The 233704-nt window shown below is 43.7% G+C and overlaps 2 protein-coding genes across 2 annotated transcripts; one reads left to right on the forward strand and one right to left on the reverse strand.

Moving 5' to 3' along the window:
• Positions 1-8749: 8749 nt before the first annotated feature.
• Positions 8750-156141, reverse strand: LOC309553532 (aldo-keto reductase family 1 member C1-like). The gene is made up of 9 exons (XM_082254779.1): positions 156000-156141; positions 112771-112938; positions 69393-69509; positions 67864-67944; positions 64459-64581; positions 54656-54765; positions 38362-38527; positions 36156-36238; positions 8750-8948 (listed from the first exon to the last, which is right to left on the reverse strand). Exons 1-9 carry the CDS (start codon positions 156084-156086, stop codon positions 8906-8908), a joined length of 978 nt encoding a protein of 325 aa, XP_082110905.1. The 5' UTR covers positions 156087-156141; the 3' UTR covers positions 8750-8905.
• Positions 156142-202986: 46845 nt separating this feature from the next.
• Positions 202987-216316, forward strand: LOC309553530 (rho crystallin). Its single transcript, XM_082254777.1, has 9 exons — positions 202987-203265; positions 204727-204894; positions 206839-206955; positions 210220-210297; positions 210618-210740; positions 212455-212564; positions 213644-213809; positions 214529-214611; positions 216066-216316. Exons 1-9 carry the CDS (start codon positions 203110-203112, stop codon positions 216106-216108), a joined length of 1044 nt encoding a protein of 347 aa, XP_082110903.1. The 5' UTR covers positions 202987-203109; the 3' UTR covers positions 216109-216316.
• The last annotated feature ends 17388 nt before the right edge of the window (positions 216317-233704 follow it).

A 233704-nucleotide genomic window follows, 5' to 3' on the forward strand; every position in this document is an offset into this window, starting at 1 on the left:
CTCTCTGGGGACTCTTACTCCTCATTGACTGAGGCTCAATCACAGCCAGTGAGCCAATGAGGAGAGAGGGGGCAGGGCTGAGCTCTGGCTCTGTGTGTAAATGGACACAGAGCAAGAGCGAGCCTGCTTGGGTGCCCCCATAGCAAGCTGCTTGCTTTGAGGGCACTTGGCAGGAGAGAGGGGCTAGAAATTGATGCAGGTAACCCAGGAAGAGGAGGATCCAGGCTGCTCTGTCCAGTAGCTAAGTACGTAAGGTAAGTATGACAGTTTTTTTTTCTAAACAAGCCTATACCTTTAAGGCTAGGTTCGCAATTCTACAATTTTGATCTGACTTTTAGTGCGATTATGTAATGCTTCTTGGATGCAACTTTGATAAGGTTTGTATATTCTAAAATCGCACTGGAATCACACCCAAGCAGTGCAGGAATCTTTTCCAAAATCACTCCTTTTATGTGTATGGACACCATTGAAAGCAATGTAACTTCCCTTGTCATGCAATTTTGACATCTGAAATCGCACAAGTGTGAACCAGGCCTTAGACTGTGTTTTTTGTTACCATCTCAGCCTGATTTTGTATAGTTCTGGTTTGCATTCCAGTGGGTGGTAGGAGTTAAATAGCAGATACTGGTCTGCATGAGTAGGTTTCCTGTAGAACTCAAAGTCCAAGTCGTGTCCCCCCGATATACATAGTTACATAGTAGGTGAGGTTGAATAAAGACAATAGTCCATCCAGTTCAACCTGTGTAGGTGTGTGTGGCTGTAATCATCTCACATAGCCCTGAATGTTCTGATCCTTGAGATGTACGTCTAAGAGTCTTTTGAAAGCCACCATACTTCCCGCAGAAACCACCTCTTGTGGTAGAGAATTCCACAATCTTGTAGCCCTAACAGTAAAGAACCCCCCACGTTGCCTGAGGTTAAAACGCTTCTCCTCCAATTGCATTGTATGCCCTCTAGTCCTCATGCAATCCCTTCGACTGAACAGCTTTTTTTTTATGCTGAGATCCCCATTGAGATATTTATAAATTGCTATCATGCCCCCCCCTCAGGCGTCTCTTCTCCAGGGAGAATAAATCAAGCGATTGCAGCCGCTCTTCATAATTAAGGTCCTCCAATCCCCTAATCTGTTTAGTTGCCCTTCTCTGGACTCTCTCCAGCTCCAGCACATCCCTCCTGAGGACTGGCGACCAGAACTGGACAGAATACTCCAGATGCGGTCGGACCAGAGTTTTATAAAGTGGAAGGATTATGGTCTTATCTCTGGAATACATCCCTTTCTTTATGCATGCTAATATTCTGCTGGCTTTGGCAGCTGCCGCTTGACATTGCATGCTGTTGCCTAATCTATCATCAACCAAGACTCCCAGATCCTTCTCCATTTTTGATTCCCCCAAGGGTTTCCCTCCTAATGTGTATTGTGCTTTTAAGTTTTTAGTCCCCAAGTGCAAAACCTTACACTTCTCCACGTTAAACCTCATTTGCCATGTCGTTGCCCACTCCGTTATTTTGTCCAGGTCATTCTGTAGGATATCTGCTTCATGCTGTGCAGTTATTGCCCTGGCCAATTTTGTGTCATCTGCAAAAACTGATAACGAACTACTGATCCCGACTTCAATGCTGTTTATGAATAAATTGAACAAGGTCGGTCCCAGGACTGGGCCCTTGGGGACCCCGCTTACTACCTCAGACCAGTCTGAGTATGCGCTGTTTATTACCAACCTTTTGACACGCCCTTTTAGCCTGTTCCGTATCCAAGAGCAAACCCTGCTGTCGATATCTGCAGACCTTATTTTATAAATTAAGCGCTTGTGGGGAACTGTATCAAACGCCTTAGCGAAATCCAAGTACACCACATCTACTGGTCTGCCCCTATCTAGCTCACAGCTCACCTCCTCATAGAATGTTAAGAGATTGGTTTGACAAGAATGCCCACTTGTAAACCTGTGCTGATTACTGCTGATGATGCTGTTGTCTTTAGCAAACTCTACGATATAGTCCCTTATCATCCCCTCCAGAAGTTTACATACTACTGATGTCAAACTGACAGGCCTATAATTTCCCGGGATATGCCTCTGTCCCTTTTTGAATACCGGAATCACGTTAGCTTTCTTCCAATCCCCTGGTACATCTCCTGTCCTAATACTGTCAGCAAAGATCAGGAACAGTGGTCTAGATATAACCTTACTGAGTTCTTTGAGTACTCTCGGATGTACGCCATCCGGGCCTGGTGATTTGTTTGTGTTAAGTTTATCCAGCCTTTCCCTGATTTCACCCTCTGTTAGCCATATTGGCAAGTCCTGTGTATTACTACTAACCATACAGTCATGGTCATTGTACCCCTCCGTTTCCTGTGTAAAGACTGACGAGAAAAAAGCATTCAGCACAGTTGCATTTTCAGTGTCCTCTGTATCCATCCTCCCATCATCGTTAATTATGTGTGCAATATGCTCTGCCCTAGTTTTTTTGCTGTTGATATATTTAAAGAATTTCTTTTGGGTTTTTTTACTATCCTCCGCTATTTGTCTCTCAAAATTGATTTTAGCCATCTTGATTTCGTGTTTACTTTTCTTATTTGCCTCCTTGTATTGCTCGAAAGCCGATACTGTGCCCTCTGATTTATATTTCTTGAAGGCCAATTTTTTTCCCCTAATACGTTTTTTAACGCTACGGTTTAGCCAGCCAGGTTTGGCTTTGTCTCTTCTAAATTTATTTCCCATAGGAATGCACTGCAAGATGCATTTGCTTAATATGTTCCTAAAGCATTCCCATTTTTCCTCTGTGGTCAGTGATCCCAGGGCTTGGTCCCAGTTTACCCTTTCCATCAATGAGTACATTTTTGGAAAGTTTGCCCTTCTGAAGTTTAGGGTTCTTATGTTCCCCACTTGCCTTGTTATATTGTTATTTACACTAAATGTGATCATCCTGTGATCGCTAGAGCCCAGATAGTCCTGGACTCCTACCTCCGAGATTAGGTCTGGGTCATTAGTGATCAATAGATCCAGGACTGCATTTTCTCTAGTCGGAGAATCCACCAACTGTGAAATGTAATTATCCTGTAAGGTTTCTGTGAATAGACGGGCCTTCTGTGAGTGTGTAGTCCCCTCTTCCCAGTCAATGTTGGGATAATTGAAGTCCCCCAATATGATGACTGATCCCAGTTTTGCCACTTTACCCAATAGTGCTAAAAATTCCAGCTCTACCTCCTCCCCTTGTTTAGGTGGTCTATAGCAAACCCCCACAATTACTTTTCCCTTTTCTCCTTCCCTATGGAGTTCTACCCACACAGATTCTAAATCCATGCTCATCCCTTCCGTAATGTCACTCCTCTCAATCACCTTTACATTGTTCTTGACATAGAGACATACCCCTCCCCCTCTTTTTCCTACCCTGTCCTTCCGGTACACCGAATACCCTTGGATATTGGCCAGCCAGTCATGTGAGGGCTCGAACCAAGTCTCCGTTATTTCCACAAGGTCTATGTCATCCTCATGTACTAACATTTCCAACTCATCCATTTTATTAGCTAGGCTCCTGGCATTAGCATATACCCCTCTTAGTTTTACGGAAGTTAAACGTGATTGGTGGTTATGTTTATTCCTGTTTGGTCTGAGGTTTTCCCGCACAGACCTGCCAATTGCCGTTATGGACCTACTGTCGCTGCTGACCCTGCCACTGCCTTCAGTCCTTTGCTCCCTCCTGACTGACTCTACTTCTGAGCCCCCCCCCCCGTCTTCTAGTTTAAAAGCTCCTCCAACTTGGTGGCCATCTTTCTCCCCAAAAGAGCTGTACCGTCCCCATTAAGGTCATATAACTATATAACATGTAGTCCAAAAGTGTAACCTGGTATTCTTTGCCTCTTCACCTGTGTTGTCCAATGAGTTTATGTACCCATTAAAAGCTTGTATTTCCAATGTTTTAATTGTGACCCACATATCATCCACAGACCTGAACCAATGAATTGTTATTATTCGCCTGAAGGAGTTCAAGACTTTCTATTCCACCTCCTCCATGTACAGGTTAGCTACAGTAAGAGATATAGGTGATCCCATAGCACAGCCATATTTCTGCCTGTAGAGGTCAGGTTATCCTTGTGCTCAAAATAGACGGTGTTGTGACAATGATCCAGCAAGGAACATACTTGCTCATCCATACTTACCATGTTCTGTTCTGTTCGATTGGTAAAAGTCTTTCAAATGTTTCCTTACAGTCTCAACAGTCTTTGCTTGTGGTACAAAAGTGATATCACATCATAGGACACCATTGCCTCTTTTGGCTCTAACTTTAATCCACGAAACTTTGACAAATTTTTTAAAGTTCTGAAGATGGTGCACCATGTTGTAAGGGTACCTGATTTTTTTAAATGAAAATCAGGAACACCTTGCTGACCAAAAAAAATCACTCCCTCATTTGTAGCCAAACCTAAAAATTCACGCCCCAATTTTTTACTTTAGAGATACACTTTAAATGAATCCCACCAAAACACCCAGGAGTGTGGTCAATAACGTGTGTATCAAGTCATGATTTATGGCTAGTATGCTGGGAGAAAAATAAGCCCCAGTACTCCAAATCCCTGTATCCCCTTACCCAGCACTCCTGTATCCAGGGATGCCATTAGAAATCATCACATGTATATTCTCTACTTTGCTTTTTTATCACTTGATCTATGTTCTTTCAGACTTTTTTTGGCTTCCTTCTCTGCCTTTCTAATCCAAGTACAGCTTGTCCCATTCCTTCTGCACTGGATGCTACAGCTGCTGGTGCACTTCATTCTGATGAAAGTTCTGGAATTTCCTGGGCTTGTGCTCATGCTTGTTGTCCCTGGTGCCCCTGCCTCCTCCATTCTGAAACAGCAATGACCTCTGTTGATTGTCTACTTTCCCTGGTTTTCACAGCTCTCCTCAGTGAGGCTGCCCATGACTATGTTCAGAGAGATTGCTGCTACAAACCAAAACCAGCAAAATAACTGATGTCCCAATCTGATGCAAATCTCCATGTTGCATAGGCTAAGGTGACCAGATTTTAAAAATGAAATCCGGGGACATATTTTTTTTTTTATTGGCAAATGGCACAGGACTGCATAATACACAGAGCTCTGGGTTCAGGACTGCATAATACACAGAGCTCGGGGTTCAGGGCCGCATAATACACAGACCGCGGGGTACAGGACTGTATAATACACAGACCGCTTGGTACAGGACTGCATTATACACAGAGCGCTGGGCTCAGGACTGCAAAATACACAGAGCGCTGGGTTCAGGACTGCATAATGCACAGAGTGCTGGGCACAGGACTGCATAATTCATAGACTGCGGGGTACAGGACTGTATAATACACAGAGTGCTGGGTACAGGACTGCATTATACACAGAGCGCTGGGCTCAGGACTGCAAAATACACAGAGCGCTAGGTTCAGGACTGCATAATACACAGAGCGTTGGGCACAGGACTGCATAATACATAGACTGCAGGGTACAGGACTGTATATACACGGAGCGCTGGGTACAGGACTACATAATACACAGATCGTTGGGCTCAGGACTACATAATACACAGAGCGCTGGGCACAGGACTACATAATACACAGAGCGCTGGGCACAGGACTACATAATACAGAGACTGCTGGGTATAGGACTACAGAATACACAGAGTGCTGGGCACCGGAATGCATAATACACAGAGCCCTGGGCACAGGACTACATAATACACAGAGCGCTGGGCACAGAACTGCATAATACACAGAGTGCTGGGTACAGGACTGCACAATACACAGAACGCTGTGCACAGGACTACATAATACACAGGAGAGTGTTAGGCATAGAGTGCAGGGTTCACGGGTTTGCTAAGCACAGGGGACACTTCTGCCCCCACATCCATAGCTCACCTCTGCACCATTCTCTCACAGATTACATCTGCAGCCACCTTTTAGCCCTTCCCCCACAACAGCTAAACTCTCCATCTATCCATGCAGCTGCATCAGCTCCAACCCCTGCTCCCCTACTGCCATGTGACCCCCTGCGCCCCCACTGCCCTGTGACCCCTGCTCCCCACTGCCCTCACCTGTGGTACAAACAGACCCCCCCCCCCCCATCTGCTTGCCTCCTGGTTTCCACACAGTCAATTTTTGGCCCTGCCTCTCCTCTACTGAACAGCATCAGGAGCGGCTTTGAGATCATCCAGCAGGGGGCATCAGCATTCAGCCAGCCAGCATGGGATGCCCTGTCTACGTTAATCCGGCCCTGAATCCGGTGACAAAACCATGGACAGACTTGGTCCGGGGACAGTGTCCTCAGTCCAGGGATGGTCCCCGGGAACGTCTGGCCACCGTACTGTTAACCACTACTATTTTGTTCACCCCCTGTGTTGTGTATTATTAACTTTGCTGGAAAAATGTTATTAAAAACTAAGTGAAAGAAACATAATTTTGCCATGCTGATGTTATTGATCAGTAAAGGCATGTGATTACCATATCAATAATGTATAATGCCTTTGTTGATAATACTAATGCTAAGACTGACTGACTTTAACCCTAAAGCCAATCCTAACACTAAACCCCCAACATTAACACTTATTCTGATTACTAATGCTTGGTACACATGATGGGATTAAGGACGAATGATCGTCGGTTTTTTTTTTTCTTGCATGCTAGTCTCATATCGAAAATTAAGAGTTTACTAAATTTACGAAAATACTCAGATGACAGAATAAAAATTTGGAAGGGATGTAATGTGTTGTAGTGTATTTGGATTGTATTTTCGAACGACAACTGTACTGATTGAACGAAAATCGCACAATCTGGTTTAGTAAGAGAAAATTTTGTCTCATCGGATAATTTTGTATGAACTGTCATGATTGGCTCTCGAAAGCTGTGTACTAGCGATCAGATTAATGTATGATCGCTTTGAATGCGGTATTTTTAATACTATTTTCTAATCATGTGTATGGGCCATACCCCTATTTGAAAACCTAACATTAAAGTGGTTGTAAACGTTAATGCATTTTCTGCATTAAGGTAAAAAACCCTTTAACCGCTTCACGACCGCCCGCCGCAGTTATACTGCGGCAGGCAGCCGCTCCTGGGCAAACCGACGTAGCTATACGTCAGTCGCGCGCAGGAGGTTAGGGGGCAAGCGCGTGCCACCAGCGGCGCGCTCCTGCCCCCGCTCATCAGCGGGGAAGCCGATGCAGCGGGCAGGCGGCGACTCTGATTGCCGCTTGACACCCGCGATCGATCCTCGCTGAGAGAGAAGGACGGTTAGCTGTTGTAACACAGCTAACCATTCTTCTCCCTGGAATGATCATAGAGCCCCTGTGATCCTTCTTTATAGGAACACAGGTCTCTATGGTCATTTCACAAGCCACGACATCCCACAGTTAGAATCACTCCCCTAGGCTCACATTTAACCCCTTGATCACCCACACTGTTAACCCCTTCCCTGCCAGTGTCATTATTACAGTAACAGTGCATATTTTTAGCACTGATTACTGTAGTAATATCACTGGTCCCCCCAAAAGTGTCCAATGTCAGTCAGGGGTCCGATCTGTCCGCCACAATGTCAAAGTCCCGCAGAAAATCGCAGATCGCCGCCATTACTAGTAAAAAAAACAATAAAAATGACATCAATCTATCCCGTAGTTAGTAGACGCGATAACTTTTGCACAAACCAATCAAAATACGCTTATTGCAATTTTTTTTACCAAAAATATGTAGCAGAAAACAAATTGGCCTAAAATGTTAAAACATTTTGATTTTACTTTTTTTTTTTTTTTTTTTGGGAATGTTATTTAGCAAAATGTGAAAAATATTTTTTTTCAGAATTGTTTCTCTTTTTTTGTTTATAGCGCAAAAAATTTAAATTGCACAGGTGATCAAATACCACCAAAAAAAAAAGCTCTATTTGTGGGAAAAAAACAAAATAACGCAGTGCCGATTCGCAAAATATAGCCTGGTCAGGAAGGGGGCAAATCCTTCCGGTCCAGAAGTGGTTAATATCAGCTCCCCCAGCCCTCCCTCACATATTTACCTGAGCCTGATCTCAATCTATTGCTCTGCCTGTCTGCAGCAGTGCTGCTCTTCTCTCCCTTCATCTCACAGGCAGGAGACTTGACAGCAGCTGGAGTAATAGGCTCGGGCTGCTGTCAATCAAATTCTGTGAGCAGATTGTGGGAGACAGGGCAGAGCAGCACTGTGTGTGTCAATAGACACACACAATGCGGCTTTAGATCAAGCCTGTGCGAGTGCCCCCATAGTAAGCGGCTTGCCATGGGGCCACTTACAAGACAGGAGGAGCCAGCAGCACCGGCGGGGGACCCAGGAACAGGAGGATCAGAGCTGCTCTGTGCAAAACCATTGTACAGAACCGGTAAGTATTACATATTTGTTATTTTAGAGAAAAAAACCCTTTAAAATGACTTTAAAGTGTATTTAAATGTAAAAAATAAACTTTTTTTTTTACAGTTTTTTTGACATATAAATCCAAGAATGTAAGCCTCAGAGATGTCTGTATTTGGCAAAAAGTATAGCAGGACCTGTACTAACCAAATAGCCTGAAAGCAGGGTTTTTCTCAACTTTGTGGGTTGAAGAGTTTTTATAACAGCAATGATGATGTAAAGGGTACAGACACTAGAAATCTTTGAAATAGACTGTGCCCAGAGCCGGGCTTTAGCTGTGACTGTAGCTGTCTATCGTGACATGAATTTAAATACAAGAAAGTTTCTATTCATATTTTTTTATTACAGCATGAACATTAGTACAAAAAACATGCATACAGTGTATCCATACTTGCTTTATAGACAAGCAATCACATTGGGCATGGCAGTATTTCCTATGATACTTTTTTTTTTTTTTACAATTGTTCTGTTACAGATCTTGCCCAGAGCTGTAGAGATTGGTTGTCAAAATTTCCCTTTAATACTCATCATGCAGGGGGTACTCGGGATGGTCAGAAAATCTGTAAAGAAAGATAGAAGAACTGTGAGCAAGTCATGTAACTATTAATAAAATACAATCACATCATGTCAGGCTTGACGTTGAGATTAGGGCTCTTGTTCTTCTTTACGCTGAAAGATGGTTCTTAATGACCTTGGTTGTATTTTTAGGGTTGTTGTCCTGCTGCAGAATACATTTGGGGCCAATCACACACCTTCCTGATGGTATGGCCTGTATTTCTCAGCATTGAGGATACCATTGATCCTGGCCAAATTCCTAACTCCAACTGCAGAAATACAGCCCTAAACTTGGAAGGACCCTCCACAATGCTTCACTGTTGCCTGCAGATACTCATTACTGTACCGCTCTCCAGCCCTTCAGCAAACAAACTGCCTCCTGCTACAGCCAAATGTTTCAAATTTTGACTCATCAGTACAGAACCACTGCTGCCATTTTACTGCACCTCTATTCCTATGTTTTCATGTATAGTTGAGTCACTTAGCCCTGTTTCCATGTCAGAGGTATTGCTTTTTTTCTGCAATTCTTCAACGAAGACCACTTCTGGCCACACTTTTCTGAACAGTATATGGATGTACCTGAGACCCACTGGTTTCCACCAGTTCTGTGCTGATGGCACTGCTGGTCATTTTCTGACGTCGAAGGGAAGTAAGTGTCTTTCATCAGCTGCATAAGGTTCACTTGGCCGACCGCTAAATCTACGGTCCTCAACGTTGCCTGTTTCTTTGTGCTCGTTTAAAAGAACTTCAACAGCACATCTTGAAGCCCCAATATGCTTTGACATCTTTGCATGGGAGAGACCTTGCTGATGCAGTATAACCACCTTATGTCTTGTTGCTGTTCCTAATCTTGCCATGGCGTATGACCTGTGACAGGAAACAGTCTTTCCCCAACCCCACCTTAGTAGTAGAGTTTGGCTATTCCTCACCCAATTTTAAGGCTCCACAACAGCTGTTTCTGTTTTAGTTATTGACTGTTTCATCTTACATACGAAATTGATGACCATTAGAACCTTCTTAGAATAATTGATTAATCATGCACCTGACTCTAATCCTACAAAATCCCTGACTTAGTGCAAATGTACAAAGTTTGCAAGTGTAAGAATTGATGCTGGAGTGAAGCCAAATGGTAGTCACACCAAATATTGATGTGACTTAGGTTTTTCTTCTGTTCGCTCACTTTGCATTTTGTATATCAATAAAATTAAACAAATAAAATTTATATATATTTTAAAATATTCGTAATTTACTGCATTTCTTCACACCTGCCTAAAATGTTTGCACAGTACTGTATATATATATATATATATATATATATATATATATATATATATATCATACACAAACACACATGAACAAAATACTAATAGAAGAAAACCACTGCCTGAATAAGGCTAGATAATAAAAAAGGGAAGCAAATATGAAAATTGCTACTAACAAGTGAAGGCACCAAGAAAGCAGATGATCCAAAGCAGGGCCTGCCACTAGGGGGAGGCTGCATAGAATAATAAACCTCAACAATAATGTTAGGGAAAACCAAACAACCACCAAAAAAAAAAAAAAAAAAAACACACCCTCACACAGGTGGGCAAAATAGCAAAAGTGGTCAACAAAACAAGAACATTTGAAAGGTAAAGGCTGAAGCCTAGGATACCTAACCCTTGACCTTATGAATAGGAATGTTGGACAAACAAAGTATGTCCAAACCAAAGACCAACCACTGAACAACTGGAGGTTAAAGTAGAATACCCATAACCGTTGATTTCTGGGAAAGGGAGATATATAACAGCCCTCTCAAAATTAATCTAAAGATAGAGAGGGAAGAAAACCTTTGATGTGAAACAAGAAGGTTAGAGTAAAGTAACTTTTGAATACAAGTTAAAATGCACATTTTAGGCCTGAAGATTAGTTAAAACACCCAAATATTATATGATATCTGAAGGCAGAGACCCTGGAGAATACATTGGTGGTAGTTGCAATTATTTTTTATGTCACACAATAAATATCACTATTTTTAATAAAATGTATAAGAATGAGATTGGGTCAAGTAAATACTGTAGATACCAAACATGTCAAGCCTTAAAGTGATTGTAAAAGGATCATCTTGTAAAACAACCCATTCAGTTTGAAATCGAAAATGAAAGGAAAACAGTTGTGTATAGATATATAAAAATAATATATATAAATACCTTTTTATTCCTTGTTATTCCTCTGCTCTCAGCTGCATAAGAGCTGAAGGGAGGAGAAGCAGCAGTATACTAAGCTTCCCAGTTAATAGCTGTGCAGGGGAGGGCATGACAGGACAAGTCTGATCATTGGAGGCGAGCACCCTGAGTTCCCAGCATAGCTAGAGAACTGACCACGCTGTGCTCTCCTGCTTAGCGTGGTCAGTTTTTAATCAGAAAGCAGAGGGACTGGCAGGAACACCAGGGATTTCACACAAAGAAAGCAATACAAAGAGAACAGGATACTTTTTCATAAAAGGACATGGTACAGCAGACACATATTAGGAATATGAAATGTTGGTGTAACAAACGCTTTAAATTAAATGCCCATGAAACAGCAACAACATACAGTACTCAAAACCGTCCATAAACTACTGGTAAAAGTGGGGGTATATTTCTTAACAAAAGTTTTTGGCTGCAAGATTTGTCATACAATTGGAAGACAAATGTTGAGTGTCTACTACATGATATTACAGCTGTAATAGCGAAGACTGGGGTCCTTCTGACTAATCCACACATCTCCTGCAATAAAGTGGACACCAAGAGCAAGAATCAGGAGGTTTGGGCATGCCACTGTTAACTGTTAAGTGTATGACCAAAGAGATACTTTCCCTTTATTGGCAACAATGGAAGTAAATAAGATGTTTAATAAATGTATAGCATTGGTAAAGGCAGCCTCTAATACTCACATCCACACATTCAATGTGGATGGGAGAATCCTCCTCCATTGTGTTCTGATGGCAGGGGCCTTTCCTGCTACCAGAATACAATGATCAGTGCACTGATCCATCAGGAAAAAACCAGCCGGTTGTACAGAAGTCCATCTGGATCGCCTTTTGTACAACCAGGGTGCCCATACATGGATCAAAATTAAGTCAGTTTCTGCTAAACTGGACATATTTCAATCCATGTATAGCCACCTTAAGTCTCAGGCATGTAGCCAAAGTGCCCTTTGCATATGGACAGACATTACTGCCATGTTAGACACCAACTTAGATGCCTCTAACTCTAAGAGCCCATCATAACTGAAGCGGAGGGCTTCAGACAGTTGCTCAACAAGTTGAAAAACTTGAAGGTCCTGCTCTATGTTAGAGTCGTACATCTCAAAGGATCTGGTTTTACAAATTAAAGTCACCATCAGCAGAGGATGGAGAGTCGTTGCAGTTTTCTTCAAACTGAGATTTAAATAGGGAGTCCAACTTGAGGACAATGAAATCTCTAAAGATAAAGGTATATTCACCCAAAGTGATGAGCTACCCATAAGGTGAAGAGTTGGATAGGTCACAATGGGGACCATTTGTCAAGAAATACCCTATCAAAGGGAAAATACTTCTTCACATCATCAGTAAGCCATGATTGCGATGCAAGTTACCAGTTCTCAAAGAGGAACTGTTCTAAAACAGTAGATACAGGGAGGGCCTTCATGTTAGCACAACCTGGTACAGCAGTTTGATTCTCTCAATGCATTGTAGAGCATGCTGAACCAAAAAGATTGGAATCGACAGCTTACTTTTTCAAATAGCATCTAGTCAAATACAAACTCTGCAGAAAAAGCTTCTGCAGAACCTGAATCAGAGATAATTATAGGGCCTTCTAAATCTGTTAGAGATAGGAACCCAACAGGGTCAGAACTAGGTTCTGTACGAATGGGATCAGAGTCAGTTTGAAATGTCTGCAAACTGATTGTTCCATTAATTGGACACAGACTGAAACGTAGTCAGAAATGCATATAGGAGGCCTGCTAGACACGGAAAAGGTTGCAGGCTCTGAGTTATAGAAGCTGCTGATGAAGACCATCTAAAAAACTACTGGGACTACTGGAAAAAAGTCTGCGGCTAACTGACACAGCACACAAGGTTCTGGAATGCACCACAATATAGAGTTTACTCCAAAGGCAGATATTCAGAGAATAGTCTCACTACTCTGTAATCTGCAGTAAACTAACTTTGTGTAAAAAAGCAGTAATATGCACAACGCAGTGTTCAAAAGACATACTGGGAAGTGCTACAATGCAAGCTCCCAGTACCCAAAGGTTACATTCCACTTTATCTACACCTTGTCCATGGGCCTAGTAAAAATCACAGAATGAAACAGTGAAAAACAGAGGCTGTGCCACAGCTCTGGACCTGGTGAGGACCCTGTGTCTAACAAAGTACACGAAAAAGCACCACAATCAGCACCACAGTGCCTGAAGGTCACATTCTAGGCAGGTCCCACAATCTTCAGTCAAGCAGAGTCTAGGAACGGCCTGAAAAGTTATTGCTTTCCACTAGTAGGAATAGCTGCTGTGTAGAGACATGCTCAAATATCATAATACATGTTTTGATTAACCACTTGAGCTCCGAAAGATTTTACCCTCTTTGTGGCCAGGCCATTTTTTGCTATTTAGCACTGCACTATTTTAACTGGTAATTGCACAGTCATGCAACGCTGTACCCAAACTAAAGTTATATAATTTTTTCCACACAAACACTGATTTATTTTAGTGGTATTTGATCAACAATGGAATTTTTTTTATACAACTAATGGCGGTGATCAGTGACTTATAATGGAACTACAATAGCGTGGCGGCCACTCTGACACTAACTGATGCTGGTACTGACAAACTGCCATTAACATCACCAGTGACACTAATACAGTAATCAGTGCTAATAATATACACTGTCACTGTACTGATGACACTGGCTGGGGATGGGGTTCACACCTAGTGCGATATGTACCTAACAATGTGTAAGGTGTGCTGATTTTTACTAAAGATCTCTTTGCTTCCTATCCCTGTTTGCAGGGGGGGGGCATGCCCTAAACTCGGAAGCAGGCAGTAACGTACGGGTACTTTGCTGCGCCTGCACAGGCCGCCATCCGTAGTACAGTGTGAGCAGGCAGTCCGCATGTGGTTAAAGTGAAAAAAAATCCATGCCACAAAAAGGACTACAAAATAAAAATCCAGATAGTATAGATGAAGTGTAGAACCACCTAAGGACGCTAACAATAACCTGCATGATGGTTGAAAAAAAAAAAGCATGATGGTTAGAAGAAGTATTACAGTATATGGATGCTGTGTTATTTTTATTTTTTTTTTTTCTTGAAATTGTCAGTACAACTCATATGTCCAAGAATTACTACATTCCTGTGTCCCTCCATGATTGATAAAGAAACACAGTATATTTGTGTTCCAGTGACAAGTGCTCCCCCATTTCTTGTTCTGGTGGAACAGAAAGTTAGGGATAATATCCTGCACTAGGGTCACAGACAGAGATAAAGATCTGACAGAGCATCATCCCTACTCTATCCAAATGTAAATAATTTGGGTTGCAGGTAGGCTTTAATTAACAAGGGAAGAACAAATGTAGTGGTATTAGGCATTAGGTGTGAAACTGTACCTCTGTGCAGGAACTTCTTCTAATAAAGACTGGTAACTGCTGCTCTCTCTCTACTTGTGCAGAGGGACTGGTCTCATGGGCGTCCGCATGGGGGGGCAAGGGGGACAAGCGCCCCCCCCCCCCGGAATCTCAACTTCCCCTTTACATTGGTTGTTAAGCCACTTTATACTACCCTGTCTGGTATGTTTAGTAATCCTGTGTGCTTGTGCCCATGCCCCTGTGTCTGTGTATGTGTTTTAAAAAAAAAAAAGCTGTTCTTTATCAGCTTTCAGATTTCCGATCGCCGTTCACGTGACCCGCCAGCTCTCTCCTCTCCCTGTCTGATAGCTGACTGACGTCAGTCGGGAGGGGGAGAGGAGAGGCCGAGAGAAGGAGAGAGGCGGCCGGTCACGTGAGCGGCGATCAGCGCTCTGAAAACTGGTAAAGAGCGGCTTTTTACCCTTTAAAAATAAATATTCGCAAGTCGTGGCTTGCGCGGTGACTGACATCAGCAGCCGTGTGGACCACTGTCCTCAGCCCCAGGCCCGGGTGCTATAATTCCAGGAGAGGGGGAGCACGGGGCAAGGAAATTGAGGAGATTTGTGGCCCCGTACACAGAGGCACGGCACGTGATGTCACAGCACGTACTGACCTCACGTGCATGCATGCGCATTTAAAACAGAGAGGGTCAGCTTTTCTTTTGCATCAGGTTTCTCAAACCTTTGAATTCCTGCACTTTATGTAATAATGATTAAGCCCCTCCCCTTCATGACATTGTTGAAAAGGGGCGGAGAATGGCTGACCTTAGAATGATGCCCCCCCTGGAAAAAGTTCTGCAGACGCCCATGACTGGTCTTGTCTTCTCCCACTCCTGTAACTCAATGCATTGGGTTATGTATTCTTTACTTGTTATTTTGCCCAATTTTATGGTAACTGACATTTTGTACATTGTTATTTTTGAGTTGGCCTAAAAATAGCTTTGAGATGGTGCCTATAGGAAGTCAGAGGTTAATAATTATGCTGCTTGTTTTTCCCTGTCTTTTCTTGGTGCGGCCCTCAACTGGTTGCAAATAGATCAAAGGCAGGAGCAGCCTCTAGCTTGTGTTGCTCCGTGTTTGGCAATGGGGAAAGATATTGCTCGAAGATGTAATCCAGAAGCTTGGTTTGTGTGCAAAACCCTTGGTGATAGGGAATATGAGCTTATTGGCTTTTTATGTGCTGCTATGGACTTTCAGAAAAGAAGTCCTTGACTCTTGTTTTTAAAATCAGCAGAAATGCACTGCATTTGCGAATGCGTGGGGATACTACTAAGAATTAATGGCACCCCTGCACATCTGCTACAGAGCAGTGTGCTTTTCTTCTTGTTGGGAACACATGCGATTTTGCGTGCGTTCTCACATGCAGTAATGTGTACCCGGCCTTAGACTGAGGTGCTTTGAGATTGAAAATACTTTTCAAGTGCACCTTGACTGGAAAAAGGTTGAGAAACACTAGTCTAGTGCATATAGTAGTCAACCAGCCAGGAAGCTGGGGTGACTAGGCATAGATGGTAGTGGAGTACCTTGTGTTCCTTCCCTAGCGATTGGTATCCCTAACTTGGGTCTGAATTGTGGTAGTGGAGGAGCTTGTAATCCCAGGTAGGGGAGGAGCTTGTGTTCCTTCCCTAGCGATTGGTATCCCTAACTTGGGTCTGAATTGTGGCATAGGGAGTCCTAGGGGACTCAGCTTGTTGAAACAGAACATGGAGAGAGGCCTTGGAGATTATATGTACTGATAACGAACAGTGTGCAACTTCCTGGGATACAAGTCTAAAATATTGCTAAGAGTGTGGAATAGCAGTACAAGCACATACATGGAAAAAAAGGGTTAAACATGTGTCACTGGGAATAGGAGACAGGCTGCTGGGCAGGTGGATCAAAAAGAAAAAAAAAAAAAGATTTCCAGTCTGCTGGGCAGGTGGAGCCCGTTGCATGCCATGTGGCACCGGCTCAGGAATACTGCATAGAGAGGAAAGTGTATTAACAAGCTGTTATTAACCTGTTCGGTGCAAGACTGGAAGAGCTGAGCTACGGAATGAAAGAGTTAACACTGTCTGTTATGGAGAAGTGTCCCTCATCACAGAGACTGCCGCTTTAACACCATACCCCATGCTTAGGCATATACCTCTGGCAGCCCTTAGGGGCATGAGAGTACACTCATCCCTATCCCTACCTGAACCCTGCTTGCAAACCTATAGTGGTTGGAGCCTTCTGCTGTTTCCCACCACTCTGCACAGGCTATGTACAGCACAGTTGTGATGTCACTGCTACACACAGTACAAACTGAATTTGTAAATACATTTAGTGCACACAAAATGGATTTATATCCCTAGTGTCTATTGCGAGTGTATTTAAATAAAAGTTTATATGCCCAGAGTTTAGCTTTAAGTAAGCCCACGTGTCGCTTAATAATTTCTCCTTAACTTTTGAAACCATACAAAAAGCTCTTTGTTCCTTGTTTGCATTATCAGATATAATTCATTGTTTGCAGGATCCAGACTCGTACATCTCCTGCCAAAATTGGCCCTGGAGGCCATTTCTGCATTGTACTTCTCTATATACATCATCATTAATGGATGCTGCACTTAGTATGTTTACAGTTAATGGTCATGTGGAGTAAGTTTAATGGTTATGTGGTTGTACTTGGGCAATACTCATTGTGGACTTGGTGTACCTCAAATCCCAGTCACATATTGTATCTTTTACTAATTGTGGCCAACGGGAAATGAATGTTTTAAATTAGGTCTATTTATTTCAACATTCAGACCTGTGAGTGTTTTGGGTATTTGGAAATCCAACAATTTGAGCCATGGGGAAAAGTACGGCTTTAACAGCCATTTAACTCATGCATAGTCCAAAACTACAGCCTCAATCTCTACAACACATGGGCAATTTTTGGCCATGTGTGTAGCACATCTTATAGTAGAATTCCAGTTTGGATTTGTTTCCATATTTTACCCCCATAGTACAGAAAGGAGAAAAAAAGTGACTAGAGCAGGCACAAGACTGCTACTTTATACTGCTAATAAAACAGGTGTTTAGTTTTAAATTTAAGATAAAGGGTGTATATTGTACAGGGGTAGTAGAAGGGACTGGGGAAAATTAATATTTTGATGCCTCGAGTTCTGCTTTAAATCTCCTTTACTTTCTCTAGGGAATACACCTGCAGAGTATGTTCGAATCTAAAGCTAGCAACACTTTTTGAGAGCAGGTCTGTGGCAGCATCTGGAAGTCTTCTCTGTGACAGATATCAGACAACTTAATCTGTTCGTTTTCTTCATTTAAAGTGATCTGGACACAATAAAACTCATATAAACTTTATCATGGTAATGGAATTCCAAAATTTTCAGACTTTTTGAATTTGCAGCTTTTGTTAAAATAATACCTGGTGATGCTGCCATGAAGAGCATTGTTCAGGCACTTCCTATTATAGGGTGATAACTCTCTCCCAGTCGCTCTCCTGTGATGTCACCCTGTCACATGCACCCCCAATGCAGACTATAACCAACTGAGCTCATATACATTGCAAACTTTGTCTCATTATTAAGAAACTAGTCCACATCAATGCTGTGCAATTTAAGCTGTAAAAAGTGTTTATGATTCACGGTACTTAAAGCAGTAGTAAACTCCCCCCCCCCCAAGAGAAAAAAAATAAAAATCTTCCTGCAAGGTAATGTTGTATTGTGCTGGTATGCATTGCACACTAGCACATTATCAGAGGCCTGAGGAAGGAGCGCATGCTCCATAAACGCGTCGCCTACGTCATCACGCTACACGTCATCACGCTATCACATCACGACCAGGAAGTGCTGCCGGATGCTACCCCCGCGTCCCAGTCACCAGGAAGTACCGATATCCATCGGCTGCAGTGGAGTACTAGAGACTGCCGGAGACATCATGACGAACTCTTCTTACGGACGGACATGATTACATACAATATGTTGCCCTCCATACTTGCCCTATTGTGAGTATATTGGTGTATATTGACATGCTTCATTAAACCTTCCTACTGCACTTAGAGTGGCGCCTGTCTTTTCTCTATAGCACATTATGAGAGACTAACCCTTAAATGAAGCCCTCTAGCAATCCCTGACAAGGCTTCCATGTGAACTCAGTCTTCAGTCTTCATTCTGGGTCCATGGGCCAATTGAATGGTTGATCTGGCATGAAGAGTATGTGGTCTCTTCAGAGCGCATGCGCTGGTGACGTCACGGCTGCTTCTTACTGGAATATCTCCTAAACTGTGCAAGTTTTAGGAGATATTCATTTTATCCACAGTTAAGCTTTATTATAAGCCTACCTATTGGTAAAATTAGCAGAAAAGAGTTAACTACTGATTTAAGGAGTTAGGGTTTAGATCATGTGTGACCATTTGTTTTTAGATGCTGCAAGATTAGGGCATCCTGTGTGATAATCATTTGAGTGTAGTGAATAAGAACTAAGAATCTCAAACTGCTCAAATAAATAGGCTATCCATTACAAAAATCCTGCCAAAAAACGTCTACTGTTCAAGTGAAAAAATTGATTAAATTATTTGAGAGTAAAGAGAATCAGTACTAAGGGCCTCAAACTACTAAAATCAATGATCCTGTTCTAAACCCACTACTGAACAAATACTATATAAATTTGTTCTAAAAACCATCACCAGAAAATATGGCAAGCTAAATAAATTCTTTTTTGCAGAAGCTGCACTATGTCTTCTAATGGAAAAAAAAAAACAAAACAGGAACAGTGTAATGTTCCGGTACCTTTGGTACCCTAAATTACACTTTCCACAAGTGTATGCGCCCCACCATTTACTTTTGGAAAGGTGCGCATACACCTTTAAGACTGGAGCTGTCATCACCCAGCGCCGGACTAGATGGCTATTTAAATCACCGGTTCTCACTAGGGTTGAGCGGACACCTAGATGTCCGTGTTCGACGGGTTCGGCCGAACTTTAAAAAAAAGTCCGGGTCCGTGTCCCGGACTTTTACCGAACTTTTCCCGGACACCGAACCCCATTGAAGTCAATGGGGACCCGAACTTTAAGGCACTAAAATGGCTCTAAAACACCAAAGGAAAGGGCTAGAGTGCTGCAAATGGCAGCAAAACGTAATTAAGAGCATGGCAAGTGCTCTGCAAACAAATGTGGATAGGGAAATAACTTAAAACAACAAAAAAAAACAGAAAAATAAAACAATGTTCTTCTTCATCTCTGAAGGACGAGGCCCATATGGAGTAGGAGGGAGGTTGAGGTGGTGGTGGATGTGGCGGTGACATAGGCGTGCGCACAGGGTGTGCTGGGTGTGCCTGGGCACACCCTAATCACCTAGGGCACATAGCATTGCCAGTGAGGAGATGGGAAAGATCTCCCTGGGACCTGCTCTGCTCTATTTCTCCTTGCCTACAGGTACATGGCCCCGATACATTACTCTCCCTGCTGGCAAACACATGCATGTGTATTTCAACTTTGGGGTGCACACCTTAATGCAATAGGCTGCGCACACCTATGGGCGGTGTAGGTGGAAGCGGCGGTGGAGGAGGACCAGGGCCGGATTAACAGCATCATGGGCTTGGTGCTGAGGATTTTGAAGGGCCTTAGGGCCGTGCCTTGCCATGCACCCAGAGGAGGAAGGGTGCAGCCATGCATGCCTAATTCAACATGGGATGCTGTCTCTGAAGCCCATAAACACATCCATGCATCGCCAACTGTCCCTCCTTGTCCGGCCTTCACGCTGTGTGGGGAGGTTCTGAGGGTGCTGCCTGGGGAAGCGAGCATAGAAGCCAGACTTCTGTGTTTACAAGTGACAGAAGAGCGGTAACAGTGAATATGGCCAACCCGGGGCCTATATAAAAGGTAGGGGCCTGGAGCTGCAGCTCCAATAGCCCCTACATTAATCTGGCCCTGAGGAGGAGGACGAGGTAGCCAACACTGCTTCTTTTCACAAATTTTAAATGAGGGTACACCCCAAAAGAGTGAGAAAGAGCAAAAATGGAACAATGGGTGGGTAAGGTCGGTATCCATTGCTATTCTGCATAAGGTACGGAAAAGTCCCGTGGGATCCATGCCTGGTTCATTTTAATGAACGTGAGCTTGTCCACATTGTCTCTGGACAGGCGGCTGCGCTTGTCTGTTATAACGCCCCCAGCCGTGCTAAATACCCGTTCAGATAATACACTGGCTGCAGGGCACGCCAGCACCTCCAAGGCGTAAAGGGCAAGCTCAGGCCATGTGCCCAATTTGGAGACCCAGAAGTTGAAGGGGGCAGACCCGTCATTCACTACATGTAGGCGTGTGCACACATACTGCTCCACCATGTTGGTAAAATGCTGCCTCCTGCTAAGACGTTCCATCTGAGCTGCTGGTGCTGCTGTTTGTTGTGGCGTGCTGACAAAGCTTTTCCACATTTCGGCCATGCTAACCCTGCCTTCTGAGGTGCTGGCGGTGCCCTGGTTGCGTTGGCGACCTCCTCCTCCTCCTCCTCTGCCTTGTGCTTCCACTGTGGCCCCGCTGTCAGATGGGAATGCCAGCAGCATGGCGTCTACCAGCGTGCGCTTGTACTCGCGCATCTTGCGATCGCGCTCCAGTGAGTGAATTAAGGACGGTACGTTGTCCTTGTAACGGGGATCCAGCAGCGTGGCCACCCAGTAATCAGCACAAGTTAGAATGTGGGCAACTCGGCGGTCGTTGTGGAGACACTGCAGCATGTAATCGCTCATGTGTGCCAGGCTGCCCAGAGGCAACGAAAGGCTGTCCTCTGTGGGAGGTGTATCGTCCGTGTCCTCTGTATCCCCCCAGCCACGCACCAGTGATGGCCATGAGCTGGCCTGGGTGCCACCCTGCTGTGAACATGGTTCCATCTCCTCCTCCAGCTCCTCCTCCTCCTCATCCTCCTCATCCTCCAGAACTGTGCCCCTGCTGGACAATTGCGTCCCTGGCGTTTGCGTGTGCAGGAACCCACCCTCGGAGCCCCTTGCGAATGACTGCCCTGAAAGCCTTGGAAATGTTACCTCTTCATCCTCCTCCTCCTCCTCATCCTGTGCCACATCCTCTTCCATCATCGCCCGAATTGTTTTTTCAAGGAGGCATAGAAGTGGGATAGTTAAGCTGAGAACGGCGTCATTGCCACTGGCCATGTTGGTGGAGTACTCAAAACAGCGCAACAAGGCACACAGGTCTCGCATGGAGGCCCAGTTAAATTAAATAGCGGAATAGAAAATATGATCCAAAAAAAGTGTATGTATATCACACGTACACAACCACACTGGGCCCCAATTACTATTGTTTGTACCCCTAAAAGGCTAGATGAGGAGTAGGGGGAGTATGGAACAGGCAGCACCCTCAAACCTTCAGAAGTATGAGATGAACCCCAACAACTTGGAAAGGTGGATCTCTCTCACACGTACCAACACAGACTATCCCCCAATTTAACTGATCCCCAAAGGTTTTTGATTAAATAGCGGAATAGAAAATATGATCCAAAAAAAGTGTATGTATATCACACGTACACAACCACACTAGGCCCCAATTACTATTGTTTGTACCCCTAAAAGGCTAGATGAGGAGTAGGGGGGGTATGGAACAGGCAGCACCCTCAAACCTTCAGAAGTATGAGATGAACCCCAACAACTTGGAAAGGTGGATCTCTCTCACACGTACCAACACAGACTATCCCCCAATTTAACTGATCCCCAAAGGTTTTTGATTAAATAGCGGAATAGAAAATATGATCCAAAAAAAGTGTATGTATATCACACGTACACAACCACACTAGGCCCCAATTACTATTGTTTGTACCCCTAAAAGGCTAGATGAGGAGTAGGGGGAGTATGGAACAGGCAGCACCCTCAAACCTTCAGAAGTATGAGATGAACCCCAACAACTTGGAAAGGTGGATCTCTCTCACACGTACCAACACAGACTATCCCCCAATTTAACTGATCCCCAAAGGTTTTTGATTAAATAGCGGAATAGAAAATATGATCCAAAAAAAGTGTATGTATATCACACGTACACAACCACACTGGGCCCCAATTACTATTGTTTGTACCCCTAAAAGGCTAGATGAGGAGTAGGGGGAGTATGGAACAGGCAGCACCCTCAAACCTTCAGAAGTATGAGATGAACCCCAACAACTTGGAAAGGTGGATCTCTCTCACACGTACCAACACAGACTATCCCCCAATTTAACTGATCCCCAAAGGTTTTTGATTAAATAGCGGAATAGAAAATATGATCCAAAAAAAGTGTATGTATATCACACGTACACAACCACACTAGGCCCCAATTACTATTGTTTGTACCCCTAAAAGGCTAGATGAGGAGTAGGGGGGGTATGGAACAGGCAGCACCCTCAAACCTTCAGAAGTATGAGATGAACCCCAACAACTTGGAAAGGTGGATCTCTCTCACACGTACCAACACAGACTATCCCCCAATTTAACTGATCCCCAAAGGTTTTTGATTAAATAGCGGAATAGAAAATATGATCCAAAAAAAGTGTATGTATATCACACGTACACAACCACACTAGGCCCCAATTACTATTGTTTGTACCCCTAAAAGGCTAGATGAGGAGTAGGGGGAGTATGGAACAGGCAGCACCCTCAAACCTTCAGAAGTATGAGATGAACCCCAACAACTTGGAAAGGTGGATCTCTCTCACACGTACCAACACAGACTATCCCCCAATTTAACTGATCCCCAAAGGTTTTTGATTAAATAGCGGAATAGAAAATATGATCCAAAAAAAGTGTATGTATATCACACGTACACAACCACACTGGGCCCCAATTACTATTGTTTGTACCCCTAAAAGGCTAGATGAGGAGTAGGGGGAGTATGGAACAGGCAGCACCCTCAAACCTTCAGAAGTATGAGATGAACCCCAACAACTTGGAAAGGTGGATCTCTCTCACACGTACCAACACAGACTATCCCCCAATTTAACTGATCCCCAAAGGTTTTTGATTAAATAGCGGAATAGAAAATATGATCCAAAAAAAGTGTATGTATATCACACGTACACAACCACACTAGGCCCCAATTACTATTGTTTGTACCCCTAAAAGGCTAGATGAGGAGTAGGGGGGGTATGGAACAGGCAGCACCCTCAAACCTTCAGAAGTATGAGATGAACCCCAACAACTTGGAAAGGTGGATCTCTCTCACACGTACCAACACAGACTATCCCCCAATTTAACTGATCCCCAAAGGTTTTTGATTAAATAGCGGAATAGAAAATATGATCCAAAAAAAGTGTATGTATATCACACGTACACAACCACACTAGGCCCCAATTACTATTGTTTGTACCCCTAAAAGGCTAGATGAGGAGTAGGGGGAGTATGGAACAGGCAGCACCCTCAAACCTTCAGAAGTATGAGATGAACCCCAACAACTTGGAAAGGTGGATCTCTCTCACACGTACCAACACAGACTATCCCCCAATTTAACTGATCCCCAAAGGTTTTTGATTAAATAGCGGAATAGAAAATATGATCCAAAAAAAGTGTATGTATATCACACGTACACAACCACACTGGGCCCCAATTACTATTGTTTGTACCCCTAAAAGGCTAGATGAGGAGTAGGGGGAGTATGGAACAGGCAGCACCCTCAAACCTTCAGAAGTATGAGATGAACCCCAACAACTTGGAAAGGTGGATCTCTCTCACACGTACCAACACAGACTATCCCCCAATTTAACTGATCCCCAAAGGTTTTTGATTAAATAGCGGAATAGAAAATATGATCCAAAAAAAGTGTATGTATATCACACGTACACAACCACACTAGGCCCCAATTACTATTGTTTGTACCCCTAAAAGGCTAGATGAGGAGTAGGGGGGGTATGGAACAGGCAGCACCCTCAAACCTTCAGAAGTATGAGATGAACCCCAACAACTTGGAAAGGTGGATCTCTCTCACACGTACCAACACAGACTATCCCCCAATTTAACTGATCCCCAAAGGTTTTTGATTAAATAGCGGAATAGAAAATATGATCCAAAAAAAGTGTATGTATATCACACGTACACAACCACACTAGGCCCCAATTACTATTGTTTGTACCCCTAAAAGGCTAGATGAGGAGTAGGGGGGGTATGGAACAGGCAGCACCCTCAAACCTTCAGAAGTATGAGATGAACCCCAACAACTTGGAAAGGTGGATCTCTCTCACACGTACCAACACAGACTATCCCCCAATTTAACTGATCCCCAAAGGTTTTTGATTAAATAGCGGAATAGAAAATATGATCCAAAAAAAGTGTATGTATATCACACGTACACAACCACACTAGGCCCCAATTACTATTGTTTGTACCCCTAAAAGGCTAGATGAGGAGTAGGGGGAGTATGGAACAGGCAGCACCCTCAAACCTTCAGAAGTATGAGATGAACCCCAACAACTTGGAAAGGTGGATCTCTCTCACACGTACCAACACAGACTATCCCCCAATTTAACTGATCCCCAAAGGTTTTTGATTAAATAGCGGAATAGAAAATATGATCCAAAAAAAGTGTATGTATATCACACGTACACAACCACACTAGGCCCCAATTACTATTGTTTGTACCCCTAAAAGGCTAGATGAGGAGTAGGGGGGGTATGGAACAGGCAGCACCCTCAAACCTTCAGAAGTATGAGATGAACCCCAACAACTTGGAAAGGTGGATCTCTCTCACACGTACCAACACAGACTATCCCCCAATTTAACTGATCCCCAAAGGTTTTTGATTAAATAGCGGAATAGAAAATATGATCCAAAAAAAGTGTATGTATATCACACGTACACAACCACACTAGGCCCCAATTACTATTGTTTGTACCCCTAAAAGGCTAGGAGTAGGGGGAGTATGGAACAGGCAGCACCCTCAAACCTTCAGAAGTATGAGATGAACCCCAACAACTTGGAAAGGTGGATCTCTCTCACACGTACCAACACAGACTATCCCCCAATTTAACTGATCCCCAAAGGTTTTTGATTAAATAGCGGAATAGAAAATATGATCCAAAAAAAGTGTATGTATATCACACGTACACAACCACACTAGGCCCCAATTACTATTGTTTGTACCCCTAAAAGGCTAGATGAGGAGTAGGGGGGGTATGGAACAGGCAGCACCCTCAAACCTTCAGAAGTATGAGATGAACCCCAACAACTTGGAAAGGTGGATCTCTCTCACACGTACCAACACAGACTATCCCCCAATTTAACTGATCCCCAAAGGTTTTTGATTAAATAGCGGAATAGAAAATATGATCCAAAAAAAGTGTATGTATATCACACGTACACAACCACACTAGGCCCCAATTACTATTGTTTGTACCCCTAAAAGGCTAGGAGTAGGGGGAGTATGGAACAGGCAGCACCCTCAAACCTTCAGAAGTATGAGATGAACCTCAACAACTTGGAAAGGTGGATCTCTCTCACACGTACCAACACAGACTATCCCCCAATTTAACTGATCCCCAAAGGTTTTTGATTAAATAGCGGAATAGAAAATATGATCCCAAAAAAGTGTATGTATATCACACGTACACAACCACACTAGGCCCCAATTACTATTGTTTGTACCCCTAAAAGGCTAGGAGTAGGGGGAGTATGGAACAGGCAGCACCCTCAAACCTTCAGAAGTATGAGATGAACCCCAACAACTTGGAAAGGTGGATCTCTCTCACACGTACCAACACAGACTATCCCCCAATTTAACTGATCCCCAAAGGTTTTTGATTAAATAGCGGAATAGAAAATATGATCCCAAAAAAGTGTATGTATATCACACGTACACAACCACACTAGGCCCCAATTACTATTGTTTGTACCCCTAAAAGGCTAGGAGTAGGGGGAGTATGGAACAGGCAGCACCCTCAAACCTTCAGAAGTATGAGATGAACCCCAACAACTTGGAAAGGTGGATCTCTCTCACACGTACCAACACAGACTATCCCCCAATTTAACTGATCCCCAAAGGTTTTTGATTAAATAGCGGAATAGAAAATATGATCCCAAAAAAGTGTATGTATATCACACGTACACAACCACACTAGGCCCCAATTACTATTGTTTGTACCCCTAAAAGGCTAGATGAGGAGTAGGGGGAGTATGGAACAGGCAGCACCCTCAAACCTTCAGTATGAGATTGTGTTCACTGTACCCCACAAAGATTGAGTTCACTGCACCCCACAATGATTGTGTTCACTGCACCCCACAAAGATTGTGTTCACTGCACCTCACAAAGATTGTGTTCACTGTACCCCCCAAAGATTGTGTTCACTGCACCCCACAAAGATTCTGTTCACTGTACCCCACAAAGATTGTGTTCACTGCACCCCAAAAAGATTGTGTTCACTGCACCCCAAAAAGGATGTTGTTCACTGCACCCCAAAAAGGATGTTGTTCACTCCACCCCAAAAAGATTGTGTTCACTGCACCCCACAAAGATTGTGTTCACTGCACCCCAAAAAGATTGTGTTCACTGCACCCCAAAAATGATTTTGTTCACTGCACCCCAAAAAGGATTTTGTTCACTGCACCCCAAAAAGGATGTTGTTCACTCCACCCCAAAAAGATTGTGTTCACTGCACCCCAAAAAGATTGTGTTCACTGCACCCCACAAAGGATTTTGTTCACTGCACCCCAAAAAGATTGTGTTCACTGCACCCCAAAAAGGATGTTGTTCACTGCACCCCAAAAAGGATTTTGTTCACTGCACCCCAAAAAGATTGTGTTCACTGCACCCCACAAAGGATTTTGTTCACTGCACCCCACAAAGATTGTGTTCACTGCACACCAAAAAGGATTGTGTTCACTGCACCCCAAAAAGATTTTGTTCACTGCACCCCAAAAAGATTGTGTTCACTGCAGCCCAAAAAGATTGTGTTCACTGCAGCCCAAAAAGATTGTGTTCACTGCAGCCCAAAAAGATTGTGTTCACTGCAGCCCAAAAAGATTGTGTTCACTGCAGCCCAAAAAGATTGTGTTCACTGCAGCTCACACACAGAAAAATGGATGTGGATCACTGACACCTGCCTATCTCCAATCCCACACCACACAGCAATATCGATTGTAGTTTGTAGAACACAGTTTCCCTAAAATTCAGCAGACTCTGTCCCTAACAGGATTGAGAAGAGATCGTAGATCAGGATTGAGTGCAGACCCCACCCCCCACACAGCAATATCGATTGTAGTTTGTAGAAGACACTGACCCTATATAATTCAGCAGACTCTATCCCTAAAATGCCTACAACTCGCCCTGCCTAAACACTCCGACCTGTCCCTCAATTCTATCCGGACACAAATGGTTTTTTCCTGCCTATCTTTCCCTAATCAGCAGCCAGCACGTTGATGTGTGCTCTGTCCCTGAATCTAAGCAGCATAATGACGCCGCTGCGGCTGCCTCGAACTTATAAAGACTTGGTCACATGCTTCAGACGGCCAATCACAGCTACTGAGACATTTGCAGGCATGGCTGGGATGGCTTAAGGCACACCAGTTAAACGATTGTTGATTGGCTGTTGAAAGCCCGCCATGAAAAGAGCGCCAAAGCATGCAAAACCCGGAAATAAAACGACCGAACACGGATTTTTACCCGAACATACAGTAAAGTGTCCGTGTCCGTGTTCGGGTACAAAAAATCCAATTATTCGGTACGAACACGAATAATACAGTCCGTGTTCGCTCAACACTAGTTCTCACTCACATGTGTTCGTTCAAACACCCTTACCTGGATGCTAACCTTGCTTGAAGCTTCCATGCTTGCAAGCTTACCTCGCTGACGGAACCTCGCTGCGCTGATCCCTGTATCCCGCTACTAAACTTATACTAAGCTTACACTATCTAGCTCTGCATAGTAAAGACTGTTTATCACATCTGCATAACTAGATTGCTAGCTCTTGAGACTACTGCTACTTTTCTGCACTGGGTTGATCTCTTTTGTATGTCCACCTGCTATTCTGTCATCTGCTACCATACAACATTGCTAAACCTTCCTGCATCCATCTGCTACTGTCTCACCTTCAAGTGTCTATCACCTACCACCTCCACTCAACCTATCCCTCAACCTTCATCATTGTGTTACCACATACATAAAGTCACTCTAGGAACCAGCTTGCTAATTGTGTGTATTTACTGGCTGAAATAAGACCTTCCACACATGATGAGTCATTGAGGTTGGGAATGGTATCTCAGCATATCTCTTACATGACTACTGACGTGGAACTATTTCTGCAGCTGAAAATCCACACCATATAAGAAACGCAGGAGCGTTACAGATTGAACGAACCCAAAAATGGATTCAGCAGAAATAACCACTCAGGTGACACAATTAAAACAGCAAGTATCTGCGTTAATACACGCACTTGCTGAATTAAAAGAAGACAATCAGGCTCTGTCGCAGCAGGTAATTAGACTGACACAACTTACCTCTGCTCAGTCCCCTGAACCCAAGATAAATCCCCCTTTGGTATTTACAGGCGATCGCAAAAAATTTCGCGAATTTAAAAACGCATGTGAGTTACTTTTTTTGCTAAAACCTCGTACCTACCTTACTGATCACATTAAGGTTTGTACTATTATTTCTTACCTATCAAACGATCCTCGAGCCTGGGCAGATTCTCTTTTTGAGAAAAACGACCAGCTTCTCAACTCCTATGCCTTGTTCCTGGCAGAGCTCACTAGCCTATATGATGACCCCAATAGGCAGAGTACTGCTGATCTTCAGTTAAGATCCTTGAAACAAGGAAGGAGGCCTGTAGAAGACTTTGTCGCAGAGTTCAAGAGATGGACCCTTGATTCAGAATGGAATGATGCATCTCTGAAAACCCAATTTAGGCTTGGCCTATCAGAAGCCGTTAAGGACGAGCTCGCCCGAGCGGATCTGCCAAAAACCCTGGATGCATTAATACAACTCAGTATTACCATAGATAGAAGACTACGAGAAAGAAAGGCTGAAAAGATGGGAATACCATTATCCGTTTCCTCTCGGAGTCTGGCCGTTCCTATGGAGGTAGGAACCATACGCCCACCGCTATCAACTATGGAAAAAGCCAAAAGACGAAATGAAAATCTCTGCTTGTACTGTGCATCCCCGGATCACAAGATAAACGTCTGTCCCCTAGTCAACAAAAAGAAGGGTGAGTGTTCACATGTCTCTCTAGGAGGATTGACAACTTCATTCACTAACCCCTACATTTCTGTTTTTTTGACATTTCAGTGGGACCAGAACAGGATTACTACTAAGGCCATGATTGACACAGGATCTTGTGGAAATTATATGGATATATGTTTTGCTGCTTTAAATAAAATTCCTATTATTTCTAAACTCAAACCTGTCTCAGTAAGTCTTATTACCGGTGTTCCGTTATCCTCTGGTCCGATCACCGATCAGACACAAGCACTTCTAGTCACTATTAACGAGTCTCATAGGGAGACTTCTACCTTCGATTTAATACCTTCACCCCACTTTCCCATTGTGTTGGGACTTCCCTGGTTACACACACACCAACCAACCATAGATTGGAAGAAACGGTCCTTGACCTTCCCTTCTTGTTATTGCGAGGAAACGTGTAACCTCCCGTTTTCCGGGAAGATTCTGTCTGTGGTGACAGATGAGATTGCACCACTATGTTATCAGGATCTTTCTGAGGTTTTTCTTGAGAAAAATGCTCAAGCATTACCTCCTCATCGAGACTATGATTGTAGCATTGATCTACTCCCAAATAGCAAATTGCCGTTCGGTCATGTTTATCCTCTTTCACAGGATGAACTTGCCCATCTCAAAACCTATTTGGATGAGAACTTGGAAAAAGGTTTTATTAGACCTTCCACTTCTTCCACAGCAGCAGGACTCTTTTTTGTTCGCAATAAAGATTCAAGTCTCAGACCTATCATCGACTACAGGAAATTGAATGCTATCACAATAAAAGATCGCTATCCTCTACCGCTTATCCCTGAGCTCATTGAGCAGGTGCGTGGAGCTACCTATTTTTCAAAATTAGACCTGAAAGGAGCATACAATCTCATTCGAATCCGTGATGGACACGAGTGGAAGACTGCATTCAGAACTAGATACGGATTGTTCGAATATCTTGTGATGCCATTCGGCCTATGCAATGCCCCTGCAGTTTTCCAACGATTTATAAACAATATTTTTAAAGACTTACTAGATGTCTGTGTTGTGGTATATCTGGACGATATACTTATATATTCACGGACCCTGTCTGAACACATAAGACATGTAAGACTTGTATTATCGAGATTGCTTGCACATAATCTTTATGTGAAGCTGAAGAAATGCTTGTTCCATAAAGATGAGGTACTCTTTCTAGGCTACATCATATCCAAAACAGGAATCGAGATGGACATGAGTAAAATATCCTGCATTCAGGATTGGCCTACACCAACTACACGCAAGGCGCTACAGCGATTCCTGGGATTTTCAAATTTCTACAGGAAGTTCATAAAAAACTTTTCTGCTATTGTGAGACCCCTCACACAGCTCACTAGCATAAAAATACCATTTAAATGGTCAGAAGAAGCAAATAAGGCTTTCCACTTGTTAAAGACAAGGTTTACTTCCGCTCCCATATTATGCCATCCAGACCCATCCCTCCAATACATTCTGGAGGTAGATGCGTCAAACATGGCAGTAGGAGCAATACTCTCCCAATGACCTACCCACACTTCACCACTTCATCCAGTCGCTTTTTTTTCTAAATCCCTGAGCAGTCCCGAGATAAATTACCCCGTGGGTGAAAAGGAACTGCTTGCTATAAAATTGGCTCTGGAGAATTGGCGACATTTACTCGAAGGCACCCAATTACCAATAATTATATACACGGACCATAAAAACCTCCAATATCTTCAGACTAGCAAAACTCTCTCGCATCGACAGGTACGATGGTCACTATTCTTTCTAAGGTTTAACTTCCTAGTGACCTACACACCTGCAGATAAGAACAAAAAGGCGGATGCGCTATCACGACTAACTGAAGAAAACTACTTTGAAATTCCTTCCGTTCCTATAATACCTCACAATACGCATTATTGGAGTTGTCCGTTCCTTGAAGGAAGAGGTTCTGCATGGTATAAGTTTGGATTCACCCCCACCACAACTAAATACTGATGCAGAAGGCTTCCTCTACTACAACGACAAACTTTACATACCACCTACCCTACGCACCAAGATCTTGGAATTATCGCATGATGTGCCTATGGCAGGACATATGGGTATGACAAAGACTTTCAATTTGATTTCTCGGCAATTCTGGTGGCCTGACATGAAAACATCTATACAAAAATTCGTCTCTTCATGCAATGTCTGTGCCAGGTCCAAAATTGACACTACGAGACCATCCGGTCTACTATGCAGTCTACCAATACCCCAAACTCCATGGGAGGTTTTGTCATTGGACTTCATCGTAGAATTGCCTCCTTCCAAAGGATTTAATACCATCTTGGTGTCAGTGGACCATCTGACAAAGATGGCACATTTCATTGCTATTCGCAGACTACCTTCGTCCAAACAAACGGCAGAACTCCTGATGAAACATGTCTTCAGATTACATAGTATCCCAAAAACTCTTCTGTCTGACCGTGGATCCCAATTTATTTCTAAATTCTGGCAAGAACTATGTCACATACTACGGATTGAGCGGAAGCTCACTTCTCCTTACCATCCGCAGACCAACGGACAGACTGAAAGAGTCAACCAATGCATCGAGCAGTATTTACGTTGTTACACTTCTTACCAACAGGATGATTGGTTGGATCTTGTCCCCCTGGCAGAATTTGCCTACAACAACGCAACCCACAGTACGACCAAGCAGAGTCCGTTCTACTTGAACTATGGGTTCCATCCCTCTATTCTCCCTCCACGCATCCTTCCTTCAAATAACCCAGTAGCCTCAGACTATCTTACCCAAATAAAGGATTCTCTGGGTTTACTAAATATTACCATTGCACACGCTCACAGTCAACAAAAGAAGTACTATGATCTTCGTAGAAGACCTTCTCCACAGTATACTATCGGGGACCTCGTTTGGCTCTCAACAAAAAACTTGAGACTGAAGATCCCTAGCAAAAAGCTTGGACCTCTGTTCTTGGGACCTTTCCCAATCAAGAAACTTATTGGAAAAGCTGCAGTGCAGCTTACATTGCCAATGGACCTAAAAATCCATCCCATTTTCCATGTGTCGCTACTGAAACCCCATGTTCCGGACCAAGGAATAAGGCCTAATATTCCACCTCCCCCTCCTGTACAAGTTGAAGGTGGAGAAGAATACGAGATAAAAGAGATTCTGGATTCTCGTATCTACAGAAGAAGACTTCAGTACTTGGTTAGATGGAAGAACTATGGGCCCCAAGACGACACCTGGCTAAACACCTCTGACATACATGCCCCTAGATTAATCCGCAATTTTCATGCGAGATACCCAGACAAACCAGCTCCAGAGGCCTTCAGGAGCAGGCCTTAAGGGGGGGGTATTGTAATGTTCCGGTACCTTTGGTACCCTAAATTACACTTTCCACAAGTGTATGCGCCCCACCATTTACTTTTGGAAAGGTGCGCATACACCTTTAAGACTGGAGCTGTCATCACCCAGCGCCGGACTAGATGGCTATTTAAATGCCGGTTCTCACTCACATGTGTTCGTTCAAACACCCTTACCTGGATGCTAACCTTGCTTGAAGCTTCCATGCTTGCAAGCTTACCTTGCTGACGGAACCTCGCTGCGCTGATCCCTGTATCCCGCTACTGGATCATCCGCCTCTCCTGAACCACCCTTCGGCTGTATCGCTAATAGTGCTAATTCCACCGCAGGGGAATTCTCTATAAACTTATACTAAGCTTACACTATCTAGCTCTGCATAGTAAAGACTGTTTATCACATCTGCATAACTAGATTGCTAGCTCTTGAGACTACTGCTACTTTTCTGCACTAGGTTGATCTCTTTTGTATGTCCACCTGCTATTCTGTCATCTGCTACCATACAACATTGCTAAACCTTCCTGCATCCATCTGCTACTGTCTCACCTTCAAGTGTCTATCACCTACCACCTCCACTCAACCTATCCCTCAACCTTCATCATTGTGTTACCACATACATAAAGTCACTCTAGGAACCAGCTGGCTAATTGTGTGTATTTACTGGCTGAAATAAGACCTTCCACACATGATGAGTCATTGAGGTTGGGAATGGTATCTCAGCATATCTCTTACATGACTACTGACGTGGAACTATTTCTGCAGCTGAAAATCCACACCATATAAGAAACGCAGGAGCGTTACAAACAGAAGTTTTGTTGGCCATAGTGCTCAACCCATTGACTGCTCTTACAGGGCACTTTTCCTTTTTCCAGCTGAATGACCTTGGGCAAAACCCACAATGTAAAAGGGGGTGAGCTCCAAAAAGAATTTATGTGTCAGTCAAGTGCAAGCTTGGTAGCCAAAACATAAGATCTACAAAATCCCATTATTTTAGGGGAAGTGGCACTCCACTTCCTTCCACACATTGGAAGTTCCCCTTTTACCCCTATACAGGGCTTGCCCTACCATGGGTCCTGCTGGGTCCACTGGAAGTGCAAATTTACTCTCAAGATTATTTTCCCAGCAGTTTTGTGTGTCATCAGTTTGCAGTGCGTTACGGGTGGCATTTCCCCATCTTATACTGCCGCCCGTAGTGCAAAATGAGGAGTATGAGGCGGCGTGTCTCCTCCGTGGAATGTCCCTCACTTGATCGTTGAGTGTGCAATGACGTCAGACATCAGTGCACTCTATCTCACACAGGGCAGGCTGGCTCCTCTAGGGGGCGGTGGGCGCGGCAGACACAGGAGTGACAGGAATACAGAGGACAGACAGTGGGTATTTGGTGGACCAGTCCGGTGGTGAGTTATAGAAGATGATAACTGTATATATATATATATATATATATATATATATATATATATATATATATATATATTTTTTTTTTTTTTTCAAGATTTTATATTTATATAAAATAATGTATGTGGGGGCCTTTTGTTGGGCGTGATTTTCTTTCTTTGGGGGGGGGGGGGGGGGGTTTGCATCATTTAATTCTTGGACCCAGGCAGCACAATGTCTTGGGCCAGCCCCGCCACTATATCATTACTCTCCTCCATTGGGTTCTAAAAATTAACTGTTAGAATTTTTATCAGTACATTGTAAAACTATATGGCAAAAAGCATGTGGACACCCTTCCAAGCTTTTGAGTTCATATGTTTTCATTAAAAAGGTACTGTTAATGCTACAGCATAATTTTGATAATTGTACACTTCCAACAATCTGGCAACAGTTAGAGGCAGTCCCTTTTCTGTTTGAGCATGACTGTACCCCTATGCACAAAGTCAGCTCTATAAAGACATGGTTTGATGAGTTTGGTGTTGAGAAACTCAAGTAGTCTGCACAGAGCCCTGACCCCATCCCTCTTTGAGATGAATTGGAATGCTGATTGTGAGCCGTATCTTCTCATCCAAAATCAGTACCTGACCTCACAAATGGACCGAAATTCCCACAGACACTGAAATCTTGCAGGAAACCTTCCCAGAAGACTGTAGCCACAACATGATTTTATAGGTATGATTGGCAGATGTCCACAAACTTTGCCATATTGGGGCCTATTTATGAATATTTTCACCCAAGATTCGCACATTGTTCCAATTTATTCTTGTGGGAAACAATGTGCGAACCTTGGCTAAAATTAGGTAATAACATCTGCATGGGACTCTTACAATATCAGATCTAACCAATAAATTACATTTGATTAAAAAAGTTACTACATAGTAGGGATCGACCGATATCGGTTTTTCGTTGCCGATACTGATATTTTGGCCATTGCATATCAGTATCGGCCGATATGGGGCGATATTTTGTACATTTAAAGTTTTAAAAAATAAAGACAATTTTTGACACAAATCTGGTACTGAACATGTGGGGTAGGTCTTTTAGCTGTAATGTGCAATCTTCCCTTCCCTCCCTGCCTGCCAGGAATCCCATGTGAACCTAGTTTAGCGTCATTAAAATCCTAGAATAAAATGAGTGTTTTATATAAAGTCCAGTGTGTGTTTTTGTAATAGAATAGTGGGAAATACCTTCATTACATCGCTGCTCTGGGCTCAACTAATTTCCCGTTCTGCTGTTTTCTCCTCTCATAGCTGTCAGAGGATGATCTCAGTCCCTCCCCTCTGCAGTGTACACAGAAGCGCTGGGTATTAGATTAGAATAGTGTGAAATACCTTTGTTACATCTTCCCTCCTGCTCTGCTGTCCTTCTCTCCTCCCCCACTGACAGCTGGGGGTCACGGAAGGGCCAAGCGGCGATGTAATGAAGGTATTTAGATTATTAGATTACAAAAACACACACTGGACATTATATAAAAACACTAATAAAGTGGATGCTAGGATTTTACATACACTAATATTACATACAGTAATATCGGCAACCTCCGGGGGTCAATACCGATATATCGGGGAAAGTGCATATCGGCCCTTGATATATCGGCCTTGCGGATAATCGGTCGATCCCTACTACATGGTGGACAAGCTCTTAAAAAAATTGTAAACATTCCATATTAAAACATACAGAGGGATATCCACATAACGAAGGTTTCTGTTCATCCCATCAAGAGTTTTCATGTCTTCAGGAGTCAACTCAAAGTCAAAGACCTGCAAATAGTTAAAAGATCCTTCTTAAATACTTCTTCATAGTTCACCTGAAATTGAATACATATGAGTTTGTGCAATGAAGACAAATCATTAGATCTAATCAGGCAAAGAGGAAGGAGGTGAAGGTAGGAACTGCCTGAATATGGTTCATTCTAACATTTCCCTTACTGACCAGAGCCCTGTGGAATACCCAGTACTTTTCGGTATCCTTTATTTCACAATTTTTGGGATATCAAATGAGCTGGTTGTTTTTAGGGCTAGTTCACACCACAAAAACATCATCCAGATTCCTTCCGGATGCGTTTTTGCATGCGCATTTTTGATGCCTTTCAGATGCTTTTTTCTTCCTCTTTTTTTCCCACTGTACTGGGGTCCGTTGCGTTTTTGATGCATGTAGGTGCATTCTGTGCGTTTCGGATGTGCTTTACTGCATTCAAGTACAGTTCTGTGCAGGAAAAATGCAACATGTTCAACTTTTTTTCTGGAATCAGAACGCACTGGAACTGAAAGTACTGGTGTGAACTATGACATTAGAAACCATGTAACCTACTTTCTATGCAGTTTGGATGCAGGAAAAAAGCACTGGAATGCATGTGGTGTGAGCTAGCCTTATTGAACTTACTGAAACTTACTCAAAGGGTAAATTACAGACAGATTCACTTGATAACATTTACAAAAAAATGTAAGCTAAAGTGATTGTAAAGTCTTGTTTTTTTTTTTTTTTTTTTTTAAATGTTATACCTACCTCCTCTGTGCAGTTGGTTTGGCACAGAGTGGGCCAGATCCTCCTCTTCTCGGGTCCCTCTTCTGTGCTCCTGGCCCCTCCTTCCTGTTGAGTGCCCCCACAGCAAGCTGCTTGCTGTGGGGGCACTCAAGCGGAGTCACAACTCCCTGTGTCCATTCAAACTAACTGACTGATTTTGATTGACACTAGCGGGAGCCAATTGCACCACCCTGCTGTCTCAGCCAAAGAGGAGGAAGAGTCCCGGACAGCTGAGACACTCCAGCAACATTGCTGGATAGAGATGGGCTTAGGTAAGTATTAGGGGGGCTGCTGCACACAGAAGGATTTTTATCTTAATGCATAAAATGCATTAAGGTAATAAAAACTTTCTACCTTTACAGTCCCTTTTAAATTTATCACAAGCTTGGGCAATTTAAACTTAGCAATCACTAGACACATCAACAGAGGTTTATGAAAACTGCATGTCAGAATATAACAGTTCTACTTTCTGAGACTCCCTATTGTGAGCCTATCCATCACATTAGGGGACCAACCGAAAAGTGTGAAAGGTGAGTGGAAAAAAGCTTATAAAAAACAAACAAAAAAAAAAACTAATACTCCATGCACATTTTAACCTAAAAAATTTTCTGCCAGCAAATGGCCTCCAAAAATGCAAAAAGAAAAAACGTTTTTTTTCTCTGCTCCTAAAAGCCGAAGCTTCAAAAACATTTCTAGACTGCAATAGTGTGCATGGACACATAGGATAACGCTGTGTGCTTCTAGAGGTGAAAAAAAAAGCTCCTTGCCTCTCAGGGGATCAGGAAGGATTTTTTTTCCCCTGCTGTAGTAAATTGGATCATGCTTTACTGGGGGTTTTTTTCCGCCTTCCTCTGGATCAACTCCAGGTATAGAATTCTGTATATGGGATTGCATGGTTGGGTTTTTATTCCTGTTTTTTTTTTATTGGTTGAGCCAGATGGACTTGTGTCTTTTTTTACCTGACTAACTTTGCAACTATGTAAAAAGCTAGGAGCATTTTATTTTAACCTAGTGTGCATGGAGTCTAAAAATGCAGTGCCTGCCAGTGCAATTACTCACTTGTCCCACCAATCTGCGCAGTATTGAAGAGATGCCTGGAGGATTTTCTGCATCTGGCACTTCCAGGAGTGTCGGAGGCCTGGTCCTAGTGAGGGCTGGCAGAAAGTAACACAGTGCTCAGCAAGGGACCAAGCACAAACATTGAAGTGTCAGAAGCAGAAGATTCTTTGGCAGCTGTAGAATGTGTTACTTTTTTTGGAAGAGGCAGAGTAAATTTCACAATGCTGTAATAATAAAGCAAACTGTGAAAATGTGATTGTTTCCATATAATGCTGGAGGCACAGAGGAGTGCAGCATTCACCTTAAAGTTTTCCTTAATCCTTTCTGGGTTATAACTCTTGGTGATGGCCACCACTCCACGCTGAATCTGGTAGCGAATAGCGATGTTTGCCGGTGTCTTATTGTACTTCTTGCCAATTTCGGCCAAGACTGGATCTTCCAGTAGAACTGGAGAGTTCTGATCCACCCTAAATGGAGAAAAAAAAAAGAGAAGAGAAAAATGACCTCAAGGAGACTTTCATTAAAAATGTAACTCCAGCCAAATCTCTTTTTATTTTGGATAAAGTCTATAAAGGTTAGAACCTCTGTCTGGTTTTATATTGCTGCCTGAATCCCATAGGGGTAACCGTGTTTCACTAAAATGGGAGGCTAGAGTAAAGCCTCGAATGGGACTTAAACAGCGTTAAAATATGACCAGCATGGCTGTAGTGGTATACAGGTGTTTTTCTCTGGTTTGAAACGTTCCCTTAGTTCACCCTGCTGCACATCCATTGAGGCACATACACTGGTCTTATTGCTCTCCATTCACAAAATGCACAGGTTCAGCAGAAGCGGTCATGGAGAAAAAAAAAAAATGTAGACGTTTTTGGGGCTGATTTGCTAAAAGAGTGCAGGGTCTGGTGCAGCTGTGAATGGTAGCCAATCAGCTTCTAACTTCAGCTTGTTCAATTGGGCTTTGACCATAAAGGCCCGTACACACGTACCGATCGTCGGCATACAAACGTCGGTGGACGAAGGATCTGCCGATTGTACGCGTGTTAGTATGGTGCCTCCGACAGATGTCTGCGCACAATCCGCGGACAAAAGTCTTTCTTGCAAACATGAAAATTTTTGTATGCCGACACCAGAACGGACGATTGTTCGCCTGTCAGTACACAATTCGGCCGACAGACCGCAGATTTGCAAGACTGGGCATGCTCAGAAAATAGAAAACACAGGGAAAGTTAACCATTACATGACATCACTTCTGCAATCGGCGGACAAAATTCTTGTGCTGTCCTTGTGCTGTCTTTGCACTTTTCAGCAGACACCGACATCCCGGGGAGAAAAGAGGAACATTTGTATGCCGACCATCGGTACGTGTGTACGGGGCTTTAGACCTGGAATCTGATTGGCTGCCATGCACAGCTGCACCAGAGTTTGCACACTGGGAGACCTACTAAAACCGAAGTGAAAAATTTGGTGCAGTTGTGCATGGTAGCCAATCAGCTTTCATTCACACTGCACGTGGCTTTAAAATCTTGTATCTAAACTCGCACAATTTCCCACATTTCAGTCTGACTTTGGGGGGCAAGAGACATCTGTACGGGTTCATGCCCAGATGTCTATTGAAATCGTCACCAAAGTAGGGCAGGAATTACTTTTGGAAATCTGTGCAGTGCTGCAAAGTAGGCATTGCTCAGGTTACCAGCAATAAGCTGCGTTTTGACCTGTCAAATTGCACCAATGTGAATGGGGGCTTTTTGTCAAAGCTTAATTGAAGAAAGTGATTGGCTACAATGCACACAGCTGCACCCTCCAGTTTTAGTAAACCTTCCCCATCTGTAGTAAAATCTCATGCAGAGATCATTGCTATTAGGATAACCGTGCCGATATATCTGGATTTAGTACTACCTGATACTTATCAGGATTTAAGAAAATTTGCATTTCGTAAAACTTGGTTTATGACTAGGGTTGAGCGAACACCTAGATGTCCGTGTTCGACGGGTTCGGCCGAACTTTAAAAAAAAGTCCGGGTCCGTGTCCCGGACTTTTACCGAACTTTTCCCGGACACCGAACCCCATTGAAGTCAATGGGGACCCGAACTTTAAGGCACTAAAATGGCTCTAAAACACCAAAGGAAAGGGCTAGAGTGCTGCAAATGGCAGCAAAACGTAATTAAGAGCATGGCAAGTGCTCTGCAAACAAATGTGGATAGGGAAATAACTTAAAACAACAAAAAAAAACAGAAAAATAAAACAATGTTCTTCTTCATCTCTGAAGGACGAGGCCCATATGGAGTAGGAGGGAGGTTGAGGTGGTGGTGGATGTGGCGGTGACTAGACATATGCCGGTTTTCGGTAATTCGATATATCGCGGTATTGCATAGCCACGGTATTGTTATTGTGGCATTTTTAAAATACCGAGTTTCTCTGTCAAGTCTGCCTGACTTGTGAATTGATACATTTCAGTGAGCTGGATGACTCATTCACTCACTCAGCTAACACCTTTCAGCATTAAGTCTCCTAACTATAAACAAAAATGATTACATTTGTATCTTTTCCTTCCCTCTGCCAGGGAGAAAGGAAGTTTAACCTCTTAAAGACTGGATCTTTTTCTGACACTTGCTGTTTGCAAGTTAAAATCAGTTTTTTTTTTGCTAGAAAAGTACTTAGAACCCCCAAACATTTTATATATTTTTTTAGCAGAGACCCTACAGAATAAAATGGCGATTGTTGTAATATTTTATGTCACACTGTATTTGCGCAGCAGTCTTTCAAACGCAATGATTAGACTTTAATGAATAAAAAAAAAAAAAAAAACGTAACAGTAAAGTTATCCCAATTTTTTTTTTTTTTGTTACACAGAGAATCGTGAGAGAATCGTGATCTTTATTCCAAGCTAAAAAATCGTGATTCTCATTTTGGCCAGAATCGTGCAGCTCTAATAAATATATATATACACACACACACGCCTAGCAGCCCACATTACATTATTATATAGCCATCAAGCAGTGTCTGGCCTACCTGGTGATGACTGGTCCTGGCGCTCTGATCCGATGGCCTGGTCTTTAAAGGGGCAAATCCTTGCGATCCAGAAGTGGTTAAACCTGCAGGAGGACCGGTGTTTTTATCTATTAATGACTTTACTATTGCTTTAGGCCTGGTTCACATGTATGCGGGTTGGTGGTTCACATGTATGCGGGTTGGCGGTTCACATGTATGCGGGTTGGCGGCCCACATTTGCACAGGCATAGCAGCCCATTGATTTGAACGGGCTGCTATGCCCTCATTTTCCGCAGAAAAAAGGTGCATGCAGCATTTTTTTTAAATTCAGTGGCCTTGAAATCCATCCTGCTTTTGCACCATGCGACTAACCTGCAGTTCCTGCTCTGGCAAGCTTTCTGCATTTTTTGTATACGTGGGCACGGCATTTAAAAATAAACAGTTTGCGTGTGCAGCAACGGCAGGTAAGTCGCATGGTGCAAAAGAAGGATGGATTTCATGGCCACTGCATTTTTTTAAATTCTGCATGCACCTTTTTTCAGCTGAAAACGCAGGCATAGCAGCTCAAGCCCATTCACATCAATGGGCTGCTATGCCTGTGCAAATGTGGGCCCCCAACCCGCATACATGTGAACCAGGCCTAAAGCAATAGTAAAGTCATTAATAGATAAAAACACCGGTCCTCCTGCAGGTTTAACCAATTAATGACTTTACTATTGCTTTAGGCCTGGTTCACATGTATGCGGGTTGGGGGCCCACATTTGCACAGGCATAGCAGCCCATTGATGTGAATGGGCTTGAGCTGCTATGCCTGCGTTTTCAGCTGAAAAAAGGTGCATGCAGAATTTAAAAAAATGCAGTGGCCATGAAATCCATCCTTCTTTTGCACCATGCGACTTACCTGCCGTTGCTGCACACGCAAACTGTTTATTTTTAAATGCCGTGCCCACGTATACAAAAAATGCAGAAAGCTTGCCAGAGCAGGAACTGCAGGTTAGTCGCATGGTGCAAAAGCAGGATGGATTTCAAGGCCACTGAATTTTAAAAAAATGCTGCATGCACCTTTTTTCTGCGGAAAATGAGGGCATAGCAGCCCATTCAAATCAATGGGCTGCTATGCCTGTGCAAATGTGAACCACCAACCCGCATACATGTGAACCAGGCCTAAAGCAATAGTAAAGTAATTTATAAACAACACCTCCTTCAGGTTTAACCACTTCTTGACCACAAGGATTTGCCCTCTTAATGACCAGGCCATCGGATCGGAGCCGAGCGCCAGAACCAGTTATCACCAGTTAGGCCAGACACTGCTTGATGACCTATTTTAGGCCTGGTTCACAGAGTCTGTACTGACTGACTATATAATAATGTGCATAAGTGAACCAAAGCCCCTAAATTCAGCAATGAAATTGAAGTGAGGTGGAAATTTAATAATTTAAATTTAATAATAGAATACCGTGATAATACCGTATACCGTGGCAAAACCTTAATCAATTAATCGCAGCATGAAAATCTGATACCGTCACAAGCCTAGCGGTGACATAGGCGTGCGCACAGGGTGTGCTGGGTGTGCCTGGGCACACCCTAATCACCTAGGGCACATAGCATTGCCAGTGAGGAGATGGGAAAGATCTCCCTGGGACCTGCTCTGCTCTATTTCTCCTTGCCTACAGGTACATGGCCCCGATACATTACTCTCCCTGCTGGCAAACACATGCATGTGTATTTCAACTTTGGGGTGCACACCTTAATGCAATAGGCTGCGCACACCTATGGGCGGTGTAGGTGGAAGCGGCGGTGGAGGAGGACCAGGGCCGGATTAACAGCATCATGGGCTTGGTGCTGAGGATTTTGAAGGGCCTTAAGGGCCGTGCCTTGCCATGCACCCAGAGGAGGAAGGGTGCAGCCATGCATGCCTAATTCAACATGGGATGCTGTCTCTGAAGCCCATAAACACATCCATGCATCGCCAACTGTCCCTCCTTGTCCGGCCTTCACGCTGTGTGGGGAGGTTCTGAGGGTGCTGCCTGGGGAAGCGAGCATAGAAGCCAGACTTCTGTGTTTACAAGTGACAGAAGAGCGGTAACAGTGAATATGGCCAACCCGGGGCCTATATAAAAGGTAGGGGCCTGGAGCTGCAGCTCCAATAGCCCCTACATTAATCTGGCCCTGAGGAGGAGGACGAGGTAGCCAACACTGCTTCTTTTCAAAAATTTTAAATGAGGGTACACCCCAAAAGAGTGAGAAAGAGCAAAAATGGAACAATGGGTGGGTAAGGTCGGTATCCATTGCTATTCTGCATAAGGTACGGAAAAGTCCCGTGGGATCCATGCCTGGTTCATTTTAATGAACGTGAGCTTGTCCACATTGTCTCTGGACAGGCGGCTGCGCTTGTCTGTTATAACGCCCCCAGCCGTGCTAAATACCCGTTCAGATAATACACTGGCTGCAGGGCACGCCAGCACCTCCAAGGCGTAAAGGGCAAGCTCAAGCCATGTGCCCAATTTGGAGACCCAGAAGTTGAAGGGGGCAGACCCGTCATTCACTACATGTAGGCGTGTGCACACATACTGCTCCACCATGTTGGTAAAATGCTGCCTCCTGCTAAGACGTTCCATCTGAGCTGCTGGTGCTGCTGTTTGTTGTGGCGTGCTGACAAAGCTTTTCCACATTTCGGCCATGCTAACCCTGCCTTCTGAGGTGCTGGCGGTGCCCTGGTTGCGTTGGCGACCTCCTCCTCCTCCTCCTCTGCCTTGTGCTTCCACTGTGGCCCCGCTGTCAGATGGGAATGCCAGCAGCATGGCGTCTACCAGCGTGCGCTTGTACTCGCGCATCTTGCGATCGCGCTCCAGTGAGTGAATTAAGGACGGTACGTTGTCCTTGTAACGGGGATCCAGCAGCGTGGCCACCCAGTAATCAGCACAAGTTAGAATGTGGGCAACTCGGCGGTCGTTGTGGAGACACTGCAGCATGTAATCGCTCATGTGTGCCAGGCTGCCCAGAGGCAACGAAAGGCTGTCCTCTGTGGGAGGTGTATCGTCCGTGTCCTCTGTATCCCCCCAGCCACGCACCAGTGATGGCCATGAGCTGGCCTGGGTGCCACCCTGCTGTGAACATGGTTCCATCTCCTCCTCCAGCTCCTCCTCCTCCTCATCCTCCTCATCCTCCAGAACTGTGCCCCTGCTGGACAATTGCGTCCCTGGCGTTTGCGTGTGCAGGAACCCACCCTCGGAGCCCCTTGCGAATGACTGCCCTGAAAGCCTTGGAAATGTTACCTCTTCATCCTCCTCCTCCTCCTCATCCTGTGCCACATCCTCTTCCATCATCGCCCGAATTGTTTTTTCAAGGAGGCATGGAAGTGGGATAGTTAAGCTGAGAACGGCGTCATTGCCACTGGCCATGTTGGTGGAGTACTCAAAACAGCGCAACAAGGCACACAGGTCTCGCATGGAGGCCCAGTTAAATTAAATAGCGGAATAGAAAATATGATCCAAAAAAAGTGTATGTATATCACACGTACACAACCACACTGGGCCCCAATTACTATTGTTTGTACCCCTAAAAGGCTAGGAGTAGGGGGAGTATGGAACAGGCAGCACCCTCAAACCTTCAGAAGTATGAGATGAACCCCAACAACTTGGAAAGGTGGATCTCTCTCACACGTACCAACACAGACTATCCCCCAATTTAACTGATCCCCAAAGGTTTTTGATTAAATAGCGGAATAGAAAATATGATCCAAAAAAAGTGTATGTATATCACACGTACACAACCACACTAGGCCCCAATTACTATTGTTTGTACCCCTAAAAGGCTAGGAGTAGGGGGAGTATGGAACAGGCAGCACCCTCAAACCTTCAGAAGTATGAGATGAACCCCAACAACTTGGAAAGGTGGATCTCTCTCACACGTACCAACACAGACTATCCCCCAATTTAACTGATCCCCAAAGGTTTTTGATTAAATAGCGGAATAGAAAATATGATCCCAAAAAAGTGTATGTATATCACACGTACACAACCACACTAGGCCCCAATTACTATTGTTTGTACCCCTAAAAGGCTAGGAGTAGGGGGAGTATGGAACAGGCAGCACCCTCAAACCTTCAGAAGTATGAGATGAACCCCAACAACTTGGAAAGGTGGATCTCTCTCACACGTACCAACACAGACTATCCCCCAATTTAACTGATCCCCAAAGGTTTTTGATTAAATAGCGGAATAGAAAATATGATCCCAAAAAAGTGTATGTATATCACACGTACACAACCACACTGGGCCCCAATTACTATTGTTTGTACCCCTAAAAGGCTAGGAGTAGGGGGAGTATGGAACAGGCAGCACCCTCAAACCTTCAGAAGTATGAGATGAACCCCAACAACTTGGAAAGGTGGATCTCTCTCACACGTACCAACACAGACTATCCCCCAATTTAACTGATCCCCAAAGGTTTTTGATTAAATAGCGGAATAGAAAATATGATCCAAAAAAAGTGTATGTATATCACACGTACACAACCACACTAGGCCCCAATTACTATTGTTTGTACCCCTAAAAGGCTAGGAGTAGGGGGAGTATGGAACAGGCAGCACCCTCAAACCTTCAGAAGTATGAGATGAACCCCAACAACTTGGAAAGGTGGATCTCTCTCACACGTACCAACACAGACTATCCCCCAATTTAACTGATCCCCAAAGGTTTTTGATTAAATAGCGGAATAGAAAATATGATCCCAAAAAAGTGTATGTATATCACACGTACACAACCACACTAGGCCCCAATTACTATTGTTTGTACCCCTAAAAGGCTAGGAGTAGGGGGAGTATGGAACAGGCAGCACCCTCAAACCTTCAGAAGTATGAGATGAACCCCAACAACTTGGAAAGGTGGATCTCTCTCACACGTACCAACACAGACTATCCCCCAATTTAACTGATCCCCAAAGGTTTTTGATTAAATAGCGGAATAGAAAATATGATCCCAAAAAAGTGTATGTATATCACACGTACACAACCACACTAGGCCCCAATTACTATTGTTTGTACCCCTAAAAGGCTAGGAGTAGGGGGAGTATGGAACAGGCAGCACCCTCAAACCTTCAGAAGTATGAGATGAACCTCAACAACTTGGAAAGGTGGATCTCTCTCACACGTACCAACACAGACTATCCCCCAATTTAACTGATCCCCAAAGGTTTTTGATTAAATAGCGGAATAGAAAATATGATCCCAAAAAAGTGTATGTATATCACACGTACACAACCACACTAGGCCCCAATTACTATTGTTTGTACCCCTAAAAGGCTAGGAGTAGGGGGAGTATGGAACAGGCAGCACCCTCAAACCTTCAGAAGTATGAGATGAACCCCAACAACTTGGAAAGGTGGATCTCTCTCACACGTACCAACACAGACTATCCCCCAATTTAACTGATCCCCAGAGGTTTTTGATTAAATAGCGGAATAGAAAATATGATCCCAAAAAAGTGTATGTATATATCACACGTACACAACCACACTAGGCCCCAATTACTATTGTTTGTACCCCTAAAAGGCTAGGAGTAGGGGGAGTATGGAACAGGCAGCACCCTCAAACCTTCAGAAGTATGAGATGAACCTCAACAACTTGGAAAGGTGGATCTCTCTCACACGTACCAACACAGACTATCCCCCAATTTAACTGATCCCCAAAGGTTTTTGATTAAATAGCGGAATAGAAAATATGATCCCAAAAAAGTGTATGTATATCACACGTACACAACCACACTAGGCCCCAATTACTATTGTTTGTACCCCTAAAAGGCTAGGAGTAGGGGGAGTATGGAACAGGCAGCACCCTCAAACCTTCAGAAGTATGAGATGAACCCCAACAACTTGGAAAGGTGGATCTCTCTCACACGTACCAACACAGACTATCCCCCAATTTAACTGATCCCCAGAGGTTTTTGATTAAATAGCGGAATAGAAAATATGATCCCAAAAAAGTGTATGTATATCACACGTACACAACCACACTAGGCCCCAATTACTATTGTTTGTACCCCTAAAAGGCTAGGAGTAGGGGGAGTATGGAACAGGCAGCACCCTCAAACCTTCAGAAGTATGAGATGAACCCCAACAACTTGGAAAGGTGGATCTCTCTCACACGTACCAACACAGACTATCCCCCAATTTAACTGATCCCCAAAGGTTTTTGATTAAATAGCGGAATAGAAAATATGATCCCAAAAAAGTGTATGTATATCACACGTACACAACCACACTAGGCCCCAATTACTATTGTTTGTACCCCTAAAAGGCTAGGAGTAGGGGGAGTATGGAACAGGCAGCACCCTCAAACCTTCAGAAGTATGAGATGAACCCCAACAACTTGGAAAGGTGGATCTCTCTCACACGTACCAACACAGACTATCCCCCAATTTAACTGATCCCCAGAGGTTTTTGATTAAATAGCGGAATAGAAAATATGATCCCAAAAAAGTGTATGTATATATCACACGTACACAACCACACTAGGCCCCAATTACTATTGTTTGTACCCCTAAAAGGCTAGGAGTAGGGGGAGTATGGAACAGGCAGCACCCTCAAACCTTCAGAAGTATGAGATGAACCTCAACAACTTGGAAAGGTGGATCTCTCTCACACGTACCAACACAGACTATCCCCCAATTTAACTGATCCCCAAAGGTTTTTGATTAAATAGCGGAATAGAAAATATGATCCCAAAAAAGTGTATGTATATCACACGTACACAACCACACTAGGCCCCAATTACTATTGTTTGTACCCCTAAAAGGCTAGGAGTAGGGGGAGTATGGAACAGGCAGCACCCTCAAACCTTCAGAAGTATGAGATGAACCCCAACAACTTGGAAAGGTGGATCTCTCTCACACGTACCAACACAGACTATCCCCCAATTTAACTGATCCCCAGAGGTTTTTGATTAAATAGCGGAATAGAAAATATGATCCCAAAAAAGTGTATGTATATCACACGTACACAACCACACTAGGCCCCAATTACTATTGTTTGTACCCCTAAAAGGCTAGGAGTAGGGGGAGTATGGAACAGGCAGCACCCTCAAACCTTCAGAAGTATGAGATGAACCCCAACAACTTGGAAAGGTGGATCTCTCTCACACGTACCAACACAGACTATCCCCCAATTTAACTGATCCCCAAAGGTTTTTGATTAAATAGCGGAATAGAAAATATGATCCCAAAAAAGTGTATGTATATCACACGTACACAACCACACTAGGCCCCAATTACTATTGTTTGTACCCCTAAAAGGCTAGGAGTAGGGGGAGTATGGAACAGGCAGCACCCTCAAACCTTCAGAAGTATGAGATGAACCCCAACAACTTGGAAAGGTGGATCTCTCTCACACGTACCAACACAGACTATCCCCCAATTTAACTGATCCCCAGAGGTTTTTGATTAAATAGCGGAATAGAAAATATGATCCCAAAAAAGTGTATGTATATCACACGTACACAACCACACTAGGCCCCAATTACTATTGTTTGTACCCCTAAAAGGCTAGGAGTAGGGGGAGTATGGAACAGGCAGCACCCTCAAACCTTCAGAAGTATGAGATGAACCTCAACAACTTGGAAAGGTGGATCTCTCTCACACGTACCAACACAGACTATCCCCCAATTTAACTGATCCCCAAAGGTTTTTGATTAAATAGCGGAATAGAAAATATGATCCCAAAAAAGTGTATGTATATCACACGTACACAACCACACTAGGCCCCAATTACTATTGTTTGTACCCCTAAAAGGCTAGGATTAGGGGGAGTATGGAACAGGCAGCACCCTCAAACCTTCAGAAGTATGAGATGAACCCCAACAACTTGGAAAGGTGGATCTCTCTCACACGTACCAACACAGACTATCCCCCAATTTAACTGATCCCCAGAGGTTTTTGATTAAATAGCGGAATAGAAAATATGATCCCAAAAAAGTGTATGTATATCACACGTACACAACCACACTAGGCCCCAATTACTATTGTTTGTACCCCTAAAAGGCTAGGAGTAGGGGGAGTATGGAACAGGCAGCACCCTCAAACCTTCAGAAGTATGAGATGAACCCCAACAACTTGGAAAGGTGGATCTCTCTCACACGTACCAACACAGACTATCCCCCAATTTAACTGATCCCCAGAGGTTTTTGATTAAATAGCGGAATAGAAAATATGATCCCAAAAAAGTGTATGTATATCACACGTACACAACCACACTAGGCCCCAATTACTATTGTTTGTACCCCTAAAAGGCTAGGAGTAGGGGGAGTATGGAACAGGCAGCACCCTCAAACCTTCAGAAGTATGAGATGAACCCCAACAACTTGGAAAGGTGGATCTCTCTCACACGTACCAACACAGACTATCCCCCAATTTAACTGATCCCCAAAGGTTTTTGATTAAATAGCGGAATAGAAAATATGATCCCAAAAAAGTGTATGTATATCACACGTACACAACCACACTAGGCCCCAATTACTATTGTTTGTACCCCTAAAAGGCTAGGAGTAGGGGGAGTATGGAACAGGCAGCACCCTCAAACCTTCAGAAGTATGAGATGAACCCCAACAACTTGGAAAGGTGGATCTCTCTCACACGTACCAACACAGACTATCCCCCAATTTAACTGATCCCCAGAGGTTTTTGATTAAATAGCGGAATAGAAAATATGATCCCAAAAAAGTGTATGTATATCACACGTACACAACCACACTAGGCCCCAATTACTATTGTTTGTACCCCTAAAAGGCTAGGAGTAGGGGGAGTATGGAACAGGCAGCACCCTCAAACCTTCAGAAGTATGAGATGAACCTCAACAACTTGGAAAGGTGGATCTCTCTCACACGTACCAACACAGACTATCCCCCAATTTAACTGATCCCCAAAGGTTTTTGATTAAATAGCGGAATAGAAAATATGATCCCAAAAAAGTGTATGTATATCACACGTACACAACCACACTAGGCCCCAATTACTATTGTTTGTACCCCTAAAAGGCTAGGAGTAGGGGGAGTATGGAACAGGCAGCACCCTCAAACCTTCAGAAGTATGAGATGAACCCCAACAACTTGGAAAGGTGGATCTCTCTCACACGTACCAACACAGACTATCCCCCAATTTAACTGATCCCCAGAGGTTTTTGATTAAATAGCGGAATAGAAAATATGATCCCAAAAAAGTGTATGTATATCACACGTACACAACCACACTAGGCCCCAATTACTATTGTTTGTACCCCTAAAAGGCTAGGAGTAGGGGGAGTATGGAACAGGCAGCACCCTCAAACCTTCAGAAGTATGAGATGAACCCCAACAACTTGGAAAGGTGGATCTCTCTCACACGTACCAACACAGACTATCCCCCAATTTAACTGATCCCCAGAGGTTTTTGATTAAATAGCGGAATAGAAAATATGATCCCAAAAAAGTGTATGTATATCACACGTACACAACCACACTAGGCCCCAATTACTATTGTTTGTACCCCTAAAAGGCTAGGAGTAGGGGGAGTATGGAACAGGCAGCACCCTCAAACCTTCAGAAGTATGAGATGAACCTCAACAACTTGGAAAGGTGGATCTCTCTCACACGTACCAACACAGACTATCCCCCAATTTAACTGATCCCCAAAGGTTTTTGATTAAATAGCGGAATAGAAAATATGATCCCAAAAAAGTGTATGTATATCACACGTACACAACCACACTAGGCCCCAATTACTATTGTTTGTACCCCTAAAAGGCTAGGAGTAGGGGGAGTATGGAACAGGCAGCACCCTCAAACCTTCAGAAGTATGAGATGAACCCCAACAACTTGGAAAGGTGGATCTCTCTCACACGTACCAACACAGACTATCCCCCAATTTAACTGATCCCCAGAGGTTTTTGATTAAATAGCGGAATAGAAAATATGATCCCAAAAAAGTGTATGTATATCACACGTACACAACCACACTAGGCCCCAATTACTATTGTTTGTACCCCTAAAAGGCTAGGAGTAGGGGGAGTATGGAACAGGCAGCACCCTCAAACCTTCAGAAGTATGAGATGAACCCCAACAACTTGGAAAGGTGGATCTCTCTCACACGTACCAACACAGACTATCCCCCAATTTAACTGATCCCCAGAGGTTTTTGATTAAATAGCGGAATAGAAAATATGATCCCAAAAAAGTGTATGTATATCACACGTACACAACCACACTAGGCCCCAATTACTATTGTTTGTACCCCTAAAAGGCTAGGAGTAGGGGGAGTATGGAACAGGCAGCACCCTCAAACCTTCAGAAGTATGAGATGAACCCCAACAACTTGGAAAGGTGGATCTCTCTCACACGTACCAACACAGACTATCCCCCAATTTAACTGATCCCCAAAGGTTTTTGATTAAATAGCGGAATAGAAAATATGATCCCAAAAAAGTGTATGTATATCACACGTACACAACCACACTAGGCCCCAATTACTATTGTTTGTACCCCTAAAAGGCTAGATGAGGAGTAGGGGGAGTATGGAACAGGCAGCACCCTCAAACCTTCAGTATGAGATTGTGTTCACTGTACCCCACAAAGATTGAGTTCACTGCACCCCACAATGATTGTGTTCACTGCACCCCACAAAGATTGTGTTCACTGCACCTCACAAAGATTGTGTTCACTGTACCCCCCAAAGATTGTGTTCACTGCACCCCACAAAGATTCTGTTCACTGTACCCCACAAAGATTGTGTTCACTGCACCCCAAAAAGATTGTGTTCACTGCACCCCAAAAAGGATGTTGTTCACTGCACCCCAAAAAGGATGTTGTTCACTCCACCCCAAAAAGATTGTGTTCACTGCACCCCACAAAGATTGTGTTCACTGCACCCCAAAAAGATTGTGTTCACTGCACCCCAAAAATGATTTTGTTCACTGCACCCCAAAAAGGATTTTGTTCACTGCACCCCAAAAAGGATGTTGTTCACTCCACCCCAAAAAGATTGTGTTCACTGCACCCCAAAAAGATTGTGTTCACTGCACCCCACAAAGGATTTTGTTCACTGCACCCCAAAAAGATTGTGTTCACTGCACCCCAAAAAGGATGTTGTTCACTGCACCCCAAAAAGGATTTTGTTCACTGCACCCCAAAAAGATTGTGTTCACTGCACCCCACAAAGGATTTTGTTCACTGCACCCCACAAAGATTGTGTTCACTGCACACCAAAAAGGATTGTGTTCACTGCACCCCAAAAAGATTTTGTTCACTGCACCCCAAAAAGATTGTGTTCACTGCAGCCCAAAAAGATTGTGTTCACTGCAGCCCAAAAAGATTGTGTTCACTGCAGCCCAAAAAGATTGTGTTCACTGCAGCCCAAAAAGATTGTGTTCACTGCAGCCCAAAAAGATTGTGTTCACTGCAGCTCACACACAGAAAAATGGATGTGGATCACTGACACCTGCCTATCTCCAATCCCACACCACACAGCAATATCGATTGTAGTTTGTAGAACACAGTTTCCCTAAAATTCAGCAGACTCTGTCCCTAACAGGATTGAGAAGAGATCGTAGATCAGGATTGAGTGCAGACCCCACCCCCCACACAGCAATATCGATTGTAGTTTGTAGAAGACACTGACCCTATATAATTCAGCAGACTCTATCCCTAAAATGCCTACAACTCGCCCTGCCTAAACACTCCGACCTGTCCCTCAATTCTATCCGGACACAAATGTTTTTTTCCTGCCTATCTTTCCCTAATCAGCAGCCAGCACGTTGATGTGTGCTCTGTCCCTGAATCTAAGCAGCATAATGACGCCGCTGCGGCTGCCTCGAACTTATAAAGACTTGGTCACATGCTTCAGACGGCCAATCACAGCTACTGAGACATTTGCAGGCATGGCTGGGATGGCTTAAGGCACACCAGTTAAACGATTGTTGATTGGCTGTTGAAAGCCCGCCATGAAAAGAGCGCCAAAGCATGCAAAACCCGGAAATAAAACGACCGAACACGGATTTTTACCCGAACATACAGTAAAGTGTCCGTGTCCGTGTTCGGGTACAAAAAATCCAATTATTCGGTACGAACACGAATAATACAGTCCGTGTTCGCTCAACACTATTTATGACTGACATTTTAAATGCCACAAATAAAGCTGTTTTCACTTTAAAAAAAAAAAAAAACAAAAAAAAAAAAAAACAGAAAAAAAAAAAAAAAAACGGCGTTAAAAAGCTTATGGAGGTCGTAGCCTTTCCCTACTTTAATCTATTTCTACTTTTTTGCTGTCTGTGTGCCTCGGGAAGTGTCCTCACACTTTATGTCCTGGCTGCACATTGTCATTGAGACAGGAATTGAAGAGAAATCCCCCCAACCACAGAGTTACAGAGAGCAGTTAAAACATGTCAAAGCAGGTTAAAAGTTCTAACTAGAAAAAAATAGTTTATAGCTGCAGATACGCTTTAAAGGAGTACTCTGATCTAATAGAAAAGCAGATTTCTGTTTTCTGACCTCACTAAAAAAAAAAAAAAAAAATGAACAGTTTTACCCACTAGCGCAGCTAGTAGTATGTTGTGTTTGTGCCCCTCCTGTCTTAATGACTGATGAGATAGCTTACACAGAGCAGAATAGGAGGTATTTTAGTGTATCAAAGGGGCATCAATGTTTGGTTTAGAACCCCTCAGCTAAGACATGCAGTGCAGCAGAAGAATGTCCACATTTTTTTCTTACACATGTATCTCCTGTTTCGATCCACTGCTCTGATCCCCACTTGCAGTTCTTGCAAAGAGCCCCTCTATGTTTTCCCCCACTGCACCTCCTGTGTTCCCATATCTGACACCCCAGCACTGCTCCCCCCTCTTCTTTCTGCACCTCCTGCACACCACCAGGAACCCATCATTCCTAATCCTCTGTTCCAGTGTTGTGAACACCCCTAGAATCTCAGGGGACACTCATTTTCACACTCATTTCCTGTTGCTTTAATCAAAGCTCCTACAGTCCCAAAAGCTGTCCTGGAGATTTAGAAGCAAAGCCTAGCTAATGTGGAGGCTAGAGGCTTCCACCTTGGGCACTATGGTTGGTTTGCATAATTGGATCAGGAACTTCTTGTGCTCTTGCATTGACCCTTGCTTGGGAGTTTGTGGAAGATAAATTACCAGGCTGTCAAAATGACAGCCCAGCCCTGCTAATTACATGAGATGGCTCTACAGATGCTATCATTAAAAATCCTCTCTCATTGTGACAACAACCCATCCTGTATCAGGACCATTGACTGCAGCCCCCCGATACACACAGTGTAGCAGGACAGCTTTCAAAGTGTGTATTTGCAATAAGATCCTCCCCTTTAATAAATTATCCAAACCCACTTTTTGCTGCAGTGCACTCCACACAACCTTGTCACCCAACAACATTTTTCCCCTGGCTGACAACTCTGCGTATTTGTGTATGGCCAGCTGCGGTAGGAAGGATAAGTTCTTTTGGGGGACATGAGATGAGGTGATCAGTGCTTTCTGTAGAGTGCAGCAGAAGAGAGTCAGTGCTTTCTAAAAGAGTAAAATACGTAATAAAACAAGGTAACATGAACAGCTGAAGCAGCCCCAAACCCAGATCGTACCAGTCCTTGTGTCTGTGAGAGCCCAGGACACTGTACGCAGTCAGCAGGATGTCCTTTGTTTTGCAGAACTCTAGCAGTTTGCTTTGATTCAGATATGGGTGGCATTCAACCTGCAAAACATGGAGAGTCATTGGCAATGCTTTAAGTCAAACTATACTTTCACTTTTAAGAGGTGTTTCCATTGAAATCTCCTAATATGGATTTTGCTGGATGAAAGAGTAAGAAATGTGACAGATTGGTGGAAATTGAAGCTCAGAGGCCAACATCTGACCACTGAAATCCTTCAGAGAAATGCCAGTAGGTGGTATAAACTGGAGCAATGGATTTGGAAGTTCACTAAAAATGTTGCACTAAGCAGGGCCGCTGATAGGGGGGGACCACCAGCCCTCTTGTAGGGGACCCGAGCACACAGGGGGGCCCACACAGAAGAGAGGGGGGATTAGTGATGGACAACAAATACAGAAATCTTCCTCCAGCACCTGTCCCTCTCCCTGCTATCAGCTTTTATCTGTTTATAAAGAGACAGTTGTCCCTCACTAATCCCCCTCCCTTGTGTGGGCCCCCCCTCCCAGCACTTTTCTCTGCTCAGGAATTTATTTGTAAATTGGAGCAGAGATTATTCGGGTTCAGTGTTTTATCCTGGGAATTGCCAACATCCCTCTGGAATATGTAGAAAGAAAATTCCCCTAGGGGTGGGATTTTTAAGGCAAAAACCAGGACTTGAGTATGTTTAGTAAAGAATTTATTAGACAATGGTGTTACAAAATGTATGCAAAAAACATATTAAAGACAAAAAACAAAAACCACATGTAGGTTATAAAAACATGGCCATAAATACGTCTCTGATGTGAAGGCTGTCTGAGATGTCTGGATGGGACCAGACGCGTTTCGGTCGATTTGCCTTTTTTAATAGTCCAACAAGAGGAACCAGATCTCAGACTGGAAATGTAAAGAGCATCAATCAACACTTAAAGCTGACATTTGTATGGATAGTCGTATAAAAAAATAAAAGTTTACAATGTATATATTACATAGTATTTGTTTTGCCAAAGAGTATACAAGTCATGTCAATAAAGTGTTAATATGAATACATACCAGATGGAGGAGTTCTCTGTGAGATGGAAGGAAAAAGACCATGTGGGAAGTTAAAATCTCATCGGGTGCATAAACCCGCGTTGCCAAGAAGCCGCTAAATGATGTATATTAAGTTGTAGTTCTCTGTGTTTACAGACCACAAACTATATGCTAAGATAATGCGTTACTAAGTTTGGAAGGGAACCCCCAAGGCGTTGTACATAGGTTGTGGGGAACAAGGTAAGAGGGTGAAATCCACATTTAGTGGCGGCTATGCTCCTCCAATCATAGTTCCCACAAGGATCCCAGAGGGTAGGTCCGCATTAGAGGGCATCTATAGGGAAGAGAAGTGGGAAAGAAACAGAATGGGTAAGGTCAAAGATTGCTAGGGAACATTATGGTAGGTAAATGAGTGGGTAATGATGAAGTATATTACCGTATATGTTTGTGAAGTTGTACTCGTCTTGACTAGGCCACTGTAGGATATATTGTACTGGGCTTCTCCAGTACTTAGTCCAATATTGGACGCGTGGTCTACAGGGTAACAAATTGATTAGGTGTATTAAATATATAAAGGCTAATGAACAGCCTAAAGGAGGCGGACTGGGAGCACCGTTCCCGAGGGTGTCTAGACTGTCACCCGTAAAGAAGATTCGTACCAAGAGAGAAAAACACTTGGATAGCCATGCAAGAAAAATAGCCCAGATACAAGTAGTAAGAATATGGATCAAAAGTATAAGACACCATAGGGAGAATCCTAAAGTCAGATCATGCAGGTGTCGGAGTATGTAGCTCTGAATCACAAGAGGAGAGTGCTTCGTAGAAATTATAGAGAAAAAGAGTTGCATCAAATATCGGAGTAGGAGAAGGAAAACTTACCTCAGTACCCCAGAGTCAATGAGTAATGGCGGCGCGCTCTATGTGGAGAGCGCCCGCCATTAAATACGCCCACGCCTGCGCAGTGACCCGAGTTGTGGGCCCCGCCCGCAGGGCATGTCCGGACCAATAGGGATTCCCCGTGTCTGGAGCGCACAGGCGCCGCCCATGTTAGACGTTGGCCGCGGCGTGCGTTCCGGGCACGCCAGCGCGCAATATCCGGTCCTGTGGATCCGTCCAATGACGGTATCCTGGAGTCCGTGCAGGGGCGGAAACCGCCCCCTTTGTGCACTGGGGGGAAAAAAGAAGAATGAAGGAACAATGTTGTGGCCAAAATAGCTCTCAAGAGAGGCATTAACATATATACCGGCAAATCAAACACTATGCTAACAATGTTAACACACCATTTCAGCACATATATATCATGCAGTACATACGTATCCAATTTATTGACTTTAGGCATTGATACCTTACAATCCGGTCTTTCAAACATTGTACGAAAAGGTAAAACACTAGCATACAGGCTTTCATCATCCGCACTATCCATACCATTTATTTGTATACATACTGGACAAGGCTGCATTTATCACTTACAATTACGAACCTGATATTCTGTCAGAGACTTCTTACCTTTATTGAGTGTGGGCATGACATTCTCCACTACCTCCCTTGAGGAAAATTCCTTCAAATTTAGACCCTCTTCGAATCAAACTATAAATATCATGTTTAGAGGTACAGGCTTTGACAACCTTTTACTCTCCTACAGAGAGCATGGCAAAAAAGAGGCTCAAGACACTAAAACAGAGTCCCTAGTCTTTGAACTCAAAAAAGCTGTCGAAAAGAAAACCAACCTATATCTCCATATAGATAACTTTGAAACTTACAATAAGGAAAACCTGAACCCTCTTGGGTTGAGGATCCAAATCTTCCCCACTATTGAAGATCTCGATGAGGTCTTCAAATCAAAGTGGGAGGCAAATTTACAACTATGCTCTAAAAACATGATGTGTCTTTTAATCGAAGAATACCATAAACGAATTAAGGATTTGGATCATGTTATTGAAAAGTTATATGAACAACTCGAGCAACATTTAGATACTCCTAAATTTCAAAGCCTAGAAAATAACATTAAACATCAACTTGATAAAAATATCAAGCTCAACATAAGTAAGAAGGAACAAAAGTTATGTAGGGACCGCATAGCCTTTCGCGACAAAAAAGCCTACAAATGGAACCAGCGCCAGATACAGTACCGTCCAAAAAGACGCGATTTAACTAGAGCTGATTCCAACCTAGGATCTAATTCCTCTATTAATTCATCACTATCGTCCTCATCACAACAAACTTACAATAGAGGCAAACAGACTAAAACTAAACGATCCTTTTCTCAAGAGGAAAATGTCAATGCTAGCAAACGCCCCCCAACACCCTCAGGGTCCTCGTCTCTGTTAAATCCATCATTGGATACACGACGAACAATGAATACCAATTTCCCAGTTAAGAACACACTAGAGACAAAACATATGGTTATCTGACACCACTCACGCTATGGCAGTGGAAAATACACCAAATGAAGACCCCTCATGAAACGCAATCACCCCCACAAATAATCAACACACACCTTCGAGTGTAAGCAGTGACATAATTAATCTTTCAGACTAAACACTCTCAACAGCTCAAATATCCTTGCTACAGAAAGGTCTGACTTTCTGTCCCATTACAGATATGGACACATTTGAATTTAAAAAGGATCTAAATCTATTTGCTCGCAAAATCCTCCTACAATGCCAACACGCACAAAAATATAATCCCAAATTGCTACAACCGAAATCCAAGAAATTAGAAGCCGCAGCTCTGGACACCCTAATTTCCTTATTGGAAGAACTGGACGGTCTAGATCTGATCGACAGAATAGATCTAGATTCACTATTAGGCGAACACTCCCAACAAAATCCCTCTACTCGTTTCCAAAAAAAGTCAGACAAATTTCCGGCACTAAACACCAATACTAATTTGGCAGCATTTGTCATGCTGGTATCGAATGAAATTGAAAAAATCAAACTATCCTCACAGATTAAGTCCTCCAATCTTAGCCAGGAAGAAGGAAAGGCCTTGGCCACACTCACTGAACAACTACAACTGACGATCAAGCCCTCCGATAAGGGGGGCAACATCGTCATTATGCATAACCAACAATATGCCAATATGTGCTGGAAAATTCTCAACAACGCGAACTGGTACCAAAACATTTCTAGGACCACCATTGATAAATACTTTACAGAATTCTACACCATTGTGGACGGAGGTTTCCTCACAGGGTGTATTGACAAAACTACCTGGGACTACCTCCGCATCAAATTTCCAAAAATCCCCACCTTTTACAGTCTGCCCAAAGTTCACAAAAATAAAGATGACCCCCCAGGGCGACCTATTGTCTCGGGGAGAGGCAGCATATCAGAGAACCTAAGTCGATACGTAGATAGCAAACTACATCCCTTTGTGCAAACACTTCCTTCTTTTGTAAAGGACACAATACATTTATTACAACTCTTAGAGGGCATGTCGATCCCTTCTGATGCCCTGCTGCTATAGATGTGGAAGCTTTATATAGCTCCATCCCCCACCAGCAGGGCATCAGAACAGTGGCACATGTCCTCACACAATCAAACTTGGATCCCTCGTCCACACAAGAATTTATCCTACAATCTCTCGAGTACATTCTCACCCGAAATGTATTCGCTTTTGATGGTTCCCATTTCCTCCAGGTACAGGGCGTTGCGATGGGGACATGTTGTGCCCTATCGTATGCCAATCTGTACCTGGGGGAATGGGAACGTTGTTTCCTCTCCGAGGAATCCCATTCTAAATACACCCAGCACATACTGGCATGGCATAGATACATCGGCGATGTTCTTATTATTTGGACCGGAACTAGTGACCTTCTCCTGGAATGTGTACAATGTATGAATGTTAACCATTTCAATCTAACATTTACATTGAACTATGATGCAAGTTATATCGATTTCCTTCATATAACTATCAATAAAAATCGACAAGGACAAATCTCCACAACCTTGTTCAGAAAGCCCACAGCGGCAAACACGGTATTATTTGCCACCAGCACACATCCAGCCAACTTAGTGAGGTCTATCCCTTATGGACAGTATTTGCGCCTACGCCGAAATTGCTCTGACGAATCCACCTTCAAACTTGAAGCGGACAAACTCAGAGCGAGGTTAACAACTAGAGGCTATTCACAATCTTGCCTCAAAAAAGCATACTGCAGGGCAAAATCACAACAGAGACAGGATCTAATTTTTAAAAAAACACCAAGCTCTATACACAACACAAATCAGACCCAACACCAAGCAAGGATTATTACAAAATACACGAGACAACATGACCGGATATATAATATCCTAGGCAAATATTGGCATCTACTAACATGTGACCCTAATTTGAACCCCTTTGTCACAGAGAAACCTGCGATAATATATCGCAAAGCTAGATCACTGAAAGACAAACTGGTAAATAGCGAATACACAGGGGAATTCCATCAGGATCCCTGTAAACGGTTGGGAACGTTCAGATGTGGAGGCTGCAATGTCTGCCAGTTTATCTGCACAAATCCCAACATACTCCTACCTAATGGACTACCCTACAAACCATTACATTTTTCTAACTGTCAAACAACAGGAGTGGTCTATCTCCTCCTCTGCTGCTGTGGGTGCTTTTACGTCGGAAAGACAAAAAACGAATTCCATAAGCGAGCTCAAAGACATATTTCCTGTATGCGCCAGCGAAACCCTGATCTCGCTCTTGGGAGACATGTCCTAAGTACACATAAGGGTATCTTTTCTCGTTTATTATTCTGGATCGTGTGCACCCCAGCAGCAGAGGGGGAGATTGGGATAAAACCCTCCTACAGAAAGAATCCCGATGGATCCACAATCTCAGAGCCACCATCCCCCCAGGATTAAATGAAAACATAAGTTTCAAGCCCTTCCTCGAGGGCTTTTCCTCTGGGAGCTGGGAACCATAAAGAACTTATATCTATCGCCATAGGATTTCATTGTCTATCTTATTAGGGTCAATTTGGAAGCACAGGCCCCGTTGAGAACCTAAATATCTGGCAGTATACTATAGAAGATTAGGTAGTCCATTTCACGGACACATATTTGTGCATCATGGATTAATATCCATGATGTATAACCTATATATATTAAGAAATGTAATAGATATGATCTCTGTAATCTTTACAATACGCATACTATAACATCTATGCCCACTCACACCGCGCCTAAATTACCCACCTCTAGTATATGGCCTAAGTATGCTCCCAATAAATACCCCTATCAATCCTATGCACCCATATTAGGATCCAATATGGATGTTAAGAGATGGGTCATTAGACATCCACTATTCATCATATTCTAAAAAATTCTGGTAACATACGTATGTACTGCATGATATATATGTGCTGAAATGGTGTGTTAACATTGTTAGCATAGTGTTTGATTTGCCGGTATATATGTTAATGCCTCTCTTGAGAGCTATTTTTTGGCGACAACATTGTTCCTTCATTCTTCTTTTTTCCCCCCAGCGCACAAAGGGGGCGGTTTCCGCCCCTGCACGGACTCCAGGATACCGTCATTGGACGGATCCACAGGACCGGATATTGCGCGCTGGCGTGCCAGGAACGCACGCCGCGGCCAACGTCTAACGTAGGCGGCGCCTGTGCGCTCCAGAAACGGGGGATCCCTATTGGTCCGGACATGCCCTGCGGGCGGGGCCCACAGCTCGGGTCACTGCGCAGGCGTGGGCGTATTTAATGGCGGACGCTCTCCACAGAGAGCGCGCCGCCATTACTCATTGACTCTGGGGTACTGAGGTAAGTTTTCCTTCTCCTACTCCGATATTTGATGCAACTCTTTTTCTCTATAATTTCTACGAAGCACTCTCCTCTTGTGATTCAGAGCTACATACTCCGACACCTGCATGATCTGACTTTAGGATTCTCCCTATGGTGTCTTATACTTTTGATCCGTATTCTTACTACTTGTATCTGGGCTATTTTTCTTGCATGGCTATCCAAGTGTTTTTCTCTCTTGGTACGAATCTTCTTTACGGGTGACAGTCTAGACTTGCACACCCTCGGGAACGGTGCTCCCAGTCCGCCTCCGTTAGGCTGTTCATTAGCCTTTATATATTTAATACACCTAATCAATTTGTTACCCTGTAGACCACGTGTCCAATATTGGACTAAGTACTGGAGAAGCCCAGTACAATATATCCTACAGTGACCTAGTTAAGACGAGTACAACTTCACAAACATATACGGTAATATACTTCATCATTACCCACTCATTTACCTACCATAATGTTCCCTAGCAATCTTTGACCTTACCCATTCTGTTTCTTTCCCACTTCTCTTCCCTATAGACGCCCTCTAATGCGGACCTACCCTCTGGGATCCTTGTGGGAACTATGATTGGAGGAGCATAGCCGCCACTAAATGCGGATTTCACCCTCTTACCTTGTTTCCCACAACCTATGTACAACGCCTTGGGGGTTCCCTTCCAAACTTAGAAACGCATTATCTTAGCATATAGTTTGTGGTCTGTAAACACAGAGAACTACAACTTAATATACATCATTTAGCGGCTTCTTGGCAACGCGGGTTTATGCACCCGAAGAGATTTTAAACTTCCCACATGGTCTTTTTCCTTCCATCTCACAGAGAACTCCTCCATCTGGTATTCATATTAACACTTTATTGACATGACTTGTATACTCTTTGGCAAAACAAATACTATGTAATATATACATTGTAAACTTTTATTTAGCTTTAAGTGTTGATTGATGCTCTTTACATTTCCAGTCTGAGATCTGGTTACTCTTGTTGGACTATTGAAAAAGGCAAATCGACCGAAACGCGTCTGGTCCCATCCAGACATCTCCTCAGACAGCCTTAACATCAGAGACGTATTTATGACCATGTTTTTATAACCTACATGTGGTTTTTGTTTTTTGTCTTTAATATATGTTTTTTGCATACATTTTGTAACACCATTGTCTAATAAATTCTTTACTAAACATACTCAAGTCCTGGTTTTTGCCTTAAAAATCCCACCCATAGGGGAATTTTCTTTCTACTTATTTGTAAATTGTAACTTTGTTTCTCTCTCTGTGTCTCTCTGATCACTGAGCTCCAACTGCCCAGCCTGTATATTTTTCTCATCTCATCTTCTTTTTTATTTACCATAGTTTTTTTTAGATTTAGCAGGAATTATGCGAGTTATGTTATATTTGTGTCTGCTAATAGTGATTTTGTTGTCATTTTAGCTAAATATATCTTAAATATTTTATTGGGGGGGGCCCTGCGATTTCTAACAGCAGCCCTGGCACTAAGGCTTGAATTGGGTGCTACAACATAGTGAGAGATCCTGAAGCAAGAACATGTCTAATGGCCAATACACTAGCCTTTCTCAACCTTATCAACAAAGAGGAACCCTTGAAATATATTTTCGGTCTTGGGGAACTTCTGCAAAAAATTTAAAATCTACAACTCATGACACATTAGTGTGACAGTCAGTTGGAAGAATGCTCCTTACTTTTGGAAAGACTTACCTCCTTACAGATAGCTAAAAGTCAGTGGGAACTTATCTGAGAGGCAAAAATTGCCCATTGCTCAAGGAACCCCTAGCAACCTCTGGAGGAACCTTAGGGTTCCACGGAACCCTGGTTGAGAAACCCTGCAATATACTGTCATTTTTGTAGTGCAGAGTTGAAAACTTGAACAAAGACCCCCAATTGGTTGCAATGGGTACCAACATTTTTTCTTGTTGACTTGCTTTTCACACATACTTCCTAAAATGTTATAGTGTGTATGTATAGGTAGTATATGTACTGCATCAATACAGTATATATATATATATATATATCTATATAAATCTCAAAACAAATTAAAGGAACACTTTAAAAACACAGCACAGCAAAACACAGCAGATCTTAACTTGGAAAATATCATGCTGGATATCTATACTGATATGGACTGAGAAATATGTTAGGAACGAAAGGATGCCACATAATTTGATGGAAATGAAAGTTATCAACCTACAGAAGGCTGAATTCAAAGACACCCTGAAAATCAAAGTTCAAAACATGATACAGCAGGCTAGTCGATTTTGCTGAAATTTCATTGCAGCAACTCAAAATGGTACTCAGTCGTTTTTATGACCCCCGCATGCTCGTATGCATGCCTGACAATGTCGGGGCATGCTCCTAATGAGAAGACCAATGGTGTCCTGGGGTATTTACTCCCAGATCTGAGCAGACTAAGGTGCAACCTGGCAGCGTTGAATGGACTGAAACATAATCTCTCAGAGGTGTTCTATTGGATTTAGGCCAGGCAAACATGGGGGCCGTGCTATGGTATCAATTCCTTCATCCTCCATCCTCCAGGAACTGACTGCATACTCTCACCACATGAGGCCAGGTTTTGTTGGGCACCAAGAGGAACCCAGGACCCACTGCAAAAGCATAGGGTCTGACAATGGGTTCAAGGATTTCATCCTGATACCTAATGGCAGTCAAGGTGCCATTGTCTAGTCTGTAGAGGTCTGTGTGTCCCTCCATGGATATGCCTCCCCAAACCATCACCGACCCACAACCAAAACAAAATGCTGAATGATGTTACAGGCAGCATAATGTTCTCTACCGCTTATCCAGACCATTTCATGTCTGTCACATGTGCTCAGGGAGAACCGCTCTCATCTGTGAAAAGCACAGGGCACCAGTGGCAGACCTGCCAAATACACATTACGACATTTATTAATGTAATTGTTAATTACCTGGTTGCACACAGGCTTATACTTCAGTCCAGGCTTGTTGAGAATCTTCTCTATCTGCCGACGGTTAAAGTTGGAGAATCCAATAGATTTCACCAGCCCAGCATCCTTACATCTTTCAATGGCCTGTGAGTGGCAGAAGCATACTGTTGAAAAATGAACTATGGAATGTCCATATTTAGCCTTTGCTATAAAGCTGCAATGTTGCAGTCTGATCACTGGAGGAGAAGAGACAGAAGAAACTCTTCCTCCTGCCTGCAACAGACTGATGACATCATCTCAACCTAGGCAAATTTACTAGATTGGAACTTAAAGCGACATTAAACCCCAAAACAAACATTTAAATAGTTACCAGCTTACCAATCTTTAAAGTGGTTCTAAAGCCTGAAGGTTTATATTACTTTAATGCATTCTCTGCATTAAGGTAAAAAACCTTCATGATGCAGCTACCCCCAGCCCCCCTAAATACTTACCTGATCTTGATCCAGCGATGTGCACAAGAGCCAAGGCTCCCTCGGCTCTCTCTCTCTCTCTCCTGATTGGCTCAGACACAGCAGTGGGAGCCAGTAAGGACGGAGCTGATAAGTGGTCTATGTGTCTAGCAGAGTAAGGACGCACAAGTGCAAGGGGGAGGAGCCAAGAGCACGAGCAGGGGACCAGAGAAGAGGAGGATCGAGACTGCTTTGTGCAAAACTATTGCACAGAGCAGGTAAGTATGACATGCTTGTTATTTAAAAAAAAAATACCTTTTAGAATCATTTAGAAGGTGGCTGCATTACTTTTTTAATTATGGCAGTTTTTCCCTTGATTTTCACCTGGTAATCTGGTTAGTAACACACTTCTTCCCTGAGTGTGGCTATACTCTGGATGGAGGAGCAATGGACAACCAATTGGGCAGCAGTAACGTCAGTCTGGGGTGAGGGTTGTATCAAATGCACAATGGACTCACAAATTAAAACCGCACTCCAGCAAACACTTTTTAGGCAGTTACGGCAACAGTTTTTTTCCTTTTTAGGATAAAGGTTTTACATAAATCAATTAAAGCTAACCATTGCAAACACCCCTTTCAGTGTTACATGGTTTGTCTCACCCCCCTAAGTGCCACTTTATCTGGACAGCTTGGTCTGTTAAATGAAGTTCACCAGGTGAAAATAAAAGGAAAAAAAAAAAAAAACGAATCTAGCCTCCACATCAAATATTTGGTAAGCTGCAATACAATACATTTTTGGGAAGTTTAATACAACTTTAAGGATGTCATTTTAATTGAAAACCGTGAAACTATTTCAGAAAACGTGGTTCTTGTATGTTGTGAATGTATTCATTCTGACATGTAAATGTGCTGAAAAGGTCCACATTACGCAGCAGAGACCTGTTGTAATAAGGTAGAAGTCCAGGTAAATATATTAAAACAACTTTAAGCCCCCGACACCAATAAAAATAAGACAGAGGTTATTACCCCTCATACTCTCGCTCAAAAAAAGTTTTGGCTTGACAAGTTTTTGTTTTCAGTTTTTTGGTGTAGCCAATAAATAGAAAGTCAGTCCTTCAATCAGAGAGGTTGCTCTGTAAGCAATTGGATGGGAAGGAGGTAATTTAGTGGCCCAACAGGAGTTAAATAAAAAAAAAATCAGCATAAGCAAAAATAGTATCAAGATCAGGCAAGAAGAAGAGCAGTGGAGGGGAGGCAGCCTGGGAAAGTCTACAGCAAGCGGTAGCTGGATGGGGCTTAACGTTGTACCAAGTGGTAGCCGGACTTATGGTAGGTACACATGATCAGTTTACTTTCGTTCAACCCAGCAGGCTGAACAAAGAAAAAAAATTGAGGGGCTCAAGTTTGCTGTACTAGCTATCTGATATTAGTACAGCGATTTACCCCCTGTTCTGACAGGGGGATGGTTCCCCCCCTCCGCCAGCCCTCACAGCCATTAGCTGAGAGTGGTGATCAGATGCCGATCTGCAGATATTTTTCTGGCATGCCTCATCAACAGAAGCCTGACGTTTGGCCGGCTTCTGTCGGACAGGTTGTCGTACACACAGAATAGGGATAAATACACAGAAAGCAGGGGTGCACTGCATTAAGACAGCCCCATGTGAAAGGGGCCCGAAGATTTCCTCATTTATCTGTTTGGCTTAATTTGAGGTTTAAAAGAGATGTATGAGGGTTCTTTTTTTTAATCATACCTACCTAGGTGAATGCAGCATTGATCCAATGCTGTGTCTGTCCCCCCCCCCCCCCCCCCCCGCGCATCTAACACTGAGAACCGAGCGATGAAACATTGCAAAATGCTTTGTTCTCACAGCTCCCTGAGCAAAAAACTACTGTCAGCAGATCTCTGCTCTGCTCCCGCCCCGTGCTCACTGGAGTGCTGGAATGTGGAGGGGGTGGGAGCGGCCAGGTTGCTGGGAGGCTGAGCCAGGTGCTGGTCTAGGCGTGTGTGCAGATCCCAACTCCATTGTCGCGATCTTGCCCAAGCCTAACCAGCTCTGTGACATCAGCTGACAGCAGGATTCAGCCCGCTGTCTGCTGAAAACAGATCACAGGAGTGCAGAACAAACTGCACTCCTGTGGTAGACAGGAGAAGTACAACCAAAAAGGGCAGGAGCGGTGGAAGTGCCCGACTCGCTGAGAGGCTGAGCCAGATGCCGGCTCAGGCATGTGGGCAGATCCCGACTCCACTGTCGCAATCCTACAAAAGTCTGGACCGACTCCGTGACATCAGCCAACAGCAGCCTTCAGCCTGCTGTCTGCTGAAAACGGGTCAAAGGAAAACAGAACGAACTGCGCTCCTGTGATAGACAGGAAAAGTACAGCCAAACGGGGCAGGAGTGGTGGAAGAGGCCGGCTCGCTGAGAGGCTGAGCCAAGTGTCGGTCCAGGCATGTGGGCGGATCCTGACTCCACTGTCGCAATCCTACCCAAGTCTTCATGACTTCAGCAAACAGCGGGCTTCAGACCACTGTTTTGCCGAAAAAGGGGTAACAGGAGTGCAGAACAAACTGCACTTCTGTGATACACAGGAGAAGTACAGCCAAACGGGGAGGGAGCTAGAGGAGTGGCCAGCTCGCTGAGAGGCTGAGCCAGGTGCTAGTCCAGGCATGTGGGTGGATCTCGACTCCATTGTCGCAGTCTTGCCTGAGCCTGGACCAGCTCTGTGACTTTAGCCTGCTGTCTGCTGAAAACAGGTCACAGGAGTGCAGAACAAATTGCACTCCTGTGATCAACAGGAGAAGTACAGCCATACGAGCTTTGGCTGTACTTCTCCTTTAATATAATACACAGATATACAGTACATACTTTAGCCTGTTTGTAAAACTAAAAACAGCATTTTATTTTGAACACATTCAATCTGCCATTATCTGATACCAATTACCACTGCTCTAGCTGAGCCAATCAAATGCCTTCTCTCACCTCCCATATAGCACACAGGTCTGTTGTGGTATCGAGTTGAGGTTTTCCATTTTCATCCACGGGGATCAGATCACCTCCGGGCTAAAGAACGAGAACAGATTGTCAAATCTTGCACATTTCCAAGACACCGTCAGCGAGTGTCAGCTATTGGACCACAACCCCAACCTTTGCTCCAAATGGCAAGTTCTCAGAAAGTCCACCGAGCCAAAGGGCTTATTTCTATTTAACATCAGGAACTGTCCCTCAGCTGCCAATACTATGAAAAGTTTGTGAAGAGCGTAAAAGATGCTAAAAAGAACTATTGAACAAAACACGTTTTTTTGTGAAGAGTATTGAAATCACTGAACCCTATACTAAGTCTATGAAGACTATTACCTATTGTAATGTTGTGATGACAAAACAGTTTAAATGGAACAAACATCTATATACATTTTGTTTAAAATGCAGAATGCCAAGTATTGCGCAAGTGTAACACCTCCAGGTATTTATTACCTCTCACAGGGAATACAGTATACCCCTGACAATGCCTTCATTTGCTTTTCTCTCCAGGACGACAGTGCCAAATTTATTCAGGCGTCATCCAGGGTCACCATCTACTTCCTGGATTAAATGCCAGCTCAGAGATGTCACAATCATGTAAATCCTGGTGCTCACAAATGTCTGACACAGATCAGCCCTTGCTGCAGCCCCTCACCTTGTGACTTACAATGTTGCAATCTGATCACTGGGTGGAAGACAGAGGAAATATTTGACGCGCTGGTGATTGGTGCTGGCTGCTTGGGTACCATGGCATCAAACAGAGGCGAGGGGGAAAAGGGTAAGTAAATATTGCTAACACAGAGGGGAGTGGCTTGGGAGGAGGCAAAGCTTTAGCCTTTCTGACACACATAGAACTGGGCGGCTCCCTGGTGTGCGCTTATCTTTATTCATTCTCAAAACTAATAACCGGCCAATATGGGTCCTTGGGAAGTCAAAACCGGGTGAGGCTGGATTTTGATGAAGATTTGAGCTGCTGTCTCAAGTTTATTAGTTCCTATTTCGAACACACTGATATATTTATTACAGATATATTTTTAACACATTGCAAATGAGTTTAGATATAAACAAGAAATAATAAATGGATTCCGTTCTCCCAGAGTGACTCAACCCGTATACTTCTCTACAAATTTCTATCTCAAGGAAGTGTTGGGGAACAAGTATAAAATATGGGAAAATGTTTTATTTGGGGCTTTAAGGAACAGAAATGTAATTTTTTTTTTGTCCGTTAACACATTGTTGCGATTTTTAATTTAGAAGTACCTGACCCACCCTGCTCTAATCTTGGGGGATATATTAAAAATATGGAAATCACAGTCTGCTTGAGACAACTGAACCAGCTGGGATGAGTAGGATGACCAACATTTACGTGCAAGGTATAATGATAACAGTTGCCACAGTAAAGCAGGGCCTGATCCAAACACAACTAGAACCATAGACATAAAACAACGGCATGTAAGTGGTTATAAGCTAAATGCAGATACTTACAGTACCTTAAGTGAAAATGGCCAGTGGATGAGGAAGAGGTCCATATAATCCAGTTGGAGAGTCTCCAGGGATTGCCTCACATTAGGTTCTACCAGCTCTGGTAAATGAAGTGTCGACCACAACTGAAAAATGCAAGCAGAGTTTAAATTCTATTCACACTGTGCACCAAATTTTAAACAGGTTTAAGATAAAACTAACAAGATTGAAATAATAAACTCAATAAAAATAAAATAAAACCTGTTTTGCAATATTCACCTAAAATCCAGAGCTGTCCCTCACAGTTATTCTGCTGCTGGTTGTTCTCAGTCTGATGGCCAGCAATATTCACCTTCTTTGCTTCCTCTCAGCCCAGGCTGTCATGGACCTGCACCCAGTCTGACTGGACAGGGAAAGGAGAAGCAGCACAGTGATGAGTTCATCTCTCTCTCACTCTGTTCTCCTCTATCAGCACGATGTTCTTGTCAACAGATGAACGGACTCCTTGCGCTGCTTCTTCCTCTTCGTCCTGCTGTAGAGTGGATATAAAAAGTCTACACACCCCTGCTTTTTACATCACAGAGACCTGACATTTTAACAGGAGTGTGTAGACTTTTTATATCCACTGCACATGGACTGCAAGAGGCTGATACTAGATCAAATTCAGCTACTAACACTGCTTGCATTTAAAAGCTTTTAAGCAGTTGCAAACCGCACACATATGAATATGAACAAAGTTTACAGTGTGTACTTGTTTCGATTCAGAGCACTAAGTGTCATTTCATGTGATATCAGAAGGAGGCAGTGCCACCTAGTGATGTAACCGGTGGCCCAGCCGCTTGCCTATAAATAAATATTTTATTTCTGTTCTTCGGGTGTGGCGAGCGTCGTGATTGACGAGTTACATCGAGGGACACTATTTTTTTTATTTTTGAATAAAGGACTTGTCAAAAATGGTCTTTTGTGTTTTTTTGTACACTTTTTGGTGAATGGGTAGGGGTACGATGTACCCCTACCCATTCACATGGGGGGGGGCAGAATCTGGGGGCCCCCTTGTTAAAGGGGGCTTCCAGATTCCGATAAGCCCCCACCCACAGACCTCCACAACCACAGCCCAGGGTTGTCGGGAAGAGTCCCTTGTCCCCATCAACATGGGGACAAGGTGCTTTGGGGGGCACCCCTAAAGCACCCTCCCCATTTTGAGGGCAAGCTGCCTGGTATGGTTCAGGAGGGGGGGCGCTCGCCCCCCCTTATCCTGGCCCCAGGCTGCATGCTCGGATAAGGGTCTGGTATGGATTTTGGGGTGGACCCCACGCCGTTTTTTATTTTTTTTTATTTTGGCGAGGAGTTCCCCTTAAAATCTGTACCAGACCTGAAGGGCCTGGTATGGATTTTGGGGGGGACCCCACTCAATTTTTTTTTTTTATATTTTGTCATAGGGTTTCCCTTAACCTTCCTAACGGTATTCCCGAGCGTGACTCGGGGTTAGATTTTAGAGCCAAAAGCGGTAACCCCGAGCCACACTCGGGGTACCGCTAGGAAGATCACTGGATCCTGGTAGAGGTTTTACTTACCTTTTCTCCGGGATCCAGCGAAGTATGCGGGCAGTATGCGGCGGCGGAGCTTCCTCCCGATCGTCTGTGAGCCCGGCTTCCGTCTCCTGCGACGTAACGTCCGCAGGGGGGTGGAACCGGCGGCAAATTCAAAATGTATAACACACAAACACACTGATACACTGTAATCCTATTGGATTACATTCCCTAAATAAAATAAATTGACCTTTGATTGCTCCCCAGTGCTTTCTCTATTGCACTTCCTGCATTATTCCTATACACTGTATCTGGACATTGCAGAGTGACCATGGCCTCAAACAAGCGCGCCGCAACATCAAAAGCGGTATATGACCTGCTGGGCGAGAGTGACAGCGATCCTGAATTGCATGCAGAGTGGAGTGACAGCGATTCATGGGGAAGCTCGTCATCCGACGCTGAAAGTGAGTTCAGTGATGATGCTGTGACTGTGCCGAGCGATGTGCGTACTTGGTGCGTGATCGACTGCGGTACGGAGCACGTAGCGCCCCCAAGGTTCCCATTTACCGGAGCGCCTGGTATCAAAGTCGATGTTGAGGAGGATGACCCCTTGGCGTATCTGCAACTTTTTTTGACCGATGAGGTTATCGAAAAAATTGTTGTGGAGACCAATTGGTACCAGGAGCAACAAGCCGCAGCACATCAGCGGGTTTCAAGGAGCAGGATGTGGGAACCCGTGACCAGTGCAGATATCTGGAAATTCCTGGGCCTAATTATTCTGCAGGGAGTGGTGGGGAAACCCCTGCAGAAGTGGTATTGGACCACAAACAAATTATTGGCCACTCCTTTTTTTTGCACCGTTATGTCGGAGTACTAATTTTCCCTTATTATGAGGTATTTGCACTTTACCAATAATGACGATTTTGATAAGACTTCTCATCCGGTTCCGAAGCTCAAAAAGATCTGGGACATTTACCAATTAAATTTGAAAAATTTCCAGGAGTCCTATGTCCCAGAAAGAGACATTTGCATAGACGAAAGTCTAATGGCATATAAAGGGAGACTTAGCTTGATACAATATATTGCGTCCAAGCGAGCACGCTTTGGAATAAAATCATTTATGCTGTGTGAATCCAGCTCTGGATATATTTGGAACTCGGTCCTATACACCGTGAGAGGAACCAAGTTCAACCAAAGGTTCAGCAGCTATGGGATGGCAACTGCTTCTGTTCTGACGCTGATTGAGCCTCTGCTGGATCAGGGGTACTGTGTCACCACAGACAATTTTTATATGTCCCCAGAACTGTTTGAGTTCCTCCTACAACATAAGACAGATGCGTATGGGACCGTCAGAGCAAACCGGCGTGACATGCCCCCCAGCTTTGCCAACAAAAAGCTGAAGCCCGGAGAATTAGTTGCCTGGCAGAAAGGAAAAATGTTGGCACTTAGATGGCATGACAAAAAAGATGTCTGCCTGATGAGTACCATCCATAACACCACTACTGTCATGGTACATACAAAAGGGGGAAAAGATGTTCTGAAACCGCAACTGGTCCTGGATTATAACAACACCATGGGAGGTGTGGACAGAGCTGACCAGGCCATGACTTTCTATCCGGCAATGCGGAAACAGCAGAAAAAATATTATAAGAAAATATTCAGGCACCTCCTGGAGCAGTGTTTGTGGAACTAATTCATTCTCCTAAAAAAGAAAAGTGACAGGCCTGTGATCCAATGCGGACTTTGTGTGGAAAATTGTTGAGCTCATATTTCTCAGGCACCAGACACCAACAGTAAGTCGATCCGGACGCCGTGCTGCTGGTGTTGTGAACCCTGAACGACTGACCGGTCCATTTTATGGACCACATTCCGCCGACGGAGAAGAAGACTGCACCCACAAGGATGTGTGTGGTTTGCTGTTCCAAGCACGACGACACCGGACGGAAAATCAGAAAGGAAACGCGGTACTACTGTCCAGACTGTGATGTTGGACTTTGCGCTGTACAGTACCCTGTTTCAAAATTTTCCACACCCGGGACGTTTATTGAAGCAGTATGACGAGTAATATTGCATCCTTTTTAAGAAGAAAAAAAATATATTGCATCCTTGTTTGACAAAAAAAAATTTCAGTGTTTTTGATTACATGATTTACTATAATTTATTGAATAAAAAGTGTTATTTTTTGGAAAAAAAAAGTGTTATTATTATATTATTATTTTAAAGTTATTTATTATATTATAATTTAGGATTTTGTGTTTCAAACTTTATCATACTCGGGATGTTATAAAGAAGAACACACGGTAAAAAGAAATCATATATAAATAGTTGGTTTGGGCTGCTCATTCTCAAGAATTACAAGCAAAATAATGGTACCGCTTTCAGCACCTAAAATCCGAAAGAATCATACCGCCAGGGAGGTTAAATACAGGGCACTTTCACCCCTTCCTGCTTAGACCAATTTTCAATGCTCATTGGCATCAATGGGAAATATTGGTCAGCTTGATATGGCACTGCTCCCTGTCTTTAACATTAGCATCCATGGGAAATATTGGACAGCTTGACATGGCGCTGCTCCCTGTGTTTAACATTGGCATCTATGGGAAATCTTGGTCAGCTTGGCATGGCACTGCTCATGAACTATAAGTGACAGGGACACAAAACTTGGGGAGCACCGAGAGGGGACCCAGGACTACAACATATCCATACATTATAAAAGTGGGGTATAACCTGAACACTACACTGACTGCACTAAATTAACTCCACTCACTGTCCACTAACTACCTGTCTAATCTCTATTATAACACACTATACAGAGCTGCTGTGGAATCAGCAGCCTTATATAGTGTGGGGCATTGACTTAGCCCCAGAGCCATGATTGGCTAAAGGCACCATGCCTTTGGCCAACCATGGCTCTGACAGAACATTGTGCTGTGATTGGCCAAAGCATACAGGTCAGGTGCATGCTTTGGCAAATCATCAGTAATTTATTCACTGCACCAGCGCAGTGCATTATGAGGCGCTCATCGGCGGGCAAACTTCCCGCCGAGCACCCCATTTTTTCATATGTTCGGCGAACACACGAACAGCTGATGAACATCAAGCCCATCCCTACTTCTGAAATACATCCACCTTTACCTGCAGCTGGAACCTGTTTATTCTCTATATGTATCTGTGCTTTTTGGTATGTGTCTGCTGAAATACATCCACCTTTAACTGCAACTGGAACCTGTTTACTCTATGTATTTGTGCTTTTTGGTATGTGGCCTTTTCCATCTGTTGTCCTGTGTGCATTACCATAATGTTTATCTTACCATGTTTTATGTGATGACATTATCTTTATAGCCTTTCTTGCTAGTCTGACTTTAGAAGTGAAAGGTCCACTCTGATTGTTATAGAATCCTTATATCCACTCATGATTAATTAACAAATTTCCACCCCCACTCTTATACCAGTATAAATTTAGTGCACCCTTAACTGCTTGCCGACCGCCGCAAGTAGATTTACTGCGGCGGTCAGCCCCTGCCAGGCAGAGTGACGTTAATTAACGTCACTAGCCTGGGAGGGTCTGGGGAGCGAGCGCGCGCCCGCGGAGGCACGCTCCCGCTCCCGTGCGGTCACGCACCCCCCCGCGCGTGTGACCAGCGGACCCGATGTCCGCCGGCCACTCGGCGATCGTCGGGGGAAGAGGGAGAATGTCAGGCAGCTTGTGTAAACAAGCTGCCTGTCATTCTCATCGCTGTAAAGACACTGATTACTCGGATCTAGTATGTAGATCCGTTGATCAGTGTCCTTACAGCTAGAGCCACAGCCAATCACAGTAAGAATCACGCCCCTAGGGACACACACAGCCCCTCCCTCCCAAATAAAGTTAACCCCTTCACTGCCAGTGTATTTTTACAGTAACAGTGCATATGTATAGCACTGATTACTGTAGAAATGTCACTGGTAACCCCAAAAGTGTCAAAATTGTCAGTCAAGGGTCCGATCTGTCCGCCGCAATGTCGCAGTACCGCAAAAAAAAAATCGCAGATCGCCGCCATTACGCGTTAAAAAAAAAAAACAACAAAAATGACAAAAATCTTTCCCTTTGTTAGTAAACGCGATAACTTTTGCGCAAACCAATCAAAATACGCTTTTTGCGATTTTTTTTACCAAACATAGGTAGGATAAAACAAATTGGCCAAAAATGTTAAAAAATTTTGATTTTTACTTTTTTTTTTTGGGGAATTTCATATAAAAAAATGTGAAAAATATTGCTATTTTTGCAAAATTGTCGCTCTTTTTTTGTTTATAGCGCGTGATCAAAAAATCGCACAGGTGATCAAATACCACCAAAAGAAAGCTCTGTTTGTGGGAAAAAAAGGACGTCAAATTCGTTTAGGTACAGCGTCGCACGACCGCGCAATTGTCCGTTAAAGTCACGCAGTGCCGAATCGCAAAATACCCCCTGGTCTTTTAGCAGGAAAATCCTCCGGGGCTTAAGTGGTTAAGGGGTCAGAACGTTCCTGGGGGAGCATGTTGCAGGGCATCTTTCCTTAAGGCTTTTTTCTCTAAGTGATTCTTTCTACAAGTGATATGTACTTCAAGCTCTGCCTCATCTGAACATCTATTCTCTGCCCCTCCACAGGGTATGTGTCTGCTGAAAAACATCCACCTTTAACTGCAACTGGAACCTGTTTACACTATGTATCTGTATTTTTTGGTATGTGGCCTTTTCCATCTGTTGCCTTGTGTGCATTGCCATGATGTTTATATTGTTTCAGAGTATCTTACCATGTTTTATGTGATGACCTTATCTTCATAGCCTTTCTTGCTAGTCTGACTTTAGAAGTGAAAGGTCCACTCTGATTATTAGGCATCCTTATATCCACTCATGATTAATTAACAAATTTCCACCCCCACTCTTATACCAGTATAAATTTAGTGCACCCTTAAGGGGTCAGTACGTTGCTGGGGGAGCATGTTGCAGGGCATCTTTCCTTAAGGCTTATTTCTCTAAGTGATATGCTCTTCAAGCCCTGCACTTCAGCTAATGCACGAAGCGAGCATACACTGCAAACTACACCAAAAAGGACCAAACAGGCTTTTTCCCACTCTGTAACATGCACGTTCTACCACTCCTGCTTACAATGTTTTACTCTTCTCAAACTCACGTACCTTCCCCCATCTTCTCCACCCCACAGCTTATATATATCACCCTGCCTTTTGTCCTCTCCCTTTTACTGCTCCTACCATCTCTTGGTAATTTTACATCCATATACTGAGAAAACCTCCAGGACTCTGGGGCATGCTCCTTCATATAAATCACACTCCCACATTATCTTCCTCACCCTCCTGCTTCTCCTTACCTCTGGTCACATATTCCCAAACCCTGGGCCTCCATTTGACTTTTTCCCATGCTCCCACCACCTACATCCTCTGGAAGCAGCCGCAACCCACAGAACCTAGTCTCCATTGCTCTTCTTCCCAATACCAGCCTCCCCTTCTCCTGTGACCTCTGGAACTCCCACTCTGTCTGTACCAAATCACCTCCCTCCACGACCTCTTTATCACAAATTCCTTTAACCTACTCGCCCATACCGAAACCTGGCTTCATGATTCCAATACTACTTCTCTTGCTTCCCTCTTCAATGGTTGTCTTCTCTGGACTCTCTCCCCCAGACCAAGTGGATGAACGGGAGGTGGAGTGGGAATCCTTCTAGCCCCATGCAGCACCTATCAAGTACTTCACTCACCTCCTCCTCTGACATTCTTCTCTTTTGAGGCACATTGTATTTGTCTATTTTCTCCTGTTTCTCTAAGAATTGCTGTCATCTACCGGTACCCTGGACTGGCATCAACCTTCCTTGATCACTTCTCTGCCTGGCTACCCTACTTTCTCTCTTCTGAAATCCCCACAATCATTTTCGGTGACTTTAACATACCTGTTAATGCTAATGCTACTATTGCTTCTAAACTTCTCAGTCTTACCTCATTTCTTGACCTGAAGCAATGGATACAGGCTCCTACACACTCCAATGGCAATACCCTTGACCTTGTCTTCTATCTATGCACTCCATGCAACCTCTCCAACAATCCTGTCCCACTCTCTGATCACCACCTTATTAGTTTCGCCCTCTCCCTGTCTTCCACCTCCTCTCCCTCCAACCCATAGAAGCATTCACCACCTCAACCCTTCTCTTCTCTACTCTGGTACTGACCATTTATGTGACAAACTCTCACCCCTTTCATGCCCAAGCCTATATTCCATCCATAACAGCTCACTGTCATCCTCCCTAGACAAGCTCGCTCCCCTCACTACACACAGAATTGGCCCCGACTACAACCCTGGTAAACATATGACATCAGAAGCCTCAGAAGACGTAGCCGCACTCTTGAGTGCCTGTGGCATAAGACTAAGTCCCCGAAAGACTTCAACCAATATAAATCTGCCCTCCTTAAATACTAATCCTGCCTCTTCACTGCCAAAGAAAACCTATTTTATCACGCTCATTCACACATTCTTATCTAGTCCTCGTTAACTCTTCTCTACGTTTAATTCTCTACTCTGTCCTCCGCAGTTTACACCCTCTAACTCACTCACTGCCCAGGAGATCGCCAATCACTTCAAAAATAAGATTGATACAATTCTAATGTGCAGAAACCTCCCCCTTTAACACGCCATGTCGACAGGTACAATCATTACTTCCCTCGTTCAACCCTGCTAGTATTAACAAGGTTGCTGGACTTTTTTCTAACACCCATCTAACCACCTGCCCCCTGTATCCTGCTCCCTCGCAAATGCTACACTCACCCTCTGACTCTATTCTATGATTAAGGTGGTCTGAAGCAAAAACTGAAAATTCTAGAATTTATTTTAAGACAGCTTTTACATTTTTAATACATATATATAATAATATTTGTTGCTTCTTCTAGTGGACATTTATGATTTTTTAGGTAGGTGCAGGTACTCTTATGGCCTGTAGGTGGCACTGTGCCATTGTTACAGGAGAAGAGGAGTCTATAAAGGGAAGTTTGCCTCTAGGGCAGCCTTTTTCACTCAGTGTGCCCAGGCACTCTAGGGTGCCTTGAGGCTTCTTCAGGGTTGCCTTGGCAAAATGCCTAAAAATGAATCAAAAAACTGTATACAAGCCCGCAGGTGGATGAAGCCTGCCTTTTAGTTTCACAAACCACAGGTTTTCATTGTGCACCATTACGACTTTCCAGACACTGGCATCTTAACAACCAATTATGTCATCCGTTGATAATAAGGATGTCTGTTGCCTCCACAGCATCTTTGTTTGACCCACCTCTGCCTCTCTCCTTCAGCACTTGGATCATATTAGCTGACTGATGGAGAGAAATTGAGGGAGAAGAGAAACATTGGAATACTAATCAGTACCAGTGTGCAAAAGTGTATTTTCTTTGGAAGAAAACATCACCTCTAACATTGGGTGTACTACATGTGTGGATGTTGATGCATTATGTAAAACTATTAGAATAGTTTTTTACATTTTATAATGGGGTGCCTCAAGACTCTCCATAATTTTAAAGGGTGTCTTGAGATTGTCTATATTTTTAAAAGGTGTCTCGACTGAAGAAAAGTTAGAGAAATACTGCCCTAAGGCTCTGTTTACACCTGATCATGGGTGGAACTGCCACCATTCTGCCCGCAATTTAAAATCGCTGCAAAACGCAAGATGCATTTGTGACGCTTATACTTTTTAATGACACCACAATCGTGCCACGATTTTGCAGTGAATGTCGCATGGTAAATTGCGCTGCAATCACAACGCAAGATGCATGTCGTTCAAAAAGGAACATGAGCTACTTGTGGGCGACAGTGTCACGTTTTGCGATTTGCCCTGATTGCAGCTCAATTTATTGCATGACAGTCACACCCAAATCGCGGGGACATACTAAAACATTTAATGTGAAAATGGCTTAATGTAGCTTAATGTGTAATACAGTGCCTAAACCATAACCAATTGCCCTGAAACTTTGCACAGACTAAGTTTTTAACTGTTCTAATATATCCTAGAAGTTTCATGTAGTTTGGTCTTCCAGGAGGCAAACTGGGGACATTAAGCTTGTTTTTTGGGGAGCTTAATGTGGCTTAACGTACAAAAAAGAGCTTAGATGTTAACCAATTTCCCCCAAACTTCACACAATAGAAGACTCTATTTGTGCTAAGATAGTCTGAAAATTTTAGCTCATTTGGTAAATCAAACCAAAAGTTATTCACATTAAGCTATTTTTGTACAATACTAAAACGTTTAATGTCCTTAGCTTAATGTGAAAAGAGCTTAATGTACCAAAATCTGCCTTAACCTCAACCAATTGTCCTGAAACTTTGCACAGCCCAAGTTCTGCAATTCCCAAAGCTATCCTGGAGGTTTCATCGATTTTGGTCTCCCACGTGGAAAACTGGGGACATTAAGCTCTTTTTTTGGGGAGCTTAATGTGGCTTAACGTACAAAAAAGAGCTTAGATGTGAACCAATTTCCCCCAAACTTGGCACAAAAGAAGAGCCTATCAATTCCAACATATTCTGAAAATTTCAGATCATTTGGTAAATCACACCAAAAGTTATTCACATTAAGCTCTTTTTGTACAATACTAAAACGTTTAATGTCCTTAGCTTAATGTGAAAAGAGCTTAATGTACCAAAATGTGCCTAAACCTCAACCAATTGTCTTGAAACTTTTCACAGCCCAAGTTCTGCACTTCCCAAAGCTATCCTGGAGGTTTCATCGATTTTGGTCTCCCACGTGGAAAACTGGGGACATTAAGCTCTTTTTTTGGGGAGCTTAATGTGGCTTAACGTACAAAAAAGAGCTTAGATGTGAACCAATTTCTCCCAAACTTAGCACAATGGAAGAGTTTATCAATTCCAACATATTGTGAAAATTTCAGATCATTTGGTAAATCACACCAAAAGTTATTCACATTAAGCTGTTTTTAGCAATCATAAAAACACGTGGCTTAATGTGAAAAGAGCTTAACGTACCAAAATGTGCCTAAACCTCAACCAATTGTCTTGAAACTTTGCACAGCCCAAGTTTTGCACTTCCCTAAGATATCCTGGAGGTTTCATCGATTTTGGTCTCCCACGTGGAAAACTGGGGACATTAAGCTCTTTTTTTGGGGCGTTTAATGTGGCTTAACGTACAAAAAAGAGCCTATATGTAAACCAATTTCCCTCAAACTTGGCACAATAGAAGAGTCTGTCTATTCCAACATATTCTGAAAATTTCAGATCATTTGGTAAATCACACCAAAAGTTAATCACATTAAGCTCTTTTTAGCAATCATAAAAACGCATAGCTTAATGTGAAAAGAGCTTAACGTACCAAAATGTGCCTAAACCTCAACCAATTGTCTTGAAACTTTGCACAGCCCAAGTTCTGCACTTCCCTCAGCTATCCTGGAGGTTTCATCGATTTTGGTCTCCCACGTGGAAAACTGGGGACATTAAGCTCTTTTTTGGGGCGTTTAATGTGGCTTAACGTACAAAAAAGAGCCTATATGTGAACCAATTTCCCTCAAACTTGGCACAATAGAAGAGTCTATCTATTCCAACATATTCTGAAAATTTCAGATCATTTGGTAAATCACACCAAAAGTTATTCACATTAAGCTCTTTTTAGCAATCATAAAAACGCATAGCTTAATGTGAAAAGAGCTTAACGTACCAAAATGTGCCTAAACCTCAACCAATTGTCTTGAAACTTTGCACAGCCCAAGTTCTGCACTTCCCTCAGCTATCCTGGAGGTTTCATCGATTTTGGTCTCCCACGTGGAAAACTGGGGACATTAAGCTCTTTTTTTGGGGCGCTTAATGTGGCTTAACGTACAAAAAAGAGCCTAGATGTGAACCAATTTCCCCCAAACTTGGCACAATAGAAGAGTCTATCAATTCCAACATATTCTGAAAATTTCAGATCATTTGGTAAATCACATCAAAAGTTATTCACATTAAGCTCTTTTTAGCAATCATAAAAACGCATAGCTTAATGTGAAAAGAGCTTAACGTACCAAAATGTGCCTAAACCTCAACCAATTGTCTTGAAACTTTGCACAGTCCAAGTTCTGCACTTCCCAAAGCTATCCTGGAGTTTTCATTGATTTTGGTCTCCCACACGGAAAACTGGGGACATTAAGCTCTTTTTTTGGGGCGCTTAATGTGGCTTAACGTACAAAAAAGAGCCTATATGTGAACCAATTTCCCTCAAACTTGGCACAATAGAAGAGTCTATCTATTCCAACATATTCTGAAAATTTCAGATCATTTGGTAAATCACACCAAAAGTTAATCACATTAAGCTCTTTTTAGCAATCATAAAAACGCATAGCTTAATGTGAAAAGAGCTTAACGTACCAAAATGTGCCTAAACCTCAACCAATTGTCTTGAAACTTTGCACAGCCCAAGTTCTGCACTTCCCTCAGCTATCCTGGAGGTTTCATCGATTTTGGTCTCCCACGTGGAAAACTGGGGACATTAAGCTCTTTTTTTGGGGAGCTTAATGTGGCTTAACGTACAAAAAAGAGCCTATATGTGAACCAATTTCAACCCAAACTTGGCACAATAGAAGAGTCTGTCTATTCCAACATATTCTGAAAATTTTAGCTCATTTGGTAAATCACACCAAAAGTTATTCACATTAAGCTCTTTTTAGCAATCATAAAAACGCATAGCTTAATGTGAAAAGAGCTTAACGTACCAAAATGTGCCTAAACCTCAACCAATTGTCTTGAAACTTTGCACAGCCCAAGTTCTGCACTTCCCAAAGCTATCCTGGAGGTTTCATCGATTTTGGTCTCCCACACGGAAAACTGGGGACATTAAGCTCTTTTTTTGGGGCGCTTAATGTGGCTTAACGTACAAAAAAGAGCCTATATGTGAACCAATTTCAACCCAAACTTGGCACAATAGAAGAGTCTGTCTATTCCAACATATTCTGAAAATTTTAGCTCATTTGGTAAATCACACCAAAAGTTATTCACATTAAGCTCTTTTTGTACAATACTAAAACGTTTAATGTCCTTAGCTTAATGTAAAAAGAGCTTAACGTACCAAAATGTGCCTAAACCTCAACCAATTGTCTTGAAACTTTGCACAGCCCAAGTTCTGCACTTCCCTCAGCTATCCTGGAGGTTTCATCGATTTTGGTCTCCCACGTGGAAAACTGGGGACATTAAGCTCTTTTTTTGGGGCGCTTAATGTGGCTTAACGTACAAAAAAGAGCCTAGATGTGAACCAATTTCCCCCAAACTTGGCACAATAGAAGAGTCTATCAATTCCAACATATTCTGAAAATTTCAGATCATTTGGTAAATCACATCAAAAGTTATTCACATTAAGCTCTTTTTAGCAATCATAAAAACGCATAGCTTAATGTGAAAAGAGCTTAACGTACCAAAATGTGCCTAAACCTCAACCAATTGTCTTGAAACTTTGCACAGTCCAAGTTCTGCACTTCCCAAAGCTATCCTGGAGTTTTCATTGATTTTGGTCTCCCACACGGAAAACTGGGGACATTAAGCTCTTTTTTTGGGGCGCTTAATGTGGCTTAACGTACAAAAAAGAGCCTATATGTGAACCAATTTCCCTCAAACTTGGCACAATAGAAGAGTCTATCTATTCCAACATATTCTGAAAATTTCAGATCATTTGGTAAATCACACCAAAAGTTATTCACATTAAGCTCTTTTTAGCAATCATAAAAACGCATAGCTTAATGTGAAAAGAGCTTAACGTACCAAAATGTGCCTAAACCTCAACCAATTGTCTTGAAACTTTGCACAGCCCAAGTTCTGCACTTCCCTCAGCTATCCTGGAGGTTTCATTGATTTTGGTCTCCCACACGGAAAACTGGGGACATTAAGCTCTTTTTTTGGGGCGCTTAATGTGGCTTAACGTACAAAAAAGAGCCTATATGTGAACCAATTTCCCTCAAACTTGGCACAATAGAAGAGTCTGTCTATTCCAACATATTCTGAAAATTTCAGATCATTTGGTAAAGCACACCAAAAGTTATTCACATTAAGCTCTTTTTAGCAATCATAAAAACGCATAGCTTAATGTGAAAAGAACTTAACGTACCAAAATGTGCCTAAACCTCAACTAATTGTCTTGAAACTTTGCACAGTCCAAGTTCTGCACTTCCCAAAGCTATCCTGGAGGTTTCATCGATTTTGGTCTCCCACACGGAAAACTGGGGACATTAAGCTCTTTTTTTGGGGCGCTTAATGTGGCTTAACGTACAAAAAAGAGCCTATATGTGAACCAATTTCAACCCAAACTTGGCACAATAGAAGAGTCTGTCTATTCCAACATATTCTGAAAATTTTAGCTCATTTGGTAAATCACACCAAAAGTTATTCACATTAAGCTCTTTTTGTACAATACTAAAACGTTTAATGTCCTTAGCTTAATGTAAAAAGAGCTTAACGTACCAAAATGTGCCTAAACCTCAACCAATTGTCTTGAAACTTTGCACAGCCCAAGTTCTGCACTTCCCTCAGCTATCCTGGAGGTTTCATCGATTTTGGTCTCCCACGTGGAAAACTGGGGACATTAAGCTCTTTTTTTGGGGCGTTTAATGTGGCTTAACGTACAAAAAAGAGCCTATATGTGAACCAATTTGCCTCAAACTTGGCACAATAGAAGAGTCTATCTATTCCAACATATTCTGAAAATTTCAGATCATTTGGTAAATCACACCAAAAGTTATTCACATTAAGCTCTTTTTAGCAATCATAAAAACGCATAGCTTAATGTGAAAAGAGCTTAACGTACCAAAATGTGCCTAAACCTCAACCAATTGTCTTGAAACTTTGCACAGCCCAAGTTCTGCACTTCCCTCAGCTATCCTGGAGGTTTCATCGATTTTGGTCTCCCACGTGGAAAACTGGGGACATTAAGCTCTTTTTTTGGGGCGCTTAATGTGGCTTAACGTACAAAAAAGAGCCTAGATGTGAACCAATTTCCCCCAAACTTGGCACAATAGAAGAGTCTATCAATTCCAACATATTCTGAAAATTTCAGATCATTTGGTAAATCACATCAAAAGTTATTCACATTAAGCTCTTTTTAGCAATCATAAAAACGCATAGCTTAATGTGAAAAGAGCTTAACGTACCAAAATGTGCCTAAACCTCAACCAATTGTCTTGAAACTTTGCACAGTCCAAGTTCTGCACTTCCCAAAGCTATCCTGGAGTTTTCATTGATTTTGGTCTCCCACACGGAAAACTGGGGACATTAAGCTCTTTTTTTGGGGCGCTTAATGTGGCTTAACGTACAAAAAAGAGCCTATATGTGAACCAATTTCCCCCAAACTTGACACAATAGAAGAGTCTATCTATTCCAACATATTCTGAAAATTTTAGCTCATTTGGTAAATCACACCAAAAGTTATTCACATTAAGCTCTTTTTGTACAATACTAAAACGTTTAATGTCCTTAGCTTAATGTAAAAAGAGCTTAACGTACCAAAATGTGCCTAAACCTCAACCAATTGTCTTGAAACTTTGCACAGCCCAAGTTCTGCACTTCCCTCAGCTATCCTGGAGGTTTCATCGATTTTGGTCTCCCACGTGGAAAACTGGGGACATTAAGCTCTTTTTTTGGGGCGTTTAATGTGGCTTAACGTACAAAAAAGAGCTTATATGTGAACCAATTTCCCTCAATCTTGGCACAATAGAAGAGTCTATCAATTCCAACATATTCTGAAAATTTCAGATCATTTGGTAAATCACATCAAAAGTTATTCACATTAAGCTCTTTTTAGCAATCATAAAAACGCATAGCTTAATGTGAAAAGAGCTTAACGTACCAAAATGTGCCTAAACCTCAACCAATTGTCTTGAAACTTTGCACAGTCCAAGTTCTGCACTTCCCAAAGCTATCCTGGAGTTTTCATTGATTTTGGTCTCCCACACGGAAAACTGGGGACATTAAGCTCTTTTTTTGGGGCGCTTAATGTGGCTTAACGTACAAAAAAGAGCCTATATGTGAACCAATTTCCCTCAAACTTGGCACAATAGAAGAGTCTGTCTATTCCAACATATTCTGAAAATTTCAGATCATTTGGTAAAGCACACCAAAAGTTATTCACATTAAGCTCTTTTTAGCAATCATAAAAACGCATAGCTTAATGTGAAAAGAACTTAACGTACCAAAATGTGCCTAAACCTCAACTAATTGTCTTGAAACTTTGCACAGTCCAAGTTCTGCACTTCCCAAAGCTATCCTGGAGGTTTCATCGATTTTGGTCTCCCACACGGAAAACTGGGGACATTAAGCTCTTTTTTTGGGGCGCTTAATGTGGCTTAACGTACAAAAAAGAGCCTATATGTGAACCAATTTCAACCCAAACTTGGCACAATAGAAGAGTCTGTCTATTCCAACATATTCTGAAAATTTTAGCTCATTTGGTAAATCACACCAAAAGTTATTCACATTAAGCTCTTTTTGTACAATACTAAAACGTTTAATGTCCTTAGCTTAATGTAAAAAGAGCTTAACGTACCAAAATGTGCCTAAACCTCAACCAATTGTCTTGAAACTTTGCACAGCCCAAGTTCTGCACTTCCCTCAGCTATCCTGGAGGTTTCATCGATTTTGGTCTCCCACGTGGAAAACTGGGGACATTAAGCTCTTTTTTTGGGGCGTTTAATGTGGCTTAACGTACAAAAAAGAGCCTATATGTGAACCAATTTGCCTCAAACTTGGCACAATAGAAGAGTCTATCTATTCCAACATATTCTGAAAATTTCAGATCATTTGGTAAATCACACCAAAAGTTATTCACATTAAGCTCTTTTTAGCAATCATAAAAACGCATAGCTTAATGTGAAAAGAGCTTAACGTACCAAAATGTGCCTAAACCTCAACCAATTGTCTTGAAACTTTGCACAGCCCAAGTTCTGCACTTCCCTCAGCTATCCTGGAGGTTTCATCGATTTTGGTCTCCCACGTGGAAAACTGGGGACATTAAGCTCTTTTTTTTGGGGCGCTTAATGTGGCTTAACGTACAAAAAAGAGCCTAGATGTGAACCAATTTCCCCCAAACTTGGCACAATAGAAGAGTCTATCAATTCCAACATATTCTGAAAATTTCAGATCATTTGGTAAATCACATCAAAAGTTATTCACATTAAGCTCTTTTTAGCAATCATAAAAACGCATAGCTTAATGTGAAAAGAGCTTAACGTACCAAAATGTGCCTAAACCTCAACCAATTGTCTTGAAACTTTGCACAGTCCAAGTTCTGCACTTCCCAAAGCTATCCTGAAGTTTTCATTGATTTTGGTCTCCCACACGGAAAACTGGGGACATTAAGCTCTTTTTTTGGGGCGCTTAATGTGGCTTAACGTACAAAAAAGAGCCTATATGTGAACCAATTTCCCCCAAACTTGACACAATAGAAGAGTCTATCTATTCCAACATATTCTGAAAATTTTAGCTCATTTGGTAAATCACACCAAAAGTTATTCACATTAAGCTCTTTTTGTACAATACTAAAACGTTTAATGTCCTTAGCTTAATGTAAAAAGAGCTTAACGTACCAAAATGTGCCTAAACCTCAACCAATTGTCTTGAAACTTTGCACAGCCCAAGTTCTGCACTTCCCTCAGCTATCCTGGAGGTTTCATCGATTTTGGTCTCCCACGTGGAAAACTGGGGACATTAAGCTCTTTTTTTGGGGCGTTTAATGTGGCTTAACGTACAAAAAAGAGCTTATATGTGAACCAATTTCCCTCAATCTTGGCACAATAGAAGAGTCTATCAATTCCAACATATTCTGAAAATTTCAGATCATTTGGTAAATCACATCAAAAGTTATTCACATTAAGCTCTTTTTAGCAATCATAAAAACGCATAGCTTAATGTGAAAAGAGCTTAACGTACCAAAATGTGCCTAAACCTCAACCAATTGTCTTGAAACTTTGCACAGTCCAAGTTCTGCACTTCCCAAAGCTATCCTGGAGTTTTCATTGATTTTGGTCTCCCACACGGAAAACTGGGGACATTAAGCTCTTTTTTTGGGGCGCTTAATGTGGCTTAACGTACAAAAAAGAGCCTATATGTGAACCAATTTCCCTCAAACTTGGCACAATAGAAGAGTCTGTCTATTCCAACATATTCTGAAAATTTCAGATCATTTGGTAAAGCACACCAAAAGTTATTCACATTAAGCTCTTTTTAGCAATCATAAAAACGCATAGCTTAATGTGAAAAGAACTTAACGTACCAAAATGTGCCTAAACCTCAACTAATTGTCTTGAAACTTTGCACAGTCCAAGTTCTGCACTTCCCAAAGCTATCCTGGAGGTTTCATCGATTTTGGTCTCCCACACGGAAAACTGGGGACATTAAGCTCTTTTTTTGGGGCGCTTAATGTGGCTTAACGTACAAAAAAGAGCCTATATGTGAACCAATTTCAACCCAAACTTGGCACAATAGAAGAGTCTGTCTATTCCAACATATTCTGAAAATTTTAGCTCATTTGGTAAATCACACCAAAAGTTATTCACATTAAGCTCTTTTTGTACAATACTAAAACGTTTAATGTCCTTAGCTTAATGTAAAAAGAGCTTAACGTACCAAAATGTGCCTAAACCTCAACCAATTGTCTTGAAACTTTGCACAGCCCAAGTTCTGCACTTCCCTCAGCTATCCTGGAGGTTTCATCGATTTTGGTCTCCCACGTGGAAAACTGGGGACATTAAGCTCTTTTTTTGGGGCGTTTAATGTGGCTTAACGTACAAAAAAGAGCCTATATGTGAACCAATTTGCCTCAAACTTGGCACAATAGAAGAGTCTATCTATTCCAACATATTCTGAAAATTTCAGATCATTTGGTAAATCACACCAAAAGTTATTCACATTAAGCTCTTTTTAGCAATCATAAAAACGCATAGCTTAATGTGAAAAGAGCTTAACGTACCAAAATGTGCCTAAACCTCAACCAATTGTCTTGAAACTTTGCACAGCCCAAGTTCTGCACTTCCCTCAGCTATCCTGGAGGTTTCATCGATTTTGGTCTCCCACGTGGAAAACTGGGGACATTAAGCTCTTTTTTTGGGGCGCTTAATGTGGCTTAACGTACAAAAAAGAGCCTAGATGTGAACCAATTTCCCCCAAACTTGGCACAATAGAAGAGTCTATCAATTCCAACATATTCTGAAAATTTCAGATCATTTGGTAAATCACATCAAAAGTTATTCACATTAAGCTCTTTTTAGCAATCATAAAAACGCATAGCTTAATGTGAAAAGAGCTTAACGTACCAAAATGTGCCTAAACCTCAACCAATTGTCTTGAAACTTTGCACAGTCCAAGTTCTGCACTTCCCAAAGCTATCCTGGAGTTTTCATTGATTTTGGTCTCCCACACGGAAAACTGGGGACATTAAGCTCTTTTTTTGGGGCGCTTAATGTGGCTTAACGTACAAAAAAGAGCCTATATGTGAACCAATTTCCCCCAAACTTGACACAATAGAAGAGTCTATCTATTCCAACATATTCTGAAAATTTTAGCTCATTTGGTAAATCACACCAAAAGTTATTCACATTAAGCTCTTTTTGTACAATACTAAAACGTTTAATGTCCTTAGCTTAATGTAAAAAGAGCTTAACGTACCAAAATGTGCCTAAACCTCAACCAATTGTCTTGAAACTTTGCACAGCCCAAGTTCTGCACTTCCCTCAGCTATCCTGGAGGTTTCATCGATTTTGGTCTCCCACGTGGAAAACTGGGGACATTAAGCTCTTTTTTTGGGGCGTTTAATGTGGCTTAACGTACAAAAAAGAGCTTATATGTGAACCAATTTCCCTCAATCTTGGCACAATAGAAGAGTCTATCTATTCCAACATATTCTGAAAATTTCAGATCATTTGGTAAATCACACCAAAAGTTATTCACATTAAGCTCTTTTTAGCAATCATAAAAACGTATAGCTTAATGTGAAAAGAGCTTAACGTACCAAAATGTGCCTAAACCTAAACCAATTGTCTTGAAACTTTGCACAGCCCAAGTTCTGCACTTCCCTAAGATATCCTGGAGGTTTCATCGATTTTGTTCTCCCACGTGGAAAACTGGGGACATTAAGCTCTTTTTTTGGGGCGTTTAATGTGGCTTAATGTACAAAAAAGAGCCTATATGTGAACCAATTTCCCTCAAACTTGGCACAATAGAAGAGTCTATCTATTCCAACATATTCTGAAAATTTCAGATCATTTGGTAAATCACACCAAAAGTTATTCACATTAAGCTCTTTTTAGCAATCATAAAAACGCATAGCTTAATGTGAAAAGAGCTTAACGTACCAAAATGTGCCTAAACCTCAGCCAATTGTCTTGAAACTTTGCACAGTCTAAGTTCTACATTTCCCAAAGCTATCCTGGAGGTTTCATCGATTTTGGTCTCCCACACGGAAAACTGGGGACATTAAACTCTTTTTTTGGGGAGCTTAATGTGGCTTAACGTACAAAAAAGAGCTTAGATGTGAACCAATTTCCCCCAAACTTGGTACAATAAGTAATAAGGCCACAGTAAGCTTCACAAAAAGCAAGCTAAATGCAGTGGTGGCTGGTGAAGTTTTAAGATGGGGGGGTGCAAGACCCCGCCCTTCTATTTTGACCCCTCCCATTTATAAGAAGCCCCACCCCTTATAGACTCCACCCATTTTGTCCCCTATATTTTGCTTGCGTGAACAAATTCTCCCAATATATCACATATTAAGGGGTCTCTCAGTACTAGTATATCCCATAATAGGGAGCAGGGGCCCTATTATGGGATATACTGTGAGAGACACCCTATTATGGGATACACTTACTGAGAGTGGCACAAACCCCACAGTACAGACCCCCTAGCACAAACCCCACAGTACAGACCCCCTAGCACAAACCCCACAGTACAGGCCCCCTAGCACTAATCCCACAGTACAGGCACCCTTTCAATGTAGTGACCAGCGTACAGGCCCACTTTCAATGCAGTGACCAGCATACATGCCCCATTCAATGTAGTGACCAGCGTACATGTCCCCTTTCAATGTAGTGACCAGCATACATGCCCCTTTCATCCATCCATCCAGCAATGGCATGGCATGGATGGCAGGCAATGGATGGCAATGGCATGGATGGCAGACAATGGATGGCAATGGCATGGATGGCAGGCAATGGATGGCAATGGCATGGATGGCATTCAATGGATGGCAATGGCATGGCATGGATGGCAGGCAATGGATGGCAATGGCATGGCATGGATGGCAGGCAATGGATGGCAATGGCATGGCATGGATGGCAGGCAATGGATGGCAATGGCATGGATGGCAGGCAATGGATGGCAATGGCATGGATGGCAGGCAATGGATGGCAATGGCATGGCATGGCATGGATGGCAGGCAATGGCAAGGCATGCATTTTTTTTGTGGAGTGGACAGAGGCCTGAGGAGGAGGAGGACTGAGGACTTACCGGGCTGCTGCTGCACAGGGCTGGACTCGTCTCTCTCTTCTGACCCGAGGCCTGGATCCGAATGCGGTCTGCCGTCTGTCCACGAAGAAGGCCCGCCGCCGCCCGACCCGACTCCTGGTCTCCGTCTCCTCCTGGTCCTGGACTGGTCCTCCTGGTCAAGCGGCGACTCGGCGTCGGCGAGAGCTCTGAGCGGACGGGAGTCTTCTATCTTCTCTCAGCCGCGGGAAGGAATGGAACCCGGAAGGCAGAAGCGGTGATCGTGACGCGTGGGGCGGTGCACCGCCCCATGCGTCACGTGACCAGATGATGTCCTTCTGTGATTGGTCCAGGCTGGAGTCTGGACCAATCACAGCCAGGTGGGGGTGGCCAAGCGCTCTTTTCTGCACCCAGGTTACGCCCCCAGAAGGCAGCCAATCGGCGCCTCTTCTGGGTCATAAAGCCCACCCCCCCTTTAGCCACCACATAAGCCGGTCAGACCGGCGAACTGATTTTTTTTCCTAACTTTATTGTTTTTTTGTCCTTTTTTTTTTCTTTTTTTTTTAGGGGGGGGCGGCGCCCTGGCGCCCCCTATGCACGGGCCGCCACTGGCTAAATGTAAGCTCTTTTTACATTAAGCTGTTGACATTAAATGTTTTAGGAATGTAAAAGGAAGCTTAATGTGAATAACTTTTGGTGTGATTAACCAAATGATCTGAAATTTTCAGAATATGTTGGAATCGATAGACTCTTCTATAGTGCCAAGTTTGGGGGAAATTGGTTCACATCTAAGCTCTTTTTTGTACGTTAAGCCACATTAAGCTCCCAAAAAAAAGAGCTTAATGTCCCCAGTTTTCCGTGTGGGAGACCAAAATCGATGAAACCTCCAGGATAGCTTTGGGAAGCATAGGACTTGGGCTGTGCAAAGTTTCAAGACAATTGGTTGAGGTTTAGGCACATTTTGGTACGTTAAGCTCTTTTCACATTAAGCCATGCGTTTTTATGATTGCTAAAAAGAGCTTAATGTGAATAACTTTTGGTGTGATTTACCAAATGATCTGAAATTTTCAGAATATGTTGGAATAGACAGACTCTTCTATTGTGCCAAGTTTGAGGGAAATTGGTACACATCTAGGCTCTTTTTTGTACGTTAAGCCACATTAAGCGCCCCAAAAAAAGAGCTTAATGTCCCCAGTTTTCCACATGGGAGACCAAAATCGATGAAACCTCCAGGATAGCTTTGGGAAGTGCAGAACTTGGGCTGTGCAAAGTTTCAAGACAATTGGTTGAGGTTTAGGCACATTTTGGTACATTAAGCTCTTTTCACATTAAGCCAATGCGTTTTTATGATTGCAAAATAAAGCTTAATGTTAATAACTTTTGGTGTGATTTACCAAATGATCTGAAATTTTCAGAATATGTTGGAATTGATAGACTCTTCTATTGTGCCAAGTTTGGGGGAAATTGGTTCACATCTAAGCTCTTTTTTGTACATTAAGCCACATTAAGCTCCCCAAAAAAAGAACTTAATGTCCCCAGTTTTCCGTGTGGGAGACCAAAATTGATGAAACCTCCAGGATAGCTTAGGGAAGTGCAAAATTTGGGCTGTGCAAAGTTTCAAGACAATTGGTTGAGGTTTAGGCACATTTTGGTACGTTAAGCTCTTTTCACATTAAGCCACGTGTTTTTATGATTGCTAAAAACAGCTTAATGTGAATAACTTTTGGTGTGATTTACCAAATGATCTGAAATTTTCAGAATATGTTGGAATTGATAAACTCTTCTATTGTGCCAAGTTTGGGGGAAATTGGTTCACATCTAAGCTCTTTTTTGCACGTTAAGCCACATTAAGCTCCCCAAAAAAAGAGCTTAATGTCCCCAGTTTTCCGTGTGGGAGACCAAAATTGATGAAACCTCCAGGATAGCTTATGGAAGTAAAGAACTTGGGCTGTGCAAAGTTTCAAGACAATTGGTTGAGGTTTAGGCACATTTTGGTACGTTAAGCTCTTTTCACATTAAGCCACGTGTTTTTATGATTGCTAAAAACAGCTTAATGTGAATAACTTTTGGTGTGATTTACCAAATGATCTGAAATTTTCAGAATATGTTGGAATTGATAAACTCTTCTATTGTGCCAAGTTTGGGGGAAATTGGTTCACATCTAAGCTCTTTTTTGCACGTTAAGCCACATTAAGCTCTCCAAAAAAAGAGCTTAATGTCCCCAGTTTTCCGTGTGGGAGACCAAAATTGATGAAACCTCCAGGATAGCTTATGGAAGTAAAGAACTTGGGCTGTGCAAAGTTTCAAGACAATTGGTTGAGGTTTAGGCACATTTTGGTACATTAAGCTCTTTTCACATTAAGCCAATGCGTTTTTATGATTGCAAAATAAAGCTTAATGTTAATAACTTTTGGTGTGATTTACCAAATGATCTGAAATTTTCAGAATATGTTGGAATTGATAGGCTCTTCTATTGTGCCAAGTTTGGGGGAAATTGGTTCACATCTAAGCTCTTTTTTGTACATTAAGCCACATTAAGCTCCCCAAAAAAAGAACTTAATGTCCCCAGTTTTCCGTGTGGGAGACCAAAATTGATGAAACCTCCAGGATAGCTTAGGGAAGTGCAAAATTTGGGCTGTGCAAAGTTTCAAGACAATTGGTTGAGGTTTAGGCACATTTTGGTACGTTAAGCTCTTTTCACATTAAGCCACGTGTTTTTATGATTGCTAAAAACAGCTTAATGTGAATAACTTTTGGTGTGATTTACCAAATGATCTGAAATTTTCAGAATATGTTGGAATTGATAAACTCTTCTATTGTGCCAAGTTTGGGGGAAATTGGTTCACATCTAAGCTCTTTTTTGTACGTTAAGCCACATTAAGCTCGCAAAAAAAAGAGCTTAATGTCCCCAGTTTTCCGTGTGGGAGACCAAAATCGATGAAACCTCCAGGATAGCTTTGGGAAGCATAGGACTTGGGCTGTGCAAAGTTTCAAGACAATTGGTTGAGGTTTAGGCACATTTTGGTACATTAAGCTCTTTTCACATTAAGCCAATGCGTTTTTATGATTGCAAAATAAAGCTTAATGTTAATAACTTTTGGTGTGATTTACCAAATGATCTGAAATTTTCAGAATATGTTGGAATTGATAGGCTCTTCTATTGTGCCAAGTTTGGGGGAAATTGGTTCACATCTAAGCTCTTTTTTGTACATTAAGCCACATTAAGCTCCCCAAAAAAAGAACTTAATGTCCCCAGTTTTCCGTGTGGGAGACCAAAATTGATGAAACCTCCAGGATAGCTTAGGGAAGTGCAAAATTTGGGCTGTGCAAAGTTTCAAGACAATTGGTTGAGGTTTAGGCACATTTTGGTACGTTAAGCTCTTTTCACATTAAGCCACGTGTTTTTATGATTGCTAAAAACAGCTTAATGTGAATAACTTTTGGTGTGATTTACCAAATGATCTGAAATTTTCAGAATATGTTGGAATTGATAAACTCTTCTATTGTGCCAAGTTTGGGGGAAATTGGTTCACATCTAAGCTCTTTTTTGTACGTTAAGCCACATTAAGCTCCCAAAAAAAAGAGCTTAATGTCCCCAGTTTTCCGTGTGGGAGACCAAAATCGATGAAACCTCCAGGATAGCTTTGGGAAGCATAGGACTTGGGCTGTGCAAAGTTTCAAGACAATTGGTTGAGGTTTAGGCACATTTTGGTACGTTAAGCTCTTTTCACATTAAGCCATGCGTTTTTATGATTGCTAAAAAGAGCTTAATGTGAATAACTTTTGGTGTGATTTACCAAATGATCTGAAATTTTCAGAATATGTTGGAATAGACAGACTCTTCTATTGTGCCAAGTTTGAGGGAAATTGGTACACATCTAGGCTCTTTTTTGTACGTTAAGCCACATTAAGCGCCCCAAAAAAAGAGCTTAATGTCCCCAGTTTTCCACATGGGAGACCAAAATCAATGAAACCTCCAGGATAGCTTTGGGAAGTGCAGAACCTGGGCTGTGCAAAGTTTCAAGACAATTGGTTGAGGTTTAGGCACATTTTGGTACGTTAAGCTCTTTTCACATTAAGCCACGTGTTTTTATGATTGCTAAAAACAGCTTAATGTGAATAACTTTTGGTGTGATTTACCAAATGATCTGAAATTTTCGAAATATGTTGGAATTGATAAACTCTTCTATTGTGCCAAGTTTGGGGGAAATTGGTTCACATCTAAGCTTTTTTTTGTACGTTAAGCCACATTAAGCTCCCCAAAAAAAGAGCTTAATGTCCCCAGTTTTCCGTGTGGGAGACCAAAATCGATGAAACCTCCAGGATAACTTTGGGAAGTGCAGAACTTGGGCTGTGCAAAGTTTCAAGACAATTGGTTGAGGTTTAGGCACATTTTGGTACATTAAGCTCTTTTCACATTAAGCTAAGGACATTAAATGTTTTAGTATTGTACAAAAAGAGCTTAATGTGAATAACTTTTGGTGTGATTTACCAAATGATCTGAAATTTTCAGAATATGTTGGAATAGATAGACTCTTCTATTGTGCCAAGTTTGGGGGAAATGGGTTCACATCTAAGCTCTTTTTTGTACGTTAAGCCACATTAAGCTCCCCAAAAAAAGAGCTTAATGTCCCCAGTTTTCCGTGTGGGAGACCAAAATTGATGAAACCTCCAGGATAGCTTATGGAAGTAAAGAACTTGGGCTGTGCAAAGTTTCAAGACAATTGGTTGAGGTTTAGGCACATTTTGGTACGTTAAGCTCTTTTCACATTAAGCCACGTGTTTTTATGATTGCTAAAAACAGCTTAATGTGAATAACTTTTGGTGTGATTTACCAAATGATCTGAAATTTTCAGAATATGTTGGAATTGATAAACTCTTCTATTGTGCCAAGTTTGGGGGAAATTGGTTCACATCTAAGCTCTTTTTTGCACGTTAAGCCACATTAAGCTCCCCAAAAAAAGAGCTTAATGTCCCCAGTTTTCCGTGTGGGAGACCAAAATCGATGAAACCTCCAGGATAGCTTATGGAAGTAAAGAACTTGGGCTGTGCAAAGTTTCAAGACAATTGGTTGAGGTTTAGGCACATTTTGGTACGTTAAGCTCTTTTCACATTAAGCCACGTGTTTTTATGATTGCTAAAAACAGCTTAATGTGAATAACTTTTGGTGTGATTTACCAAATGATCTGAAATTTTCGAAATATGTTGGAATTGATAAACTCTTCTATTGTGCCAAGTTTGGGGGAAATTGGTTCACATCTAAGCTTTTTTTTGTACGTTAAGCCACATTAAGCTCCCCAAAAAAAGAGCTTAATGTCCCCAGTTTTCCGTGTGGGAGACCAAAATCGATGAAACCTCCAGAATAACTTTGGGAAGTGCAGAACTTGGGCTGTGCAAAGTTTCAAGACAATTGGTTGAGGTTTAGGCACATTTTGGTACATTAAGCTCTTTTCACATTAAGCTAAGGACATTAAATGTTTTAGTATTGTACAAAAAGAGCTTAATGTGAATAACTTTTGGTGTGATTTACCAAATGATCTGAAATTTTCAGAATATGTTGGAATGGATAGACTCTTCTATTGTGCCAAGTTTGGGGGAAATTGGTTCACATCTAAGCTCTTTTTTGTACGTTAAGCCACATTAAGCTCCCCAAAAAAAAGAGCTTAATGTCCCCAGTTTTCCGTGTGGGAGACCAAAATCGATGAAACCTCCAGGATAGCTTTGGGAAGTGTAGAACGTGGGCTGTGCAAAGTTTCAGGACAATTGGTTGAGGTTAAGGCACATTTTGGTACATTAAGCTCTTTTTATATTAAGCCGTGGACATTAAACGTTTTAGTATTGTAAAAAAATAGCTTAATGTGAATAACTTTTGGTGTGATTTACCAAATGAGCTAAAAATTTCAGACTATCTTAGCATCAATAGAGTCTTCTATTGTGTGAAGTTTGGGGGAAATTGGTTAACATCTAAGCTTTTTTTTGTACGTTAAGCCACATTAAGCTCCCCAAAAAACAAGCTTAATGTCCCTTGTTTGCCTCCTGGAAGACCAAACTACATGAAACTTCTAGGGTATATTAGGAAAGTTAAAAACTTAGTCTGTGCAAAGTTTCAGGGCAATTGATTATGGTTTAGGCACTTTATTACACATTAAGCTACATTAAGCCATTTTCACATTAAATGTTTTAGTATGTCCCCAAATCGCGGCGCCCTAGGGGTGCCAATAAGAAGTAATGGCATCGCAAATGCGTCCCACGTTTTACAGCAATTTGAAACTGAGGGCAAAATCACGGCGATTCTGTCTGCTTTCAGGTGTGAACGGAGCCTTAGAGACGCTAGTGGCCCTCTTTGGTAATATAGGCATCTGGTTTGATGCTGAATTCTCATGAGAATTGAGCTGGCCATCTTAATAAGGGAACCTTTAAATAGGGGATTCCACGTCATTGGGGCACACTTCAAGTGAGTGGTAGGTTAGGGAGAGGAATCTACAGGACATGGTTTTGCAGAATCTTCTGACATCTTTTCAATGGCAAGTACAGTGTGAATTGACCTGTTCCACCACCCCTCCAGCAGAAGCTGTCCTCTGGTAACATCTCTCTCAAACCTAACACAGTGGCTGTGACAAACTGTATGGTCTTGTGAAGTGTATGTTCTTCTACTCCATTTTCCAGTATAGCCCTAGAAAACTTGGGGTGCTGCTCCACAAAAGCATCCTTCAACTCTAGTGACTCCTACTTAAGGGTGCAGGTAGCTAAGGAGCCCGTCTATCAGCTTTGTGGCATATACTGGAAAAGGAGATGATTAAGCCCTATGGGCGGGGTAAAATGCATGAGGGGGGCGTGACCTGGGTGGAGTCAGGCTGAAACCATCTTGTTGATTCACCTTCGTGCCAGGTTGGTATGTGACACGGTTTCACCTTTTCCAGTATACTCTATTGCCAACCATGCCTTTAAAATTTCCAATTAATAAGAACTGTTGTGTGCCCGGCCTACAAATTCAGCAATTATGGTGCAAGATCGAAGGGTGGCATGTTAAACCTCAGCCTCTTCAGGATGATAGTGTGCTCTGACAGCTTATTTTCTCTCTATAAGCAATGCTAATTCAATTATTTCAAACAGATATCTTTCCAATGGATAAGAGAATTTGTATTGTTTAGAAGATCTGCCAGACATTAGGATCCCTCATTACTTCTCCTAAGCTCACCTCCTGGATTTCCCCAGAGCACCTCCCATCCATTGGAACTCCATTATAATAAGGAACCAATGGTCCGATCCAATATGGGGTACAACATCCCAATTATAGAACCCATTACCAAAACAAAGGACAAAGTATTAGCGTACCCAACTCAGTCTAAATGTAAACATTAATTTACTTTTAATAACATTACAATTGGTTAAAAAATACATAGAAAAACATATTTCTCACAGTAATAATTACCATATTGCTTCTCTGTTTAACCACTTAACAACCGCCCGCCGCAGGTTTTACTGCGGCAGGTCGGCTCTGTCCCGCGAAACGACGAAACTGTATGGCACTTCACGGGACTGCTAGCGGGAGGCCGGCACGCACCCATTCGCCACAGGGGAAGACGTTTAGCGGGTCTGCTGGGCACCCGCAGTCGCTCCCTGTGGCGGCAGACCGCTGTTCTGTCAGTTATGAACACAGGGACATGGTGTTCCTCTTATTTATGAACACAGGTCTCTGTGTTCATGAAGAAAGCCCAACCCCCCCCCCACACACACACAGTTGGAAAGCACCCCCTAGGGACACATTTAACCATTTGATTGCCCCTGGTGTAAATCCCCTTCCCTGCCAGTGTCAATAATACAGTAACCGTGCATATTTTTAGCACTGATTACTGTAGTAATGTCACTGGTCCACCCAAAAGTGTCAAAAACGTCAGTTAGAGGTCCGTTCTGTCCGCCGCAATGTCGCATTCCTGCTAAAAAATCGGTGATCGCTGCCATTACTTGTAAAAAATAAATAAATAAATAAATAAAAATTACATAAATCTTTCCCCTAGTTTGTAGACGCGATAACTTTTGCGCAAACCAATAAATATACACTTATTGGAATTTTGTTACCAAAAATATGTGGCAAAATACAAATTGGCCTAAAATTATGAAAAAAAAATAGATTTTTTTTTATTTCTTTTATTGGGAATGTTATATAGCAGAAAGTAAAAAATATTGTTTTTTTTTTTTTCCCAGAATTGTCGCTTTTTTTTTGTTTAGAACGCAAAAAATAATAAATCGCACAGGTGATCAAATACCACCAAAAGAAAGCTCTATTTTATTTGGGTACAGCGTAGCAAGACCGCACAATTGTCAGTTAAAGTAACGCGGTGCCGTATCGCAAAAAATGGCCTGGTCATTAAGGTGGTAAAACTTTCCAGTCCAGAAGTGGTTAAAACATCCCCAGCCTGTGCCTATCTCTATTAAAATTTCTGTATGTTTTATGTACAGCATATAATAACCCCATACACTCCAATATCACTTATTGATTTTTATAGTAGTACTATACTGTACAGGAGATTAGGCAAAAGGATGCTGAATTGACTCTGAATGCATTTTCCAAAACTAAATCCTCGGGAACTCCCTACACCAATGTCTCCAGCTGTCGCCTACCCCGTCTACCCTTAGGTGATCCCTGAAAACTCATCTCATGAAAGCCTACCTTGCCCCCACCTAACAAGAGAGGTTATAATTCTGGAATAGGTCATCTTCCTGCAGATATTACTTTTTGTACCACTCGCTCCTCCCTTTTAGATTGTAAGCTCTCATGAGCAGGACAATTCTAATCCTCTTGTTTTGAATTGTATTGTAACTGTACTGTCTCCCTTTATTTTGCAAAGCAGTGTGCAAACTGTTGGTGCTATATAAATCCTGTTGAATAATAATGTCACTGCTAAACATTTGCCGAGTAGCCAGAAAATGTTACTGGTGAATATTTGCAAATGTATGGTGGATCTGGGCCAATCCAGGAAGTAGAACTCCTCCAGGTTTAGCCCAATAGGCCTCTGTCCCAGTATGGCCTTGAAGCCGCCGACACCTCTGGAGAGACCCAAGTTGGACCAGACTCTCCTGTCTCGGTCCAGATATCTAACCAAGTAATAATACATTGGCTTTAGATGTACTCTGTTATTAGAAACAGTAAAATCTGAATTTTTAAATTTCCCCTCGAGGAATAAACCACTTAATCCAACCACATGTGTTTGTCAATTTGAATCCAAAAAACATCTTGACAGCTAGAGTTCGCCAGTAAAGGAGGGGCCACCTTATTCATCACCTCAGGGAGGTTGGAAGGGGAAATTAAGTAATGTTAGCAAAGGTTATAGAACATCCCCATAAAACTGGGCTAAAGGGTAAAACTGGGCTAAAAGGTAGTATTGCTTCTACCATTTTTCCTTGTTCAAACTTTTGTATCAAATATAGAACATGCCATCTCGTACAAAGTTGTACACATGAAAAATACAAAATAGTATCCGTGCAGGAAGAGTAAGGTTTGAGCTATACAGTTTGCAATATGGATTATTTAAGTTTAGACTTAAAGAAAACTTTAGACAACTAACTCATTATGTGACAAATTACATTGATCCTATCCAAATAATATTAAAAAACTTCAGTCTCTCAAAATATTCTTAAACAAATATGAGTCATTTCAATTCAGGAACATTGTGCTCCAACCAACCTGTGCACCTCAAACACGAAACAGGCTCATCATCTTAACTCTTTCAAATCCCCTGGAGTGGTCGCCGCTCCTTTCTCCTGGAATTTGGCACACTCTCTCTCTTATGCTCACAATCCACAAATGGACCACATGTAACAAAAAGGCAGATACATAGTGCTTTCCTGTTTACCACTTTATTAAAAGCCCCCACTAAAATCCACTTACAAAAGGGAAACGTACAAACCACTTGTATAAATCATATCCGCTGGTTTACCACTCCAAACATCAGCGGCGGGGGCAGCGTGACATCACAGGCTCCTCCCTCCTAGACGTCCTCTCATTGGGCTTACTCAGTAGGTAGAGGAGCCACTCTGCCGAGCCCCTATATAGATTCTAAAGATGCTTCTATGGCAACCACATAAATAATGCCGTGGCCACCGGAAGTCTATGTGTTCTCTCGCCCACTACCTCTAGACCACGGAAGCTACCAATATCCATACATGTTCCCTAGGAACATAATGTTTTGGTATACATAACATCGCTGGTAGTTACAATCATGATGTCATTTGTAGTTTGCAATATGGACCTACATACAGTATGAACCTCTTAGAGGGGGATAAGCACATAAAGAGGTTGTAAACCTCAAAAAAAAAAAAAAAAAATTAAAAAATAAAAAGCTGAAAGACAAAAAGACATAATGAGCTAATATGCATTGCATACCAGCTCAATATGAAATACTTACCTTAAAACGAAGCCCCCACAGCGGCGCCCGCTCACCGCTGACACAGCCAACATGTTCACCCGTCTTCCTTCCAGAATTGGCCAGAGCCGTGACTGATGTCACTCCTGTGCATGCGCAAGGAGCCGCCATTCACGGGCACAGGGCTCTAAAGGAATGGCATGGGCGGCCTTTCCTTCAGAGCGCATGCACCAGTGATGTCAGAGGCTGCATGTAAAGTAAATATCTCCTAAATGCTGCATGTTTAGGAGATATTTACAGTACCTATAGGTAAGCCTATGATAAGGCTTACCTATAGGTACAAGTTACAGAGAAAGCTTTACTTCCTCTTTAAAGGTTCATATAGATTTGGTGGACGATGACATCAGACATTTTTTAAGGACAGTGGAGTAGAGTTGAGCGGACACCTGGATGTTCGTGTTCGGCGGGTTCGGCCGAACTTTAAAAAAAAGTCCGGGTCCGTGTCCCGGACTTTTGCCGAACTTTTCCCGGACACCGAACCCCATTGAAGTCAATGGGGACCCGAACTTTCAGGCACAAAAATGGCTCTAAAACACCAATGGAAAGGTCTAGAGTGCTGCAAATGGCAGCAAAACTTAGTTAAGAGCATGGCAAGTGCTCTGCAAACAAATGTGGATAGGGAAATAACTTAAAACAACAAAAAAAAAAAAACAGAAAAATAAAGCAATGTTCTTCATCTCTGAAGGACGAGGCCCATATGGAGTAGGAGGGAGGTTGAGGTGGTGGTGGATGTGGCGGTGTCATAGGCGTGCGCACAGGGTGTGCCGGATGTGCCTGGGCACACCCTAATCACCTAGGGCACATAGCATTATCGCTCTGTTTGCCAGTGAGGAGATGGGAAAGATCTCCCTCGGACCTGCTCTGCTCTATTTCACTTTGCCAGCAGGGAGAGTAATGTATCGGGGCCATGTACATGTAGGCAAACACATGCATGTGTATTTAAACTTTGGGGTGCACACCCTAATGCAATAGGCTGCGCACACCTATGGACGGTGTATGTGAAAGCGGCGGTGGAGGAGGACCAGGGCCGGATTAAGAGCATCATGGGCTTGGTGCTGAGGATTTTGAAGGGCCTTAAGGGCCGTGCCTTGGCATGCACCCAGAGGAGGAAGGGTGCAGCCATGCATGCCTAATTCCACATGGGATGCTGTCTCTGAAGCCCATAAACACATCCATGCATCGGCAACTGTCCCTCCTTGTCCGGCCTTCGTGCTGTGTGGGGAGGTTCTGAGGGAGCTGCCTGGGGAAGCGAGCATAGAAGCCAGACTTCTGTGTTTACAAGTGACAGAAGAGCGGTAACAGTGAATATGGCCAACCTGGGGCCTATATAAAAGGTAGGGGCCTGGAGCTGCAGCTCCAATAGCCCCTACGTTAATCTGGCCCTGAGGAGGACGAGGTAGCCAACACTGCTTCTTTTCACAAATTTTAAATGAGGGTACACCCCAAAAGAGTGAGAAAGAGCAAAAATGGAACAATGGCTGGGTAAGGTCGGTATCCATCGCTATTCTGCACAAGGTACGGAAAAGTCCCGTGGGATCCATGCCTGGTTCATTTTAATGAACGTGAGCTTGTCCACATTGTCTCTGGACAGGCGGCTGCGCTTGTCTGTGATAACGCCCCCAGCCATGCTAAATACCCGTTCAGATAATACACTGGCTGCAGGGCACGCCAGCACCTCCAAGGCGTAAAGGGCAAGCTCAGGCCATGTGCCCAACTTAGAGACCCAGAAGTTGAAGGGGGCAGACCCCTCATTCAGTACGTCTAAGCGTGTGCACACATACTGCTCCACCATGTTGGTGAAATGCTGCCTCCTGCTAAGACGTTCCATATGAGCTGCTGGTGCTGCTGTTTGTTGTGGCGTGCTGACAAAGCTTTTCCACATTTCAGCCATGCTAACCCTGCCTTCTGAGGTGCTGGCGGTGCCCTGGTTGCGTTGGCGACCTCTTCCTCCTCCTCCTCCTCCTCCTCTGCCTTGTGCTTCCACTGTGGCCCCGCTGTCAGGTGGGAATGCCAGCAGCATGGCGTCTACCAGCGTGCGCTTGTACTCGCGCATCTTGCGATCGCGCTCCAGTCAGTGAATTAAGGACGGTACGTTGTCCTTGTAACGGGAATCCAGCAGCGTGGCCACCCAGTAATCAGCACAAGTTAGAATGTGGGCAACTCGGCGGTCGTTGTGGAGACACTGCAGCATGTAATCGCTCATGTGTGCCAGGCTGCCCAGAGGCGACGAAAGGCTGTCCTCTGTGGGAGGTGTATTGTCCGTGTCCTCTGTATCCCCCCAGCCACGCACCAGTGATGGCCATGAGCTGGCCTGGGTGGCACCCTTCTGTGAACATGCTTCCATCTCCTCCTCCAGCTCCTCCTCCTCATCCTCCAGAACTGTGCCCCTGCTGGACAATTGTGTCCCTGGCGTTTGTGTGTGCAGGAACCCACCCTCGGAGCCCCTTGCGAATGACTGCCCTGAAAGCCTTGGAAATGTTACCTCTTCATCCTCCTCCTCCTCCTCCTCATCCTGTGCCACATCCTCTTCCATCATCGCCCGAATTGTTTTTTCAAGGAGGCATAGAAGTGGGATAGTTAAGCTGAGAACGGCATCATCGGCACTGGCCATGTTGGTGGAGTACTCAAAACAGCGCAACAAGGCACACAGGTCTCGCATGGAGGCCCAGTTATTGGTGGTGAAGTGGTGCTGTTCCGCAGAGCGACTCACGCGTGCGTGCTGCAGCTGAAACTCCACTATGGCCTGCTGCTGCTCGCACAGTCTTTGCAGCATGTGCAAGGTGGAGTTCCACCTTGTGGGCACGTCACATATGAGGCGGTGAGCGGGAAGGCCAAAGTTACGCTGCAGCGCTGACAGGCGAGCAGCAGCAGGGTGAGAACGCCGAAAGTGCGCACAGACGGCCCGCACTTTCTGCAGCAGCTCTGACATATCGGGGTAGTTTTTAAGGAACCTCTGCACCACCAAATTCAGCACATGCGCCAGGCAAGGGATGTGTGTAAAACCGGCTAGGCCCAGAGCTGCTAAGAGATTTCGCCCGTTATCGCACACCACCAGGCTGGGCTTGAGGCTCGCTGGCAGCAACCACTCATTTGTCTGCTGTTCCATGCTCCTCCACAACTCCTGCGTGGTGTGTGGTTTGTCCCCCAAACAGACAAGTTTTAAAACTGCCTGCTGTCGTTTACCCCTGGCCGTGCTGAAGTTGGTGGTGAAGGTGTTACGCTGTCCGGATGAGGAGGCGGTAGAGGATGAGAAAGCGGAGTAGGAGGAGTTAGGAACAGGAGGCAAACTGAAGCGCCCTGCAATCCTAGGTGGTGGAAGGACATGCGCCAAATTGCTATCCGCCTCAGGCCCATCCGCCACTGCATTTACCCAGTGTGCCGTTAGGGAGATATAACGCCCCTGACCGTGCTTACTGGTCCACGTATCGGTAGTTAGGTGGACCTTGCCAGAGATGGCGTTGCGCAGTGCACACCTGATTTTTTCCCCCACTTGGTTGTGCAGGGAAGGGATTGCTTGCCTGGAAAAGTAGTGGCGGCTGGGCACGACGTACTGTGGGACAGCCACCGACATAAGGTTTTTAAAACTGTGCGTCTCCACCAGACGGAATGACAGCATTTCAAAGGCCAATAATTTTGAAATGCTGGCATTCAGGGCCAGGGATCGCGGGTGGGTAGGGGGGGTACTTCCTCTTCCTCTCAAGTGTTTGGGAGATGGAAAGCTGAACGCTTCCACGGGACATTGTGGAGATGGTTGGTGACCCAGGTGGTGGTGTTGCTGACAGATCCTCTGTTTGCGGGGTGGCAGGTGCCGGTATCACTACAGATGTGGCTGGAGCGGCGGAGACTGCAGCAGAAGAGGAAGCAGGATGAGCCAGAGACGTTTCTTGGTTTTGAAGGTGTCTACTCCACTGCAGCTCGTGCTTTGCACTTAGATGCCTGATCATGCAGGTTGTGCTCAGGTTGAGAAGGTTTATGCCTCGCTTCAGGCTCTGATTGCACAGGGTGCAAACCACTCGTGTCCTGTCATCAGCACATTTTCTAAAGAACTTCCACGCTAGAGAACTCCTTTGAGCTGACTTTGGTGCGCTCGTTCCCTTGCTGTGTTGCAGTGTTAATTTCGTCGACTAAAACCGACTAAAACGTTTTCGTCGACTAACACAATTCAGATGACTAAAATACGACTAAAACTAAAATGGCATTTTAGTCTTAAGACTAAAATACGACTAAAACTAAAATGGCATTTTTGTCAAAAGACTATAACTAAAACTAAATCGAAATTTGCTGCCAAAAATTAACACTGGTGCATGCTCAAAGCATAAATAATAACATATTCGATTTTTCACTCCAGGACCAGCAGTAGTATATAATGAGTTTGGAAATTGTAGAGAAATGCTTAAATAATGCATTACAAATTACAATTGAACTACACCCATTTGATTATAGATGACTAAAATGAGTTTTAGTCGACTAAAATGTAGGGCGTTTTAGTCGACTAAAATATACTGTAGTTTTAGACGACTAAATACGACTAAAACTAAAACACTTGCAGAAGACTAAAATAGGACTAAAACTAAAATGCCATTTTAGTCCTAAGACTAAGACTAAAACTAAATGGAAATTTGCTGCCAAAATTAACACTGCTGTGTTGGGCAGTAGCAGGCGTAGTGTCTAGGGCACGGGCGCTCCGCTTCTGCACCCTGCTCCCTCTTCTGCTGTGCTCGTGGCTCTGTGCGACCACCGCCTCTTCCTCCAAACTACTCAGGTCACCTGCATGACGTTCATTCCATGTGGGGTCGAGGACCTCATCATCCTCCACATCATCTTCCACCCAGTCTTCACCCCTGCCCTCCTTGTCGGTCTCCACAATGCTGAACGCCTCAGCAGTTGGCACCTGCGTTTCGTCATCATCGGAGACATGCTGCGATGGTCCTTGCATGTACTCATCTTGAGAAATAAGTGGTTGGGCATCGCTGCACTCAATCTCTTCCACTTCTGGGGCAGGGCTAGGTGGATGGCCCTGGGAAACCCTGCTGACAGAGTCCTCAAAAAGAACAAGAGACTGCTGTATGGCTTGGGGCTCAGACTGCTTGCCTGATTTGCAAGGGAATGAGGTGAAAGACGGTTGGACATCGGCTGCAGGTGCCAACTCTGACCTTTCTGCAGTAGACTGGGTGGGAGACAATGTGAAGGAACTGGAGGCACTGTCAGCAGCAAACCAATCTACTATCGCCTCTCTGTGTTCTGGCCTCATCACTTCTAGAGGCGTATGATGCCCTACCAAATACTGATGCAGGTTCTGTCGCCTACTAACACTTGAGGAAGGTGTTTCACTTGTGCGTGTAGCTGGCACAGATCGACCACGTCCTCTCCTTGCAACAGGAGCTCTACCAGCAGCACCACGACCCAGGCCACGGCCCCTATTTGACGGTCTCCTCATATTTCTGTAATTTATGATCTTGCCCTAGAAAGGTGTTTATTGAATAGCGGAACAAAACAACAACAGTATCGCACGGGTGTATCTGACAGTCAAATATGCAAACTATGCCGCAATTTAATGTTTTTTACCCCAAAAGGGTGTATATTGAATAGCGGAATAGGAAAAAGGATAAAAAAACGGTGTATCTCACACGTACAAACACAGACTAGGCCCCGATTAAAATTTTTTGTACCCTAAAGGGAGGATGAGGAAGAGGAGTAGGAGGAGTTGGGAACAGGAGGCAAACTGAAGCGCCCTGCAATCCTTGGCGGTGGAAGGAGATGCGCCAAACAAATTTAAAAGGTGTATCTCACACGTACCGATACAGACTATGCCGTAATTTAATTTTCTTACACTCCAAAAGGGTGTATATTGAATAGCGGAATAGGAAAAATGTTATAATACGGTGTATCTCACACGTACAAACACAGACTAGGCCCCGATTACAATTTTTTGGTACCCTAAAGGCAGGATGAGGAAGAGGAGTAGGAGGAGTTGGGAACAGGAGGCAAACTGAAGCGCCCTGCAATCCTCAGCGGTAGAAGGAGATGCGCCAAACAAATTTAAAAAGGTGTATCTCACATGTACCGATACAGACTATCCCCCGATTTATTTTTTACACTCAAACAGGGTGTATATTGAATAGCGGAATAGGACAAATTTTACAAAACGGTGTATCTCACACGTACAAACACAATCTAGGCCCCGATTACAATTTTTTGTACTCTAAAGGCAGGATGAGGAGTAGGAGGAGTTAGGAACAGGCAGGAGGCAGACTGAAGCACCCTCAAATCCTCGGCAGTATGAGATGCGCCCCAAAAATTGGAAAGGTGTATCTCACACGTACCGACACAGACTATCCCGCAATTTAATTGTTTATACCCAAAGGTTTTGATTAAATAGCGGAATAGAAAATATGATCAAAAAAAGTGTATGTATCTCACACGTACAGAAGCACACTAGGCCCCAATTACTATTGTTTGTACCCCTAAAGGCAGGATGAGGAGAAGGAGGAGTTTGGAACAGGCAGCACCCTCAAATCTTCAGAAGTATGAGATGAACCCCAAAAACTTGGAAAGGTGGATCTCACACGTACCAACACAAACTATCCCGCAATTTAATTGATCCCCAAAGGTTTTTATTGAATAGCGGAATAGGAAATATGATCAAAAAAAGTGTATGTATCTCACACGTACAGAAGCACACTAGGCCCCAATTACTATTGTTTGTACCCCTAAAAGGCTGGATGAGGAGTAGGAGGAGTATGGAACAGGCAGCACCCTCAAATCTACAGAAGTATGAGATGAACCCCAAAAACTTGGAAAGGTGGATCTCACACGTACCAACACAAACTATCCCGCAATTTAATTGATCCCCAAAGGTTTTTATTGAATAGCGGAAAAGGAAATATGATCAAAAAAATTGTAAGTATCTCACACGTACAAAACCACACTAGGCCCCAATTACTATTGTTTGTACCCCTAAAAGGCTGAATGAGGAGTAGGAGGAGTATGGAACAGGCAGCACCCTCAAATCTTCAGAAGTATGAGATGAACCCCAAAAACCCCAAATATCATTCAGCTCTGCTGCAGGCCACAATTTAATTTTTTTTAACCCAAGGCTGTATATTGAATAGTGGAATAGAAAAAAAGTGTATGATTTCTGAAACCACTCAATATTAGCACATGTGAACTGAACACAGCAGTGTATGATCAGTCACTCAGCACAGCACAGCTGAAGGAAAAATGCTGCACACAGTGCCTGATAGAAAAATACTTTTCTCCCTCCTCCTCAGTGGGCAAAAAAGATTGTGTTCACTGCACCCCAAAAAGATTGTGTTCACTGCACCCCAAAAAGATTGCGTTCACTGCACCCCAAAAAGATTGTGTTCACTGTACCCCAAAAAGATTGTGTTCACTGCACCCCAAAAAGATTGTGTTCACTGCAGCCCACACACAGCAAAATGGATGTGAACCACTGACACCCGCCTATCTCCTATCCCACACCACACAGCAATATCGATTGTAGTTTGTAGAACACACTGTCTGACCCTAAAAATCAGCAGACTCTGTCCCTAAAAGGATTGATAAGATCGTAGATCGGGTGACTGCAAACCCCCCCCCCACACAGCAATATCGATTGTAGTTTGTAGAACGCACTGTCTGACCCTAAAAATCAGCAGACTCTGTCCCTAAAAGTATTGATAAGATCATAGATCGGTCACTGCAAACCCCACCCCACACAGCAATATTGATTGTTGTTTGTAGAACACACTGACCCTAAAAATCAGCAGACTCTCTCCCTAAAATGCCTACAACTCGCCCTGCCTAACACACTCCGACCTGTCCCTCAATTCTATCCGGACACAAATGTTTTTTTTTTCCTGTCTGTCCCTAATCAGCAGCCAGCACCCCAAAAAGATTGTGTTCACTGTACCCCAAAAAGATTGTGTTCACTGCACCCCAAAAAGATTGTGTTTACTGCAGCCCAAAAAGATTGTGTTCACTGCAGCCCAAAAAGATTGTGTTCACTGCACCCCAAAAAGATTGTGTTTACTGCAGCCCAAAAAGATTGTGTTCACTGCAGCCCACACACAGCAAAATGGATGTGGACCACTGACACCTGCCTATCTCCTATCCCACACCACACAGCAATATCGATTGTAGTTTGTAGAACACACTGACCCTAAAAATCAGCAGACTCTCTCCCTAAAAGGATTGATAAGATCGTAGATCGGTCACTGCAAACCCCACCCCACACAGCAATATCGATTGTAGTTTGTAGAACACACTGACCCTAAAAATCAGCAGACTCTGTCCCTAAAAGGATTGCTAAGATCGTAGATCGGTCACTGCAAACCCCTCCCCACACAGCAATATCGATTGTAGTTTGTAGAACACACTGACCCTAAAAATCAGCAGACTCTGTCCCTAAAAGGATTGCTAAGATCGTAGATCGGTCACTACAAACCCCACCCCACACAGCAATATCGATTGTAGTTTGTAGAACACACTGACCCTAAAAATCAGCAGACTCTCTCCCTAAAATGCCTACAACTCGCCCTGCCTAACACACTCCGACCTGTCCCTCAATTCTATCCGGACACAAATGTTTTTTTTTTCCTGTCTGTCCCTAATCAGCAGCCAGCACGTTGATGTGTGCTCTCTCCCTGAACTAAACAGCAGAATGACGCCACAGCGGCGCTGCCTCGAACTTATAAAGACTTGGTCACATGCTTCAGACGGCCAATCACAGCTACTGATACATTTGTAGGCATGGCTGGGATGGCTTAGGCACACCAGTTAAACGCTTGTTGATTGGCTGTTGAAAGCCCGCCATGAAAAGCGCGCCAAAGCATGCAAAACCCGGAAATAAACGACCGAACACGGATTTTTACCCGAATATACAGTAAAGTTTTCGGGTCCGTGTTCGGGTAACAAAAATCCAATTATTCGGTACGAACACGAATAATACAGTCCGTGTTCGCTCAACCCTACAGTGGAGATGAAAGAAGATAAAGAACTGACTCTTGTTTGGTCTGCCTCAGCTATAGTTTGGGGAGTAGTAGGGAGCCAAACAATGTTGGGAAAGTAAGCAGCAAATGTCTGGGAATTAAAGAGAAGGAAGAAAAAGAGGGGGAAAGGGAAGGGTGTGGTTCCAGGGACTACGCTGGCGATGGACCTGAGGGTGCAGACCGGTGAAAAGGTTGTATGGATTGTAAGTGGATTAGGGCTGCAGAAGAAAGGTGTCAAAATTAGGGATGATCGAACAAATCGGGTCGACCATCGGTTCGACCCGAACATTGGCTGTTCGAGGTTCGGCTGAATTTAGAACTTTTTGCTGAAAAAGTTCGGAATTCGGCAACCAGAACCGACCAAAATGCAATGGGTCAGGAAGTGGACTTTAAAAGCCCGTGATTGGACCAGAACCATTAGTAAAAGCCAATTGAGGGGGCAGGAGAATGCTAGGAATGTGATTGGAGTGACTAGGGGGTCCACAGGCCAATCATTAGTGAATACGCCCCCCAGTATATAAGATAGCCCCGGCAAATTCCTAGCATTGTAATACAGGGACATGGAAGAGAGTGGAAGCAGTTCTGTTAATTTTGCTTCAAAAGTGTCATTTAGCATTTATTAGTGTGAATATAAAAATGGGGATATTGCTGCGCTAAAATGTAAAGATAAAAACATACATGAATAAAAAGTCAACAGACCAAATGAAAGCAGCCAGCACCTGATCTAGAATCAGAAATACCAGATCTAAATAGCAATATAGAATGGGATTGGTGCAGCGCTAACACAATTGAATCCACAGTCCATACAAATGTTCAAATGGATCAAATACAAAAGTGCAGTAAACAAAAGTTCATCAGAGAGTGCTCCAATAAAGAAGGGAAACTGTCCACCACTTCAAACTTGGAAAAAGCCCCGAGTGCAGGAACCGCCACCAAGATAATAAATGGCCTCTTACCAAATTGCAATGACCCCCATTACAAGGATCAAAGACAGCCTGTGTGATCAAATCAGTGCCCAGATCGACATGTATCGATTCCCAGTGTTCCCTCAGCAGCTCCGACCGGAACAAGTGAACATAAGGAAAAGAGGGACAACTCCAATAGTGAAGTACGTTCACAGGTTTATTCAGTAAAAGCAGAGTGGCAACTCACGTTTGCATGAAGAAATCACAGCATGTCTCGGAGCTATACTCTCAGAACCTTTGTTTCCAACCAATAAAATGGCCGCCGTGTCTCCTTGCTGGCCTCAGCACGACGAACCGCAGGCTCCTCCTCCGACCGGTTTCATCAACACGTGACTTTCATCCGGTCGGAGCTGCTGAGGGAACACTGGGAATCGATACATGTCGATCTGGGCACTGATTTGATCACACAGGCTGTCTTTGATCCTTGTAATGGGGGTCATTGCAATTTGGTAAGAGGCCATTTATTATCTTGGTGGCGGTTCCTGCACTCGGGGCTTTTTCCAAGTTTGAAGTGGTGGACAGTTTCCCTTCTTTATTGGAGCACTCTCTGATGAACTTTTGTTTACTGCACTTTTGTATTTGATCCATTTGAACATTTGTATGGACTGTGGATTCAATTGTGTTAGCGCTGCACCAATCCCATTTATTAGTGTGAGGAAAGGGATATCTATTGTAGTTAGAGTGCTCTTTTTTACTTTAGTTAGATGCAAAAAATTAGTTTCTGTAGGGAAAGTGTTAAGTGCCAGGGTGACCGTAATGTAGTGTAGGGTGAACTGACTGACTGCTATGGCAGGGTGACCAAACCCTTCCATATCAGGGTGACCGCTATAGAGAAAAGATAGTTTCTCTTATGTCACATTCAGAGCACGGATATGGCTTCTCGCCGGTCAGCTTGCTTTTTGGCTGCAGGCGTTTATAGGGATTTTTTGAGGACATGTTTGAAGTCAGGCATGACATCTGAACATGTGTATAGGGGGTATATATACACACCCATGTATGTATATATACACCTGCACATATATAGGTGTGAAAGGAGCAGAACACTATACTTGCGCTAATTAAATAATTAACACCAATATGGCTCTGCTCCTATAACACCTATATATGTGTAAGTGTAAAATACATATAAGTGTGTGTGTACATATATACCCCTATACAGAAGTTCAGATGTTTTGCCTGCCTCCAAAGAACCCAAAAAAACGCCAGCGCCAAAAAAAAACGCCCAGGTGTGTTTTTGCAGCTGGCGTTTTTTGGGGTCTTTGGAGGCAGGCAAAACATCTGAACTTCTGTATAGGGGTATATATACACACACACTTATATGTATTTTACACTTACACATATATAGGTGTGATAGGAGCAGAGCCATATTGGTGTTAATTATTTCATTAGCGCAAGTATAGTGTTCTGCTACTTTCACACCTATATATGTGTACCCCTATACCCCTATACAGAAGTTCAGATGTCATGCCTGCCTCGAAAGAACCCAAAAAAAACCCTGCAATAACACACCTGGGTGTTTTTTTTTTGGAGGCAGGTAAAACACCTGTGTAGGGGTAAATATACACACATACTCCCCAGGCTGTGTCCCTGTCCTACCTTTTTCATTCATTGGATTTCAGCTTTTTCAGTAATGGAGGCTCAGCATCACATTTGGGCATTACTCCTCCCAAGAGCCAGACCACTGATTGCATCGGGACTGAGGGCTCCTGAGAGGAGTAGTAGTGAGGCAGGGTGCTGTGATAATTTAAGCAAGCTATGTACAGCGCCCTGCCAGCCTCTCCCACCAGCCATGATCTGTCTGCACTGCATAGAGAAGGGCAGAGTCCCAATGATTATGTCACTTGATCTAAAATAAGGTATGCCATGAAAATGGAAATTGAATTTGAGTGTTAATAGTGGGGGAAAGAAAGAACAGGGAAGGCAAAACTTAAGAAGAATATTCAGCTTTAAAGAGAAAACACTAGAAACATAGTAAGAACATATGTAAAAACGGTATGTACCAGCCATTGGACCCAGGAGCCTGGTGTAGCCCTCTAAGCCTCAGAAGTATGTCCTCACCTTTCCAGTGTAGAAGAGATCTTCTCTTTTTACAGTACCATCTGCAATCTTCTTCTGGATGGCCCGACCCACTTCTTTTTCATTCTGATACAGGTACGCTCCATCAATGTGGCGGAAGCCAACCTCGATGGCAACTTCAGTGGCCTGTTCACTGAGGGAGACCGGGATCTAGAGCACAAGCAGCCATATGTAAAGTGCTATCACTACAAGTTAATTAGCATAAAATACATTTACTATATTTCCATTCATGGATAAATACAATTTGTAAGGCCCCTTTCACACCTGTCCACTCCGTCGGCGGACTCAGCGGGGATCGATCCGCCGATCCCTGCTGAACAAGTGGATGACAGGTCTGTCTCCGCTCTGTGTGCAGAGACAGAGCTGTCAGATCCCCGCTGCCCTCTATGGGGGAATCGGATGAGAACAGACCGCCTGTCCATTTTCATCCAAACCGATCCGCTGGATGGATGGAAAATATGTTTTGACGGACAGGATCAGATCGGATGGCAGCGGACATGCCTCCACTGACATCCATTGCCCCATAGAGATGCATGGGGCATCCATTCAGATCTGCCTGAAAAACTGACAGGCGGATCTGAACAGTCCGCATGTGTGAAAGGGGCCTAAGATTTTAGCCTAAAATGATAGCCAATTAAAAGGCTGCATAACAGTCTTATATATGTGTGAAATATTCCACCATTTCCCATTGGCCTTTCTGTTGTCTCTGTTGAACTACAAGTGCCAGAGTTTCCTTTTAATATCTTTCCTGTGTACGTCCTTACAAGCCCCCTTGCCACACTGATTGACATTACTCATTTTCTGCATGTATCTGTCAAAATTACACAATTCACATTTTTTTTATCATATCATAATTTTATCATGATTTTTAGTTAAATAAAGCCAACTATCTAAAATTCAGTCTGATTATACGCTCTCTATAGAAACCTCATCTCACCACACACAAGCTTTGGTTTCAGTTGACCCAAAAAAAACTGGTTGTGGCAAAACAAAATCTATCATGGGTGAATAGATGGCATTTTTCTCACCCTTCACTTACAAGTCATTTACATTGAGTGCCGGTTCACACTGATGCGGCTGCGGCGATCGTATGTAATGTCGGAGCGCACTTCTCCTTCATTACATGCGATCGGCTGTGCGGTGCGAGTTTAGCCATACACTTTGTATGGCTAAATTCGCACCGCACCCGCAGCAAAGACGCACAGGACCCTTTTTTGCAGCCGCACCAGGATCGGATCGCACAGCGGTTCACACTTGTGCGATCCGATCCTGTGCGAACTGCAAGATCGCACTGCGATATGCGATCAAACTGGGGGTGTCGTTAAGATTACATTGACACCCCCAGCGTATCGCATATGGCAGTGTGAACTGCCAGGGGTGCGTTTGCGATGCGGGAACAGGCTGCAAATTCGCAGCCTTCCCGCATCGCATAAGTGTGAACCGGGGCTTAAGGCTGCCAAAAAACGCCATAGATCTACCCCTTACAACTGATTTCTTTCCACCACAACTATTTGACTTAACCAGGCCATTTTTTGTCTCGCTAAACCAAAGTTCAATTGGATCATTCTGTTGAATTGGACATTGACTTTTTAACCCCTTGGAGCCTAAGCCCATTTCTGACATATGTTGCTTACAAGTTAAAATCAGTATTTTTTGCTAGAAAATTACTTAGAACCTCCAAACACACACATATATATATATATATATATATATATATATATATATATATATATATATATATATACAGGGAGTGCAGAATTATTAGGCAAATTAGTATTTTTGAGGATAAATTTTATTATTGAACAACAACCATGTTCTCAATGAACCCAAAAAACTCATTAATATCAAAGCTGACTATTTTTGGAAGTAGTTTTTAGTTTGTTTTTAGTTTTAGCTATTTTAGGGGGATATCTGTGTGTGCAGGTGACTATTACTGTGCATAATTATTAGGCAACTTAACAAAAATCAATTATACAGTATACCCATTTCAATTATTTATTTTTACCAGTGAAACCAATATAACATCTCAACATTCACAAATATACATTTCTGACATTCAAAAACAAAACAAAAACAAATCAGTGACCAATATAGCCACCTTTCTTTGCAAGGACACTCAAAAGCCTGCCATCCATGGATTCTGTCAGTGTTTTGATCTGTTCACCATCAACAATGCGTGCAGCAGCAACCACAGCCTCCCAGACACTGTTCAGAGAGGTGTACTGTTTTCCCTCCTTGTAAATCTCACATTTGATGATGGACCACAGGTTCTCAATGGGGTTCAGATCAGGTGAACAAGGAGGCCATGTCATTAGCTTTTCTTCTTTTATACCCTTTCTTGCCAGCCACGCTGTGGAGTACTTGGACGCGTGTGATGGAGCATTGTCCTGCATGAAAATCATGTTTTTCTTGAAGGATGCAGACTTCTTCCTGTACCACTGCTTGAAGAAGGTGTCTTCCAGAAACTGGCAGTAGGACTGGGAGTTGAGCTTGACTCCATCCTCAACCCGAAAAGGCCCCACAAGCTCATCTTTGATGATACCAGCCCAAACCAGTACTCCACCTCCAACTTGCTGGCGTCTGAGTCGGACTGGAGCTCTCTGCCCTTTACCAATCCAGCCACGGGCCCATCCATCTGGCCCATCAAGACTCACTCTCATTTCATCAGTCCATAAAACCTTTGAAAAATCAGTCTTGAGATATTTCTTGGCCCAGTCTTGACGTTTCAGCTTGTGTGTCTTGTTCAGTGGTGGTCGTCTTTCAGCCTTTCTTACCTTGGCCATGTCTCTGAGTATTGCACACCTTGTGCTTTTGGGCACTCCAGTGATGTTGCAGCTCTGAAATATGGCCAAACTGGTGGCAAGTGGCATCTTGGCAGCTGCACGCTTGACTTTTCTCAGTTCATGGGCTGTTATTTTGCGCCTTGGTTTTTCCACACGCTTCTTGCGACCCTGTTGACTATTTTGAATGAAATGCTTGATTGTTCGATGATCACGCTTCAGAAGCTTTGCAATTTTAAGAGTGCTGCATCCCTCTGCAAGATATCTCACTATTTTTGACTTTTCTGAGCCTGTCAAGTCCTTCTTTTGACCCATTTTGCTCAAGGAAAGGAAGTTGCCTAATAATTATGCACACCTGATATAGGGTGTTGATGTCATTAGACCACACCCCTTCTCATTACAGAGATGCACATCACCTAATATGCTTAATTGGTAGTAGGCTTTCGAGCCTATACAGCTTGGAGTAAGATAACATGCATAAAGAGGATGATGTGGTCAAAATACTAATTTGCCTAATAATTCTGCACTCCCTGTATATATATATATATATATATATATATATATATATATATATATATATATATATATATATTGTGGAGAGACCCTAGAGAATAAACTGGCAACCGTTGCAATATTTTATGTCACGCAGTATTCGCACAGCGGTGTTTCATATACAATTTTTTAGGAAGAAATACATGTTCTTGAATAAAAAAAAAAAAAAAAAACAGTAAAGTTAGCCCAATTTTTTTGTATAATGTGAAAGATGATGTTACGCCGAGTAAATAGATACCTAAAATGTCATGCTTTAAAATTGCACACACTTGTGGAATTGCAAAAAGCTGCGGTACCTACAAATCTCCATAGGCAATGCTTTAAAAAAATTGAACGGTTACCAGTTTAGAGTTACTGAGGAAGTCTTGTGCTAGAATTATTGCACTCACTCTAATGATTGCGGCGATACCTCGTATGTGTTGTTTAAACAATGTTTACATACTTGCATATGCATTCGCTTCTGCATGCGAGCATGGAGGGACGGGGAGCTTTAAATCTTTTTTTTAATAAATTTTTTTTTTACAATGTCCATTTAAAAAAAAAAAAATTGAACATTTTTTTTTGCTGTCACAAGGAATGTTAGCATACCTTGTGACAGTAATAGGCAGTGACAGGTACTCTTTATGGAGTGATCTGGGGTCTAAAATACCCCAGATTCCTCCTATGCACTTATAAGCATTCAAAAGGCCAAGTTTGGCTGTTTTGAATGCTGTCTTTTTTTAAATGTGACCCGAGCATGCCGGGGAAGGCTGCGGGGAGGGGGGGGGGGGGGTGTTCCTCCTGCTCCTTGTAATGACAACCGAGTAGCTTCTCAGCCGTATTGTCATTACAAGAAAGCCAATCGTCAGCTCTAAACATCAGTACTGGGGTGATGCCTCTAGCTGTGCAGGTATCACTCCGGTACAACCCCCTGAATCCGAGGCCACATATTTGCTTTCCGTCAACGTGAAGGGGTTAATGTTATCGCACTGTGTATGGCCACCAAACTTAAACTTGGCTTACCTATACAAGCCATTCAATTTGTATCTAATATACTATATATTTGTAGGTATAGTAGATCGAACAGAGATTGTACAATCAGATTGTGTAACACATAAACACATATAGTCATCTTTAAGACTTAGAGCGGCTGCGGAGCTCCACCGAAAAGAGGAAGTTCTGCTTTAAGGCCTCCTCCCATGTTCCTGTTTGTGAAATGGAGCTTTTGGGGAGGGGACTTGATTTTGACAGGTACCCACTCCCACTTTCGCTCCGACTGCCTAGGCGATTGGAAGCGGAATTTTTCCTTCGCCTCTTCCCTCCCAAAGTCTTCTGGAACACAAGACAGGTCCCAGAAGACTGCGGCACTATTCACAGCCTGCAGCTCTGCTCGTGCATGCGCAGCGGGCACCCAGCTGTGAAGCCACAAGCAGTCACAGCTGGGTGCCCATAGTAAAGATCCCGGCGCTGGTGAGAGAGGAAACAGGGAGAATGGTGGTGGGGGGGGGGGGGGGCACATCATTGGAACATGGGACAGGAGAGTGTGTGTATATTACAGACCAGCAGCTACAGTTTTTTAAGCTGCTGACTTTTAACCACTTGCCGACCACCCTACGCAGTTTTACTGCGGCTCGGCTGCGCATAGCCACATAGATCTCTGTGATTATGTTTGCGCGCGCCGCTGGAACCGCGCTCCCGCTGTGATTAGACACAGTGGGAGCTAGACCACGGAAGGATTGGGCGCGATCGCCGCCGGCTCCCTGCGATCTTCGGGGAAACTGACAGTAGAGCCGCCTGCCTATGTAAACAAAGCAGGCGGCTCTTCTGTCAGACAGGCACAATGAGATTGTGTGTCTCAGCTAAGCTGAAACACCGATCTCTGTGTGCCTGTCACAGAGCCCTCCCCCCTCCACAGTTAGCAAGCACAATTAGGCTTACACTTAAACCCTTGATCACCCCCAGTATTAACCCCTTCCCTGCCAGTGTCATTTATACAGTAACAGTGCATATTATTTAGCGCTGATTACTATAATAATGTCGCTGGTCCCCAAAAAGTATAATTTAGTGTCAGATATGTCTGCCGCAATGTCGCAGTCCTGCCAAAAATCGCTGATTGCCATCATTACTAAAAAAACAAACAAAAAAAGAATAAAATAAAAAAGTCCAAAAATCTAAACGCTATAACTTTTGCGCAAACCAATTAAAATATGCTTTTTGGGATTTTTTTTTTATTAAAACATGTACCAGAATACAAATTGGCCTAAACTGATAAAAAAAATAGATTTTTTTAATTTTTATATTGAGAATGTTTTAAAGCAGAAAGTAAAAATATATATTTTTTTTTTTTTTTTTCAAAATTGTCGCTCTTTTTTTGTTTATAGCGCAAAATCTAAAAACCGCACAGGTGATCAAACCACCAAAAGAAAGCTATTTGTGGGAAAAAAAGGACATCAAATGTATTTGGGTACAGCGTCGCACGGCCGCGCAATTGTTAAAGTAAGGCAGTGCCGAATCGTAAAAAATGGCCTGGTCATTAAGGGGGTAAAACCTTCCAGAGCTGATATTGTTAATTTTCACTTAAGAGACTGGAGCTATTCTTTACGGTTGGTAGCAAATACTTCATTATTTGTATACATTTGCACAAAATCTTTTAAATAAGGTTGCGTCCTTAACACTGATTTAAAGAGAATTCCGGGCTTTTCAAAAAAAGTGAGCTTACCTTTTACTTTCTGTATTTTGTAGTCTAATTAAAATCTATGTGAGAAGGAGGAATTTATGCAGAGCAAGGGGAAGGGGAGTGTCTATCTTCTCACTTATTGAGCTTTGTGTGTAATCTGAGATCCGGACAATGAGATCCTGATATTGAGGGTTCTTTAACAGCTTGTTGACCAGCCACCGTAGTTTTACGGTGGCAGGTCGGCTCTGTCCCGCGAAACTACGTACCTGTACGTCGCTTTGCGGGACCACTAGCGGGGGCGCGTGCGCACCCATTCGCCACAGGGAAAGCTGATCAGCAGGTCCAGCGGCCCTGATTGCAAACACGGCAGACCGCTACTCTGTCAGTTATGAACACAGGGATCCCGTGTTCCTCTTATTTAGGAACACAGGTCTCTATGTTCATGCAGCAAGCCCATCCCCCACAGTTATAAAACAGCCCCTAGGGACACATTTAACCCTTTGATTGTCCCTGGTGTTAACCCCTTCCCTGCCAGTGTCATTAATACAGTAACAGTGCATAGTTTTAGCATTGATTACTGTAGTAACGTCACTGGTCCCCCCCAAAAGTGTCAAAATGTCAGTTAGATTTGTCCGCCGCAATGTCACAGTCCCGCTAAAAATCGCTGATCGCCGCCATTACAAGTAAAATAAATAAATAAATAAAAATGACTTAAATCTTTCCCATAGTTTGTAGATGCATTAACTTTTGAGCAAACCAATCAATATACACTTATTGCGATTTTTTTTTTTTTTTACTGAAAATATGTAGCAGAATATAAATTGGCCTAAAATTATGAAAAAAAATTGATTTTTAATTGTTTTTTTTATTAGGAATGTTATATAGCAGAAAGTAAAAAAAAAAATATATATATATATATATATATATATATATATATATATATTTCAGAATTGTCACTCTTTTTTTGTTTATAGCGCAAAAAAAAAAAAAAAAAAAAAAAGCTCTATTTGTGGGAAAAAAGGACATCAATTGTATATAGGTACAGCATCGCATGACTGTGCAATTGTCATTTAAAGTAATGCAGTGCCGTATCGCAAAAAAATGGTCTGTTCATTAATGGGGTAAATCCTTCCGGTCCAAAAGTGGTTAAAGTACAGGCGTTTCACAGCAAAACAGTATATACCAGGCTGAAAAAAATCCTTTATTTCTTTTATGATCAGTAAAACCAACCAAACAAAAATATATTGTTTTTATAAACATATAAAAAACTATAATAAACCAAAAATAGCAAATGCTGTTGGGGTACATCAGCTGAGGGGATTTTAGATTATTGTTTGCAGATCTCTACCAAAACATTAAGAATGGGTTTTGAGAGCTATTGTGAAATTTTTTTTGTCCTAATAAAGATTATCGTTTAATAAGCTTGAAGGTGAGGAAGAATTTACAGTACATCCTGATAGAATAGCTAGTCCCAACTAAAGAGACTTTATCACCATCTTGTGGCAAATCTAGATTAATACAGCCATGCAAACAAATGGCAAAGGCTTTTAGACATGGTGAAATAAACATTTTATTCAGAAGCAGGGCCGGTGCTAGACTATTCTGCACCCTAGGCAAGACAAGCTACCTGCGCCCCCCATAAGTAAATAAAAAGAACTTCAAAATGTCCCTATTTTCCTATATTCCCAGCACACTCAATGCATTCTCCATATTCCCCCCTATACTTGCATCACTCATAGTGTCAGGGAGGGGGGGGGAGCAGTGTGTCTGGGTGGAGGGGGAGAACAGTGTGTCGGAGAGGGGGAGCAGTGTGTCAGGGAGGGGGGGAGATCAGTGTGTCAGGGTGGGGGGGAGAAGCAGTGTGTCAGGGAGGGGGGAGAGCAGTGTGTCAGGTGGGGGGGGGGTAGCAGTGTTTCAGGTGGGGGGCAGTGTGTCAGGTGAGGAGGGGTAGCAGTGTTTCAGGTGAGGGGGTAGCAGTGTTTCAGGTGGGGGGGACAGTATGTCAGGTGAGGGGGGTAGCAGGTTGTCAGATGAGGGGGTAGCAGTGTTTCAGGTGGTGGGACAGTGTCAGGTGAGGGGGGGTAGCAGGGTGTCAGGTGAGAAAGGTAGCAGTGTTTCAGGTAAGTGTGTCAGGTGAGGGGGGGTAGCAGGGTGTCAGGTGAGGGGGACAGTGAGTAAGGTGAGGGGGTAGCAGGGTGTCAGGTGGGGGAACAGTGTGTGAGGTGAGGGGGATAGCAGGGTGTCAGGTGAGGGTGATAGCAGGGTGTCGTGTCAGGTGGGGGGAACAGTGTGTGAGGTAAGGGGGGGTAGCAGGGTGTCAGGTGGGGGGGGACAGTGAGTCAGGTGAGTGGGGTAGCAGGGTGTCAGGTGGGGGGGGGGGGCAGTGAGTCAGGTGAGGGTGGTAGCAGGGTGTCAGGTGGGGGAACAATGTTTCAGGTGAGGGGGGGTAGCAGGGTGTCAGGTGAGGGGGGTAGAGCAGGGTGTCAGGTGGGGGGACAGTGAGTAAGGTGAGGGGGGTAGCAGGGTGTCAGGTGGGGGAACAGTGTGTGAGGTGAGGGGGGTAGCAGGGTGTCAGGTGGGGGGAACAGTGTGTGAGGTGAGGGGGTAGCAGGGTGTCAGGTGGGGGGGCAGTGAGTCAGGTGAGGGGGGTAGCAGGGTGTCAGGTGGGGGGGAACAGTGTGTGAGGTGAGGGGGGTAGCAGGGTGTCAGGTGGGGGGAACAGTGTGTGAGGTGAGGGGGGTAGCAGGGTGTCAGGTGGGGGGAACAGTGTGTGAGGTGAGGGGGGTAGTAGGGTGTCAGGTGGGGGGGCAGTGAGTCAGGTGAGGGGGGGAGGAGGGTGTTAGGTGGGGGAACAGTGTGTGAGGTGAGGGGGGTAGCAGGGTGTCAGGTGAGGGTGATAGCAGGGTGTCAGGTGGGGGGGGCAGTGAGTCAGGTGAGGGGGGTAGCAGGGTGTCAGGTGGGGGAACAGTGTGTGAGGTGAGGGGGGTAGTAGGGTGTCAGGTTAGGGGGGACAGTGAGTCAGGTGGGGGGGGGGGTAGCAGGGTGTCAGGTGGGGGGGGCAGTGAGTCAGGTGAGGGTGGTAGCAGGGTGTCAGGTGGGGGGAACAGTGTGTGAGGTGAGGGGGGTAGCAGGGTGTCAGGTGGGGGGGCAGTGAGTCAGGTGAGGGGGGTAGCAGGGTGTCAGGTGGCAGGTGGGGTTAGCAGTGTGTCAGGTGGGGGAACAGTGTATCAGGTGAGGGGGGTAGCAGTGTTTCAGGCTAGGGGGGTAGCAGGGTGTCAGGCTAGGGGGGTAGCAGGGTGTCAGGTGGGGGGGACAGTGAGTCAGGTGAGGGGGTAGCAGGGTGTCAGGTGGGGGGCAGTGAGTCAGGTGAGGGGGGTAGCAGGGTGTCAGGTGGGGGGGCAGTGAGTCAGGTGAGTGGGGTAGCAGGGTGTCAGGTGGGGGGGGACAGTGAGTCAGGTGAGGGTGGTAGCAGGGTGTCAGGTGGGGGAACAGTGTGTCAGGTGAGGGGGGTAGCAGGGTGTCAGATGGGGGGGGGCAGTGAGTCAGGTGAGTGGGGTAGCAGGGTGTCAGGTGGGGGGGGCAGTGAGTCAGGTGAGTGGGGTAGCAGGGTGTCAGGTGGGGGGGCAGTGAGTCAGGTGAGGGTGGTAGCAGGATGTCAGGTGGGGGAACAATGTTTCAGGTGAGGGGGGGTAGCAGGGTGTCAGGTGAGGGGGGTAGCAGGGTGTCAGGTGGGGGGACAGTGAGTAAGGTGAGGGGGGTAGCAGGGTGTCAGGTGGGGGGAACAGTGTGTGAGGTGAGGGGGTAGCAGGGTGTCAGGTGGGGGAACAGTGTGTGAGGTGAGGGGGGTAGCAGGGTGTCAGGTGGGGGGGGCAGTGAGTAAGGTGAGGGAGGTAGCAGGGTGTCAGGTGGGGGGGGCAGTGAGTCAGGTGAGGGTGGTAGCAGGGTGTCAGGTGGGGGGGACAGTGTGTGAGGTGAGGGGGGGTAGCAGGGTGTCAGGTGGGGGGGACAGTGAGTCAGGTGAGGGTGGTAGCAGGGTGTCAGGTAGGGGGGTACAGTGAATCAGGTGAGGGGGGGTAGCAGGGTGTCAGGTGGGGGGGGTAGTGGGGTGTCAGGTGAGGGGGGGGTAGTAGGGTGTCAGGTAACATATTAGGCACAGCAGCAGCACACACAGGTCTCCATGCACTTACCTTACCCCCCCCCCCCAGCAGCCACAGCACCACCTCCTCACGGCTCAGCCTCCTGTTCTCTGGTCTCGGGGGGTAGCCAGATCTCGCCGCCAGCACTTCCCACCCTGCTGCCTACTGCTCCATGATGTGAGGAAACCTGGAAGTAGCGGTGGGCGGAGCTGCACATCACAGAGAGATGAGCAGAGGAGAGAGAGAGTGAGAGAGGAGGGAAGCACTGGGGGGCCAGCATCCGTGCAGCGTGGCGCGAGGGTGCCAGCATCCGTGGTGGGGGGGAGAACAGCACCCATGACTGCACCCCTAGGAAGCAGTGCGCCCTAGGCGGTCGCCTAGCTCGCCTAGCGGGAGCGCCGGCCCTGTTCAGAAGTGAAAAAGTTTAGAAAATGCAACACAATTTGTTAAAATTCTTGCAATGTGCATAGTACACCCATTGGTGGGTTCTTTTTTTCTCAACAATAATGAAGTTACACTTAAGGCTTTGGGGTAAGGCCCCTTTCACACTTGCTGCTCCATCGGTGGACTCAGTTTTTCTCAGCGGGAGATCGATCCGCCGATTCCCCATTGAGCAGGCGGATGGCAGCTCTGTCTCTGCGCTGTGTACGGAGACAGAGCTGTCAGGTCCCTGCTGTCCTCTATGGGGGAATCGGATGAGAACGGACCGCCTGTCCATTCTCATCCGATCCAATCCAATCCGATCCACCAGACAGATGGAAAATAGGGTTTCCATCCATCCAGATTTGACGGACAGGATCGGATGTCAGTGGACATGTCTCCGCCGACATCTGATGCCCCATAGAGATGCATGGGGCATCCGTTCAGATCCGCCTAAAAAACTGACAGGCGGATCTGAACGGACCACGTGTGTGAAAGGGGCCTTAGGCTGAATTGACACTCTTCCATGTGCATGCAACACATTAGGTAATACACATTTGTAGCTGTGGATGGGCCCATTGGGTTTCTTTTAGTTTTTCTTACTAAACTGCAGCATATAGATGTGAAGCAGCATCTAAGGATATCTACTCAACATGCATTTTTTTCAGCAAAAAGTATGTTTTGTTGAAATCAAAAACAAATGTGAATTGATTAAAATTTAAAGATTAAAGCTGAACTCCTGAAAAGAAAAGAAAACTAACTTTACATGAAAGTTTCTATAGAGAAAATACAGTATTAATATAATATACCCTATAATAACTTAAAATACATAAACTATAGACATCAGGTTCACAATACAGTTTCTCTCTTATAAGCTCATCATCCTTTAGTGCCGGTTCACATTTGTGCGATCACAGAGATCGCTTGTAATTTGGAGTGCACTGCTCCTAAAATTACATGTGATCTCTGTGCAGTGCAAATTCAGCCATACAGTTTGTATGGCTGAATTTGCACCGCAATCGCACTGAAACACGAACAGGACCCTTTTTTGGTCCGCAGCAGAATCGGATCGCATGGTGGTTCACACTAGTGCGATCCGATTCTGTGCGAACTTTCAGATCGCACTGCGATATGCGATCTGACCTGGGGGTGTCATTAACTTTTAATTGACACCCCCAGCGTATCGCATATGGCAGTGTGAACTGCCAGGGGTGCGGATGCAATTCGGGAACAAGCTGTATATTCGCAGCATTCCCGCATCGCAAAAATGTGAACCGGCACTTAGCTGTCAGTATGTAAAAAGAAATTGGTTTAACCTACATACAGTATCTCACATGTGTGAGTACGCCCCTTACATGTTTGTAAATATTTTATTATATCTTTTCATGTGACAACACTGAAGAAATGTGAAAAGACCGTTACAATGTAACTACAATGTAAAGTAGTGAGTGTACAGCTTGTATAACAGTGCAAATTTGCTGTCCCCTCAAAATAACTCAACACACAGCCATTAATGTCTAAACTGCTGGCAACAAAAGTGAGTACACCCCCTAAGAGAAAATTTCCAAATTGGGCACAATTAGCCATTTTCCCTCCCCGGTGTCATGTGACTCATTAGTGTTACAAGGTCTCAGGTGTGAATGGGTAGCAGGTGTGTTAAATTTGGTGTTATCGCTCTCACTCTCATACTGGTCACTGGAAGTCCAACATGGCACCTCATGGCAAAGAACTCTCTGATGATCTGAAGAAAAGAATTGCTGCTCTACATAAAGATTGCCTAGACTATAATGCCTCGTTTCCACTGAGTGGTACGGTACGGTTCGGAATGGTACACATTGCGTTTCCACTGCCAATAGTACCCTTTCATGATAGGCGTGGTGTAGCAGGAAAGCTGTGATAGACGATTCTCTGTCAACCAATCAAAGTTATGCAGAGTGAAGCTCCACCCTGTTGGTACGGTACTAATGTGCTTGATACCCCAACGAAAGGGTACCAAAAAAGTGGTACGGTACGGTTCGGAATTAGGGTACCATTCATAATGGAAACGGCATAAATAGCGTACCGTACCGAACCGAACCGTACCAGAAAGCTCAGTGGAAACGGGGCATAAGAAGATTGCCAAGACCCTGAAACTGAGCTGCAGCACGGTGGCCAAGACCATACAGCGGTTTAACAGGACAGGTTCCACTCAGAACAGGCCTCGCCATGGTCAACCAAGTAGGTTGAGTGCACATGCTCAGTGTCATATCCAGAGGTTATCTTTGGGAAAAAGATGTATGAGTGCTGTCAGCATTGCTGCAGAGGTTGAAGGGGGGTTCAGCCTGTCAGTGCTCAGACCATACACCGTACACTGCATCAAATTGGTCTGCATGGCTGTCATCTCAGAAGGAAGTCTCTTCTAAGGATGATGCACAAGAAAGCCTGCAGACAGTTTGCTGAAGACAAGCAGACTAAGCACATGGATTACTGGAACCATGTCCTGTGGTCTGATGAGACCAAGATAAACTTATATGTTTCAGATGGTGTCAAGGGTGTGTGGTGGCAACCAGGTGAGGAGTACAAAGACAATTGTGTCTTGCCTACAGTCAAGCATGGTTGTTCTGTTCTCTCTACACGTTTGCCCCAGGCGTGTGCAGCTCAACATACAGCTAAACCTTTAATCCTGCAATAACCAGTCCTTTTGTAACTTAAGGCTTTATTCCAGAGATAGAATAGTGGTCACATGAACAGGTTACAAGTCAGAATGGATATGCGAGTAGGATTGTGAATATGAGGTGAAACTGTAAATAAACATATAAAGGCATATAATCAGTATACAAACATAAACAGTATATGCATTGAGTATACTGGAAGTGACTGGTTATTGCAGGATTAAAGGTTTAGCTGTATATAACCAACAGTTCATAGGCATACCAGCGATGCTTCAAAGGGGGGTTCAGGAATCTTCCCACAGCAACCTCAGATGCTGTCTGCTCCTTCCTGAGGTAAATCTTAAAATGGAGATTCTCTCAGAGAGGGGTGGAACTAATATCCAGCAATAGAGTACTGGAAGTACCATAAAGTGCTGTATAACAGTCTATGTCACAGTGGCATCTTGTGGACAATATTGGCATTGCAAGTTCCAATAGCATTAATTATTTCCTTATGCTGGAGGCATGACACTCCCCGCCTGGTATCATCAGATACCACTATTTATTCCTCAGATGATAACAGCAAGATCGGTTCAGAAACTGGTTTGAGGAACAACTTGGTCTCCTTGATTCTCTGGATCTTGACTTCCACTTTACATGGGAGTGATGATGTGATGCAATCAAAACAGCAATGTGGTGGTGACCAGGAACTATTAGAGGGTTTCTCTCTTCTAACTCTAGGTTGGCTTGCCTTAGACGACCACCTACCTTAAGTAGTCCATTTTGATCAAGGAATGGGTCAAGTTTTCTCAGGGCACTGTCTCTAGGGATAGGTTTCCCGTTCAAGATACAGTCAATCTCCTTAGCATAGGCTTCATGCTGTACAGTGCGGATGATAAGATCCTGAGACTGCTGTAGCTCTAATACTGAACTGATCCTTTGGCAATGGTGTTATCCCTTGCGGTCACAGCTGTTTGAGTCGCCTTTAAAGGAGCGAGCTATATGGATAAGACAAGAAATAGCTCAAACAAGTGTCTTCCATTTTGAGAATCTGGTAAATCTGTCAGATTTAAGCTAGCAGTCTGAAGTTGTAGTATGAAATGTTGAGATCTCAGGACGGATGTCAGTATCTGAGTCTGGATCTATTAGTTCAATAGTGTCACTTTTAGGAAAAGTCTGTTCTGCATCGTACAAGAATGCAGGTCCGGTAAACCATGTTGTGTCTTTCAGGTTACATGCAGCAACAGCTCTTGTAGCATGGTCTGCAGGGTTGTAGTCAGTAGGTACATAGTGCCATTGTGTTGGACTGGTGGATCAACTAATTCTCAACACTCTGTTGTTGACATAAACATAAAAACGTCTGGTTTCATTGTAGATGTAGCCTAGAACTACCTTGTTGTCTGTGTAGAGCTGAACATCTTTAAGGTCAATGTCCATCTCTGAGGTTATTAGCTCTGCTAGTTCAACAGCTAATACTGCAGCACAAAGTTCTAACCTAGGTATAGTGTGCTCGGGGTGTGGAGCAAGCTTTGCTTTGCCCATGATGAATCCTATGTGACATCGTGCTGTAGTGTCAACAGTCCTTAAGTAGGCCACAGCAGCTATTGCCTTGACAGAAGCCTCACAGAATATGCAAAGGTTTTGACTCTGTATCTTTGTAGAAGGTACAGGAGCATATGGGTGTGAAACATGGAGATCAGATAAGACTGATAGAGAGTCCCTCCACTCTACCCAAGAGTTCCTCTTATCAAGGGGTAGTGGGGCATCCCAATCAAATGTTTCACGAATTGCCTTGAATTGTAACAGGTGCCGCAAATCCTAATGAATCGTACAGGCTATTGATTGTAGACAAGACACCTCTGCGAGTGAAAGGTCTTTCTTATCCATTTACTTGGAAGGTAAAGGAATCGGATTTCAAGTCCCAAAGTAGACCTAGACTGCGTAGTACAGGTAAAGAGTCTGTACCCAGATCTAAGTCCTTTAGATCGCTGGAATGGTCTTCAGCGGGGAAAGCTTCCATTACCTCTTTGCTGTTAGAAGCAATCTTGTGAAGCCTGAGATTGGAACAAGCGAGCATTTCCTGTGTTCTTTTAAGAAGAAAGATTGCAGACTCACTGGAAGGTAAGGATTTTAAACAGTCATCCACATAAAAGTCTTTCTCTACGAATTGTCTTGCATCTGAGCCAAACTCAAGTTCACCTTCTTGGGCGGAATGTCTGAGTCCGTAGATAGCGACTGCAGGTGAAGGGCTATTGCCAAAGATGTGTACCCTCATGCGATACTCTGAGATATCTTTTGAAGGATCATTGTCTTGGAACCAAAGGAACCTTAGGAAGTTCCTGTCTTCCTCTCTGACCAAGAAACAATGGAACATCTGCTGGATGTCAGCTATGAAGGCAATAGAATCTTTGCGGAAGCGTAAGAGCACTCCCAGGAGTTTGTTGTTAAGGTCTGGGCCTGTCAAGAGGACATTGTTTAAGGAGATACCCTTGTATTTGGCACTAGAGTCAGACACTACTCTAATTAGACCTGGCTTTTTAGGATGGTACACTCCGAATATAGGGAGATACCAACACTCTTCAGAGTCTTTAGGGGTGGGAGCCACCTCGGCATGACCGTTCTCAAAGATCTTCCCCATGAAAGAAAAGAAATGTTCCCTCATCTCTGGCTTTCTTTGTAAATTACGTCTAAGGGAAGCAAAACGTTGTAAAGCTTGTTCTTTGTTATTGGGTAAGCGTTGTCTCTGTGGTCTGAAGGGAAGAGGTGCAACCCAGCTGTTTGTGCTGTCTTTGACTAGACCCTGCTCCATTATTTCTAAGAAGAGTTTTTCTTCGATAGACATTGCCACACGATTGTCATCTTTAGTTCTCTGAAAGACTGTGCACCCTAAATGGTCTTGGTCACTGTCACAGGCAAAGTTGTCACTAGTGGGGCTTGTGAAAGGACAAGATGAGTGGGTGGCATAGGCTGATTCCTTAACAAGGAAATGGTTGTGGCATGGCTGGAAAAGAGAGGGACGCCCATTCTCTAGGGTATTTTTGAGCATGCTGCTAACGGAGTTAGGTTTGTGCACGCTTCCTAGACAGCCATCTCCTATGATGACCCATCCGAGGTCTAACTTCTGAGCATAAGGAGCGTTATTGGCACCATTAATCTGAGCTCTTGATTTGTGGGCTTGTAAGATATCTCTCCCAAGGAGTAGGATAATCTGAGCCTGAGGATCAAGTTCTGGTATCAGATGTGCTATGCGTTTCAAGTGTGGGTGATGAGCAGCTACATCTGGTGTAGGAATTTCAGATCTGTGATCAGGGATCTGATTGCATTCGATAAGAGTTGGCAAAGACAAGCGAGATCGCCCATCGATGGACTCGATTTGGTAGCCGGATGCTCTCCTACCAGCCGTCTCCACTATTTCTGCACAAGTTTTCAAGGAGTAGGGAATGCTGGGGCCTTTAATGCCGAACATGTTAAAGAAAGTTGAGCTGGCTAATGACTTGTTACTTTGGTCATCCAGGATTACATAAAGCTTACTAGCTTTTAGGGTTGAGGGAACACGGACTGTATTATTCGTGTTCGTACCGAATAATTGGATTTTTGTTACCCGAACACGGACCCGAAAACTTTACTGTATGTTCGGGTAAAAATCCGTGTTCGGTCGTTTTATTTCCGGGTTTTGCATGCATTGGCGCGCTTTTCATAGCGGGCTTTCAACAGCCAATCAACAAGCGTTTAACTGGTGTGCCTTAAGCCATCCCAGCCATGCCTACAAATGTATTAGTAGCTGTGATTGGCCATCTGAAGCATGTGACCAAGTCTTTATAAGTCCGAGGCAGCGCCGCTGCGTCATTCTGCTGTGTTAGTTCAGGGACAGAGCACACATCATACGTGCTGGCTGCTGATTAGGGAAAGACAGGAAGAAAAAAACATTTGTGTCTGGATAGAATTGAGGGACAAATCGGAGTGTGTTAGGCAGGGCGAGTTGTAGGCATTTTAGGGCGAGGCTGCTGATTTTTAGGGTCAGTTTTCTACAATCGATTTTGCTGTGTGGGAGGGGTTTTCAGTGACCGATCTATGATCGTATCAATCCTTTTAGGGAGAGGCTGCTGCTGATTTTTAGGGTCAGTTTTCTACAATCGATTTTGCTGTGTGGGAGGGGTTTTCAGTGACCGATCTACGATCTTATCAATCCATTTAGGGAGAGGCTGGAGATAGGCAGGTGTCAGTGGTCCACATCGATTTTGCTGTGTGTGGGGTGCAGTGAACACAATTTTTTTTGCCCACTGAGGAGGAGGGAGAAAAGTATTTTTCTATCAGTCAATGTGTGTAGCATTTTTCCTTCAGCTGTGCTGTGCTGACTGATCATACACTGCTGTGTTCAGTGTTCAGTTCACATGTGCTGCTATTATTGAGTGGTTTCAAAAATCATACACTTTTTTCTATTCCACTATTCAATATACAGCCTTGGGTTAAAAAAAAAAAAAATTGTGGCCTGCAGCAGAGCTGAAATATTTGGGGTTTTTGGGGTTCATCTCATACTTCTGAAGATTTGAGGGTGCTGCCTGTTACAAACTCCTCCTACTCCTCATCCAGCCTTTTAGGGTTTCAAACAATAGTAATTGGGGCCTAGTGTGGTTTTGTACGTGTGAGATACATACACTTTTTTTGATCATATTTTCTATTCCGCTATTCAATAAAACCTTTGGGGAACAGTTAAATTGCGGTATAGTCTGTGATGGTACGTGTGAGATCCACCTTTCCAAGTTTTTGGGGTTCATCTCATACTTCTGAAGATTTGAGGGTGCTGCCTGTTACAAACTCCTCCTACTCCTCATCCAGCATTTTAGGGGTACAAACAATAGTAATTGGGGCCTAGTGTGGTTTTGTACGTGTGAGATACATACACTTTTTCTGATCATATTTTCGATTCCGCTATTCAATAAAAACCTTTGGGGAACAGTTAAATTGCGGTATAGTCTGTGTTGGTACGTGTGAGATCCACCTTTCCAAGTTTTTGGGGTTCATCTCATACTTCTGAAGATTTGAGGGTGCTGCCTGTTACAAACTCCTCCTACTCCTCATCCAGCCTTTTAGGGGTACAAACAATAGTAATTGGGGCCTAGTGTGGTTTTGTACGTGTGAGATACATACACTTTTTTTGATCATATTTTCTATTCCGCTATTCAATAAAAACCTTTGGGGAACAGTTAAACTGCGGTATAGTCTGTGTTGGTACGTGTGAGATCCACCTTTCCAAGTTTTTGGGGTTCATCTCATACTTCTGAAGATTTGAGGGTGCTGCCTGTTCCAAACTCCTCCTACTCCTCATCCAGCCTTTTAGGGGTACAAACAATAGTAATTGGGGCCTAGTGTGGTTTTGTACGTGTGAGATACATACACTTTTTTTGATCATATTTTCTATTCCGCTATTCAATAAAAACCTTTGGGGAACAGTTAAATTGCGGTATAGTCTGTGTTGGTACGTGTGAGATCCACCTTTCCAAGTTTTTGGGGTTCATCTCATACTTCTGAAGATTTGAGGGTGCTGCCTGTTCCAAACTCCTCCTACTCCTCATCCAGCCTTTTAGGGGTACAAACAATAGTAATTGGGGCCTAGTGTGGTTCTGTACGTGTGAGATACATACGCTTTTTTTGATCATATTTTCTATTCCGCTATTTAATCAAAACCTTTGGGTATAAACAATTAAATTGCGGGATAGTCTGTGTCGGTACGTGTGAGATACACCTTTCCAATTTTTGGGGCGCATCTCATACTGCCGAGGATTTGAGGGTGCTTCAGTCTGCCTCCTGCCTGTTCCGAACTCCTCCTACTCCTCATCCTGCCTTTAGGGTACAAAAAATTGTAATCAGGGCCTAGATTGTGTTTGTACGTGTGAGATACACCGTTTTGTAAAATTTGTCCTATTCCGCTATTCAATATACACCCTGTTTGAGTGTAAAAAATTAAATTGCGGGGATAGTCTGTATCGCTACATGTGAGATACACCTTTCCAATTTTTGGGGCGCATCTCATACTGCCGAGGATTTGAGGGTGCTTCAGTCTGCCTCCTGCCTGTTCCGAACTCCTCCTACTCCTCATCCTGCCTTTAGGGTACAAAAAATTGTAATCGGGGCCTAGATTGTGTTTGTACGTGTGAGATACACCGTTTTGTAAAATTTGTCCTATTCCACTATTCAATATACACCCTGTTTGAGTGTAAAAAATTAAATTGCGGGTGTCAGGAAAGGAATTGCCATTCAGCAACAATAGAACGCTGGAGGCAGATCAGGTGTGTCACCACGCCCATCTCCCCAGCCCTGGCCCTATATAAAGCACTCTCTGGCTGTGCTTCAGTGCTGGTTTATCATCAGCTCTAGTACCTGTGTCCTGTTTGTTTATCTGCGTTCCTGCTTTTGACCCGGCTTGCTCCTTGACCCATCTGCACTTCTCCTTGTTTGACCTCGGCTTGCCTGACGACTCTTTGCCTGAACCATACCTCTGCTGGATATTCTGTGTACCTACATCGGCCTGGATTCCACGGATTCTCTCCTTGTCTTACCCCTCTGTACCTCCATTTCCTCGGACTGATTCACTGTGTATGACCCTCGGCCTGGCATTAACCTTGTCTCTTTTCTCTGAGCATCTATAGATCTCCTGGAAGCGGTCCTAATCACCATCCATCCATCCATCCATCCGGGATCCATCCGCATCCAGTGCTCCTTGGGACGTGTCATCTCCTGTTTCACCACCAGGGGTGATCCGCACCGAGCTGCAAGGGAAGCCCTCTCAGCACTTCGGCCTCCACCAAGGTAACTGACAGCATAAACCAGCCATGTCAGAGGCCGACAGAGGTGCTTCCCAGCTCGAGGCCCTATGCCAGCAGGTTTCAGCCCTGACCCAAGCTGTGCAAAGGCTACAAGATGGGTACTTCCAGCTAGAGGGTCGAGTACTCAACATGGCCGGCCCTTCTCCTCCACCTGATCCGAATCAGCCATCCGCTAGCTCGCTGCCGGCTCCGGCCCAACCGGACCAAGCTAGCTCCGGCCATTCGGCTTCAGCTCCGCCCCCGGAACCACGGGTGCCCACGCCGGAACGCTTCCGTGGGGAGCGTAGGAAATTCAGGGCCTTCAAGAATGCTTGTTTATTATACCTAGCCCTTCAACCTAGGACCTTTTCCTCTGAGTCCGTCAAGGTGGGATTCATAATTTCTCTACTGGCCGAAGAACCTCAGACTTGGGCACACAATCTCTTGGAACAGAAGAGTCCAATCCTGAATTCCACAAACTCTTTCTTTGAGGCTATGGCCCAATTATACGAGGATCCCCAGCGTACAGTCACAGCAGAATCGGCCCTGCATGCCCTCCAGCAAAACAAACGCCCGGCCGAGGACTATACGGTAGACTTCCGTAGATGGGCAGCCGACACGGACTGGAACGAGGCAGCATTAAAATACCAGTACCGTCATGGCCTCTCGGAAGCTTTAAAAGATGAGCTGGCTCGGGTAGAAACACCTGCATCCTTAGAGGATCTAATCGCTCTTGCCATCCAAATGGATAGGCGTCTGAGGGAGCGACGCTCAGAACGCCTTCAAGGGTCTCGAGCCACGTGGGTCATGCCAAAGGTCCCATTTATGGCCTCTCCTCTACCAGGACCAGCTGTCAATGCCCCGGCAGACGGGGAACCTATGCAAATTGGGCTCATTCGTTCCTCCTTGACCCCCGAAGAGAGACAACGCCGTCGCCAGGCGAACCTCTGTCTATACTGCGGAGCTTCCGGCCACTTCCTCCGCAATTGCCCTGTGAGGCCTAGTAAGTGCTGTTCACGGTCTGTCCCGAACTGTCAGGTCTCTGAGCCATCCCCTGCTCACCTTATCCTTCCTGTCTCCCTACAGGTAGCAGAAGAGAGGATCCAGCTCACGGCAATTATTGATTCCGGAGCTTGCAGTTGCTTCCTGGATTGTACACTAGCTGCGAAGCTAGGGGTACCCCTGCAAGCCAAGGAGCAACAGCTTCAAGTTTTCCTGGCCGACGGATCCCTGCCTAGTTCCGGACCCGTGACCAGGGAGACCTACCCGGTCCTTACTACCACGGACTCGGGTCATCAAGAGCTCCTCCGCTTCGATGTCCTGTCCTCTCCCTTATTCCCGGTCATCCTAGGCCTACCATGGCTCCAAGCCCACAATCCACAGATCGATTGGATTAAGAAGAGGATTTCCTTCTCATCCAAATACTGCCTGGATCATTGCTTCCCTTCTGAATCCCAAGCTCCTGCCACTTGCCTAGCCGTCCAGCCGGCCTCAGATTCCTCCGAAGACATTCCTGCAGCTTACCGGGACTTTAAGGATGTTTTCGACAAAAAGAAAGCTGATGTTCTACCCCCTCACAGGCCCTACGACTGCCCCATTGAGCTTCTCCCAGGGGCTGAGATCCCTTTTGGAAGGATCTTCCCCCTATCTGAAAAGGAATTAGAAACTCTCCGGTCCTATGTCGATGAGAATCTGAAAAAGGGGTTCATCAGGCCCTCATCCTCCCCAGCTGGCGCTGGAATATTTTTTGTGGAGAAGAAGGACGGTACGTTAAGACCTTGTGTTGATTACCGGGAACTCAACAAAGTTACCATTAAAAACCGCTACCCTCTCCCGCTAATTCCAGAATTGTTCCAGCGCTTCCGGAATGCTCGAGTCTTTACTAAACTAGACCTCCGAGGGGCATACAATCTTATCCGCATCCGAGAGGGGGATGAGTGGAAAACTGCATTTAGAACCCGTTTTGGCCACTATGAATATTTGGTCATGCCATTCGGGCTGTGCAATGCCCCGGCCACTTTCCAACATCTGGTAAATGACATTTTCCGTGAATTTCTGGATAACTTCTTAATTGTTTACCTAGATGACATCCTGATCTTCTCCCCCTCTCTAGAACTTCATCGGATTCATGTTAAAAAAGTTCTAACCACCCTGAGGAAACATGGGCTCTACGTGAAACTGGAGAAGTGTGAATTTGAGAGAGGATCTATTCAGTTTCTGGGGCTTATCATTTCAACAGAGGGCGTCTCGATGGATCCTCAGAAGGTGAAGGCAATTTTGGAGTGGCCAGCCCCCACGGATAAGAAAGGAGTTCAGCGATTTGTGGGCTTCGCTAACTTCTACAGAAGATTCGTAAAAGGCTTCTCAACAATTGTCACACCCATCACCCAGCTAACACGTCAGCAGATCCGTTTCCACTGGTCGCCAGAGGCCCAGTTAGCCTTTGATAAATTAAAGAGCCTGTTCGTGACCGCTCCGATTCTTCAACATCCAGATCCAGCTTTACCCTACATTCTCGAGGTAGATGCCTCAGAAGTAGCCACGGGGGCTATTCTGTCCCAGCGACAAGGCACAAAGGCCTTACTACACCCAGTAGCATTTTTCTCTCGGAAGATGTCACCTCCTGAGAGGAATTATGATGTGGGGGATCGAGAACTTCTAGCCATTAAATCTGCCCTGGAGGAATGGAGGTACCTGTTGGAAGGGGCAGTGCACCCTATTATGATATTCACGGACCACAAGAATCTCGAATATCTGAGGGCCGCCAAACGGTTGAGACCTCGGCAAGCCAGGTGGGCCTTATTTTTCTCCCGCTTCAATTTCCACATTACCTACAGGCCAGGGTCTAAGAATGGAAAAGCGGATGCCCTGTCCCGGATGTTTCCAGACACTCCCGATACAACAGAGCCCAATACCATCCTGTCGGCTCAAAACTTTTTTCTGATCCATACGGACTTACGGTCCTCAATTCAGCAAGCCTCTACCCATTATACAGGACAAGAAGCCGAATCTCTACATAAGCGGGAAGGGTTCCTCTGGTTTCAGGAGAAAATTTTTGTTCCCACACAAGTGAGATTGATGGTCCTCAAGACCTTGCATGACCACAAACTTGCAGGGCATTTTGGGGTAAGGAAGACCTTCGAACTCATTCAACGCCACTTTTGGTGGCCTAAATTACACCAGGACTGCAAAACATATGTAGATTCCTGCATCACCTGTCAACGCAACAAGGGGGCAAAAGTAAAGTCATGGGGACTGTTAAGACCATTGCCAATTCCGGAACTACCCTGGAAGGGTCTATCTATGGACTTTATAGTCGAGCTTCCACCCTCAGAAGGGTTTACTACCATCTTAGTGGTCGTAGACCGACTCACCAAAATGGCTCACTTCCTACCAATGATGGGTACCCCTTCTGCCTTGGAGACAGCCAATACATTTATAAAAGAGGTGGTCAGGCTTCATGGACTTCCGAACAATATAGTCTCGGATCGAGGCGTTCAATTTACCTCTAGGTTCTGGAAGGAGCTCTGTAAATCTTTGGCGGTTGAAGTGTCCCTGTCATCTGCTTATCATCCACAAAGCAACGGGCAAACTGAAAGAACAAATCAAACCCTGGAACAGTACCTCCGATGCTTCTGCACCAGTGCTCAGGACAACTGGACCTCCCTGCTTCCATGCGCGGAGTTCGCCTATAATAATTCTGTGCACTCCGCTACCAACCAAACCCCATTTTGGGCTAATTATGGCTTCCATCCTTCCTTTTTGCCCAATCTGGATCAGGAAATTTCGGTTCCCGCAGTCCATGATCGGCTAGCAGCCATTGCAGCTAATCTCCAGTTGTTACGGGACAATATTCTGAAGGCACAACAGGCCTATAAAAAGTTCTGTGATCTCAAACGGAAGGAGAACCCAGCATACAAGGTGGGAGACAAGGTTTGGCTTTCGTCAGTTAATCTAAGATTGTCTTGCCCATCCAAGAAGTTGGGGCCCCGATTCATCGGTCCTTTTGAGGTCAAAAGAATAGTGAATCCTGTAGCCTTTGAGTTAATCCTGCCTGGCTCTCTTAAGATCCATCCGGTGTTTCATGCTTCGCTGCTTAAACCGGCGATACCAAGCCCCTACCCTGGAAGAGAAGAGTTACCACCTCCTCCAGTTTCGGTAGAAGGGGAGACTGAATTCGAGGTTGAGACCATCCTAGATTGTCGACAGAAAGGCAATCGCACTCAATATCTAATCAAATGGAAAGGATACCCGCCGGAAGACAATTCTTGGGAACCATTAGGCAACATACATGCTCCTAAACTCCTGAGAGAGTTTCACAACAAGTTTCCGGGAAAGTGTGGTCGTAGGGCATCCAGAGGCTGCCCCTCGGGGGGGGGCACTGTCAGGAAAGGAATTGCCATTCAGCAACAATAGAACGCTGGAGGCAGATCAGGTGTGTCACCACGCCCATCTCCCCAGCCCTGGCCCTATATAAAGCACTCTCTGGCTGTGCTTCAGTGCTGGTTTATCATCAGCTCTAGTACCTGTGTCCTGTTTGTTTATCTGCGTTCCTGCTTTTGACCCGGCTTGCTCCTTGACCCATCTGCACTTCTCCTTGTTTGACCTCGGCTTGCCTGACGACTCTTTGCCTGAACCATACCTCTGCTGGATATTCTGTGTACCTACATCGGCCTGGATTCCACGGATTCTCTCCTTGTCTTACCCCTCTGTACCTCCATTTCCTCGGACTGATTCACTGTGTATGACCCTCGGCCTGGCATTAACCTTGTCTCTTTTCTCTGAGCATCTATAGATCTCCTGGAAGCGGTCCTAATCACCATCCATCCATCCATCCATCCGGGATCCATCCGCATCCAGTGCTCCTTGGGACGTGTCATCTCCTGTTTCACCACCAGGGGTGATCCGCACCGAGCTGCAAGGGAAGCCCTCTCAGCACTTCGGCCTCCACCAAGGTAACTGACAGCGGGATAGTCTGTATCGGTACATGTGAGATACACCTTTTTAAATTTGTTTGGCGCATCTCCTTCTACCGCCGAGGATTGCAGGGCGCTTCAGTTTGCCTCCTGTTCCCAACTCCTCCTACTCCTCTTCCTCATCCTGCCTTTAGGGTACAAAAAATTGTAATCGGGGCCTAGTTTGTGTTTGTACGTGTGAGATACACCGTTTTGTAAAATTTGTCCTATTCCGCTATTCAATATACACCCTGTTTGAGAGTAAAAAATTAAAATTGCGGGATAGTCTGTATCGGTACGTGTGAGATACACCTTTTTAAATTTGTTTGGCTCATCTCCTTCTACCGCCGAGGATTGCAGGGCGCTTCAGTTTGCCTCCTGTTCCCAACTCCTCCTACTCCTCTTCCTCATCCTGCCTTTAGGGTACCAAAATTTGTAATCGGGGCCTAGTGTGTGTTTGTACGTGTGAGATACACCGTATTATAAAATTTTTTCCTATTCCGCTATTCAATATACACCCTTTTGGAGTGTAAAAAAATTTAATTACGGCATAGTCTGTATCGGTACGTGTGAGATACACCTTTTAAATTTGTTTGGCGCATCTCCTTCCCCCGCCAAGGATTGCAGGGCACTTCAGTTTGCCTCCTGTTCCCAACTCCTCCTACTCCTCTTCCTCATCCTCCCTTTAGGGTACAAAAAAAATTTAATCGGGGCCTAGTCTCTGTTTGTACGTGTGAGATACACCGTTTTTTATCCTATTCCGCTATTCAATATACACCATTTTGGGGTAAAAAACATTAAATTGCGGCATAGTTTGCATATTTGACTGTGAGATACACCCGTGCGATACTGTTGTTGTTTTGTTCCGCTATTCAATAAACACCTTTCTAGGGCAAGATCTTAAATTAGAAATATGAGGAGACCGTCAAATAGGGGCCGTGGCCTGGGTCGTGATGCTGCTGGTAGAGCTCCTGTTGCAAAGAGAGGACGTGGTCGATCTGTGCCAGCTACACGCACAAGTGAAACACCTTCCTCAAGTGTTAGTAGGCGACAGAACCTGCATCAGTATTTGGTAGGGCATCATACGCCTCTAGAAGTGATGAGGCCAGAACACAGAGAGGCGATAGTAGATTGGTTTGCTGCTGACACTGGCTCCAGTTCCTTCACATTGTCTCCCACCCAGTCTACTGCAGAAAGGTCAGAGTTGGCACCTGCAGCCGATGTCCAACCGTCTTTCACCTCACCCCCTTGCAAATCAGGCAAGCAGTCTGAGCCCCAAGCCATACAGCAGTCTAGTTCTTTTTGAGGACTCTGTCAGCAGGGTTTCCCAGGGCCATCCACCTAGCCCTGCCCCAGAAGTGGAAGAGATTGAGTGCAGCGATGCCCAACCACTTATTTCTCAAGATGAGTACATGCAAGGACCATCGCAGCACGTCTCCGATGATGACGAAACGCAGGTGCCAACTGCTGCGGCGTTCAGAATTGTGGAGACCGACAAGGAGGGCAGGGGTGAAGACTGGGTGGAAGATGATGTGGAGGACGATGAGGTCCTTGACCCCACATGGAATGAACATCATGCAGGTGACCTGAGTAGTTTGGAGGAAGAGGCGGTGGTCGCACAGAGCCACCAGCACAGCAGAAGAGGGAGCAGGGTGCAGAAGCAGAGCGGCCGTGCCCTAGACACTATGCCTGCTACTGCCCAACGCAGCAAGGGAACGAGCGCACCAAAGTCAGCTCAAAGGAGTTCTCTAGCGTGGAAGTTCTTTAGAAAATGTGCTGATGACAGGACACGAGTGGTTTGCACCCTGTGCAATCAGAGCCTAAAGCGAGGCATAAACCTTCTCAACCTGAGCACAACCTGCATGATCAGGCATCTAAGTGCAAAGCACGAGCTGCAGTGGAGTAGACACCTTCAAAACCAAGAAACGTCTCTGGCTCATCCTGCTTCCTCTTCTGCTGCAGTCTCGGCCGCTCCAGCCACATCTGTAGTGATACCGGCACCTGCCACCCCGCAAACAGAGGATCTGTCAGCAACACCACCACCTGGGTCACCAACCATCTCCACAATGTCCCGTGGAAGCGTTTAGCTTTCCATCTCCCAAACACTTGAAAGGAAGAGGAAGTACCCCCCTACCCACCCGCGATCCCTGGCCCTGAATGCCAGCATTTCAAAATTCTTGGCCTTTGAAATGCTGTCATTCCGTCTGGTGGAGACGCACAGTTTTAAAAACCTTAGGTCGGTGGCTGTCCCACAGTACGTCGTGCCCAGCCGCCACTACTTTTCCAGGCAAGCCATCCCTTCCCTGCACAACCAAGTGGGGGAAAAAATCAGGTGTGCACTGCGCAACGCCATCTGTGGCAAGGTCCACCTAACTACCGATACGTGGACCAGTAAGCACGGTCAGGGGCGTTATATCTCCCTAACGGCACACTGGGTAAATGCAGTGGTGGATGGGCCTGAGGCGGATAGCAATTTGGCGCATGTCCTTCCACCACCGAGGATTGCAGGGCGCTTCAGTTTGCCTCCTGTTCCTAACTCCTCCTACTCCGCTTCCTCATCCTCTACCGCCTCCTCATCCGGACAGCGTAACACCTTCACCACCAACTTCAGCACGGCCAGGGGTAAACGACAGCAGGCAGTTTTAAAACTTGCCTGTTTAGGGGACGAACCACACACCGCGCAGGAGTTGTGGAGGAGCATGGAACAGCAGACAAATGAGTGGTTGCTGCCAGCGAGCCTCAAGCCCGGCCTGGTGGTGTGCGATAACGGGCGAAATCTCATAGCAGCTCTGGGCCTAGCCGGTTTGACGCACATCCCTTGCCTGGCGCATGTGCTGAATTTGGTGGTGCAGAGGTTCCTTAAAAACTACCCCGATATGTCAGAGCTGCTGCAGAAAGTGCGGGCCGTCTGTGCGCACTTTCGGCGTTCTCACCCTGCTGCTGCTCGCCTGTCAGCGCTGCAGCGTAACTTCGGCCTTCCCGCTCACCGCCTCATATGTGACGTGCCCACAAGGTGGAACTCCACCTTGCACATGCTGCAAAGACTGTGCGAGCAGCAGCAGGCCATAGTGGAGTTTCAGCTGCAGCACGCACGCGTGAGTCGCTATGCGGAACAGCACCACTTCACCACCAATAACTGGGCCTCCATGCGAGACCTGTGTGTCTTGTTGCGCTGTTTTGAGTACTCCACCAACATGGCCAGTGCCGATCACGCCGTTCTCAGCTTAACTATCCCACTTCTATGCCTCCTTGAAAAAACAATTCGGGCGATGATGGAAGAGGATGTGGCACAGGATGAGGAGGAGGAGGAGGAGGAGGATGAAGAGGTAACATTTCCAAGGCTTTCAGGGCAGTCATTCACAAGGGGCTCCGAGGGTGGGTTCCTGCACACACAAACGCCAGGGACACAATTGTCCAGCAGGGGCACAGTCCTGGAGGATGAGGAGGATGAGGAGGAGGAGCTGGAGGAGGAGATGGAAGCATGTTCACAGCAGGGTGGCACCCAGGCCAGCTCATGGCCATCACTGGTGCGTGGCTGGGGGAATACAGAGGACACGGACGATACACCTCCCACAGAGGACAGCCTTTCGTTGCCTCTGGGCAGCCTGGCACACATGAGCGATTACATGCTGCAGTGTCTCCACAACGACCGCCGAGTTGCCCACATTCTAACTTGTGCTGATTACTGGGTGGCCACGCTGCTGGATCCCCGTTACAAGGACAACGTACCGTCCTTAATTCACTCACTGGAGCGCGATCGCAAGATGCGCGAGTACAAGCGCACGCTGGTAGACGCGATGCTGCTGGCTTTCCCACCTGACAGCGGGGCCACAGTGGAAGCACAAGGCAGAGGAGGAGGAGGAGGAGGAGGAAGAGGTCGCCAACGCAACCAGGGCACCGCCAGCACCTCAGAAGGAAGGGTTAGCATGGCCGAAATGTGGAAAAGCTTTGTCAGCCCGCCACAACAAACAGCAGCACCAGCAGCTCATATGGAACGTCTTAGCAGGAGGCAGCATTTCACCAACATGGTGGAGCAGTATGTGTGCACACGCCTAGATGTACTGAATGAGGGGTCTGCCCCCTTCAACTTCTGGGTCTCCAAGTTGGGCACATGGCCTGAGCTTGCCCTTTACGCCTTGGAGGTGCTGGCGTGCCCTGCAGCCAGTGTATTATCTGAACGGGTATTCAGTACGGCTGGGGGCGTAATCACAGACAAGCGCAGCCGCCTGTCCAGAGACAATGTGGACAAGCTCACGTTCATTAAAATGAACCAGGCATGGATCCCACGGGACTTTTCCGTACCTTGTGCAGAATAGCGATGGATACCGACCTTACCCAGCCATTGTTCTATTTTTGCTCTTTCTCACTCTTTTGGGGTGTACCCTCATTTAAAATTTGTGAAAAGAAGCAGTGTTGGCTACCTCTTCCTCCTCCTCCACCGCCGCTTCCACCTACACCGCCCATAGGTGTGCGCAGCCTATTGCATTAGGGTGTGCACCCCAAAGTTGAAATACACATGCATGTGTTTGCCTACATGTACATGGCCCCGATACATTACTCTCCCTGCTTGCAAAGAGAAATAGAGCAGAGCAGGTCCGAGGGAGATCTTTCCCATCTCCTCACTGGCAAACAGAGCGATAATGCTATGTGCCCTAGGTGATTAGGGTGTGCCCAGGCACATCCGGCACACCCTGTGCGCACGCCTATGAGACCGCCATATCCATCACCACCTCAACCTCCCTCCTACTCCATATGGGCCTCGTCCTTCAGAGATGAAGAACATTGTTTTATTTTTCTGTTGTTTTTTTTGTTGTTTTAAGTTATTTCCCTATCCACATTTGTTTGCAGAGCACTTGCCATTCTCTTAACAATGTTTTGCTGCCATTTGCAGCACTCTAGCCCTTTCCATTGGTGTTTTAGAGCCATTTTAGTGCCTGAAAGTTCGGGTCCCTATTGACTTCAATGGGGTTCGGTGTCCGAGAAAAGTTCGGCAAAAGTCCGGGACACGGACCCGGACTTTTTTTTAAAGTTCGGCCGAACCCGCCGAACACGGACATCCAGGTGTCCGCTCAACTCTACTAGCTTTGTCTTTTTGGCCTGTTGGGTAGACTCTGACTAGGCAGATTTTGGAGCAGGACCTACCACCTATGGCTCCTTTGCAGATCTCTGTACATTGTGAAGTGACCTCTGGTGTAGTTGTGGTGGTGTGCTCCTCCTCCCCGCCGTGCTCACTAGTGCTGAGGGTGTGTTGTAAAGTCCATGGAGCTGGCCCAGGATGTAACCTTGTGTTGTGATCTGAGCTGTCACATTCTGTGCATTTTAAACTGATCTTACAGTCCTTGGTGAGATGAGATGTTGAAGAGCAGCACCTGTAGCAGTTGTGGTTCTCCTTGAGGAAGGCTTTGCGGTCCTGCAGGGTTTTCTCTCTGAAGGCTCTGCATTTTAGGAGAGGATGCGGCTTCCGATGCAAGGGACACTGCTTACCAGGATCGTTGACCTTTGTCTCTGAGTTAGAGAAGTTGGCAGACCTGTGAAAGGAACCTGGAGGAGACACGTTAGTTTTGTGTACTGCTACTGGAGGTTTGCGGGGGTTAAGTCCCACAGGAGCAGCACACAACAGCGTAAAATCAAAACTTGGATCATTTCTAGTTTTAGCTTGCTGGCACACAAAGTCCACAAAAACAGAAAAAGGAGGGAATGGAACATGATGCTGTCTTTTATATCGGGATCCGTGTGTAATCCACTGCTCTTGCAAGTTATAGGGTAACTTTTGCACAATGGGGTTGACACCTCTGGCTGTGTCAAGGAATGCAAGTCCTTGTAAGTCTCCCTCAGATTTAGCTACTTGAAGTTCCATTAGCAAGTCACTTAACTCTCTAAGTTTATGGTAGGCTTTGCTAGGTATTTTGGGAAAGTTATCAAGTCTTTTGAATAATGCATTTTCTACTGCTTCTGCTGAACCATAACACTCATCAAGTCTATCCCAGATTGTTCTAAGACCAGTGTCTGGGTAGTTTATATTTATTGTCCTGATTCGCCTGGCATGTTCGGCAGACTCATTTCCAAGCCATTTGATCAGGAGATCTATCTCTTCGCTGCAAGATAGCCCTAAGTCTCTGATAGTGTTTTGAAAGGATGACCGCCAGGCTCTGTAGTTTTCAGGGCGGTCATTAAACTTTTCAAGTCCTTTGGTTACTAACTCGCGTTGTGCAAAGAACCTTGCAAAGTCTATGGTGGCTTGGTTAGCCTGCTGTGTGTTGTCATGGTAAGATGGCTGTGTGTAGTCATACCTTTTTCTGGCACCGAGCTGTCCTCTGATGTACCGTTCTGGCTTGGGCGTTGGTTCTGGAGGGCGATTAGAATTAGTGATTCTATTATCTCACTTATGGGGAGTCTGTCGTAGGAGACGTCACTTTGCATGGATTTCTCCCATTTGCAGAAACAAGAAATGATCCAAGTTTTGATTTTACGCTGTTGTGTGCTGCTCCTGTGGGACTTAACCCTTGCAAACCTCCAGTAGCAGTACACAAAACTAACGTGTCTCCTCCAGGTTCCTTTCACAGGTCTGCCAACTTCTCTAACTCAGAGACAAAGGTCAACGATCCTGGTAAGCAGTGTCCCTTGCATCGGAAGCCACATCCTCTCCTAAAATGCAGAGCCTTCAGAGAGAAAACCCTGCAGGACCGCAAAGCCTTCCTCAAGGAGAACCACATCTGCTATAGGTGCTGCTCTTCAACATCCCATCTCGACAAGGACTGTAAGGTCAGTTTAAAATGCACAGAATGTGACAGCTCAGACCACAACACAGGGTTACATCCTGGGCCAGCTCCATGGACTTTACAACACACCCTCAGCACTAGTGAGCACGGCAGGGAGGAGGAGCACACCACCACAACTACACCAGAGGTCACTTCACAATGTACAGAGATCTGCAAAGGAGCCATAGGTGGTAGGTCCTGCTCCAAAATCTGCCTAGTCAGAGTCTACCCAACAGGCCAAAAAGACAAAGCTAGTAAGCTTTATGTAATCCTGGATGACCAAAGTAACAAGTCATTAGCCAGCTCAACTTTCTTTGACATGTTCGGCATTAAAGGCCCCAGCATTCCCTACTCCTTGAAAACTTGTGCAGGAATAGTGGAGACGGCTGGTAGGAGAGCATCCGGCTACCAAATCGAGTCCATCGATGGGCGATCTCGCTTGTCTTTGCCTACTCTTATCGAATGCAATCAGATCCCTGATCACAGATCTGAAATTCCTACACCAGATGTAGCGGCTAATCACCCACACTTGAAACGCATAGCACATCTGATACCAGAACTTGATCCTCAGGCTCAGATCATCCTACTCCTCGGGAGAGATATCTTACAAGCCCACAAATCAAGAGCTCAAATTAATGGTCCCAATAACGCTCCTTATGCTCAGAAGTTAGACCTCGGATGGGTCATCATAGAAGATGTCTGTCTAGGAAGCGTGCACAAACCTAACTCCATTAGCAGCATGCTCACAACTACCATAGAGAATGGACGTCCCTCTCTATTCCAGCCATGCCACAACCATTTCCTTGTTAAGGAATCAGCCTACGCCACCCACTCATCTTGTCCCTTCACAAGCCCCACTAGTGACAACTTTGCCTGTGACAGTGACCAAGACCATTTAGGGTGCACAGTCTTTCAGAGAACTAAAGATGACAATCGTGTGGCAATGTCTATCGAAGACAAACTCTTCTTAGAAGTAATGGAGCAAGGTCTAGTCAAAGACAGCACAAACAGCTGGGTTGCACCTCTTCCCTTCAGACCACAGAGACAACGCTTACCCAATAACAAAGAACAAGCTTTACAACGTTTTGCTTCCCTTAGACGTAATTTACAAAGAAAGCCAGAGATGAGGGAACATTTCTTTTCTTTCATGGGGAAGATCTTTGAGAACGGTCATGCCGAGGTAGCTCCCACCCCTAAAGACTCTGAAGAGTGTGGGTATCTCCCTATATTCGGAGTGTACCATCCCAAAAAGCCAGGTCAAATCAGAGTAGTGTTTGACTCTAGTGCCAAATACAAGGGTATCTCCTTAAATGATGTCCTCTTGACAGGCCCAGACCTTAACAAGAAACTCTTGGGAGTGCTCTTACGCTTCCGCAAAGATTCTATTGCCTTCATAGCTGACATTCAGCAGATGTTCCATTGTTTCTTGGTCAGAGAGGAAGACAGGAACTTCCTAAGGTTCCTTTGGTTCCAAGACAATGATCCTTCAAAAGATATCTCAGAGTATCGCATGAGGGTACACATCTTTGGCAATAGCCCTTCACCTGCAGTCGCTATCTACGGACTCAGACATTCCGCCCAAGAAGGTGAACTTGAGTTTGACTCAGATGCAAGACAAATCATAGAGAAAGACTTTTATATGGATGACTGTTTAAAATCCTTACCTTCCAGTGAGTCTGCAATCTGTCTTCTTAAAAGAGCACAGGAAATGCTCGCTTGTTCCAATCTCAGGCTCCACAAAATTGCTTCTAACAGCAAAGAGGTAATGGAAGCTTTCCCCGCTCAAGACCATTCCAGTGATCTAAAGGACTTAGATCTGGGTACAGACTCTTTACCTGTACTGCGCAGTCTAGGTCTACTTTGGGACTTGAAATCCGATTCCTTTACCTTCCAAGTAAACGGAGAAGAAAGACCCTTCACTCGCAGAGGTGTCTTGTCTACTATCAATAGCCTGTACGATCCATTAGGATTTGCGGCACCCGTTACAATTCAAGGTAAAGACCTATTTAGAGACTTGATTTGTGAAACATCCGACTGGGATGCCCCACTACCCCTTGATAAGAGGAACTCTTGGGTAGAGTGGAGGGACTCTCTATCAGTCTTATCTGATCTCCATGTTTCACGCCCATATGCTCCTGCACCTTCTACAGAGATACAGAGTCAAAACCTTTGCATATTCTGGGATGCTTCTGTCAAGGCAATAGCTGCTGTGGCCTACTTAAGCACTGTTGACACTACAGCAAGATGCCACGTAGGATTCATCATGGGAAAAGCAAAGCTTGCTCCACACCCTGAGCATAATATACCTAGGCTAGAACTTTGTGCTGCAGTACTAGCTGTTGAACTAGCAGAGCTAATAGCCTCAGAGATGGACATTGACCTTAAAGATGTTCAGCTCTACACAGACAGCAAGGTAGTTCTAGGCTACATCTACAATGAAACCAGACGTTTTTATGTTTATGTCAACAACAGAGTGTTGAGGATTAGGAGACTCAAACAGCTGTGACCGCAAGGGATGGCACCACTGTCAAAGGATCAGTTCAGTATTAGAGCTACAGCAGTCTCAGGATCTTATCATCCGCACTGTACAGCACGAAGCCTATGTTAAGGAGATAGACTGTATCTTGAACGAAAAACCTATCCCTAGAGACAGTGCCCTGAGAAAACTTGACCCATTCCTTGATCAAAATTGACTACTTAGGGTAGGTGGTCGTCTAAGACAAGCCAACCTAGATTCAGATGAGAGAAATCCTCTAATAGTTCCTGGTCACCACCACATCGCTTATCTGATTGTGTCACATCATCACTCCCATGTCAAGTGGAAGTCAAAATCTATAAAAACAAGGAGACCAAGTTGTTCCTCAGACCAGTTTCTGAACTGATCTTGCTGTTATCATCTGAGGAATAAATAGTGGTATCTGATGATACCAGGCGGGGAGTGTCATGCCTCCAGCATAAGGAAGTAATTAATTCTATTGGAACTTGTAATACCAATCTTGTCCACAAGATGCCACTGTGACATAGACTGTTGTACAGTACTTTATGGTACTTCCTGTTTTCTATTGCTGGACATTAGTTCCACCCCTCTCTGAGAGAATCTCCATTTTAGATCACCTTGTGACACAGCCAGACACCATCTGAGGTTGCTGTGGGAAGATTCCTGAACCCCCCTTTGAAGCATCGCTGGTATGCTCAGAACTGTTGGTTATATACTCAATGCATATACTGTTTATGTTTGTATACTGATTATATGCCTTTATATGTTTATTTACAGTTTCACCTCTATTCACAATCCTATTCGCATATCCATTCTGACTTGTAACCTGTCATGTGACCACTATTCTATCTCTGGAATAAAGCCTTAAGTTACAAAAGGACTGGTTATTGCAGGATTAAAGGTTTAGCTGTATGTTGAGCTGCACACGCCTGGGGCATACGTGTAGTAAGAACAGAACAGTGAAACAGCGGCTATCCAGCAAGTGGGATTTAGGACAGAGACTATACAGAGGCCTGCTACTCTGCCAGCGCAGTCATCTGCATATGCAGATAACTTAAGGCTTTATTCCAGAGATAGAATAGTGGTCACATGAACAGGTTACAAGTCAGAATGGATATGCGAATAGGATTGTGAATATGAGGTGAAACTGTAAATAAACATATAAAGGCATATAATCAGTATACAAACATAAACAGTATATGCATTGAGTATATAACCAACAGTTCATAGGCATACCAGCGATGCTTCAAAGGGGGGGTTCAGGAATCTTCCCACAGCAACCTCAGATGCTGTCTGCTCCTTCCTGAGGTAAATCTTAAAATGGAGATTCTCTCAGAGAGGGGTGGATTTAATATCCAGCAATAGAGTACAGGAAGTACCATAAAGTGCTGTATAACAGTCTATGTCACAGTGGCATCTTGTGGACAATATTGGCATTGCAAGTTCCAATAGCATTAATTATTTCCTTATGCTGGAGGCATGACAATGGTGGTGGGAGTGTCATGGTCTGGGGCTGCATTAGTGCTGCTGGCACTGGGGAGCTACAGTTCATTGAGGGAACAAGGAATGCCAACATGTACTGTAACATACTAAAGCAGAGCATGATCCCCTCCCTTTGGAGACTTGGCCACAGGGCATTATTTAAACATGAGAACAACCACAAACACACCTCTGAGACAATCACTGCCTTGCTAAAGAAGCTGAGGGTAAAGGTGATTGACTGGCCAAGCATGTCCCCAGACCTAAACCCTATTGAGCATCTGTGGGGCATCCTCAAATTGAAGGTAGAGGATCACAAGGTCTCTAACATCCACCAGCACAGTGGAGGAGGACTCCAGTGGCAACCTGTGAAGCTCTGGTGAACTCCATGCCCAAGAGGGTTAAGGCAGTGCTGGAAAATAATGGTGGCCACACAAAAAAAATTGACACTTTTTTACTTAGGGGTTTACTCATTTTTGTTGCCATCGGTTTAGACATTAATGGCTGTGTGTTTAGTTATTTTGAGGGGACAGAAAATTTACCCTGTTATACAAGCTGTACACTCACTACTTTACATTATAGCAAAGTGTAATTTCTTCAGTGTTGTCACATGAAAAGATATAATAAAATATTTACAAAATATGAGGGGTGTACTAATTTTTGTGAGATACTGTATGTGTAATGTACGGTAGTAAAGGTTATCTCCATCTAGCAGCCAAAGTGCAAACTACTTAGTTGAAGGTTATCCCACTAGAGGGTGTGCACGAGAAAACCTCCAGAAACCTGCCGGGGGGGGGGGCAAGGTTTCCTCCACAGAGTTTATTCCAGCACTATTCATGCTGGACCTGTCCCAGCCTGTGACTGGACAGTAAATGGAGAAGCAGCATAGTGATGATCTCATCCCTCTGTCACTCTGCTATTTCCTCCTATCAGCATGCTTCTTGCATAGGAGCTGATTGTCTTTTGTACTGCATCTTCCTCCCAAGTTCCAGCTCTACTACACAGGGATTACAAGAGGCTGATACCAGGTCAGCTATTTACACTGCTCTTAAAAGTGCATTTAATAATATATTCATAATTACATCGCTATGTCTTTTGTATTTGCCAGACCTTAACCCACACCAAAAGCACAGTACAAGGTTGTTACCAAAGAGAGACAAGTATACCAAACAGTATACAGTATAACACTGTCATCCATCACCTTAATGTTCCAAACATTTGATTGATCAATGCACAACTCCAGAGATAGGACTGCAGAACCTGAACTCAACCTACCTCCGTAATTCACAGTACTACTTTGTCCACATCAGAGGCCTTTGCATCAGTAAAAAAGCATCAGCTAACATCCCAGAGGCCGTGCACAAATATTGTCAATAAAAGGGAAATCTTCTCCTTTTTGTGTAAAGCAAGCAAAAAATTCTTAACCACAAGATAGTCTGGAGATAAGTCAGACTTTGCAAATATGAGAAAAAATAACTTGATTGTCAAGTCTAATGTCAGAGGAAGCAAAGGTGGATGAACACCAATTATATAGTGTGACAGGACTCACTGTCACTGGGAATGAAAAACAGACAATATGCTAAAATCATCAGCTCAACCACCTGTCTTCCAGACATCGTTGAATATGCTGATGTACTCACCTGTTATCTACAATAGGTTCTGTATTTACACCTATTGTTTGTGTATTGTATTGCAGGATCTCTACTACTACTAGCTACTTAATTGGCTCAGGTTGATTGAATCACTGTCATCTATTAGTTGCTGAGTAGAAATATACTGCTTGTGTACTGAGATAATGTGTATTGTGTCATGTCTGCCTGTCCCATTGTTAAATGTTAATGACCTCACATTGTTCTGTCCAGATTGCTGGATAACTAGTTCAGGTGAATTCTGTTTCTGTATACAATTTTATCTGCATATGAAAATGTAATCATGCAACCCCTGACCTGTGTGTGGTAAAATGATCAGGGGGGGGGGGGGTGTCCATGCTGTATATACTGTAAATTCTGTGTCACTGATCAAACTTTGAGGATGATATTTTCCACAGCGCCTATAGTTAGAGAGGTCATTGAAGGGTTGTTTTGAAGATGAAGTCTCACTAAGAGAAAAACTAAGAGAAAAACCTTCCCTCTGATCTATGGAGTCATGCTTAAATATTTCTCATGGTTGTGAAAAGAAGTGCTGAATGATGTTCCCTAAAAGTTCCCTAAAATCATTGGCAGGTTTTGGGCATCCCCCAGCATATTATTTAGCGCTATCCCTCCAAGGCTATGTTTTTATGTGGGTTCAAGGAAGTGGATATTTACTCATGGGGCTGCATATGAAGGCCCGTACACACGTACCGATCGTCGGCATACAAACGTCGGTGGACGAAGGATCTGCCGATTGTACGCGTGTTAGTATGGTGCCTCCGACAGATGTCTGCGCACAATCCGCGGACAAAAGTCTTTCGTGCAAACATGAAAATATTTGTATGCCGACACCAGAACGGACGATTGTTCGCCTGTCAGTACACAATTCGGCCGACAGACCGCAGATTTGCAAGACTGGGCATGCTCAGAAAATAGAAAACACAGGGAAAGTTAACCATTACATGACATCACTTCTGCAGTCGGCGGACAAAATTCTTGTGCTGTCCTTGTGCTGTCTTTGCACTTTTCAGCAGACACCGACATCCCGGGGAGAAAAGAGGAACATTTGTAAGCCGACCATCGGTACGTGTGTACGGGGCTTTAGTGCTGCTATGTTTGCACTGAAATCGCACACCCCACACATAGACCAAGCTGTCAGCGGAGCCAGGAGGACTGCTTCCCGATTACCTGATCGTTGTAATAGACTCTGGCTGTTACCAACGCTGTATCTTGACCTAAGCCAACAAGGCCCAGGCCTAGGGCAGCACTTTGCAGGGGGGCGTCAAAAAATATGCCCCGCATGAAAAAAAACAGCCTCCTCCTGGCTCCTGCACAAAGAGTCCCTACCACTTGCCAGTCTTATGGGCTGGACTGGGTCGGGTGGCAGGACCTAGGAGGCAAATCGGTCTGGCACCCCCATAAAGCGGCCGCTCTGCTGCCAGTATGATAATACAGGCCGGTGGCCGATGACTGGCGGCTGCACTTAATAAAACTGGCGGCTGCCAATACTACTAAGTGTGGCACAGGCAACAGGTCTTAGCGACCTAATGCTCCGCCTACCCCTCTCTGTGGCATACCGGGATTTTGTAGTCTTCTGGATGAGAAGTAAAGCTGGAACATATACTTTTTTTGCTCATGGTTTTTGCAACCTGCTGATTTGTCTTAGGTTTTTCTCTGTTGGAAAATCTTAATGCCAGTTAATCCTTTTTTATTTAGAAAAATGTATTGTAATTAAAACATACACAGGTAAAAGATCTTTTAATCTGTGTGTTGACAAATTTTGGGGTAATTTTTGGCCTCATTGAGTCCTAATGCTTTGACTATTAAACTGATTTGTGAATGTCACATGACCACCTTCAAATGGAACTGTAGTTGGTTAAGTCCCCATCCCCAGTGTTCCTCCTGGGATAAGTGGCACTGACAGCCAAGAGCGGTACCTGTGTTGTCAGATCAGCATTTTATGTCCAATAATCCACAAACATGAATTTAGCATAACCCTATGTGCTGGCCCAATGTGATGTCATTTAGGGGTATTTTAGCAGGTGAATATAAGCAGTCAATATTGTCAGTCAATGTCAATATCAGTGTATTAGAATATCAGTGTCAATATCATTTTATTAGAATAAATGAGAATTGTTGTTTCTGGGCCTTACTACGGGTACAAACAACAAATAACTTACACATGTGGTATCGCTGCTATTGTCATGAGCTGAATAATTTTTGTTTTGTTTTTCTTTGCTGGTAGATTATGGTAATAGCAAGAAATATACAACTACATTTGAAAAAAAAAAAATTCAACCATTTCTTGCCTTTTGGCTTTGAAAATCAACAGAGTTGATTATAAGCCCCGTTCACACTTTAGAGTTTTGTAGCTTGAAGCTCCAAAACACTGGAGGAGAAAAAAAAATCAATTATTCTCTATAGAGGTGGTTCACATCTCCACTCCAAGTAGCTTGAAGCCAAATGCCTGAAGCTCCAAAAAGTTGTGGAGCTTTTTTTGTAGCTCAAATCAGGCAGATTTGAGTGTTTTTGGCGTGTTTTTATTCCAATAGGAATTAATGGAAACGCAACATTTGCGCGTTTTTGTGTGCAATCGTGTGTTTTGTCATGCCATTTTCTGCTCAAATGAAAAATGTAAAAAATAAAAAAGAGTAATAATATATGAATAACTGTAAAATAAATACACAAATAAATAAAAACAATAGTATGTAACAATACAAAATAATATTTAACCCCTAACCTTAAAAACATATTAACTTAAAAATAATAATTTAATAATCATAAAAAAAATAAAACACCCAAGCCCGAAAAAAAAATGACACTTAATTTATTTAGGGTTAGAGTGTTTAGAGTAGTAGGAGTTGTAGTAGTACCCTAACCAAAAAATAAATAATCCTAACCGCAACTCTTAATTCTAAACCTAACCTAACCTTAAGGCTATATGTACACGGGACGTTTTAAAATGTCCTTTGAATGCTGGAACTTGACAGCTACAGAACGACGTTTAAAAACGCCCGTTGTGTCACGTTTGCATACCGCGTATGGACGCGTTGAGACACGTTTAGCGGCGCTTGCGTTCAGAGGCGTTTTTTGCAAAATACATATGGAGACCCTTCCAAATACCCACAATGCAACAGAAATATATGTTTTTCAGCCATTTTCATTTGAATGAATATATACACATATACATACAAATATACACATATACATATATACATATATATATATACCCCTAACCCAAAATCTGCATAGTTGGGTCACCTTGGCATGGCAGAGTCAGGTCACCCTAAACTCTGGTCACCCTTACATGGCAGCTGGATGACCCCACTCTGCCATGTCAGGGTGACCGGAGTTTAGGGTGACCTGACTCTGCCATGCCAGGGTGACCCAACTATGCAGATTTTGGGTTAGGGGTTTACACACACACATATATATATATATATATATATATATATATATATATATATATATATATATACACACACACATATATACACATACATACACACACACACACACACACAAGTGAATATATATATATATATATATATATAACGCGGGTGAACGCGTTCGGTCACATTTTTTGCGTTTTAAACGCCGGTAAACACACGTTCTGAACATCCTGAACGCAAATAATTGCTTTCCAAAAAACGACACTGAACTCAACTGCCTGTAAATGACTGTAAACGACCCTGTGTACATGGACAGATAAAATAACATAGAGGTGGGCTCAGGGGCTTCTGAAAAAAAACGCCCAACTGCTCCTAAACGGCCGTGTACAAGTTGCAGTGTACATGAGGCCTAACTGTAACTCCTTATCCTAATTAAAAAAATAATAGCAAAGGCTATGGAAAAGCTGAAATAGCTAGCAACAAATGATGCAACAGATGATCGTTTTTTCTATTGGCTAATAAAAAAAAGTGTAAAAATAAAAAATAAGAGGTAAAATAAATAAGAAAAGAAAAAACAAAAATTTACAGCGCACTGTCCCACTGAGCTTGTGCGCAAAAGCGAACGCATCAAACCACACATGTGAGGTATCACCGCGATCGTTAGAGTGAAAGCAATAATTCTAGCCCTAGTCCTCCTCTGTAACTCTAAACTGGTAACCTGTAGACATTTTGAAAATATCACCTATGGAGATTTTTAGGTACCAATGTTTGTCGCTATTCCACGAGCCTGCGCAATTTTGAAGCATTACATGTTGGGTATCTACTTACTCTGCGTAACATTATCTTTCACATTATAGAAAACAATTGGGCTAACTTTACTGTTTTTTTTTTTTAAAATGCAGTGAAATTTATTTTTTCCAAAACAATTGCGTTTGAAAGACTGTTGCGCAAATAGCGCGTGACAAAAAATATTGAAACGACCGCCATTTTATACTCCAAATTCTTTGCTAATATATATATATATATATATATATATATATATATATATATATATAAATAAATAATGTTTGGGGGTTCTAAGTCATTTTCTAGCAAAAAATACTGATTTCAACTTGTAATCAACGCGTGTCAGAAATACGCAATTCTTAAAGTGAAAATTCTTAAAGCGGTAGTATACCGCTTTTTGTGACTTTTAACTACAGGTAAGCCTTACCTGTAGGTACAATTAATATCTCCTAAACCTGCACTGCATGCAGCCGCTGATGTGGCGGACCTTCAGAGTTTCCTTGCAGGGAAGTGCCGGAAAATGACTCCCACGCGCATGCGCAGGAGTGACGTCATCGCGGCTCCGGCCGCCGAACCCGGAAGAGACCCAGAGGGATCATGTCAGCTCCCACAGCGGTGTCTGGGGGTCCGTGTCGGGGCTTCATTCTAAGGTAAGTATTTCATAATGAGCTAGTATGCGATGTATACTATGGCTCAATATGCCTTTGTCTTGCAGGTTTTTTTTTTTTTTTTTGTTTTTTTTAGTATACTACCGCTTTAAGTGGTTAATCTATTTAGTACTTAACAGGTGAATATCCAAACAAAGTAAATAGACCCTCAAACAGTGATCAAACATATAACACAGTTCTAAATAAACATAAAGTCCATATAGTGAGTCCAACTGAAGATTAGCAGTCAAATGACAGCTGAGTAATCCACTGTGAAGTAAGACGCTATGCTCAGGTGTGAATGCAGCCTTAAAAATTTGGCTCCCGTTGACTTTGATGGGGTTCAGATTATCATTCAGGATTTAGGAGCAGTTGGTGACTGTCCCATGAACTCAACCTAGGTGAGTTCATCTTACCCTTATGGGCCATACACACTATACAATTGTCTTTAGATTTTTTCCTTTAGATTTACCAAAACCATATAATATGAGGTCAAATCTAAACACTTTCAATTTGTATGCAATCAGGCAGGCCCTTGTACTATATAGTTGAAGGTAAATCTAAAGGAAATCTAACAACAAAAGTTGTATAGTGTGTATCCAGTTTAAAGCTCTATGTAGTGCAAGGGCCTGCCTGATTGCATACAAATTAAAAGTGTTTAGATTTGACCTCATATTATTTGGTTTTGGTAAATCTAAAAGAAAACAATCTAAAGAAAATTGTATACTGTGTATCCAGCTTTAGTAATAGGCAGTTTCTTTTAATTGGATTGTTGTACGTTGGAAAACTTCATAACTGATAAACGCAACACAAATATACTTGGAGTTGTCTGACTCAAACTAATCAGGTTGAACTGTCTAAAGATAAATAAATTGTTGCTCAGTCTAGCACATTCTGTGATAAAGTTTTTGTTACAACATGTTCTTTTACGGTTAGACTTTTTTTTTTTTTAAGCCCCTTTTTCCAAACAGTGTAGTGTGCAAGGCCTTAGGCCTCATCTGATCTCTCAGAATGTTTGCGTGTCTCGCATTGCTTGGATTCCTCTAATCCCCAAACATTTCCATGTTCTACATGCCTGACTGTACTCACATATTCTGGAGCGTACGTCCCAAACCCAATAATTGGAATCTTGTTGCCATCATTCATTAGAAGAGTGGGATGAGAAGGATCTGCCATGGCTGAAGCTGAGTCACACTGATACAGAGCAATGTGTGTGAAAGTATATGCTGAATGTACACAGAGTGAGGAGGAGTGTCTGTAAAACTACTTGGGGTGAGGTCATATATACAGAAAAATATTATAAAAGGAGGAATCCTGGGAGTGTCATGCCTGCACTACACCATCTCTACCTACCACAGATTACATACTGTATATGTATTATAAACTATTTTTTATTACAAAATGATTTATTTATATACTTATAAAACAACATTTCATTCCTAAATCAGGACAAATAAGGCAATAATGCCAATATGATTTAAAGTATAGCTAAAGGCAAAATTGTTTTTTCATTTTGGATAGAGTGGAGAGGGATTAGAACCCCTGCCAGTTTTTATTGCTGTCTGTATCCCCGTTAGGACGGTTCACCTTCTCTATTTGCCCTGTTTACCATTTTCATTGAAAGTGAAAGTAAATCCCGAATTTTGGGTTGTCCCCAGAAAAGCAATAGAGGGGAAAACTTCTAATGGGGACACTAGTTCCAGTTGCCTGGGGGTCCCCAAGGAATTTCCTTTATTTGCATGATTTATTTTCACTTCCTGTTTGGCTATGGGACAGGAAGTGAAGGGAAATCTCTGCAATGGGACACAGATGGGGGAAAAAAAATCTGACAGGGGTTATAACCCTCTCTTACTCTATCCAAAATGTAAAAAAAAAAAAATTGCCTGTAGTTCTACTTTGATCTTACAGGGCAGGTTTTGATCCGACTGATGTATGAGGTACTGTGGCGTTTGTTGAGTAGTGTGAGACGTATTTCTTGTACTTGCACAATGTTGACAGGTACATCAGAAGAATTAAAGAGGAAGTAAACTGTTGTTTTTGTTTTTTATTTTTTTCTGACCTGCAAAGTGAAGGCATAATGTGCTAGTATGCATCGCATACTAGCACATTATGTGAAACTTACCTGCAAACGAAGCCTTCGATCGATGTGTTGCCACCGCTGGAGGGCGCATCCATCTTCTACCGTCTTCCTTCTGGGGAGCCGTCGGTCATGGCACAGGGCACGGGTAGCCGTTCCTTCAGAGTGCATGCGCCGATGACCTCACCGGCTGCATATACAGTAAATATCTCCTAAACAGTACACGTTTATAAGATATTTACAGTACCTATAGTTAAGCCTTATTATACAGTAGAATTGGGCTGGATGTTCGACTCAAACATTGGGTGTTCGTTGCACACATAAACACCCAGGGCGATCGTCGGCAAGTTCACCCGCCCATGAGTGTCCCATAATGCATTTCACGATTGCAGTGTATTAAGTGCTTGTGATTGGCCAAAGAATGCACCTGACCTGTATGCTTTGGCCAATCCCAGCACAATGTCATGTCAGATCCATGACTGGCTAAAGGCATAGTGCCTTTAGCCAACCATGGCTCAGGGGCTAAGTCATCACCCCACACTATATAAGGCTGCTTACACGGCAGCCGTTTATAGTGTGTGATAATAGAGGTTAGGCAGGTAGTTAGTGGATAGTGTGTTGTTAGTTTAGTGCAGTCAATGTAGTGTTCAGGTTATACCCCACTTTTAAAATGTATAGATATGTTGTAGTCCTGGGTCCCCTCTCAGTGTTCCCCAAGTTTTGTGTCCCTGTCACTTATAGTTCATGAGCAGTGCCATGCCAAGCTGACATAGATTTCCCATAGACACCAATGTTAAAGATGGGGAGCAGTGCCATGCCAAGCTGAGCAAGATTTCCCATAGACGCCAATGTTAAAGACAGGGAGCAGTGCCATGTCAAGCTGACCAATACTTCCCATTGATGCCAATGAGTGCTGAAAGCTGAAAATTGGTCTAGGCAGGAAGGGGGTGAAAGTACCCTGATTTTAAGTTATTAAGGGGAACCCGATGACAGAATTTAAAAACAAAAACGGCATGGGCCCCCCCCCCTCCCCAAAATCGATACCAGGCCCTTTGGGTCTGGTATAGATTTTAAGGGGAACTCCACGCCAAAATTAGAAAAAAAAAACAGCATGCCCCCCCCCCAATCTATACCAGGCCCTTCAGGTCTGGTACAGATTTTAAGGGTAACTCCACGCCTAAATTAAAAAAAAAAAAAATAAATGGTGTGGGGTCCCCCCCAAAATCCATACCAGACCCTTATCCGAGCATGCAGCTTGGCAGGCCAGGATGGGTGGGAACGAGTGAGTGCCCCCCCTCCTGAACCATACCAGGCCACTTGCCCTCAACATGGGGAGGGTGCTATGGGGTGCCCCCCAAAGCACCTTTTCCCCATGTTGATGGGGATAAGGGCCTCTTCCTGACAACCCTAGGCTGTGGTTGTGAGGGTCTCTTTATGGGGGCTTATCGGAACCTGGAAGTCCCCTTTAACAAGGGGGCCCCCAGATCCCCCCCCATGTGAATGAGTATCGGGTACATCGTACCCCTACTCATTCACCGCCCCCTTCTGACGTCACATGACATCACGTGGGCGGTGGCACTGAGTGACGTAAGCGGGTGGCCCCGCCCCTTGCCTATAAAAGAGCTGTCAAAGCTCAAGAGCATCATTCGGCGGGTCTTTGAATTTTTTCTATTTTTATTTTATTTTTATTTTTCATGATTGACGATGAATTTACATCGAGGGACACTATTTTTTTATTTTTGAATAAAGGTCTTGTCAAAAACTGGTGTTCTGTTTATTTTTTTGCACACTTTTTTGGTAAATGGGTAGGGATACCATGTACCCGAAATCCCATTCACTAGGGGGGGGCCCCCTTGTTAAAGGAGGCTTCCAGATTCCAATAAGCCCCCCAGCCGCAGACTCCCACAACCACAGCCCAGGGTTGTCGGGAAGAGGCCCTTGTCCCCATCAGCAGGGGTTTCCTTTTTTTTTTTTGGCTTTATTAAGCTTTTCTTTATTAAAAAAAAGATATAATAAAACGGTTTATAGTGCACTAAGTACAAAAGTATTGCATCCAAGCACCATATTCCCTTCCCACATTCTATAATGAAAAGTTATCAAACCCCCCCCCCCCAAAAAAAAAATAAAAAACAATAATAAAAGATTTATAGTGCACCCAGCACAAAAGTATTGCACCCAATCATCATATTTCCATCCCACATTCTATTATAAAAAGTTATGAAAAACCCCCCAAAAATCCCTATCATGTCCAAAAGGCCAACAAGGAGAGAAGTAGATGCTCACAGGCCACTAAAAAAGGGCACGTTTCACGTTCCCCCAGTTGCAGCATACTGACCAGGGGCGCGCAGCGTGGCGATCAGGGATGCGGCGTGTCTATCGGGACACAGCCCATCCCTGATCGGTGTAAAGAGCCATTAAAAAAAATTGGCTCTTTACCATGTGACCCGCTGTGTCCAATCAAAGCCGGCCACATGCACTTCCCTCGTGCACGCCGCTCATGCGCGCCCCCAGGGGCACGCAGAGCGGCGATCGGGGATGGAGAGTGTCACTATGACACAGTCCATCCCTGATCAGAGTAAAGAGCAAATGAAATTGGCTCTTTACCGGCTGTGTCCAATCACAGCCGGTCACAGAATGTCAACAGAGAACACGGTAACTAGCTGTCACCGTGTTCTCCTCCTCACACACTGCTCCTGTGTGAGGAGGAGATTGCGGTAACAGCTAGTAACCGATTACAGTGCACCCCAAAACACACTGATTGCCCCCCCCCAATAAAGAGTACCTGTCATTAGCCCATCAAAGTACCTGTCACCAACCCATCAGAGTACCCGAGTACCTGTCACCAGCCCATCAGGTACTCTGATGACAGGTACTCATACTCTGATGGGCTGGTGACAGGTACTTGGGTACTCTGATGAAAGGTACTCGGGTACTCTGATGACAGGCACTCGGGTACCCGAGTACCTGTCACCAGAGTACCCGTCATCAGAGTATCCGAGTACCTGAGTACTCTGTATCCCATCAGAGTACCCAAGTACCTGTCTCCAGCCCAGAGTAACCGAGTACCTCTCTGCAGCCCATCAGAGTAACCAAGTACCTCTCTGCAGCCCATCAGAGTACCTGAAAACATGTCATCAGCGTACCCAAGTACCTGTCACCAGCCCATCAGAGTAACCTTCAGAGTAACCGGGTACCTGTCATCAGAGTACCCGAGTACCTGTCTCCAGCCCTTCAGAGTACCTATCTGCAGCCCATCAGAATACCTGGGTACCTGCCTTCAGCCCATCAAGGTAACTGAGTACCTATCTGCAGCCCAATAGAGTACCCGAATACCTCTCTGCAGCCCATCATAGTACCCGAGTACCTCTCTGTAGCCCATCAGAGTACCCGAGTACCTGTCTCCAGCCCAGAGTACCTGTCTCCAGCCCAGAGTGCCCGAGTACCTATCTGCAGCCCATCAGATTACCCGAACACCTGTCTCTAGCCCATCAGAATACCCAAGTACCTCTGTGAAGCTCATCAGAGTACCCGAGTATCTTTCTGAAGCCGATCAGTGTACCTGAGTCCTATCTGCAGCCCATGCCTCCTAGATTATGTGTTGGGGTGTTTGCTTTCCAAAATGCGGTCATTTTGTGGGGGTTTCCATTGTCCTGGTGCTCCAGAGCCTTCAAAAGTGTGATTGGTTGTAATAATATTATATGTGTAATTTATGCCCCTAGAACACCTGACGGTGCTCCTTGCATGTTGGGCCTCTGTATGTGGCTATGCTGTGACAAAGTCTAGCCTATGTGGTATCGCCATACTCAGGAGGAGTAGCAGAATGTATTTTGGGGTGTCATTTTTGCTATGTACATGCTAGGTGTTAGAAATATCTTATAAATTGACAACTTTGTGTAAAAAAAAAAAATGTTTTCATTTTCTTTACACATTTTCCAAAAACATCTGGAAAAAAAGGACATGTTCAAAAGACTCATTATGCCTCATTGAATATACGTTGGGGTGTTTGTTTTCCAAAATGGGGTCGTTTTGTGGGTAATTCCATTGTCCTGGTGCTCCAGGGCCTTCAAAAATGTGATATGTCGTTAGAAAAATTATATGTGTAATTTATGCTCCTAGAAGACCTGACAGTGCTCCTTGAATGTTGGGCCTCTGTATGTGGCCAGGCTGTGTAAAAGTCTCACACATGTGGTATTGCCATACTCAGGAGGAGTAGCAGAATGTATTTTGGGGTATAATTTCAAGTATGCATATACTGTGTGTGAGATATAACTTGTTATTATGACAATTTTGTGTAAAAAAAAAAAAAAAATGTATTTCTTCATTTTCCCAAGAATTGTGGGAAAAAAATTACAACTTCAAAATACTCACCATGCCTCTTACTAAATACCGTGGAATGTCTACTTTCCAAAATGGGGGTATTTGTACTGTCCTGACATTTCAGGGCCTCATGAAATGAGATAGGCCGTCGGTACATCAGGTGTGATTAATTTTCAATGATTGGCACTATAGCTTGTAGACTCTATAACTTTCACACAGACTAAATAATAACCGCTAATTTGGGTTATTTTTACCAAAGATATGTAGTAGTATAAATTTTGGCCCAAATTTATGAAAAAAAATTACTTATTTGCAAAATTTTATAATAGAAACTAAAACAAAATGATTTGTTTTCCAAAATTTTCGCTATTTTGTCACTTATATTGCAAAAATAAAAAACCCAGTGGTGATTAAATACTACCAAAAGAAAGCTCTATTTGTGTGAAAAAAATGATAAAAAAATTTGATTGGGTACAGCATTGCATGACTGAGTAATTATCATTCAAGTTAAGTTAAGTGGTTAACAATAAAAATTGGAGTTTTAAAACTGTATTGCACTAGTGGATTCCCCTTTGTTTTTCCCTATATGTACATGCGAGAGGAGATATAATTTAAGGAGGAACCCTACACTTAACTGTGTTTTGTCATTGCGCTTGTAGCCCTGACCATGCAAATGGGGGGCATCTTGTTGGGGTGAGTTACCAGCTGATGGGAGAGGGATCACGCAGGTGGTGGATTTAGGTGGTGTCCAACATTCAGCATGGAGCTCCTGTCTTCACACCTGTCACTACTTTAACCACTTGAGCCCCGGAAGATTTTACCCCCTTCCTGACCAGGGGGTATTTTGCGATTCGGCACTGCGTGACTTTAACGGACAATTGCGCGGTCGTGCGACGCTGTACCTAAACGAATTTGACGTCCCTTTTTTCCCACAAACAGAGCTTTCTTTTGGTGGTATTTGATCACCTGTGCGATTTTTTGATCACGCGCTATAAACAAAAAAAGAGCGTCAATTTTGCAAAAATAACAATATTTTTCACATTTTTTTATATGAAATTCCCCCCAAAAAAAAAGTAAAAATCAAAATTTTTTTAAATTTTCGGCCAATTTGTTTTATGCTACATATGTTTGGTAAAAAAAAATCGCAAAAAGCGTATTTTGATTGGTTTGCGCAAAAGTTATCGCGTTTACTAACAAAGGGAAAGATTTTTGTCATTTTTGTTGTTTTTTTTTTAACGCGTAATGGCGGCGATCTGCGATTTTTTTTGCGGTACTGCGACATTGGGGCGGACAGATCGGACCCTTGACTGACATTTGTGACACTTTTGGGGTTACCAGTGACATTTCTACAGTAATCAGTGCTATACATATGCACTGTTACTGTAAAAATGCACTGGTTGTGAAGGGGTTAACTTTATTTGGGAGGGAGGGGCTGTGTGTATCCCTAGGGGCGTGCTTTCTACTGTGATTGGCTGTGGCTTGAGCTGTAAGGACACTGATCAACGGATCTACATACTAGATCCGTTTGATCAGTGTCTTTACAGCGAGGAGAATGACAGGTGGCTTGTTTACACAAGCTGCCTGACATTCTCCCTCTCCCCCGCCGATCGCCGAGTGACCGGCGGACATCGGGTCCGCTGGTCACACGCGCGGGGGGGTCCGTGACCACGCGGGAGCGGAAGCGCGCCTCCGGGGGCGCGCGCTCGCTCCCTAGACCCTCACAAGCTAGTGACGTAGCCCTACGTCACTTTGCCTGTGAGGGGCTGACTGCTGACGTAGATCGGCGTTAGGCAGTCGGCAAGTGGTTAAGGCCCGTACACACGTACCGATCGTCGGCAGACAAGCGTCGGCCGACGAACGATCTGCCGATTGTACGCTTGTTAGTATGATGCCTCCGACAGCCGTCAGCCCACATTCTGCCGACAAGAATCTGTCATGCAAGCATTAAAATTTTTGTATGCCAACACCAGAGCGGCCGATTGTTCGCCAGTCAGTACAGAATTCGGCCGACAGACCGCAGATTTGCAAGACTGGGCATGCTCAGAAAAGAAAAAACACAGGGAAAGTTAACCTTTACATGACATCACTTCTGCAGTCGGCTGTAGTCGGCGGACAAAATTCTTGTGCTGTCTTTGCACTTTTCAACAGACACCGACAGCCCGGGGACAAAAGACGGCCGATCGTTCGCCGACGATCGGTACGTGTGTACGGGGCTTTAGTAGATTTGATTAATGGACTTTATGTGATTTATTTTGTGCACAATTCCACCTTATATGTGTTTATTTTTTATGATTATTTGTTGCAAAATTGTATTTTTTGCACATATTTATTTGAACACTTATTTCTTTGAAGTGTTTTGGTGCAGCTTGTGGGAGTTTATTTTTCACACTTTTTTATATTGATTTCGTGGTTTAAGCTGCAGCATATGTATTTATACACCATTTAATATTGAATATTTATTTGATCTACACACTGGCATCACATTTATATTTTGTGTGATCTAGCACGAGAGCTATCCTATTATCATTAGAATACATATTGGCCTACATTTTTTTATTGGATTGTTTTATTGCAGAAAGTAAAAAATATTGTTTTTTTTTTCTTGTTCAAAATTGTCGGCCTTTTTTTGTTTATAGCGCAAAAAAAAAACAAAACTACAGTGGTGATCAAATACCACAAAAAGAAAGCTTGATTTGTGGGGAAAAAATTACATTAATTTTATTTGACAATTGCGTGGTCGTGTGACGATGTACCCAGTTAAAGTAATGTAGTTCCGTATCATAAAAAAATAGCCTGGTCATGAAGGGGGGTAAATATTCTGGAGATCAAGTGGTTAAAGCATGTTAAAAAGCATAGTGCTTGTGCAGCGTTATCTGTCCCTTTCTATGCTGTAAAATACCTTGTTGATCCTTCTTGTGTCCCTCTGTGTGTGCTGTCCACAATAATCATGGCTGCTGATCCATGAGACCGTGGTCAGTTTACCTGCCTCCATCATCCCGCTGTGTTCAGAGTCTCTCCCCTCTCCCTTTACCCCCTCCCTCCCTGGCTGTCCATTTTTAGTGTGTGATAGTATAGGAAAAAAACTAATTTTGTGTTGTCCCTTTGAAAAGTAATAGAGGGTAAATCTTCTGATGGGGACACTAGTTCTGGTGACCTTGGGTTCCCCAAGGAATTCCCTGATTTTGCAGCGATTTCCTGTTTTCTATGGGAAAGGAAGTGAAGGGAAATCTCGGCAATGAGACCCAGATGGCGAAAAAAAAAAAACTGTTGGCGGTTAAATTCAAAACATTTTTGCCTATGGTTCTACATTCAGCTGATCCAAATCATTAATGTAAGTTCACCATCAGTAGCAATTATACATAAATAAATGTCAAGCAGTTAGAAGAAGGTAGATAGATTAGTGTCGTCCCTTCAAATAGATCACTTCACTATATTCTGTGTTACTCCAAATAAGGTTTAGCACATATGAAAAAAGGGGAGACAATCTCCAATGATGCAGTATCGATAAATTCAGGAGGCATGAACCCAAAACCCAACATCAAATATTAAACTCACGTTTATTAAAGTAAAAGCTTTAGACAATCATGACTTCAAAGAGGTTAAATCAAAACGTCAAACCGGCCCACCGCTTGGTACCTCTACGCGCTACGCCATATCCATCATGGCTCCAACTGGAGTTGTTAATTGTGTTAATTGTGTAAAAAGTGTAAAAGTTAATTGTGTCACACATGTAAGTATTGTGTTGCAAAGACAAAATTCTGTCTAAGGCAATTCTGCAATAGATTCATATACACCTTGCCTCGTACACACGCAACGATTATCGGCCGACTGATCGGCCGTCTTTTGTGCAGAGTTGTGTTTTGTTGGTTGGAATGTGCCTAGACTGCACACAAATTTTTTCGGCCAACAAAAATCAACTTCAGAAGTGATGTCATGTGCTGGTTTATTTTCCGTGTGTTTTTTCTTCTCTGAGCATGCCCAGTCTTGCTCATCAGATTTTTGTCTGCCGAAATCTGTACTCACTGACGGAAAATCGGCCGTTGTGTTGACGGCCAACAAAAATTTTATAGCCTGCACACCAGATTTTTTTCGGCTGAAAGTTAGAGTTGGTTGTCGAAAGCATCATAATAACAAGCCGAAAATCGGCCGATCGAACGTTGGCCGAAAATTCACGGCCAACTATCGACGCGTGTGTACAAGGCATAACTGACAATTACAGGAATCTGTGGCAAGTTGCGCCATTTGTTGCATTGATGGGAGACACATTTTTCGGGACTCACTCATGTGAAACTAATCGGGATGGGATTGTATTGATACGAATAACTTTATTCAATACAATAAAATATATCCAAGTTGTTTTGCGAAAAGAGGCTTCTCCTTTGTCAGAGCTTATCATATGATTTGCTTAATGCTAGACAAAATGTGTGAAAATGCATGCTTTGGGGCTGAAAACTGATCAATTAGTGTATCCATGTAGGGATGAAAAGTGACTGTCTGGTAGGAAGCACAAACCACACCATAAGCCCTGGAGAAAAGGGAGCCCCTTCCCTCAAAATATGTTGGGTATATTTTATTGTATTCAATAAACCCATTCATAAATGTAGTCATATTAATTCCCAACTATTTTGTATAGTTGTGCGCAAACCATTGGCACTGTATAAATCCTGCATAATAATAGCATATATACAGTTTAGACAAATATAGCTCTGAGTAAACAAAGCTCTCGCCGAAGCGAGAAAAGATGAGGGCTGGAGACCAAGAAGTGGGACTTTATGGGTACCAAATAGAAATTAGATATTCACCAAAATATATATAAAAATATCAAAGCTTTATTAATCATACATGGATAAAATCATCCACTAAACATTGAGTGGAATGAAAAGGTTGTGGTATACATAAAACAGACAAGAAACAGTTAAATGGATATATCATATGAATACTTGCAACAGTGTAACCAAGACCATAATGCATTTAAATATAAGTGGCTAATCCGGTGAGTAATCCGGCTCTAGTCCACAGGCAAATATATATACAGTACAACCAGTGCAGTGCTCATAATAAGATGTTCTTGTGAAAACCCATGCAAGTAAAAATAATGCTTATTGGAACCCCATGATTCATTGTGCTGTATATAAAAATGTGACATCCAAAACGTTTAATGTAAATACAAAAGAAATATATAAAAGATATATAAACTCAGGCAAAAACAAAGTGAAAAAGAGTCCATAAATTTTATCCGAAAATGGGTTCAGAGAGTCATAATGAAGAAAAAGTCCCACATACCAAGATGCAAAATTAAAGTGGATGTAAACCCCATTCATGAAATCTGACCTTGACACATATAATATCTGTAGCGTTTAACTATCTCTCTCCAAAGCACTAATTCTCATGTCACTCTGCTTCTCTGTCCCTCTGTTATCAGCATGATAACTTCTGACAAGTTCTCAGACACAGGAGATAAAAACAGCTGGAAATTTGTCATGGAAGGGACAGATAAGCAGACAGCTCCTCTATTCACAGCACAGCTCTGCAAGTTTCTTTGTTCATCCACCTATGTGGAGGGGGGGGGGGGGGGGGGTTGTTTGCCTTGTAGAAAGATTTGTTTCATGTCTATGTATCATCTGAGGCTGCTTACTTCACTGGGTGCATGTGAGGGTTTGCATCCACTTTAGGGCTCTTTCACACGGGCGTTCCGATCAGATCCGCCTGTCAGTTTTTTAGGCGGATCTGATCGGATGCCCCATTCAGCCCTATGGAGCAGCGGATGTCAGCGGTGACATGTCCGCTGACTCCCGCTGCCATCCGCATCCGATCCTATCCGTGAAATCCAGACGGATGGAAACCCAATTTTTCCATCCATCCTGGGGATCGGATCGGATGTGATCGGATGAGAACGGACAGGCGGTCCGCTCTCATCCGATTCCCTATAGACAGCAGCGGGGCTCTGATACCTCCCTCTCTGCACAGAGTGTGGAGACGGAGCTGTCATCCGCCGGCTCAGGGGGGATCGGTGGATCGATCCCCGCTGAGCAGAGCACGGTCCGCAACGGAATGCGGACCGTGTGAAAGAGCCCTTAAACTTCATAGATAGCTAGGGTGACACCCAGTGGCGGCTGGTGAAGTTTTAAGATGGTGGGGCGCAAGACCCCACCCTTCCATTTTGACCCCTCCCATTTCTCAGAAGCCCCACCCTTTATAGACTCCACCAATTTTGTCCCCTGTATTTTGTTTGCGTGAACAAATTCTCCCAATATATCACATATTAAGGGGTCCATCAGTACTAGTATATCCCATAATAGGGAACAGGGGCCCTATTATGGGATATACTGTGAGAGACACCCTATTATGGGATACAATGACAGAGTGGCACAGACCACCCCAGCTCAAACCCCCTAGCACAAACCCCACAGTACAGGCCCCCTAGCACAAACCCCACAGTACAGGCCCCCTAGCACAAACCCCACAGTACAGACCCCCTAGCACTAATTTCACAGTACAGACCCCCTAGCACTAATCCCACAGTACGGGCCCCCTAGCACAAACCCCACAGTACAGACCCCTAGCACAAACCCCACAGTACAGGCCCCTTAGCACTAATCCCACAGTACAGGCCCCCTAGCACAAACCCCACAGTACAGGCCCCCTTTCAATGCAGTGACCAGCATACATGCCCCCTTTCAATGCAGTGACCAGCGTACATGCCCCCTTTCAATGCAGTGACCAGCGTACATGCCCCCTTTCAATGTAGTGACCAGCATATATGCCCCTTTCAATGTAGTGACCAGCATAAATGCCCCTTTCAATGTAGTGACCAGCATACATGTCCCTTTCAATGTAGTGACCAGCACACATGCCCCTTTCAATGTAGTGACCAGCATACATGCCCCTTTCAATGTAGTGACCAGCATACATGCCCCTTTCAATTTAGTGACCAACATACATGCCCCTTTCAATGTAGTGACCAGCATACATGCCCCTTTCAATGTAGTGACCAGCATACATGCCCCTTTCAATGTAGTGACCAGCATACATGCTCCTTTCAATGTAGTGACCAGCATACATGCCCCTTTCAATGTAGTGACCAGCATACATGCCCCCTTTCAATGTAGTGACCAGCATACATGCCCCTTTCAATGCATTGACCAGCATACATGCCCCTTTCAATGCAGTGACCAGCATACATGCCCCTTTCAATGTAGTGACCAGCATACATGCCCCCTTCAATGTAGTGACCAGCATACATGTCCCTTCAATGTAGTGACCAGAATACATGCCCCTTTCAATGTAGTGACCAGCATACATGCCCCTTTCAATGTAGTGACCAGCATACATGCCCCTTTCAATGTAGTGACCAGCATACATGCCCCTTTCAATTTAGTGACCAACATACATGCCCCTTTCAATGTAGTGACCAGCATACATGCCCCTTTCAATGTAGTGACCAGCATACATGCCCCTTTCAATGTAGTGACCAGCATACATGCCCCTTTCAATGTAGTGACCAGCATACATGCCCCTTTCAATGTAGTGACCAGCATACATGCCCCTTTCAATGTAGTGACCAGCATACATGCCCCCTTTCAATGTAGTGACCAGCATACATGCCCCTTTCAATGCATTGACCAGCATACATGCCCCTTTCAATGCAGTGACCAGCATACATGCCCCTTTCAATGTAGTGACCAGCATACATGCCCCCTTCAATGTAGTGACCAGAATACATGCCCCTTTCAATGTAGTGACCAGCATACATGCCCCCTTTCAATGTAGTGACCAGCATACATGCCCCTTTCAATGCATTGACCAGCATACATGCCCCTTTCAATGTAGTGACCAGCATACATGCCCCTTTCAATGCATTGAGCAGCATACATGCCCCTTTCAATGTAGTGACCAGCATACATGCCCCTTTCAATGTAGTGACCAGCATACATGCCCCTTTCAATGTAGTGACCAGCGTACATGCCCCTTTCAATGTAGTGACCAGTGTACATGCCCCTTTCAATGCAGAGACCAGCGTGCGTGCGTGCCCCCATCAAAGCAGTGTGTGGGCCCCCCCGAGGCATCACTTCACTTACCTCACCCTGGTGCAGTCACTGTTCCTGGCGTGCTGCTCGGGACTCGGGAGACTCGGTCGGACCTCGGACGTCTTCTTCCTCCTCGACCTGGATGCGCGCCGCTGCCCTCTTCTCCGGTCGGACCTTAGACGTCTTCTTCCTCCTCGACCTGGATGCGCGCCGCTGCCCTCTTCTCCGGTCGGACCTCGGACATCTTCTTCCTGCTCGACCTGGATGCGCGCCGCTGCCCTCTTCTCCAGTCGAACCTCGGACGTCTTCTTCCTCCTCGACCTGGATGCGCGCCGCTGCCCTCTTCTCTGACGGCGGGCGGGAAGGTGACGTCGGGACGGTGCGCGACTAACGCACGCACCGCCCCCCACGCAACGTCACCCGGGATGTCCTCTATGATTGGTCCAGGCTGGAGTCTGGACCAATCACAGCCAGGACATCACTAAAGTGGGGAGTGTCGGGCGCATTGCTCTGCGCCCCGATGACCCCCAGAAGGCTGCCGCTCAGCGCCTCTGCTGCACGCACGTGGGGTGCAAAACCCCACCCCCCCATAGCCACCAGTAAGTCCGGCGCCCCTAGTGGGCTGAAGATGGTATTTTTTTCCTTTTTTTTTATTTGGCCACAGATTGGGGGGGGGGGGGGGGGCGGCACCCCTGCACCCCCCTATAGAGCGGCCGCCACTGGTGACACCTCTCATTCTCATGTAAGGTTTATCAGAACACTTGTGACCTTCATATAGGAGTGGTCAGAACGCACTTATTACAGCAATATATTATCCTCCAAGGAAAGGACTAATCTTCACATACTGTATGCTCACATCCTATTATAGCGCCCATAGACAGTAGCATCACGGGGGTAGGGGGGGCAGAGGGCCCCCCAACAATGCACTGTGCCCCCCGTGTTCCCCCCAACAGGATCCCGGCGCAACCTCCTGCTCTGTGATGGCAGGTCAGTAAGCCCAGATTGTGGGTTCCTGACCCGCCATCCCCGAGCATCATCAGTGTGAAGAAAGGAGCCTGCACTAGAGGAAGCAGAGCCCAGGCTTCCTATATAGCGCCGTTTCCTGTCACTGGTGGAGTGATACCAAATGCACTCCGTCTGTGAGATGAGCGATACAGGAAGCATCAGCTCTGCTCTCTACTGCAGCCGCATGCTTCCTGTCACACTGATGCTTGGGGATGGTGGGTCGGGAACAAGCCGGCAGTACCCACCAGCATTATTTGCCAGCAGTACCAGCCAGCAGTTCCCACCAGCAGTAACAGCCAGCAGTACCTACCAGCAATACCAGCCAGCAGTACCAACCACCAGCAGTACCCACCAGCAGTACCCACTAGCAATACCAAGCAGCCTTACCCAACAGCAGTACCTGCGAGCAATACCTGCCAGCAGTACCAGTAAGCAGTACCCACCAGCACTACTAGGAGGACAGCCAGCAGCAGGCAACAGCCATACCCACCTGGGGGACAGCAGCAGCCAGCGATACCTGCAGGAATGCTGAGGAAGAAGCAAAGATTGAGGTCAGTTGAGGTGTAGGTAAACCGCAGTGCATCCGTGTGAAAGCAGCCTTAGGCCCCTTTCACATGATTCGTCTGATCAGGTCCGCCTGTCTGTTTTTCAGGTGGACCCAATCAGACCCTCGATTCACCTCTATAGAGCGGCAGATGTAAATGGACTTGTGTCCATTTACACCTGCCTATCTCCAATCCGATCCACTTCAAAAAACAAACATCCTCTTCTGTTTGGGGGGATCAGATTGGAGGGCCCATAGAGTAGAGCGGGCTGTATTCGTGTCTGCTCTGCATATGCTGAGTGGACACAGACCTATCATCTGCCTGAGACCAGTTACCAAGTCGCTAAAGTGGCCCTCACTCCTCAAAAGGTTGGGCACCCTTGCTGTAGTAGCATGAGTCCCGAATAGAGAGGTGCGCTGTAGCAGCCTTCCCCCTTAGTTTCGCCATGGTGTGGAGTCCCAGATGGAAAGGTACGCTATACTGTAGCACATCAGGAGACCCACGGGGATCAGGAGACCCACAGGAAGATCTCCCATGAAGTTGATGAACTGTCGCAGCTGGTCTTAACCCTTTCATCACTGTGGTTGGCAGGTCTCACTATTCTTCCCTACCTCCTCCACGCTGAAAGCATGGCATAAATACTAGGCTTTATTACTGCGTTAACTAGCACCAATACTAGGCTTTATTATTGCGTAAACTGGCACCAATACTAGGTTTTATTACTGCATAAACTGGCACCAATACTAGAAGTTATTACTGCGTAAACTGGCACCAATACTAGAGGTTATTACTGCATAAACTGGCACCAATACTAGGCTTTATTATTGTGTAAACTGGCACCAATACTAGGGGTTATTACTGTATAAACTGGCACCAATATTAGAAAACATTACTGCTTAAACTGGCACCAATACTAGAAGTTATTACTGCATAAACTGGCACCAATACTAGGGGCTATTACTGCTTAAACTGGCACCAATACTAGGGGTTATTACTGCGTAAACTGGCACCAATACTAGCGGCTATTACTTCATAAACTGGCACCAATACTACGGGCTATTATTGCATAAACTGGCACAACTACTAGGGGCTATTACTGCATAAACTGGCACCACTACTAGGGGGTATTACTGCATTAAGGGCACCAATACTAGGGGCAATTTCTGCAAAAACTGGAAGCAATACTAGGGGCCATTACTGCATAAACTGCCACCAATACTAGGGGTTATTACTCCATAAACTGGGACCGATACTATGGGCTATTTCTGCATAAACTGGCACAAATACTAGGGACTATTACTGCTTAAACTGTCACCAATACTAGGGGTTATTACTGCGTAAACTGGCACCAATACTAGCGGCTATTACTTCATAACCTGGCACCAATACTAAGAACTATTACTGCATAAACTGGCACCAATACTAGGGGCTATTACTGCGTAAAAACTGTTTACTAAAATTGTTTTAAACTGTAAAGAAAAGCTGTTGAGAATTTTCCTCTTTCTCAGGTATGAAGCAATAAGCTTGTCTTTTAAATGTTAGGTTAGAACATAAAAAAGGTATCATTGCATACTGCATAACAATTTTGTAACCCTATTTATATATTCTTATTTTGTTTTTTTTTTCAGTAATATGATTTAGTGGTGAAAATTATGAGTGCTCCCCAGTTTTGACTGTGGTAGCTCATGTGCCCCCCCCCCCCCATATATTGTTCCTAGAGTCGCTACTACCCAGAGATGGAAAATGGCCAAACAACAACCTCCTCTCAACTTGTCACAAGCTCAAAACCCTGGCTCTAGTCAGCAAGATCGCAACTGGAATGCAGGTCATACATAATAGAAATAAAAAATACCACCCCAGCTGATGCAGCATATAAACCTTAAGTTACCAGTGTATAATGCAATTATAATGTGCTGTGTCAGCTAACCATTGATTCCTTTGATTTCCAGTGCCAAAATGTGGGTAGCTACTACCACATATCTGGTAGATCCTTTAGGCAGCCCAATGACAAACTTAATGAGCATGCACAACAGGCTGACAAAATTGCTGCTTGTTGTGAGGCAGTAGCTTATGCCTCGTACACACGCAACGATTGTTGGCCGACCGATTGGCCGTCTTTTGTCCAGTGTTGTTGTGTTGGTTGAAATGTGCTCTAGACTGCACACAAATTTTCTCGGCCAACAAAAACCAACTTCAGAAGTGATGTCATGTGCTGGTTTACTTTCCGTGTGTTTTTTCTTCTCTAAGCATGCCCAGTCTTGCTCATCTGATTTTTGTCTGCCGAAATCTGTACTGACTGATGGAAAATCGGCCGTTCTGTTGACGGCCAACAAATATTTTATAGCATGCACACCAGATTTTGTTTGGCCGAAAAGTCGCAGTCGGTTGTCGGAAGCATCATACTAAAAAGCCAACAATCGGCCGATCGGACGTTGGCCGAAATTTCACGGCCAACAATCGTTGCATGTGTACGAGGCATTAGTCTTGTCAACAGGAAATGATGGTACTGGCCAGATCTCCAGAGAGGGAACTTTTCAAGACATTCAAAAAAATTATTTGCTTAATAAAACTATGTACAAAAAAAATAAATGATGCTTTTACATACATTTTAAGCATAACGCACTGGTCAAAAGACACAATGAGGCAGCATCATGCTGATTGTACCATCCTTCTACCCTCTGCTACTGTCAGTATAATGTCTTTCATTACATATGCACCGCATCAACACCTAATTGGCTCCCCTCCCTTTCAGTCTGAATTCTGAGGATTACATCAAATACTTTTTTAAAATATGTAACAAATGTAATACTTTTATGTCTTTTAATTTAACATTTTGATTTTTTAAATCTGTCTGTAGATTTGTTCTACTAAACGACTAGGCACATGTAATACTACAAATAGACCATCAGAGGGCAGCTTGTGCTCATTTTCATAATAATTCCATATCTGCCTGAGATTCAAGACAGCAAATATTTGTAAAATAATTTCTCACATTGTGCTACTACTGAGTACATCTGTTTGTTTTATTCGCAAGGTCTACAGCTGGCAGCTAGAGGATTTGCTACAAAACGTTTTCAGGAATGTCATTATTTATAAACAATGAAGAAGACCTTGTCACTCTTCGGCCCCTTTCACACTTATACGACCTAAAAGTCGCGCAATTTTACCGTGATTTTGACTGGACTTGAAGCAATATGCCTATGTCTTTGGAACGCAAAACGCTATAAAATCGCCCCAAAGTAGTACAGGGACTACTTTGAAGTCGTTGCGACTTAAAGTCGTACAGATATGAACGGTACTTGCCATGTGACTTTGCAGTCCCAAATCGCAGGACAAGTCGCACAAGTGTGAAAGGGACCTTTGTGCCGGTTCGCATATATGCAATGCGAGAACCCTGCGAAAACACTGTCATATGCGAATCGCTGGGGGTGTCAATACAAAGTTAACGACACCCCCAGATCAGTTAGTTTATCGTAGTGTGAGCTGTCAGTTTGGACATAAAGCAGATCGCATAGATGTAAACGCCTATGCGATCCGATTCTGGTGCGGACCCAAAAAAGGGTCGTGTGCGAGTTGTGTTTGAATGCGATGCAAATTCAGCCATGAAATTTGTATGGCTGAACTCGCATCGCACAGACATTGCATGTGATTTGCAGAGCAGTGCGCTCCGAATCAAATGCAATGTCTGTCAGTGCACATATGTGAACCGGGACTTAAGGGCTTGCTTACACATGCAGTGGGGGCAGCAAAAAAAATATAGGTTTTATCGCACTCCGATCTCCCTCCCCCACCTAACCTTACACAGCAGCCATAAGAAAAAAATGACACCCCCAGTTTGTCTGATAGTAAATAACTACAGAAAATGTGAACCATTCAAGAGAATGGGGCCCTGATGCAACTGCTCTGCAGCTTAAGCAATACCTGCGGTTGCAGTGCAGTGATGTGGGGTTTTCAGGGTCACTTGGACTACTGCATGTGTATGAGTCCTATACCCTGGCGCTCATTCTACAGCTCAGGTACCATATGGGGCACTTTGGCACCTATTGTCCAGGTAGGGTTGACAGTGGACAGTCTGGGTTTTAAATCATGTGTCCGGGTTTCAGTCCCCCTAAAACCAGGACACATTATTCAGACATGAAAGTAGCTCAGAACAGGGCTTGACAGGAGGGTGAGGGGTCACTATGCGTGCTGCAATACTATTCTCTTTAACTTTCAATATGCCAGCTACACCTAAAGATCAAGAAATCATCCCAGAAAAATATTATGAAATATATTTTTAATATTTCAGTGATCTTAATGAGAACACTGCAGAAAAAATACTTAATCCCTAAAAGACTATTCTCTTTAGAGCACCCAAAGGTGTCCCAGGTCTGTTATCCTGCATACCTGAAAAAAAATTAAATAAAATTGCTGTGCCGCTAAAGTGTTCGGGTTTGGCTTCAAGAAAAAGTGGCAACCCTATGTCCAGGTCTTAAGCCTCGTACACACGCAACGAATTTCCGCCGACCGGTCGTCTGTCTTTTGTCCAGAGTGGTGTCTGTTGGTTGGAATGTGCTCTAGACTGTACACGAATTTTCCCGCACGACAGAATTCTACTTCAGAAGTGATGTCATGTGTTGGATTGCTTTCTTTGTGTTCTTTCATCTCTGAGCATGCCCAGTCTTGCTCATAAGATTTTTCCCCATGGAAATCTGTACTAATGAGATGAAAATCGGCCGTGTTTTGATGGTCGACAAAAATTTTATAGTCTGCACACCAGATTTTTTTCGGCCGAAAAGTCGGAGTCGGTTGTCGGAAGCATCATACTAACAAGCCGAAAATCGGCAGATCGGTCGTAGGATGAAAATTCCCGGCCGAATTTCGACTCGTGTGTACGGGCCTATAGCGTCCTGCAGATAGTAGTTTGAGTTTTCCCTACTTAGGTGCTTACTCAAGTGAGTTAAAGAGGATCTCCAGTAATTTTTGTTTGTTAATCAACACACACTCACCTATCCCAGGATCCAGCGATGTGGATCACCCAAACCATCACTTCTATCTCTCCTCTACCCAGCACCAGCATTTTAACTGTGGGCACCCGGCTGTGACAACTTGCTGCTTCATAGCTGGGTGTGCCCTGCGCATTCGTGAGTCACGCTGCGCCTGCTGATTGGTCAGGCAGTTTTCTGGGATCTGTGACCTGTCCCAGAAGATTGCAGGGAGGGAGAGGAGACCTTCCGCTCTAATTGCCTAAGTGGGAGCGGGTAACTGTCAAAACCGGGTACCTGCTCCCTCCCCCCCCCCCCAAAAAAAAAAATTACATGCCAAATGCAGCAGGGGAGGCGGAGAGGAGTGCTTAACCACTTCCTGGCCTGCCATATAGGTAATTGACGGCGGGAAGGTGGTTGTAGTATCCTGACACACTGCCATATGACGTAGGCTCTTTACCATGTGACCAGCTGTGTCCAATCACAGCTGGTCACATAGTAAATAGGAAGTGCCATTGATTGGCTTTCCTCAGTTTGTGCCTGACAGGCATGAGTAGAGGAGAGCCGATCTGTGGCTCTCCTGACAGGGGGGGGGGGGGGTCTGCACTGGTAATCAGGAAGTCATTTGCTGACGAAATGCGTCAGAGCGTGGTCACACAGTCACCAGGGTTACCTAAGTCCGACGTCATACCCGGAAGTTGGCCAGCTAGGTACCGAGCGGCGAGCTGCAAATAGCGGGGAACGGCTGCAGGACACAGGTTTTACCCTTTTAAACACACGCTTTCATTTATGTATTTATGTGAGTGCAATTCTTAAGGGGTCTTTCTGTTTGGGTCAATAAAGTTGGAGCTTATACAGTATCACGCTATGTGGTTTATTACTTTGCTTACATGCACCATGGTATGCTGAGTGGCTCCTATACAACCATGTGAGGAGAGTGGCCCCATCCAGGTTTGAGTAAGGCTTCAGAAGTGCACCAAGAGTTCAAGGAGTGACGTGAATTTCCTATCCAGGGTCTGAGAGTCCGAGGATCTACCATCTCCTTGTTTGTTGTGGCATGATTGGCACATATTCATTGCCCTCTGGTGAGTTTATTACCATAAGGCGTGCACAGCGGTGAGGTGGAGACTTTCTCTGTGGTTTGGATGTACCACTGTTGATCATCTGCATCCTTGGACTGTCACCCTGTTTATTTATACTTTTTCTCTGGAATTGCATGCATGAACTCTTCTCATAGCTACCCATTACAGAGACTCTATGCATTGATTTATGGTTGTTCATAAATTATTAGCGCCGCTAGTGTACTATCTGAGGTGGAGCTGTTTATGTTCTTATTACCTTTTATAATACACCTTCTTTGTCAAAAATGTAAATGTATTTTATTGGGATTTTATGTGATAGACAAAGTGGCACATAGTTGTGAAGTGGAAGGAAAATGATAAATGGTTTTCAACATTTTTTACAAATAAATATGTGAAAAGTGTTGCGTGCATTTGTATTCAGCCCCCTGAGTCAATACTTTTCACTGCAATTACAGCTGCAAGTCTTTTTGGGTATGTCTCTACCAGCTTTGCACATCTAGAGAGTGAAAGTTTTGCCCATTCGTCTTTGCAAAATAGCTCAAGCTCTATCAGATTGGATGGAGAGCGTCTGTGAACAGCAATTTTCAAGTCTTGCCACAGATTCTCAATTGGATTTAGGTCTGGACTTTGTTTGGACGATTCTAACACATGAATATTCTTTGATCTAAACCATTCCATTGTAGTTCTGGCTGTATGTTTAGGGTCATTGTCCTGGTAGAAGATGAACGTCAGCCCCAGTCTCAAGGCTTTTGCAGACTCTTAACAGGTTTTCTGTATTTGGCTCCATCCATCTTCCCATCAACTCTGGCCATCTTCGTTTTCCCTGCTGAAGAAAAGCATCCCCACAACATGATGCTGCCACCACCATGTTCCACGGTGGGGATGGTGTACTCAGTATGATGTGCAGTGTTAGTTTTCTCCCACATATAGCGTTTTGCTTTTAGGCCAAAAATTTTAATTTTGGTCTCATCTGACCAGAGCACCTTCTTCCACGTTTGCTGTGTCCCCCACATGGCTTCCCACAAACTGCAAACGGGACTTCTTATGGCTTTCTTTCAATAATAACTTTCTTCTTGCCACTCTTCCATTAAGGCCAGATTTGTGGAGTGCAATAATAGTTTGAACAATAGTTTAGACAACTAATAGTTGTCCTGTGGACAGATTCTCCCACCTTAACTGTGGATCTCTGCAGCTCCTCCAGAGTTACCATGGGCCTCTTGGCTGCTTCTCTGATTAATGCTCTCCTTGCCAGGTATGTCAGTTTAGTTGGACGGCCATGTTTTGGTAGGTTTGCAATTGTGCCATACTCTTTACATTTTTGGATGATGGATTGAACAGTGCTCAGTGAGATGTTCAAAGCTTGGGATATTTTTTTTGTAACCTAACCCTGCTTAAAACTTCTCCACAACTGTACCCCTGACCTGTCTGGTGTGTTCCTTGGCCTTCATGATGCTGTTTGCTCACTAAGGTTCTCTAACAAACCTCTGAGGGCTTCACAGAACAGCTGTATTTATACTTAGAGTAAATTACACATAGGTGGATTCTATTCACTAATTAGGTGACTTCTGAAGGCAATTGGCTCTACTAGATTTTAGTTAGGGGTATCGGAGTAAAGGGGGCTGAATACAAATGCATGCCACACTTTTCAGATATTTATTTGTAAAAAAATTTGAAAACCATTTATCATTTTTCTTTCACTTCACAATTATGTGCCACTTTTGTTAGTCATCACATAAAAACCCAATAAAATGTATATAAAACATTTACGTTTTTGGTTGTAAGGGAGCACCCCTTACATCAGCATCCACAGAGCACCCCTTTTATCAGAGTCTGCAGAGCCCCTTTACATCAGAATCTGCAGAGCCCCTCTTACATCAGAGTCCACAGAGCGCTCTTTACATCAGAGTCTGTAGCGCCCCCTTACATCAGAGTCTGCAGAGAGTACCTTTCATCAGAATCTGCAGAGTGCCCCTTACATCGGAGTCCACAGAGTGCCCCTTACATCTGAGTCTGCAGATCCTCCCTTACATCAGAGTCCACAGAACCCCATTATATCAAAGTCTGCAAAGCATCACTTACATCAGAGTCCACAAAGCGCTCTTTACATCAGAGTTCGGAGAGCCCCTTCCCCTTACATCAGAGTCCACAGAGCCCCCTTTTATCAGAGTCTGCAGAGCCCCCATTACATCAGAGTCAGCAGAGCGCCCCTAACATCAGAGTCTGCAGAGCCCCCTTACATCAGAATACACAGAGCCCTCTCACTTTGAAGTCTGCAGAATTTCCACTTAGACTGTAAGGGTGATCTCTGGGGACTCTGGAATTCTAAGGGGAACCTCAATCTAAGTGTGGGGGGGGGGGGTTTGATGTAAGGGGGAATGCTGTGGACTCTGGTGTAAAGGGGAACTCTGATGTAAGGGGGTCTCTGCTTGCCTAAGCCCCCCTTACATCAGAGACCACAGAGCACCGCTTATATCTGAGTCCCTCTCACATTATTACTCACAGGGAGGCAGGAGAGAGAAGGGAGGAATGGGGGAAACTTCACAGAGGATGCATGGTGAGCATCTGTTGGCACCTTTCCTCTTCTGGCTTCTAGGCTTCAAACTTCCCACCCACACTTCCCTTTCTCTGAGGCATAGCACTGCCAGGGAGTGTGGACCGGGCAGAAACAGGATGAGAAGGTGGGATGAAGAGAAGTTGATTAGCTCTCTCTCTCCTCTCCCATTAGTCTTGAGGGAGGGGGGAACTGTCAGCGCTGGCTTTGGGCTTTGAGAGAGCCACTCTCAGCTCAGAGCCCTGCAGCCACTGGGGAGCCACAGCCTGGGCTCTTGGGGCCCCGGCATTGTGGTGGAACTCCAGAGACCCTGGTAGTTTCACCACTGCCTATAGCATACCTATTCATGTTGCACGCTTGATGTCTTTTTCAGCTTTCACTAAATGTTATGTGTGGCTCTAGGTGATATCAGGGGCCGCACTTGAGGCTTCCTATATCAAGTAAGTTGACCACCACTGCTCTAAGGCTAATGGTCAAGAAGATAGCCCAAGAAGCTTTGTAGACATTACCATCCATAGTAAAGTTGTGAAAATGAATATAATGCAGCAAAGACATATTCACACAACACAATAAGCATTTTGATTACAAAACTTAAAAAGTACATTCAAGTGGAACTTGAGATTTACACATAAAAAGTATTTACATGCCATGGGTGTATACAATTTTATTAACCACTTTAGCCCCAGCCGCCGCAGATGTACTGCGGCAGGCTGGCTCTCCCAGGCAAAGTCCCATACATCTACGGCGCTCGCCTGGGAGAAGTTAGGGGAGCGCTTCCGCCCCCGCTCGTCAGCTGGGGAGCCAGTGCGTGTGACAGGTGGCTCCGATGGCCGCCGGCCACTCGCAATCTCTCCCCGCTGACAGAGAAGTACGGACGGCTGATGTAAACACAGCCGTCCGTCATTCTCCCTGAGATGATCACAGAGACCATGCGATCTTGCTTTATAGGATCGCATGTCTCTATGGTCATCTCACAAGCCCAACCCCCCCAAAGTTAGAATCACATTTAACCCCTTGATCACCCACAGGGTTAACCCCCTTCCCTGCCAGTGTCATTATTACAGTAACAGTGCAGATTTTTAGCACTGATTACTGTAGTAATGTCACTGGTCCCCCCCCCAAAAGTGTAAAAAATGTCAGTTAGGGGTCCGATCTGTCCGCTGCAATGTCGCAGTCCCGCTAAAAATCGCAGATTGCCGTCATTACTAGTAAAAAAAACAAAAAAAAACAATAAAAATGACATAAATCTTTCCCATAGTTAGTAAACGCAATAATTTTTGGACAAACCGATCAAAATGCGCTTATTGCGATTTTGTTTACCAAAAATATGTAGCAGAAAACAAATTGGCCTAAAATGTTAAAAAATTTTGATTTTTACATTTTTTTTTTTTTGGGAATGTTATATAGCAAAATGTGAAAAAGATTGTTTTTTTTTTTTCAGAATTGTCGCTCTTTTTTTGTTTATAGCGCAAAAAATAAAAATCGTAGAGGTGATCAAATACCACCAAAAGAAAGCTCTATTTGTGGGAAAAAAAGGACATCAATTTAGTTTGGGTACAGCGTCGCCTGACCGCGCAATTGTCCGTTAAAGTCACGCAGTGCTGAATCGCAAAATAGGGCCTGGTCTTTAAGCAGCAAAATCTTCCGGTCTTAAAGTGGTTAAAGGCCCACTGACAACTAAGAGCATGATTTTGTGCTTTGTGCATTTTGAGTTACAGAGTAGCAAACATTCCACTCTGGGTGATCTATGTACATTGGATTTTAACAAACTTTGTTGCAGATTCCTAGCATTTGTTATTAGAAACAGTTATTTGTTTGTCTGTGTCCAAGTGAATGTGAATGGGAGTGACTTTATAATTATCAATCAGCTGCTGCACTTGAAGGGTTCTAACACTAGGTTCGCACGTATGCGTGTGGCCTTGCATTTTGCAGAAAATTACAGTGCTGCAGACTCAAAAGGAAAGGTAATATTTAATAACATTCAATTACAATATGACTTGCGTAGCAAGAATGATAGTTACAAGTATGACTCCCAGAGACAGAGGCACTATGGGACCTGTAGTTCCACAACAGCTGGAGGGTCACAGTTGCCCACCACTGGTATATGCTATATAATTTTTTTTTTCTATTTTATTTTCCCACAAAAGTGGATTTACCCTTTAAGGCAGCCTGTAATGCAGAGGCAAGGGCAGAATAAATGGTAAAGCTTTCAAAAAATACTTATACTGAGCAGGGCTTTCATCAAACAGTTAAACACCAGGATTTCAGGTTACTTAGATGGCGTATAGTGGATGAAATTGGTTTATTTGATCTGTTCTATAGTCCTTTCATTGCAACAGCATCCTTTGTGTATCCCGGTGATGTAGTGCAGTAAATGAACTCACAGGTTGTGGCCAGCAGCTCTTGCTTTTGTAGTATAGACATTTGCCTACACAGCACATACTGCTTACTTACCACAATAGGCGGATTTGGGGAAAATGTAGAGGCAGCAACTAGTTTGATCCTCCTGTGAGATCATTTTGTGAGTGTAGAACAGGACAGCGCTCCACGTTTACTGACTAATGCAAACTTGCTATGAGAGAAATAAAACTGCCATTGCTAATCCTTCCCAAAAAATGCTAATCGACTGGCCATTTTACTTACCAGAGAGCTTCAATATTTTCAGACACACCAATCTGGAATAGGGCAATTAGGAAAGTCATACTGTAACTTGTGATACAAATCCTTGTTTTGGGTCAGTGAGTGACATATACAGCCTTGACCAAAAGTTTTGAGAATGACACAAATATTCATTTTCACAAAGTCTGCTGTTTCGTGTTTTCTGTTAGATGTTACTATAGTATGCTGAAGTATAATTACAAGCATTTTATAAGTGTCAAAGGCTTGTATTGACAATTACATTAAGTTTATGAAAAGAGTCATTATTTGCAGAGGAGTTTGTCAGAATTTGTGTTTTTTTTTTTTTGTTCAACCGCCTCTTGAAGATTGACCACAAGTTCTCAATGGGATTAAGGTCTGGAGAGTTTTCTGGCCCGAAATTTTGATGTTTTGCTCCCCAAGCCACTTAGTTATCACTGTTGCCTTATGGCAAGGTGCTCCATCATGCTGGAAAAGGCATTGTTCCTCACCAAACTGTTCTTGGATGGTTGGGAGAAGTTGCTTTGGGAGGATGTTTTTTGTACCATTCTTTATTCATGGCTGTGTTTAAAATTGTGAGTGAGCCCACTCCCTTGGCTGAGAAGCAACCCCACACATGAATGGTCTCAGGATGCTTTACTGTTGGCATGACACAGAACTGATGATAGCGATCACCTTTATTTCTTAGACAAGGTTTTTTCCAGATGCCCCAAGCAATCAGGGGGATTCATCAAAGAAAATTACTTTTCCCTAGTCCTCAGCAGTCCAATCCTTGTACCTTTTGTGGAATATCAGTCTGTCCCAGACATTTTTCCTGGAGAGAAGTGGCTTCTTTGCTGCCCTTCTTGACAACAGGCCATCCTCCAAGAGTCTACACCTCACTGTGCATGCAGATGCCTGCTGCCATTCTGTAAGATTCTGGTACCTCTGGTACCCTTAATTTCCATTTTCTTTCAATATGCGTCCCACCTTTCTAATTAGGTGGTACGCATACACCTTTAAGATGGATGACGTCATCGCCGAGCGCCGCTCTGAGCGGCTATTTCAACCGCCGGCGTTCTCTCTCACGTTGTTCGTTCAATGTGCCTGTGCCTGTGCTTATGTGCCTGTGTGTCTACATGCTTACAAGCTTGTCTCGCTGCCGGAACCTCCAGCTATTTGCTTTTACCTGGAACAGACCGGAACCTCGCTACTGATCCCTGTATCTCGCTACCGGATCACTCCCTCACTACTGGACCCCTCTACTACTAATCTTACTAGTGATAAGTACCCCACAGGGGAATCCTCCATAACCTAACTTACACTATCTACCTCTGCACATAAGGACTGTTACTATCTATGCATACAAATTCTATCATCTGCACTGTTACATAGATTGCTAGCTCTTGAGTCTACTACTATCTATCCTTGCACTGGGTTAACCTATCCTGTATTTGTCATCTGCTGTCCTTACCACCTGTTACCATACTCGATTACTAACCTATCTGCATTCTACCTAATACCATCTAATACTCTCCTGAACATTTCTATCAAGTGCTTACCAACTCTGTCACTGTTCACACCTGTCCCTTCAGCACATCACCTTCATACTATCATATACATCCTATCACTCCAGGAACATCTTATTGAGTGTGTGTATATCTATATGCTGAAGCTGACAGGCCCACAGTGATGAGTCTGGAGAGTTGGATCTGGTTATTCAACACATCTCTACATGACTACTGAGTGGAGATTCTGCAGCTGCAAATCCAGCCTACTACAAAAACGCAGGAGCGTTACACATTCCTGAGCAAGCTCTGATTGGTGGTGCCCCAATCCCACAGCTGAATCAACTGTAGGAGACTGTCCTGGCCCTTGCTGGACCATCTTGGGTGGCCCGAAGCCTTCTTCAAAAATGCAGTGGAAATAATTTTTTTTTTTTGGGATTAAGTTAATTTCTCATGGCAAAGAGGCCCCCCCCCCCTGGCAAAACACCTTGTTCACATGTTAATTAGGACAAGGGCCGCTTCCCCACAACCCTGGCCTGGTGGTTGTATGGGTCTTATCTGAATTTGAAAGCCCCCTTTAATAATAAAAAAATAAAAATCACGATGCCTGCTGACTCACCAAATATAAAAAACCTGACGACCCAATGCACAATCCTAATCTGATCTCACGGAGCTGTCATCAGCTATATAAAAGAAGGGGCTGTTATAGTGGTGACATCATTGCCCAGCCATAGCCATGACACCCACTGCCTCCTTAGCAACCACTCACCGCCAAATTTAAGTTTCTGACTAATAGTAAGTTTTGTGAGTCAGAAATTGGGTCAGGGTTATTGCAGGTCAGGCTGGATGGCTCTACAGATGCAGGTCGCTGGAACTTCCCTCTAAATCTAGAAGCGTGTAGAAGCTCCTGGAAGCTAGTGGGTGGAGGCCGCGAGGTCCTGATCTGCATACTTAGGGAAATCTGACCAATCACCGGACAGAAAGTACTTGGCAGGGTGGATGGTTAACCCCTAAATATGACAGAGCCTTGCTAGCAGGGGGGAATCAGGTTGTAGATGGAGTGCTGGGGAGGCTGTCGGTGGCCCTAGGAGAGGTCCCCTAGGTCTGGGGGAGGGCTGGCTTGGGAAGATCTTATCAGCATTACGGTTTGAGAAGGAGTCTTGCCTAAGGAGCAGCAGGGAATAAAGAGAACAGAGTGAGTACATAAGCACACCCAGGGATTCGCAAGGAGGAAGACTGCCATGTGTAGCAATCTTTCAGGAGGACAGCACTGTGCCTAACCCTTTCTATCCCTTGCCCTGGGAGATCTTTGGAGCAGCCAGGTGGGCTGGTAGACAAGCAGCCAGGAGGGCTAGTAGTTCCTGGAGGCAATGGAACTTGGAGCAGTTCGCAAAGGAGAGGAGATAATCTTGCATGCAGTTTACAACATATTTTGCTATTTACTAAAGGGATCCAAGAGCTCCTAGTCCCCAAGGAACTTTTGCTGCTGATTCCTAAAGCAGAGTTCTGCCCCCCCCCCAAAAAAAAAATAAAAGTCAGCAGCTACACATACTGTAGCTGCTGACTTTTAATTTTAGGACACTTACCTGTCCTGGAATCCAGCAATGTCGGCACCTTAGCTGATGTTTTCATCGGCTGTCGGGTCCTGCCGCCACCATTGCAGGGAAGGGAACCCAGCAGTGAAGTCTTGCGGGCTCATGGCTGGGTCCCTACTGCCTATGCGCAAAGCGCACTGCGCATTCTAATTGATGCGGCGGCGGTCAAAGGAGGAGGGGGCCAGGCTTGTGATGTACTTCCCAGAGGCTGAGTCTACAGGAAGTAGGAACGGTACCTGTCTTAAACAGGTACCCGCTCCCCCCGAAAGGTGCCAATTATGGCACCGGAGGAGGGGAGCAAAGAGATAAGCAGAAGTTCCACTTTTGGGTGGAACTCCGCTTAAAGGACTGAAGGTGTCTAGGAAGGAGAACAGTCCAGGATCCTTGTTTTGTACAGAGGAAAGAAGTTGTTCCCAATCAGCTTTTCATCAAGCTGGGCATCCCATAATCCCTCTTACCCATCCAAGGTATTATCCCTAATAAAAACAACAAAAAAAGCCAAGAAAAAGACTTCATGTGTCCTGGATGCAAGTGAAAGAACGCAAAGTGCCTGGCTGTACAGGAATAGGGGAGACCATAACCAGAAATCCCTGTAGGGGTAGTGCTACATTTGGAGTTCTTGTCTGGGATTTCCCTATAGCAACCTGCATGGTAGTTGCCACTAGCAACCATTGAGCCAAAACACTGTAATTTGCTGCCAAGTTGTCACAGGAATCAAGCGGGAAAGTAGAGACTGTGACTGTTGCTGTGCTATTCAAGTACTGTTGCCCGTGTTGTTGCTTATAACAACCTTGGTGGACTGCCACAAATCAGTGTATTTTTCTTGCTACTCAGCTGCCCAACAGTTGCTGGGACCTTTGCTTGTACTGCTACAGAACCTGCTGTTGTCAGTAAAGACTGTGTTATCGTTGCCCGTGGAAACCAATTAAGGCTGTGTTTGCTATCAACACCCTGTTGCCCAAAATGTGGCTGTGACCAAGTGTCATGTCAAAACAAGTTCTGCCGAAGTCAGTGAACTCTTCCCTATGTTCAACATGCATCCTAGTCAGCACATTTCTATATAGGTTATGCAAGGGTTAAAGCCAGAGTGATAAAATTCCGGCAGAACAGTAAAGCTGGTGCCAGTGTGTCTGGCGGTAGAGCTGCATATTAGAGTGAACCCGGTACACCCAACACATGGGAAAGAGAAGCAAGATGGAGGATGGTGCATGTGTGTGCCCTATGCTGTCCTGGCTGCATCTAGAGCACCAAGAAGGGTTTGCCCTTGGACTGATCGGCGAAACAGAGAAGCTGTGGCAACCTGGCAAGTGGCTACTGGCAAATCCCAATCAGGGAACAGGACCGGAAGAAGACTGCCTTTATCACGCCCCTAAGTCTATTTGAGTTAAATCGTATGTTCTTGGGACTGAGCAATGCCCCCAGTACATCCCAGCCCTTGATGGAAAGGTGCTTGGGATATCTCGATTTCCAGACTGTATTAGTCTACCTAGAAGATATCATAATCTTTTTCAAATTATTTGAGGACCATATTCAACATCTGAACTGGGTGCTGTAAATGCTGCTCGATGCAGGGGTCACTTCTGGCAGGGCAGAGGACAGGGGGTTGTTGCTGGCAGGGCAGAGGACAGGCCACTGTTGCACTTTTGGCAGAGCACTTGCCAGAGCTCATTCTCCCATTCCTGCCCTGCACACAGCTTAGGCACAGGCAGAAAATCACTTATTCCCCACACACTACACATACCTGAGATTGGATTCCCTTACACACAGTGACGATCTGCACAGTGTGTAGCTGGCTACTGCAGCTGCTCTGCCATTCCAAAAAGGTAATTTCACAGGTCAGAACTGCAGCTGCAAGTGGCAGTTTAGGGAAGTATAGTGGCAAGTTAAAACAGTATAGCGGCAGTCTGTGGCAGTATACTGACAGTGTAGTGGCATGTTAGGACAGTATAGTGGCAAATTAGGGGAGTATAGTGGCAGGTTAGAGCATTATAGTGGCAGCCGGGCCAGTATGCTGGCAAGATAGTGGAAAGTTAGAGAAGTATAGTACCAGGTTAGAGCAGTATAGGGGCAGGTTGAAGCATTATAGTGGCAGGCTGGGGATGGGGAAGGTTAGGGCAGTATAGTGGCAGGTTAAGGCAGTATAGTAGCAAGTTAGGGCAGTATAGTGGAAGGTTAGTACAAAATAATGGTAGGCTGGGGCAGTATAGTGGCAGGTTAGGGCAGTACAGTGGCAGGTTTGGGCAGTATAGTGGCAGGTTAGACCATTATATGGGCAGGCTAGGGCAGTACAGTGGCAGGCTGGGGCAGTACAGTGACAGGCTGGGGCAGTAAAGTAGTAAGCTGGGGTAGTATAGCGGCAGGCAAGGGCAGTATAGTGGCAGGCTGTGGCAATATAATGGCAGGTAAGGGTAGTATAGTGTGTAAAGTGGCAGGATAGGCCTGTTTGTAGTGACAGTTTGTTCAGTCACTTATAGCATGGCTGTAGATGAAGGCTCCTGGGCTCCTGTGTGGGGTCCTCCTCTTTTACTTTTTGAAAGATCAGCCTGAGTGAAGCAGTCTGTGGAAGAAGTGGAGAAGGCAGCCACACAAACCAACTCTGGCTGCCTCGATCCCCCCAATCCCCTCTCCAAGCACAAATCCCCCCTCCTAGCACAGATCTCCCCAATTCCCTCTCCTAGCACAAATCCCTCAATCCCCTCTCCTAGCACAACACCCCAATCCCCCTCCTTGCCTCAAATCCCCCAACCTCCCTCCTGGCTAACCCCCCCCCCATCCCTCCTAAAAAATGTCCCCCCATTTCTTTTCCTAGCATACATACACCCCCGCCCCATTACCCTTAACAACACATATAGCCCAAACCCCACCTCCTGCACAAACCTCTTATCTCAGCACAAATTATTGTTACACCCCCTCCCCCCTTTCATTGTGTACAGTTCCCCCAGACCTGTAAGCTCCCCCCCCCAACCTATAGGCGGGAATTAAGGTAGCGGTATGGGTTGAGTGTGCTTTCTCACTCCTGTCAGTGGGGCACTCCTCCATGCAGCAGATTACACAGGATCGCTCCACTGATAGGAGGAGGAGAGCAAAGCCCGCACACACCGTCTCTCTCCTCTGTCATTTCTCCTTTGCGGACTTCACTGCTCCAGACTGCTCTCCCCTTGTCCCAGTCATGAGTGCAACATGGGGATGGAGGGAAGGTACTCGGTGGCCTGGCACAGCGTCCACAAAAAGACTGACCTGGGGGGGCACAACTAAAATCTGGGGGAGGGCCACCCCAGCACCCTCCTAGATCAGGCCATGGTGACACGTCTCCCTCAATCCAGTCCCAGTGGCAGGAACCTCAGCAATGGGCCTTTGAAGCTCTCAAACAAAACCTAACATCGGCACCTCTGCTGTGCACCAACTCTGCTAACAGTGGGCAAAATAAATATTTTCAAGCTTTCCTGGAATATGCATCCTGCTTGGCCTCCTTTTACTATTACCACTTCAGAGCCCTTTGAGCTGGTCACAATGGACTCCCTGACAATCTCCAGCTCCCCCCCCCCCCCCCAGGGTTCTGCTATGCCTTGGTCATTGTTAAACATTTCACCAAATTCACAATGATAGTACCCACCAAGAGCCAAATGGCCCCAACCACAGCTAAATTATTCTGGAAACAGATGGTACAATGGTATGGCTTCCCCAGGCATATACTCTCAGACCAGGGCCTAAACTTTGAGTCCCTAATCATGTCCGAGTTGTGATGTTTAAGTGGCATCAGGAAATTGCAGACTACTCTGTACCTGGGCAATGGGGCCTGTGAAAGGTTCAACAGGTTCAACCACACCCTGCTGGGCATGTTACAAACTTTTGAGCAAGGCCAACAAAATTGTTGGCATCACCATGTGGGGGCTTACAATAACAGTGTACATCGAGTCACAGGCCATACTCCATTTTTCTTAATGTTCAGATGCTGCAGCTGCTTACTTGTAGATCTATTGCTGGACTTGGCCCACATCTCATATGCCCAGTACATGGATGCAAGAGCATTAGGAACGCTTGCAAAAAGCCAAACAAGTGGTGCTAGCTTTGCAACTGGGGGGAACGGGTGTCAGCAAAGAATTCCAAATGTGAGAGAGGCAGCAAGCTGGAACCCAAGTGGGAGTGCACCCCCTACCGAGTGGAAAAGCAGCCAGTGTATGATGTAATGTTTAAGGGGCCTAACCCTGACACTGTGGTTCCTAACAGTCTGAGGCTTTGGCGTTCCATATGGGAGACAAGGATTCTGATGGTGGCCCCACGGAGGATGATGGGGTCCACCATCCATTACAGTCAAACTGTGGACAACTCCCTGTAAAATACTCTGCTTAAATCATGCAACATTTTACTGTTTCATCGTATTGTGTTATCACTGTATTGTTATTTGAGGACATCGCTCTAAGAGGGGGAGCGTAGGCAGGTCCAATCTTTATTCTCCACCACAAGTGGTACAATGCAGATGGGGGAGGAAGTCAAGAGGAACTGAGTTCCTTTATGGTTTCCCTCAGTCACAAGGAGGCAGCTATCCAATTGGATGACGTCACCCCATGTGACCTTGGCAGCCATCTTGGGTCAGCCAGAGTCTATTTAAGACCCTGGCTCCTGGGCTTGGCGTTCTTTTGGCAAGTGGACAGGTTAGGGACAGGTACTCTGTCTGTCAGTGACAGTGGAAGGGATAAGGAAAGGTTCAGATGGAGTAGAGAGAGAGCATGGCCTACGTCTACCTCTTCAGGCCCCCTTTTGGGTCGGACCGGCTAGGCTGCACTTCACTCTCCGTGACAGACACAGTTGGCATCTAAGAGTCTTCTGTCCACTGATTATCTGCTGCTCAGTTGTAACTGATCCAGGTCAGGTGAACTGTTTGTACTGTTGACTTGGCTGATACAATACCACATTCTCTGCAAATCGAGACTTGTGTTTTCTGCCAATCACATCACGCTGCACCTATCAAGGGAGTCAAAGTCTTACACAGAGTTGCAGCAAAGCCACCATGGGAAAAGGGCTTTACACAGGTTGCTCTGGCTCCCAGAATAACAGCGTAGGCAGAGAAGGGGGAGGCAGAAAAATTGGCAGCTACACGGAACAGCTGGCAGCCAGCTACAGGTCTTGGGTGAAAGTAATTATTAAACCACACAATCTATTTTTTTGGTTCCTACAATACAGAAGTTGCCTTAAATAGTCAGAATTTTCAGTTATAGCAAGTCATGGTTGTGGGGCGGGGTCCTCTGCACCCATGTATGCGGGGGGTACCTCTCTCGCGGAGCATGCTCATAAATGCCTGGGACCGGGTGGAGACTGCGATCATGCTAAAAATCTAACAATAAGGCTGTGTGCAGTAAAAGTGCAGAATTCCTCTGACAAAGTGCTGTCTAATGTCACTACACACTGTAACTTTTATGTTTGCATTAAGAGGGATGTGCTGAGCCTGCACCCGCTCCACCAGTCCAGCGTACCTCTGTTACTTCAATCCCAGTAACAGAATGGGGTTCCGCCAAGCACCTAGTGCGAAGCTCATGCATGCTCATTTACTCCTTCCTACCCGTACCTTGTGACCAGGCCATAGATCTCCATTACCTGGGTTCGGATCTGGCTGGTATTGGATTCCAACCACTAGGGAGGGAGCCAGACAATACTCCCTCACTATCAGGGGACCTGTCACTGTTACCAGGTAATGACTGGTTGCTTGTAGATTGTTCCTTAACTTGGTTACTCTTAGCAACCACACTCCTCTTCCTGTATTGCTGAGTTAACCCAACACAATATTTTCAAATAAAAGGGATTTTTAAAAAGAGATGGCCAATATTGAAATCTGACTCAGTTTTAGGGAAATTGCTTTCTGATAAACCAGAGGTCATTTTCAGAAGGGTACCCGGTACCCAACCTGAGAGATAAATTGGCACGAAAAGTTATAGATCCCCCTAAGAAATTGTCTTTTTTTAAAAAATTAAAAGTTTTTTTATCTCTGTAATATAAGGTGAGGAAGTGCATTCATTGCACTGCCTACACCTATGGGGCAGTGGCAGACCTATAGGAGAATAGCTCATTAAATATGCAATTTAAAATATGTGGTGATTGGTCATAAATATTTTAAGGCAGGACTAACGGTTTTTCCTTAGCCTATGCATCTTATAACTGTTTACTGCGCCACTGGATTCACAGACGCCGGCGGGGACAGTAAGGAGAATTGTCACAGGTCTCCTCCTCGCAGCCTCCGGGACTTGCCGGCTGACGATGCGAGGCCCTCCACTTCAGGCACATGCGCAGTTCCGACGGCTGTTCGGGAACTACGCAGAAACAAGAAGAAGCCGCGCCGGTTCGAGTCTCCCTCTCCTCCTCGGCACCCTGCAGTTTCCAAGAAGAGCAGGGACAATGTCAGATCGATGGACAGTGAATATAATAAAACTGGGCCAGCTGTAGAATTGATAATTGGGGGTCAGGCTCCTCCTCCCCCCTCCTCTGCTTTCCCTTCACAGGTTGATTTTCTTCACGCTGAGCGGACAGTTGAAATAATTTTAGAAGCATACAAGAATTTTAATGGTATGTCCTGGTTTTACTACGATGAATCGTTTCGACAAAAGTTGGCTGTCCACCCGTCATTATGTTGGGGTATGAAAGATGTTGGGCTGTGGCTCAATTTGCTTTTGCCTCAGCGTCCTGTTGTCAAACCTTCGCCTGTTGCTCCGGTTGGTAATTTTCGTAAAGGTTTTTGTTTTAGTTTTAACGAGGGTTTGTTTAAGTGGCCGGGTACATGCAGGTTTAAGCACGAATGTGCTCATTGTGCTGGAAACCATTCTGCTTCTCGTTGCTTTAAAAAATTGAATTCTATTTCTTCTCATTCACAGGGTGATCTTTTTCGTAAAAGCAGCAACACCGGTGAAACTGGGAGCCATGCTGCCGTGGCTTCACATTTGGCCAAACAGACGGATGGCAGGCCTTCTTTGTGAAGGTTTCGCGGATGGTTTTTTTGTTGCCATCTTTTTGCGGATCGGGTTGTCTATTTTCTGAGAACTTACCTTCTGTTCGTCGACATCCTGGTATTGTTGCTGACAAAATCTTGACTGAAATTCGTGAAGGTAGAGTTTCTGGCCCTTTTACTGACCCTCCTTTTCCAAATTTTAGGGTTTCCTCGCTGGGGATCATTCCAAAAAAGGAGAGTGGTTCCTTTCGTTTGATACATCATTTGAGTTATCCGAAAGGGATGTCATTGAACGATGAATTGGATTCTGAGATTTGTACGGTGTCTTATTCATCTTTTGATGACGCTTTGCGTATTATTCAGAAAGTTGGTGATTCTGCTTTGTTAGCGAAAGCTGATGTTAAATCGGCTTTTCGGTTGCTTCCTATCAATCCGAGGGCTTTTAACTCTCTGGGTTTTCAATTTGATGGCTTTTATTTTTTTGACCGTTGTCTTCCGATGGGTTGCGCGTTGTCTTGTAGGTATTTTGAAATGTTCTCGACTTTTTTGGAGTGGGTTGTGTGTTATCGCGCTGGGTCTGCCATTTTAGTTCACTACTTAGACGACTTTCTTTTTGTCGGCATTCGTGATTCTAATGATTGTTTGTTTCTTTTTTCGACATTTAAAACGGTGTGTTCTGAATTTGGCGTTCCGTTGGTGGATGAGAAGTCAGTTTATCCTACCAATTCTTTGGAGTTTCTTGGTATCACCATTGATACTGTTGAAATGGAGTTTCGCCTTCCGGTTGACAAAATTTGTAAATTGTTTAAATTGGTCGATTTCGTGCTGTCTAAACGCAGGGTTACTTTGAGGACTTTGCAGTCCCTTTTGGGCTTGTTTGCTTTTGCTTCCCGTGTCATCCCGTTGGGCAGAATATTTTCGAAACGCTTATACAAGGCCATGTCTGGAGTTTCTTCTCCTAATCATTTTATTAGTATTGGTAGTTCTTTGCGTTCTGATTTGTTAGTTTGGCGTCGCTTTTTGAAGGATTTTAATGGTTGTGCGGTCTGGCGTAAACCTTTTTGCAATATGTCTTCCTTGAATTTATTCACTGATGCGGCAGGTTCGGTAGGTTATGGTGCGTTTTGGCAAGGTCACTGGTCTGCTGGTTTGTGGCCTGCCTCTTGGTTTTTGAATGGTTTTACTAAGAATATTGTTTTGTTGGAAATCTTTCCGTTGCTTATATCTCTTGAACTATGGGGATTTCATTTTAAGGATAGAAATATTTTATTACACTCTGATAATTCTCGTGTGGGTTTATGCCATTAATTGTCTTTCTTCGAAATCTTTGCCTGTTTTAGCTGTTTTACGTCACCTGGTTTTTAAATGTTTAGATCTTAACATATGGATTAAAGCCAAATATATACCGAGTAGTAAGAATGTAATTGCTGACTCTTTGTCGCGTTTACAGCTGAATGTTTTTTGGAGGCTGGTGCCGGATGCAGACCTACATGGCAGTTTATGCCCACCTCATTTATGGGACCTGGTATGACTCCTCTCCATGACGCGATTCGTGGTTCCTTGGCATCCTCCACGTGGGCACAATATATTGCCGCCTGGAAATTGTGGACCATTTTTATATCCTCTTTGACGGATATTTCTGTTTTGTCTTTTGAGAGGCTGGTTTTGAGTTTTTTTGAATACTCTTATGTCTGGGGCTTATTCTTATTCTTACATTAGAAAAACGTTATGTGGTGTTTCCTTTTTCTTGAAATTGTCCAATGCACCGTCATGTTTGGAGTATTTTTCTGTTCAACAAGCTTTAAAGGGCTACCGCAGGAGTCATTCATCAATTGATAATAGAGTTCCTGTTACGGTAGCTCTCCTGGGACGTTTATGTTCCTCTACTGGTTATGTTTGTAATTCTCCTTTTGAATCATTATTGTTTAGAGTAGCCTTTGCTTTATGTTTTTTTGGTGCTTTCCGCATCTCTGAATTATTGCCCAATAATTCAGGTAGTCTTTCTGGTTTTCATTTTTCAGATTTGAAGGTCTGCAATGGTTTTATTCAACTATATTTACGTTTCAGTAAAACTGATCAAATGGGTAAAGGGCGCTGGATTACTCTTCGTACGTTAGAAGGTTCTTCTATATGTGTGGTGTCTTTGCTATTGGAATATTTGCAGGTACGTCCATCAGGGAGTCATCTTCTGTTGCACGTTTCTGGCAAACCCCTTACTATTTTTCAGTTTAAATCAGTTTTTCAAGAAGTGTCTTGTTTATCTTAATCTGCAGCACTTGCATATTACTTCACATTCCTTTCGTATTGGGGCTGCTACTGAGGCTGCTATGTTGGGTTTTTCTGCTCCTGATATTCAGCGCATTGGTGGGTGGTCTTCTAAGTGTTACCGTTTATATGTCAGACCTAACCTTTGTTTTTGAATCCCACAGCTCGAAGACATGTATGGATTATTGGCCATTCGTTTGTTTTTTGGTCCTTCAAGAGAGCTGCAGGACGACCCTACGGTACTAATCTGGGTTTTCCTTTGGATTCTCTACAAGTTTGGTGGTACGGTAAACGTGGGATGCAGTGGAAGGACTTACATGATGCTTTGTCACTTCTTATGTTACATTGGCCTTCTCCATCTTTTATTGTTTTTCACTTAGGGGGAAATGATATTGGTGCTTGTAGGACTTTAGATATTATCTCCGATATTAGATTGGAGTTTATCAATTTGCATACTATTTTTCCGAATACGATTTTAATTTTTTCAGAAATAGTTCCACGAATGCTGTGGTCTGTTTCCTCTGAATTTTATTTTTGTGAAAAAATTCGTAAGAGAATTAATCGAGCAATTGCTAAATTTATTCCTTCGGTCGATGGTATTTCTTATAGACATGTCGACCTGGAAGGTTTTTTGCCGGGTTTTTTTTATCGCCCTGATTTAGTACATTTGTCTGATATTGCCTTAGATGTTTTTAATGTAGGTCTTCAAAACTGTATTGAACTGGCCACGGTTGGTGTGGGGTGCCAGGCTCCATGTTTTTGAGCCTGGCGTGTGGATGTATTTGTTTTTAAAGTTATTTATTAGCTTGAGCTGTTTAGCTAAGCTAAAGTATGTGTAAAGTATTTATACTTACGTTGCTGGTTTATATTAAATGCTAATAAAGGGCCGTGGCCAGTTCAAATCCATAATTTTGGTGGTATTATTTCTTTATTAAAGTTATTTAAGTAATTTCCTTGGGTGTTCTGCCTACTGTACCATAATTGTGTCATCTGTAATCGGAGTCCTGGGAGACTTAGAAAAATTATTCACAGACAATTCACTTCTAATGCTACTGGTAAAACTTATGATATTGAATCATTTATCACTTGTGAAACAAGATTTGTAGTATATCTGCTTGAATGTGGGTGTCACAAACAATACGTGGGACAACATCAAGGAGACTAATGCCCCATACACACGTGCAGATTATCTGCAGACTTTTGTCTGCAGACTTACCAAAACCATATAATATGAGGTCAAACCTAAACACTTTCAATTTGTATGCAATCCGGCAGGCCCTTGCACTACATAGAAAAGGTAAGTCTGCAGACAAAAGTCTGCAGATAATTTGCACGTGTGTATGGGGCATAAGAGACCGCTTGAGAGAGTCTTGTTTGAAGTTCACAGCAATTACCAAATTATATCACAACTGGAGAGGGAGTATTAAGATTAGGGAAATTCAAAGCAGGAAATGTTTTGGCTATATGAATTGAAATCCTACTCCCCCTAGGACACAATATAGAGTGGGATATTAATTGTCTTATTGATAATCATTGATTTTATAGGGTATTTTGCTGTATCATTTTTGTCTTTACTGTATATCATTTTTCTTTACTGTAAATTGTTTTCTTTACTGTATTTTAGCTATGGGTTTTATATGTTTTAATTCTACTGACTATCAGTGTATAATGGATGTTTTTTTTTTTATAATCCTGGCATTATGGCATTGGACTGTCTTGTTCAAATGAGCTGTCTAATATAGTGATGCCGATAATCGTATAAGTACGATTGAACTATTAGAAAATTGCCCCGACAGTGGAAATGACGTTCCGCCTGTACTGTTATTGTGCCGTAGCCGGAAATGACGTATCGGGCTACGGGAAAATGGCGTGGAAAGCGGAAGTGAAGTTCCACTCGCGCTTTACCAATATAGATATAAGGGAAACAAATCAGAACACTAGAGCCCCAGAAGAATAACATTGGCTGGAAACGCGTTGGACGGGGCCCCGCACGGACAATCACGCTGCTATCCATTCTGTTTGGTGCTACAGTTTGATTTTAATGTGAGTGGCTACTTTATTTTTATCTATATGTTTACTACTTGCACAATAAATGTATTTTTTCCGTATACACTGATGACGTGGATTTGATCTATATCTGGAGATAAATGGGTAAATCTGACCTAAACTAAGATTAATGGATTACTATGCTGAATGTATGCTGAGTTTTTCACACTGGACGACATTGAAGATTTAATGAGCTCTTATTCTCCATTTTCTGGTGAGTTTGCATTGCATGAGGTGTGAAGGAGTTGAACACAGTTAAGCATATGTTCTTACGTCACGGGTGTTACCCTCCCTCTGTTTGTACTACATCCAGTTTTTTGGTACTGCACCATGATTTGTTTACTACTTTCCTTTCATGTTTTCCCACGGATGTAACTTTTTGGAGGAGCTCACATCCACTTTGCAATTGATGTGCCTGCAGGTACCTATTTGGATTTTCACCCATATGACTCAAGATTAAATTTTATGGATTTTGGACTTTTTATGGAATTCATTTTTTGAATTTGAATTTTTGGATTCCACGTTTATGAGCGCTGCACAAATTCTTGTTTAACCCTTATGTTAACTTCATACCCCGTAGTGCTTTACAGACCCTGTTTTTTTTTTTTTTTTTTATACGCCACAACCTGTTGAAAATGAACAATGTCCTTTCCCTAATTTTGACTAGAATAACGTAGTGGCCCAGGCATACCTCCATGAGGCGAGAATCCCTAATGGCAATGTCTATGGCTTTGATGTCCTCCCAAAACCCTGGTCTCTTCAGTCGTGCCAACGACTGTGCTCACTGGTGATGCTGGAGCTTACTTAACCCACCACATCCCACCTCTTGGGATCTCAGCCACCCCCCCCCCCCCACTTTATAGCACAGGAGGGCTGGCTAGGACCAAAAGCCCGGGAACTAAGCAAGAACCACTTAACCCTTTCCCCAGCTTGGGCCGGCTGCTGGCTCACATGCTCCAACCTGCCTGCATCGTAATAATGGCATTAGCAGTAGCTGTTACTGGGGTGAAACAACCTGATTGTGTTAGCGTGGCCAGTTGTTTGTTACCCAAGATAGAGGAAAGGCACACCGAGACCAAGGAGAGTAGAACAGTTAATATTTTGTTAACTTAAAGTAACAAATAACAGGTGGCGAACAGTGGCAAGGTACTATCCTAAAAGTCTCAAAGCAATCAAATATCAGAATTTCACTGACACAGGCATCACAGGTGCAGAAGCTCTTATTAATGTAATGTTAGTGACACAGCAGAATAGTGCCAATACTTGTTACCTTAATGAGGCTTATATAACTGGAGCAGAGAGGGGTGGCTGTTAGCAGAGGAGTAGCAGTGTAAGCATTACATGTAAGACCAATGGCAAGATTCTTGTTGCAGCTCTAAAGTCCCAGAGCTAGCGGGGCCAGCAGAGGTATCCCTATTATTTCCCTCCTTATCAGGAACCTTTCCCTTGGACTAGATGTGCTGTCTTTATCCAGCTTGGATTCTGTCTTTACTATATCAACTTTGCCAGTGTGCGCCAACTGCAGTGGTCAGTGCTATTTATTAGCAATGACCCCACTAAAAAGGCTGCTGAGGTAATCCAGTGTTGCAGCGTCCAATTGGACCACTGGACCCCTGATGATACCTATGGAGGCTTAATGGAACAAGGCTCTTCTTATCTTCCATTCCCTCTGTAAAGTGATTGGCAACACAGCACCACCTACAGAGTGGAGAGTAAACCATATCTGCCTACAAGATCACCAGCTCTCCTGAATACCACGAAAAACATAAACAATCCTTTAACCACTGTGTGGTCATTTTTGCTTTGGGTGTGCTTTGGGTCATTGTCGTGTTGGAAAGTAACCCTTCTTCCCATTAACAACTTTCTGGCAAAGGGCAGCAGATTTTTCTTATGAATTTGACGGTATTTTGCCCCATCCATTTTTCCTAAAACTGAATTATTTGGCCTCAACACCAAAGAATATATCTGGCAGAAATCGAATACAGCTCACCATCCAAATAACATCATTCCTACAGTAAAGCATGGAGGTGGTAATATCCTGTTATGGGGTTGCTTCTCTGCAGCAGGGACTAGAGCACTTGTCAGAAGAAAAATTGATGGGACAAAATACAGTAAAAACATAGCGTGTACCAGGCTTTAAGCAGGGAAGACTTAAAGTGGTCTAATTCCAAGTATTCCTAAAAATTCTGCCTCCCTCTTCTTCCCACCTATGCTGCATAGTCTGTATAAAAATATCACTGTAAATACCTTTTTTATAGAATATAATCTGGTGTAATCACGTGATTCAACAGTCCCCTGTATAAGGCAGCACTCGACAACGGCTGTGAGTTCTCGGAGCCATAGTGTCACCTGCCACCTTCCATTGCCTCCCCATTGTCATGTTCCCTCCTCTCACCTGCAGCCTGACACAGGGAATTCAAAGCTGCTAGATCATGTAAGTGGACTGCAGCGGATTAAAAACCAAGGTATTTACACAGCTACGAGATGAGGCCAATAAGTGCTTACCCTCACCAAGATCCCGATGTGCTAGGGATCTGATATTTAGTCCACTGACTCTTCCTTCTCTACATATCCACCTCCTATGGTTACACACTTCTCATATGAGTGTGAAACAGACCTTTAATATCATAGAAGTATGCAGATTTGAAGGAAAACCAGCTGCCAACATGACCTTGCTGGATGAATGTTGCACCTTAGCCTTTTTGGGGGTTGGTGATGAAGCATGTTTCCATGTTTTACTAATTTCTTTAGTCTCAGGATCATATACAGTATCTAACATAAGTGAGTACACCCCTTACATTCTTGTAAATATTTTATTATATCTTTTCATGTGACAACCCTGAATAAATGCCACTTTGCAACAATGTAAAGTAGTGAGTGTACAGCCTTTTAGAACAGTGTAAATTTGGTGTCGCCACAAAGCCATTAATGTCTAAACCGCTGGCAACAAAAGTTAGTACAATGTCCAAATTGGGCCCAATTACCCATATTCCCTCCCTGGTGTCATGTGACTCGTTAGTGTTACAAGGTCTCAGGTGTGAATGGGGAGCAGGTGTGTTAAATTTGGTGTTATCTCTATCACTCTCTCATACTGGTCATTGGAAGTTCAACATGGCACCTCATGACAAAGAACTCTCTGAGGATCTGAAAAAAAGAATTGTTGCTCTACATAAAGATGGCCTAGGCTATAAGAAGATTTCCAATACCCTTAAACTGACCTTGGCTTACCAGGACAGGTTCCATTTAGAACAGGCCTCGCCATGGTCGACCAAAGAAGTTGAGTGCACCTGCTCAGTGTCATATCCATATTTGGGAAATAGATGTATGAATGCTGCCAGCATTGCTGCAGAGGTTAAAGGGGTGGGAGGGGGGGGGGGGGGTCAGTCTGTCAGTGCTCAGACCATACGACGCACACTGCATCAAACTTATCTGCATGGCTGTTGTCCCAGAAGGAAACCTCTTCTAAAGATGATGCACAAGAAAGCTCGCAAACAGTTTGCTGAAGACAAGCAGACTAAGGACATGGATTACTGGAACCATGTCCTGTGGTCTGATGAGACCAAGATAAACTTATTTGGTTCAGATGGTGTCAAGCGTGTGTGGCGGCAACCAGGTGAAGAATACTAAGACAAGTGTGTTTTGCCTACAGTCAAGCATGGTGGTGGGTGTGTCATGGTCTGGGGCTGCATGAGTGCTGCCGGCACTGGGGAGCTACAGTTCATTGAGGGAACTATGAATGCCCACATGTACTGCGACATACTGAAGCAGAGCATGATCCCTTCCCTCCGGAGACTGGGTCGCAGGGCAGTATTCCAACATAACCGCCCCAAACACACCTCCAAGATGACCACTGCCTTGCTAAAGAAGCTGAGGGTAAAGGTGATGGACTGGCCAAGTATGTCTCCAGACCTAAACCTTATTGAGCATCCGTGGGGCATCCTCAAATGGAAGGTGTAGGAGCACAAGGTCTCTAACATTCACCAGCTCTGTAATGTCATCATGGAGGAGTGGAAGAGGACTCCAGTGGCAAGCTGTGAAGCTCTGGTGAACTCCATGCCTAAGAGTGCTGGAAAATAATGGTGGCCACACAAAATATTGACACTTTTGGCCCAATTTAGACATTTTTACTTAGGGGTGTACTCACTTTTGTTGCCAGCGGTTTAGACATTAATGGCTGTGCGTTGAGTTATTTTGAGAGGACAGCAAATGTACACTGTTATACAAGCTGTACACTCACTACTTTACATTGTAACAATGTGTCATTTCTTCAGTGTTGTCACATGAGAAGATATAATAAAATATTTACAAAAATGTGAGGGGTGTACTCACTTATGTTAGATATTGTATATATACCCAGCTTTTATCCATGGTCACTAATCTGTTTAAAAATTCCTCCTCATCTTTGTGGTTTATGTCCAAAATGCTTTGTGCACATTCCACTTGTTGCTGTTTTTGAAAAGGTGTCAGTAACCTGGGATGAGCAACCTTGGCTCTAACTATAATTCACCACGACCTACAAAAACAAAAATTGGCATGCATATTACTAAGATATCCACCTAAAGACTTGCATTTCATATCCTTAGCACATCTAGATCATGGTGAGCGTAAGAACTAACTGGCCTCCCCTCGTTTTCTTTATACAGGGCAGGCTATTCAGCATAGGTAGGAGGAAGGAAGATTTTATAAGGAAATTCATGTAGTGCCCCCTGACTCTCAGTATCAGGGAGGGCTGACATTTTACATCAGGGTGCTGGTTCTTAGGAATTGTGTGTGTGTATGGTTGCAGAAAAGATGGGCGCCAGTCACTTCTAAAATAAACAAGGTTTGTTTATTGCTCACAAAAGCAAAAAATGCAGGGAGAGATGCTTAGGACACAGGACACCCTTAGGACAGTAGGCAGATAGATTAGCAGACTCCAAAACCAGAAACCAACCAGGTAGACCGCAATACAGAACAAGGGCCTTAGGAGTTAGGACTGCACCCAAAGTTCTGTATCTATGTAGCGACCCCTGTCTTCAATAGCAAACAAAACTCACAGTACCATACAGGGTTTCCTTGGGTATGTCTCTCTTGATGCTTTCTTCACAGTCCCCGGCTTGTGGAAGAGAAACCTCTGGTACTCCATATCAGAACTCCATCTCTTTCCGCATGCCTCCAGGCAACAACCGGGCTCCCTCTGGCTCCGGCAGAGCCTCCCTCTTGCCTCCAGGCAAAAAATAGGCTCTTTCTGACAGAGCCTGGAGCTCATGGCCAGGCTTCAGGCTCTAGGTCTCACCCAAAGCAACCATTGGCAAATCAATGTATTCTGACGGTGGGAGTCACTGCTGTCAGATTAGAATATCGTGGTGGGAGAGATCCCTGTATTAAAATCGCTAGTGTGAATACAGGAATCTGTGAGTTTTTTATCGTTCAACTCACTGCTTAAACAAAAAACAAACTAAATGTGTGTTTCCAACTTTAGGCTAAAAGAGACACCAATATGATGAACGGTACTTCTCCTCTTTGCGGGTACCAGACAGGAAATCAACTGTGCGTTTGAAAATTTTGCTCACCAGTCCCCACTAACCATTCTGAAAGTGGTAGTAAACCGCTGGCATTTTTTTTTTCTTTTGAAAACCTGCAATGTTATAATGTACTAGTATGCATCACATATTGCCACATTATGTGAAACTTATCTTACAAACTTACCTTAGAACGAAGCCCTCCAGCTGAAAGTGCTTCCATCGCTTCTGGGTTTGCGGACTCCCGCTGTGTAATTGGCCGGAGCCTTGATGACGTCACTCCTGTGCATGCGCGCTGGAGCTACTGTTTATGGCACAGGGCTCACAGGACTCTGAAGGAATGGCATCGGTGAGGCGCTCCTTCAGAGCGCATGCGCCGGTGACGTTACCAGCTGCATCTACAGCGACTATCTCCAGTAAACAGTGCACGTTCAGGAGATATTTACCATGCCTATAGGTAAGCCTTATTATAGGCTTAATTATAGGTAAAATTCATGCATGGGAGTTTACTCTAACTTTAATACCATTATTTCAGACAATATGAAACTTTTGTGTATTGATCAACAGTATAAAAACCCCTTTTGCATAAGACAGCATGGATTTTTTTTTTTTTTTGTTTAGTGTTTATTTTACAAACTAATATTTAAAGAAATAAAAAAAGTGAATTAAAAAAAAAAACACTTGCACAGTAATTTCTCTTTGTTTAGCGTGTGTCGAGATGATGGGTAGTCCTCACCTTCTCTTTTTCTTTTTCTCTCTCTTTTTTTTATTGTCTGAACTGACAGTTTTGGCATTATCCCCTTTTAGTAAACCTGGCGGCTTTTGCAGAAAAATTCTGGGGATACAGAGCTGTCAGACCAGATTTGGTTCTCCGAATCAGTGCAGCGGAGAGCTCTGCGTTCCTCAGAAGCGGTGGGAGCAGCTTCTACCTCCTCGTTCTGCCATCACTATTGACCTGGTGCCAAGGACCAGCAAATTGCTGTCTATCAGCCATAATCGCCCTGTCCAGTCTAGACTTCTCTCTCTTTATAAATCCACTGATGAGTTTGCAGATTTCAATAAACCTAGTTAAGCTTTTTTTTTTTTTTTTTTCAATTTGCCCTGCGTTCTCGGACAAGGGGTTTAGCTTGTCATTAGTAGCCACGCCTACTCGTGTTACCTAATCAATGCATTTAGCGATGGATATAAAGCCTGGAAAGGGCTTAGAACCCTCACACTCCCCCAGTGAAGCAACAATGACTCTCACCAAGGAAACCCGTGTCACCCTTAATGATGGCAACATGATGCCAGTCCTAGGACTGGGCACTTATGCTGCTCCTGATGTGAGTATTATTAATTTTCCATCCTAGTTTTGTTTGTATGCATATTAGGGATAGAGGCATGTCACTGTGGATGCTGTAGGGCCACAATTCTTTATCATTATTCATTTTTTGGTTGTTGTTTTCTTTCCCTAAATAAAGGCTAGAGAAATGCAGTTTGCAACTGCACGAGTAATATATTGTGACAGATCTCAGAGCTGTGAGAAATTAAGGAGGTTGTAATTTTACCAATATATTGGGCCTGAAGATAAATAAGGAAGTGACAGAATGTTGAGATTTGTTCTATAAAAGCAATTTTAAAGTGTACCTAAAGCCAGGTTTTTCTTCTTTTTTTTTAGGATAGAAGAGTTAGAAGTTTATTCTAATATATTTTGCTTTCCCCAGTTCTTCCTCCCCACCCTCATCAACATGCTAATGAAGTTTTGAAAGAAAACTTTTCCTTTTTTGATCACATAACTTATTTTGGACCTAGCGACACCATCACTAGGTTTCTGTGATCCTCTATGCAATACAGGTAGATTATGGCCGGTGGAAGGGGCTGGCAGGGTGCTACCTGAAAACATCACAGTGCCCCGCTTCTGTACTCCTCTCAAGAGCCCTCAGTCCTGATGCCAGTAATGGACTGGCTATTGGGAAAGGTTTTACAAATAATAAAAAAAGCCTTGATGGGTGGATATCAGTTTGGAGAAGAGGGAGTAGCTAGGAAGGCACCGTCTGCATGTAGACCATTTTAGGTTACACTCCCATGTGATGCTGAGCTTCCATGATTGAAATAACTGAATTTTAGTGCAGTAAAGGGGTGGGCCAGGGACAGTCAGGCTGGGCAAGAAAGGGCTAGATGATGCATGAAATTATAGGGGCTGTAAGTAACTGACTTGCTGCAGTTTTAAAAGTTATGAGTTTTATATTACTTTGGACAGTGGTCACCTGGACACATAAATAAGGTAAATCTCCCTGGGGAGAAATAAAAACCATCCAAAACCTTAAAAAAAAAAAAAAAGTTTTGGCATTTGATTTACATTCAATCAATAGATCTAAGATGTTTTCATTTTAGATACACTTTATATAGTGCAATAAGATGGCCCTGCTCGCTAGAGTATACAATTTAAAAGTAGAGATTTTGCTTTGTTTTATATTTGGAGACACACAAAAAAGTGAAAGGAGATGTCTCCAAAGAAAGGAAACCCTCTTTTAGACAGTTGTCACTAGAGCAGGTGCCCTCATTAAACAATTTCCCCTCTATTCTTGTTCCATTGACAACTCTAAAATGTTTTAATTTCCTTCTTTCCCAGTACAGAGGTCACCAAGACAGAGAGGGAACCTACACTTCAGTACACAGGACAGGAATAAAAATCTTCCACTTTTAACCACAATGTATTGTTAATTACTCTGGCTTTGCCCCTGTTTTCCCATTCCAGCTATAAGTGTTGCCTAATCTGAAATGTTATTCTCATTCCCTTCTAGGTGCCTAAAAGTCTTGCTGAGGAAGCTGTGAAAGTTGCCATTGACCTTGGTTACAGACACATCGACTGTGCCTTCATCACCGGCAATGAGAGCCAGATTGGAAATGGCATTCGCTCCAAGATTGCTGATGGCACAGTCAAGAGGGAAGACCTCTTCTACACGGGAAAGGTGAGGTGCTAAACTCATCTTAGACAATTCCTGACATAAGGCACATGTCAAAATCCTGACATTATGGAAGGTCCCTGATGAAATGTGTATGCTATTGAATTTTTGATGCTACTCACATTTTTGCAAGCTTGCCCTTTCATATTTTTGTTATTACATCAAATACATGGAGACATGCAGTTTAGCCACTAGAGGGAGATCTCAATTCAATTATTACAATTCTCGATTATTGACAAAAGATATCAGCCATACAAAGAGTGGATTGTTTTTTTTTTAAACTGCACTGTTCATCACTCAAAACTGCATGTTTGTATTGTGCAAATGGGGCAAAAATGAATGTTCTCAGGTAATATTTTCTGTTATTATGATATTTAATGAAAAGAAAAAAAAATTATGGCCACTGGATAGCGCTGTGTATAATAGGAAATAAGTATGCTCCTCTGCTCCATCTAGTGGCCATAAAGCATTATTTTGCCTATGCATACTTTTTTTTTTGATGAATAACAGCTAAGCAAATATTTTTCACCCCTTAGACCAGGGGTCTTCAAACTATGGCACTCCAGTTGTTAAGGAACTGCAATTCCCATCATGCCTAGTCATGTCTGTGAATGTCAGAGTTTTAAAATGCCTCATGGGATGTGTAGTTCCTCAACAGCTGGAGGGCCATAGTTTGAGGATCCCTGCCTTAGACATTCATTGTGAAAAGAAGCAGTAAACCAAAACTATTGTGTAGCACTGCAAAGCAGTAAACAGATCCTGAGCATGTAATGAGCAAATTTTGCTGCCCTGTGTTTACTAGTTAAATATATAGAATTCATATACAATATACATACAATGATAAGATTTGTTAATTTGTTTCTTTTTCATTGTAATCAAATATAAATAAATAAATAATAAATTAAATTGTCTCTAGATAAATGATAAATTGTGTAGCATGAATAGTTCATAAAATGTTCATTAGGACTTCATAAAAATCCCATAGGAAGGGTGTCGTACTTCAGTAGGCAATTCCACCCGAGACAGGGACGAATCTCTGAAATTACAAAAAGAAACACAAGGGGGCACCAGCTAAGTGCAGCATCAATGGGTTTATTACAATTGAAAAAGCCAAATGCAAACTCAAAACTTTGATTTTATATTTCTTTTAGTTTGCAGATGGCTCCCTTTTTTTCCTTTTTGTAAATATAAATAAATACTTGGCTACACATTTATTTTAATAAAATAGCTGTTCTAAAACATATATACTTGTGCTTTATAGGTGTTAACAAGTACCTGTCATGAAAAAACACCTTCCAGCTACCTCCTACACTTTTACACAAATCACCAGGGCTGGATTCATAATTTATTCTCTCCTATGCCAGCTATATTTAGCCTCCCTACCCCTAATGTCTCAGTAATTATTTATTTTTTTAATAAGCAAGCGTGTCTACAGAAACACAAAGGGGTTGATTTACTAAAGGCAAATGGACTGTGGACTTTGCAAGTGTAGTTGTTTCAGAGCTTAGTCAATGAGGGAAAGCTCTGATAACTTCCATCATACAACCATGTGCAAGCAAAAATGCTGTTTTTTTTTTATTTTCCATGCATGTGATTGGGTATTCTTTGCAAAGTGAAGCTTTACCTCATTTACTAAGCTCTGGAGCACATGTGGTTGCAGAGTGTACAGTCTATTTGCCCTTAGTAAATCATACCCCAAATAATACCATAATCATGCAAAACGTTAAAAGAAAATTCTCTACAGTATATTGTCTGCAAAAAAACAATACTGAGACCACCAGTTGTGCCATTTTGAGTTGCCATTTTCTATTTCAGGAAGCTCTAGTTGACACGGCCTATAACTATAAAAATATTGTGTGCTAAATCTGGCAGGTTAATTTTAATATTTTTGCATTGAAAAGTAAATGAATAGCACAAATGAAAGTCAATCTGTTTGCTATTCTTCCCCAGCTCTGGTGTACGTACTTTTCCCCTGAAATGGTACGCAAAGGTCTGGAGAGGTCTCTGAGGGATGTTGGATTGGATTATCTGGATCTCTTCCTTATGCACTGGCCTGTCTCCCTTAAGGTGAGTGACATAGACAGATAGCTCTTTAGACAAAATTTTAATTTGTAGACAAAACAGCAATGCTTTTCAGTGCTTCCCTGGTTCCTCCCTAGCTCCCCCATTAATATGCTAATATTAGACGGACCGCACCATACCACCCACCCCCCCCCCCCCCCCGGACCACACCAGGCGGCGGCTTCGGCTTCTTCCCCCCTGTCTTCTACGTCTCCTCCCTCCTCCTCCACTGCTCTGCGCCCCGAGCTCACCCTTTTTTTTAGCCTGTGGGGGCCGGACGCATGGATGGGCCCCATATACACCGGCCACCACTGATTTGCTCCCTGTGTACTCTGTACCCCCATTGGGGAGATATCCACTTGCTCCCGGTGTACTCTGTACCCCCATTGGAGAGATATCCACTTGCTCCCTGTGTACTCTGTACCCCCATTGGAGAGAGATCCACTTGCTCCCTGTGTATGCTGTACCCCCATTGGGGAGATATCCCCTTGCTCCCTGTGTACTCTGTACCCCCATTGGAGAGATATCCACTTGCTCCCTGTGTACGCTGTACACCCATTGCAGAGATATCCACTTGCTCCCTGTGTACTCTGTACCCCCATTGGGGAGATATCCACTTGCTCCATGTGTACTCTGTATCCCCATTGGAGAGATATACATTTGCTCCCTATGTACTCTGTACCCCCATTTGAGAGATATCCATTTTCTCCCTGTGTACTTTGTACCCCCATTGGGGAGATATCCATTTGCTGTCTGTGTACTCTGTACCCCCATTGGAGAGATATAAATTTGCTCCCTGTGTACTCTGTACCCCCATTGGGGAGATATCCATTTTCTCCCTGTGTACTCTGCACCCCCATTGGGGTGATATCCACTTGCTTCCTGTGTACTCTGTACCCCCATTAGTGAGATATCCATTTGCTCCCTGTGTACTCTGTACCCCCATTGGGGAGATATCCATTTGCTCCCTGAGTACTCTGTACCCCCATTGGGGATATATCCACTTGCTCCCTGTGTAGTTAACGTAGCAGGAAGAAAGGAGAAAAGAATGGGAAAAGCGGTGATAGAAATAATAAGTAAACAACAAAGGTGAATATTTAGGCAGCTTGTAATATTCAAGTATTTAGCTTTTTGTCTGAAGTTTAGCATGCAACTTATTTTTCCTCTCCAAAATTACTGGAATACATGAGAAAAATGGTTACCCATTGGGATGAGAATGAATTCAATATTGCTGATATCCTCTACAGCTTTTAGTAATGGAGTGAAAACAGATTATTTATGCATAACTAGTCAGCCTGCTAACAACAAAAGATCCCTGACAGAGCTAGGCTTTTTAGCCCTTTGGAATCTTTCCACCAGCGATTGTCACTGGCAGAAAACAATGAGACTTGGCTACAAAAATGTACGCGCAAGCAGAAAACCCAATGCATTTTTTCCAGTAAGCAAATCCTTTCTATGGATTAGGCACCTTTGAGAAACAAAAGATAATTGGAATGCAGGGGATGTACTGTACAGAGCACAAAGGTCACTGAAAAGCAACATAAAATATATATAAAAAAAAAAAAGAGGGGAAAAAAAGAAGCTTTCAACACAATACATTTTAATTAAACATTTACCACTAACCATCAGTGGTTAAGAAAGCTCATTTGCATGCTGAATTATCTATAGAAGCTTGGCAGTGACCAGATCTCAAAGCATCAATGTTTTTTAGAGTTGATCAAGATTATAGAATTGCTTTCCAAATTTGTTAATGGGTATATTTAGCCCAATTTTTTTAAAGTTTTTAGATAAAGAAGGGGAGGGTAAAACGACTGTAATTCCCCACTGTATCCCAAACAGCAAATAAAAGATGGCTATATATACACTTCAATAGGTTACAGGAGTGACTTCCCAGGTGTCCATTTTTTTTATAGTTTCTAGAGATATGATGTCAGTATTTCCGTTCAATCTGAGTTTATTGAAAACTTTTTCATACAAAATTGTTTTACTGGTATGTGTATGGTATACACATCAGAAAAAAAATAGGAGTATTCACAAGTCAATAAAAATTATGCATTATAAAAGTGTACATGATATATGACATATAAACACCCCCAGGAACCATTACACATGTATAACAGGGACTGGTACTAATGCTGGTAAAGAGAATGGACCAATACAGAAACATAACTAAAGGTAGTGTACCAAACAATACTATTTGTTAGGCTTGAGAGGAAAAAAACACATCACAACCTCATAATACCAGCAAAAGACATAGTCCAAGACACATTAGTCTTTAGCAATTATCATCAACTACAGAAAGGGTGCAGGTAACAGAACACATAGGGAAAGAGAGAGAGAGAAAAAAAAAAGGAATAATAAATTGTTTAGAAATTATCATTTTTATTTATCATCATTTTTACATAATTATTTAGAAAATTGATTTGATGTTTTAAGTAAATTTTATCATTAAAACACAGGAATAATTAAAATTCCCATTGGTACTTTTTTTTCTCTGTTACAAAATTAAATACAGTTGACTATGTAAGTGTGACTTAAATATACTAAATGTAATCTGTGTAAGCTGACAATGACCAAATTTGACTTTTCAGATTGGAATTCATAGTCAAAGTCATAATGCTTGAACCAGGTTGAGGGATACAGGTAGTTTTTTAAGTAATATGGAAATCCAACCAAAGCTATAATGTTGACTTGGATGTCTTAAAGTATTATTTTTTATAATGTATCTTTTATCATATATATTTAATCTTACATTTTCTGCTGATAAATATTTATTTTGTACCCTTTATCCCTGAGGAAGGGGGACTGGTAAGCCCCCGAAATGGACAGGACCTATTAGAACTGGACCTATTAGACTTAGTCGGCGTTTTCACTTCTTGGCTGTCTTTTTTTTTTTTACATTGCTACTACAGTGACCTCTTTTGGATTCACCTGTTTTAGAAAGAGCTGCCTTCACTAGATGTCCCCACAATATTCTTTACAGTGATGTCCAGTGCTCTACCAACATTTCAATTACTAAAAAATGGGAAGAGATTTCTCCTTACTTCCTGTTCCAGTAACACAATAAGAAATAATTCTTCTGGGGACATACACATCATAACAAAATGATATGATAGCCTCCCCTATTTATCCAAAAAAAGCTTTTGTCTGGACTAAGACTGTAATAAACTTTTCAGTACAAGACTCACAGTTTAATAATACTTATTGAGTGGCATAGTCTGATTGGGTATGGATTCAGCAATGGTTTGTTGTTTTTTCTATCCTGTACAGCCTAGTGGAGCATCTGACCCCTCCGATAAGGACAAGCCTTTCATCTATGATAATGTGGACCTTTGTGCTACATGGGAGGTAAGTGAAATTGCTTAAAAAATATCCTGTGTCATGCAAGGAGTATTGCAATATCTATTGCTTCTGCTGCATAATCAAAAACACTGACATTCCATTTCCCATTGGCTGCTGACTATTTTCCAGAGTGACAATCAAATGGGAGGCAAGTTATCTTGTTCAATAAGTCTACTCAGAATTCAACTGTCAGTTTCTATAACGGTCCCTTGGGGCCTGGTCATTGCTGTAACCCTTTATTAATTAGCCACAGTTACTTATTTATTAGCTCATTTATATTTAATCATTTTCTTTATTTACTGTGATTTGGTGATACTTAATTTCAGGCTCTAGAGGCATGCAAAGATGCCGGTTTGGTGAGATCCCTTGGAGTATCAAACTTTAACCGCAGGCAGCTGGAACGTATCCTGAACAAACCAGGACTGAAGTACAAGCCAGTTTGCAACCAGGTACTGTGCAGAAACAGATTTAGAAATAAAGTATTGGGAGTACCAGGGGTGTTGCTAGGGTCCTAAAAAGTGGAGGACACCCCTGGGTGCAAAGATTAATATATTGTGGGGTTTCTATAATAAAATAATCAAACACAATGGTTTTGGCGTTACAAGACACAAGTTAAAGTGTATGTAACCCTTAACAATAACCTCTGATTTGCTTCCTTTTGCTCTGTTAAATATACCATCGCAAGCATTTGGTTACATCTGTTTGATAAGTACAAAAAAAAAACCAATTGACCTTGTCAGTAATTCAGAGCACTTCTGTGCCCTTGGCACACTTCCTTGTGTTATCTCAAAGAGCCCTCTTAGTCTTTACCGTGGACTACAGAATTATTAGACCCTCTGTTGTACAGACCAGAGAGTCTAATTCCTTGGGTAGATTTGTAAAGAGACAAGTAGGCAGGCTGACAACACTCAGTCTACAAAAATGCTGTATGTTGTGAGCCCACAACAAGGCTTAAGAGTTGAATGCATTTCTGGCTGATTAACAGATATAATTTCTTTACTTGCAGGGTCTCTAAGGGGGTAAAACATGAGAAAATGTGCATGTATTGGAGAATTGTACTGCATATGTTTTTTTAATATTTGGAAGAAACAACCAAGGGTGACCCCTATGAAGCCCCCAGTGAGAAGAGTAATGGACTATCACAGTACCCAATTATTGAACAAAAATAATAAAAAATATGTACATTTTATTTGTACAAAAATACTAAAATGAGATACATGTGCAATTGTTATATATAGTGTCATCTACAACAAAACAAAAAATCCATTATACTGATATATCAATAAATTGTAATCAGGGGAAAAGAGTCGCTGATTGCTTACCCAAGTGAGACCAGAGCCCAGATGGCAGTCAAGCTAGGGACGCCACAGGGGCTCCCTCACAGCTGACACGGGGGGGCAAAACTTGTAGGTATGTCAGTATATCAATAATTGCTGAAAGTAAACAAGATACAATATTCAAATTGCTGGGTAATAGTCCCAATAGAAATATGGGGGAACCTTAGGACCCAACGGGAACAATAGGGAGGAGGATAGGGAAAAGTGGTCAGTGAAAAAGAAAAAGGGGAGGGGAAAGGAACAAAAAAGGGGGGGGGGAGGGGGATGGTGCAGGGGGAAAGGGAGTGAGGGGATGTAAATCGGAAAGAGAAAGAATGAAGGGGAAAAAAAATGTTTTAATTATTTTTGCCTTGATATACACTTTAAACTTACCTGATATCTCAAGACCCAATTTAATGCAAAGGAATGTGTGAATTTGTAGCTGAACAGTCTATAGTCTACACTTTTATTAATGGTCCCAAGGGTAGCCACCACGGTCTATGCGTGAAGTAAATGCCCAGGTGCTCACCCACAGAGAGATCCATACAAATCCAAAACATGTATAATAGCATTCATGGGTCTGGCAGCGGAGGTAGAGCTAAACAGCAGAGTTTTTATTGCTGACCTTTCAGTGAAGCTCAGTCCATCTTTCTCAAGACGTTAAGAAGACGTCTTGAGAAAGATAAACTAAGCTTCATTAAAAGGTGGACATTAAAAAGGCTGTCAATTAGTTTAGCTCTGCTGCAAGACCTGTGGGTTCCCCACAACCTGTTTTGGACAGTTATAATAATGCATATTTTGAGTACTAGTTTTAACCATGCATAAAATGATTATTTACAATTTGCAGGTGGAGTGTCATCTATATTTAAACCAGAACAAACTTCACTCCTACTGCAAATCCAAGGACATCGTTTTGGTGGCTTACAGCGTCTTGGGCTCACATAGAGACAGGAACTGGTAAGTATGTATATCGTGGTGAAAGTTAAATTCCAGTGATACAAGACATGCCACTGCTATTAAATACATTCTGCACTTAACATTTTATAGCTATTTAAAATTCATCACAAATTGTATTTGGTTCTTAATAAAGTGTGGAAGGCTTAGCACCTCATTGGGGTTCTAAAGCTGTCTATGTCCCAACTGGGGAGTTTCCTTTTACCTACAGTATTTGTCCTGATGGCTACTGTCACTGGGAGAAAAACAAAATTTTTAGATGTCGTAAATAGAATAGACAGAGGAAATTTCCAGTGAGGGACACATATACTGGTGAAAATTGTCTTAAAGAGTATTTTCTTTTCTTTGGAGAGATCATATCTCAATTCCTGGTGTGCCTCAAGATATAGGTGAAAGAAAATCTCCCCAAAGAGAACCTGAAACCAAAAGAAAAAACTAACAGGGGTTTAATCATTCACTACTACAGGGATTGAACTGTTAAAGGGTTATTTAATTGTCCATCAGACTGTCAGGGGGGCAGAAATATGTCTGTAGCAACAAAAATGCCCAGTGTCAGTGGGAGTAAAAAATGCCCCTACCGTCAAAGGTCTGTAGTAATAAAAAGTGCCCCTGTGTCAGGGATCAGTGGGAAAAAAAAAATTCTCTGGCAGTCAAGGAAGAATAGTGCCCCATCATTGGTGTCAGTTGGAGGAATAGTGTCCCCTCATTGGTGTCAGTGGGAATAATAGTGCCTGTTTGTTGGTGTCAGTGGGAGAAAAAATGCTAATGGGAGGTAGATGAACTAATGTTCCTAATGCTGTAAAAGGTTAACAAAGGATCAACAAGGGATAAGGCAAACAAGTATGAAACAAAAGACTAGAAATATATGTGGGTCATAAATGCAAGATTTGATAGTTCCCAAAGCAAATCAGTACAAAGTCGAATTAGTACCGGATTTGAATATGCTGGTTAAGTCAAGGGTCTGCATAGGGGTATATCTCAGGGCTCTGGTATTCTTTGCAGCTCCACATCTAGTAAATGTTTGTTTAACTTTAAAAATTCTAAAATATTTAATATATATTCAATATTGATGCTCCCTCCAGGGTGGACCATAGCTTGCCAGTCCTACTTGATGATCCAATTTTGAATAAAATTGCTGCTAAGTACAATCGCTCCCCTGCAGAGGTTGCCATGCGCTTCATTCTCCAGAAGGGAATTGTGGTCTTGGCCAAAAGCTTCACCCCTGCTCGTATCAAGCAAAACCTTGGGGTAACTAAAGCTTTTTACTATATCTTCTTGAATTATCATCTGTTGTGAAATGGCATTTATTGTGAAAACAATGAAACTATAACTCTAATAATGTTTTTGATAGCCCAGTGTTTAAACACATGAAGATGTAAATTACACCAACCTACAATATATGGCTCTGAAACAAAGATTTTTCTGTTGTAAAAATCTACTTTCCTTATGTGTAGATTCCTTGAGTGCTACTCTGCAAAATTTGGGGTTTTTCAAATTACTGTAGGCTTCAATATTTCTAATTTCTAACTTCTAACTGATTCAGTAAGCACACTGTGCAACATCAATCAGGAGGTGGACACATGTCAGGCCCAGGAGCAAATTGCCCATGTATATTTAATGGCTTTACACACATCTCCTCCAGATCAACAGAATTGATCTTTAAGAAGTTCCTCTTGAAAACCCTTTGATCCAGGTTAGATTTTACAAGTAAGTAAAGTGCATTTCTAGCATTGTTTTTTTCATCTACCATCCTGTGGATGTAGTTTTGCATAAAGAATATACACTAAGATACAACATTCCATAGACACAGCCAATTCATTTTAACTCATAGCAACTAAATGTGATCAACTTCCAATAGCAGTCTGTACGAACATATGGGAAAAGTTGGCTGTATATGTGCCTCAAAAGTACACTTAGGCTTGGAGTTCACATTCCCATGGTTAAATTTAATATTATTTTCCTCACAGGTCTTTGAATTTGAACTAAAACCTGAAGACATGAAAACCCTTGAGAGCCTAGACAGAAACCTACATTATGGACCTTTTAGAGAGTAAGTGTTGAGTTCTAGATATGGGTTTATAAGAAGGAAACCTCAGTACTTACTTTGCCTAGAGAAACAACTGAAGATGGAGATATGCTAAGTTACAGGGTTTTTAAATATAGGTGCTCAAGTTTCTATATCTGTACAATCTTTGATATATTTTACATTTGTTGTATTAAAGCCCTTTCTGTTTTTCCCAACCATTTTAGACATAAAAGAAGCCTGCTAGAGGCTGTCAACTTTTCCCTTCAGCTGCATAATTACCAACAGTCCCACATTTTCCAGGGACATTCCTGTTTTCCAGTCAGTTGTCCTACAATGACAATGTCCTGAGCTGCGTCCCGGAAACAGGGCTATGGGGACAGCTTTTGTATTAATGTCCTAGCACAAGGGGCTCTTCCCTCCTGATCAGTCTCTACTTCCCCCTTCTCCTTGCCTCTGATCTGACACTGCTCCCCCTCCTTCCCTCCATGGGAAGCCTAATGCCAGCAAAGTTTCTACCCAACCCCAGGTTCCTAATTGCATTCAAAAATTTCCATAAGGCAACTTAGAAAGTCATTGGAATCTTAGTTCTATGTTCTGCAGAGTTGCTCCCTGCTGTGTACAATGAGGTTACTACCTGCTATGTGCTGTTAAAGTGCAGTGCAGGAGATCCTTGTGCCCAAAGCTGTTTAGCTGCTGTTGCCAGCAACGCCATGCTACTGCTTGCAGGCTTCTTGAATGGAGGGGTGCTGACAGCTCTGCAATTGTGTCAGCACATCTCCATACAAACTGATTAATAAAACTAGCACAGTGCAACAGCCACCAGCAAGTAAATAGATGTAAAGAACTCATGCCCCACATTTCAGCAGCTCTACCACTGTGCAGGGAGTGGTATCATGGCAGACAGCCTGCTGAGACAAAGGATGGGCTCTGAGTGACTTTCTAGCAGGATGAGCATTGGCACTGAAGGGCTTTTTATTTGCTTCTGATACCTGTACCTAAAAAATCTTTAATTAAAGTACATTCTCTGGCCACAGTGGTTTGCTTGACACACACCAAAAAGGCGTCCCTGGAATTTTTCTTTTTTTTTTAAAATGTTGGCAACTATGCTTTTGGGATTACTAGGTAAGATGTGTGTAAGAAAAAGACTACCTATTTAGAGAAGTTTCCTCTTTCAGCAGTTAAATTACTGTACAGTCCAAAAATCACAAAAAGTAGACCCAGTAGAATCAGTAATCAGCACACTCTGAAATAAGGGTCTTCTTTAGGACACTTGTCCTGGGGTGTGGCTATTACTCAGCAATGCCAGAAGAGAGTACTGAATTCAAAGCTTGGAAGTAGAATTTTCACAGAAAGATAAGAGTATAGTAAGGAAAAAAAAAAAAAAATATATATATATATATATATATATATATATATATATATATATATATAAATATATTGCAATGAACTTACCCTGATGATGTTATTGTCTCCTCTAGGGTGAAACAGCACCCAGAATACCCCTTCCATGATGAATACTGAAGACCAGCTGAGTGCCAACGCAGTCTCCAAGAAGATGCTTTCTGTATTATATATGTAAAGCTTTAGTAGAGCTGCACTCTGTTACATACAGAAAAACATAACATTTAGTCATTTGCCAAGTATTTATAAAGCATTAATGATTGGATGGGAACGTTATGTCTTATGCCATGTTGCCTCATGCATAACAACCAATAAATTTAATGCTGAACATCAAGAAATGGTTGTGGTGGTTTGTGAAGTTTCAGGGATTTCTATTATGTTTATGGGGATGGAGATAAAGATATACAGTATATAATGTTCTTTTCAGGTACTGCTGTTGGTGATGGTACTAATCGCCCAATGTTACATGCTGTTTATTTTTCACTGCGGCTGCAAAGCATCATGACCACAGCATGTGTACAGCCCTGAGTGGCTGCATTTCTGTGTTTAGGTGAGCGGACAGAGGGGGGTGGTAAACACCCAAGATATCGGTTTGAACAAGCCCTTTAAGGTAAAAATGAAAAGAAAAACACAAATCAACTTCTCATGTGTCAAAATATTTAGAAGATACAGAAACATAACCAGCTGAAGTTATATGCCAATCATGTCTTAAAAATTCAGTCTTTGCTCCGCCCTCTCCTATCCAGACAAAAAATTTGAAGCTCTTGCTAAGGTCTTCCTTCACCTTCTTATCCTATCCTAAAACAAGGGGAAACTCTCTCCTGTTGGGCTGCACTTAGAGCAACTAGAACCAAGATTTAAGTTATTTGAGGCTGTGCATGCTACACTGGGCATTGCTGCTCTCCAACAATCCCACTGGGTGATGGATATACACTGCAATGAAAAAAGAATAATAGAGTGCACAGCTGCCCTAGTGTAAATCAGTTTATTGATAAAACAATATACACTGAACAAAATTATAAACACAACACTTTTGTTTTTGCCCCCTTTTTTCATGAGCTGAACTCAAAGATCTAAGACTTGTACACAAAAGGCCTATTTCTCTCAAATATTGTTCACAAACCTGTGTAAATCTGTGTTAGTGAGCACTTCTCCTTTGCCGAGATAATACATCCACCTCACAGGCGTCGCATATCAAGATGGTGATTAGACAGCATGATTATTGCACAGGTGCGCCTTAGGCTGGCAACAATAAAAATAAAAGGCCACTCTAAAATGTGCAGTTTTACTGTACTAGGGGGGGGGGGTCCGAAATCCAGTCAGTATCTGGTGTGACAACCATTTGCCTCACACAGTGCAACACATCTCATTTGCATAGAGTTCATTAGGTTGTTGATTGTGGCCTGTGGAATGTTGATCCACTCCTCTTCAATGGCTCTGCGAAGTTGCTGGATATTGGCAGGACCTGGAACACCCTGTCGTAAACGCCGATCCAGAGCATCCCATACATGGTCAATGGGTGACATGTCTGGTGAGTATGCTGGCCATGCAAGAACTGGGATGTTTTCAGCTTCCAGGAATTGTGTACAGATCCTTGCAACACGGGGCCATGCATTATCATGCTGCAACATGAGGTGATGGTCGTGGATGATTGGCACAACAATGGGCCTCAGGATCTCGTCACAGTATCTCTGTGCATTGAAAATGCCATCAATAAAATGCACCTGTGTTCGTTGTCTAGAACATACACCTGCCCGTACCATAACCCCACCGCCACCATGGGCCACTCAATCCACAACGTTGACATCAGCAAACCGGAGAGAAGGCCTCTCCAAAGTGCCAGACACCATTGAATGTGAGCATTTGCCCACTCAATTCGATTACGACGACGAACTGCAGTCAGGTCGAGACCCCGATGAGGACAACGAGCATGCAGATGAGCTTCACTAAGATGGTTCTGACAGTTTGTGCAGAAATTCTTTGGTTATGCAAACCGATTGTTGCAGCAGCTGTCCGGGTGGCTGCTCTTGGAGGTGAAGATGCTGGATGTGGAGGTCCTGGGCTCGTGTGGTTACACGTGGTCTGCAGTTGTGAGGCCGGTTGGATGTACTACCAAATTCTCTGAAATGCCTTTGGAGACGGCTTATGGTAGAGGAATGAAGATTCAATTCACGGGCAACAACTCTGATGGACATTCCTGCAATCAGCAGTCAATTGCACGCTCCCTCAAAACTGCCACATCTGTGGCATTGTGCTGTGTGATAAAACTGCACATTTTAGAGTGGCCTTTTATTGTGGCCAGCCTAAGGGACACCTGTGCAATATTCATGCTGTCTAATCAGCATTTTGATATGCCACACCTGTGAGGTGGCTGGATTATCTCTGCAAATGAGAAGTGCTTACTAACACAGATTTAGACAGATTTGTGAACAATATTTGAGAGAAATAGGCCTTTTGTGTACATAGAAAAAGTCTTAGATCTTTGAGTTCAGCTCATGAAAAATGGGGGCAAAAACAAAAGTGTTGCATTTATAATTTTGTTCAGTGTAGATACACCACCAAGATGCACTCACATGATTCCAGATAAAACAAGCATATCTCAACCCTTAGCACCTCTTCACGGCTGCTGTAAGGTCTGGGGCTGTGTGAGCTCTCAATGACCCCATAACGTGGGGATTTCTCTAATTCTTCTGGGTTCATCCTTCATGGGACTTGGTGCAACAATACTCTTTACATTCCTAACTTATCCAGGAGTACCCCACCCAGGGCTGTATCCTGTTTTAGGATGGGCCAATGCTTCTGGATAGTTTTTTAATGGCCCAATGTTGGTCATTGAACCTGGTGATTAAAAAGTACATCCTTGGTCATACTCCTTTTCCAGGAATTTTATAGTTAAGATTTGGTGACTTAAAAAAGGAGGTCACACCTCCGAAACGCATTATTGTGGTACCGTGACGTGTCCTAATGCCTCTCAACCCCTCCTCTACTTTTCTGTGTCCTGGCAAAGGAGCATGGCGCCGACTGGACTGGGTGCATTATCATCGGCACGCTCGAGGACCGGCGTTTTTGTCCATTGCTGGCAGGAGATTCCATTGAGAGCTTACACATCCTTGGACCTTGCAGTGGCCGTGAAGAAGAGGTGCCAGATATTGAGACATGCTTTTTTTATCTGGAATCATGTCAGAGCATTTTGGTGGCACATCTATTTTGTTTTATCAATAAACTGAATTACACTAGGGCAGCCATGCACTCTACTCCTCTTCTTTTGTTCCTCTCCTACCCAGGCCTCGTTTGAAGGAAATGCATGGTGGTTTTTAGACATATTTTATTTCTTTGTTGTAGTTAGGATTTAAAAAAATTGTTGAAAAAATATATTTTTAGTCCAGTAAATATGAAATATTTAAATATATAGATTACAACTATTGACAGCCTGTAAAAATCGCATACTAGCACATTATGACAGACTTATTTGAAAACGAAGCCCTCCAGCAGCGTGCTGTCACTGGTCTTCTTTCCAGGTTCAGGGGCTTCGGCTGTGCACTGGAGTCAATGTTTACGGCATGGTTCTGAAGGAACGGCATAGGTATGCCCTTCCTTCGGAGCGCATGCGTAGGTGACATCACCCGGCTGAATCTAAAGTAAATATCTCCTAATTGGATCATGTTTAGGAGATATTTACACGACCTATAGGTAAGCCTTATTAAAATCATACATGGGAGTTTAATTTTCAGCTTACAGTGCTGTCGCACTTTGAACGATAATTGTGCGGTCTTGTACACTGTACCCATTTGACGTTTTTAACTTTTTCACATAAATAGAGCTTTCTTTTGGTGGTATTAATTCACCACTTTTTATGTTAAATGAAAAAATAAATTAAAAATGACCGAACATTTTGAAAAAAAAAAAAAGTTTTTTGTTTTTGTTAAAAACTATAAATAATCTTTCTTCATAAATTTAGGTAAAAATGTATACTGCTACATTTCTTAGGTAAAAATAACCCAAATCGGTGTATATTTTTTATTCTGTATGAAAGAGTCCACAAACTATGGTGTGTATACTGTATATCTGAAAATCAAATAATCCTGATATATGGACCTCTCACTTCTTAAGGCCTGAAAATGCCAGGACAGTACAAATATTTTTACATACTGTCACCAGTGTTTCTCAACCTTTTTTCAGTCACAGCACCATTTAAAAGTAGACCAGCTTTATGGAGATGCTGATTTAATTTTCAAGCAGGACTTGACTCTCGCCCACACTGCCAAAAGTACCAATACCTGGTTTAATGATCATGGTATCACTGTGCTTGATTGGCCAGCAAAGTCACCTGACCTAAACCCCATAGAGAATCTGTAGGGTATTGTTAAGACGAAGATGAGAGACACCAGACCCAACAATGCAGACGAGCTGAAAGCCACTATCGAAGAAACCCGGGCTTCCATAACACCTCAGCAGCACCACAGGCTGATTGGCTCCATGCCACACCACATTGATACAGTAAATCATGCAAATATAACCCTGACCAAGTATTGAGTTCAAACTATACTGTACATGGACATACTTTTCAGTAAGCCAACATTTCTGTATTAAAAATCCTTTTTTATTGGTCTTATCTAATATTCTAATTTTCTGAGATACTGAATTTTGGGTTTTCACTAGCTGTAAGCCATAATCATCAAAATTAAAAGAAAGAAATGCTTAAAAGATATTACTCTGTGTGCACCACATCCATATAAAATATACCAGTTTCACTTTTTGAATTGAATTGCTAAAGTAAATTAACTTTTTGATGATATTCTAATCTTTTGAGATAAATAAAAGAGAGAAAACAGAGCAGCGCCACCTGAGTGTAGTATTAAAACAATACTTTATTGGCATAAAAGGTAATGCACTCACATGAGTGATAGGAAAGCAGGCTTTTACTGCAAGTCATCCGATCCACTGCAGGGGAGGCAGGAGAAAAGCTTGCTTTCCTATCACTCATGTGAGTGCATTACCTTTTATGCCAATAAAGTATTGTTTTAATACTACACTCAGGTGGCGCTGCTCTGTTCTCTCTCTTTTATTTATCTACCATGCACAGAGTCTCCTCCTAACTCTGATAGAGCCGGCGGCCACCCAGCCACCCATCTCTACATAGACTCTACTCCGTGGACTTTGTATCTATATACACCTGAAACATTTATCATTATTGTGTTTTTTATCAATATATTTTTTGATTCTCTATATCTGCTTTTATATCTATTGTTTACATTCATTTTTATAATTTTCCCCTCACACTGTGGGTTTAATAGCGCTGGTCCAGCATCTGTCATATACAGTAATCTTATGAGATGCACCTGAATGTGATAAGAGTATATTGAGAATTGTTCTTGAAGAGAAACTTTCATCTGGTAGCCTTGAGTTCAAAAGTCCAAAAGTTGAGACCTTAGCAAAGTGTACTTCCTATGTTAATTTATACTATATAATCCTTGAGTTATCTCATACCCTGCTGACCTTGCATATACGCGGCTACCTTGAAAGGCAGTATGTGATAAGGTTTTATTTATAATTGTTCTACAAGAAAAGCCTTAACGTCACATGATTTAGGAATTGCCATGTAATGATGACACTGCTGTCTCCAAGTTTACATTAAATGCATTTCACATCAAAGAGAATTCTACATAGCAAACTAAAGTGACACACATGGTTAAATGCCAGACTAAAGTGACACACATGGTTCAATGTCAGACTAAAGTGACACACATGGTTCAATGTCAGACTAAAGTGACACACATCATGGTTCAATGCCTTACTTAAAGTGTATCTAAAATCAAAGGGGAGCCATGGTTGTAACTACAACGCATCCTCCTCTCTTCATTTCCACTACATGAGAGGCCCAGGAATCTGTAGATTACAGAAGATATCTTGGAAGGAAAATAACATTGTTTTAGTTCAGCTCACAGGAGGGGATAAGGACACTGCATTTCTGGCAAGATCAACATTTCTTTTTTCTGTACTAAAAATGTTCTGAAAAAAAAAAAGAAAACGAATGCAATCACAACATCTAAGGACTTGTAGGATGCTAGGATTCAATATATTACATTTTTGTTCTTTGGGTTTCGATCTTTTAAACAATAGCAAAGCCAATAGTTTCCATCCTTCATGAGGAGCTAAAAGGTACTGCAAAGCTTTTAGGACTTGTGACCAAGATGAACTGTTCAGAACCTTTCAAAGGCCTTAGAATAGGCTCAGATATTAAAAAAAAATATTATGATTATGTTTAACTGGATAATTAACATATAATAATCTTTATTATTGGGATTTTTGTTATTTAGAACCCTGCTCCAGTTTTAGTAAACTTGGCTATTTACACCATTCTGGCTCTTGTGAAGACTGCGCTTAGATCCTTAGATTGGTAAGTGTCTCTTTATAAAAATTCAGCATCTACAACGTTATTTAACCACTTAAGCCCCGGAAGATTTTACCCCCTTCCTGACCAGGGGGTATTTTGCGATTCGGCACTGCGTGACTTTAACGGACAATTGCACGGTCGTGCGACACTGTACCTAAACGAATTTGACGTCCTTTTTTTCCCACAAATAGAGCTTTCTTTTGGTGGTATTTGATCACCTGTGCGATTTTTTTGATCATGCGCTATAATCAAAAAGAAAACGACAATTTTGCAAAAATAACAATATTTTTCACATTTTTTATATGAAATTCCCCCCCAAAAAATTTAAAAATCAAATTTTTTTTTAATTTTTGGCCAATTTGTTTTCTGCTACCTATGTTTGGTAAAAAAAATCACAATAAGTGTATTTTGATTGGTTTGCGCAAAAGTTATTGCGTTTACTAACTAAGGGAAAGATTTTTGTCATTTTTGTTGTTTTTTTTTTAACGAGTAATGGCGGAGATCTGCAATTTTTTTTTGCGGGACTGCGACATTGTGGCGCACAGATCGGACCCTTGACTGACATTTTTGACACTTTTGGGGGTACCAGGGACATTACTACAGTAATCAGTGCTATACATATGCACTGTTACTGTAAAAATGACACTGGCAGGGAAGGGGTTAACTTTATTGGAGAGGGAGGGGTTAAATGTGTCCCTAGGGGCGTGCTCTAACTGTGCAGGGATGTGGCTGTGTGTGTAACAGCAGAGATCAACGGTCCTACATAGCAGGACCGTTAGATCAGTGCTTTTACACAGGGGAGACTGACAGGCGGCTTTGTTTACATTAGCCACCTGCCTTTCTCCCTTCACAGCGGACGATCGTGAGTGACCGGCGGACCCACGCACGGAGGTGTCCGTGAACGAGCCGAGGCGGGAGCGCGCCTCCGGCGGCGCCCGCTTCGCCCGCTATTGGCTCCCAGGCTGCTGGGCACCCGCGATACCTCCCCATGGAGACAGACCGCTGTTCTGTCAGCAATGAACCCAGGGCTCCTGTGTTCCTCCTATTTAGGAACACAAGTCCCTGTATTCATTCTATAAGTCCATCCCCCACACAGTTAGAAAGCACCCCCTAGGGACACATTTAACCTTTTGATCATCCCTGGTGTTAACCCCTTCCCTGCCAGTGTCATTAGTGCAGTAACAGTGCATATTTTTAGCACTGATTACTGTAGTAATGTCACTTGTCCTCCCAAAAGTGTCAAAAATGTCAGTTAGGTGTCCGATCTGTCCACTGCAATGTCACAGTCTGGCTAAAAATTGCTGATCGCTGATCTGCTGATTTTTACTTGTAGAAAAATCAAAAATAAATAAAAATCACATAAATCTTTCCCCTAGTTTGTAGACGTGATAACTTTTGAGCAAACCAGTCAATATACACTTATTGGGATTTTTTTTACCAAAATATGTAGCAGAATACAAATTGGCCTAAATTGATGAAAAAAATTAAATTTTTTTAATTTTTTGGGAATGTTTTATAGCAGAACGTTAGAAAAAATTATTGTTTTTTTTTTTTTTTTTTTCAGAATTGTTCTTTTTTTGTTTATAGCGCAAAAAATAAAAATTGCAGTGGTGATCAAATATCACTAAAAGAACTTGCTATTTGTTGGAAAAAAAGACATCAATTTTATTTTGGTACAGTGTCGCACGACCGTGCAATTGTCAGCTTTAGTGGGTAAAGTGGTTTAGTGGTTTAGCCCCGTACACACGCACCAATTGTCGGCCGACCATTCGGCCGTCTTTTGTCCGGTGCTGTCGTGTAGGTTGAAAAGTGCTAAAGACTGCACACAAATTTTGTCGGCCAACAACAACCGACTGCAGAAGTGATGTCATGTGATGGTTAACTTTCCGTGTGTTTTTTCTTCTCTGAGCATGCCCAGTCTTGCTCATCTGATTTTTGTCGGCCGAAATCTGTACTGACTGGCCGTTCTTTGTTGGCCTACAAAAATTTTATAGCCTGCACACCAGATTTTGTTCGGCCGAAAAGTCGCAGTCGGTTGTTTGGAAGCATCATACTAACAAGCCGACAATCGGCCGATCGGACGTTGGCCGAATATTTACGGCCGACAATCGGTACGTGTGTACGGGCCTTTAAGCTGACCATAGACAGATCAAAATTCGGCTAGTTGTTGTCTTGAAACCTAAACTGCAAGTGTAAATTCAAAAGTATCACGCACACACTACATCTTTGTGTTTTTAGTCTGTGCATGATACTTTTTAATTTGTGTGTGCTAACACCAGTGCCGGATTTATAAGGGGACAAAAGGGTCATCTGCCTCGGGCCCCCTGCCAGAAGGAGCCCTCTCTATCTAAAATACAAAAATTAAACATTTGTTTGTTTTATTAATATTTATATGAGTAGGCAATATTTTGGCTACAATAATCTGTAACAGTATTTACTCTGGACTGGTACACTGTACTCATTTTTTAACAGATTTTGCATTGACAGATTGAGAGTTTAATTTTGTTGTGTGCCTTTGTTATTTATTAAAGTAAACAGTACATAGCAGCAAGGCCATAGTCATCTATAATGTCATTGTAATCTACCTTTTTTGAAAATCTACTTGGAGTTTTGCTGACATGTATATAGATGTATTTATGTATTTACTTCCGATATATAACTCATGTAACCTTTCTTTGTATGTACAACTTGTCAATTCCAATGACACCTACATTTATAAGCAGTCTTAGGCTGGCCATACACTATACAATTTTCTTATTCAATTTCCTTTAGATTTACCTTTAACTATGTAGTGCAAGGGCCTGCCTGACTGCATACAAATTGAAAGTGTTTAGGTTTGACCCTATATTACATGGTTTTGGTAAATCTAAAGGAAAGTTGAACAAGAAAATTGTATAGTGTATGGCCAGCCTTAGGAAGACAGTTTCCACCTTTTTAAATAATTTGGTTTTCAAGGACCTTTGGAGGTCATTATCACTCAGGCTACTCCCTAAGTGGAGTTATGGGTACAATAAAAACTGACATAAATGATGCTGTCTGTCAGTAACATTCCTAAAACAAATTTCTTTTTTCTGATTCACCCACACAGTAGCCTAATTTTATTATCTGTTGATCCTGGCATTAGATTTTTTTTCCACTCCTGGGCCAAGCTGTTCAGCAAAAGTGACAGTTACATTTGGAACAAACCAAATAAGAGTGCCGTGGGGGAGCTTACAATGGTCTGCATTTATTCATGTGATTTAAACCTTTTGTCAAAGGAAAACAAATGTTGCTAATATTGCTTAAAAAGTGTGAGTAGGAGCTGGGCTTTAATTTGTTTGCCTTTTATCTAAAGTCTTTTTAAAATGACATGCCCATCTGCGATCTCCCTATCCATAGGCTGACAACACTGCCACGCAATTTCACTGCAGAACAAACAGCATGATCACATTGTAACAGAAAGTGGAAAATAACAGATCTACTAGCAGGATTAACAGATATAAAAATGTTACCTTTATGTTTTTTTTTTATTTTTATTTTGCCTATAATTCCACTTTAAATATACAGAGGTTCCCAACTTCCAGACTCCTTCCTAAAATATGTACCCTCCTGTATGTACCTCACGTCACACTGTGGTGGTTTCTCCCACAATACTTCTATGTTTGCCTAATCTATAAATAACACAAATACTGTTAAAAATCACTACAACATTAAAGTGGTTGTAAAGTCAGAAGGTTTTTTATCTTAATGCATTCTAAGCATTAAAATGAAAAGCCTTCTGTGTGCAGCAGCCCCGCTCAGCCCCCCCTAACACTTACCTGAGCCCCATCTCTATCCAGCAATATCCACGAGTGCCTTGGCCGTCCAGGACTCTCCTTCCTGATTGGCTGAGACACAGCAGCGGCACCATTGGCTCCCACTGCTGTCAATCAAACTCAGTTAGCCAGTCAGGAGAGAAAGGGGGTGGGGCTTGAAACATAGCTCAGTGTCTGAACAGATACACGGAGCTCTAGCTCTGCTCAGGTGCTCCCATAGCAAGCTGCTTGCTGTTGGGGCACTCAACAAGAGGGGAGGGGCCAGGAGATCCAGCGAGGGACCCAAGAAGAGGAGGACCTGGGCTGCTCTGTGCAAAACCAACTGCACAGAGGAGGTAAGTAAAACATGTTTGTTATTTTAATAGAAAAAAAATGAGACTTTACAATCACATTAACCACTTGCCGACTGCCTAACGCCGATCTACGTCGGCAGTCAGCCCCTCACAGGCAAAGTGACGTAGGGCTACGTCACTAGCTTGTGAGGGTCTAGGGAGCAAGCGCGCGCCCCCGGAGGCGCGCTCCCGCGTGGTCACGGACCCCCCCGCGCGTGTGACCGGCGGACCCGATGTCCGCCGGTCACTCTGCGATCGGCGGGGGGGAGGGAGAAAGTCAGGCGGCTTGTGTAAACAAGCTGCCTGTCATTCTCCCCTGTGTATGAAGGATGATCATACGGTTCTACTATGTAGAACCGTTGATCACTCTTCATACATCTGAAGCCACAGCCAATCACAGTAGAAAGCACGCCCCTAGGGACACACATAGCCCCTCCCTTTCAAAAAAGTTAACCCCTTCACTGCCAGTGTATTTTTACAGTAACAGTGCATATGTATAGCACTGATTACTGTAGAAATGTCACTGGTAACCCCAAAAGTGTCAAAAAATGTCAGTCAAGGGTCCGATCTGTCCGCCGCAATGTCGCAGTACCGCAAAAAAATCGCAGATCGCCGCCATTACGCGTTAAAAAAAAAACAACAAAAATGACAAAAATCTTTCCCTTTGTTAGTAAACGCGATAACTTTTGCGCAAACCAATCAAAATACGCTTTTTGCGATTTTTTTTACCAAACATAGGTAGCATAAAACAAATTGGCCGAAAATGTTAAAAAATTTAGATTTTTAAATTTTTTTTGGGGGGAATATCATATAAAAAAATGTGAAAAATATTGCTATTTTTGCAAAATTGAGCTGACATCACACAGTCGCTTACGGGACCAGCAGTCATCATTGTGAGCGCACTCCTAGTTTTCTTAACCCCTTCAATGCCAAGCACTTTCATTTCCTTCCTGCCCAGGCCAATTTTCAGCTTTCAGTGCTGTTGCACTTTGAACGATAATTGTGCAGTCATGCAACACTGTATCCATGTGACATTTTTAAATTTTTTTCACATAAAAGAGCTTTCTTTTAGTGGTATTAATTCATCACTGTTTATTTTTTTTTTTTTTGTTAAATAAATGAAAAAAATAAATGAAAAATGACTGAACATTTTGAAAAAAAAAACTTTTTTTGTTTTTGTTAAAAAACTATAAATAATCTTTATTCATAAATTTAGCCAAATACTGCTGAAGGGGGCGTGGCCAGTGGCCGACATGTAAGCAGCACAGGGACGGAGCTTCGGCGGCTTTAACAGATCCTGACGTGATTGCGGCACAAATCCTTTGGCTACTTACCTTTCCTGGGACCCCGCTTGTATCCTGCCACCTGTACCTACCTGCATCATGGTAAGGATTGGCTCCCAAGGCTCCAAATCCGCGGGGACTTCCAGGCCCGGACCAGGCCGCGAGGCCTTCCAAGATGGCACCGACACTTCCTCTCTGCAGGTACTCCCGCCTCGGGAAAAGCACGGGCGCACACCGCAGGCATCCACCCGGATCCCTACGCCATCTAGTAGACCGGGTGCCGCTTCTTCTAAACCCCGACCTCCCGCCACCATCAGGGACCATTTTGCGGACTCCCCCACGTCCTCTCGCGGACCCCCCGCGGCTTCGCCAGGTTTTGAGGAGGACCCAGACCCTTGGGTGGCTGATAGGACGTGGGATGAGGGGGGGGCCATCTGTCCCTGGTACCAAGGAAGGGGGGATAGATGCTGAGGGGCCCGCTGAAGGGGGCCTCACACTTCAACATATTATGGAGGCTATCCACACTTGCCAGGCTGCCCTAACATCTCAAATAGAGACTGTCAGGCTTTATCTCTCTATAGTGAAGCATGATATGCAAAAGATTCGTGCTAGGATTTCTACTGCTGAGCAGCGTATAAGTGATGTGGAGGATACTGTCACCCCTCTAGCTGCTGATATGAGGTCCCAACAGCGGGATTTAAAGGATCATTCTACTAAATTGGGGGATCTTGAGGACCACATGCGGCGGAATAATCTGCGCTTTATAGGCTTTCCGGAAAAATCTGAGGGCAGGGATGTGGAGGATTTTCTGGAATCCTGGCTGAAAAACATCATAGGCCCGGAACACCTGTCCCCCCTAATTGCCATTGAACGGGCACACCGGGTCCCCATGCGCCACATCCAACCAGGGGCACCCCCGAGACATTTGTTGGCAAAATTCCTGCATTTCCGGGATAAGGAGCGTATCCTAAGAGCTGCCCGCAATCTTCCTGATCTCCAGTTTAATGGCAACAAGATCTCTATTTTCCTGGATTACTCGGCCTCCACTCAAAAGTAGCGAACAGCCTTCAATGCAGTCAAGCGCAGACTCCGTGACAAACATCTGCAATACAGCATGCTGTACCCGGCTAAACTGCGGATCCTTAATGATGGCAAGGCACATTTTTTCCTCACTCCACGGGAGGCCTCCGACTGGCTTGATGGCTTAGGTTGAAGTTTTTTCTCTGCCCCTATGCTGGTCTCCTTTTGATAATGATTGTGCCAATCTTAAGTTGGGCCTGGCGCTCATCTTTCCTTGGTTGTTGGGCCATGATGCCCCATTCTTTTTTCCCTGTTATTTGGGCCCAAGACTTCCACGAAACTGTCTATTGGCGCTCACAACCCTATCCTGCATTGTACTGTTGCTGCCGTCCTGGCTCCGGCTATACCCCCACTTCCCTCGTACATTTGACATTTGTTTTTCTTTTCCCCCTTTTTTTGGATTCACCTTTTTTTTCTCCCTAAGGGACATTCTGGCATAGTTATGCCTGTTTGGGACACTGCTTTTGGGCTAAAGCTCTCTGTGGGTTTTTATGGTCAGAGGGCCCGGTGGGGGGTGGATTGTTGTTTTTTTGTTTTTTGTTTCCCTGATAACCTGTTTTTCCTTGGTTCCTTCCTATAGTACTCCTTTAAGCAGAGATGGTCTCTTTTATTTTCAACTGTACTACAGCGGTCATGCGGTCCAGGTGGGTGCTCCTGGGATGTTCCTTGCTCACACGCTCCTCCTACATTGGTATGTATACATCTGTTGGGGGTGGGTGGCCCCTGCTGGGGGATACCAGCAGTCAGTGTCATTCTGTCTCCCCATTTTTTGCCTTCCGCAGTCATGTCCCTTAAATTGTTAACCTGGAATGTTAGGGGCCTGAACTCTAAAATCAAACATTCCCTTGTATTTGATTATATTAAGCGCACTAAGGCCAACATCCTCCTTCTGCAGGAAACCCATATGCTGGATCCCAGAACGAGGGCGTTGAAAAGGCCCCGCATAGCTCATGCTTTTCATGCCACATACTCTTCATACTCTAGGGGGGTCTCCACTTTGATTACTAGAGACTGCCCCGTGCAGATTGTGGAGGTCAAGACTGATCGCTCTGGGTGTTATGTCATAGTGGTCTTGTCCTATTTGGATCAATTGTTCACGATTGTGAATGTGTACCCCCCTCCGCCTGTTGAAGTACGGCGCCTGGACGTCTGTATGCAGGACGTTCTTTCGATTGCCCAAGGCCATATTATCGTGGGGGGAAATTTTAACGCGGTGTTGAACCCCTCCCTAGATAGTTTGCATGGTTCTGTGCGCCCCTCACTGTCCCTTGCGGATTGGACGGCGGCTTACAACCTTCTTGACGCCTGCTGCTGGAAATATCCCATGCGGAGGGAGTACTCTTTTAATTCAAGTTCTCATGGTACTTTTTCTAGGCTGGACATGTTCTTTGTGGCTCCAGACCTTCTACCCAAAGTGACCACTGTGCGTTACCTACCTAGGGAGCGATCTCTGATCATTCCCCCCTGGAGTTGGACCTCCTGGTGGCCAGACCGCCGACGAGGTTAGTGGAACCTATGATATCAGCCGAGTGCACGACTGCCATGTCCCACTTCTGGGATGAGAATGTGGGGGAAACTCCGGATCTAGTCCGATGGGATGCTTTTAAGGCAGTCCTGTGGGGGGCCTATATGAAGGGTGTTGTAGGATTCAAAAAGGCTATTGCGGCCAATGTTGAGGACGCAGCAGATGCTTTGAGTAGATCTGAGCGGACCTATATATTGGACCCTACTCCTGACAATTACCAGTTGTGGCGCTCTTCCCAGAGAGCCTATGAATTGGCCCTCACGGATAAGACCCAGAAGAGGCTTCTGTACCAATCCCAGCGTATTTTTGAATCGGGTGACAAGAGTGGCCGCCTTCTTGCGTTTCTGGCAAGACCCATTCCAGACCCCGTTACTATACCCCTGATATATGATGGCAATGATCGGCAGTGTTCCTCTACGGAGGACATACTCCAAGCATTCCTCTCATATTACTCTGACCCAGGGCTTTTATTCTCAGAACATAGGTGCAGGAACTCAACCATGACCACACTGTAGGTGGCATCCACACGGCACCTGCATCCCCCTTGTCCCCATCCTGCACTCAGTAAGAGCCGCTCAGAAGATCGTATCTGTGGGAGCCATTGGGAGACAAGCTATCACTTGTAAACCCAGAAGCTGAACTTCTGGGTTTGCAAGCGATAGTAGTGAGCAGGGACCAAGAGGGCCTGAGCCAGAGGTGGTGGAATTGAGTTCCACCAAGTTCCAGCTGAAAAAAAGCCCTGCTCTGACCTATATACATCCAGGGCTCAATATACACCTCCCGAACTATATGAGTATGTGTAACGCTCCTGCGTTTTACGTATGATGTGGATTTTCAGCTGCAGAAATATTCCACTTCAGTAGTCATGTAGAGAAACGCTGAGACACCATTCCCAACTCTCAATGACTCATCATGTGTGGATGATCTCAATTCAGCAAGTAAATACACACACTCAATAAGATGTTTCCTAGAGTGACTTATGTATATAGTAACACAGTGATGATAGGCTGAAGAGACAGGTTGGGTAGAGATGGTAGATGACAGACACTTGAAAGGAAATGTTCTTGAAAGTAAGATAGTAGCAGATGGGATGCAGATAGGTTTAGCAATCATGTATGGTAGTAGATGACAGAGTAGCAGGTGGACATACAAGAGAGATCAACCCAGTGCATGAACAGGTGGTAGTAGGCTCAAGAGCTAGCAATCTTAGATAATGCAGATGTAGTAATAGTACTTAGTATGCAGAGCTAGATAGTGTAAGCTTTAGTATAAAGGTTATAGAGGTTTCCCCTGTGGGGTACTTATCACTAATAGCAATGTAGCAGAGGAGAGGTTCGGCAAGAGCGGATGATCCGGTAGCGGGATACAGGGATCAGCGCAGCGTGGTTCCGACAGCGAGGTATGCTTGCAAGCATGTGAGCTTCAAGACAGGTTAGCATCAAGGCACAAAGCAGTTTGAACGAACACATGTGAGTGAGAGCCGGCGATCTAAATAGCCATCCAGTCCGGCGCTCAGTGATGACAGCATCAGTCTTAAAGGTGTATGCGCACCTTACCAAAAGAGAATGGTGGGGCGCATACACTTATGAAAGAGTAATTAGGGTACCCAAAGGTACCAGAACATTACAGTATGTGGATTTGATCCCCTTCCGCACCCTGACACGCACTCAAAGCTCCAGCTTAGATGCGCCCATCACGATGGAGGAGATTGAGCTTGCAATAAAAACTTTTCCTAAACACAAAACCCCTGGACCTGACGTTTTCCCAGTAGAGTGGTATTTGCACCATGGGGAATTGCTGGTGCCTCGTCTTTTGGCCCTTTATAAATCCATATACGATGCGGGTCGCTTGCCTGAGTCGTTACGTGAAGCCCTTATAGTGTTGATCCCCAAACCACATAAAGATTTGAAGTTTTGTGATTCTTATCGCCCAATATCTTTAATTAATGTGGAACTCAAGATTCTATCCAAAATTCTTGCTTTGCGCCTCAATAAGGTGGTTGGAACCATAGTGGGGGTGGATCAAACGGGTTTTATTCCGGGACGCTCCGCGTACTCTAATATTCGTAGTTTATTTACCAACTTACAGGTCCCGTCCTCTTCTCCCCTGCCTAGAGTGGTGTTGTCGCTTGATACGCAGAAAGCGTTTGACTCAGTCGAGTGGCCATACTTGTTCTATGCACTGGAGAAGTTTGGTTTTGGTAAGGTGTTCCTCACCTGGGTGAGGATTCTCTATGACCAACCGCTGGCTCGTATCCGGGTGAATGGCTCGGTGTCGCAGTCGCTGCACATACATAGGGGTACGCGGGAGGGCTGCCCTTTTTCCCCACTCCTTTTCGCAATCGCTATAGAACCTCTGGCTCAGCTCCTTCGTAATTCGACCGACATTCAAGGAATGTGTACAGGTAGTCTGGAGGAACGTGTGGCGCTTTATGCCGACGACATGTTGCTCTATTTATCGGATCCATATAACACACTGATGAAGGTCCTGGGTCTTATTCAAGACTTTGGGGCCTTCTCGGGTTTTAAGGTTAACTGGTCTAAGTCCAGTCTGTTCCTGGTGGACCCGGATGTTCCCCTCTCACTACCCACCGCGTGCCCTTTATGGATTACTATGTCCTTCCATTATCTGGGCGTTGTGGTGCAGCAGCCTCTCGCTATGTATGTATCTAATAATCTTCTTCTTTGCCTGAACCTGTTTAAATCTAAAGTAGAGCACTCGAAGCATCTTTCGCTGTCTCTGACCGGAAGGGCACACTTGTTTAAAATGATTATGCTCCCCAAATTCTTATATATCCTGGTGAATTGCCTTCTTTTTATCCCGAACCATTTCTTTAAGGAAGTGGATTCTCTTATCTCTGCGTTTCTATGGTACCCTAAGATGCCCAGGCTTTCGATTAACACACTCCAACAGCCTGTATCTCTTGGAGGCCTGGCCTTGCCGAATCTGCGCCTTTATTATTATGCTGCGCCATTGGTGCATGTCCATGGGTGGCTCTTCCATCAGAGGGGCAATGTGGCCACGGCCGCTGAGGCGGCGTAGGCGGCGGTGATGTCCTCTTTTGAGACACTGACAAATCTTATTTACCGCTTGTGACGAACGCCCATTTGCTGGAACGTTCGCCGCGGGCTACTGGAGGAGTGTGGAGGCCAGCCTCCTGCCCACGGACTATGGCCCTGGCTTGTAGGGGAGCGCGGCTCTGGTTGGGGGTGTATGCGGGGGGACCCTTGGAGTACTGTTACTTTGAATTCAAGTCCCTGTCACCCCAAGCGACACAGACTTTGGGCCTAAGCTGCAAAGGACTTCAC

Source organism: Pelophylax lessonae (genome assembly GCF_965119305.1).
Source record: "Pelophylax lessonae genome assembly, chromosome: 4".
Classification (NCBI taxonomy): Eukaryota; Metazoa; Chordata; class Amphibia; order Anura; family Ranidae; genus Pelophylax; species Pelophylax lessonae.

Excerpts from the sequence above, each read along its gene's own strand:
- LOC309553532 (XM_082254779.1), bottom strand. The coding sequence starts at position 156,086 with ATGGCAGATCCTTCTCATCCCACTCTTCTAATGAATGATGGCAACAAG. Across the intron at positions 67,945-69,392 it reads ACTGGCCATTTTCACTTAAG|CCCGGAGGTGATCTGATCCC; the intron begins GTACTGTAAGTA and ends CTCGTTCTTTAG. Across the intron at positions 54,766-64,458 it reads ATAAGCCTGTGTGCAACCAG|GTTGAATGCCACCCATATCT; the intron begins GTAATTAACAAT and ends CATGTTTTGCAG.
- LOC309553530 (XM_082254777.1), top strand. The coding sequence starts at position 203,110 with ATGCATTTAGCGATGGATATAAAGCCTGGAAAGGGCTTAGAACCCTCA. Across the intron at positions 203,266-204,726 it reads GCACTTATGCTGCTCCTGAT|GTGCCTAAAAGTCTTGCTGA; the intron begins GTGAGTATTATT and ends ATTCCCTTCTAG. Across the intron at positions 204,895-206,838 it reads ACCTCTTCTACACGGGAAAG|CTCTGGTGTACGTACTTTTC; the intron begins GTGAGGTGCTAA and ends ATTCTTCCCCAG.